The sequence below is a fragment of the Antechinus flavipes genome, chromosome 2 (assembly GCF_016432865.1).
Source record: "Antechinus flavipes isolate AdamAnt ecotype Samford, QLD, Australia chromosome 2, AdamAnt_v2, whole genome shotgun sequence".
In the NCBI taxonomy this organism is placed as follows: Eukaryota; Metazoa; Chordata; class Mammalia; order Dasyuromorphia; family Dasyuridae; genus Antechinus; species Antechinus flavipes.
Genome location: NC_067399.1, coordinates 160,848,319 through 161,136,676, shown reverse-complemented (window position 1 = coordinate 161,136,676; position 288,358 = coordinate 160,848,319). Strand labels below are relative to the sequence as shown.

General features: G+C 36.7%; 3 protein-coding genes and 1 non-coding gene across 7 annotated transcripts; 3 read left to right on the top strand and 1 right to left on the bottom strand.

Moving 5' to 3' along the window:
* The first annotated feature begins 10,694 nt into the window (after positions 1 to 10,694).
* DSTN (destrin, actin depolymerizing factor) lies at positions 10,695 to 41,245 on the top strand. Its single transcript, XM_051975888.1, has 4 exons — positions 10,695 to 11,046; positions 32,611 to 32,918; positions 37,277 to 37,353; positions 39,970 to 41,245. Exons 1-4 carry the CDS (start codon positions 11,044 to 11,046, stop codon positions 40,077 to 40,079), a joined length of 498 nt encoding a protein of 165 aa, XP_051831848.1. The 5' UTR covers positions 10,695 to 11,043; the 3' UTR covers positions 40,080 to 41,245.
* Positions 41,246 to 49,815: 8,570 nt separating this feature from the next.
* Positions 49,816 to 171,771, bottom strand: RRBP1 (ribosome binding protein 1). 3 transcript variants are annotated; one of them, XM_051975884.1, is made up of 24 exons: positions 171,676 to 171,771; positions 146,867 to 149,183; positions 106,642 to 106,790; positions 98,256 to 98,378; positions 90,255 to 90,407; positions 89,136 to 89,254; positions 81,834 to 81,987; positions 77,074 to 77,212; positions 75,741 to 75,919; positions 75,397 to 75,431; positions 70,595 to 70,685; positions 68,173 to 68,265; positions 65,555 to 65,647; positions 65,134 to 65,214; positions 64,874 to 64,963; positions 63,037 to 63,129; positions 62,706 to 62,777; positions 60,582 to 60,677; positions 59,712 to 59,795; positions 56,284 to 56,376; positions 54,692 to 54,775; positions 52,834 to 52,932; positions 51,247 to 51,390; positions 49,816 to 50,393 (listed from the first exon to the last, which is right to left on the bottom strand). In XM_051975884.1, exons 2-24 carry the CDS (start codon positions 149,160 to 149,162, stop codon positions 50,355 to 50,357), a joined length of 4,599 nt encoding a protein of 1,532 aa, XP_051831844.1. In that variant the 5' UTR covers positions 149,163 to 149,183; positions 171,676 to 171,771; the 3' UTR covers positions 49,816 to 50,354. The 3 variants fall into 3 exon arrangements, with proteins under 3 accessions (XP_051831844.1, XP_051831845.1, XP_051831846.1); XM_051975885.1 differs by lacking the exon at positions 56,284 to 56,376; XM_051975886.1 differs by lacking the exons at positions 49,816 to 50,393; positions 51,247 to 51,390; positions 52,834 to 52,932 and adding an exon at positions 52,939 to 54,316.
* Positions 171,772 to 202,538: 30,767 nt separating this feature from the next.
* On the top strand, positions 202,539 to 243,345 carry BANF2 (BANF family member 2). 2 transcript variants are annotated; one of them, XM_051975890.1, is made up of 4 exons: positions 202,555 to 202,653; positions 212,290 to 212,357; positions 237,071 to 237,202; positions 243,118 to 243,345. In XM_051975890.1, the coding sequence occupies exons 3-4, from the start codon at positions 237,074 to 237,076 to the stop codon at positions 243,262 to 243,264; spliced, it is 276 nt and encodes a 91-aa protein (XP_051831850.1). In that variant the 5' UTR covers positions 202,555 to 202,653; positions 212,290 to 212,357; positions 237,071 to 237,073; the 3' UTR covers positions 243,265 to 243,345. The 2 variants fall into 2 exon arrangements, with proteins under 2 accessions (XP_051831849.1, XP_051831850.1); XM_051975889.1 differs by lacking the exon at positions 212,290 to 212,357 and having other exon boundaries at positions 202,539 to 202,653.
* A 13,614-nt stretch (positions 243,346 to 256,959) lies between these two features.
* On the top strand, positions 256,960 to 257,063 carry LOC127552582 (U6 spliceosomal RNA). The gene has a single exon (XR_007951452.1). It is a non-coding gene; the product is annotated as a U6 spliceosomal RNA (small nuclear RNA).
* Positions 257,064 to 288,358: the final 31,295 nt, after the last annotated feature.

Below are 288,358 nucleotides of genomic sequence, written 5' to 3'. Positions count from 1 at the left end.
GTAATCTACTATTTGATAAACCCAAAGATTCCAACTTTTGAAACAAAAACTGCTGGGAAAACTGGAAAATAGTGTGGCAGAAACTAGGCATAGGCCAACATCTCACACCATCTACCAAGATAAGGTCAAAATGGGTACATGATTTAGACATAAAGAATGATAATAGGGGATAGCTAGTTGGTGTAGTGGATAGAATACCAACCTTGAAGTCAGGAATACCTGAGTTCAAATCTGGCCTCAGACACTCAACACTTCTTGGCTGTGTGACCCTGGGCAATTGCCTCAGCAAAAAAAAAAAAAAAAAAAAGTGATACTATATGCAAACTAAGAGAACAAGAAATAGTTTATCTGTCAGATCTATGAAGAAGGAAAAACTCTATGATCAAACAAGAGATAGAAAACATTACTAAATGCAAAATGGGTAATTTTGATTACATTTAAAAACTTTTATACAAACAAAACCAATGCAACCAAGATTTAAAAGGAAAACAAAAAAAGATGAGAAACGATTTTTATAGCTAGTGTTGCTGATAAAGGCTTCAATTCTAAAATAAATAGGAAAATTGAGTCAAATTTATTAAGATTACAACTCGTTCCTCAGTTGATAAATGGCCAAAAGATATAAACAGGCAGTTTTCAGATGAAGGAATTAAAGCTATTTATGGCCATATGAAAATAATTCTCTTAATCACTATTGATTAGAGAAATGAAAATTAAAATAACTCTGAAGTGCCATCTCATACCTATCAAATTCTCAAAAGGAAAATACATGTTGAAGATGTAGGAAAACTGGGACACTAATGCATTGTTGATGGCGTTGTGAATTGATTCAACCATTCTGAAGAGCAATTTGGAACTATGCCAAAGGACAATCAAATTGTACAAAACTTTTGATCCAGCAATATTTTCACTACCAGGCCTATATCCCAAAGAGATCACAAAAAAAGGAAAACGACTTACATGTACAAAAATATTTATAGCAGGTCTTCTTGTGGTAGAAAAGAAATGGAAATTAAGGGAAGATCCATCAATTGGGGAATAGTTGAACAAATTGTGCCATACGAATACAATGGAATACTTTTGTGCTATAAAGATAAGTAGGTAGATTTCAGAAAAACCTGAAAAGACTTACATGAACTGGTAGTGAGTGAAGCAAGCAGAACTAGGAGAACATTGTACACATTAGCAGCAACATTGTGTGATGATCAACTATGACTGACTGAGCTCTTTTCTGTGAGACTATGATCCAAAACAATTCCAAAAGACTCATATGATATGCTATTGATATCCATCAAAAACTATGAAGTATAAATGCAGATTTCAATTTGCATTCTATTTTCATTTTGTGTATATCTTTTTTTTCTTTTACAACATGATTAATATGGAATTATGTGTGTGCATATATACATATGTGTGTATGTAGATATAGATTATATATGTATATTTATACATACATATATATGTGTATATATATAAAATCAGGTTGCTAGCTATCTTGGGGAGGGAAGGAAGGGAGAAAGGAAAAAATTGAAACTTAAAATCTTATAAAAATGACTAAAATATCCATTCTTTGACCCAGAGGTCCCACTACTATGCATGACATCTGAAATAGGACAATGTTATGACCAATGCTTTCATATATGCCAAAATAGTCATAGTAACATATCTTGAGGTAGCCAAGAATAGAAACAAAGTAGATGCACATCAATAGGAGAATAGTTAACAAATTATATTAATGTAATATAATATTACTGTATTGTAAGAAACAATAAATGTGAAAAATTCAAAGAAGCCCAGAGAGCCTTATATGAACTGATATAAGAGTAAAGTTTGAAGAATGAGGAAAACAAAATACCTAAGGATTACACTCCTTAGGATTTTCATTTTTATTTATTTATTTATTTTTGCCATGAACCAAGGTATGCTGTAGGAAAGTAAGGACACCCACACATACACATGATTGCAAGTATATATTCTACATAATTCATGGCATATGTATTCAAAACTGCCTCAGTACATGCTTCCTTTGAAAATTACTGGACAACACTAATGTAAATGGGAAGAACAAAAACCTGAAATGAAATAATTGTACAATTTAATAATATTTTGGTCCTGAAAAAATATGAGAAGATTCATCTTCCTATCCTCTTGGTAGAGATTGAGGGGGTAGAGGAGAGAAGAAAGACAAACTATTGATGTAGAATATTAATACATTATAAAATGTGTTGAACTTTTTGAAGTACAACTCAAATATCACCTCTTCCATGAAGTTTTCCATGTCTTTCTGGGCAGTGTTATTTTATATCCTTTTAATCTTTCTTACAAAGCCTTATATCATGTTGTAAAAGAAGATAAAAGACATACACAAAAAGTGAAAATAGAATGCAGATTGAAATCTGCATTCATACTCCACAGTTATTTCTTTGGATGTGGACAGCATTTTACAATATGAGTCTTTTGAAATTATTTTGTTTTGTTGAACAGTATTGTTGAAAAGAGTTAATTAAGTCGGTCATAGTTGATCATTGTACAATGTTGCTGCTATTGTGTACAATGTTCTCCTGGTTCTGCTTGCTTCACTCACTACCAGTTCATGTAAGTCTTTTCAGGTTTTTCTGAAATCTACCTATTCATCATTATAGCACAATAGCATTCCATTGTATTCATTTAGCACAAATTGTTCCCAATTGATGGACATTCCCTTAATTTCCAATTTTTTGCCATCACAAAAAGAGCTGCTATAAATGTTTATACATGTAGATTTTTTCCCCTTTTTTTTATAATCTCTTTGGGATATAGACCTAATAGTGAATGTATTGCTGATCAGAGGTTATAAGACTTGTTGAGTAAAAGAGAAAGAAATATATATATGGAATTTAGAACTATGTAAAAATAAAAGTTTATAAAAATACAAATATATTAAGCATAGACAAATGCATAAAAACACAAAGAATATGCAATAAATCTACTGTGGGTGGAATGCTGTCAAGTTTTCCTAGCGTGTGGATATGAATGTGCATATGAAAATATAGGACCTGTGATTTCTCTAACTAGCAGCCATTTTATGAAACTTTCAGTTAAGTAGGGAGGTGTGACAAACAGCTATAGAACATAATAAAGCATAAGAAAGGCATGAGATGTGCAAATAAAGTACTATGTGAAATCTAAGGGGAGAAAGGTCTTCATTGACTAGAACAAAGAGTGGAAACTTTGTTTGGGCAGGTATTAGAGATGATGATTAAGAGGAAGACATTCCAACTTTAAGCTTCAGCAAAGATGTGAAGATGAGAAGTTCAGCATATCAGTTGAAGTGTTTTATTTTAAAACATGGAAGAAAATAATATGAAGGCTGGAAAAAAATCAGAATAGTGCAGGATTGTGGATGACCCATGTTTGGAAGCCATTTGAAGACTTTGAGCAGAGAGAATGATACAATATCTATGCATGAGAAAGATTAGTCTTCAATAGGTGTGAAAGATAAGTTAAATGGGAGAAATCATTAAATCAGGAAGAACAATTTGGAGGCAACTGTTACTGTCCAAGCAGGTAGTGTTAAAAACCTGTTCACTAGGATGAGGACACTAGACTATAGAAGAAAAAACAAATTCAAACCTTGGCTTATCTTGGTCAGAATCAGGCCTCCATTTCCTTTCTGGGTAACCATTTCCAAACCATATTGCTTCTACTTGGTCATTATCTCTACCTTCTCATAAGAACTTTTTGGACTCCATCCCTAAATCTACCATGCAAGTTTTTGCCTTATCCTGCTCAGGCATGCGTCCATAGTGTGCTGAAGCCAGCTTTTACCTATTTACAAAAGTTGATTTAAAATTTTCAGTGAGATCATTTATACCTCAGAAATCTGTAAATACTATAAATCAGGCCTCAATTTGATTTGTCTAGATTTAAGTGATGAAGATGTTAATACAGATTAAATTTAAAAGTGTGTTGTGCATATTTTTTCTTGCAAAAACATAAATTATTAAACATTTACTATCATACTCCTGAATCACCTCATACTCTGGCCAACAGCTCCAAACTATGCCTTTTCCTATAATGCCCCTGTTAGAATATAAGGTCCTTGAAAACAGAAATTAACTTGCTTCTATTTGTAGCCCTAGTGCTCAGCACAATGACTGGACATAGCAAGAGCTTCATATATGTTTTATCCATGTATTTATCCATATTATGAAAAGAAAAAGAAAAGAACTTGGCAACATAGGATATGAGACAAGAGAGATTAACACTCAAGTTTTAAACATGAAAGACTGGTTAACAGAAACACTGCAATAAGAACAAGTTTACACATGTATGTGTACATATATATGTATGTGTACATATATGTATAAATAAGTTTATGACATATTGGGTTTGTTCAGTTCAATGCAACTAGAGATATGGGTCAGGAGCACAAGAGAAAAGTCAGAACAGAGATACAGATTTGGATGTCACTTGTTTAAATATGATAGTTGAAGCATGGGAGCAAGTGACATTGCCAAGAAGATAATGTACAGAGAATACAGAGCTTGGAGAAAAATGAATCCAAATGCATTGAAAAGATGATGAACTACAGTAAGGAACAATGAAGAAATACTTAAAGAGATAAGGGAATCAATCAATCAAAAAGCATTTATGAAAAAACTACTATTCACCAGATATTATGTTAGATGCTAGAGCTGAAAGTAAAAGAATGAAGCAATCCCTTCTCATAAGAAATTTTCGTTATGAGGGAAACAAGTATACACACACACACACACACACACACACACACACACACAAATACACAGTATAAAGTGAATATATACACAAAGTAAGTAAATATAAAATAGTTTTGGAGGGAGAGGTACCAAGAAAATAATGAAGTGAAAGTTTTCATCTAGAAAATGATTACAGGAGCTACATTTAAGAGAATTTGTCTAATTTGACTAAGAGCTTAAGAGCAGGGACTTTTTCTTTTTTTGCCTTTCTTTGTATCCCAGTGCTTAGCACAGTGTCTAGTATGTGTTTTTTTTTTTTTTTTTTAAATAGCTTTTTATTTACAAGTTATATGTATGGGTAATTTTACAGCATTGACAATTGCCAAACCTTTTGTTCCAATTTTTTTCCCTTTTTTCTCCCCACTCCCTCCCCTAGATGGCAGGATGACCAGTAGATGTTAAATATATTAAAATCTAGTACATTTTTTATAAATATGCTGGTAAAAAGCACTCAGGAGTGTATGAAGTTAATTGATTTACAATTCTTGCAAAAAAAAGGGTGATCCACCCAGGGGAAGATCCTCATTTATAGACTTTAGAATGTGCCTTTTATTTACTATTCTGAAATGCAAGGTCCCTTCCTTGTCCCCCCAATTAGCTGGGGACGACAAAATTAAAGGATTTTTTGGTTTGGGTGACCTAAGTCTCGTACCTCAACTACTTCATTTTCAACTTCATTTTAATATAGTCCAATTCCCATCAAATTAGCTAGTTGACTAAGACCTCTCAGGAACACCTTCCTTTCAAAGGACATATATACTGTGAGCCTAACATGAACAGGTCTGAGAGAGATGGTGAAATGATCATCCACTTATTAGTAAATGTGATAGCTTTATTAATAAAATGATTAAATTGCCCAGAAACTTGTATTGAACCTTTTGAATCACAACAGATTCCAAGGAGAGGATGGGAATGATGTCAAAGAATTATGAAATTAAGAATATAGGAAAATATAGTCAGATGAATGGCCTCCATTTTCTCAATAGATAAGAACTTTACTGAAAAGGAATGGAAAGAGGGAGATTTGAGGAAGGAAACACTTTCACGGTGAGATAAGAAATCAATTAGAGAGGAATAAAAGAACTGTCTGGTTGTACTGAGGCCTGGTTGAAGTTGGATTATATGAATTTGTAATGTACCAGTCAGCATGTTTGGTGACTTTATCTGTATTCAGTAGTTAGTGGTTAAGAGTAGGAGACAAATACTGTGAATAATCCAGGGCTGAGGTTTGACAAGAGATGATGGGTGAAAGGACAAAGGGATAGGGTATTTGAAAACAGAGGATGGTGCAGAACTGAAATCGCTATTAGGTTGAGACTAGAGAGGAAGGAAAATGAATAAGAGCAGAAAAGTAGTTTGAGGTTGGGGGATTAATGGTCTTGATGGCAAAGTATGAGTTTAGGAGTTTGTGGGAGAGATAGGTTAGAGTCAAAAAGGGGAATGACAAGGTTTCTAATTAGAAATGGACCACTTGTGGGAAATGGTGAGATCTAATCTGTGACTATTCCTTTGTGAGGCTGAGGTAGAATGAAACATCAGGTAACAAGACTTTTTAAAATAAAATTTTCAATTAATAAGAAGGGACTAAACATTTATAAAGTGCCTACTATAAGCCTGAGACTATGCTTTACAAATATTATCTTATTTGATCCTCACAACAACCCTGAGAAGTAGGCATTATTATTTTCTTCTTATGGGTCAGGAAACAGAATTTAAATGACTTGCTCAGTCACATAGCTAGTAAGTTGTCTCAGGACAAAATTAAACTCAGATCTTACTAACTCCAAGTACAGTGTTCTATCCACTCCCCAAGATACTTGGCTACAGTTATTTTATCTTCCTCCTACATAGCCATTGAAAAGAAAAAAAAGAACTCTTGTAATAAATATGTATAATCCTTCATCATAAGTCTATTGAAGTCATTGTTAGTCATGGCACTGCTCAGAGTGCTTTCAGAGTTGTTTGCCTTTATAAAGTTGTATAAAGTTTTCTCCTAGTTCTGCTCACGTCATTAAAAGTCTTCACAAGTCTTCCTAGGTCTCAGAAACTGTCTAATTTATCATGTCAGTAGCACAATAGTATTCCACTACATTAATACAACAATTTGATTAGCCATCCCCTAATTCCCTTCTTAGTAGAATTTCTAGCTCTTTGCCACTACAAAAGGATTATTTTTAGACATACTTTTTTCTTTCTTTAATCTCCTTGGGTAAAGATATTGCTGGTTCAAAGAGTTATGCATAGCATAGTTTCCTCCAATTGAGGTTTTTTTGTCAAATACTAGAGTGGTGTGCCATTTTCTTTTCCAGATCATTTTTATAAGGGAACTGAGGCTAAGAGGTTTAAATCCAGAGTTACACAGCTAATAAATGCCTGAGGCATCTGAAGGAATCTTCCTGACTTCAGGTCTGGCACTCTATCCACTGTGCCACCTAGCTGTCCTCAAAATTAGGAGGCAAAGAGACAACACAGGTGATGGATAAATCGTGAAGCTTATAACCTCCAATGGGTGTTTTAGAGATAACTGAAATAGATGTATATATTTTGGGAGTTCACAGAAGAGTTGCTAAAAAAAAAAAAAAGCATCTAGATTTAGTTATAATAATGTCAAGGACTTGAGAAAGGAATTTTAGAAGATTACTACCCACCTCTCGGTGCCAGAAATGGACTATATGCAAAATAAGAAATTCATTTTTGGATATGGTCATTATGGGAATGTTTTATCTGTGTATATGTAAAATGGATTCTAGATCCTCTCTTTCTCCTTCCTTCTTTTCTTCTTTCCATTTCTCTCTCCTTCCTTTCCACTCTTCTTTTTCTTCCCGTTCTTCTCCTTTTTCTTCCACACTTTCTTCCATTTTCCTCTGTCCTTCCCTTCCTCTTTCCCCTTTTCTTCCCTCCTTCCTTTCCTTCCATTCATCCTTCCTTCCCTTTTTGTTCTTCCTTCCTTCCTTTTTTTTCTTTTTAATGGATGGGGGAGATGATGAGAAAAAAAGAATGCTTGATAAGTTTAATAAATAGATTTTTTTAAAAGTTTCAGTAGAGCAATAGAGAGCGAAATCAGATTGCAAGTTGTTGAAGAAATGAGTCTTGAGGGAATCAGAAGCATGAACACAAATGGAAGAAGAATGAGACAAGACTCCTTTGTAAGATGTACAAGAGGTGAAAAAAAGATATTTTAGGATTGGGAAAACTTGGCGATGAGGAGCCAATACAGAGTGTAAGAGTGAATATGTGTGAGGAAAAGGGGATGATAGCTGGAGCAAGATCTAGAAGATGAGAAAATGGAAGGAAGGGCACAGGTTATTATAGCCTTAGGAAATACAGCCACATCTTCCTCTAAGACAGAAGGGAAGAACTGGCAATAGTGAGCCTGAAAAAGTGAAAAGGAGTGAAGTTTTGAGAGATATTACATTATTTCTTATGCCCATCAAAACCTAGTCCACCATCTTTCTAGTTTTCTCGTTATCTTACACTCCCTTCCTCCCCCTAGATACTCTGATCCAGTGATATCAACCTCCTTGCAATTCCCTGAAGAAAATACTTTCATGCATTTTCACTGGCTGTTCCCCTCCCTTCTTCCTCACCCTTCTTCCCCTCCCCCCATTCCTGGAATTCAATCCTTTCTCCTGGGTCTCCCCGATTACCTGACTTTTCAAGTCCCAACTAAAATCTCACCTTTATACAAATCCCAACTTTCCCAATTCCACTTAAATCTCTGTTGATTATCTTCAATTTATTCTGCTTATGTCTTGTCTATACATAAATCATTGGCAGGTTGTCTCCCCCATCAGAACGAGAATTTCTTGAGAGCAAGAACTGTCTTTTGCCTTTTTATCTTCAAAGTTTAACACAGTCGTCTGGCACATCATAAACACTTTGTGTTTACTGACTGATAAATGGGAAGCTGCATACTTAATTAAAGCAGTTTGAAATAGTCACTGAGGAGAAAGAGACCAGAGTTAATAAGAGTGATGGTGTAACAAATATGTACACATATACATGCATAAATATATTTTAACTTCAAAATAGTTTATAGACTCAGTTTATATTTCTCCCACAAACGCAGATTTCAACTCCTTCCCCCTCATGCTTAGTATGGCTTTCCTGAGATGCTGTGGCAAAAAAAGGCAGGCAGGCAGAAAAGAAGAAGAAAATAAAGAAAGGAAGAAAAAGAAAACAAAATCCATTACTTGGTGGCCAACTTTTTGGCAATGAATCTTTTTTAAACTTGGATCAACTAATCCTTGTAAAACAGACACACAATCCATTGCTGGGCCCATATTCAAAGTCTTCCAATTTGATATATGACCTGCCAGAGCTTGGGTTCTCTTGGCATAGCCTTGAAAAACCCTGTGATGTTCCATGCCACAACCTACATCAAAGTACACCTTTAGAAGGATTAGATTCTTATCCCTAATTCTTTTTTCTCTGCTTGGGATGGGAGCATTTCCCCACAGAGGAATACTAAACTTCAATTATTCAAAAGGAAAAATGAGGCTTACCAAGGGTTTAAGGAACTAATTCTATGCAAATATGGAGATAACAAGGAAACTAAAAATGTAAAATAAACGATGGAACCATTTGTTACTACACTTGCAAGTGCTCACTATGGGATTGGCATAAGGGCAAGGAAATATCTGAAAGTTTTTTAGTGGAAATAGGAAGTCTTTTCTGTGACCCGACCAAATTTATACTTACTTTTTCATCCCTTACTTATCTAATTCTGCTAGTCGTTCTTTTAATGGGGGTGGGGGAAAGACTAGAAAATGACCGTTTGCACTGGTTTATACCATCTAAAAGTTGAGATGGAGGGGAGAGGTTTCTCTAGAATGATGACAAATGCCTGTATAGCCTCAATCGTTCCATGCTACCACAGAAAACACTAAAAGTAGTCAACTGTTCAGACATATTCAAGTTAAGTAATCAGGTAGGTGGGAGAATGCTCCATTTCCGATTAAAAGTCTCTCTTCCATATGCTCCCCCCCCCCAAAAAAAAAAATACTAGTAGGGCAAGTAGGAAAAAAAAATCCTTTTGAAAACAGCATTTCTGACGCAACCACAGTAATTGAATAAAAGTTTTGGGAGAGGAAAAAACCAAACCAAAGCAGAGTGCGATATTAACAGAAGTCACAATCCATAGGAAATTTTGTTTAAGCTATTTCCCAGGCACGCCCTTCTGGGCAGCCATGACTCTTTCTCCAGTCTGTTTCACAGATAAATCAGTCCTTGTTTTGAAGACCTGAAATTAGTGTGACTCACACATTAGCGTGCCCTGCTGCTGCTGCCGCCTCTGGAAGGCAAGGGGAAAAATGTGTAGTTTCCCATAACCCGAGCACCAAAAACGCCGCACTGAACCAATCAGAAGCGGATGGCTATAATCGCACCAAAGTAGGTAAAAATGAGGATTTCGTCCCCTCCCCCACTTTATCTCTGCCCTCCTCCTCGGGTTCCCCGCCTTCCCCCCCCTCCTCTCTCCTTCGGTCTCCTCCTTCCGTAGCTCTTTTTTCCTCCTCCCAGCCTTTTTTTTTTTTTCTCTCCTCCTCCCTTTCCTCCTTTGCACCCCTCCTCTTCTCTGCTCCCCTTCTCTTTAGTCACTCAAGTCTCCAGAGGCTTCTCTCGCCCCACCCCTCTCCGCCTGCGCACACCTGGGCCAGGTAGTTAATTCCATGTAAGGAAAAGGTCTCCGCAGCGGGCGCCAGGAATCACGTGATTCCCCACTCGGCCTTCCTCCTCCCCCGACCTCCACCTCACTTGGGGGGCCGATACGACCCTCCCAGTTCCTTTCTCCTCCCCTCTTTTCTCCCTTCCTCTGACTGACAGACAGGTGCTCGTAGATTTCTTCAGCTCTAGGCTTCTCCTAGGTGAGGAGAAGTGACCCCGCCCCTCCTCTGAGTCTGGCCGAAATCGGCTTCCGGAGGGCGCGGCGGGGAGGGGCGGGCCGTTGTCGAGCAGGCCCCTTCCTTAGCAACGGCGACCAGCCCGCGAAGCAGGACTAGAAGCGTGACGTGTGCAGCGTTTCCGCCCGGCTCGCGCTCGGCCGCTCCCTTCCTCTTTCCCTCCCTCGCTCACTCTCTTGCCTGCCCGCTTTCCCCGACAGCCTCGCGCGCCGCCGCCTCAGTGTCGCCTCCCTCCCGCCAGCTCTCGCTGTTCCCTTCCTCGGGCTCCCGGGAGGAAGTCTTTCCTCCGCACTTTAGATCGTAGCAGCGCTAGACTCGGTTCTCCTCCACCCCGCCCCCGTCGGCCCAGGGACCAGACCGCGCTCCGGATCGTCCGCTTTGGAAAGATGGTGAGTGGGTGGGAGGGAGGCAGAAATGGCCCAGGCATCTGAGGATCCGGGGGGAGCCGAGGCAGCTCGAGCCCCGCCTGGCTGCCTGCTCGGCCGTGCTCCCGTCTCTTCCCCAGGTACCTGGCGTGCCCGAGTCCCCGGAGATGGAGGATTCTATTCTGATAGTGGGGGAGGGGACCTTCCCTAGAGGCTGAGTGCCCCCCCATCCCCCCATTTTTGAATACAGTCTCCTTCCTTAGTCTCCACTGCCTGTCGAGGCCAACTCGCTTCCTGTTCCGCGTCATCCCGGGTTTCTCTGCAATGTGGCCCTGAGGTGTCGAGCGGCAGTTTTGTTCTCTCCTCCACTACCTACCTATCTAAGCCCTCCCCCATTATGCCCCCATCTCTCGAATCTCCACCTCGGCTGGGGGTGGGTGCTTCGGCGAAGCGAGCCGCGCGAATCCTCCCCCCTCCCCCTGCCTTCCCCTCCCCCAATGTGGTGCGTGTCCTTTGCTCTAAGGTGGGGCTCTCTGGCTGCTGCATTGCTTCAGGCTGTTGTGAAAGTGCGGCGGAGGGTTTCCTCCTCCCTTCGAGTACCCTGCTGTGTGTGTGGGGTGTGTGTGTACGTATGTGTGTACGTGCACATCTTAGTAGAGATGTGTAGATACACTCATACTGAGTACATCTTTGAAAAGTACATCATTATGTACATGTATGTGAAAGCTTACCAGACTTCACCCTAGAAATATAAGGCTCTTTAATTGCTTCAGTAGAAGCTCTTCACGTTTAGCCTCCCAATAGAGGTGTTGGGTCATTGTATCAAAGCACAATACTTATTTGAGTAAAAAAATTCTTTCCCACAACCACAGGGATGTGTGGTTTAAAAGAAGGCTGGCCATAGTTCCTTGTATGGCCTTGGATTCCTGTCAAAACGCCATTCCATTCTGTTATATTGTGCAGGCTGGAAGATCATTTATTTAACATTTGGATAGGGGGGTAAAAAGGGGAGGGAAATACTTTTTAGAAAGGGAAAGAACAACCATACATGATGAAATAATCACTAAGCAGTATGATTAAGAACACTAGCTTTGCTACCTCTTTGTTTGTCATATCTGTAAATCAGCTTCCAGCAGCAGTCTTGTAGTGCTAGTCAAGCTTGGCAGTGTCTGTTTTAACCCCTCCCTGCCTGATTCATGCTTATATGGTTAGGATTTTTATTTGCAATAGACAGTTCTGCTAGGTGAAAATTTGTCATGTTTAGTGCCAATTTGCTAATAAAAGCAGAGGGAGAAGCCCTAATAACACCGAGATTAAAAACATTCATAGATATTAAGAATTTCAGGGGTGAAAACTGTACTATTTAAATTGGTATCTTTTTCTGTTAAATTATAAGTCTAATTTTTGGGAAAAACCAATAAGGAACTTGAAGATCAGGTAAAACATTTCTCTGTTCTGCTTTAGGCTACACCGCACCATTACCATTTTTGGTCATTGATTTGCAGGCTAAGGCTTACCAGACTTTGATAGAAATGTTTTCATATAATGCCTCCCAATATAGGTGTTGGGATTAGTGTGTCAGAATACATAACACTTACGTTTAAAAACAGAAAATTCACATTTCCAGGTATGTTGACTTTCCAAGGTAGTCTTTGACACTGATACTTTAACTGTATAAAAAACTCCAGTTAATCAGTCACTTTTTTCAGTACACATAGTTAAATATTAAAGTAAGCCATTCAATTTTGTAATATTTCCCCTCAATAGTATTAGTATTAGAACCTCAAAAATGATATATAAGCACCTTTGTCTTTGTATCACCTAAAGTATTTTTATAGCAACAGCTACACTTAGGACTCTTATAGGTAAAGATTCTCCTTATTAGATTATGGTGCTTTGAAATGGGATGGAAGCTGTATTTGTTCTTATATTATAAATAGGAAAAAAATTTTTAAGCTGTTCATAAAATTTTATTAATGTATTTCCATATAATTCTGGAAAGGTTATATGTGTTTTATATTTTTATAACTCAGTCTGTAAAGATTAGCATATGTAGGAGTGTGATGTTCTGTCTAGGAAAGAAAGGTAAAAGGAACTTTGAGGTAGTCATAACTGAAAATACATTTCAGATCTGTCCCAGTAATGTCAGGAAGACAGTGCATATTTTATTTCAGATTGCCTACAAAGAGAGTCGGGAATATTCACTTATTCTAAAGTTCTTATTTGGGTTTTGATTTCTAATGTCTGTAGGGCCACATTGAAATGTTTAAAATAGATAAGACTTTTTTAAATGTTAATTTTGTTGAGACCATTTGCATCAGTTTTACAAGTGGTTTACCCACATGTTCAAGATGGCTTCCAAACTTCATTTTGTAAAAGTTGTTAAACTTGATTTGATGAGATTGTTTTAATGTTTGAATAGTGATATTTGCTATTAGTGACGTAGAAATAATTTCTCAGTTTGTCTATTATGTTTGAACTCATTGTATATGTTGGGGGCAAGGTGAGTACATTTATTTGGGATGCTATATCTTAATAAAATTTCAAGGCTTTTTCTTAACTAGTCGGTGATTTCAGACATCTACAATTACATATTTTGTGTAGTTCAGCAGGCTGTCATGTTATTTTTTAGTATTTGTTAGCTTGTACAATATTTAAGTTGAACTTAAAACAACTTAATGTTTAGTTGTTTTACCTATCCCAAATTCATACAGTTTTAGAGCAGTAAAGAACATTCGTTATAATGTTCTTATGGCAGTATTAATTTGATTCTATACTTTGATTGTTCCAGATCATTGAAGTGCAAGTACAAACTTAAAGGTGCCTTAGCTGTAGGGTAAAAATTAGCCTTTTGTAATAACTGTGGCAGGATTTGGTGCCTTTTCTCCTTCTTTTATAAGTTGATTCTACCAGTTTCATTGGGAGTTCAGTTCAACTAAGACAAGTTTTTATTTCAAACGTTGAGGTTTTAAAATGAAACTTCAGATGTTAGTTTTGACCTAGTAGATTCAAATAAACTGTCCTTTAAAATCACTGCCAGGTATTCCCTCAGATTTTTGAGCATCTCCAATGGGAATGAAGAGCTTCAGGATAATGCAAAGAACTGGAATTGGAGGCAAAAGAATCTGTCTCTGATACTTAGTAGCTATATGACCAAGCGCAAATCACTCCCATATCCTTATCTCGTATTCCTCGTCTGTAAAATGAGAATAATAATTCACATAGTACCGATCAGAGGAAATGATATGGATAAAACTTTGAAAAGTTTCACATATATAAATGACACAATTATTCAATTGCTTCAGAGTATCACTTTTGATGATATTTTGATAAATTTTTGAGGTGGAATGCTTTAAAATTTATCACATTCAATGCGATTTTTTAAAAGCATCCTGATAAAAGATTCCTCAGTATTCTGATTCTTGTCTAAAGATGTTCGTGAATGCACGTAAAGAAATTAATTTGTCTTACCTAGTCCTTAATATTAAGTGAATGCATTTGCAGGGCAACTGAGAAGCAAGTTAGGCATGAAGTCTATCTTAAGTGAGTCTGGGGATGCGTTATACATCCATGTCCCTGTGAAAACTGCTTTGTAACTAACTGAGATAAACAGCTTTAAATTCCTCAAAGAGGAATCTCTGAAGGGAGCTGCAACCTGAAAAAGTCAATAATATGATGCGGCAGACCTAGTATTGCTTTGTTCTGGTCTATAACATTTCTTTTCTATGTAGTTAACTTTACTCAGGGCATTTTTTTCTTTGTTAAAGAGGGTTCAAGAGTCAGCTGAAGTGTAGCAGCCAGCTATAAATTTATTGGTTCATGAACATGAGAAACAGAGCCATACTTTGCCAAATAGAAGGTGCTGAAAAAAGATAGGAATGAGTGATTCTTCTCTCTCCCCAGTCAGTTCAGCCTTTGTTACCCCCTTTCCCCCTCCCCCCCGAAAAAAATCAAGATGTCTAGGAGACATCACAGAATATATCATAGAATCATAAAATCTTAAAAGTTAGAAGGGACCTTAGAGGTCATCTAATCTAGTTTTCAGCCAGTTAAGGATTCTACTCTATGGTATTGCTGACAGATGGTTTTTGAAGTTTTCACTTTTTTTGTTCAGTAGTTTGAGTCCTTGTGGCCCACCAGGGATTTTCTTGGTAAAGATACTAGACTGGTTTGCCATTTCCTTCTCCAGTTCATTTTACAGTTGAGAAACCGAGGCAAACAAGGTTAAGTGATTTGCCCAGGAGCACAGAGGCCACATTTGAACTTTGGAAGCTAATCCTTCCCAACTCCAGGCCCTGTATGCTGTTCACTGCGCCACCTAGCTGTGCCAGGTTTCACTAGATTATTTTCTAAAGACACTCAGGGCTGAGGAAAAATACAAGTTCATTAAGTTTGTTTAACTTGAATCATTTTTTTCCTTGTTTTTGTTTTATTAGATTATATGACAGTACCTCACATTTATCTTTCCATATAACAATCCTGTGAGGTAGATAGTGTGAATATTAATATGTTTGTCTTACATATGAGAAAACAGGAACTCCAAGAAGGTAAGTGACTCATGGTACACTTATGGTCTATTCTGAGTACATTGTGGTCTCAACAAATCTATAAAAGCACATTTTATCACACACACACACACACACAAATGGCTAATATTAAATAATATATAACTAAGAATGTACCTTTGTTTTTAGATTATGCATGATATATACAATGAATGATGAATTTACATATTTAGACATATTCACCTTAAAAGTAGCTATTTATGAGAAGCATTTACCATGAATCTTTACCCCTCTGTCTTTCCTTTTCTTCTCTCCTTCTTTCTCCATTCTTCCTTCCTTTTCTCTCCCCCTCCTTCCTTCGTCGTCGTCGTCTTTGTTTATTTATTTTTTTTTGGCAGAATGATTTGTCTAGTCTTCCAATTAGAGAAATAGAAGAAACTATTAAAATATTTTGGAGATTACTGCTGTGATCATTTTATTCTCATCCATACCATTCATTCTCTTATTGGATCTCATTTTCATGAGAACTTTATTTGTTAAGACTAGATTGTCTTATTTAGAGAAGGATAGTTAAACCTCTTTTCTGTTAAAGAAGCTGTGGCCATAAACCAAATAAACAAAGTAAAAGCACGAAATTACAAAGTTAAAATACAACAATGCTACTTAGATATTATTTATCTTTGACAGCATTGTTTCTTAAAAGTGTAGATGCTAGGGTCTGCTAGGTGGTGCAGTGGATAGAGCACCAGCCCTGAAGTCAGGAGGACCTGAGTTCAAATCTGGCCTCAGACAATATTTCCTAGCTGTGTGAGCCTGGTCAAGTTATTTAACACCAATTGCCTCATCAAAAACAATCAAAACTGTACATGCTAGTACTAGTTTTTAAAAATTGACTTTTATTAACTTTGTTTTTTTACCACATCCCTAGTTATAACATGAAATGACTTGTTTCTTGATAAAGGTATCCTGAGTTCCTACAAAGTGAAAAAGCAGTTTTAAATTAGTTTCTATTTTCAAGAAACATTGTGTATTTAAATGAGCAAGGTGAATTTTGTAATTTGGTGGGCATTTCAAACTCAACACAGTCATAAAACTTCATTTCCCTCAACTTAGACCCCTGCAAACTTGCCTTTTTCTATTCATAATACTACCCACTGTCCTTTCTATCACATGGTTAACAATTTGGAGTCATCTTTGACTTTTCTTTCTCCCCATATCCAGTTTTCCAAGTTTTATCCAATTCTGTTGTTACTTCTCCATTCAATCTTTATCATTCTTCATAATCTTCTGATTGATGGGTCTCTGATCCTTTCACACATTTGCCACATTGATATTTTAAAAACAAAGATCTGACTATATTAACCTGTGTCTCTTCCCCTCCTCAGTCTTCCATGGCTCTGTTTTACCTCTAGGATAAAATACAAAATCCTCAGCCTAGCATTTAAAGTCCTCCATACTCTGGCTTTCACTTACTTTAACATTATTTTATTTCCCTTCATACTGTAGACCAACTGACCTTCTTGCTGTTGTTCATACTTGCCATTCTATCTTCTAGGATTGTCAAATGGTTCTCCTGCATGCCCCTTCTTAACTCTGCCCCTTACAATCAACTAGCTTCCTTCAAAGCATTACTTAGGTATAACCTTTCTCCAAGAAACTTTGTCCCTCCTACTTCTCAAGTAATTAACATTTCTCTTCCTCTTGAAATAACTTTACAGTGACGTATATGTGACCATATATTGCATGTCTGGTAAGCTCCTTGATAATAGAGTGTGTTTAATAGAGTGTCCTATCATTCAAACACTCCCAATTCCCCTTTTCCTCTGGACCTGTAATTTCATAGGACAGTTAGGTGTTGTAATAGATAGAGTACTAGGCCTGAAGTCAAGTTCAAATCTGGCTAAATACACTTAGTAGCTTTGTGATTAGCATTTGCTTCAGTTTTTTCATATATAAAATGAGTTAGAGAAGGAAATGGCAAACCACTCTAGCATCTTAACAAGAAAACCCTAAGTGGGGAATGAAGAGTCAGACATGACTGACACAAATGAACAAGTGATTTCATAGATTTGAAGAAATGCCTTAAAATGATAGCTATTCACACTGAGAGATTAAACCTAGTATACCTTAATAGTCTTAGAACTCAGAACTTACTCTATCTTTGCATAAATTAGACACCTCATGAGTTGAAGTGAATTTATAACATGTCACTCCTGAATGAAGAAAGTTAAATTCTTGACAAGGAATCTTTAGCAGGTAAGTAAGGAGCAGTTCCATATCTTTCCTTTCTTTTATTGTCCTTGGAAAATGGAAAAATTGATGTTTACTTACCTAGGGCCATAAAACCTTAAACCAGAGGTTTTCTACTCATAAGTTTTATTTTTCCTGAAGAAATTTAAAAAATAAAAAACCAGTTGTTTTAGAAGTAGAAGGGAATTTATAGGTGTCTGAAGCTTATTCCATTTTGTTTCTCTTGGTGACCTTATCTACTTCATGGATTCATTGTTATCTAAGCAGACAGTTCCCAGATCTACATATGCAACCCTACTCTTATTCATTTCAGCATTACTAACTGTCTGTTAGATGTTTTGAACTAGATTTGATATATAATCATCTCAAATTCAAAGTGGTCAAAATAGAATTCAAACAGCTTGTAACTATGTGTGCGTACGCATGAATGCATGCGCACACACATTTTTCCTTTCACTCAGTTACTACCCTCATCACCTGTCATATAGACTATTGCAATAGATTTTTTTTATCTCATCTCAAGAATCTCCCCATTCTCATCTACCAAAAAAAGTAGTTGAAAGCCCAAGATACATACAGCAATCCCTTATTCTTTTAAGCCTTTGATAAAATTCCTTGTTTGCTGCCGTATCAAATATAAAATTTCCTTCTTTGTCATTTAAAGCTTCAGAACCTGACTCCTTTCTGTCTTTCCAGTCTACTTAGATATTAATTCCTTCCACCCTCTATAATCCAACCATATTGTCCTACTTAGTGTATCTTACTTTTCATTGGTTGTTCTCCATGGAACTGAACTACTCTTCCTTCTCCCTTCTAGTTTTTTGAATCTCTGGTCTCATTCAGCATTCAATTCATGCTCCACCTTATGTAGGAGATCTTTCTTAGTTCCCCCAGCTACCGTTCTTTTACTTTTCAAGGTTAGCTCTTATTTGATTTGTATATCTCTTGAACATAGAAACTGTATTTTGTCTCCTTTATTAGAATTTGATTTCTTTGAGGATTTTTTTTTTTGCATCCTCATCTCATAGCATAGTGCTTATTACATAATAGATGCATAACAAAATGCTTGTTACAAGATTGACATGGCTAAGGAAAGTGAGATTAAGAAAATTAGTGACTTGTCTAAAGTCACAGCTCAATATAGGGGATTAACCTAAACTATTATCTAGGTCTCTTGATTTTGTTCCACTGCTTTTTCCTCTGAATACCCTTGTCTTTCAAGAACTAACACAATAAAGTGTAGTTAGGACTTATTATCTGTTGACTTGAAAGATTTAGTAGTTTGTTAATCTGTACCTAGAAATATATAGAGGGAATTTATACTTTTTGTCAAGCCTCTTTCTTTTGCAATGAGTCTGTCTTATAGGCATGCTTTTCAATCACATTCTCTTTCTTCCCTTGCCACTGTCACAGGAAGGAAAACCTATGCTGTGAGCAATATGAGAGTACTGGGTTGAGGAAAGCAACTCTGGTTTTGAGTTGTCGGCATTGATACCAGTCCAAGTTAGTTGGTGGAAGAAGCAGTTTCACTACTGGGGGCAGAACCAGCTCTATATGGCTTATAGACTTGGCTTCAAGAAAATACCAGCCTATTGCAATAGAATGCCAACTCCTAATATATTTGAAGGTTGTGTGTATTTGATAGAAAACAATGTAGAGAAATGATAAATATTTCCCCCTCCCACCTCCATCTCTACTTCCCTTGGTCAGGTCTTTTCCCTTTTTAACAGGCTAGACAACAAGTAGAAGAGAGAAAAGTCTAAAAGCACTAGGACCAGGAGGGACTAATTTCAAAGGCTGGTAAGAAAGAGACTTTTATATAGGCAATCGGGAGATGAAGTTGTTGAACTCTTAGATGCACTGGCTACACAATTCAGGGCTGAAATAGGCAATTATATCTTAATTCTCCTTTAGCACTTTGGAGTAAATGTGTAAAACTTCCAAATACAAGAGATGTTTGTTTGGAGAGAATAGGAGAAAGTAGGATCAGATAAAATGGCATATATTTTACTATTAGAAAGAAGCTAGAGATTTGAGATTAACACCATCCAAAGGAGGTAGTACTAGCAAAAGGTCGATAGGAGATCCATATGTCCAAGTATAAAATTGCTCTCAGAAATGAGAGGGATTCTATTTAGTGTTAGAACACTAACATCTCTTTCTTTTCTACCCCCTCTCCTTGGCATTGTAAATAGAATGTTCAATTTTGAGATTAGCATGACAATGAGTATGTTGTAAGATGTTCCTTTAAAAAAAGTAATTTATGCCATTTGCATATTTAAGTACTTTGATGGATCTTTGATTTCATCAATTTGGGTACTCCTTTCAGATTACAAGCAATTGTGTGCCTTCTTGTTCTTGATTTCCCAAGAACTCTTTGCAAGGATCCATTCAGAATGCTGGGGAACTTTAGATCTCTTGACATTGTGTGGAACCCCCAGGCTGGCCATCAGTTTTCAAGATTTCTTGAAAGATGTAACTACGAGAGACTGAAACAGTTTGATGATAATTAACATGAAGTGAAGCATAAACCATGCTGATAGCATTTTGGTGGAGTCAAAAGGAAGAATATAATGATGAGGTCATTCAGATGATCCTTTTTTGTGAATGACATGCCAATTACATCAAGCTCGTAGCTAACATGTTGTACAAATGTAGATATTCAGAAGTTAGGCTTAGCTGCATGGGAAATATAACTATAAAAGAATGGATTTCAAATGTCTATTGTATAGACTTAGATTTGCACTTGGACCATCTGTATTTTTGTTTAAGATAAATTTGGACATGGGCCTACATTGGATAGGTAGGGATGGTGCTGGATTGCCTTTGGAAAGTTACGGTGTTTTTAATGATTGCAAGCTGCTTCTTGAAACTGATTCATCTTTTAAAAACAGTTTTCTAGTATTATATGGCTACAAATAATGAACTCCACAAAATTAACATTGTGGATCACCTAAAGAGAAATGGAAGGTTCCTGGGAGGTGTAAGTATGCCTAAAGAATTAACATGGGAGAAGAGATATGATAGATACTATCGGAGGGGTATTTCTGACAACTAAAGGAGGTGGGTTTTTCATGTAGCATAATTGCATATTAGAAGAAAATTAGTGTACAGTAACATCACAATTATCCACCATTGTCAAAAAACCAAAAATTAGATCTTTTAGCCACAAAACATTTTAAAATTTTAATACTTTTTTCTAGTTGTAGTGAGAATTTATTACCTACCCAGTATATGTATCATAAAAATATTCATGAGTTCCCTAATCAGGTTGCCATACTGTTTCTTTTTTTTTTTTTTTTAATTATTTTTATTTATTTATTATTAAATAGCTTTTTACTTACAAGATATATGCATAGGTAATTTTTCAGCATTGACCCTTGCAAAATCTTCTGTTTCACCTTTTCCCCTCCCTCCCCTAGATGCCATACTGTTTCTTATCAGTTATTGTAATGATGCCTTCAAAGGCTATTTAGGTTTGTAATACTGTTTGACATAATAACATAGTCAGAATCCTGCTGATGCCTTTTGTATTCTCACAATGATTCCTCTTAGTTTTACTCTTTTTTTCCCCTTTGATATGAGTCAGCATTCTCTTACTGCTGTCAGTGCTGTGTATAGCAACTCCTTCTAATCTTTTGTAGGCCTGGAAAATAGATAATAGCTGTGTAAAATAGAGGAAGTAAGTTCTTAGTGAAGACTGGGAGGGCTTTTTTGATGCCTATACTTTTAGTCCTTTAGTGCTTATACAAAAGCAATTTTTTTTTCTGTTCTTGGCTATTTCAGGTTATCTTATAATGACCAGAGAAATTGCCAGAAACATACATACGTGTATATGTGTGTATATATATCTATATCTATATCTATCTCTCTCTCTATATATATTATATATATATAACTGGAAAGGAACATGGATCTATCAAACTCTAATAATAAATTATCATCAGGACATTAATTTGTAGAGGTTGCTTAGATGATGCAGTGAATAGACTGCTAAGCTAAGAAGGAGAACCACCATTGTTCAAATCCACCTGACACATGGGCTAGATATCTTTCTACCTCTTTCCATATATCTAAAGGGGATCTACCGCTAGCAGCTACTTCTCAAGAGTTAAGAGAATAAAATGAGATAATATTTTAAAATCATTTTGAAAAACTTTTAAGCGTTTTATTGTTCTTGTTTGTATCTTGCAATCTACCAGGAGTTGAATGTTGGGTTCCCTACATTATTTGTATGTTTAAATAGGGAAATCATTTAAATTGAATAATTGAAGGAATATATGTTAATATGTTAAGGTTAAAAATAGAATTCCCATGACATTAATTATTTTATCTTTTATTTTTTGCAATAGCTGGATATAGTCAGATGCCAAAGGATTATAGATTTAGATATGGAAGAAACTTCAAGACAATCTAGATCTTTAGTTAAGGACTTAATTTAGTCCTTAGACTTAATTTAGTTTTAATTTAACTTTCTTTAATTCTCTTATAAAATAATGTGTATGCTGTTCTTTTGACTTTGCTTATTTTAGCTCTATATCATCTCATATGTTTTTCTTTATTTCTTTAAATTTTTGTGTTTGTCATTCATTATAGCACATAGCATTTGCTTATTTCTTATTTGCTGAAACTTTCCCCTGGCAGTTGTGCTTATCTTTCCAGGCTTTTCAAATCAAAAATAATACTGCTGTAAACATTTTTATGCTTTCTTGCTTGCTTGAGATAACAGTCTTAGTAGTGAAATCTCTAAGTAATAATGCTTGAACAATATAATACCTAGTAAAATTTAAAATTATTTTCTGTTGGCTGTTGAAGAAGCAATTCACAGCAGTTAATTAGCTTGTCCATTTCTCTTCCCATAGCATTTACAACAATGAGTTTTCCCATTGAAAAAATTAGAATATTTTTAAAAAGTTTATAACATGATGGTTATAAGGTTTTACCTCATGATTGTCCAAATTTCCATTTCTCCTTAACAATATTGAACATTTTAGATGATTATTAAAGGTTTATTTTTCTTTTAAAAGTTTTTTATGTCCCTAGACCATTTGTCTAGTTGAACATGGGTATTAATCTTGTATATTTGTGTCAATTCTATGTAGTTTTTTGACATCAGACTTCTATTAGAGATAAATTAGTGTAAATATTATTCCATCTTTTCTTGCTATTCTAACTCTTTTATTTTGCACAAAAGCCTTTTCATTTCATAAGATTTAGATTTTAAAATTTGTCTTTCATGATTGTTTTTATGCCTAGTCTGGTTAAAAAAATTTCCTCTTGGAAATTTTGAGAATCATGAAAGCCAAATTTTCCATTCTCCTATTTCTTTTTCAGTGTGACTATATTTAGATCATTTATCTATTTGGAATATATTGTGGTATAAGATGAGAGATTTTTAAATTCATAAATAAAATACAAATTGAAATCATATTGAAATATAGCCATCAGGATATTTAAAAACAAAAACAAATTAACAGACTTCTGGTTAAGAACCCAAGTTTAGAGTATTCATTTAAAGTTAGTGGGTTTTTTTAGCATCAAAATTTGGTAGCACCAATAGAGGCAAACAGTCCATTTTGGGGCACCTTTGTATTGTATTTGAATAATAGTAGTCCATAATGACTTTTAACATAACAGACCGTGGTTCTGTGGAGGTTTATGGAAAGACATAGAAAAAAATTGTTTCAAATAACATGGGATCATAACATGCCAAGCTTCTTTGCACATGGAATCGCAGTTGAAAGAATTTAAGAGTTTGGAGGGTATAAAGAGGTTATATAGCATGAAAGTCCAATCCATATGGAAGAATCTCCATTATAGTATTTCCAACAAGTAATCATCGATTCTCTGCTTGATAGACCTTCAAAGTAGAGGAAGCAATACATTCACTTTTTTACACAGCTTGCATTGTTAGGTTTGTGATCTTCTCTCCTGGAAATAGCAGATCCCTGAAGTACATTTAGTTTACTAAGGAAAGAAATGGCATGTCAGACACATTTGTATCAAAAATGTTTTTTTATTTTTACAGGGCTTTTAGAAGAGTAAAAAGCAAGTTATTTGGATGATTCACTAGTTCAGGTGACTGATATTAAACATAGAGTATTGTACTTTGTGATACTTCTTTACAGAAATAAGTTTAAATGTTTTCCATTTGATATTAAAATTCTTGTAAATAACTGCCAGGTGTACTAATACCTAGCCATAGCTAAGTATTATCTTTATTCCTCTGAAGTATTCTTAGATTCTTAATATTTCCAAGGAGAAGGAAAGGGGCTTTTTTAGTTCCTTTCAAATTTCTACCCATGTCTTTTTCATGCCTGCTGGCTTCCTCTTAATGTATCTTCCTTCCATTTCCTTTGATATCTTTGGGAAGAACTTTATTTTTTCTAAATTTTCCTGTTTTTGTTGAGGGGTCCTCGGTTACCCAGAATCATTTATGATCTCACCATCCTTGACTTGCATTTTTCCCTTACTCTCCCTATCCAGTCAGTTGGCAAATTGTGTTGAATCTACCCATAACAACTTTTGCATCCATATTGTCACTGTTTTAACCCTAACCCTTATCATTTCTCATATGGACCATTACTAGTCTTTTAATTAGATCTTTTTCTTCTGTCGAAACCTAAAGGACAGGTTTTACCAGTGGCTTCCCATCACCTCTAGGATAGAATGCAATTTTTAAACCTGCCACCATCTGTCTTTCCAGCCTTACTTCACATTATTTACTCCTTAATGTGAGAAACCAGTATAGCACTGGGTATAAATTTCCTCAAAATCAGGATAAACTGGGTTTAAGTCCAACCTCTGATGTATACTAGCTATGTGACACTGGGTATGGCATTTAACTCTCAAGTTAACTTCCACTTTAAGGTGATCTCCATTCAACTCTTTAAGATAGTAAATTGCAGAGAATAAGCCAGCCTTCTTTAGCAAATTTTTGCATCACAGGTTCAGTTTCTATACTATATACATTTCCTCACTGCCTTATATGTTTAACTCTTTCAAAACTCTACTCAAAGTTCTTTAGTGAAGCCTTCCTTAATCTTCATCTTTCTCTATTCCACTTCATTAACAATAATGATAATCATGATAACTAACATTTATATAGTCCTGTTATATCCACCCAAATAGAATGAAAACTTCTTGAGTGAAAACACTTATTTTGTCTTTGTGGCCCTACTTTTTAACATAGACTCGTACACATTATGTAGTGGTTAATGTTTGAACTTAGCCTAGATTGGAGGAAAATGTATGTGTATATACATACTTGTCTCCATATGTATATTATTATAAATGTATGTGTATACATATAAATTGCACTTTAGAAGTAGAAAACTTAAGCTTTCATCTCCCCTTTATATTGTGAAAGACAAAGAGAGTTAATTTTTTTATAAGCCAAGATCAGATGGTGTACTTAAGTTTAGTGACTACTTCAGGTTGGAGGTCATTACATTTGAGTTCAATACTGTCAGAATTGTGAACAATGATTTAAACAAAGAAGCATGGTACAATGGGATAGGAAACTGGGTTTGGTTTTTTTGTGTTTTTGGACTTTAAAATTTCCAGATTTTCATTTTTATGGTGACACTTACATTCCTTTTTTGTGTAAATAACTTTTTCTAGCTGTGTGTGTCAAGCAGGTTTTCAATATAAGGTTTTGTTTTTCATCACCTTCCATCCAGCCGTTATGTGTGCTCCACTTGAAACAAATGAAAAACAAATAGCCATTTGAGTTGGCACTTTGTTAAGTCATGCTTTAGCCACAACTATTTTTAAGTGGGGTTGTGTTCTGGGAGGCTGCTGTTTTCCCGTGGTCACTGAAGAAACTGAAGCTGTGGGTAACATATCTTTTTAAGGTAATCTCAGAACTCTTGTTTTAATAGCAATCTATTTTTGCTCTCAAGATTTGCTTTCTTACAGAGCATAAAATGTTCTGTGTTCAGAGGACCATAGTTTTAGCCTACGTTGCTGCAGATGGCTCATCTTTGATATGACAAAACTCTAGCTTTTAATATCTATTTCTTCCTTCTCTCTTCCTTAATCTGCATTTGCAGAATACCTTCATTCTTGATTGTTTTGAGTTGAATTAGTCCCCTTGAACTATAAAGTTTTCTAGGATTTATGAGATTGATGGGAGAAGGATTTTCTGTTAGGTAAAGCATTGTATGTAATTAAGAATAAAAGACTTAAAAACCGACAGACAGACAACTTTGACCCTGAGAAAAAGACCTTGTTCTGGTCATAATGAATTCTGTATAATAAGTAAGTACTCCAATAAAATGTTTCTCTAGTTCATATGTGTGTTTGCTGAGAACTTAATCAAAACTTTTTCTATGGAGGTTCAATTGTAGGCAGAAGTAGAAATAACAAAGTAACACTAAGACAGTTATACGGGCATATCTTACCTAATGCTAATACTTGGTTCCTTGAAAAATATTGATGCCTCGGTGTAATTATTAGCTACATAGGAACATAACTAAACTGAGCCAGAAAGAAGGGAAGGGGAAAGGTACACAAACAGTAAAGAGACTGTCAGTATTTAGGAAATTGGCTTAATGATATTATAAAGTTTGATCTAGTTCTGTATTAATTCAGCAGTTGAGATGGGAAATTGCATGCAGATCAAACTTGTATAAGACAAATTTCTTTTCTTTTTTTTTAAAATAATTTTTTATTAATAGACCGCATGCCAGGGTAATTTTTTACAGCGTTATCCCTTGCATTCATTTCTGTTCCGATTTTTCCCCTCCCTCCCTCCACCCCTTCCCCCAGATGGCAAGAGTCCTTTACATGTTGAATGGGTTGCAGTATATCCTAGATACAATATATATGTGTAGAACCAAACAGTTTTCTTGGTGCACAGGGAGAATTGAATTCAGAAGGTATAAATAATCCGGGAGGAAAAACATAAATGCAAGCAGTTTATATTCATTTCCCAGTGTTCTTTCTCTGGGTGTAGCTGCTTCTGCCCATCTTTGATCAATTAAGGCTCTTTTTATCGAAGAGATCCACTTCCATCAGAATACATCCTCAAACAGTATCGTTGTTGAGGTATATAATGATCTCCTGGTTCTGCTCATTTCACTCAGCATCAGTTCATGTAAGTCTCGCCAGTCCTCTCTGTATTCATCCTGCTGGTCATTCCTTACAGAACAATAATATTCCATAACATTCATATACCACAATTTACTCAACCATTCTCCAATTGATGGACATCCTTTCATTTTCCAGCTTCTAGCCACTACAAACAGGGCTGCCACAAACATTTTGGCACATACAGGTCCCTTTCCTTTCTTTAGTATCTCTTTGGGGTATAAGCCCAATAGAAACACTGCTGGATCAAAGGGTATGCACAGCTTGATAACTTTTTGAGCATAGTTCCAAATTGCTCTCCAGAATGGCTGGATGTGTTCACAATTCCACCAACAATGCATCAATGTCCCTGTTTTTCCACATCCCCTCCAACATTCCCCATTATCTTTCCCTGGTATAAGACAAATTTCAAGAAGGCCCACTTTGTCTCTGGATTTTAGAGGAAGAGAAGGGGAAGTGATGTAAAGATAGATTGGGGCCAGATTTGGATAAAATCTTCATTGTCAAACAGCAGAGGTCACTGGAGTTTATTGATAGTTTTTCTCCATCCTCTTTCTTTGTAATTTTATTTTATTTTTTAAGTATGAATCAATTTGGTGCTGTTTAATCTTTGGGAAGCAATTAAGTTCAATTTATAATGAAGGGGGATTGTAATACAGTGAGTGGATAGAATTTCAGAGTCAGGAAGATCAGGAAGAGTCACATCCTATCATTGATAACTCTGTTAGCATGGGCAGATCACATAATCTTTGCTTCAGTTTCCTCATCTGTAAAAAGGGATAATAGTAGCATCTACTTCCAAAGGTTGTTGTGAGGATCAAATGAGATAATAATTATATAGTCCATAGTACAGTACCTGGTACATAGCAAACACTATATAAATGTATTTTGAAATTAGAAATGTCCAGCATGTAAATATCAAGTATGTGATTATTTTTTTCCAGATTGTAAAATTGGGACCAGTACAATTTAACATTTTTAGTATATTAGGTAATAAAACTCTTATATAAGTGCAAAATTAAAAATTATATTAGTGGACTCGCTGCTTAAGAAGTGTCAATACTTATTTCCTGCAGTAAGCATAGTGGCAGTAGTGGAACAGGTTTGAAATTCAATTCAACAATACTTTTAAGTTCTTAGCCAATGTAAGGCACTAGTCTAGCTTGCTAACTAGGTATACCTGCATTGAGCTAGAAATAATCTATTCCTCTTTATATTCTTTGTGCCACTTAAATTTAAAAAAAAAAAATTCTTCCATGTACTTAAAAGGATTCTATTTTGCATTTCACACCTGGTAGGAAAGGCTTATAAGAAGGCTAAAACCATAGTGTCCTCCGTACTTTGTAAATGTTAAAGTGCTACATGAATTGTTTACATCAATCAGTACTTAGACTGATATATTTTCATTGAATGTAATGCATATGCATAATAAAAATGCCTTATTTTGACTGAGTTTTTCACTGTGTAGTTCAACTTGATGACAGTTTTAACTAGAAAAATTGCGTTCCCTTAAACTCCATAATGCTACAAAAGGTGACCCCTTTTCCTAGAAGTGGGAGTATATGTAATACGTGTTATTTAAATTGGTCTTTGGTAGTTACACATGTGAAGATTTCTTGGGGGAAAAAATTTAAGATAGTATGTGCTACTACCCTGGGTTTAGATCTTCTAGAAGGTCTGTAAAAACATCAGAAATTTGAGTTCATTGAAAATGACTTTAAAAAGAGGCCAAAAGTTTATAGAATTCTTATCTGTTCATCTGGAATGCTAGTATAAAGTAAACATTTGGCAAGAACTTGTTGAATGTGATTGCCAGTGACAGAAAAGGTATTCTGTTTAAAATGGTTATACACAGACCTTTTCAATAGGCACCGCCATTCATCCCAATCACTCAGATTCTCTTTACCCTACATATCAACTCAGTTGCCAGATGTTACTATTGACAATATTTCATGGCATCTCTGTATTTAGTCCCTTATTTCTGTGTGTACAAGTGGTACCTCATTGTCTACTTCTCGATTATTAGCATTGCTTCCTAAATGGTCTACTTATTTCTCCCTACTCCATCTTTCACATCTGCTAAAATTATCATCCTTAAGTGCAGATCTGATCCTGTCACTTCTCTATTCAGTAAACTCCAGTGGCTCCTTATGGCTTTATTTGATTTAATCCCCTTTTCAACCTGATTCCATCTTTATATATGGTCCAGCCAAATGACCCCTCTCATATGGCTCTCTCATTTCCTTTGCATTGGCCATACCCCATCTAGAAAGAATTCCCTCCTTACTCTTTGAAGCTTAACACTACCATACCAGCTTCCACACAGAAATCCTCCCCTCCCCCCCCCATAGAATGTCAGTTCTTTGGAGAGCAGAAATTATTTTAAGAGATTGTTTCATGTCTTTTTTTTTTTTTTTTGCTGTCACAATTGGGGTTAAGTGACTTGCCCAAGGTAACACAGCTCATTTGTCATTTTAAATCCCCAATACCTAGCATATTGCAACTAACTATTTAGAATATTTACTGATTGATATGAATATTCTCCATTCACAAAAGCTCCTAGGTGTGTATATTTTATATTTTAAAGTCTTTTTTTCCTTCTGATGTTTCTGGCATAATCGCTTGAATCTTCCCTGACCTACATTTAATTTCAATTAGTTCTTTCTGCTTTTAAATTATTTTCCTCCCTTTGGTCTTTTTACTGGTCTATAGAAAGGATGCTGGGTTTGAAGATGGAGGGCCAGAGTTCAAATCATAGCTCTGCCTGTATTGCTTTTGACTAGCCATTTAACCTGAAATGCTATTTCCTCATTTGAAAAAAAAAAATGAAGGGGGATTGGACTAGATGACTCTTAAGGTCCCTCCCAACTTTAAAAGTTTAATATTGTGAGACAAATAACCTTAAAGCTAAATCTCTACAATTCTCCAAGTGCCAAATTGCCATCCATGTTGTATGGCTTTTTTGGGGGGAGGCAGCAAACTATGAGTACCTTTTATCAAAATTGGCATGAATGCCTTTTATAAAGTATTGTAGTATAGTTAGTGTTAGAAATAAAAAGGATTTTAGGGGATAATGTAATCTAACCCCTTACCTTAATCAAAATATTTATTTTATAGGTAAAGAACCTCAGACCTAAGTTGTTTTTTATTTTTTCCCCAAAATCACAGAGGTGGTGACATTTAACTCCCATCCATGTTGATTTTCATTTTGCCTATTTGTAGTTCTTCCCCACCTACTCCCCGCTTTTTTTAGTAGATGATAGTATTATAGTGTGATAGTAAAATGGAGCATTTAAAATTGATAGTTACTACAAATATAAAATAAAATGTAATTCTTTGTGAAACAATGAGCCTACTAATTATTATTTATCCATTTGGTTTTTCCTGTGTGGATAATAAGATCTAAATCTTGATTGATAGTGAATTTCTATAGGAGATTGAGCAGTGTTCTAGAATTCAGTCTCTTCAAGTCAGTATCAGTTGTAAATAAGAATATCTTCAGTATCTCACCATCTGTAGGGAATCCTTTGTTTTGGCCTCAACTGTGGTCAACACTTAGTAAGAATACATCTTCCTGTCTTTTGACCCTTAAAGGGTTATGGGACAGTTGCCTGTTACATCCTTTAAAGGAATTTTCTATGATTTGCATTTGCAAATTTTAGTTGAAAGGAATTTTTCAGGGATCAAATGCTTTTTTAATAGTCAGCAAATATTTACCTTCCACCTATTTGAAGACAGCTATCTCTAAAGCCATTCCTTATGTAAGAGTAAACTTTTCCTTCTGACATTGGGTTTTTGATTCATTTCTCTTTCTGATCACTTTTGTTTAGATACATCCTAGCTTATTTGTATCCATTTTAAGAGATAATGTCAGATTATAGTGTGAGCCAGGGAAAGGTAAATTCTTGTGAGTTAGACACTGTTCTTCTATTATTGCAAAGTAATAATTTCTCAAAGCCAGATTTCCCCCATTTTATTCGTATACACCTGCTATTTAATTCAAGCTTCTTACTACCTCTTGCCTGAACTATTTACATTTGATCTTATTAATTATGTCTCCCTTCTCAAATCTCTTTTCTAGTGTTTTCCCTACACAACTTTCATATATGACCACATCATTCCCCTGTTCTGTAAACTATAGTGGCTTCCAATTATTTCTACAATCAAATGCAAACTTCTCTGATGGTGGTACTTAAAACCCTTTTACATCCTGGCTACAATCTACTTTTCTGGCTTCATTAATCCTCTTCCTGCATCTAATTGCATGTATTGCAAAATGGTATGTGTTTGACATGGCAAAAATAATGTAACTTTTTTTTTTTTTTTAACCTATTAGAGACTAATCATGATCTTTTTAGTGAATGCATTCCAGGACTTGTCCATAAAGTTGGTCATATTTTTATTGTGTGTGTGTGTATGATTTTATAATAAAAGTTGGAAATATATTCCACTTTTGGTTAGGGAGAAATAGGTAACCAGCCTTTTGGTTTTATTGTAGTATGCCCCTTCACAATTTTTACTGTGTGTAGAAATTGTTGACTGTCTTTGAGAACCCAGAAGTTAACAGAGGTTCGGGCAGCTAGCTGGTTCAGTAGATAGAGAGAGGCCTGTAATGAGGAAAATCTGAGTTCAAAATAGACCTTAGACACTTAATTAGCTGTGTGATTCTAGGCAAGTCACTTAACCCATATTTGGTTTAGTTTTTCATATCTAAAAATGGGACACAGAAGGATATAATAAGCCACTCTAATCATCTTTGCCAAGAAAATCCCATGAACTTTTGTCCATGGAGTCACATAAAGTTGGCTATGACTTAACAACTGAACAACAGTCTTAATTTCTTCCTGTAAAGAGTTATCTAACACATGGCTTATTTCATCCTAAAAATTAATTAATCATCAGGGTTCATGTTATACTAAATGAGTTATCAAAGTTATACAGTAATATATGTCTGATTTGCTTATGATGGTATATACCTGTGTAGTCTTCCTATTTATTTTGATTTTCCTCTTAGAATTTTACTGCCTAAATTGTTGCAAAAGATTTTGGCTTAGATTTGAAGGGAAATGTGTCTATTGAAATTCATAATATAGAACAAGCCCACTTTGGAAACAAGTGTGTTCTTAAAGTTCTCTAACTAAATTTAGGGAAATTGGCCCCAGGGTGATGATTTTATCAGCCATTATAACTTTGTTTGGAAGTACTTTTTTTCTATAGAAATTCTATTAGACACATTGGTTAGGCTTCCATACTAGTCCACAAAATCTTGTTTAACCCAGAACATAGCTGAGAATCTAATTATCATTTATGTCATTGTTTTTATGGACAAATGCATTCCATGGTGAGAAGAGAATGTAGTGGCTGGAAAATGTTGATGTTCCCAGGCGCTGCCATGCCAGCTGCCTAACTTTTGATGAGAAGGGAATAAAGCAACAGCAGGAACATTTCTTTCCATCACAGCAACTAATGGTTTCCTGCTGCACTGTGAGAAGAAAAGGAGAAAACTTTGGAAATACTTCTTTGCTCTACCTTAGGTCCAAGTGTCCAAGGGAAAGAGCATCAAGGAGCTTGGAGTATGCACAGTAAATTAGCCTGAAAGTGGGATTTGCAAGTCAGAAGGTTTCAATTTAGGGAATATAAGTAGTTTCCATTTTCTGTTATTGTTATTAGGCAATGTTAAATATCTTAATTATTTGCAAAAGACTGAAGGGAACTTTGTCTTCTGTGTCTATGGTAACAGGCTTCAGGAGTGCAAGTAGCTGATGAAGTATGCCGCATTTTCTATGATATGAAGGTTCGGAAATGTTCCACACCAGAAGAAATCAAGAAAAGAAAGAAGGCAGTTATCTTTTGTCTCAGTGCTGACAAAAAATGCATCATTGTGGAAGAAGGCAAAGAAATCTTAGTGGGAGATGTTGGTGTAACCATTACTGATCCTTTCAAGCATTTTGTGGGAATGCTTCCTGAAAAGGATTGTCGTTATGCTTTATATGATGCAAGCTTTGAAACAAAGGAATCAAGAAAAGAAGAGTTGATGTTTTTTCTATGGTAAGCATCGCCAAAATATGGAACTCAACTGATTTGAGATGGTAATATTTTCTTATGATGCCACTTTTAGAATTGCATTCTAGGATTAAAAGACGTCCTTAATTTTAGAATTTAGAGCCATTTATAATCTGGAAATGCTTAATTTTGATTGTACAATTTAACATCACTCATCTCTTTAAGATTGCACCTAACTTGTATGAATAACCATTTAGAAATTTGGATAAGTTATATATAACTCCTATACTTAATAATTATAAGCTAAAATCTTGCTTTTTCCATGAAATATCTTCTGGGATAAGCAAAAGGAAAGTAGTAGTTCACATATACAGCTCCTTTTCCATTCCATCCTGTCTCAAATGCACCTGCAGATTAATTTTTTTGTATCTTTTTTTTTTTTTTTTTGCATTTGAGAGTTAAAATTTATTGTAAAATAAATTACAACATTTATTCATTAGGCACAGTTCCACTCCAGTATTTTTCTGTGGTATTGAAATGACCCAGGATTTTTGGAAGTTATACCATTGGAAAGCATCTCTGACACATAATTTCAAGATGCAAAGACTGACTATAGGTGCAGTAATGGACTGTATGTTTATGTCTTGAGGACCAACCTAGCTAAATTTAGAGCCTTATTGTGAGGTTAGTTTCAGGATAATCATTTTTTTTTTTTTTTAAAGCTGTGACAGCTCTTAGAGACCTTCTACCAAGTTATAAATGGGCTACAATCTGTATCATTGTAGAGAATATGAATTGTAATTATTAAGGCAAATGTGTAGAACATTGAAACTTGATTCTGTATTCATTATTCCACCCTTTTTCACAAATTGTGACTGATTTTTCTGGTTTCTGAAAATTTGTAAAAGCATGCTCAATTCCAGTTTTAGACTGTATCTATATAATCCTAAGCAGATCCCCTAACATTTCTGGTCCTCAATTTTTCTCATCTTTAAAACAAGGGGATTTGATGAGATGATCTCTAAGGTCTGTTCTGTTCCCTTTCTGCATTCTGTGATACTAAACTTAAATAGAGAAATTGCATATTCACCACTCACATCTCTTTTTTACACCTCTTTTTTTTTTTTTTTTTTTTTTTTTTTTTTACTGTTAGCTTATTTGTAGAGTTAAAAATACAAGTACTGCCTTTTAAAATTTAAGAGTTCGCTACTAGTCATTCAGTTTAGTGTTTATTTTTAGAAAATCCTAACTTTAAAAATATTGCTGCCACTAAAAATCAAAGGCTTAAGAGATCATGGAGTCAGAGGATTTTAACCTAGGATGTGTGAACTTATTTTTTAAAATATTTTGATGATTACATTTCAGTATAATTGTTTTCCTTTTAGTCCTATGCATTTAACAAATTATTCGTCTACATTTTCTTCAGACAGCCAAAGGGGCTACATAACAAAAAAGTTTTAAAAAATCCTAATCTGATCCAATCATAAGTGAGTATTATAGATTAATAACTGAGATTTCTCAAGAGATTGATTGGATTGCCCAAGGTCCCATAGCTAATAAATGGCAGAGTTAGGATTAGAACCAGGTCCTTTGATTCCAAATATAGTGTATTTTCAACTGTGGTTCTTTTGGGATGTGTAAAATGTCTGGTAAGTAAGGAAAAAAAGAGGCTTTCTGTGGTCCCTTTAGTAGCATGCCCTTGGGGTGGTTAAGGATGGACAGTGAGGATTCCTGTAAAGGGCTGAAATTCTTAAAAGGCGTGCTTGAATCAGACAACCGAGAGCACTTAAGGCTAATTACCTATTGGCCAATAACTATTAGCATATGTTTGGAATTTTTCCTCTCTCAGTTAATGCTGGCTCTAGGTTTGGGGTTAAATTGTAGGTAAGGATTAGGAGGTAGAGTGAGAGAGGCTAAAGAACTTCACTTGGAGATTCTGGACTCTAAAATCAAGGAGGAATCCTTGGCAAAACTCCTGGCAGTTCTGTCCATCTCCTTCTCCCCTTAACCACCAAGGACTTTTGCTTATCCTGCCTCTGGCTGATCTTGAGGTCTCCAGGGACTTGGACTTTACAAATTCCTACTTGAAAAGGGAAAGTACTGTTATACAACTCCACCCCCATTATGGTGGGGAAAGAGACTGACCTATGATAATGATGGTCATAGACTGACTAGTAATGTGTTGTGGTATAGATAGAAAGTATCCTTAGACTCAGATCTTGCAACATCTCTACCTCTGTCATACATTGATTGTGTGATTCTGGATAAGACATCCTGTCCTTTTTTCTGTCAGTTTTTCAGGCAACTATCTAAATTGCATAATGCTGCATTGTATTGATTGATTGATCTGTATTGATAGAAGAAATTTTCTTATTAGGCATACTTAGAACAATTCTCCATAGAAGCACATAATAACCTTAGAAAATCATACATATTAACATGATTTATGTTATTATTTTGTTAAATATTTGCCGGTCATGTATTCTAGTACTCAAGAAGTATGGAGTGATTTTAACACTTCTGCCTTGCATTATTGAAATCAGAAATCCAAAACAAAACAGAGTCTCCCAGAAATTTAATTTTGTAACTTTACACCTTCAGGTTGGTGCAAATCAGTATCATTAATTGTTCCTTTCTGCTGTATTAAAATGGTGCTTCTCAATGTAGTCTCATTATATATGTAGCATTTTATTCTAAAAATAAATCCACTGCAATGATTTCTTTGAGAATAATACAATATTAGCAAAAAGTGAAATGGTGACAGAAAGATAGCAGAAAAAAGTCAAGGGGCAGCTTTGTTTTCTCTGATATATTAAAAGAAATAGTTTATTGACACATTCTGGAAACAAGAATTTGAAAATTATAGATATGAATTTGATAAACAGGCTTTTTGATAGTCTTTGTTTTTGAAAATGTCCAAAATGTGCCCAAGATAGGATCGTATTGCTACTACTGCCTTTAACTTTAATCTGTTCTAATTACTAAAGTGACATGATTTTTGTCAGTGATTTTATAATTTCAGTATGGTTTCCTTTTAAAGGAAAAAAAGACATCTTTAACTATTAATCTTTAAGGTTTTCCATCAGGTTAGAATATATTTCACCATGAGTTCAAAGAAGGCATAATTTTTGTATCCTAGTAATCATATCACAATATTATACATATATGCTATATTTAGGTTAAAGGGGAAAAATGATCTATCTATAGCAGATACCTCTGAGCTCCTCATGGACAGTATTCTAGTCTTATTCCTGTATCCTGCAACTTGACAATGGATAATAGTTGGAACCCCAAATCTAATGGTTAAATGTTAGCCATGTCAAGGAAAACTAGGGCTACTATCCTTAAGAGAGGCAGAAAATTTAAGTTTTATGAAGATATCTTTTAAGGGAAGAGAGGTAGCACAGTAGACAGAGCACTGGCTGTGAAATCAAGAGGACCTGAGTTCAAATGTGATCTCAGACGTTTTATACTTGCTAGCTTCATGATCCTGGGCAAGGCACTGAACCCCAGTTGTCTTACTACTCTTTTCCTTATCTTGCACAAAAGGGATCTCTAAATAACAAAATCAGATTCTGATCTCATTTCATTTCAGTGCTTAAGTCAGTAAACAAGATAATTATATAAAAAATTTCCTCTTCTGGCAACATAACACGATTACATATATTCCTTAGGTATATTCTCTAAAAGTTAGGGGGGTGTATTAGATGAAACGTGTGCACATATGTTTGGGTTTTTTTTTTTTACTTGATCAAAAGCAAAGATTATTATTGATAGTTGACAAAATGTTTAGGAAATAGTCTAAGAATGCTTAAGAAGTGTTAACACTGCTTAACTGTTTTCTTTGATTGTAGAAATAGCAGCATTGTATAGGGTGGGGGGTAGACTTAAAACTTGGAAAGCTGTGAGAAAAGTAGGATTAGGTTGAGGAGGAAAAAAGAGTTTGAATTGACAACTTGTAAATGGACATTGTTGCTGAATATAGCTTTAAAAAGGAATCATTGTGATTTGCTGTCTCATGTTTTTATTCTTATTCTGCATATCTTAGAATGTACAGATTTCCTTTCCAGCTCTGACACTACAATCCATAAATTTTTCTCAGCTATTCTGAGTGACTTCTCCCATTTCCTGCCTGTGAAAAATCCCTCGTTTCCTCCAGTTAGGGGAATCCAACTCTCACTCAAGTCTCAGCAATTTTTGTAGTTATCACATTGATGCTTATGCCATAGGTATATGTATGTATGTATGTATGTGTATATATATATATATATATATATATATATATATATATATATATATATGACTTAACATTCCTGTTAGATTGTAGGAACCTTGAATGAAGGAATGTCATCTTAATGTTGAATTCAATTATTACTTAACACATTTTTGGTATCTTTATCCAGGGCACCAGAACTAGCACCTCTCAAAAGTAAAATGATCTATGCAAGCTCCAAGGATGCAATCAAAAAGAAATTTCCAGGTATGAATTAACTTCCTGATACATTCAATCATGAAAGCAGTGGGTAGAAGAAAAAAGACAGGCTTGAAGTGCAGAAAAACTTTCTCAAAATAATAATAATGGGCTACCTTGGGCTGAAGCAGATTCTGCCTTATTAGAACTAAAAAAGGAAAAGCTGGAAATGATTTTAAGTAGCTAATCCCTTTTCCACTCAAATTCTATGGGAAATTGCCCAAAGACTATCATTCCCCACCCCCTTTTTTGGAAGTGCAGAGTTGTATTTCTGGAGGCCTCTTGTCCAAAAGGGAGATGTTATCGGTATTTCCTTTGTTTCAAAAGTTAACAGAGAATGAGTTCAGAGGTGGAAGCATCCTCTTAGCACAATTTGATGCCCATATGCTGGTTGTGCCTCCTAGTTAATTTTTTTGGCTATGTTTTTCAATTGATTAGTTAGCAATTCTTATATTTTTTGTATCTTTTTGTTAATAAACTACATTGACTTGGAACTTAATTAATTGAATTTTAAAAAAAAGATCTTTGCACAAATAGAATAGTATGTTCTGACTTTGGAACAAAGGGGACTTGAGTGCTGTGATTTTTAGATAATTTAAGCCAGCAAGTTGTAGAAATGGGAAGGGAGTGTACAGCTTATGTGGCCTATTTCTGTTTCTGCAAGAATAGGGAAAGAGGTCCTAATAACATTACACCCAGATTTTAGGGATGGGGCTATAAATATTAACTTATTGTGTGGATTTTTAAAAAATAGGAAATCTTTAATGCTAAAACATGGTTTTGTGCCTCAGGACAAAGAGGTTGGTGAGCTATGGATATGGGATAAGGTATATAATTAGCTGTCTTTTAAGTTTTTTAAGCCTTATTTAGGAGGCTATCATATAGGAGAGAAATTAACTTTGTTATATTTTACCTTAGAGCAGTGGGTAGAAGTTGCAAATAAGTGTGTTTAGGCTTGATATCTTCCCAGACAAAAAGACTTCCTAAGAGATAGAATTATTCTAGAGGAGAAATGAGCTGCCTCTGAAGGGACTGCATTCTTTTATTAGCAGTCTTAAGCAAAGCCTTGATAATCGTTTTCTGTGCTTGTTGTAAAAAAAGATGGCTTTTGCATATGATTGAATTAGATGTTTTCTGTTTTTTCTTCCAATTTGGAAGTGGGGGAGGGGAGAGAAAAGCATAGAAAAAAAATTAGGAAATTGTCTAATTTGATTCAATGCTTATTTTCTGTCTCTACAACATCTCAATGAGAATAATTATCATATAAGCACTTTTTGTCTTAGTTATAAGGGGAGCAGATAGGTTTTTCACAAGCAATATTCTATGACAGATCATATTTTTTCAATCAGTAATTTAGCATGTACCATGTGGCCTAAGCACTGTACTAGATACTGGGTTTTCCTTCATATATTAAAATTATACAAGATTCCTTTAAATATGGGAACTTGAGTCTATGACCTGATTATTCATATCAAAATAAGTTGTAAAAGAGGGAAATATATATTCACCAAAAGCATTTGCATGGGATGTGTCCATCGTAGTCCAAATGGAAGAGGAATTTTCTCTTGTGAAGGTTTTCAGATGCATTTGTTTGTAAATGATATGGTATTGATTGGCAGTCAGCCCTTTAATATTTCAGAGTTTTCTAAATGAATTTATATTGTCAGCTAAAGAATAGGTAAATTGTACACATAGGGAAAAAAACCAAGCATGAAAATTGTAATCAGGAAGCTCTGAGTTCAAATTCAGCAGCAGCCAGCAACTTAATAACTGTATGATCTGGGCAAGTCACTTACTTAATCTCTATTTGCCTTAATAATTTTTGCCAAGAGAATCCTTCAATAGAATCCATGAAGTCACTTAGAATTGGATAGAAATGCAACAAGAAAAAGAATGAATCATTTCTGAGAAGTTATCAAGTGCTTTTCAGGAAGAACATCTAAGTTCTTCCTGAAACTAAGAGCCATCTTATCTTTTAAAAATTTCAGTATACTAGTGATGCCATTTATCTATGAATCATGAGAGAATTGAATAGTGATTCATTTAAATGGCACTGGAGAGATGCATAGCCAGATAAATCAACTGCAGTATGTTATCCACAAAGAATTATATAAGGATATAAAGGGGAAAAAAATGTCATAAGGAAGATACATGACCAAAAGAGAGGTGTGGGTCAGTTATAGCAAAAATGAGGAATATCCAGTTGGTAGCTTACATGCTTCAGTAATATCAACATAGTGTAAGATGTAGTACTGGTGGTGGTAATAACTGGTATATTATAACACAATCTTGTCACAATTATGTACCACAGTTTTAGTCATTCATTGAAAAGCTGTAATATTATTAGAACTATTTTTATGCTGATTGTGTAATATGGGAATGTGATTTGAATGAGAAAACAGATTGTGCAGAATAATTTTAGCTGTTAAGTTTCTATAAATAATTGGTTTTTAGAATAAGGAAAATATCCAGCTTAGTGTCTCAATTAAAATTGGTGTTTTATTAATGTTCCAAACCAAAGTTGTCAGACCATCCTCACATTTATCTCAAATCTAACAATAAGATGTGACTATAATCATATACTACTTCATTAAGTGAATTGTGTGTTTTCCCCCCTCCTTACAGGCATTAAACATGAATGTCAAGCAAATGGACCAGAAGATCTCAACCGGGCTTGTATTGCTGAGAAACTAGGAGGGTCCTTAATTGTAGCTTTTGAAGGATGTCCTGTGTAGAGATTATTCAGTGCCACAAATTGAAAAGCTTCCATGTTTAATGTATCTTCTTGCTAAATATGTAAAACAAATATACTTAGGCCAGGGTTTCACTGAGGGGGAGCTGTCTTGTTTTAGATTAAACTAGATACTATATAAACCTGTACAAAATAACCCTAAATAAATCTAAAATCTAAAGTTTCATTGGTTGTAAATTAAATTTTTGCTGTCTGACAGTCTATTTGGCAAGTTTGCTTTAAATTTTGTTTAAGCTCAGGGTTTTTAATTACACAATTAAAACAAAAAAGTGGCCATAAGGATAGATTGGAGAATTAATAAACATTTTTGTAACTTCTAGGTTACTGTTTCTCCTTTAATTATCATATTGTTCATAATCTGATGGAAGTTTAGGCCCATTTTAAAAAAGAAAATTCTTCCTTGAGCTAAATAGAAACTAGCTTTAAAGGTTTGAATGAATGGAAAAGCATTTCTCCTCAAAAATTTTAAAACCAATACTAATCCACTAAATACAGTAGTAAGTCAAGTCAGGCTGTCTTCACTTTAACAGTTAATGTGTGATAAAGACTGCCTTAAAAGTGCATACACAAGTAGTAAAAGCTAATCTTTCAAAGCACTATTTAAAGCACATAGAACACAGGAAGCAACTCCTCAAACCTATTGTAAAGCTCTTCTTTTCACTGGCTGTGAGACTTTGTTCTAATGAAATAACCTCTCATTCTGGAAATTACGATGTGTTCTGGAGTGATTGTGGAATACCTTTATGTTGCACCAAATTATGACACAAAACAAATTTTATCTCTGCAGTAACTTGGTTTGTCAATGAAAGCATCAAAACATTGTGTTGACAAGCTGGGGGCTTGTGATATCTTGAATCGTGTATCTTTCAGAACTATCCTGCTTCTAGTACTGTAAGCTATGGAAGACCATTAAGCAGATGTTTACTTTGGGACATGGGGAGACTTCTTAATTTCCTATAGAGATGTATTGATTGTATGTGAAATGGGTAACAGGTATGAAACATAATACTCACTTTAATCATCTACTTTATGAAAGCTTTCAGTGATTGTCTTAACACCACGGGCATAACACTTTTGACCAGTGTAGAGATGCACAAACAAATCTAGAGGTAGCAGATTGGCTTTATTTAATAAAGGAAGCATTTTTAACTAGTCTCCTGTGTGATTTATTCATGTGTTCGAACAAGACAAAGAACTTCTCTATTTCCAACTTTGTTGTGAAGACCAATTGAGATGATATATATGTAAAATACTTTACAGCCTTTAAAGTACTAAATAAATGTTATCTTTTCTTATTGCTCACTCTTTCTGAGATACGAAATGTTTTACAATTTTGCCAGAATACTTCAATGTAAGGAAATCTTTCTTAATGTATTGTGCAAAATAAGTCCTGCTTCAAGTATTTTGCTGGGGAGGATATCACGTATAAATAGATTAACAAATACAAGAAAATTCAAGATGGAAAAAAAAAATGCCCACTTGGGGGTATTGGCCATAATTTTTCATAAGTGGTGCACTGAGTTGAGCTTGGAAGGAAGGTAGGGATTTTAAAGAATTGAGAGATAAGAAGGGAAAACATTTCGGTTAGGATGATGGCCTTGACAAAAGCATAGAGATGGAGATGGGCTATTTATTGATTTTGAACAGACAACTAGTTTTAAGTTTAAAATAATGAAAGGGGAAGGTCTGGAAAGTTAGGTGAAAGATTGTAGAGGGTTTTGGATACCAATAAGGTTTGTACTTTATTCTGAGGTATTACATTTTGGAGGAGAGTAATGTGGTCACAGGATGCATTCCGAGGTGATTGTCTTAATTTTAAAGAGGCTGGGTTGGAGAGAGGGGAAAAAGACTAGAAGCAAGGGGATAAATTAGGCTATTGTATTCTATAAGTAATGACATCCTGAACTAAGGTGTCTAGGGAATCCAAAAAAAGGATGGATTTAAGATGGGGCTGTTTTCACAAGATTTGGCAACTGAATATTTTTGACCAATGTGAAAGAGGAAAAGTGTCAAGTTAGAAATAGTGGGTTTATATAAGGGGTGGTGGAGTGGTAGAGTTCAATTTGCAGTATGCCATGCCGTTGAGATTGGTAGGAAGGTAGAACTTTTAAGTCCTGGACTGTGTGAAACCTGGAGTTGAGAAGAAATAAGGGCTGGCAATAGATAAAGGAGATTCATCTGCGTAAAGAGAATTGAGCTAGTGGAAGCTGATGAGATAGCCAGGTCTTTTCTAAGCTTTGATACATTGGTAGTAATGGGATCTAAGTGACTTGGCAGTCAAAGCAGGACTCCACCCCAGGGGGAAGGGGGTGTCCTGAGTTGTGACTGGTAGGCAAAAGATGCAGAGAAAGCAAGCAGGATGAAGCCTGAGGGAAGAGCACCGGGTGTCACAGTGATGGTCCTGACTGTCTCTGGATTCTTGCAAGAGGTGGAGCGGGGGAGGGGTCATGGACACTAGCTGTAGTAGTTTGGCTTAGAGGGGAGACAGAACAGCTGATGGCCTGAGGAAGGGCCAGCGATGGTAGAAACCAGAGCAGACACATTCAAGAGAGATAGTGGTAGAGGGGCCCCTGGGGAATGGGATCGGAGACTGGTATTGGACTCCAAAAGAGAAGAGCTGCCTCTTCACTGAAGAAATTCTGCCACCAGAGAGTGCTTTCAAGGTGGGCATCAGGAGCTCGGAAGGGCTCTTGAATTTGGGATTATTTACCATGGAGATCATTACAGAAGCCTCAGTTGGTATTAGTGCATTTGGAGGTGGACCAAGTGCTTGTGTTGGCTTTGTACAGTAGGCCAGGGAGGAAAGAGGGATGGAGGAGGGAATGCGGAATTGGTTTGTGCTGTTTGGGAGCTGTCCTGACTACATTTGGAAAGAAAAGTCGCCTTGGGAGGATTGGTCATGAGAGCTACTCATGAGATGGTCAAGCAAGCTGCCTCAGTCAGGAAATGTCTGATGAAGTCACAGATGATAAAGTATTAGGTCTTGTGTAATCGCGCTTTTCAGAAGGGATAATGTCCTGAATTATTTTTATTTTAATGAAAAATTAATATACTAGAGGTAGAATGACAGATTGGGATAGAGGGCAAATTAGTGCGTCTAGGTGGCATTGTGGGCAAACCACTGAAGAACGAGTTGTTTGCACTTGAGACTAGTATCGACCCTATGCAGGACATTGAACCTCTGACTTGTTGTTTCAACTGTAAAACGGCTAGTAATAGCACCCATTTCCCAGCATGGTTGTGAGGATCCCATGATGTACATGTAGAGTGCTTTTGCAAACTTTAAACGACTTGTTCTTATAACAAGGGAGTTTAGTCTTTACGTGTAATCTCAAAATTTCGAGGAAGCATTAGGCTTTATGTGAGAATTTGAATGGGAATGCAGACAGCACCAGCAAGAAATTCTAGTAACCATTTATTAGATGTCAATTCTGCAAAAAGTCCTGGACCCACTGGTGGCGATAGTGGCAGGGAGTGCCAGAGCTTTAGGACGGCTCCACCCCAGCTCAGGCTCTTGGACATATGGGGAAGGGGTGGCTGTAGAGAAAGTGCATTTGCATCTGGCTCATTTAAGGGCTTTGCAGGACTTTAATCCTGTGAGGTTCCCCTTATCCCATTTTGTAGTTATGGAAATATGCAGACTTGTTAGGTGGCCGGAGCCAGCGTCTGGGGCAGCACTCGAACTTGAGTCTTCCCTGAGTTGCCTGGCACTGTATTGAGGGAGGGGCTGCAACTAGACAGCACAGAGGAGCAAGTCCTTGGTATTAAGTGGCAGGAACAGGACTTTCATGTCGGTGGGGGAAGACTTTCCAGGACAAAGATGTCACATTTAATGATATTGGCACATGGGAAACAAAAAGTAGTTTGGTTCAGTGCGGAAAAAATGAATGGGGATGCAGTCAGCACCAGCAAGACAATTCTAAATAGCCATGTATTAGATGGCAACTCCAGGTTTGGGTCTGGGGTTATTTGCACGTTTCATTCAAGTTAGTATGTGAGGGGCATGTGTGAGCAAGTTCTGGTCTCATGGCCGTTCCTTAGTACTTTGGGCAAGTTGGGAACGATGAATTTTTTTCATTTTTTCATTTCCAAAATGAAGCAGTTGAACTAAATGAGTTTACTAAGTAGAATGAAGGGAATTGTTCCCTTTGGGGTCATCACTTTGTCGTATAGGCTTGTACCATATTGGTCTTTAAAATTCAAGCTGTGCATGTCAGTGTAAGAAAGTCTGTGTGAATAGTGAAGCACATCAAAAAGAAATGCCATTAAATATACAATTCCTTTCCTTCTAGATTTAAGGGCTCCCTTGCAGTTCATTGCTCAACCACAGTGCAGATGGCAGAAAAACAGTATTGAATGAAGCCTGATGAAGAATGGGAACTGAAGGTTAAAATTTCAAACATAAATCTTTGGGAAAATAATTACATTAAGCAAGGTACAAACCGGCAATAAGAGTAGTGATTCAAAGTAATAAAATTCAGCTTGTGGTCTTAAAATCACGGAGCTACTGGGTGGCCTACAGTAACATTTTGTGCTGACACAGGAAACGTTACTTCTGTTTTTTGACCCAATTCATTAGCTTCTGGAAGTGGAAATATTAGAGGAAAGACATCACTTCCTTTTGCCTTTTAACCATTTATATAACTTTTATTAACTTGTTCCAAAGGGAATTCCAACCCGGCTGCAGCTGAAGATGATAAAATATAGCTGTTCTGTCTCTACTGAGACTCATTTCCTGAACTAAGAATTTTGATGGAAGCACAGGAGTTGTGAAAAATGATAGTTGGAAAACTCACATCCCAGGTCTTATACAGAAGAATCCAAAGTTCATAGTTTAGGGATTTGGGTGTGTCTAGATATTTATTTATTAGCTAAGGCCTTTGATATCAGAGACTTCTCCCCATAAAACAAGTATAACTCCAAGCTGGTTTAATGTGATAAGACAAAATTGGTCTGAGACAAGATGGGGGAAAAAAAAGCTTATTATAGGTTGGTACTAGCTATCTGTGGACACAGCTTCATCTTCTCTGTAACAGAAGAGGCTGGATTGTATGATTTTTTTCAGATCAAAGTGTTCCCCAAAGAACTTTTATTAGGCTTAATAAAATGCATTAAGCAATATGCTACTTTTCTGGTCCTTGAGATGATACTGATCTATTGCTTAGAATTAGCTAGGTAGGACAATAGACAAAGTACTAGAATAGTCCAGAGTTCAAATGCAGCCTCAAGCACTTAATGGCTCAGTGACCCCTAAATCACTTAACCTATTTGCCTTGGTTTCCTCACATGTAAATGGGGATATCAGCACTTACCTCCCATGATTGGAGGATCAAATGAGTAGATGCTATATACTTCCTCTGCTTTTTTAAAAATGTTAAGAGCCTTAGTAACCATTCCATTTAATCAATTTTCTAGGGAAGGAAATAGATTTGTTAACTTGATGTGATGATGGCAGGTAGTGTATGGAATATTATATTTGAGTTCCTAAGAAGATTTGAGTTTCAAATCCTGAATCATATTATGGGTGACACAGGCCAACTCCATATAATCTGAGTCAGTTTTCTCATCTGTATGATAGCCCCTTCTCAGAACTGCTGTGCCTCAACTGGGGTAATATATACAAAGCACTTGCCAAACCTTAATGCATCATAGAAGGGGACTTATCATTATTGAAAGGAAAGTGGATCAGTCTGTCAAGGGAGAGTGACTGGAACTGGGAGAGAGGGATCTTTTACAGTCATGACCCAATGCTATCTGGATAATTGACAGACTTTGGGAAGCTCATGGTGATGATCCTACAAAAGCCAGATGGAGAGAACTGGAACATAGTTGTTTATTATTCCATAAAATCTAGTGGATTCCACTCAACACCAAGTCACATTTGCAGATAATTTTTTAGGTCAATGCCCCATCAAGGAACTGCTAATGCTCAATGGCTAGATCAGCCTGATAATCTAGCAAGAATTGACTGAAAAAGTATTAAAAATAAATAACCAGACACTCCCAAAACCAAAAACCTGGAGTACCAACCTTATTAAATTTGACGGTATAAAAGAACTGTCTTGAGATTGGTAGCTTGTAATGCAGGTGAAAAACTGAGACACTCAGAAAAGTGATTTGCTAAATATCACACAAAGCTAGGCTTTGAACATAGATTTGACTCTATCAATAGGCAAATTATAGGATCATAGATTTAGAGCTTGAAGAAATCTGAAAGCTCAAGCCAGCCCTCTCATTTCTTACAAGGGATCAAAGGTCCATAGAAATCCAAGGTTTGACAGGTAACAAGGAAAAAAGGGGGGAGGGGAGGAGATATGAATTCAAGTCTACCAATTTCAAATCTAGCATCCTCAATAGCTTCATTTAATCTTCTCTGAGCCCATTTCTTCCTATGAAAAATACTCTTACAATCTTATCTCCCAGGATTACAAAACTTAAACATTTTTTTAAAAAGTGAGGTTCCCAATCTCTGGTACCATTCTTTATTCCAAAGAAAACTTCTGCTAGAATTTGCCTCAAAGCAATTTTTAAATTGCTGTCCATTTCCCCCTTAAGTAGGTTATCATGAAGTAAGTGAATTAACAATTGGAGGTTGATGACTTACTTTGTATGAAATGCAAACAAAGTTTTCCAAAGAAACAGTAGAAAGCAACTGAGGTGCCCTCTGCTGGCAGAAGAGGCATGAACATCAGCATCAGGACCGGTATGAGTGGAGTGGGGAGCAACATTTGGGAGGTTCTCCCTGAATTTGTAAGGCAGCAAGACTGCACAGAGTATTAGAGTTTGGGACTGACTTCAAGCCCACAAACTTGGGCTTGAGGAAGAGCACCTCTCTCAGCTCAGGCCCGCATGGCTGCTCTGACCAGGAAACTGGCCCAATCATTACACCAGGGAAAAGGACAGAACCACAATTCAGGCTAGTACTTGGAAACAAAGGGACTCTCCCAATGTCTACCACCACCGCTGCCCCGCTGCACTTCCTGAGCCAGACAAGGGCTTTAAGAGAGATTTCTGAGCACCAGGACTTCCCCGGGTTAGTTTCTGGCTGTTTACATGTAGTCTTGTCTGCATGTCTGGCCTTCATTCTCTGTGACCCAAATAAAGGATGTCATGGTTGGCTTCTCACACACTAATGATGGACGCTTAGCTGATGTCCAAGTGTACTTGCTTCTCAGCTAATCTACTGACAAACATTAAGCTCCCGATGCTGGGAATCCAAATATAGAGGGCATTCAATGCCCTCAGGGAGCTTACACTCCCAGTATGGCCAGGCTGAAGATGGGGGAGCTAGTCCCAGGGTAAATTACCCTGTATCCTTTTGGCAGAATGAGGTAACCCAACGCGAAATGGGCACAACCGAGAGCAGAGGAAGCTAGCCACAAGTCAGCACTTGCTAAGATCTGCCATAATTAGGCACTAAAATATGGGAAATCCTGATAAATTGAATAAAATGATCAACAGTAGACTTGTAAAACAATGAGAAAGATTAAGAGAAACGGGATAACAACTAAGGAAATTAAGGAGTTCTATAATTGTCTATAAATTTTCCTCCATGCCCAAATTACTTATTCAAGACCCATCTAAAACCCCACATAATTTATGAACCCTTCCCTATTTGACCCAACTTCTTTCCCTGAGCTGCCTTACTACCCACTGACAAGTTGCTATTATAGGCTTCCTTGGCCCCCTCTTTGCAACTAAATCCTCAACACCTCTAAGGCAAGGAGAGAGCTCCAACCCCAATAAATTTCCTGAACAATAATAAATATTTAATAAGCATTTGCTTTATGTTAAAAAGTCAGAAGAGTACTTATGTTAGTCTAAAGAAGGGATCCTTAAATGTGTAATCTAAAGTCTTACTGTAATTTTTAAAAATCATTTTTCAGTTGTCTGATGCTTTGTGACCTCTTGAGATTTTCTGGGCAAAGATACTGGAGTGGTTTGCCATTTCCTTCTCTAGTTCATTTATAGATGAGGTACAATTTACAGTAAATTTTACAGTTTACCGAATTTAGTGATTTGAACTCATGGCTTCAAGCCCAGTTCTCTTATCTATTCATTGTACCACTTAGCTGCCTCACGTAGATGAGGCTGAAACAGGTCCACACATGCGTGATCTGTGCTAAGTAAGTTAGTATTACAGAGGAGAGAGAGCAGAGCTCGCCTGATTAGATGTTAGGAAGGCAGGATGGTATGAATGGAAGAATACAAGACTCAGAGTTCAAGTCCCAGAGCCTGCGCTCCCTGGCCAGGTGATTTTAGACCAGTCTCTTGCCTTCTCTTCAGGGCCAGAATCAAAAGCCTCCCGCTCAAATGTCACCTGGGCATGTCATTAGCCCTCTCGGCCCACTACCAGTTGTGCCGAGGAAGGTCCTTTGTAAAGAGCTGTGGAGATGGGAGCCAGTATTCTGCCAGGTCCCCAGGACAGCTTTTAGAACACAACTCAAAAGTCCCTAAGCTCCAAGCTCAGAGGAAAGCTCCCCAGAGAATCAGCAGCTGAGCTCTGGACATCACCTTATAGGCCATCTAGTACTGAGGCAGGGAGGTATCTTGCTCAGATCACAGTTTAGTAAATTGCTGAGCTAGAATTTGAATCTGTATCTTTAGATTGTGAATCTAGGGATCTTTCTTCAACACTGGGCTTCAGGGAAGTAAGGGGTTTTTTTTGGACTTCTGTCACAAAATCAGGGAAGTTCTCCCTTGTCAGATGTCAGTGCATGATGATTAAATAGACTCTGCTATCATCTGCTACCCTTGTACTTGCTTTAAATAAAGCAACTTTCTTTCAAAGGGATCAAAGGTTTGTTTTGGTTTGAAAGGTTTGTTCCTATCCTGGGGGATGGGAATTTAAAAAAAAATGGCAAATAGGTTAAATATTAATAAAGACTAAACATATAGGAAGGTTAAGTACCACTCCCAAACCTACACAACAGACTCAGGTCTAGGACCTTACCCTTCCAATTCTTTGCAATGATACAAAGCATTCTCCACTGAACCACATCTACTATGTGCATTTTGAGGGATGGTGTGGATTTTTCTGAAGTGACAAATATTATGGACAACATCCTTTCTGTTTGGCAAGCTAAAATCACTGCACCCCAACTCCAACCAACGTGAACTTTTCATTGTTTCAGCCAGAGCAGCCTCTTACAGGCAGGGCATAAATATTTTTCCAAGTCTAGGATGGAGATACCTTGTTTATTCGCAAAGCTTGGTCTTTGCTATGTACAAGGCCACCCACAACCCAACTCCCAAGGCTGTGGGTAGAGAAGGTAAAGAATAGCTAATTCTATCTGGTTGCCAGGTGTTACACCAGTTCATTTCCCCCTAATTCTCTGATGGAGATAACAAAGGAAAAAAGTATCTCATTGGAAGCTTTAGGGCTAGGGTGTCAGCAGCGACCCAACTGGGGAGGATTATTGCCTGCATTTGGCCTGCTAATGTTAAAGTTTGGGGAAAGAGCGAGGGGGGAGGGGGAGACGGGAAAATGGGTAGGCAAGATGCTTCCTATTCCTTCTGCTGCTTCTGTATCCTATGATGGGCCCCCGTATGAATGCTATTGACTAGCTTGAGGAAGAAAATGAACATTTCATTCCTACTACTTGAACTGAGCCCTTCTTGTCCTAACCTTCACTTCTGCCCTAGAAGTTCATGGAAACCTGAGGACCCCAGCCTACAAAAGCCAACCCCTGTGGGAAAGAAAACCAGGGACGCCCCCAACGGCTACAACATTGGTTTTAATAGCAGTATCATCCAGAAATTCACAATCAGGTCTTGTTGGCAACTGCGTGGCCCACTTTCTTGACACTTCCCTCTCAAGCTGGCTCTTTCTCCCCATTTTCAATGACTCTGCAGAAACAGTCACTCCCACCCCAACCCCCAACAAAAAACAATTGCACTGATTGACGTACAGATACATAGACTTTCTCCCTCCCTTCCCCCCACCCCCTCCCCTGGTTTCACACATTCATGGGTTCTGTTCACACAGAAGAGTTAATAAAGGCTTTGGAGTCCGATTCCTGACAGTCCAGGGCTTGACCCAGGGAACACCGTTTTAGAAAACATTACAAAGATTCCTTACAAAGGTGGTGCCTGTAGTATGTTTTGTGTGAATCTAAAAGGTTCTGGTTCACTAATGGCTTCTGTCTCATAGCTACAGGATGTGGAACATGTGTATTTTTTTCAGGTTGGTTTGTTTTTAAGGAATGTGTAAGGCATTTTGGTAAAGTTGAATAAGGAACTTTTGTCCAGAGGTGCTTCAGACAGAGGTCCCTTCCTTCGCACTGCCGGCATCCTCCTGGGGAAGAGAACACAGTTAGACAAGGGGGAGCCATAGCAGGCCCGGTGGGAGAAGCGGCCCCCGCAGCTGTACCGAAGACACGCAGATCCCCCTGCCTTCCACAACCCCAGGTGCCCAAAGGTAGCATGATCCCACTCCCCGCTGGATAGGATCTCTCCCCAAACCCTAGCTCTGCAGGGGAAGGATCACAGATTGCCCAAAATCTCATCAGTCAGGAGTGAGTGGGCTAAAAGCTGCTGGCGGCCAACCATGACCAAAGAGAAAAGAAGGGCCCCAAGTGCTTGTGTCTCCCCCTCTTTAGCAGTTCCTATCTTAATCCCTTCAAGGGCAAACATACGGACATTGACTTTGTGCAGGATCCCCCATTAGCGGAGAAAAAATCAGGTTAGGTCTTCGAGCTGGCTGCTGATGCAGTGGATAGAGCACCAGGCCTGGAGTCAGGAAGGCCTGGATTCAAATCTGGCCTCAAACATTTAATAGACGTGTGATGCTACCCAAGTCCCTGAGCCCCTATTTGCCTCAGTTTTCTCATCTGTAAAATGGGGATGATAATAGCACTTCTCTCCCACAGTTGCTGTGAGGCTCAAGTGGTAATAATTATAATTATAAAGTGCTAAGCACTGTGCCAGGCACATAGTATCTGTCATCATTAATAGTGGTAAAGAGTGGGTCACTTAACTCCTGTTTGCCTCAGCCTCCCCCACTGCAGAACAGAGAGAGTAATAAAGCCCCGGCCCCCGAGGGGTTCTAAGAGATAACTCGAGGTATGGGGTCCTTAACAAAGGATTCAACCCTCCTACCCCCCCCCCCCCCCCCCCCCAAGCCAGAGGAGAGAGGGAAGGTTCCCTACCGTTTTCTCCAGCTTCTCTTGTAGCTTCTTTACCATTTCCTTCTCCTGGGTTAACTGCTCCTGAGTCATCTTCAAAAGCCCTTGGAGCTTGGTAGCAGCTTGACCCAAGCTCTTTGTTAACCTCTTTTCTTTTTCCAGTCTTTCCTGTGGATCACCAATAGAAGGGACTATTCAGACTGTCTCTAGTTTTTTGAATGCCCAGCACCAGGAAGACAATCTTGTACCACATTTTCAGTACAGACTGCACACAATCTGAACCAAGTTTTGAGCCTGGGGGGAAGGGACCCCCTACAACCAATCCCAGATCACTGGCCCAGAATGGCCTTACCAGAAAGAAAGCACACTCACTCACCCCAATACACAGACAAGAAAAGTTACTTCTAATGAGAAAGATGCCAGTGAGGGAGCTGACATCAGATTTTATTAAATATCCCATGTAACCTAGAAGAGTACAAGGGCCTGCATTCCCTACTTCTGACACACACTGGTCACATGAATACTCCCCTTCCCCACCAATCCTGAACTCTTTGGCAACCCGATACTCTCCAAAAAGATTAATGTATAGATCCTTTTGTCAGCCTGGTGAAGCTTTAGGACCTCTTCTCAACACAATGTCATCAATGTTTCTGAGTCATAGGTCTATAGACCCCCTATCAGATTGATGTTATAAATGTATAAAACAAAAGACACAGGATTACAAAGGAAATTCATAAATTAAAATGCAATTTTGAAAATTGTGAAAATAAATAAAATTGTTAGTATTACAAAGGAAACTAATTACAGTGAAATCTACTTATCAAATTAAAAACTTTTTTAAATTCACAGATCCCATATTCACAATCCCTGCTCTGAGACTATAAATTGCAGTGTGTGCCAGAATGTGCCAAGCTCCACAGATAAGGAGAATTTCCTCATATAGTTCCACCCAACTATAATCCAGGTCCAATGCCCATTCCTATCTTTTTTTTTTTTTTTTTTTTGAGGATGGAATTTTTTTTTTTATTAAAGCTTTTTAATTTTCAAAACATATGCATGGATAATTTTTCAACATTAACTTCTGCAAAACTTTGTATTTCAATTTTCCCCCTTCTTTCCACCCCTTCCCCTAGATGGCAAGCAATCCAATATATGTTAAACATGTCTATTCCTATCTTAAAGTATTAATTTGTGATAGAAACAAAAATATGGACACCAATATATAAACCTCAGTATTCTCATAACTTGTACCTTTAAAAAAGTCATTTAAAAAAATGCCTTACACATTCCTTAATATTGCTCCCTTAGAGCAAAGAGTTAAAGGAAAAAGATAAAAATTGGTGCTTCTGACTTTCCCTGCTCCTCTGCAAAGAGAGTTGGGTACTGAAATGAATAACTGGGGGAGGTGAAGGAAATACAATAAATGGCACAGCAGATAAGTTGTAGGGAATTCCATAGTGGTACCAGCGAATTCTCTACCCTACTTCCCCAAAGTGTGTCTGTGTGGACTGATATCCTGGCGATCTACCAAGAGCTCCACGCAGCCAGCCCATCCCCTGGCACTGTGGCCTTCTGGCAGAATTAGCTTGAAGGATGAGTTAAGACATTTACCTTCAACTGAACAGCTTCCTCTGTTTCTGAAGACGCCATGCTAGTGGATGTTCGAAGCTTCTCCAATTCTGCTTGTAAATTACACACTGAATTCTGGGCCTTGTTTAAAGAGAGTTTCAGGGAAGCAGAAGATAGGACCCGGTTAAATACTCTATCTAGAGCACCCAAATAGTCAAAATCAGAAATAAGACGAGGGAATGCAAGACAGTATTAAGAGCATAAGCATCAAATTCTGATGCCAACAATTAATCATTACCTAGTCGTTATGACAATGAGGACAATTCAGATTTATGGAACATTGACCGAGGGCTTTCTTTGTAACAACCGAGGCAGGCAGACATTAGAAATACTCTTATCCTCATTTTAGAGACAAGGAAACTTCAATACACTGAGATTAGGAGATTGACAGTTAAGGTCATCACTGCCCAATAAATGGCAGAGGTAGAACTCCAAATAGAGTCTTGTTGCCCATAACAGAGTATTTGTGGAGCACCAGATGAAAAAAGGTAATTACTGAGCTCCTATTAACAGATGTTTCAGTGTTTCAGACTTGAAAAGGAGAATGTGTGTACAGCACTAAATTAAGCAGTATGCATAATTACTCTCCTTTGCCTGTAATATTCATCTAGTTGGTGAAAAGCATTTATTAAGAAGTGTACACTGCAATGGGGGAGACAATGTGTAACTATCAAGGTACATACTAGACAGAATAAATGAAGGCAATCCAAAAGAGAAAGGCGCTGGCAGCTGGCAGGGACCAGGAAAGACTCATAGAGAGGATGGGACTTAAGTTGTCTCGAAGGATCCAGGGAAACCAAGAGGGCCCTTAAATCAAATAGACCTTCCCCAATCCTACTGGGCTCATTTTGCAGGGATCCTGTGAGCATTAGCTCCAAGTGGATTCTAATCCTTTGGCCTAGCGTTTAAAGCAATGATGGGGTGAGAAGATGGCCAAAGAGTTAAAGGAGAGGACAAACAAGGGGGAGAAAAAGCTGTTGCAAATTTCATGGAACAGCAACTTGTTAGGCTATTATGGTTTGAGATTCACATGCAGGTCACTTGACTGAACTCCAACTCTGCTATGTCCTCCTGGCATAGACATGTTTCTGTGACCTCAAAGCCATGATTCAGCAGGTCCTACTTAAGCTAGGAGGGTTTCCATTTCAGTGTGGGGTACATTATGAGCTTGTTGCCCTAGAATCAGAAAGGCTTATTACAAAAAGGAGAGCCAACAGTCACAGGACTCCACAGAACTACTTGGGTTCTTTACTTTTGTGGTGTCATGAATCCCTCTGGTCATCTGGTGAAGGCTGTGGAATGTTTCTCAGAATAATCTTTTATGTAGAATCACAAAAGAAAATTTTCTTACTTGGAGGTACCTGTCAGTAGAGTAGGTCCCCGCATGATATCCCAGCTCCCTCCAATACTTATAGGCCTGCTCCTCTGAGTCCTCTGGGCTTAGCAGCACAGCACTGCCACCATACTGTGGGTCAGGGAAGGCCCGGATGTGATCCCACACCCTCAAGAGGTCAGCAAGAATTCTAGTTCACCTTGCCTCTCTCCATACCCGACTCTCAGCAGGGTCAGATCTGACCACCTGGCCATAGGTAATGATAACTTCTGTCTTGCTTGCCAATCTCACCCACAGATCTCTTCCCTAAACTCTCAAGTGCATCAAAATGCTCACTAACATTACAAAACTATCACCCAGTTTTTTCCATTCTTCTCAGGGTGAAAGGTGTCCTATCAAGGTTGGAAAAGGGGGATAGGATTATGACATCTGAGGACGACTATAATTTCTTATTGCTCACCCACCCAATTCTTTTTAGGTATACATATCCCAGGTTAAAGAGCTTACCTCTTCAAATTCCGCTGTAAGCTTCTGCCGCTGGATCTGTTCCTTCTCTAGGAGCATTTCTGTCTGCTCTAGCTGTGTTTTCAGCTACATACAAACACATATGCAATTAGAATCTATCAGAAGACAATGAAGCCATACTAAGACATGAACTCTAGAACCTGCCCTTCACTTAGATATAGTCTTCCCTCGCCTCCATGAGGGAAGGATTGTTTAATTTTAGGACAGTGTTTCAAAGGCTTCCCATACTTCTTTAGGAAACAACAGGCTTACTTAAGTCAGGCAGCTAGGTGATGCCCCCTTCACCAGTCTGAGGAAGAGATTTACCATCAGTCAGGACTGAACCCAAAGGATGGGAGCTTGGAAAGAGTGAGAGATGGGAATGGGGAAAGAAATCCAGAAGTACAATAGTGGGCTTCTTGAAACACTTTGGGGGAGTGGGGGAAGGTAAGAAATGATTACATAACCTTTGCCAACTCTGTATGAATAAAAACTGGGGAATGCCAGGGCAGATAACCATCACTAATTTATGTCTCTTTTGGTATCTAGAGCAGTTCTAGGTAAAGGTTAGCTAAGAACAAGAGGCAGTTTTTTTTTTTTCCTCCTCTTTACAGCCTATTACATTGTAAAATCTTTGAGGCTGGAGATGCCCTTATAATACCCTTAGCACTTAGCACAGTGTCTGGAACACAATAGGTACTTAATAAATGTTTATTAATTAGCTGCTCCAATTTAGGATTCTCTGACAAAAATTTATTAGCAGGGACTTCAGAGGCAACAAGCTAGAAAAACCATTCCCCCTTATACAAATTATATGACAAGAACTCAACAGTGAAAAAGAGAGAATTAAAAGAGTAAAAGGGAAAGAGCTCCTCTTTACCACCACACACCATCATCTTACTTAGTAATATTCTTGGAACAAAAGCCCCTCAGCTCTATTCCAATTGCTTTATATCCCCATCAACTCTAATCTGTAATAAGAGCTCATCTACCAATAGCATTTTTGAAAGTACTTGTCTTGAAACTTTCTTATGAAGCAGATAGCCCAAGTACTATCACCTCCATTTTAAGGACACTAAATTCCAGGAAGTCAGGTGGCTTGCAGTAAAGCCAGTGGAGTGTCCTTTCCATTGTACTAGTGACCCCTCACAAAGACTATGCTTCTACTCATCACCATGTGAGGTTCTCTTTCCCCAGCTCCACTCACTGAAACTGTCTTTCCCTTCTTTCCCTCATTTCCCAACCATCCCAGAGAACCCAACAGCAAAACTAAACAAACTATATTGTTTGGTGTATTTAGGTAAAACAGAATGATTTAAAAGTAAGCACGTCACCTGGAAAAGTTACAAGATTCTGGGAGTTTCCCACCTTCCCCCTTGATCTCATCCAACCCACGTTAAAAGCATATTCAAAGGAACAGCCCAACACATGGCTAAGACACAACATATGGAGTTCATGCAGTTATCACTAGCAAATGGAGTGCCACGGCATAGTTGAGAGCCAGGGAGAAAGGGAAGAAGTGGGTGAGAAGGAAGATGAGCATAACAGGATTAGGGGTGAGTGGTCAGGGGATCAGTCTCACCGCCCTAACTAACCTCGAGAGGTTCCTGCTCAGTTAGGTCAGCCTGCGACCCAACAACTTCACCATCCTGTACATGGTTCTTCATTTCGCTCAACTGCTTCCTGACCTGAAATAGGGATGGGCGAGTTTTGCTCAGGTATAACCCACACTTGCACACACATTCATATACACAGTTGCTACAAGCACATGCTTCCTTGACTGTCTAATGCAGCCAGTTGGACAGGCCTTAGGTTGGTAAGCATGGCACATGGAGATCTAAGGTAAGAACTCTTAAAAAATAAATGAATAAATGAATGAGTAAATGAATAAATAAATGAATGCATAAATAAGTGAGAGCACTACCACTTAGGTAGGATAATCTAGGGTATAAAAATCACTTAACTGAATAGGGGCTGGGGAAACAACTGCCCTTTATCCTCCCTAAGTTGACTATACTCACTGAAACTGGTAAAGCATAGAATTCAGGGTTAACTGATTTGATACTTTAAATGTGCTGATATAGAGGAACAACATTTCTTTCTAAAAGTAAAACCAACATATTCAAAAGTAAAGCACATATTTTGTGGTGCCTTTGTGAGCACAGAATAGGGAACCTTTTCCAAAAAATATAAGTCTTGTAGATCAAAATATATTTTTCTTGGATGTTTAATAGAGGAGAGGTTACATGGAGCTATCCTAATTCTGGATGGTGGTTAGGAAAGACCAGAGTTTTATCATATTTCCAGGGACCTCATGAACATTTCCATTATTCATAGACTGATTCCAAGGCCCAAGAACATTTTAAGGCCTGGTCTTTCCATAACCTATTCAGCACAATTTGCACAACAGAACGATTCTAGGATCCTTTCCTCAAAGAAGGATTTTTACATTTAAAATTTTTCAATTTTTTTTCCATTTCAAATTTACCAAGAACTCTCTCCCCCCAAAATCTGACGTAAAGACAATAACTCAAATTCCTGCCAATTTGGATTAAATGAAGAATCTTTAAAATGGAACAGATATGATAAAAAGGTCATTATCATTAAGTGTCTGATTCAAACAAACCTAAACACTGCCTGGAAGATTTCTTGGGAAAAACTGGATAATTTAAAATTATAAATTAATCTAGATTCCACTTAGCCTAAAACTCAGTGTTGCATGTAAAATTCAAACTGTCTCTGGTATATTTTTTTTAAAAGGATTGAGACCAATTTTATAAAAAATATGACTTAGAATTATAACATTTTCACACTGGAGGAGCCTTTAGGGATAAGGTTCAGTCTTCTCATTTTGCAGATGATGAAATAGAGGCTATGGTGGCTTAGAATGGGAATTAGTGGCACTGTCTCCTAATATTCAGCCTGGCATTCTTTTCATTATCCCAAATGGGGAATCCAATGAAATCTTGATATCACTGCTCTTTAAACAAGTTAAACCCTACTAGGTCTATCATGGGATATCAAAGCCCAACAAGTTAAATTGGTCTGAGGAAAGAGAAAGACATTCACCACTTCACTCCCAAGGGGATGCCGGAAACACAATTTTTCTTTAATCCATGTGGTTTTAGAGTACTGATGTTTCCATACAGGAGAATGTGAGAAATCTGAGTTCATTTAAAAAGAAAGGCTTCTTAAACTGTGGCATATGAACTCATGGAAAATCTTTTGTAACTGAACATGGGGGAGGAAAGGTCATAAAATTATAATTTATTATCAATAAATGTTTGATCTATATATCTTTTTATATACCCATATACCCAGGATCGTGTAAAAATTTCTCAGGCAACAAAAGACTATAAAACTGAACATATTATTTGATCCAACAGTGCCAATACTGGGTCTATACCCAAAGAGATTATAAAAGAGGGAAAACGACCCAGATGTGCAAAAATACACTATTGTTTGTAGTTTTTTTGTTTTGTTTTTTTTTTGGTGGTGACAAGGAATTGGAAATTGAGTGAATGCCCATCAATTGGGAAATGGCTGAAGTTATAGTATATGAACATAATGAAATATTATTGTTCTATTAGAAATGATGAGAAGGATGATTTCAGAAAAACTTGGAAATATGTACATCAGTGGATGCTGAGTGAATTGAACAGAACCAAGAGAACACTGTACACAGTTAACAAGATTATGTAATGATCAACCATGATAAAATCAGCTCTTCTCAGCAATACAGTACAATTCCAATTGGGATAGAAATTGTGCATGGGATGGAAAATGCCATCCATAACCAGAGAGAACTATGGAGACTGAATGTAGATTGAAGCATGGTATTGTCATCTTTTTTTATTTGTTTTTTCTTTCTCATGATTTTTCCCTTTAATTTTGATTTTTCTTGTACAACATGACAGATAGGAAAATGTGCTTTAAATGACTGTACATATGTAATCTATATCAGACTGCTTGCTGTCTTAGGGAGGAGGGTGATAAAGGAGGGAAGGAAAAAAATATCCAACCCAAAATCTTACAAAAAGGAACATTGAAAATTATCTTTACATATAATCAGAAAAATAAAATGCTATTTAAAAAAATAGCCTTTTCAAAATATGTGCAAATATAGTTTTCAACATTTGCTCTTCTAAAACCTTGTATCTCAAATTTTTTTCCTCTTCTTTTCCCTACATTTTCTCTCCCAGACACCAAGTAATCCAATATAGGTTAAACATGTGATTCTACTATGTCTGTTTCCACATTAATCATGCTACAACAAGAAAAATCACATCAAAAAGGAAAAAAAATGAGAAAAAAACACAACAAGCAAACAATAATAAAAAAGGTGAAAATACTATGTTGTGATCCACATTCAGTCTCCACAGTCCTTTTTCTGGGTACAGAAGGCTCTTTCGATCACAAGTCTATTGGAACTGGCCTGAATCACCTCACACTTTTGAAAAGAGCCACATCTATCAGAATTGATCATCACATAATCTTGTTGCTTTGTACAATGTTCTCTTGGCTCTACTCACTTCACTTAGCAAAATAAAATACTATTGAGAAAAAAACTTTTTCTCAGGTGTAAAGGGTTATGAGTAGAAAAAGTTTAAGAAATCTTGGAATAAATGATTATGGGCAAGGACTTAGAAGAAGAGCCCAGACCCTCAAATGAAAAAGTCTTGCACCACCACTGAAAAAAATTGCATCTATACATTAAAACTCAATTCTGGTCTCCTAAATCAACTGAATGATATTTAAATAAAAAAAAAAAAAGTTAACTTTTTTTTATTGTTGGTGGTGATGTTTTTTCCTGAGGCAACTGGCATGCCCAAGGTCCCACAGCTAGGAAGTGTGTCTGAGGCCAGATTTGAACTCAAGTCCTCCTGACATCAGGGCTGGTGCTCTATCCACTGAGCCACCTAGCTGCCCCAAGATAACATTTTTAAATGCACTCTCAACAACATTCATACAGCGCTTCTTTCACACACTTTGTCCCCATATATTGCAACCAAAGCTTAGTTACCAGCGCAAGTTCCTTGCTCTGCTTCTGTGCTTCACTGTTAGTTGCATCCATTTGCTCTCGGGCTTCTGTTAAAAGATCCCTCAACTTTGTTTATAAGATGAGAAAGAGAAAAGTGTTAGTGGGAGCAGAAGAAAGAGAAAAACAAAACACAACATCAAACTATGAGTCATCAGCCATATCATCTAAATACCAAACAGAAAGACAAAGTGTTAATAGAAACAACTAAAGGAAATGAGTTTACTAGATTCTTTGAATTCAAGGTCTCACTTTGAAGAGACAGAAGAGAAACTTTCCAAAATCTTTGGGAAAAGATTATAAGGCAGCTCCCATATATGACTAAAGCCCAATCAGAAATTCCAAGTTTTCTCTTTCTGCCTTGGTAAAGCTAGCTTAAATCAGTCATCCATCAGTACTTTCGGGGGTCTCTCCCTCCTTCAGAGGTGATCAATCATCCAGTGGCATGTGAAGCATACCATGGTGCAGGCAAGGGTCCTAAACTAAGACAGCAGCTCAGGCACTGTACAGTCAATAGGCTCATCCCCCCAACAGAATCATTCTGATTCTTTCCTAGTCTCTAGGAAGGAGAGACCCTCAGCTTAGGGGAGTTTCAAATAAAGGGACTACAGTTAGATTCTTAAAAATAAAGAGATAACCAACTATTTCCTCACTGTCCCAGATGGCCAAGCTGTCCTTGAAAAGAAAATCAGTATAGCCCATGGTGACAAAAACTTAGCTGGGACCTTGAACTTCCAGTGTCAGAACTTGTGAGCAAGCCTCCCATCTAGCCCCATGCTAACGCTTACTTGGGGGGGACTGGGGAGAGAAGGGACAGTGCAGAGCCAGGGCCTGCTGAGATTACCACCTACTTACCAACTCTACCTCTTTTGCATATTTCTGACATTCTGCAGTGGATGCCGACATGTGTTCTTCCAGCCGTGCCTCTAAGAGAGCTGCATGTTCTTTGACCTTGACACAAATACACATCATCATACAAATGAGACAATAGCCCTGAAGTCACAGTGGCATTAAATAACACAAGCATTAGTTGAATGGGAATTGCTGAACTTTAAGGACAACCAAGAGAATTCCATAGACTGAACACTAATGAATTTAGGGGTGGGAAATTAAAAAACCAAATAAAGGCAAATAAACAAACAAAAAGCCCTGCTTTTGTCTTAGGAGAAATTAGGCCAGGTGTAAAAGAAAATATCACCCACCAGCACCATGATTCTTCAGTTTCTTGAAGCTCTCCTCAGTTATTTGATTCAATTCAATAAATTCAGTAAACATGTACATGCCTTCAACTGTACTGCTAATTGCTGGGGTATAAAATTGGCTAAGATACAGGCCCTGCTTTCAAGGAGTTTATAATTCAAAGAAGGGTATGAAGGTACCCCAATAACTACTATAACAAAGAAAAGTAAGACAAATACAAAGGAGAGATTCAAGAGAAGTGGTCTGACAAAGTGAGAAATCACTTACACCTAGGGTGGCAGGTGGGGGTGTTAAGGAAGGCTTCAGATAGTAGAGGTGGTATCTGAGTGGGCCCTTCAAAGAAGCCAGGACTTCAGGAACCAGAAATGGGCTGGGAGTGGGTAGGAAAGAGGAGTCTAGTTCAGGATTTGGGGAACGCATGAACAGCAGCACAGAGACAGGAAAGAGCAGGATGAGAATGGGCTGAGAAGTAGAATATGAGAGGGTGAGTCATATGAAAGAAGACTGGATAAACAGTGAGCTCAATTGTGGAAGGGCCCAGACTGCCACCCGAGGGCAATCTGGCTGCTCCCCAGAATGCATAAGGGGGAACCCCAAACAATAAGGACAGACAGGGGCCCAGAGGTCACAGGGAGCCCCTAGCATCTCACAGGAGCCATTACTGTAGAGAAGCCTGAGGCAAGGAGACCCCTCAGAAGGCCACAGCAGCAGTTCAGGTCAGAGGTGATGAGGGCCTGCCTAGAGCAGGAGCAATGTGAGTAGTCCAGGGAAGGGTGTATTGCATAGAAGAATTGGAGTAACCCACCAGGGAAATTACCTGGGCAGCAGGAGGGAAGACAGACTGGAGAGAGCCTGGCCTAGAGGCTCTGTCAGTCTGATGAGAGGACATGAAGGCCTGAGGGAAAGTGGAGAGGAAGAGCCAGAGAAGAGGAGACTTGGGAACTGATCAGATTCATGAATCTGGGAGACAAAGCTACGCCATGCACAGAAATGGGAGGAGAACAGGTATGGGAGGGGAGACGGTGAGCTCTGTTTGAGAGCGGGGGTGTCGAAGGTGCTGGTGAGGCATTTGGAGGGACAGTCAGCAGGCTGTTGGTAACACGGGCCCGGCCTTCTGGGGAGGTATTAGAAGCAGATACGGATTTGGAGGTTACCTGCACAAAGGTGACAACTGAAGCCATGGGAGTAGATAAGATCACCAAGGGAGAGTATAGAGAGAAAAGAAGAGAGGGTCTTAGGCAGAACCTGAGCAGAAGAGATGAACCAGTAGAAAAGACAAAGAAGGCGCTATTAGTGAGGCAGGATGAGAGCTGTGAGAGAAAGGGCACGGACAGGGAAGGAGGAAAGACATGGTCTACCACGGCAAATGCTGCAGAAAAGTTAAGAGAAAAAAAGATCCCCTCCCCCCCCAAAAAGACAAACAGTTGGCATGCCAACGTGGTGGTGAGAGACCTGGGAAGGTATTTCAGTACAGCAATGGGTAGAGGTAACAGATTTATAAAAGCTGTGTCAGCATCCTTCTGACACTGATAAATATAGGGAAGGACATAAAATTTATGTAATTAAAGAAAACTCAACCATCATTAAAAAAATCAAAATCAAAACCAAGAATGATAAATCCTTGGTGGGTGGACAGCTGATTGTATAACCTATCTATAAGGATGGCTGATATCCTGCAATCAACCCATGAGCTCTCTTTTCTCCAAGGTTTCCACATGAAGATCTGGGACCTGTTAAAATTAAGACATTTTTCTTCCCCAAAGCAAAGAAACTTCTTACCTGAGCTGTATTCTGTAGGTCTCCTTTTAACTTCTCCATGGATTCTTCAAGATGTTTCACTTTGATTTGTGACTATGAAACAAAACCAATACTGTATCAGAGATCTAGGAAGAGACATCGAGAAGCACTGTTGCTCTAACTTGAATGTCCCCTCCAGAATATTTATTCCTCTTGAGGTAAAGTTAAGGAATCCTCACTCCAAATTCAACTGTCCAATTTCCCCTTGCCCTAATGTGGCTTTCTCTAAATTTCTTATCTTGGATGAGGAAAAGAGAAAGGGAGAAAAATGAGATAACAGTCAAGTAGCCAAAGCAACTTCATCAGCATTTACCTTCTGTAGTTCTTCTTCTGATACTGTGAGCTTGGCTTTCCATACCTGCTCTTCCTCCTCCACACTCTTCTGAAGGTCTTTCAACATGCCTTCCTAAGAGATTGATCATATAAGGGTAATGGTTAAAAAAACAAAAGAAAAAGCCCACCCAGTCATCCTCATGCCATCAAGCTCAGTCAGTAAGTTTTTATTAAGTACTTATTATGTGCCACGTCTTGTACCTTAGCACTGGGAATACAAAAAAAGGAACGAAGTATAAAGGCATTGAGAATGCCATAAGATGACTGTTATTTCCCGTTTTTGTTTTTTAAATTTTCTGGTTGAGTTGTGAGTTATCTTCCTCCCTCCTTTCCAACCCTACATTAAAGAAAGCAAACCTTTAATACATATATATATATGTAGAACCATAATATACTTAATTCCACATATCAATTCTTCTTCTGGAGGTGGATAGCATTTCCTTCATAAATCTTTTGTAGTCGACTTGAATGATCACATTATTCAAAATAACTTAGTCATTCAATTACTTTTCAAACAGTACTGCTGTTACTACATGAAATATCTCGTTTCTCACTTCCCGTTTATATAGATTCTCCTCACTTAAATGTTTTTCCCCCTATCCCTATTCTTCATTTAGCTCATATATCATAGGACTGCAGAATTATTAAAAAAAACTCAAGTTATTGTCTAAATTCCTTTTTTGTTTTATTCTGATCCCTAATTTTTCTTCTTCTTCTTCTTTTTTTTTTTTTTTTTATTAAGTAAGTCATTCTTTGGCTCTATGATGTGATTAAGAATTGTTGTTATTTGTTATGTTCTCTCAGAGGACAGAACATGGAGAGGGGCTAGCAGAAGGGACATAAGACAATGCAAATCTAATTTTTGTCCAGCATATGGCTTTTTACAGTTTCAGAAGACAAAAAAGTAGGCTGGAAGCATATATCAATTATCCTTCTGAAGACCTCCTCTGCTGCGTACTTGAGGTCTGGTACCTCGAAGTCTCTTTTCCTCACCCCAGTGGCCTCTTTAAGCCTCTTCTTCTCATGACTTAGACTCAGAAGAGATATGAAAGGTCATTTAGTTCAACATACTCATTTAGGAAAATGAAGAAGCAAAGACCAGAGAAGATAAGATCCCACATGATTCGTCATTTCATACAATTAGAACCAGGATACTGCTACTTCCCTTTTTGCCATGCTGTTTCTCATCAAGGAAAACTCCATGTTTGCCCCTTCAGAAAATCCTGTAAAGTGCTATTTTTGAATCCTCATTCCTTTTCCCAATCCAGAACTTATTAGTCTAGCCCATGGCAACAACATGAGAACCTTGAACTTGTAGTGTCAGAACTTGTGAGCAAAAACCTCCCAAAAAGTGCAAAAGTGCTATTTCTGAAGCCCCATTCCTTTTCCCATTCTAGAACTTAGATCACCTTCCTGGGAAATCCTGTGTAGAATTACAGATGGAATGCAAATACTTTTGAAATAAATAATTCCCATCTAACTACAGAATACATGCATAATTCTCCAAAGTCTTATTCTAATCTCTTATCGTAATAAGAAGGTAACCTGGTGTTTTGAAAGGCCGTGTCTGTGGAGAACAAACTTGGGGACACTATATTCCAACTAGGAAAGGCTTGTTATGGTGACAGGTTATTTGTGAGGTCTAAGGACCACAATCAGGACTCCTCCCCTGACTGCTGACAGGATGATGAATATGGAGGTCCCAGTAGCTCTCAGACATCATTTCCTTTAAGTCATAGACCATGCACCAGTGGAGGAAGAAGGCCCCCAAAGACAAAAATCACAGATCCATGAACAGCTGAAGACATTAAACCCACCGTTTCTGCAAGGATGGTTCGGTACTGGTCACATTCGGACTGTAAAGTATTTTGGGCTTCCTCAGCCTCTTTTAACTTAGAGGCTAAATCCTGAAACAATCCAGGAAGAGCTGCATGTTAGTCATGACAAAAACACAGAACCTATCTCTAACCCCCAAGTTTTAAAAAAAAAATATGGCACCATAAGCCTACAAAGTCTATTCTGGCAATAATAATATTCTGGGCCAAGCCTGGAGCCTCCATTTCTAGGACCTTCTTACCAAAGACACTCCAGCCGGTGCTTTCTGCTTCCCAGCTTCTGTGCTCTTCTCTTTGAATTCCTGGAGCCACTCATCATAACTCTGAAACATTAAAGAAATGAGTATGAGGATTCCCATTCATCCTGAGCTGAGCAAGAATGCCACCAATGGAGTCAAACTCCACTTCAGGCAATAAGAATAATTAATCATGCTAACAGTTGGCTCTGATATAGTGTTCTGGAGCTGGCAAATCATGGCACACATTATTCCCATAAGACTCTGAGAACCACCGGGTGGGAAATGCTAGAAATATTATTATCCCAACTTTATAGATGAGGAAACTGAAAGTCAAAAAGGAAGTCAATGGCAAAACCCAAATCCAGTTCTGCCTAACCCCAGTCCAGCCTCTGTGAATCACCAGTGCAATGCCTCTGCTTTGTACCTGTTGGGTGGCTATTGAGATGTCAGGGAAGAGGGAGAGAAGAGTTTCTTTTGTTTTTCTCTGAGAGATGCTATACTGTTTCTCTACTTCTTCCTGAAAGAGAAAAAGCAAGGTTTAGAGGTGAAAGTAGAAATTAGTTGCTCAAAGGGCACTATAGTGTATACATCTATGGGGTATTTTTTGCTCAAACTTTGTCTTATAGAGTACATGCTTAATTCTCAAGATGAAAAGAAGAACATGAATGAAAAGGACAAGATTCTGAGAAAATCAGAGATTCTAAATGTTGCTCCACAAGCAAAATGTCCCTATAAAAACATAACTAAAAACAATTTAAACTTGAAAATCATGGAGGGAGAACTGATAAGAAGACCTTCCAAACATTAAATAATTTAACTCTCTATGATAGCTTTCAACAGCTTTACTGAATTTATTATCGAAATTAGTTTTTATTTCATGAATACACATTATACTAGCTAAAGAGTGAGTAACCAGAATTGATGTTCAATAGTGCTAAGATAAATATAAGATGGTATGTTACCCTTGAGATTAAATAAACTTTTACACAAACATATAATCAAAGTCTGACTAAATATTTTAAACCTCCTCTCCCTCCCCTCCCAAAAAAAAGCCTCAGAGAAGCTTGGGTTCTAGTCTGCCCCAATCTGCCCCAATTCCATAGGCAATCTTAAATAAATCACCTTCCCCAGCCCCATTTGTTCACCTATAAAATTAGGGGGATAGGCTAGATCATCAGTGTCAAAATCCAATAGAAGAAGGGACCACTATACTGTATCTATGGATTTTTGCAGGCACACATTGACTTAGAAAATTACATTTTAACATTACCTATGTTCTATTGTACTTTAAAAAATGTATTTTGTTAAATATGTCCTAATTACATTTTTAAATGGTTTGGGCTGCAGATGGAAGTGATACAGGTCATACTTCTGGGCCCAGATGATCTCCTAAGTCCCTTCTAGTTCTAACATCCTGGGATTCTAAAATTTGTAAAGGAGTTAATAAGAATATTAGCAATATACCCAGAAGAGTTACTATTTAAATGATACTTTCTTTTCTTTTTTTTGTTGAGGCAATTGGGGTTAAGTGACTTGCCCAGAGTCATATAATTAGGAAATAGTAAGTGTCTGAAGCCAGATTTGAACTCAGGTCATTCTGACTTCCGCATTGGTGCTCTATTCACTGTGTCATCTAATTGTCCCAGTTTTATGTATTTTAATCAGAGTCCTAGATTTATGGCCACATGGTGCAGCAACTATGGTGGTTAATAAATAAAATACTGAATTTGGGGTCAGGAAATTCTGAGGACAAATCTGAGTTCAGACACTTTTTGGTCATATGATTGTGAGCAAGTCCTTTCATTGATGGCATTCAATTCTTCATCTGTAAAATGAAGTTCTAAGGTCTCTTCTAGTTCTAAAGTATAAGTACCACTGTTTTACTTTCTAAGGCAAACAAATCCTATTCTGAACAATCTGCTCAAGAAGATATTTTTCTTGAAAAATACTTTAATATAAAAATGACAACAATAACAACTAGCATTTCTATGATACTTTAAGGTTTGTAAAGTACTTCATAAATAGTTATTTCATTTTATCATCACAACAACTCTAAGAGGTAGGTACTATTATCACCTCCAATTTACAGATGAAGAAATTGAGGCAGTCAGAGGTTAAATGATTTGCCCAAGGTCAAACAACTAATAAGTATCTGAGTTTGAGTCTGAATTTGAATTCAGGTCTACTTTCTCCTATTACTCCCTCAACATATTCAGCTACAATTCCATACAGAATCGAAAGATAACAATAACACTCGAGGGCCAATGCATTTGAAGCCAACAGCTCAATTCTCATTTTTGAAAGTAGTTTCTTTGATGTGGTGATTGGAAGATCAAAAAACAAAAAAACAAAAGCTTTTCAATAAATGCTATTTTTAAAATTCCAGTAAATTAGATTCAACTAATGAATGATAAAACTCAAGTTTATATGGTTGGAAATAATTCTGTTTTGGTTTTTATCTTCTCAAGCATCACTAGACATTTGCATCTTATTTTTAAATATTAAAAAATCCACAGAAAGGTATCTGCTGGATGTTTGGGTAAGCAAAGGAAGCAATTTAATAGGTTAATATAACTTGCTGAAAAACGTTTGCCATAGCACTTATCAAAGAACCTAACTGTGGCCCCATATTAACTAACACACATAGAGGAAGGCATGAAATTTAAGAGTAGAATCCTTTCTCCTCCCCTCATTCAAAAGAGAAGACTCAACCAAGTGAGTATTTTATGTACCAGCTTCCTTGAGAATCTCAGACAGACTCAATTAAGCAGAAGCTCCAGGCCACAAATCCTTGGCAACCTGTATTTCACATATTTTGAAAAAATTTAGCTCACTCTTCTTGTTGTTTGGGCAAGGCAATTGGGATTAAGTGACTTGTCCAGGGTCACATAGCTAGGAGGTATAAAGTATCTGAGGGAGGATTTGAACTCAGGTTCTTCTGACTTCAAGGCCAGTACTTTATTCACTGTACCATCTAGCTGCCCCCTCAATTAGTTTTGATGTTATTAAGGCAGACAGAATTGAACATGAAATATATCCAACCTTTGCTTTGGTTAAAGAATTCAGTTTCTCCTCACATCCTTTTTCAGCAGAAGCCAAAGCTTCCATTGCTCTCCAGTTTTTTTCTCGAAGGTCCTAAGAGAGGAAACAATGGTCAGGATCAATGCAGTCATCCCAACATTCTTATACAAGACATGCAGGAAGTACAAGTTGAGATCCTCTGATGAGCTCAGGCAAAGGAATGTAGCATCCAAGAGACTGTGGGATCTAATTTCTCATTGTTATGGTCCATCAATTTTTAACTTGTGCTGAAGCCCTTAAACATATGGTTACCGTGCCTCTTAATACACTACAAGAACAGTCCCAGCCTACTATCAAGACAGAGAATGTCTTTTTTACAGTCAATATAATATTGGGATAAGGAGCAAAAGGATGAGACAGCATAGCTTAAAGATTTCTTTCCTCCTCTCTCAAATGACCAGTCATGATTTTCCATCATCTCTCCTTGTAAGAGGAAGAAATAAACAATATTCTGTTGATGGATTGTAGTATGTCAAGAATTTATAACCTGGAGTCCATACACTTTGTTTTTTGACATTTGTGATATAACTGGTTTCCTTTGAAAGAAGATGCATTTTATTTTATGCATTTAAAAACTTGTTTCTGAAGAGTTCACAGCCTTTCTGGATTGTCAAGAGAGTTGTTGACCCAAAGAAGGCCTAGAACCCTTGCAATAAATAAATAGCTTAAGTCTGGCATTAACTGACACTTTGTTAGGGGGGAGAAGGGAAGTAAGGACAGAGACACAAAGAAGTGATGAGGCTCTTTGTTCTAACACAGAGAGCTGATGACTTCTATTGTCCAATAACTGGTCATTCTAGCAATGAATAGACATTTGGGAGCACATTCTCACTGAAGAGACATTTACATAAATGAAGCTCCTAGAGAAGAATGTATAGTCTAAAATACCCCTGTGCCAAAAAGCTCAAGCCAGACAGACACAGTTACAACTGGCCCAGAACAGCAGAGCTCTCTCTCTCCAGACCTCTGCCAGTCTTCTCACTGCTACCACTCCCTCCAATGATTCCAATAGCCTCCTCCTGACTCTCCCCATCCCAAGTCTGTCCCACTTCCAGGGTAATCACCTTTATTTTATGGCTTTGGTCACATGTCTCTTCTGATCACAAATGCTGGTGCTTCTCTACTACCTATCAAGTAAACTCCAAATTTCTTGACTGATGCTCAGGGTCCTCGACTATCTGTCAATACTTATTTTGCTCAGCTTATCTCATGGACTGACAATCACAGATTTTAAACTTCATTCAAATTGATTTTGCTCCTCAAACACTGAGGTTTTCTGAATCTGTCTGCTTTTTGTTCTCTATGCCTAACACATCCCCCATACTGAATTCCCTGCTCCTTGTGTCCATATCTTCAAATTTCCTTTCAAGGCTCTGTTCAAATCCTCTTATAGGAGAATTTTCCTTACTTCCTCAATTATTAGCATTTCCTCATCCTGTAGTAACTTTGTAATTACTTTGAATACATTTTGTATTTGTATTTATGAGGTGTTGGGTCCCTCTAGCAGTTTGGTGAATCATACTAGGGACCTTCATACTCTTCCTCTTTCTTAGAATTGTTATTAAATACACAAACTAAAAATACACTGGTTTACAAAGAGAATTCTGTCATACACAATGTTTCCTCTAGAACAAAGGTGGGGAACGTCCAGCCTACTCGCCATGTAAGGCCAATGAAATCATTTGCTAAGGCAACTACAGGTGATGATGGTGAGCTGAAAGCTAGGTACACGACCTCCCATTGCTTGAGTTCTGTAAGTTGATAATTTGTTTGCCTCCCAAATAATGTTATAAATACCCAAATGGCCTCTGGCAGAAAAAAAAGTTCCCTACCCCTACTCTAAAAGAAGAAAGTTTCTTGAGGTTTAGTTTTGTTTCTCTTTTTGTATGTCTGTGATTGAGACTTTATAAGCACTATGAATAAATGCTTAATGAATAAACTAAATTGTTCTAGTAGGTGCTCTGCTATCTTTGGCCTAAGGGTTTCTTTAACTAGGTTCATCCAAGGTTGGAATCTGGGATCAAGAAGTTATTGATAAGAAACTCCCAGTCATTCCTAAACAAGAAGAAAAAATACAAAAGAGATTCTAACAACCAAAGCTACTCTTCTTCACTCTCTCCTTCTACCTCCAATATCATGAGGAAACGGGAATATGAGAAGAACACAGCAGTGCTATGGTTTGTGGAATGAGGTGAGCAAGGTTAGGGAGGCACGGAGCCCTTAGGCGTTACTGCCCAACCTAACCCCTAGGAAAAGGGGAAGGAAGCTGCTGGTGTAAGAAGGACTGCTAGTTGGGGGAGACTGCTCTAAGGTGGTTTTTAGAAGCCTGTTCAGCCTCTTCATCTCCTGCTGCCTGAGCCCACCCTCCATGTCCTATACTTACATTGTTTCTTAGTTTTTGCTGCTCAACAGCTTCCTTCAATTCCGTGGCTTCCTTTTCCAAGGATGCTACCTGGACCTCACGCTCTTTAAGCCTAAAGGGAATAAGAGAGCATTATTTTCTTGCTTCCAAAGTGGTTACTCTCAGTAGCCCACTCTCCAAATCAGGGGTAACCCAAATAAGAATGGCCTGATGTTCAAACTACATCATATTTTATAAGAGGGTTTCCAAACAGCTGATCATTCACAAAGTGCAACCTAGTGGACCATAAAAAATAAAAGTGAAAATGACTAACACAAAGTGTTTTAAGTTTTACAATGTACTTTGCATTTATTATCTCATTTGACCCTTTCAACAACCCTGCTTGGTAGGTTTTATTATTAGCTCCTTTCTACAAATGAGAAAACAAAGGCTGAGAGAGGTTGTGACTTACATGGCTAGTAACTGAAATAGATTTGAACTCAGATCTTCCTGACTGCAACATATACTACACAGCCTGAAGCCTCACTTTTTAGGCTGAAACTATGAAAATCTCAAAGCTTTGGAGAAATGAAAAGTAGGAAAGTTCTTTCCTACCCTTTATTTTTTCTCATTATTCCCCATATGAAACACAATTCCCAATGCTATTCTCACCCTATCTCCAAAGTAATCAGAATTTGAATAATGATACATGAGGTGGCCATGAGCATCAGAAGCTCATGTGGGGGACGATGACAGGACATCCACTCTAGTGCATAAAGATAGAATTTGAAGAGTTACAAGGGGCAGAAGTCATTCTTGTCCATTGCAGGAATCATAGTATCACAGCATCTCAGGGACAGAAAGGATTTAAGTGTCGGGTCTAGTGATTACCCAAACAATACTACCATTTAAAAGATACCCAACAAGATCACAAACCATTGCCTCGAGTCTTTTAGTCAGTGGAGATCCCACCACTTCCTGAAGCAGCCATTCCATAGTGGGAAAGTGCTAATTATTAGGAAGCTGTTACTGACATGAAGCCTAAATTTACTTCTTTGTAATTTCTACCCACTGGTTTTCATTCTGCTCCAGGAGAGTCAGATAACACATCTAACTCCTTTCATGTGACAGTCTTTCAAACATTTGAACAGCCTTCACATTCTCTATGCCAATCATTCCTCCTCCAAAGACTTCTCCTGGATGAACATCTGAACGTCCCCAGAGTCTTAAAATAGTTTTCATAAGGCCTTACATCATCTTCGTCACTCTCTTCTGAATGGCCTCTAGCTTATCAATGTCCTTCTTCAAAGAGTCCACCTTCAAATGAACACACTCTTCTGGCTGGACCAGAAGTCAGGAGGACCATCATCACCTCCCTAGGCCTTTACATTATGCCCCTCCTATGATTATAACCTCTTCGGCTAACACACACAGCTTCTGCTTCATCAGCTCTGGAGATAGAAAGATCATTTATTCCATCCATGACACATACACATAGCAATCAATGTACCTCTTAATAACCAAAGCCAAGAAAAGAACATAAAATTCTAGATGTGATTAGCCACTACTTGCATAGATTAGAAATTTCCCCACCCTACTCTGAACATTTCTGAAATTGAGAGTTAATTCAATTCAAGATCACATCAGCATTTTTTAAAACAGCTACATCATATTGTAGCTGATAATTAGTATGGAATCAGCTAAAATTCCTCAGATCTTTCTATACGTGGAAGAATCCCTTAGCTATATATACTTCCACTATCTTGTGTTTGCAGAATTATTTTTTTTTACCTTAAATATAGGACCTGTTGCTTCCTTCTCCCAGTTTTATGCTATTTCTTTCTAAATTTTCATCCAAGTAATTAATAATGTCTTACGCTCATTTTAATCTGTAGCTAGCTACTTTTGAGACCAAAGGATGCAGATGAATCCACCTAGGCAGAGCAGACTGATTCACCCATAGACAAGAGCAGATTGTTAAGGTCTAAAAACAGAAATGGTCAATGAGAAAATTAATTTGTTATTCTGGTTATAGTTTTTAAAATAAACCCTTGTCTAGCTGTTGTTGTTCAGTCCTGTCTGACTTTTTGTGACCCCATTTGGGGTGTTCCTGGCAGAGACATCAGAGCAGTTTGCCATTTCCTTCTGCAGCTTTTTATTTTATTTTATTTTTTACAGATGAGGAAATTGAGGCAAACAAGGTTGAGAAATTTGCCCCAGGGTTACTCAGATAGTACTTGTTTGAGGACGGATTTGAATACAGTCTTCCTGACTCCAGCCCTGATGCTCTCTCTCTGCACTAGCCCCACCTAGTGGTCATTGTTTAGCTGACAGGTTACAACTTCATTATAAAGATCCCTTCCAATTCAGCTCTATGATGCTCACCTCAGTATGGAAGGGGGAAAAAAAATCTAAAAACTGCCATAAATTCCAATTTCCATTTTTGATAAAGTATTTTTGGTGAAAGGATATAGCTGTTTTCTATAAGCCATTCTTTAAAAGTTCAAGATGTAGCCCAAATGCCCTACCTGTGTCCTTAAAAATCCATGATGGATACATCACCCCAGATTTAACTCTTTCATGTGCTAAAAGTTCTTGTACTCTGAGATTTGTGGATTAAGCTTAAAGATGAACCATCCCTATCTTTAGACTTTGGACTTCAATTACATCTACTCATATTTACTTTCCTCATACTCAGAATTTCCATTCATCTATTCCCAAATAAAATCCTCTTGATAATTTGGATTTTAATTTCATAAATCTTACATATTTCTACACTGAAGTGTCTGACAGACACTACCATATAACAACTTCTGAATTTAGAATACGCTATAAACAAAAAGGTAATTCACAAAAGCTCACTACATCAATAATGTATAAAACACACTGTCTAGAACTGGACAATGTTGATATTAATCAAAACAATAGGATAAGACTAAAAATGTTGCAGGAGAAAATTTATTTTCTATATAAGTCAACTGCTAATATTGGCTGATATCAATATTAGTTGCCGCTTTGATTTAAGACTTATCTGATACACATCCCTAAGGAGGGCAGACATTAGAACTGGAAACACAAGCACTTATCTATGGATCTTCTTTTATATTGCATAGTTCATATAATTTGGCAGTTGCAATATTTATCTTTCTTTTCCTAAAAACAATAGCAGCATGAACTTGAAAGTTCCTTTTTCATAAAAACCTATCAGTCCTATAAAAATATTTTTAATTTCTCCCACAAATCTATACTAGAATCATCTGTATTTAGCAATACTCCCACACACTCTTTCCTTCCTCATGAGCTCCATATCATTAGATGAATAGGATACAAAAACCTGCCTGAAACAAATACACTCAAAAGTTTTTCAGAAAAGATAAAATCCCACAGAAACCAAACCAAAAGGTCAATGGAAAGGAGATGTAGATTACTTTTCTATCTTCTTCCTTGGTTTCTCTGAGGTTCTAAATAAGCAATTATTTATCAACAACAGAACCAGATGAGCTAAAAACAAATGCTTCAGGAAAATTATTTGTTGAGGTCAAAAAAAAAGTTATGCCAGTTATATCTGAATGACCTAAAAATTTTTATCCATCTTCTTTAAAATAACAATTTCTATAGCAACTATTCATTATGTCCAAGAATTCCCACTTTAACACAAAATAGTATCCAAAAAATACTCCTCAACTAATTTGTGTGTCTTGAATAGAGACATAACAGGACAGAAAAATGCAGAGTTTGATCCCATGCTTTCCAATGAGATATTCCTTGCCTTTTGGTAGGTTTTTTATTTTTGGTAGCTATTGACACTGGTTGCCAGGAGAAGCTGACCACATAAATGAGCTGTGTTTAGATGGAAGTACAGTGACTCATCTAGCAGTCATGGTCAGAACAAGAGAACCTTGCTGGACACCACATATGAAACACATTTGTGTTAGAGTTGGAGAAAATATGGGATGTCCACTATTGACTTATATGGCTATCTGAGCTCTCTGTTCTTCCAGCCAAGTCAAACCTCCTGTGAATGTGCTCTGAAAAACCCATGTTTCCAGAGATAATGAGTCCCAAGAACTCTGGGATTACATTAACATTAGCCCTAGCATGTAGTCATTCCCAGCCCTTAGCAACACCAAACAAACACTAAATGAACGGCACTTGTGCAGGATAGGCGGTATGAAAGAATGCAGCACCAATCAGTAGGTTTGATGATACAAAAAAACCCCAAAACACTAAGATTAGTGCCAGATTAAAGCCATCTCATAAAAAAATAAATAATTATTCACTCCAGCAAACTTTGGTTAAATCCAAAGTCCCAAAAGTGCAGACCAGTGAACAAACCAGTACCAAAACATTTGTTTTCATAGTAATCTTTTCAATAACTCTAAAATGTAATCAACTCCACCAAATAACCAGAACTGCATAGTTTGAATCCTACCTTTTAAATCTGGGTATATATGTATATACATGTGTCTATACACTCACACAAACTCACACAAAGTCTCTCTCTCTCTCACTTATCAACCTACTCAAAAAGTATTTTAAGTCATCTTGCTCTCTCTCAGGGGATGTATGAGTAACAATAACAAATCCTATTCTTAACATGATAGTCTATATAGGAAGAAAAACAATTATATCCAACCATCACTATTCACATAGTAGCTTTATTCTATATTTATCCCCACCATGCTAGTGAATGCAGAGAAGATAGGAACTTCTGAAAATGGATTTATTCTGAAAATCTAAGGCCTTTCTCATTTCAAATGTATCTCAACTCAAACTACCCTACCTAAAGCCTAAAAATCAGTGAAGGATAGCATGTAACCAACCATTTAGCTTTTCAGTCTTACCTTGCTTGCAACTGGTCCACCTCTGCTTGGCTAGCCTAAAGTGAAAAGAAAAAAAATGGATGCTTGTTAACACAGATTTCCCTAGATTTTTCCTTTGCTTTTAATCAAGATTCAAATCAATTTTCTCCCCACCTGCTCTTTATTTTCAGCCTAGTTCAGAAAGCAGAAAAAGAGAACAACATAGATTGGTTTCTACAATTTATGTCAAAGATGTGACCAAAAAGTGAGGAGAATTTATCTACAATCAGGAGGACCCCAAAGAACTCAGGGGAGACACATCCAGCCCTTGCAAAACTGTCATGAATAGAAAGGCGTACTTGAGAGGAAAGGTAATGAGTCCTGACCTGGGCATCTTTGGCTTCCTTAGCCTGGCCAGCGTCCAACAGAGTCTCGATGGATTTAATTCTTTCTGTGAGCTTTGCATTCTCTGTACTAGACTCCAACAGCTTTCCTTTGAGTTTATTCAACTCTTCAGACTTGCTTTTCACCTCTGTTTCAGAGGACTGTAATTTGCTACGCAATTCTACAGCAAAAATAAAGGAGAAGGGAGTAATAATAAATGGGATAATCAAGAAAGTACTCCCTGTTTGTTCTCTCCAGAACTTATACAGTATCTTCTACTATAACATTGTTCTGTTGCAATCTTAGTTAAAGGGGTGAAAACACTTAAGGTTTTAGACAGGGAGGTTTAAATACAATAATTGCTAGCAGTTAGTATTTAAATGTTTACAAACTGTTTTTAATAGCTTATCTAATTTGATCCTCAAGAGAATTCTGTGGGGCAGGAGTTATTATCCCTGTTTTAGAAATGAGAAAGCCAAAGCTGAGAAAGGTTGAATTACTTGCCCAGCATCACACAATAAGCATCTGCGGCAAGAGTTCTTGAATCCAGACTTTCTTCTCTATCCACTACACTAATCCATGCTACTGAATATGGAAAAACAATGAAGATTTTATTATTATTAACTGCTAAAAACCATAGCCAATAAGCAGATAGGGAAGAACTAAGTGACCTGAATTTTTCTCTGAAAACAGATAAGACTATCATTTATAATTATAAGGGAAGACGGTAAGGCTTTAGACCATCACTCAAATGGTCTATAGAATGAGGTTGGTGATTGATTTGGTTTAGAAGAATGGTACAAGTGAATTTATTTCACTTTGATCAATTCTAATACACACGAGAATGATGTGACTAATCTATTCTGCAGAAGGTGAAAACTTTTCAAAACTCAAGTTATTTTTTTCTTGGGTGATTTCTACTTTTCCCCATAATTTTTATATTGTTAATGCTTTGAAGCATTAACCACTGTCCTGTCCTCACCCAGTCACACAAAGCAGAGACTAAGCTGATAAAATTATACCATATCCTAGGGAGATGGTGGTGTGAGGAATCAGCATCAGGAAAGTAAAAATCTCATCCAGACTATATATTTGTGAGTTCTTCACAGGTTCAGTATATGTCTCAAGTGGGATATCATGAGATATCCCAAACCCATTGAAAGTTTTACATCATAGAAAAGGTTGGCTAGGGCTAGAAAGGGAGAATAACTTAGGAACTAAGTTATGGAAAACACTGGCATCTCTAACTTTTAGGAAAATGGTGGTAAACTTGGTTTTCTTTTGCTACTCAGTTTTCTAGCACATAAGGAGAGAGGGATAACAGAATTATCTAACCAGTAATGTTCTGCTGATCTCCCTTTGCTTTTTCTAAGTCTGCCAAAAGATTTTTGTAACTGGACTGGGACTTGCGAAGCTCTCCGCTCACTTCATCCAGTCTCTTCTGGAGAGTGTCTTCTTTTTCTTTTTGAGAAACCTAGAAGAGAAAGGGCAGGAGGGAAAAGAAGGGGAGAAATTGAATTCCCAAATTTACAGAAGTATGCGACATGATTTTCTTGTCTCATTCTAACATCCACGAAAAATAAAATTGTGTTGACAGCCTCAGTTTCCTCAGTAAGTAGCTTTGGAATCATATCTTGAAATCTGCAATTCATTTTCTTGTAGTTCATTCTCCTCAGATATGGGAGTATGTGGGATATGGGGAATAAGTGCAGGAGGCAAAGAAGCCAAATCAGTTGTTTGAACAAACTCTTGATTATTATATCAGTTCTCAAAACAAAAAACTGTACCCCAGGCTCTCACCAATAAAATCATGGGTATGTATACGTGTGTGTGTGTGTGTGTGTGTGTGTGTGTGTGTGTGTGTGTGTGTGTATATATATATATAAAAAAGGAGTAAAAAAAGAGTAAAGTGCTTGTTAAAAGGCATTCTGAACTAAAATGGGATGGTACATTTTTCTTTAATGAGTGTTGTTCAAACCCAGCCTCTATTCCCTTTTTATATAAAGAGATTCCATAGGACAAAGGCTGATCTGACTTTCATTCTATAGAGCTAAAGGCAGTTATCACCCAGAACAATGAAAACAACAGAATGCTGCTCACAATTACAGGAATAGACAAAGACCTCTACAATGAATGACAAGGAATTAAAAACAGGCCTGGAAATAAGCAAAATCATGCTCAGAAATTTTTTAAAAAAATTACATCCTGAATGTATTCTACACAGTGCAAGTTTGTGTGCAGTTTAAGAATGAACAATATTTTCTATAATAAAGACATATTAGTGGAACAGTTCCTCTCAAATTCTGAATAAATGAGGAAGGAATGTGGTGGTGTGGCTTTCCTGAGAACTTTTGAAAAACACAATTTTTCTGCTCCTTATCAGATTGCCTAAAAGGGAGCAAGGAGATCCGCTCTAGTTAATATGCTCCCAAGCAACATGAGATACAGGCAATTATTCCGAACAGAGCTATTGATAACTTTTTAAAAATATGAGTCCAACTGTGAACAGATCCAACCATTCTGGAGAGCAGTTTGTAACTATGCTCAAAAAGTTATCAAACTGTTCATGCCCTCTGATCCAGCAGTGTTTCTACTGAGCTTATATTCCAAAGAGATCATAAAGGAGGAAAGGGACCCACATATGCAAAAATGTTTGTGGCAGCCCATTTTACAGTGGCAAGAAACTGGAAACTGAGTGGATGCCCACCAGTTGGAGAATGACTGAATAAATTGTGGTATATGAATGCTATGAAATATTATTGTCCTATAAAAAACAACCAGCAGGATGATTTCAGAGAGGCTTGGAGAGACCTACATGAACTAATACTGAGTAAAATGAGCAGATTCAGGAGTTCATTATACACAACAACAACAAGATTATACGATGATCAATTCTGATGGACATGGCTCTCTTGAACACTGAGATGATTCAGACTAGTTGCACTTGTTCAGTGATGAAGAGAGCCATCTACACCCAGAAAGAGAACCATGGGAACAGAGGATGGAACACAACATAGAAGTTTCACTCCCTCTGTTGTTATTTGCTTTTATTTTGTTTCTTTTTTCTCAGTTTTTCTTTTTCTTCCTTCTTGTACAACTGATTTTTCTTGTACAACTGGATGGCTGGCTGTGTGAACATGTATACACATATTGGATCTGGCATGTATTTTGGCATATTTGGCATGTATTGGACTGCCTGCCGAGTGGGGGAAGAAAGGGAAAATTTATGGCAGGGGCTTATGCAGGGGTCAATGTTGGAAAAATTATCCATGTATATGCTTTGTGAATAAAAAATTTTAATTAAAAAAAAGGTGGGGGGGGGGGGGAATGAGTCTAATGTAGTCAGATACTTTCATTACTGAGTTGCTGCCAAGCCTTTTTACCCATTCAATGCTAACTTCAAATGGAACATTTGGTCAAGTGAGCAAGTCAATATTAGAACCAAGAGCATTTTTTTTCAAAATCCCCCCCAAAATGTTGAAATACCTCTTAAAAAGAAAGCATAATTATTCTCTTGCTTAGTAAGAAATGCGTAGAGGAAATGAGGAGATTGTAAAAGAATACCTTGTTACCCTCAGTGAGCTCATCTCACTAGACCTAGGTAAGCTTCATCTCAGAATCCTGGAAGATGTGACTGCTAGTTACTCTTAGTAGTCTTTGAAAGACTGGAGCCTGAGAATAGCACAGGAGGCCCATTGAAACAGGGCAAATGTCTTTATTTTTCAATAAAAAGCAGGGGAAGGGGAGGGAATGGGTGGAACAGAGAGAGAGATAGAGACAGAAGGAACAAGGTGAAGAGAGAGAAAGAGTGGAATGTTCAAATGATGGGATGGTAAGCTTAACTTCAAATCAGGTAATATTTCAAAACACTCTATTTTAAAGGGATGCTTTGAGATGTAATCTATTCACACTAAGCCTACCCCCTCCTCCCAGGGGAGAAAAGGAGGAACATGCAAATAAATGCAATAAAAATCATTGCTGAATCACTAAGTACAGCCTCCAAATACTAAGGGATATTATCAACCTGTGAGCTCCTCCCTGCCTAGTTTGCTCACAGGCAAGTGCATCCTATACTAGTATTTCTATTGAGCTTCCAGTCCCTCTCTCCCCTTAGGTAGGCCCTTACCTACAGGGCGTTAGCTATCACTTCTGGGCAGAAATGCTTTCTATGGGCTGCTGCTCTGCTTCCCACTTCTAGAATCAAATAAAAACTTGGGTGTTTGCATTTAGAGTACTATGGTTCTCAAACCAAAGCGACTGCCTCCTATCTCGGGCTTCCACGCCTCAAACCCTCACCTTTTTCACTGCCTTGGACTACTAAGATTCAGTAGAAGTGCCACCTCTCACAAGAAGTCTTGCCTAACTCCCTCTCTGTTATTTTTCCTCCTGTGCCACCCCTTCCTAATTGTTTTGCCTTTATTTTGCTATTGTTTTGTATTTACTTATCTGAACACATATTGTCTTTTCCCAATAGAAGCTGTTTGTTAACTATGAGAGACTAATTTTTGTTTATATATCCTCAATATGTGAATAAAACTAGCACTTAATAAATCCTTGATGAGATAAAGATCCAGATATCAATGCTGTATAAATCCAGATTTAAATAAATCTCATAAAACATGAGATGTTTTACAATAGTAAGATAACTCAATGAGACAGGCATGCAAGAGGCCTGCTACATATTGAAAAAGAAACCCTAATGTTTCCAAAACTTCAGTTCATTTCCTAAAGCTGCATGTGTCATGCTGTGCTAACATATATACATCTGCTTCCTTCTCAGTAAGTTTTATGTTGCCAATTAAAGGTGGAGTAAGGCAGTCTCCTTCTTCCCCAAAGAGCTATATTCTTGCCAGGACGGGAGAAGGAAGATATGATGAGACTGCTAGAGATGCTGAAAACAAAGTCCAGGAAGTTTAAGAATCTATAGTAGGAAACCTTGACTGAGGGAAAAGACAGTTTCCAAATAGTAAAAGCAAAAGCTTTAGATTCAAACAGGGATGGTTCCTGAAACTAGTACCCTAATTTACTAATGATTGAGCTATGATCAAAGGATCAATTACCCTAATCTTATATTTAAATTTAGGAAATAGAAAATGATAGACCACCAGGAATAAAAGACCATGACAAATTACACTCTTTAGGGAAAAAAAAAATAGAAAAAGGAAACCCCCAAATACTATTTAAAGATTAGATATGCTCACACAATGTTGGAGCTAGAAGGAAATGGCCAAATCCTCTCATTTTAGAGAAGGAAACTGATGCCCAAAGAAGTTAAGTGGTTTGCCCAATATCCCCCACCTAATTATGGAACAAGAAAGATGAGAATACAAGTTCTTCCAACTGCACCTATTACCTGCTGTGAGAGCACTCTTTGTCACCCATTTTTTGATAATCCTACATAAATAGGATCAAAAGTATCTTAGATAATAATTCCCTTTTTATACAAAAACCCAAACAAACAAAAAAAAAAACCTGGCCTAAGATTAGGAAGGTTTTTCTCCACACCTGTGTCAAATAAACTCTGAATATTATCTATTTCCACTCCTAAACTGCATTTGAGAACAATTTACATAACTACACTGTATCTGCTAAGCTCTGCTTTTTAAATACAAGCTCTCAGAAGGGAAGCATCCTAATCAATTTGGATGAGAACATATAAAAATCAGGAGAAAGTGATTGGCGTCATTCTCATTTCTAAATGGCCAGATATGGAATGCCACTTCTGAGTGGGAAAGGATCCTTTTCTGGGGCAATCTGCTCCTACAAAATCAGGTCTTACACATGTGCCTGAAAATTAGTCAGGTTCTTCAAATAAGAGATACTTCCTCCATGGCCAACTATCCTGAGAGAGAACATGGGCCTTCAGAGGTCATGATCCAGGGTCCCAAGTCTAAAAGGAGATGGCCTCCAGCCAAGATGTCTACTTTGGTCATCCCAAATTAGAGTTGAATCAGGGTGGACAGAGCAGACCAATCCCAAGGGGGTGCCTGGAAAGAGAGAGTCGGTGGGCCCAAGCACAGACAGGCCCCTCAATATATACTAAGAATGGCCCCACAGGGGCTGAGCAGCTGTGGGAGGACCAGGCCCTGCCTCACCTGAAGCTGGTGGACCTGTTTCTCCAAGGCTGCAGTTTTGACCTCCAGGCTCTTCTTTTGCTCTTCCTCCTGGTGCACAGCCTCAGATTTTTCAGCCACTTCTTTTGTGAGCTTACAGCACTCTTGCCTGAGCTTGGCCAGCTCGGCATTCTGCCTGAAAGACAAAAATGTCTTTGGATCAGAACAAAAGTTTGGTGTATTGTTATAAGCTAACCTGCTTGAGCTTCCTAGGCTAATGAAAACAACTCCTCTTATGCCCCCAAACAACAACAAAACAGAATTCCAGTGAAACCTAAAGGGCTAATTTGAAAAATGTAAAGTGTTCACCCCTGACTAGGTCTCTCATGATTTTTCTCCAGGATACGTACTGGCTCAGAAAGTAAAAAATCTTGCCATGGAATACTATATGAGGGACTTGTATGAACTGATTCAGAATAAAGTGATAAAACCAGGAGAACAATTTACATAACAATACTATTAAAATCTATGAGAATTCTGATCAATTCAATGACCAATTATGATTTCCCAAGAACTGATGGTGAAATATACTGCTGACCTAACAAAGAATGATGGATACAGAGTACAGAATGAAACATACATTTTTGGGGAACACAGCCACAAAATACAGTAATTCTTTCTGCTTGACCATACTTTTTTTTTTTTTTAAATTTTCAATAGTATTTTATTTTTCAAATACATATATAGTTTTTAACATTCATTTTTTAAAGACTGTGTTCTGGATTTTTCTCCTTACCTCCCTTATCTTCCCCCTCCCCAAGGCAGTAAGCAATCTGATATAGGTTAAAGATGTGCAATTCTTTAAAAAAAATATTTTTATTTGTCATGTTGTACAAGAAAAATCACAACAAAAGGGAAAAATAGCACAAGAAAGAGAGAAAAAAAATCAAACAAAAAAAGGTGAAAGCACTATACTTCCATCTACATTCAGTCTTCACAGTTCTTTCTCTGGATGCAGATGGCATTTTCTATCCCAAGACAATGGAGAATTCGAGGAAATACCTTGAATCACAGCATTGTTGAGAAGAGCCAAGTCTATGGCTCTTCACTGATCATCACATAATCTTGTTCTTATAGTGTGCAATGTTCTCTTAGTTCTGCTCACTTCACTAAGCATCAGTTCATGTAAATCTTTCCAAGCTTTTCTGAAATCAGACTGCTCATCATTTCTTATAGAATGATAATATTCTGTTATATTCATATACCATCATTTATTCAGTCATTCCCCAACTGAGGGGCAAACAATCAATTTCTTGTTCCTTGACACTGCAAAAAAGGCTGCTTACAAATATTTTTGCATAGGTGGATCCTTTTCCCTCTTTTACAATGGAATATGGTACAGTAGTGAAACTGTTGAATCAAAGAGTATGTACAGTTTATAGCCCTTTGGGCATAGTTCCAAACTGCTCTCTAGAATGGCTGGATCACTTCACTACTTTATCTTACCAATAATATTAGTATCTCAGTTTCCCCATATTCCCTCCAACATTTATCATTATTTTTTTCCCGTCATCTTAGCCACTCTTGAGAGGTATGAAGTGGTACCTGAGACTTGACTTAATTTGCATTTCTCTAATCAATAGTGATTTAAAGAATATATTGTCTTTATCAGAAACACTGGCTGTAAAAATTGTCTCTCAGCTTTTTGCTTTTCTTCCAATCTTGGATGTATTAGCTTTGTTTGTGCAAAACCTTTTTATTTATTTATTTTTTAATTATAATAACTTTTTATTGACAGAACCCGGGTAATTTTTTTTACAACATTGTCCCTTGCACTCACTTCTGTTCCGATTTTTCCCCTGTCTCCCTCCACTCCCTCCCCTAGATGGCAAGCAATCCTATATATTTTAAATATGTCGCAGTATGTCCTAGATACAATATATGTGTACAGAACCGAACAGTTCTCTTGTTGTACAGGAAGAATTGGATTCAGAAGGTAGAAATAGCCCAGGAAGAAAAATAAAACTGCAAACAAAAACCTTTTTTTTTTTGATTAATTTTTTTTAAAACACAGAATTTCTCCCCTTCAATTGGGGAAGGGGAATCTATTTTTGTTCATTGAAAAAAAATTAATTTATTGAAAAAAAATAATTTAAAAGAGTAAATAGTTCTCACTATTCACTATGCTTTGGGAAATTTACAAATGTTAATTCTCTCCAAAGAGGCATGTAGCACTTTAAAAGAGAGTGTCTATAGTAATGTAATGGAAAATACTAGAAGACATCAGAACTCAGATCAATGCAATGACTGATCTTGATTCCAAAGGTCTGATAATCAAATGACTCGACTTCTCAGAAGAAAGGTCATGGTTCATAGGCAGAAGAAACTGAAGCTTACTCTTGTCAAACAGAGTAGATGATGAGTCAAAATGTCAATGCTTTCCCTTATTGGGCTTCTTTTTTATTTAAAAGAAAGGCTTTATTTGAAGGAGATAATTTAGTAACACTGATGTTAAGCGTGTAAATGTAATAGAAAAAAAAAAGCATTGATAAAACCTCTAAAAAATAAAATTTAAAAACAGATCTTTTGGGGTGACAAATGGAATATAATTTTTAAGACTTCTGTAGTTAAAAAAAAAAAAGTTTTTGTGTATTCGTCAGTAAGGCTCAGTTCCTTGAGTGCTGTCTTGGGAGTTTCTAAGCATTTAGGGGGAGAATCCACAAAGCTTCCACATTCCCAATTCTCTTTACAATATAAACTCTGCACTCAGGGATGAGCTTTCCTGAATTGCAAAGCAGTTAGGCATTAGTGCTTTGTTAACCCACACCTCCCACTTCCTCAGCTAATTTTCTGAGCTAAAGAAAAGATAACTAATGAAGGGTCCCAGAATCATAAAACTTAAAAGCTAGAAATGATCTTAAAGATTATTTCTGTTCAACTTCTGATTTTCCAGATGAGGAAACAAGCTGGGGAAGGGCAAGGGGGTAGGACTAAGAAAGGGATAAAAATAGAAAAAATGAACTGTCCAAGGTCATAAAAATAATTAGAAGCAGAACTGGAATCAGAAATCAATGCTGATTCCCAAAGAGAAAACCAGACCATCTTTACAATCTATAATTTCTAAGGAAAACAAAAACTAACTAGAAGACCATGGAGGAAGAAGGCCTAAATTCAAATTCAATTTAAATAATAATCAAACTTGGTCCCACAGAAGAGTTTTGTATTACTGAGGTGTTTGTTGTTGTTTTTTTTTTGTTTTTTTTGGGGGGGGGGGGTGGAATTAGAAGGGGAGAGCAATAGGGAAGCACTTCATTCCTTTCTTTGAAAAAGCTGTGGGTCTGAGGATGTCAAATACTACCTATACTGTAAGACAAGGATGATGTATTAGTTTAGATGAACCGTTTTTTTTTTCTCCTTTGTTCTTTCTTACAATGGATAGCTTACAAGGATGGTGAGGAATAAGGATATGCTGAAAAATGAAGATAGTGTGAAATCAAAATCTACAAATAAAATGGAAATGAGGAAAGAAACAAATTTTATAGAAGTAGCCAGCTTCTTAAAGGAGCTTCTGTCCTGTTCATCTTTGCATACCAAAACATTCATGTTTATTAAAGATTATGTTCACAATAAAAAAGAAAAAATTTAAAGTCCAATCCAATCACAGTTCATCAGGATAGATATCCTCAGTAGCCACTGAAAACCCAAAAGAAAAAGTTAAAGAATGCTTTTAACCTAGAGAAAAATGGGATGAAAAAATCTTAAAACATTGGATTCTCCTACATAAAATTAAAATGAAGACACTGGCTCTCTTCCTAAGGTTTTTCCTTTCGACAGAAAATTATAAGCCTAGGGAAAAAAAAACAAACCCAAATCTGATATCTGATTTTGCCCATCCATTTTACATAATAAATGAAACTTATGAGAAAGGATATAACCTGCCCACGAAAATTAGGCTAAGAATCAAGTCCAAAGAATCTAGTGCTATTCCCATTACATCACAGGCAGATGACTGCTGAGGTACTTTCAGCTTTAGTGTTCTATGATTTCTGATCACAGAATGCACTTTCAGAATAAACTCGAGAATCAGGATGAGAATGCCAGAGACTGAGTTGGCAGTATGGTGAAGCCTAGAGACACTTCTCAAGATAGTATTTTTTAGGTCTAGCATTGTGGCACATGCCTGCAACTTTGCTGAAGATGGTAGTTGTTTGAGTTCAGGAGTTCTGAGCTACAAGAGGGCTAAAGCCAATGTTAATCATACCCAGAGAAAGAACTGATTGTGTCCAAAGACAGACTGAAGCATACTGAGTTTGTTGTTTTTTCACTTTCTTGTTTTCGAGGGAGTTTTTCTTTGTGTTTTTTTAACAATATGACTTTCATGGAAATGTTTTGCATAATTTCACATGTGCCTTTTTAATGGAGGTTAAGGAAGAGGAGGGAGAATCAAAGTTTTAAAAACAAAACAAATGTAAAAAACTGTTTCACATGTGGAGAAATTTTTTTTTTTTAATATTAAAAAAAAAAAAAAAAAGAGGAAGGCTAAAGTGAAGCAGTTGTTTATACTAAGTCCAGCACCCATATATAGTAAAACACAACTTATTGGAGACCAAAAGAGGAGAAAATTGATCTAGGTCTGAAAAAATATTACAGATAACTGCTTCCATTGGCAATCAGTATTGTGATCAGGTCCATGAATGGTCACTGAATTTTTATCTTGGGTGAGATAGGAAAACCAAGTCTCAAAAGAAAAGAAAGGAGAAAAAAAAAAAAGAATGTTTTTTAAAAGCATAAATTAAAAAAATTAGATTACAAAGGAAACCACTTCTATTGAAACAGTTGTGTTTCTTTTAAGTTATATAGAAATATTTCAAATACATATAAATAAGTTTATAATATTATATAATACACAATTATACTTTATATAATAATTGAATGTAAATCATACCAAATATCATATGAGGGATTTGTGTGTGTATGTATGTATATATGTATGTATGCATTTTAAAAGCAAATTCATGGACCTTAGGTTAAGAACTACTGTCCCAGACAAAGGTATCTGACCCAGAGTGGGAAATTTAGAGATCATAAGGAAGTACCACAGAGTGAAATACTTTCCCCAATGCTTTAATGCATAAGTTAATAGAAAAAAAGGGAGAGGACTCAAGACATGGGAGGAGAATAAGAGTTCCTCTATATAAACTCTCTCTTCTATTCTTCCAGGAAATGGCAACCATAAAGATGCAAATCCAACAAGTAAAACATGGAAAGAGATAATGACGTACACAGCAGAACTTGAGATGGAAATAGTTTTACAAGGGCCCTTCATCACCATGAGGAACATTGCTGAGAGCTAAATCCTGCAGCTCACCATCTAATACAGCCATTCTCTCTAAATACAAAGAGGCAAATTTTGAGGGATTTCTTCCTCCCATTTTCACTTCTTCAAACATGTCAGTTTTCTACTTCTACTTTACATTCTTTTTTTCCATAAAGGCAGATAAGAAAATGGGCACTCGTATTATCAGCATCTTAGAAACAATCGCTGCAAGAAATTTTTTTTTAACTCAAAGGGCTCCTAAATGGAAGTGGAGATAGACCTAAGCAAAGACATGTTTGTTTAATGAAATTGACATTTATCCCAATAAAGTTAAATGCTAAACTTAAATGTAGATATAGTAGTCTAAGTGTTATTTTCTTAATTATACAGCTTATATGGGGAGGAAAAAAATAACTGTCAATTCATATTTTTTTGTGTTACAAGACAATGACTGGTATCCACAAATGAAAATGAAAATGGGATCATTTGAAACTTGGGGCTAAATTTATTGTCAGGCAGCTAGCTGACAAACTGAGAAGTCCAAACTCTCTATAGCATTACTTATTAACTTTGAAAAGTTGCTTAATCAATTTGGAACTATGCCCCCAAATTTACTAAACTGAGCATACTGGTTAACTCAGTAAGTAGTATCACTGCTGGGCCTATGCCCCCAGAGGTCAAAGAAAGAGGGAAATATGTACCAAGATATTTAAAGCCTTTTTGTGGTGGTAAGGAATTAGAACCTAAAGGAAACAGGTCCCCATTTGGAAAATGACTAAACAAATCATGCTAGTAAATATAATGGAATACAATTGTGCTATAAGAAAAGATGAAGGGAAGAATTTTAGAAAAATCTGGGAAGACTTGTATGAACTAATGCAAAATTTAATGAACGGAACTGGAAGAATTTGTAAAATAATAAAATTATAAAGAAAAACAACTTTGAAAGACTTAAGAACCCTGATCTACAATGACCAACCCCAATCCAAAAGCGAATATGAAACAGGCTGTTCACTTGCTGACAGAGAATTTGTGGACTTAGAGTTTAGAATAAGGCACATATATTTTTGGACATGGTTAATTTGTTTTATTTTATTATATATATTTGTTATGAGGGTTTTTTCCTTTTCTTTTTCACAATGAGCAGAGGAGGAAGTAGGAAAAAGAGAAATAGATTTCATTCACTTAAAAAAATTTTAAATTAAAAAAAATTCTAAGTAGAAATTTTAAAAAGGAGTTCAACTTTTTGTCTCTATTTTAATTATTTTCATTATATTAATGGGGTTGTTAATAAAATCTACCATTATGAGGATGTTGTATATGTGGGTAAAGTCCCTTATTTGCCACAGGGAAAAAAAAATCCCTACAAGGAGTCAGTATCACCTATAACAGACAATGTCTAACAAAAATGCTATCCATGGTGTGGAAAAATAGTCATGGTTTTAGGCTACAGAAAACGACATGATCTCCCCTCCTCCAACTTTCATTTGTAACTCTATAGAAGTTTTGCCATGTATATCAGGAGCAAGAAAGAGAGATCCACACTAAGAATAAATCTGCTGGGGCAGAAACAGAAAAGCTGACCCTATATGCAGCTCATGTTCATGGTCACTAGTACAGGAACATTATTCCTCACAGGAAAAAGCTAACACACTCAAGAACTACTGAGGGTTCTCCCTCCCTCTCTTGAACTCCAAAGGAAAAGGTTAATTTTAAACAGGATACAAGGATTTTTAACCTGGTATCCAAAGACCCAGGGATTTCAAAGAATCTGAATTTTTATGGGGGGAGAGGGGAGAAGAATCACATCTTGATTTCCATTATTCTCTAACTGAAATTTTACATAACCTGCAATTATGAATTTTTTAAAAATTCTGTTCTGAAAAGGGGTCAGTAGACTTTTACCAAGCTGCCAAAGGAGGTCATTACAGAAAAAAGGTTAAGAACCTCTGGTTTAGTGTAATTACAGGATTACTCAGCAAGTTTATTTAAATTTCTATTTTTAAACAGTGACTACTGAAGCTTACTTGCTCTCAGTCTGACTGGTTGCTTGGTTCAAAGCATCCCTCAGAATTGAGTTCTCTTGCTGTAAACGAGCCAACTGTGTATTTGGTCCATTCTCCAATTGTTCCTGAAGACTTCGAATCTGAAAATGAATTTTAGAGGGTAGAAAAGCATCAATCAACAATGCATTATGAAAGAAGGATGTAGCCCCCAAATTCACACCAAAATTTGCATTCTGCATCATAGAAGCTGGACTGCAGAATATAGCTTTCTTCTTTACCTTGAATTAGACTTTTAAAAAAAATCTATTATTTCTCATTCCTCATTCCTTCCAAACTTCATCACTGCCCTCTCAGTCTGTTAGAAAAGAATCAGGCTACAAGCTCAGTAACATTCCCTGCTTCACTACTTCTGTAATTACACAGTTTGAAATCTGAATTATGAGATATAACAAGTTAAGTTACCACAAACCAATAAAACCTTTTATCACTCAAGAAGACGACAAAGTTTCCCTTTCCTTCTCCTGACCCATTATCACCTTGCAAGAAATCATGCTGAAAGAAAACATCTGTAGCCCGATGGTGAAAAACCAATGGCAAATCATGAAATATAACAAATATGATTTTTTGTCCTTCCTTCTCAGCTCATCTTGTAAAATAAACAGCTTTAACAACTCCTAATTTGGGAGAGACACTCTTGAATCTTTCTCCATAAAGACCTTAATGTTTTCCATTTTTCAAAGCACTTACATATCCATTACCTCAGAAGATTCTCTCCATAATGCTATGTGGGGGTAGGTACAGCAGGATTAATACCATTTCTGAAAGGAAGGAACTAGCTCAGATTTATACTTATAGCAAGTCAGTGACAGGGCTAAGATGAGAGTCTGAATCTGTGATACTTTGAACTTTTTGTTAATGTCCAAGGTGACAGTCCCATCTACTTCCTCAAAAAGCCCTACTTTATCTGTTCTCTCTTCTTGATTTATATGGCATATTCCTAAAATGAATGCAGTCATTCAACTAATGCCCCACTCTCTTCTTCCTCCCTCCCTCATGCTTCTGCCTTTCTGGTCCTACTCTAAACCAAGAGTCTTCATGCTCCCCCCGGGCCCAACCTTCTTTGCCCTGCAAATGCCTCACCTTCCCCTGTAGCTGTTGCACTTCATTCATGTGGTCCCGGTAACTAGCTTTCATACGGGCTTGTACAGCCACAATCTCTTGCTCCCTGGCCAAGAGCTGTTTTTTCACGTTGGCTTCCCCAGCAGCTGCCTTTGACTTCTCGGATGCAAGCTCCTAGAAAAAGCAGGAAGGGAGAGGAAAGAATACTGTTTTAGTTCCTGTTAGAAATGGAAGAAGCTAATCAGATGGGACCTGATAGCATCCCCAACCAATGACATGAGGGAAGGCAACATCCCAGAGGCTGGGAGGTCATGTCAGTCCAAACTTTCTTTAGAGTCCTCACATGTGCTAAGTTCTACGATGTAATCAAGTTTGCTCTGAGGCCCTGATAGGGAATTCTGGAGAAAGTCGAAATGGCAGGGTAATTTTGCATGTACAAGGGGACAATCCCCACCTAGAAAGCTAATTGCATTACCTGGCAACAGTAAAGAATAAAACACAAGGATGGGTATGTCCATGTGTAAGCTGCATCAAATTACTCTCATCTTGACATGTACAGCAGGCTGAGATAAACAAGAAGATATTTAAAATGTCTGCCCCTCTGCAAAAATCCCAAGGCCTGAGCTACTCAAACTTCTCCTTAAATTGTCATCATTAAGTGGAATACAATGAGCTTTAATGGGAGTAAAGAGAACAGACAGATCCCCTATTCTCACACACAGGAAGATTAAGAATCAGGAATCAGGAAGAGCAACAGGAGGGCTAGCTCCTATATTGGCTCTCCTGGGTTAAGTCTAGGGTTATGAACTCCTTCTTACTCAAACCTTCACTTCCCAACCACCTTCCTTTTCTTCTATGACTTCTCTCATCTCTTTATAGCTGTCTAGATCTAGATGTCCCTGAACCAAAGTCAAGAAATTTTAAAACCTTTTCCATTCCTTTACACAATTGTGTAATAATTGCACAATTTACAAACCAAGGGACTAAAGGTTTTCTCCTAGAAAGAGAGAAGGAAGATCATCACTCTCTAGTGGGGAGACTCAGAAGGAAAATAAGTTGGCCACTGGATACTACTGCTGTTCTACATGGGACAAGTCAAGGACAGAATGGGCTTCACATAATGAAATAAGTAAAAAGGACCTAGATGCTCCATGATACTCTCATTGATGTCCTTCCCTATTCACTGGCCTCTCAATCCCTATATCCAAGGAAGGTTAAAAGATTTTCCGAAGCTGGCCAGAAGTTTGCCAAGTCAAGACTAAGAATCCATTTTTCAAATTTTTAAAGACGTAAGTGAGGGAGAAAGTAACATTCACAACTAGGAAACAAACACTACTCTTCCCCCCCCCCCCAAAAAAAAAATCAGAATAGGGAGAATCAAGATTCAAAAACACAAAGCACTCTTACCACTGAATTGTGAGGAATAGGGATTACTCATATTTACCTCGAAAATCTAACCAATTTACATTTGATGTTCTCCCTAGTCTCATATTCAAGCAAGAAGAGAAGTAACTCCTCCTTCTCCTGAAGTAAGAATTCTTTATGTTTGAGGAACAGGAAAAGGAAGTCTACTTTGACAAGGCTTTTCCTCTTCCTAGATAGGAAATGAAAAAATCATAATCCCAGAAGAGCTAAAGATTCCAGTACCCCGGAATCACCCTTTCAACTCATGTTCTTAGGCCCCAAGAAGCTGAACATATGTTAGGGTAAATCAATATTTCACTACAGAAATGTCTTACATGGGTTTCTTTTATGTAATATATTGGTAGTTTAAGTCCTCTTAATTCTTTGAAAGGAAATACCATTCTAAAGCAGCAGCCCCTAATATTGCCAAACAGACCTCTTAGAGGTCTTTAAAGTGGAGTTTCACACCCTCTACAACCCACCCATATATGTTCTGCCACACTCTTTTCTACTTTTAATTTCTAAAGCCCATGGCTAATACAAGAGTGCTCCAGGAAAATCTCCAACAAGCCACAAAGAACTATCAGATAGCTCAGCAGTCCACATGTGTGACAGATATTCTGAATCTTATCAGCTATTCCCCTCCAGAGCATGTATACCCAAGCACCCCCCAAATCAATAATATATATTTTGCATTGACCAAACCGTGACTCTTCTTGGGATTTAATAGTGCATCTATCCTAAAACCAGCAGGAGCCAGACAATACTCTTTACCTTTAAAGGTATTCCAGATCTAAGAAAAGTCAGATTGATTTGAATTCATTTAACTTAGCCCTAATCTTGAGTAATTGTTGAATCCTCTGCCATGCAATTTAAATGTTTTTTCTTAAACCTTTATAACCCAAAGTTATAAAAAGCCAATAGTGTCAGGACTTCTGCTCCAAATCTAGTTTTCTTTAATGTCTCATCCAAAAAGAGAGATGGATATCAACTACCATTTATCAAAGCTGAAAACAGAAATTTTGCTCTGCTTCTAAGGTATATCTAGGAGAATTTTTCAGGCAACAGTCTTAATGGATAGGATCAATATGCAAGAGCAGTGAATCTGCAGTCAGATGAACCCAGCTCCAAGCTGGTTCTTAGATGTGCAACTTCAGATCAAAGTCTGACTTTCTGTGCTCCCTTTAAGTCAGAGCGTAACTGGCACCTATGCTTATCACAAAAGGGTCTCTGATCTGAAGATTCAGAAATGGCAGAGGACCAGCAACAGAAGGTCAGCTCTGACTTCGGAAGGAAACTCCTCCTCCTCTTCATCAGGGAGATGACTCAAAGGACTATACAAGGGACAAAAGGGTTCCTTGACAAAACAAAACAAAATACCCAAAGACCAAAAACAAACAAGAAAAATCCATTTTGCACAGCTACATATCAAATGCTTGGTTCAGGAACTCAGGCTCTGTAATTTAAAAGTAGATATTCTTAGAGGCTCTAGTGTTGAAGGTATGGCTCTCAATCCCAATGCCTGGAGAAAAGAAGCCTATTTCCCTGGCATTATGAATAGTGCCTGTCTGTCTGGCTATTTCTGTCCCTTTTCATCTTGTTCTCTCTTTCTGTCTCTGTCTTGTCTCTCTTCCCCCTCTCACCAGATTCAAAAATGAGGTTTTAGGAACTTCCAAGCATCTAAGCTTGCTGATTTCCAATATAGACTTGGTATAAGAAAAATCTTTTTTAATTGAAAACTTTTGGTTTAAGTTTATCTGATTTTATTTTTTCCATAAGTAAACAAGAGAACAAGGAACAAAGGCAGGCTTTGGCAGACAATTCTCTGCATCAGTCTATCATCTTTCCTGTTGCACAACTAAGTGAAAGATGATAGAAGATTCCTAGATTTATTGTGTGTTGAATCCAAAAAATGAAATTGATTCAAGTATAGTAAGATTGTTCAAGCTCTCTTCCACTAAGGCCTTTCATGTATGTATGTATGTATGTGTGGGTGGGTGTGTATTTTTTTTAATTCCTCTATAGAGGGAAAGAAAGGGGAGTGGGGGAAGGGAAGAACAGAGGGAGAGAGGAGGCAAGCTTTGTTAAATGATCCTGACTACTATCAACTACAGCACAGAGCAGGGAAGTATATGTTAGAGAAAGACAGTCTCACAAAGATGGCCTACCCATCCAAAAGAAAAAGAAATCCTCAGACATGGTGAGGTCCTCAAGATAATTCTCTGCAAATCAGTTAACAAACCCTAAAAGAGAAAGCCCTTTTTGCTATGAAAAGTAAGAATTATAGAATTATAGAAGTCTTAAGATCACAAAGTAAGAACAGAATTATATCACCAAGATCATCTTACATAGTCTAAGCACCCCATTTTGCAGATGTTGAAATGAAAGCCAAGAAAGGTTAAATAACTACTCAGATCACATAAGTAAAAAGTAGTAGAGCCAGATTTAAATCCAAGTCCTTGTTTTCTAAATCTGGCAGCTTTCTTAAACATGACAGGGCCTTAACACAGGACAGGGAATTACAACATGGAATATTGTAAGACAAAATTTAAGTACTTATTGTAAACTGAATTATTTCTCTTCCTAATCAGTTCTCCCTAAGAAAAAAGAAACTGTAACCTTACAGCTGAGCATTCTACCTTTTTACATAAACCATAGCAACAGAGTGACCAGATGAAACACCTGTGTTTTTCAATAGAAGCACTGGGGTAACCAGGAATGAAACATGAAGAAGTACTAATTGGATTCTTGGCCAAAATATGGGCTATATTCTCCTTAGGAATACTATTTTTTTTAATCTAAAAAAAGGGAAAAAACAAACCAAAAAACTCCACTACAACAATCTCCTCCTACCTCCCACTTCCAAACAAAAAATAATCTTCTAGCAAATTCATGGAACTCTACTAGATCACTGAGGCACTAATTCCCTATTTCTCAAGGCCAGTACCAATCACTACTAATTGATGCAACATTACTGTAACTTATAGAAAGAATAGCAAGTATTCTAGGACTGGTAAAAAATGTTTATAGAGTTTTCATTTGATCAAAGATTTAAAGATGGAAAGAATACTGAAGGTCAGTGACCTTCTAAAAGCAAACCATCTAGTCCAATTTACACCTGAACAAGAATCCTCTTTATGCTACCTCCAAGAAGTGACCCATGCACTTTCTTCCTTGCAGACGTATGGTGAGAGAGTGCTTGTCATCTCCTGAGATGGCTGACAGCCCTTTGGGATACTTATTGTTAAGAACTCAGGACTGCCCTGGAATAAGTTTAATGAATCTTCCATTTGACGACCCTTAAAATATGTGAAGCCAATTCATATGTTCACATGTCCTCTATTCCCCCCCACAAAATCATCTCTTCTCTAGGTTAAACCTCACTATTTCCTTCAAACTCTTAATCAAAATGATCCTTTCATCATCCTTATTTCCAATGGGGAAAAAAGTATCAAAAAGCTAGATAAGCAGTTACTACATGAATGTCAAGCACTATGCATTGGAGGCACAAATAGAAAAGACTATGATGGACCCAGTCTCAAGCAGTTCATAATTTAATCTAATTTGGAAATGACATCTGCAGGGCAGATGAGGAGACAAGAAGTCATTAAGGGGTTCAGATGGCCAGAGGTCCTCAAATTATACAAATAGGTCAGATAATTGAGCTCAGGGACTTCAGGAGATAAAGGGAGGGCCTTAGAAGGCAATGGCAGATAAGGCCGGGAGTCTCCATCTCTTCAGAAGGAATAAAGCTGTGGACAACCTGTTCAAGTTGTGTGACAGACAGCCCAGGCAAAAAGGGAAACCTAGCCCCAGTGGTGGTAGGTGTCCCTATCACTCGTTGCCTGAGGCTGGAGGAGAGGGGGAAAAAGGAGTCTGAGAATAGCCAGCATCTGACCAGGAGAGGATCATCTCATTTCCTTAGCCCTGGATTCTATGACTCTCAATACAATCTTAACTTATGGTCAGGTCTTTTCATATCACACAAGTAACTTAAGGAGCTTGTAATTCATTATGATTCCCAATCTTTTTTTTTTTTTAAATACTTAAAAAGTTGACTTTTTTTAAACTTATCAAATCACATAATATATGACTTCAGATTTATCTCTACTAAATTTCATGTAGTTAGGTTCCATCATTCTAGCCAATCAAGGCCTTTTTAGATCCTAATTCTGCTCCTCTTGATTCTGCCATCTGCAATTTTGATAAACATCCTTGTTTTCCCAATTGTGTCTTGTACATAGCTGAATAAATATTTGCTGAATGAACAAACATTCTATACAAATGACATGTTATCTGTTCATTATCTGTATTTATCTTGCATTTTATTCCTTATATGTATATTTTTTTCTCCATGACTTTCATGGAGAAATGTTGTCTGTTTCAGTTTGTTTGCTACCAAAAGGGTTAAAATAACTTACATCTCTATAAGTTCTACTGAAGTCCTTCTCTGAAGCTTGTAATACTGGAACTTCCTCATTTTAAAGCTAAAAGAATGAGGCCAAGAAAAATTAAGTGAATTGTTTATGCTTACCCAGGTAACAAATGGTACAGCTAGGATGTTAACTCAGGTTCACAGGAATTAGCCTTGTGTCTGGTACATACTAGGTGTTTTGAAATGTTTACTGAATTGAACTGAACTGAATTATAAACACAATTTATCTGTCAGAGGGCTCCATTACCCTAAGTGTCAAAGTTTCTTCACTTCTTCTAACACTAGAGACAAAGCCCTGCCCTCAATTACTCATATTCCTCAGGGCTGAAACTTTTTAAAAATTATGATAATTTTAAAATGTGTCATGTGAGGACATACCCTTAAGAAAGTTGAGGCAAACTATAAAATATTAATATAATGGAATATTGTAACACTAGAAAGGGTGAAAAATGTGGGGGGTGAAGAGAGGAAATTACAAAGAAAAAGGCAAAACTTTTATAAAGTGATGTAGAGTGAAGAAAAAAAACACATCAACTAGGTTTAAATTTAAAAAAAAAAATTACACCAACACAACTTTGTAACTAAGACACCCACATGAAGGAGACAGAGCAAATAAAATGCTTTTTGTAAAAGTGTTGTGTAAATTTATAAGTAATACAACAGTGACAGTAACTTTCCATTCAAATTTTTATTTGTGATATTATTCTTTATTTTGTTCATTTGATGGTTGGCATTTGCTACAACTGCTGTAAAGTTTATATTTTTAAAGAGAAATATAATAATATGGGCCTTCTGCAAAGGAAGCAAATGACTGATCCATACTTTTCATGAGTACATCTCCTATAGATTGCCAAGAGATGTGCATGAGCAAAGGTCCAACTTTTAACATCACAAACAAGTAACCTCCCAAAGAGTCCTCTGATTCCCACCCACCTATACTTAATTTCCCCTACAGCAATAATACAAATTGATAATAGAACTGATATAAGCCTGACTCATTTTATATTCCCTACAACAGGAAAGAGAGAGATAAGGAGAAAGCATTCCTCCGAGGAGAAGCCATCTTAGACATTTTGATTTCTGTATCAGTTTAGACATAATGGCACTACCATCTCTGCTCTAAGCACCTAAACAGACTGATGTGAGACAATGCCCAAATATGCCTACAACAACATATTCTAACTGAAGAATCAACAAACACTTAATACTATATGTAGGCGTGCCTTATGAATTAATAGTTGGCTAGAGGACGAAGAAATACAGAACTCAATTTTGACTATAATTCACAGGGTACAAGATGAGACTAGTCTCACCCACTCCAGTTTCCTGACTTATCCTCCTGGTAGAGGGGTGCTAGTTAGCAAGATGGGAGATGATATCTAGACTTCTCAGTTAACTAGTACAGGGAACTCCTGAGTGAGGAAACCCTCTACCAATGCAAGTTGGTACTATTTCTGCAACTTATAATTTTAGAAAAGTTGCCTAGAGAAATTAAGCAATTTTCCTGGTTTAAAGGTCAGTAGTCTATCCCCTACAATAAAAAACCTCATAAGCAAAGAACTAAAAGGAACAAGTAGGAAAAAAAGAGAAGGGAGGAAGGAAGGAAAAGAAGAACCAACAAATAACAAAAATTCAGGTAATCAGCTCCATCAAGTATTTATCATTACAAAAGGTCAACCAGGAAGCCTAACAAAGGACCCAATTTGGTTTAAGCCAAAAGCTTAAGTAGGGAGTCTAAGCCTGACATACATAAGAAAAAAATAAGAAACCAAAGTCTTCATCCTATTCTGGGTTTCCTCCAAGGTCCTCAGAGAGGAGGACATTAAACCTAGAGACCCAGTCTGCTGGGCTAACCCTAACTTAATGAAAGGATATGAAGTGCTGATGACAGGTTAGATATTTCTCAATGGATCTGGGGCCTCCTCCACGTAGGCACTCCCTCCAGTGATAAAGTCCACAACTCACCTATGCCAAGCTCTCCCATCAAGCTGCCAGAGAGCTGGCACTCCCAGGGACACCTAAGGGCTCTAATCTGGGTCTCTTTACAGTCACCAATGAAGGACATGGGCTGCCAGCAGTTTCCTGATTCTTTGAGTCACATTATGGCTCTTTTCATTTCATCTTACTAATAAACAGGATAGAAGAAGGAATATGTCTATAGATAGACTACATGGATTTTTTACCTTATTAAGTTCTCTCAGTCTGTTTTTGGCAGCAGCAGCATCCTGTTGTTCGGTAGCCAGTAGCTTTTCCTTTTCTTCTAGCTGTCGCTTCAAAACTGCTACCGGATCGCCTTTTTGAGTAGCCTACAAATGCACCAACAAATTCAAATTAGTAACTAAGAAATGCCTGGTAGCTGCATATTCTATAAGTTTCCCAGACACAACAGTAGGAGGCACAATCGTCCTACGAGGAACAAGAATCCCAAAGAAAACAGGTTTCAAAGGGCAATACAAACAGCTTATGGGTTTGTAGGCTTTAGGATTTATTAAAAATCAAATTGCCAGACATTATCTTATAAATTCCCCCGCAATAACCCTCAGAGATAAGTGCTACAGGTATCCCCATTTTACAGATGGGGAAACAAAGGCTTGGGGTCAAACAGCTTGGAGTCCCCAGAGGTGAACCTACCTGACACTATACTTGGTCATCTCTCCACTATCTTAAACTGGCTCATAATTATGGAGTGGAGGGCATCACAAGAGATAATCTGGTTCAGTTCTCTACCTACAGGCCATGTGTGAAAACAATACTTTCCAAGCAAACAACTCCTTTGTCTCATTGAGAACCAAAAACATTAAGAGTTAATAATACTAGTAGATATGTTAATTATTTCCAAAAAGCTTGGGCAACTTTCTCTGCATTATGGCTATTCAATCAAATGATATTTATAAATAATTTGTCCCATGAACGACAGTGGCAGGAAGTATAGATCCAAGGGGGGCAGAGGGAAGCAGAAAGATCTCTAAGGCTGCTGAACCAGCTCAGGAGATCAGGAAAAAAAAGGTTTGGTTCAGGGTAGTAGCAGCTCAAATAGAGCACAAGTGACAGATTGGAGCAAGAGGTAGAATAAACATACTTGGATAGGATAGTAAGGAAGAAGGTTAAACAAAGAAAGCCAGGTGAAAATGGTGGTGCCCCTGACATGAATGAGAAAGTCAGAAGGTGAGATAATCCCATTTAATTGCTGCTGAGTCTCGTGTATTCAACAACTAGCAGTGTGAATGAAGAAGGCATCTCTTTTTTTGCTCCCTGAGAACTATCATCACTTATCTGTATCATAACAGCTTCCTAACTGCCCTCTCCGACCCTCCTGTCTCTCCCCTCTCCAATCCATCTCCAAAGAGCTGCCAAACCTATAGTTCTAATGCACTGATCTGACCACATTATACCATCCACCAGAAGTTTCAATGGGTCCCTAGTGCCTCAAGGATGACCTAGCCTATGTTTCCTGCCTGGTTTCACATGACCTTCCCCTTTCCTGCCACACTCTACCTAATCAAACCAGCCCACTTATGATTCATCATACATAACACCACCTCATCTCTCCCTGCTGCTCACTTTTCTCACCTGGCTCCTGGTCCAGGTTTAGCTCACTTGTCATAATACTCTTTCCAAAAATGTTACCACTTTACACACACACACACACACACACACACACACACACACACACACCCCTCTCTCAGTTTGTATTTACTTATGTGTGTGTACAGTTCTTTCCCTGAGTAATAAGTAAACTCTCTGAAGGTAGGGATTGTCTCATATTTTTTCAGCAAATAGCACACATTTGGCACATTCTAAATGCTAAATAAAGCCTGTTTGAATTAAACTGAATGTTCAACTGGTCAATGGGGTCTAGAACTCAGAAGAGAAATATTTATTTGAGATATGAAAGTCATCAGCTCAGGTACATTTAGCAAAACACTTAATGTATGCTTGGCACTGTGCTAAACAATGAGGATACAAAATAAAAGAAAAATATAGTTCCTGCCTTAAAGGAGCTTACATTTCAATAGGGGAAGACCATATACAAAAAAGAGCTGGAAAGAACTGGGAGGAGGGAGGGAGAGAGAGAGAAGGAAGAGAAAGGTGGGGTAAATATCTGCCACAGAAGCATGTTGTTAAAGTCTTCAGAGACAGAGAGATAGTCTGGAGGGAAACAAAGGCCTGGACCCCTGTACAAAATGGAGGAACTCACAATGGGAGAAGGGGGTCAGCATTGCAGAAGGGTGTTTTCAGGGCGAGAGGGCCTCAGGGAATGAGGGATGTTCCATAGAAAGGCTACAGAAGAAGGGGGCAACCTAATACTAGTGGCATATAAATAAGGAGTGAATAGCTGTGAGAAATTTGGGGGTAAATGAGGTTGCCAACAGAGAAATTACTATAGAAAAAAAGAGAAGAGGGCCAAGGACAGACCTCAGGAAAACACCCACATTAAAATTAAAGAAATGGTCCAATGAAGGAGAAAGAAAGGTAAGAGAATTGTCCAAAAAAGATATTTGGATTAGTGACTCGGTCACTGGTGATATTTGAAAACAGTTTCAGTAAAGTGGAAATGAAGGAGAATCTTCTGAAACTGCTTTCCCCTGTGGCTAACAGGTAATAGAAGCATTACCACTCTCTTCACTTTACAGATGAGGATCAAAAAGGACAAATGATAGGCTGAGCATCAGGGGGCAAACCTGTGGTCCCTCACTTTCAGGTTATTGCTCTTCTCACCAAACCACACTGCTTCAAAGGAAAAAAAAAAACCGCACAGTTTTTGTGTAAGACATTCACATACAAAAAAGAGGAAATCATATGAAGTATTTGGCCAAGCTCAGAAGCACACCAGAAAAACAAGTAGCTTTGTGATGGGAAACACAGCCTTATCAGTGGCCATGTCTATACTGCCTGCCCATCCCCCCACCACATCTCATCAGCTGGCCACGTTTTGTGTATTCTGTCTCCTCAGAGGCATACACACAGCCACACTTAATTTGATCCCTCATCAAAGCTTTCCTAGACTACAAGAGCTTCCTAAATCGAGTCTCTTCCCTAACCTATTGTCCAGTTACCAAACAAGATATTCCAAAAGCACAGGTGTCATCACGTCATTGCCTTGCTCAAGAAGCTTCATCAGTTCCCTCTTGCCTTTAGGATAAAATCCAGCTCTTCTTTTAGAGACTTTAACCATCTGGCTACCTGACCTTTCTTTCCTAGATACATTCAGGACTTCCTTTCATGGAGTCTACATTCTTCCAGTATTGCTCTGCCATTTCCATGCCTTAGCATCAACTGTCTCTCCTTCCTGACCCTTTAGCTTCTTTCAAGCAACGATCCCTATCGGAGGCCTTCTTTGATAGGTCCCACCATTCCTTGCCATAACAATTCTCCCCAACCATCAAATTATTTTATATTTAAAAAAATATTAATTCTATAGTCACTTAGGGTACAGGTAATGTTCCTTAATCCATTCTACCCAAGACAATGTGAATTCTTTCAGGGGAGACAGTTTCATTTTTTGTCTCTCTCTTCCCAAGTACCAAATACATGGAGTCTGGCATATAGTAAATGCTTCTGAATTGAACTAAATTGGTAAGAAGCCTGAGGTTCAGAGGCAGAAGACGAGTCTCTTCTAACTACCACAAGGTATGGAACCTGCTGTATCCCCAAATCTATTGAGAGGATAGCAGCCAGGCTCTTGGAGTTTTTGGCTTTGGTCTTAATGTATCTATAAAGATACCATACACACAATTCTCTTCATTCTCCAAAATAACTGATCAATTCTGAATTAGAAAGAAAACTTAATGAGAACTTTCAGACTATAAACCATTCTTAGCTCAATAAGGAACATAACAAGCTAATCGAAATTGAACTATTAAGTATATAGAACAACAGAAGATCATTCTCAATAACACACAAATCAACTACTGTAAAATGGGAATAATAACATTACCTACCTCACAGAGTTGTCATGAGGCTTGAATGAGTTAAAATATGTGAAGCACTATGCAAACTTAAAATTCTTATTATTAATAGTTCTTATTAAAAGCTTATTATTAATAACTTCTGAATAAGAAAAGTAGGATACTCAACAATAATCCTAAACATTTAAAACAAACAATTTTTCCTAAAAAAAAAAAGGATGGCACCATATTACCTCTCCTAGGCTCAGTTGGGCAAATCTGGACTGCATCCCTGTGGACTTTCCTAGCAGAGAGAAAGGATGAGAAAGAAGTAGGAGGAGAGGAGAGGGGCTGCAGAGCCAGGCTGCTGCTACTCAGCTCAGCTCGATGTCACAGCAGATCTAGGGCAGCAGGCAAAATTAAGAGGGATGGAGACCTAGGTTTTTCCCAGACACCAAAAAAGTAAAGGAACAAAAGCAAAAGCAGTGCAGCCAGACCCCTGCTCCCTCCACTGATGGACAGTAGGAGATGGACATTCAGCTAAGTCTAAAGCAACAATTCCACAAGTCCCACCTACAAGTTCTGGTCAAATTACATCACATGCTCAGTCACGTGTCCCTTTCTCAGCCCCACCTCCTGGGAAGTGAGGTGATGTCTATGCTAGAAGCTGCTAAGGGAAACAGTTTGAAAGGGGGTCTAGTCTGAGGCATGAAATGAATAAAGATTTATCTTTAGGGCTGGTGTTCAAAGTCCTGCCCTGGGCCAAGGATAGGCAGCTGCCTCCATGGTGTTTGAAATCATCTCTACAGCTCAAAACCAGGGCAGGGAGGAAAGAGGGAAGAAGGGAGAAGGGAACAGGTATTCATTAAGCACTTTTAAAGTTTCAGGAACCATGATAAACACTTTCCAAATAAATATTAACTCATTTGATAAAGAAGTGGAAAGAGTCTTCCAGAGTCCTCTTACCCATTTTAGATAGCTAGAAGCTATCAGCTGTTAATTATAATAATGGGAAAGAGTGCGGAGAAAACACCTAATATGGTGTCAATTTATTAATGATAATATTTCCAAAGAAAGGAGAAAACTTCTAACACTTCAGGACTACAGATATAGAACTAGAAAAGATCTCATTCTAATCAAAACCCCTCATTTTACAGGATAAGGAAGTTAAGGCTCAAGGAAGTTATAACTTGCCTTCCTTTCCAGGCTCATTATACCTTACCTCCCTTTCACCATCTTCTGTTTCTTTTTTTTTTTTTTAATAACTTTTTATTGACAGAACCCATGCCAGGGTAATTTTTTACAACATTATCCCTTCCACTCACTTCTGTTCTGATTTTTCCCCCTCCCTCCCTCCCTCCCCTCCCCCAGATGGCAAGCAGTCCTTTACATGTTAAATAGGTTACAATATATCCTAGATACAATATATGTGTGCAGAACCGAACTGTTCTCTTGTTGCACAGGAAGAATTGAATTCAGAAGGTATAAATAAGCCGGGAAGAAAAACAAAAATGCAAACAGTTTATATTCATTTCCCAGTGCTTTTTCTTTGGGTGTAGCTGCTTCTGTCCATCTTTGATCAATTGAAACTGAATTAGCTCTCTTTATCAAAGAGATCCACTTCCATCAGAATACATCCTCATACAGTATCGTTGTTGAGGTATATAATGATCTCCTGGTTCTGCTCATTTCACTCAGCATCAGTTCATGTAAGTCTCGCCAGTCCTCTCTGTATTCATCCTGTTGGTCATTTCTTACAGAACAATAATATTCCATAACATTCATATACCACAATTTACTCAGCCATTCTCCAGTTGATGGGCATCCATTCATTTTCCAGCTTCTAGCCACTACAAAGAGGGCTGCCACAAACATTTTGGCACATACAGGTCCTTTCCCTTCTTTAGTATCTCTTTGGGGTATAAGCCCAGTAGAAACACTGGGGGATCAAAGGGTATGCACAGTTTGATAACTTTTTGAGCATAATTCCAGATTGCTCTCCAGAATGGCTGGATGCCACACTGTTTCTTAATGGCTGCCCATGGCTGGCACACATCCCCTCAGGTTTCTTTCATGACTCGGCTCAAACACCACCTCTCTGCTTGAGGCCTTCCTGGTCCCTATCTAGAACAGCTACCAATTCCTTCTCCTACAAACTGCCTTGAACATACTTTACATGTTTTAAAAATAATCAAACTATAGAGAGCTGGGCCTGGAATGGGGAAAATTGCATACAATTGTGCTGTGTGACCCTGGGCAAGTCATTTGACTTCTCTGGGCCTCAGTTTTCTCACCTGGAAAATGGAGATAACAATAGAAAATGGAGACTTAATTCAGATTACTAACCATGTGTAAAGTGCTTTGCAATCCTTAAATCACTATATAAATGTTAGCTACTGTGATTATTATTTATTAAGTATAAAAATCAAAAAGTATCAAAAATTCTATGTACATTTAATATGTTCATGTTATTTTCTCTCATAGGCTACAAATCCTTGAAAACAGAGTTTGTTTCTCTTTTTTCTCCTTTTATAATGAGAGTCTCATGCTTAGTAGTGCTTAATAAATGCTTATTGGATGACTGAGTGATGATGGCCCTTGGTCAAAGAGGGCATGATCAGAGATGGGATTGAACCCAAATCCTGATTTCAGAGCCAGGGTCCTTTACACCAGGCCTTTACCAGGCTTCTTTGATGATACACACACATCAAATCCATGTCATTTCCAAACATAGAAGTAGCGCTGAGGACACCTCATAACTAAATACGACCAATTCTATGCAAAGATATGTATGATACCAGTAGTTCCATTTCAGCCAGTTTTCTTAAGTTGAAAATGCTCAGGATACAGCAGCTTTCTCTCATCAAAAGCCAGATCAAGCTACAAGAACTTGTAGGACTTGTAGGGCTAATGACCCAACAACATTAACCACATCACCTTTACATCCTCATATCCTAGGCTTCATAAACCTGTTAAACCCCTTAGGAAGCATAAGACTGAGGACCAACATAACAGTTATAATACAAACTCTCACGCAGCAAAAAGAAAAAGCCTACTTTTTAGTTCCATGCAATAGAATTTAGCCTAGGCTTCCAGCAGAGCTGAATTGTTTCTTCAAGCTGCTAAGTGCCCCAGACTCTGTGGCAGGTAGAAGAATGCTACTCTGGAGGGGTGAAGAAGCCAGCATTGTTTGTTGGGGGTGCTGACAGATGTCCCCTGTACTCCCTTCCCCAGATACAACTGTAAGAAAATCCAGGGCACTGAATACGTTTTGACAAATTTCAGTGATGATCCAGATGCAAGCATACTTTACTCTGGAGCAATTGTTTGGGTTTCTCTTAAGCAATGAGTACCAGCCTGGGGCTTGGCACATGCCAGAATGTCTCTAATTATGTCCAGAAATGATGAAAAATCTCCTGAACAAAATTATTTTTCATTTACTTTAATTTACAAAGATAAATGTGGGTCATACTGCGTATCTCGAAGGATTTTGGTCATATGACAGGGAATAAAGATTCCAAAAGGGTTAGAAAGCAGTACCAGAAACAGTAGGGTATTAAATTCAAAAAGGATTTGTTAAGTATATGTTAGATGCTAGAGATAGAAAGACAAAATTAAAAACAAAACAAAACAAACCCAACTTCTATCTTCAAGTAACTTCCAGTCTACTAGAATGTAAGGATCTGAGCTTTTGGATCATTCTGAGTTTCAAATGTGAAATATTCTACTATAACCCACTCTTGTTTTTGGTTATTTTCAAGATATAACTTGAGAGTACATTTCATGAGCAGATTATAGGATCATAGATTTAGGGAAAGAAGAGCCCTTGGGGATTTTCTTGTCTAACTCCCTTACTTTATAGATAAGAAAAAACAAGTCTCAGGTGTTTATAAAACAAGCCAAACTCACATGTGGGAGCAAGCAGCAAAGTCAAGCTGGTCCCCTAACTCCAAATCCAGGACCCTTTCCACTGAACCATACTGAGGTCAGAACTTACAGTAAGGAAAACCTGAGTTCAAATTCAATCTCAAACACTAGTTGTGGAGTCCTGGGCAAGTAACTTATTACCTCTCAAAATCAGTACTCTCATCTGTAAAATGGGGATGATCATAGATTCTACCTCACAGGGATGTAAAGACCAAATAATACATACAAAGTGCTTTGCCAGGCTTAAAAATCTATAGAAATGTTATATAAAGTTATGTAAATGCTATCACCACTACCACCATCACCTTAAAGTGAAGGCTTGCAATTGTTACTGATCTGGACAGTTTTCAAAGCTCAATGGCAATTACAATGTAGCAAAAAGCAAAATATATTTAAACTGTGATTAAACCCAGCTTGGGGATGAAGGGGATAAGACAATATTCTTTTCTGAAAAGAAAAGTGAAGGACAATTTTAAAAAACCAGATTGTTTTATAAGCATTTTCTTTCCAGTTTAACAACTCCAACATGAGTTCATCAGTGCTATACATTCACATCTGGGAATACATCACCATAAGCACAGCTGCATCTTGCTACAGAGGCTGTGTGTGGTACGAGGGCTACATAACAATTTCTATTTGTTTTCATTCACATGGGGGAGGGAGAAAAGTAGAAATACACATGTACGTGTGCACACAAATACACAGACACACAGTTACTGTTAAAATTTCTACTAAGAGTCAAGATATTCCTTACCTTATGCCAGGTATCCTGGATAATGCCAGCCTTCTCTGATAAGATTTCGATGAGACAATGGGCTTCTCCTTCATTGAAAACTGTACTTCGGAGGGTAGACACCAGAGTTTTATAGGGTAGATAGAGGGGGCCATCAGAATCTGCTGGAGCTGTTAAGGAGAGAGAAGCAGCATTTGTTAAGAATCATGTTAAATAATATGTACAGATCTCAATGTCAGCTATTATTATTATTATTATTATTATTGCTCACACTTCCCATACCAATCAAGCACTTAAGTTTCTAATCAAAACCAAGTTAGTCAAAAACTTATTAAATATCTTCTAGGTTTAGAACACTATATGTTAGAGAAGATTAACTATTGCCTCTAGCAGTTTATATTCTACTTTAATAGAATAGAATAGAAAATAAACTCCTCTATAATTTTCTTAGGGGAGGCTAATTCACTTTAGGATTATTCAACCTGCCCAAAAGGTAAAGTTTCTTCCCTTTTAAAGAGTGATTCAAAAAAAAAAAATGAGAAAGATGAAGAAAGAAAACTGACCTCTAAATTTAGTCTTCCTGAGAGAAAATACCATCCTTTCTTATTGCTGCACTTAATAACAATCCTTTGCCTTATACCACAAAATGGTATGCTCTTTATACTCTTGTAAAGAGTAGTAGTTGCTTTTAAGGTCGAATTTTTCACCAACTTTATTCAAAAATTTTCCCAAAGTTATTCCTTTTCCCATATGCTCCTGATACTAATCCACTGTGATTCTTCCCCTGTCTTACTAAGTGGACAGAAATCCATCAAAACATCCCAACAGTAACAAAAATAAGGCATAAGCTCCAGTAATGTCTCTGATACTGCATGAACCCTGATTTCTTTTAAGTCTTAAGTAGGCGCAGTCCCTTTTTATGCCTTAACATTACCTCCCATAAAATGGGATTCACCTCACAATTACTGTAACATTCATTGCTTTTTTCCCTCTTTATGGTCTCTCTCTGAAACAGACAAAAGATTTAGTGTTAAGATCATGGAGTTTGAAATCCACATATTTCCTACGTGATTTTGAATGTTATTTACCCTCTCCAGGTCTCAGTAGGGTTAATAGGTAGGTAGCAGAGTGGATGGAACACTGGGCCTAGAATCACAAAAACTCATCTTTCTGAATTCAAATATAGCCTCAGAAACTTACTAGGTAGGTGACCTTGGACAAGTCATTTAATCCTGCTTGCCTCTGTTTATTCATTTATAAAATGAGCTGGAGAGGAAAATGGCAAATCCACAGCATCTTTGCCAAGGAAACTCCAAATGGGATCATGAAGTCAGACAGGACTAAAATCACTGAACAACAACAAAGTACTAGTCTCCTCATCTATAAAAAAGAGTAGATCAAACTAACAAGATCTAAGATCTCTTTCAGGTTTAAATACAGTGTTAAGAGATTTCTAAGCAATAGTTTTCTTTTCCCTTGGATTGCTTTCATCAATAGTTCATTAAAGACAGTCTTCAAGAAAAAAAATTGGTTAAATAGATCTAAGGTCTCTTTCAGGTTTAAATACAGTGATAAGAGATTTCTTCTTTTTTTTTTAATAAATATTTTATTTTATTTTATAATAACTTTATATTGACAGAATCCATGCCAGGGTAATTTTTTTTACAACATTATCCCTTGTACTCACTTCTGTTCTGATTTTTCCCCTCCCTCCCTCCACCCCCTCTCCTAGATGGCAAGCAGTCCTATATATGTTAGATATGTTGCAGTATATCCTAGATACAATATATGTTTGCAGAACTGAACAGTTCTCTTGTTGCACAGGGAGAATTGGATTCAGAAGGTAAAAATAACCCGGAAAGAAAAACAAAAATGCAAGCAGTTTATATTCATTTCCCAGTGTTCTTTCTTTGGGTGTAGTTGCTTCTGTCCATCTTTGATCAATTGAAACTGAATTAGCTCTCTTTATTGAAGAGATCCACTTCCATCAGAATACATCCTCAAACAGTATCGTTGTTGAGGTATATAATGATCTCCTGGTTCTGCTCATTTCACTCAGCATCAGTTCATGTAGGTCTCTCCAAGCCTCTCTGTATTCATCCTGCTGGTCATTCCTTACAGAACAATAACATTCCATAACATTCATATACCACAATTCACTTAGCCATTCTCCCATTGATGGGCATCCATTCAATTTCCAGTTTCTAGCCACTACAAACAGGGCTGCCACAAACATTTTGGCACATACACTTCTTTAGTATTTCTTTGGGATATAAGCCAGAAGTAACACTGCTGGATCAAAGGATATGCACAGTTTGATAACTTTTGGGGCATAATTCCAGATTGCTCTCCAGAATGGTTGGATTCGTTCACAACTCCACCAACAATGCATCAGTGTCCCAGTTTTCCCACATCCCCTCCAACATTCATCATTATTTTTTCCTGTTATCTTAGCCAATCTGACAGGTGTGTAGTGGTATCTCAGAGTTGTCTTAATTTGCATTTCTCTGATCAATAGTAATTTGGAACACTCTTACATATGAGTGGTAATAGTTTCAATTTCATCATCTGAAAATTGTCTGTTCATATCCTTTGACCATTTATCAATTGGAGAATGGCTTGATTTCTTATAAGAGATTTCTAAGCAACAGTTTTCTTTTCCCTTGGATTGCCTTCATCAATAGTTCGTTAAAGACAGTCTTCAAAAAAAAATTGGTTAAATATCTCAATGAATCATAAATGTAGAGCCCCAGAGGCCATCTAGTCCAAACCCTTCATTTTATAAATGAGGACATTGACCTACAAAAACATTAAATGAATTGTCCAAAATCACATAGATCAGAAAAGTGACGAAGCCAGAACTGGAGCTCAGGCACTTTGACCCCCGTCCAGAGCACTCATCCCCCTTACCCCACACCCTCCCAATAACTAGTTGTCATCTCTGAAAAAGCACTTAGCAGGATTTTTTGGTTTGTTTGAAATTTTTGACAATTTTCTCAAATGTTCTTTTTTAAGACACATGAGCTCAAAAAGACCTCCATGCAGTTTGGGAATTAGCACAAGTTTAACTGAGGTATTCTGACTCATGAGAGAAGACCCAGTTACAGCACTTGCTGACAATTTTCTATTGACATAGTTCAGATTTGCATTGCAAGTTAAATGATTTATGTACTGCTGAACTATTAAGACCTCTTAAACCCAAACAAACAAACAACAACAAAAAAAATTGGAGGGGGTCATAGAGAAAGAGAAAAAGATTTCCTTAGTAACAATTTTCTTTTTGACACAATATATCCATTTACTAGCCCTATTATTTTTATTACAAATCAGAACATTCACTGTGATACTCTAGGAAATGGAATGAGAGAGATGGGTAAAATTCTTGTTCTTATGAATACCATCAATTGTCTTATAGAACCATAAAGAAGTTAAATAACCAAGCATCATGTTAACAGTCTTAGACATGGTAGGCTCTTTAAACCACCTTTTTCTCCATACTTGGCAGCAGTAAGATCTTGATTGTATGTAAATAGATGCTCAGGAAGCATGGAGGAAAAGGAAAAGGGAGGGACATAGTTTATCAATGGTTCTTCAAGGAGATTAAAAAAAAAAATCCAACTTGCTAGCTGTACTTATGCTTTGAAATAAATTTCACCAACTAGTATGTCAGAAAACTAACCTCTTGTCCCCTCTTCCATCCTTCTTTACTCTCTCGAAAAAGGGAAGATCCTCTCCTTTCAAGCACTCTACTAACTCCAGAAAGGCTGACTGATCATTGCATCTTCTGCTCCCTATTCTCCTCCAGCCAGCTAATCAGATTTGTCCTCCACAAGGACTATTCCTAGAAAAGTGGGGAAATCTTCTATTCAAGCACATACAGCATTAACTAAATGTGGGATTCATTAAAACAAGCGTATATAATGAAGTTTGCAGATGTCTCACCAGAGAACTGTGCTTTTCATTTTAATTTGCTATCCCAAACATTCTACATGCTTTCTCTAGTTAGAAATAATAACTCCTATTTCTATAGTACTTGATAGTGTACAAAGCACTTTATCTCATCTGCCCTCACAACCTGGTAAGAAAAATTTTACAGTTATGATGATGTCCACTTTTCACATTAGGAAAATGAGACTCAGAAAGGATCTTTTTGCCCATGATCATACACCTAATAAGTTATAAGAGACTGTATTTTAACTCACAACTTCCAAATTCTACTCTCTCTTCACCAGGTCGTAAAGTTTCTAGGACTTAGAAGAGAAACTAGAACCATTAGGCAATAGATTATCAAATTTCAAATATTTGTGTTTTCACTCATTGCCATGGCCAAAGAATTCAAGAATTTGTCATAAATTTGTTGGCCTACTAATGATAAGCATCCCTGTACTTTGTTAGACTAACTCTTGGAAAGCAAGCTCAATCTGCTGCCAACATCATGCAAGTCTTTCCAGCATGATAGAACATGTTACATCTTATGCTTTAATGATAAAGCCTGCCAGAAGTAGGGTCACAGTTCTGCCAGGCTTCTAGAGAGGTACTGGTAAAAGTAAGGAATCTCTACATTACAATTTCCATATCCTGGTATACTTAAAGATTACACACACATACGCAGAGACATTCATTTATTCATTCATTCAAGTGTCAATTATTCTAATAAATCTTTCGGCGTATCCATGAAACAAATCCACAGAGCAATCTTCTGAGAGGAAAGAGAATGGGTCAGAAAGAACCTCCTTCATACATCAGTGAATAGCTAAGCAAAGAATTCTATTTTCATTCTCCCAAATGACATAAAGTAAAACCCAAACACATGACTTCAAAAGAGCAAACAACTTTCTAGCAACATATTTTTAATCAATTTCTCAAAATTGATCAATTCACAAGTGATTACTGAACTTTCAAAAATATTATGTGACTCCTGAACTTTCTTATTTTTGAGACTTTTGAAACTTTTAGTCATTCTAAAAAAACTTAACCTAAAGCAAGACCTTGGCAGGTAGTTTGTGCAAAAAATATTTCTGTATGAATATTCTCTCCTCTCAAGTTTTTGAAACACTTTTCTCTCTTGTTTTTTATTCCTACTACCCATCGGGCTGCCATTTCTCAGTCTATCTTTAAATGTGCAGAATTAATTTAATTTTATTGATAATAAGACTTCAGGTCCCCTACATTTACATAGCATTCATTTATATACAACTTCTAAAATGATAAGAAAAATTAATGCCCACTGTACTACTTGTCCTCAAGGAATTTATAATCTGTTTAAAAAATGAGTTATTTACAGTTTAAAACAAAATTCAATAATACAAGTCAGTATCTGAGCCATGAGTCTAATAAATGGCACAAAAGGTGGATGGAATTTAGAAAAAGAAGAGATTACTATGGGCTAGAGTAGAAAGGGAAGGTCATATCTAAATTGGGCCTCTAATTTTCCTATCCTTCCTCTCCTCAGTATACAAAATCACAGCATTCTTCAGAGCAAAAATAACCACAGGGAACAAGTACTACACAGGAAGCTCCCTGAGATTTTGAGGCTATTCTTCCTGCTATTCACTCTCTTTCCCTAATATTTAGACATTCACAAATACATTCCTTCTCTAGAAGCTGAAAGAATCTCTAGATGAGCTGCTTTTCTCCTTTATCCTACAAGGGACCCAAAAAAGGATACTCCCTGGATTCAGGAAGGAAGGATATTGGCTTTGGAACTGTGATCATCTGCATCTTAACCAGTTTTTCTTTCCATTGAGAATAATTAATATTGCCAGATTCAAATACAAAAGACAAAAAATTCAACTTTGTGCTTTTCATGTTTTTAATATTCTAATTAGGAACAATGAGAAAGGAAAAATTATCCCTAGGACAAAAATATTATAATTATTTTTCCCCAAAAGAAAGCTGAATGACAAGCTAATCAAAGAAGTTGGGAGCTTGGAAGAGCAGGGAGGATAAAAGAAGCAGGTGCTAATTATAAAGCTAATAAGAATCCCAGGAACATTGGGGGGTGGGGAGCCGCACACGGGGAGGAGAGAAGAGAGGAGATAATTGAAATGAAATGACTTGCTCAGGCTCAGTAAGTGTCTAAAGTCACACTTTTCCAGACTCTAGGGTCAGTGTTCTATCTACTGTGTCACCTAGCTGCCCCTGGTGGACTCTTTCAATTTCTATTTTATCTTATAGAGCTAAGACATCAGAGCAGTTTCCCACATTTATTAAAACAGGATTCTAAAGTGCCCCATCCTCACCCTGTTTCTTTAATATTACTTTCAGAGAATTAAAAATTCTTAAATGCACTTTCCTCAATCTATTTTTCAGGTCAATTATTTTTCTGATGAGATATTTCACATTTTTTTCTATGTTTCCATTCTTTGTTACTTTATTTTTTATGTCTCAGGAAGTCACTAGATTCCACTTACCTAATTCTAATATTTTAGGAATTGTTTTCTTCAATGAGCTTTTTGTACCTATTTTTCCATTTGGCCAATTCTGCTCTTTACAGAATTTTATTTCTTCAGAGAATTTTGTGCCTTCTTTACTATCAGAACAATGCTGTTTTTTAAGGCCTCTTTTACCAAGTTGCTAATTCTCTTTTCATAATTTTCTTGTGTCATTCTCATTTTTTCTCCCATTCTTCCCCTACCATTTTTATTCTAGCAATTCTTGTTGGACTTGTGTCAAACTAGCATTTCTCTTTCAAGTTATGGTTGTAGTTGTTTTTATGTTGTTTTCTTCTTTTGAGTTTGTATCTTGGTCTTCTTTGCCACTAGAGTAGTCTTTTATGGTCAAGTTCTTTTTTTGAATGTCTCCTCATTTTTCGAACCTAATCTTGACTTTGAATTTTATATTAAACTTGGATTCTGCTCACCAGGAGGTGGGGAGATTTTGTACCAAATTTCAGACTTGGTGTACTGCTGTTTTCAGGAGTACTTCCAGAGATCTGAAAATCTTCAGTGCTTCCAATATGATGTTATCCAAGGGGAGATTTGGTCACAGTTGTGCCCTAGTCTTTATTCAGGACAATCCCCTAATCCTCTGCACTTGTAAGTGTTAGCTTTCCTTTCTGCCTTGGAATTGTGATTAGGGCACTAGCTCCCTAGTAACCAACTTGTAAGCACTCCTCTCTGCCTCATATGGATTATATAGCTGCCATACCTCCAGTACTGCATTTCTGTATGAGTAGAGTCCTTTCCTAGACCACCCTCCCCCTCTCTAGGCTGAGAGCTCCCAAAATTAGCAGGATTATGTTAAAGTCCTTTTTTCTTCCCAAATTACAAGATTGGTTAAGCCTCCATAAGTCAAAATGGGGCCTGAAGCTTCTTCATGTTCCTTGCTTGCTGATTTGCAAATAATGACTGGCCCACGTGTATGAAGGAAACAGGAGAGAGCAAGGAGGCTAAAGGCAATGATAGTCAGCTCCCTCCTTCAGCACAGGCACAGAACTGCTTTAGCTCTCAGAAGAGGGTTCCTGAAAAAAGTAGAAAATGCTCCAATATTCTCTTCCCCCTCCTTAAACACCAAATATAACTTACTTAAGTTTCTTCGAACTCTAATCTGTAATTGCTGTTTCAAGGGATATCTATAGCCATCTCTAGTCATTCTGATCTACATCTGGCCGCTGGACCCAACTGGCTTTGGAGTAGAAAGTGAGGCGAGTAACTTTGCCCAACCTCCCTCACCTAAATCCAATTCATTTGTGTGTTATAGTGTCACCTCCCTGATGTCATGGTCCTCTTTGAGGATGAAGAACAAACAATAAAAGTTATAAGGTAGCTTGAAAGGCATTGTATAAGCCAATATCAAAGTGATGTAATAGAATATTGTGAAATGTATTAGACTTGACAACTCCTTAATTCCAACAGTGTTTAGAATATTCTCTATGGGATACCACAGTTAAAACTGAGATGAAAAGATGGCCAAAATAATTTTTGCTGATCATTATGATTCTGGGTTCAAATTCTACTTCCAAAACTTAGCCTTATGAACATGTAAGTTTCCCTGAGCCTCAATATCCTTATCTTTAAAATGGAGCTAAAAGATCAGTACTGTTGTGAGGATATCACTTTAAAATATTCCTGTACAAATTTGAACTATTATTTATAGACTACTCGATGTTTATGCACTTTATTTAAAAAAAAATCTGTTGTAGATTATGTCAAAGACTTTTGCTATACATGGAACTGTGCTAGTAAAAAGAAAGGAAGCAGGATTTCAATTTATGGAATGCAGATCAAACTCTGAACATACAGTTAAAATGCAGTGTCCTTAAGATAGGCTTGGAAAGGAAGAAGCAAAGTCCACAGATAGTTAAACAAACTTGCCCTTTATTCTGCTCCAGCAAAAGGAATTAAAACTATGCCATAATGGTACATATCCATCCTATCTATAGAACTAGTATTTAAAGGATATAATAGATTAGATAAAGAAGTATTAACCTGAGGAACCCTTCAGCAATTTCCTGGAATTACCACTCCCAAGCATTTCCACCACTACCACCACCACTCTTCCTCTCAAATCTCTCATTCAAGGCCTGGATTGGGCAAAGTAAAGCTTCAAAACCATTCTCTGAGCAGCTTCCAGGGGAAAATACCTGTCTGGGGAATAATGTTCTGCCAAAGCAACCACAGGATTGGTTCTGAGGATATATACAGGGCACCTTAAATATTTTTAATTCCATTCAATTCCAAACTACTTTCTAGATTCACAAGAATCATAATGATCAGCAAAAATTATTTTGGCCATCTTTTCATCTCAGTTTTAACTGTGGGATCCCATATAGAATATTCTCTATGTTGGAATTAAGGAGTTGCCAAAAGGCTACATGACAAAGAAGTACTCAACAATCAAGTAAATCAAAATTCTCTACCACACCCTTCCTTTATGCATTTATGGATCATCTTTCCTCTACAAGTCAATCAAAGGGACAGATGTGCATGGGTCTAGAAAACCTAACATTTTCCTCTGGTTGATGTTGGATTTACTCTATAGGAATAAAATCTAAAATGTTGCAGGAATTACTTCTTGGAGTGCATGCTGACAGCTGTTCCTTAATGAAAGGAGGATTATCAGAACATCCTTGAATTGTATTAAGTAAAATAGTCAGGTTAAGCCAAAACCTAGCTGTTTCCACAGGTGTCTGACAGCACTGTGTTGAAACCTCCTAGTCACAGAGCAGAGACAAGTCCAGGGCTTTGACATCTCAACTTGCTTTTTACTTAATCCCAAATCTTGTACAAGTGCCATCTCAGACATGTAGTTAGAAAACAACATGCACTAGGGGCTTATTGACACAGCCCACCCTCATGAAATGTCTGTATTTCTGAATCAAATTCAATTTGGATTTGAAACAGGAATCAAATACTGTTTTATCACTCACTACCTGGCTGACTCCAGACAAATCATTTAACCTTGCTTCACCACATCCATAATATGGGTATAATAAGGGAGTCAAGGGAATTGAGCCAAAGAACATCTAAATTCTCTTAAGAATCCCACCCATCAACAGAAATGCAAACAAGTTAAATATAGACTCCAGATTTGCTGTGTGTCTTTTTTTGGTTCCCATTGTGAGGGAGTAGGTTTGGTGAGGAATTCAGATCTGCGATTTCTTGTTTTAATCCATCCTTTGAATATCCCTCCTATCTGCTGCCCACCTAATCTTTGGTTTTTTTTCAAGCATATGAAAAATTTCATGTATAAGTTTCCAAGGACTTTGACAGAACTTTTTCATTGATGAATAAGATTATAACTAGTAATTAAAAACATCTGAAACTTCCTAAAGAAAGAAAACTAGGAAAACAAACAACTGGACCAAGATGTTTCTTCCAACTTGAAAGCTTTCAAGAAAAGGGAGAGGAAGGAGTAAAAGCTAAAACCTGAAACAGCAAAGCTGTTCCTAGTTACCTCCATTAGTGATTTCAGCTTCAGCATGCAATTCTTAATGTTAACACGATTATGGAACTTTCTACAGGTTAATAAACCAAAAACTGGAAAGATCCTTAGTAGCCATCTTATCCTACATTCACATTTCAGAGATAAAGAGAAGCAAGGGACATTGATGAGAGTTGTCCAAGGTCCGAAGTGGTCTCAGAGGGGAGATGTGATCCAAGGTCCTTTATTTAGAGCTCCTGAGCATTGCATGGTTCACACTCCCTCCCTAATTACAAAGCGACAGAGATTCCAAAAGTGGCCACTTTACCATTTCCCTTCTTGTCCTTTTCATTAAAAAAAAAAAAAAAACAACAACAAAAAAAAAACACTGGGTTTGGGAAATTTAAAGTAGATACTGGCACTCTTTAAATGTTTAAATGAATTAATAGAGTAGAGTTCTATAAGGTTCAGAACTGAAAAGGACTGGCCCCTGGAGAACTGATTTATTTTAAAAGGGAATCTTTATCTTTTCCTTCCCCCAAAAGAATATAAGTTATTTAAGGAAGAAAAGCTTTCTTTATTTCGACTTGGTAATGCCATGCACACAGTAGATACTTAAAGTTTGTTGGATTGGCTTGGAACTCACTGGCACAAGAAGCATGATTATATTATATATTTCAACAACAATACTATATGATGATCAATTCTGATGGACATGACTCTCTTCAACAATGAGATGAACCAAATCAGTTCCATTTGTTCAATAATGAATAGAACCAGCTACACCCAGTGAAATAACTCTGGGAAATGAGTGTGAACCACTACATAGCGTTTATAATCCCTCTGTTTTTGTCCACTTGCATTTTTTATTTCCTTCACAGGTTAATTGTACATTACTTCAAAGTCCGATTCTTCTTGTGCAGCAAAATAACTGTAAGGATATGTATACGTGTATTGTATTTAACATATACTTTAACATATTTAACATGTATTGGTCTACCTGCCATCTGGGGGAGAGGGTGGGAGGAAGAAGTGGAAAAAGTGGAACAAAAGGTTTTGCAAGGGTCAATGCTGAAAAATTACCCATGAATATATCTTGTAAATAAAAAGCTATTTTTAAAAAAAAGCATGATCATTTACATGCTTATTAAACTGACAAAATATGGAGAGCAAAAAACATCTTTTGGAAGGTAAGTAGAAGTTGTTATGACCAATACAACAGAAGTTCACTTTATAAGTATTACTAAATTATAACTTTTTGGCACCATGTATGTTGTAATCCACATATATTAAAGTCAAACTCATCATGTGGGAAAGCAGTTTATAAAACTTAACATGAAAAGAGTGTTCTCATATTCAAAAAGGGCTGGAAATTGCTGCCTTTGATTAGAGGTCTAGCTTTTTAGGCTATGAATATTTTCATTGCATGTCTACTGATTGGGACAAAACTAAAATGAAAAGTCCCTTGTAACTGAGCCATCACAGTAAAGGTAATATGGATTCAATGCCTAATAGGAGTAAACAGATTCATTTATGAAAGTGAATCTCTTAGAGCTTGGTAAAGAAACTTGAACTTTATTAAACTCAATAAGTAATGAAATTTTTGCTATGCCAGGATAATCTATGGGAGCCTGGGAGGGGGAATACACACACACACACACACACACACACACACACACACACACACACACACACATCTGCTCTCTTCATATACAAATGAGCCATTAAATCCTTCCTCTAGGACACCTTTAAAAGACACAAAAATGACAAAGGCTCCTTTATTTGGTTTTATTTAGCAAAAAACTACTCTTGATTCTATTTAAATGGAATTTTTTTGGAAGGACTATTTGTCTGGCTTCCATAGATTCAGTTGAATATGAATATTCTGACTGGACCAATAAAAGGGCCTGTCCTTAATTCAATGACAAAGAAGGTAAGAAAGCAGAGAGTGTTAATGGAACAAGCTTAAAATCTGTACTACTGGCTATGCTGAGATTGGTGGATTGATTGAGGTAAGGAGTTCTAAGCTGTAGTGTACAAAGTCTCTTGGTATACTCATTAAGTCTGGCATCAATATGGTAAGCCTGAGAGAGAAGGCAGTAGGCTGCCTAAGAAATGGGTCCTGTTTGGAAATAGAACAGGTCAAAAGCTACCATGCCAATCAGAAGGGAAACAAATAATTAATGAGCTATGAGACACTTCCACTGAGATAGGGAGACACTCCAAAAAAACAAAAACAAAATCCAAATAAATGATGTCTGATCATATTCTAAGCCCAACAAAAAATGTCTGAATTATCAGTCTCTCTGCTCCTCAGCATTTGTATGGATGAAGGATGATCAGATGTTGCAGATGACCTGAACAACAACAGAACCAAATCCCCACTATCCAGAATTAGTGTTCAGGTATTTCTCTTCTTCTGTTAAAAGGTTGACCAATGAAACTCAAAACCAACATGGTTCAGCTTGGGCCTACCCAAGTGTGTAAGAGGCACTCTGTGTCCTCTCTCTTCCTCGTAAGTAGATCAATAGCAGAATTAGACATTAAAGGAATGAGTCCTGGCACTTCTCTACATACAACCAAAGGCTATGCAAAACAAATCAAGCAACTTAGGATTCATATTCCCTCAAAGTTCAATGTTCCAGTCACACTAAATTTGGGGCCTCTAGAATATACATATTGTACTTTTTAAAAAGCCAAATTCTTTGGTTTACAGAGAGCACACAGGACCAAATAATGTACAGTTGAACTAAATTCTAGTCGCAGGACTAGAATAGCTTTTGAAAATTTAAAACTATGATGCTGATTATTACCTTGTCAATGCAGCTTAGTTTTGCAAGAGGGGAAATGGAGCTGGAGAAAGCAAATCAACATAATTACTTGAGTAAAGACTACTAATCAGAGATCAAAAATAGATTAAAAAAAAAAAAATCACCACACATTCTAGTTTGCTCTATAAGAAATTTAGCCTTCCTAAACAATCACGAAATATGTGTTCTTCTGCTTCAACTCCTAGAGAAGAAACAACAAAAGCCATGAGTGATTTAGGAAGCCAAAAGTAATCCACGCTGGTGGGAGGAAAAGAGTTCAGGAAATATTTTCCCCTCCCTTTATGCTCCCTCAATATCTTCCCTCTTTCAAATTATTTAGCTAAAAATCAGCATTTTTTGTTTCCCTAGCCAAGTGCTTCCTGCTTGTTTTACACCAAGCATTTATAATTCTATTTCTCTCATCTAAACTAACACTGCTTCTCCCCACACTGCCTCATGACACAACCACATGACCAGAGATCAAACTGAGCCATGTGAACTAAAGGAGACAAACTGAACCTGGGAAATAAAGGGGAACAGGAAGTGCATCTTCAGCAGAAATAGAGCATGAAGCTTTGACTCCGCATCCCAGTATGGAAAATATACTGTAAAGAGCACTTTTTTGTGAGGAAAGAAACAAGAGTAAGGTTCCTAGTAACTGTTCAAATGCAAGTTTGCTTAGAACCATTTCCCAAGTAGGCAAAATTAATTACCATTCAGTAACCATCACAACATCTGATCTTATTGTGCTTACCTATCAGTGAAAATTTTAATGGTTAATCTCCATAGTAAATGGGCATCATAATTCAATCTGGTAACATTTCCTCACCATCTAATGTTCTCTTTGGACTAAGGAAATAGATGTGAACCATGCAGCTATTGATTAGTTCTATTTCTGCTATCTTTTCCTGGAGAAACTTTAGACAAAGTCCCAAGTTCTCCAAGTTTTTTGTTGTTCTGTATTCCTAGATGATAATAAATAAGTTACCTCTGAAATAAACATTTATTAAGAGCCCACTATGGTGCTGGCATTCTGCTAAGCACTGATATACAAAGAGTAAAAAAGATGGTCCCTACTCTAAAGGACCATGATAAATATTTACTGAAACAGCTGCATAGCCATACCCATCCATTTTCACAAATCCCTACTCTCTTCCTAATCTTTTCATATCAAAGAGAATTGTAAATAGGGAGCCATCAGGGTACCACCAGACAGTGTATGTACTCTATAAGGAGAGGTGAGGTTAAACTTGTGATTTCATAGACACAATGCCATGCTTCTCAAAGTGTGATCCTCAGACCCTTGGAGTCTGTCTACAAAACTCAAGAAGTTTGTGAGGTCAAAATTATTTCCTTTATTCAAATACTGCTTCCCTTTCCAACTACATTTCTGATTTTCTTTATGTACTTCAAACAAATTATTGCCAAACAGATTATATTATTATATGCCAGATTATATGCCAAAAAAGGGGGAAACTCTTCTCACTGATTTATTTTGTTTAGAAAAGTATGGTTATTTTTCATAAGCCAAGTTTTACTTATATTAACATGCAATAGGTTTATTATTGCTAATTAAAACTAATATTTTCAAAAGGTTTTAATTTCCAATGTAATAAATTATCAATAGATATAACACTCACATAAACAAAAATTCTATGAAGTCTTCAATAATTTTGGGGAATCTGGAGGTATCTTGACAACAAAAAGTTTGAGAATCAATGATAGAATTCCCAAAAAAAAGCCATTTCCTCTACCAATTCAAGCATGTATCAGAGACAGAATTTAAACCCATAAATTCACTTGAAGGCTTGCTGTCTATCCACTACACTGCAAAGACATTATCATTGCTATTAAGATTATTGTTAGTATAAAAGTAGCAACTTATCTTTATATACCACTTCCTTCTCAGCCTATGAAGTCATTAACATAAATAGCAAACCCTTTTTACAGATGAGGAAAATGAGGTTCAACAAAGATAAATATTAAGATAAGACAGGTATTAAGTGGCAGAGCTGAAACTCAAACTCTATTGCTCTAATTTTAAAATCCAAAGCTCTTTCTACTACATTACTCCCAGTTAATTCTATTAAGATACCCAACTAGACAAATTGAAAACTACCAATAATTCAAGATAGTAAAAATCATTTTTGCTTCCTTTCCTCTTTGCTACTGTCCACATCTTGGCTACTTCTCTTCATATTTACATTTTTTCATCTGTTCAGAACAGAAGGCCAAGTCAATGCCTATAAAACATTCTGTAAAATCATTATCACAGCACAACAAAAAATACAAGCTTAAGTACTTTTTAACAAAAATAGTATAACCAGTCCCTGTGCCAGAAAACAAAAATGGGCAGCATCAAAGCATTCTTCAATTGTGAAAAAACATTTTTACTACATTTACCATCCTGTACAGCTCTTGCTAATTTAAAAGAATAGAAGCGAAAGTCCTGTATTAATGAGCAGCAACTCAATTATCAATTTTTAATTAAATGCTCTTTGCAAATAATAATAAAAAAAAATAACTAGTTCTAAGCTAACAAGAGTGCCTAATTAAATGAACTCTTGTAATTAGTATATTAATAATCTGTAATTTCAGTTCAAGAGAACTCCCTCCACCACTTAGTAATTAAATTCTAAGAAGTTATCTTAGGCATAAAGACTTTGGGTGACCTGTCCAGAAACACACAAGTACTGACAGAAGCAGAATCTAAATCCTCATCTGCTTGGTACGTGGCCATAATCTTTCTTATTAGTCATTTTTTAAAAGGTTAATTTCCTAAGACAGATTCCTTTCCACAATCATTTGCAAATAGTCTTATAAAGTTGAGGGAAGACCTCACTTCCCCCTTGAAAATAAGACTCTTAATACTTTTATCAGTTAAGAACACCTCTACTGAATAACTCAATTCTTTAAAAAGAATTAAACTAAGTAAGAAAAATCCTTCATCACATTGAAATGAGTGAAAGCCAACAGATGAAATGCAATGAAGTTACAAAGGATATGTATTGGGATATTATTGAACAGACTCAGTCACATCATTTGGAACTTGGGTAAAAGCAAAAGCCAGTGCTGGGGAGCAGCCTAGAAAACAGTACAGCTAAACTCTAAAGCAGTGGTCTTCAAACTTTTGTTCTCAATATCTTTATCCTATTAAAAATGATTGAGGATCTGTCCAAAGAGTTTTTGTTTATGTGATTTATAGTTATAGATATTGATCACATTAAAAATAAAAACTAATTATGAATTTGTGGACTCGCTGAAAGGATTTCAGATTACCAGGATGCTCTGGACCAGACTTTGAGAACTACTGCTCTAAAGGAAGCACTTGGGGATGAAGAGGAAAAAAAAAACAAAAAAAAAAAAAACAACTATCCTTCAGCCCTACCCCTTAACCAGAGGATGACAAAAAAAAACAACTATCCTTCAGCCCTACCCCTTAACCAGAGGATGACCTGGTAAACTCTGAAAGGTTTGAAAGATTTCAGAATTCCCACAGGCATCCTAAAAGCAGAACTCCTGCTTAAGGGAAACTTCACAAGGACTCCAGGGAGGGAGGAAAAAACTTCCAGAACCATGAGTCATGAATTACATCTTTACCACATTTGCTACCAGACTTTCTGCTAGATTTGTACATTTGTGGGAGGTCACCCCATTGTTTGAAGGGATCTTACTGCAGTAACTATCCTTATTTTATTACCTTAATAAATACTCATTTCTAAAACTAAATAAGTCTGGCTGACTAGCTGATATTAACACTTTTTTTTTTTTTTTAAACTTTTTCTGTTTTATTCTAGGTCAATGCTAAACATCCAATAAAAAGCATCATGTTTTCTGATAGATCATAATATTTACTTTTTCTTCCAACTTTGATTTTGAACAAATTCTTTATATATTATAAAGCTCTGATGTCTTCCATCTGATTGTTCTCTCCACCAAACAAGATCATGATTATTCAATGACCTAGTGCAAAATTTAGGAATTATTATGGTTGAGAAATGCATTAAACTACAGCCAACCTGGCAAGGAGCCTCTACAATCCTAGCTAGGACAATCCTAGCTAGGACAAACCCACATTCTAACCTCTTTATCCTTGGAAGTCTTGATAGTTTGGTAATGTTTAATGTTGTTATAGATAATGAAAGCAAAATATCACTTCCACAATAGGATGCAAAATCACAGGATGCCTTTGATGGGGAGTGAGTAATGATTCCATCAGAAAATCTTTAGTGACCTTTACCACTTTCAGACAGACTTGTCCCTAAAATGCTCTACAAACAAATGCTTTGCTTTGCTAAAAATTTACCACAGATAATGATTAGAGTTTTATAAAAATTACTTCATCTAGAAGAGTTTTCCTCATGTCTTCCTAAATTCCCCAATCTTTTCTACTTCCAGGCCTTTATCTTCATATTGTGTTCTTTTTTTTTTTTTTTTAATAATAAATTTTATTTTATTTAATAATAACTTCGCATTGACAGAATCCATGCCAGGATAATTTCTACACGACATTATCCCTTGCAATCACTTATGTTTCGTTTTTTCCCCTCCCTCCCTCCTCCCCCCCCCCAGGATGGCAAGCAGTCCTATATATGCTAAACATGTTGCAGTATGATATTAACACTTAATAAAGAAAAATATATTAATGGGGACTCGTGCATTATAAACACTTTACAAAAAAAAAAAAAAAAAAAAAAAACAAAATTCCTCTCCCCAGATCTCTTGAACCCTCTTAATGAAATTTGGCCAATGTCATCCCAATTCACTTACTGTTGAGAAAACTACTGTGAGTAATTAATTTATGCCCTGCCTGATTCTCCAATTGGTATGGCTCTCAGAAGTCTGAGGTGCTGTCATTTGCTAAAGTCAAGTTATCCAAGTGTGTAAGATTTACATAAGGGTAACAAAGAGCATAAGTTCATCACTTAGAATTTTACCAACTCCTAAAAGCATTTCCCTATTAAAGTAGTGGTCACATTATTAACAATTTAATCCCAATAAAAAAAAGAGGAACCTACTCGGAGTATTTTTTTTTTTTTTAGCAGAACCAAGAGATTGCTACAAATGTCAGTTGGATAAACTTTAATCCTTTAATATTTACTTCAATGTTAATTCAACATTAGGAGGGTTTTTAAAAAAAATGTATTGAAAAGATGCTCACACAAAAACAAATCAATTAAAAGAGCACAGGTAGTAAGAGAGGATGGCTATGAGTCAGAAGTCAAATTCAAATGCTGGCTCCAATATTTCCCGATTATTATGACTATTGGCAAGCAAAAACAGAGAATGGAGTAAGGGAAAGGAGTTATATTTGGAGTCTAGAATGGCACTTCAGCAAATCAAAATTCCTCTAGGTCTAAGTTATCTCACTTGTAAAATGAGAAAACTGGACAAGATGACATCAAAAGCCCCTTTCAGGTCTAAATCCGAAATCACTACAGAATCTAGATAACACATAATATCCTCATTTGTAAAAGGGCATAATAATATTTATGCCACCTACTTCACTGATTCATTATAAGAAAAAAAAAAAGTCTGTCCACCCTACTATAGTCATCATTTCTTAAAACTCCTATAAGGATTTCCCAAATCTCAAGTTGACTGAACACAAAAATGTCAATAAATAGGTATAGAGGATAAGAATTCGAAACTTTGGGTCAGACTGAGGACAAACCTGGTATCAGATACTTCTTACATATGTAGCCCTGGGCAAGCTGCTTAACATTCCTATTTCCTTATCTGCTATTTAAAAAAAAAAAAAGAGTATTGGAATCAAAGGCCTCAAAAATTCCTTCCAGCTCTAAATCAACGATCTTAAGATACAATGAAAATGGCTAATAAATAACAACAAAAACGCAGAAAAAGAAAAAGAAGGGGGGGGGAAAGGTACTCCCTCAACCCAGATGGTAGAAAATCAAAATTTTAAGATTCCCCTCCACCAGTTAGGTAGACCTTCACAAACAGGCCCCAATCTACTTTTGAAAGTCTTATACATCACTTTTTTTTTTCTTAATGTACTTTGTATTATGCCTAAACTAAATGTTCCTATTCAAATCAAAAGTCAGTTAATTGGGTCTGCCTCTGCACATTTCTCAGAAATATAATCTTTCATCCACAGAAGGGCACTTCAAACATTTTAAGATAGTCATCATGCTTCTCCACCTAGTCTCTCTACTGTTATTTCATCATCCATGAAATGAGTGTAATGTCACCTGCATCCTATCATAAGGCTGCTGTAAAAATAAAAATGATATATGATCCCTAAAAAGAACTAGAAAGCACCAGATTGTATTACCACCTCAAGAATCTGTGATTGTATTAGTATGGGTACTCTGGAACATCAATGAAATCCATTATCACTTCTTTTTGATTAGTAGGGTCTTCCTAAGTTGCTGTGATAGGGGGTAAAAAGTGTCAGCATGAGAATCAATCCCTCTGAACGTAAGCCATAGCTTCTAGACTCAAAACCTTCCAGACTAGTAGGTCCTACCCCAGCATGTACTTTCCTATAAAGCCTTCAAGAACCCAGGATTGCTTTCACTATGTGGTACAATATCAGAGGACTTAAATGGCAATATTTTAAGAATGTAATGTCAAGGAGATGTTTTAGAAGGTACAAAAATATAAATTCTTGGCTAAGAAAACATAGGTTTGTGAATAGCAGTACCAGTCATGGAGCAAAAACAGCTGACTCAAGTGGATTTGGTTTAAAAGGTCTTTTGTAAACACCACACTGAATAGATAGGTAGGGAGTTATGATTGAAATGGACTTGGGGGAATGAATGACAGTTGTAGTCTCAGGAGCTATTGGTGCTCATCTGTTAAGGCCAGATTCTGAGAGAGAGAGGTCAAAAGAAACAAGTCATGGGGTGGCTAACAGAAATGGTCATAGCAGCAAGGACCAGATAAAAGGACAATAGGGTAATTGTAACATTGGACACTAAGAAACCACTGTGTGCTTCATCCAGAAGTTATATTAACAGAATTGCCTCAACCTCAGATCAAATTCTTTCAGCTACAGAAGATAAGTCTTGGAATTCTATATGTTATGCTCCCTACCTGCCTACCAAATTTCTATCTCTATGGCTTTGGCTGCATTTGTAGCATTTCTTGAATGTTAAAGTATGACTATAAACCTGTTGGTTTAGGAGTACCAGGGGCAAAGCCAAAATGGCAGAGTGAAACAGGAAGTGCTCAGAATATATTAGAAGGACTTCAAGAAAAGTCAATTTCAATGGGGTGAAAAGGATGTTCAGCCCATCTCAGATAGTATCTGGTAAAGCCAGAGACAGGGTCTTAAACACAGAAGCTCAGCAACCTCAATCCAGGCTCAGTAGCAGAGCAGAGTAGTGGGGTAGTCCCCAGTCCCAGCACAGAAAACAAAATGTAAGCCTGAAAAATGAGGCTACTTAGCAACCCACTGCTGTGAGCAAGACACCAAACATAAGGAGCTCCTGTACACAAAGCCAAGGCTCAGAGCAGCATAAGAATCTTGAGACAATATTTCCTGTACCCCAGGAGCAGCACTCAACCTTAAAAGTCACAAAATAGGAAAAAAGAAAGAAAATGAACAAGAAACAGAAAAGAACCTTAAGGACAGAAAGCAACTACGGTTACAGAGAAGATCAAAACACTAACTTAGAAGACAAAATGCCCATATGGGAAATCAAAGGATGATATTAATTGGTCTTAAAAGGCAAATAAGAGAGATAGAAGAAAAACTAGGAAAAGAAATGAGGTATGCAAAAGAGAGTCAACAGTTTGGAAAAGGAAGGACAAAAACTGGCCGAAGAAAACAATTCCTTAAAAAAGACAATTGGCCAAATGCAACATACACACACACACACACACACACACACACACATATTGAAGAAAACAATATCTTGAAAAGTAGAATTAATCCAATGGAAAAAAAGATATAAAAGCTAACTAAAGAAAATCCTACTTTAAAAATTAGAATGAGGCAAATGGAAACTAATAACTCTATGGGACATCAAGAATCAATCAAATAAACTAAAAAGAATGGGAGAGGGGGGAGAAGAAGAAAATGCAAAATATCTCACTGGAAAAATAGATTCTAGGAGAGAAAATTTTAAAATTATTGGTTTATCTGAAGGCCATGACCAAAAAAAGAATCTGGATAGCATTCTTTAAGAGATCATCAAGGAAAATTATCCTGATATACTAGAATCAGAGAGCAAAATAATGATTAAAAGAATCCATCAACCTCCAGAAAGAGATACCACAAGTAAAATCCAAAAAACATTATTGCAAAGCTTCAGAACTGTAATCTCTTTATTTTTATTATAGCTTTTTATTTACAAAACATATGCATGGGTAATTTTTCAACACTGACCCTTGCAAAACCTTCTGTTCCAACTTTTCCCCTCCTTCTCTCCACCCCCTCCCCTATATGGCAGCTAGTCCAATAAATATTAAATCCAATGTATGTAATCATATTTATACAGTTATCTTGCTGCACAAGAAAAATCAGATCTAGAAAGAAAGAAAAAAACCTGAGAAGGAAAACAAAAATCCAAGCAAACAATAACGAAAGAGTAGAAATGCTATGTGATGGTCCACACTCATTTCCCACAGTTCTCCCTCTGGGTGTAGCTGGTTCTCTTCATTGCTAAACAATCGGAACTGGTTTGAATCATCTCATTGTTGAAGAGAGCCACATCCATCAGAACTGATCATCGTATAGTCTTGTTGTTGCCGTGTATAATGATCTCCTGGCCCTGCTCATTTCGTTCAGCATCAGTTCGTGTAAGTCTCTCTCCAGGCCTCACTGAAATCATCCTGCTGGTCATTTCTTACAGAATAATAACATTCCATAACATTTATATATCACAATTTATTCAGCCATTCTCCAATTGAGGAGCATCCACCGAGTTTCCAGTTTCTGGCCACTACAAAGAGGGCTGCCACAAACATTTTTGCACACATGGGTCCCTTTCCCTTTTCTAAGATCTCTTTGGGATGTAAGCCCAGTAGAAACACTGCTGAGTCAAAGGGTATGCACAGTTTGATAACTTTTTGAGCATAGTTCCTAACTGCTCTCCAGAATGGTTGGATTTGTTCACAATTCCACCAACAATGCATCAGTGATCCAGTTTTCCCACATCTCCTCCAACATTCGTCACCATCTTTTCCTGTCATCTTAGCCAATCTGACAGGTGTGTACTGGTATGTCAGAGTTGTCTTAATTTGTACTTCTCTGATCAATAGTGATTTGGAGCACCCTTTCATATGACTAGAAATAGTTTCAATTTCTTCATCTGAAAATTGTCTATTCATATCCTTTGACCATTTATCAATTGGAGAATGGCTTGATTCCTTATAATTTTGAATCAATTCTCTATATAATTTGGAAATGAGGCCTTTATCAGAACCTTTGAATGTAAAAATGTTTTCCCAGTTTATTACTTCTCTTCTAATCTTGTCTACAATAGTTTTGTTTGTACAAAACTTTTTACCTTAATATGATCAAAATTATCTATTCTGTGATCAATAATGATCTCTAGTTCTTCTTTGGTCACAAATTCCTTTTTCCTCCACAGGTCTGAAAGGTAAACTATCCTATGCACAACTGTAATTTCAAGGAAAAACTACTACAAGCTGCCAGGAAAACAAAACAAAACAAAAAAACAACAATTTGAGTATTGAGGAGCCATAGTCAGGATTCTTCACCTAGGAGCTAGCAGCTTCTACAATAAAGGATCAACAGACCTGGAATACTATATTCCAGAAAGCAAAAGGACCTGATATTTCAACCAAGAATCAATTACCCAGAAAGATTGAGTAGCATCTTTCAGAGGAGTTTCTTCAATGAAGTAAGAGACTTTTGATCATTTCTATAGAAGAGACTAGAGCTAAGCAGAAAATTTGATCTGCAAACACAGGACTCAAAGAGTATAGATAGGTAAACAGGAAAGAAAAAACATTATTTAAAGGTTAAACTGTTCACATCCCTAGACAGGGAAAATGATAGTTTTAACTCTTAAGAACTGCATCTTTTAATAAGGCAGCTGTGGAGGGAGGGGAAGTATACATAAAGGGTGTGGATATAAACCAACTAATGTTATGAAATCAAAGAAAAAGACATTAAAGAGCAGAAAAAGGACTACTAGAAGAGGAAAGGGGAGGTGAAAATGGGACAAAAGATGCCATGAAGAGGCACAAAAGATCTATTACAACAGATGGAAAGAATAGAGGGGGATAAGCTCTGAAGCTTAAATTTCAGGGAATAACACATTCACTTAGCTGGGTATAGAAATTTATAGTGTTCTGTAAGTAGGAGAAGAAAGGGGAAAGAAAAAGGAGGGGCTGGATTAAAGGGAGGGCAGAAATACTAGGAAAAAGGGGTTGGAGAAGAGAGGGCAGGCGGAGGGCAGCAAAGAACCAAAATACCAAGTAGAGACGTGACAAAATAAAAAAAGTGAACAAAATATGTAGAAAGGAGAAAACAGGATGGAGGAAAATACATAATTGGTAATCATAACTGTGACCATCGATGGGATGAACTCTCCCATAAAACAGAACCAGATAGCAGAATGGATCAAAAACTAGAATTCTACAATATGTTTACAAGAAACACATTTGAAACAGAGAGAGAAATACAGAGTAAGGATAAAAGGGTAAGAGCAAAATTTATTGTTCTACAGTTGAAGCAAAAAAAAAAAAAAAAAGCAGGGGTAGCAATTCTGACCACAGATAAAGCAAAAGCAAAAATAGATCTAATTAAAAGAGATAAGAAAGGAAACATCTTACTAAAAGGTACCACAGACAATGAAGTGGTACTAAATGTATACATCAAATAGAGCATCCAGATTCTTAGAGAAGATATTAAGCCAATTATAGGAAGAAATAGACAGCAAAATTATATTAGTGGGGGAACCTCAATCTTCCCCTCTCAGAATTAGATAAATCTAAGTATAAAGTAAACATGAAACTAGGGAGGTTAATAGAATTTAAGTTTTCTAAGATTCTATTAACCTCCCTAGTTTCTTGTTCCTCAGCAGTATGACACCTCTACAAAAACTGGCCATGTATTAGGGCATAAAAACCTCACAAACAAATGCAGAAAGGCAGAAATAGTAAATGCTTCCTTTTCAGATCACGATGCAATAAAAATTACATTCAATAAGGGGCCAGGGAAAGATAGATTAAAAACCAATTGGAAATAAATAAACCTCATTCTAAAGAATGAGTGGGTTAAACAACAAATCATAGAAACAATAATTTTATCTGAGAATAACCATAATGAGACAACATACCAAAACCTTTGGGATGCAGCCAACACAGTTTTTAGGGAAAATTTTATATCTCTAAATAGTTACATGAATAAAATAGAAAAGACATCAATGAATTGGGCATGCCACTAGACTTATTGGTTTTTCATATTTATGTGTCACTCGGTTTCTGTTTCCCTTTGACAGTGTGGTACAATGGAAAAGGCCCTGGCTCAGGATTTAAATTCTTCCTCTCTGATAGTTATAACCTGTCATTCTGGACAATCAATCAACTAACATTTATTAAGTGCTTAAAATATATGTGGCATATCTACTGAGGATAACACAAAGATAGAAGATCAAATTGTCCCTCCTGACTGGAAGAACAATGAAATTGTCCTCAAGACCTCATTAGTCCAGAGGATTAAGGCTCAAGCCATTGACACAGCTTCACAAATCCCTGCTCATAAATAGCTGGAGGTTCTGAGATGACTGCTCTGTGAATCAAGACACTTTCCAGACTAGAAGAATTGTGTCTATCTCAGCTAATGCTAAAGTCTCACGGAATATTCTTTACATGTTATTATTTAGCAAATATACTCCCCTTAAATGTAAAATTTTATTCTAGATGGGAACAACAATATACGTATGTAAGTGAATTCTGAGTAAATAAGCAGATACATAGATAGATGGATATAGATTTAAAAGACATTGAAAATATCTTTTTCAAAGGATAAACTCACAAAGTAATTAGAGGGGCGGAGTAGTAGCACTTGAGGAATGAGAAAATGTTTCATGTAAAATAGTGGTGCTTCAGATGAGTATTGAAGACAGAAGAAGGTTCTTTAAAGCAATGATGACGAGGAAATATCTCAGTAACATAGAGGATATCATGTTCAAAGGCAATTAGATTTCTGTGCAAAGAACAGAGTAAAGCCAATTTATTTATTTGGATTGTAAGGTGCAAAAAGAATTAATGTATAATCAGACCAAATTATGGGACTAGTTTGTGAATGAAGGGTTTTAAAAGCTAATATGGAAGCAATAAGGAACTAGAACTGATTGAATAGAGGAGTAACATGGTAATATCCTTAAGAAAAATCACTTCAGCTACTTGTTAGAACATGGACTGGAATAAGAAGAGACTTGACTAGAAAACTAATTGGGGGCCACTGCAACTTATACAAGAGGTGATGAAGTCCCTAACTTAATTAGTGGTAGCATGAGAAGTGAGGAGAGAGATGAGAGAGATGTTCTAAAGGTAGAAATGGCAAGATTTGGCAAGTAACTATGCATGTGAATAAGGAAGAATGAGGAGTGGGTGACTAAAAAATAGAGGTGCCTTCAACTTGTCTATTTTTATAGACAAGTTAGAGATGGACAACTCACTTAATATACTTGGGCCTCAGTTTTCTCAACTCTGAAATAAGGGATTGGGTCAGAGGAGCTAAGGTCCCTTCTTGCTACGATCCTATTATATGTTTTGGACATCTACTATATTCTGTGCCTACACTCTGTATTAGGCTAACAGGTACTAGAAAATTTGACTATCCACATATCTATATTGCCATGTATGCGTGAATTTTAGAACCAAGGAATAGGAATTATAGAACAATTAGCAAAACAATAAGCTTTCCTAGGAAAGGCAGATATTTCCTTAAGTTCCTAATAAACCTCAGACAACTAGAGACTGTAAAATTTGTCCAGTTAATGCAAGTTAAAAGCTGGATCCTGTTTACTCTTGATCAGTTAACCCCATTTTAACTATAATTTTAAGTCTCTAGGCATTCAATTTTGATGCTAACAACAAGGAATTCTTTCTTGTCAGGCTTTGGTTTCTAATTTACACCAATAGCATCTAAATAATGAGGGGAGTAATTACAACTTGCTTTCCTATAACTTTACAACATTTCCAAAACAGAGAACAATAAAGGCATAATGCTGATAGAAACGATATATGGAGGCAAACTTGGGAAAAGTGAACATTATATTCACTTAAAAATTCTGAGTACCAATAAGCACGATATTTATTCAGAACAAAAATAAAATAAACTAACATTAAACAAGCAGAAAAAATAGCCAAGAAATTAATCAACAGAAATAACCTAGTTAAAAATTCATAAACCATAACATTAAATAAATGTCCTCAAAATCCTTAGTGACATTTTAAGCGTTAATAACTTAAAACTTGCATTAAGATTTCTGAGACATTTAGCATAAATATGGATTGTAGAGAGGTACAGAAATATAAAGATGTATCCTCAGAAAGATAGTGTGGTTCAATGGAAAGAAAGAGAACAAACCTCTGTCAGAAAGCCCTGGGTTGATGTTCCTTTCACACACTTGTTACACTGCAATGCCTCAAATGGCTCTCTAAAACTATCTATGGCTAGGAACAGCTGCAAGTCTACACTGGTTTCTAAACCAGCAAAATCACAGATTCAGATAAAAATAAACCATCAGCAGCAAACACACTGACATAGAGTTTTGTTTGTCACTGTTCTCATTAGGAACTTCAAACAATTTGTTTTCAGAACAAATCACATCATATTCCTATACTCTATGGATCCTCACTCTACCCAGCACCTCCTCAAGTGCCATCCTCATCTTCCAATTTAAGTTCCTCCTCTTTTGTTATGCAGTCTCTCCCTCAGGCATGCTCTCTATAAATTTCTTGTACAAAGTACTAAATCCTTAGTACTCTGGCACCTAGGATACCATAACTAGATAAGCAATTCAAGGACTTCATCAGATTGAGAGGGAATGGGGGGAAAGAACATAGAAAATTCCCGTTGGGAGCCATATCCCAGACCTTCGTCTTATAAAGGCTTAAGTATCAGGAAATAAATATATGTGTGAGTAATGAGGGAAAATTATGGACCAGACTCTGGCACTGATTATTGATAATGAAGAATTAACAAAATGAGAAGAGCAAAAAACCATTGGTTATCCTAAAACAAAACAAATTACAGTCATTATTGGGAAATGCTTACCACTGGTACCTAATTACCAGTCTGCAGCATAACAATAATTATGGGTCATTAAAAATTTGCTATTTCCATTTTGTAGTTTTATTTGATTTTGAGAGTAAATTCTATACTTGCTCAAGGTATGACTAAAACAACCCAAATAGACAATTCAATCATTAATTAATAATTATAATAGTAGTAATTTTATCAGTAGTATTGTAAATGACAGCAACTCACATTTATATAGAGCTTTATCATTTATAAAATGCTTTAAAAAAAAATAAGGCTTCTGGAACCAGTTTAAAATGTAATTGAAAAATATTTAACAAAAGAAATAAAAATACAATAGAACTTAAATAGGGTTGTATTCTCAGTCAATTTGTGATAGTAAGGATCCCTTATTTATAGTTTGGTGGCTCAGTTTCTATTTGAGTTTGATAACATCATAGCAGGCAGAGCACTGGACTTGGTGAACTGGAGGGTCAAATCCCACCTCACTCTTTCAGCCTCAGTTTCATTACCTCAAAAATAAGTATACCAATAGCACCTACCTTCCAGTGTTAAGAGCTCTGCAAAGCTTAAATCATTATATAAGTGAGTCCCTCATCACATATATTAGCCTCCAGTTCAGTCTCCATAATATTTAAGCATCAATGAAGCTGAATGCTTTAAAAAAAAAAAAAGAAAGAAAAGAAAAATAGGCAAAGGCTAGCAAAGAAAGACAATGATCTGTACAGAACTCAAACTGAGAAATGATTGTCATGAAACTAAGAGGTAGGGAAAAGAATGGTGGATAATTCAGATTATTGATAAAAGTTGAAGAGTTGAATTTCTTATGGAGTTCTTATTTTATTATTTTATTCTGTTATTCTGCACAAAAATTATCATGGAAAATTTTGATTCATGGAGAAGCAAGGGGAACAGGGATAAAGAAGTTTTACTTTCCACCCACCAGACCCAAATTCCACTTCCACCTGTGAAGCAGGTGAGCAGCTGAGCAAAATTCAAACCCCTTCATGATCTGGTACTATTTTACCTCTACTAGACTGTAAGTTCTAAAAGCCCAGATTTTGTTTTACTCACCTTTTTATTCTCCATAAAACTTCATACCGTGGTTTGGGTATATAATCTTATTAGAGCAGTGTCTCTAACCCACATAGCAGTTGCGATCCACCCTTATTGATTCACCTAAAGCCAAGTTTACAAGATTTACTTTATCTATAATTCACATTCCATCCAAATGGAAATTCTGCCTTTAGTGGGAACCCTCAAAGAAAGATGTTAACAAAGCAGTGACTTGCACACTGTAAGCACTTACTAAAATGGTTTAAATTAAATCTTTCTCCTATCCATCTCTTCTCTATTCCTCCTGACTATGGCAAAAGAAGACATATAAAACTCTTTGAAAATTTTAAAGTACTAGGTAAATGTCAGCTATCAATAGACAAAGTAAACAGCCTACACTGTCATCTTTACATCTCCACTCCTTCTCCTCTCACTCCAGGTCCCCCTTGCTAGATTTATCTTTTCTGTTTAGGCAGACACCTCATCATGTCACTGCTTAGCTCCAAACCTGTGAAACCTCTCTATGAGCAGCTGAGCAAAATTCAATCCCCTTCATGATCTGGTACTATTTTACCTCTACTAGACTGTAAGTTCTAAAAGCCCAGATTTTTACTCACCTTTTTATTCTCCATAAAACTTCATACCGTGGCTTGGGTATATAATCTTATTAGAGCAGTGTCTCTAACCCACATAGCAAGCACTTATTAAAGGTTTGTTCATTCATTTAAAAAATAAGTTTTATATGTATTTGTACTTTAGCAAAATTCTCTTCTCCAAAAACAAAAATGAAAGTGGGATGGGGGAAAGCCTTTCTCTACCCCATTATAGCTTCAAAATTTTAGAATTTTACCTCTCTACTTACTTATAAAGTCATTCTGTTTTATAGATTTCCAATTACTTTCTTAATGAGGCAATGTAATGTAAGGCAATGGTGTCAAATTCAAATGGAAATTAGAATTACTAAAGCATACATCAGGATCCCTGATACACATGTGCCCATAATGGGCACATGTTGACTTAGAAAATCACATATTCAGATTATTTGTTTTTATTGTACTTTTGTTTATTTTATTAAATATTTCACAATTACATTTTAATCTGGTTCTGTGAGCCAAACTTGGGATTATTGTGGGCTGTGAATTGGATATCTTTGGTATAGGGGACATAGTGCTGGGATTGACACAAAGAAGTTCTGAGTTCAAATTCAAATGCTGAGAAAATCATTTTAATTCTATGCTTCAGTTTCCTCATATTTAAAATGAGGGAGTACTCAAGTGCCCAAGTTCTTTTATAATTAAATTTAAGATTTCATCAATCCCAAGTGATATTTCCTACAAGGCACCTCCTGGAAGCACCAGTTGTTAGGTATTTTACCACTATACCCTGCCCACTTTACATTATTTTTTAAAAATCTATCTTATATTTATTATCTATGTGTAAGTACAGTGGAAGGTAAGCTCTTTGAGAGCACAGACTATTTCATTTTTATTTGTCTACTCCAGGAAATATAGAAATGGTGATTAAAATGAATTGACCACTGGATGAATTCTTGGATGTGAAAATTCATTAAACAAACAAAGAATTTGAGGCCTTCATGTCATGAAACCTTCTTCCACTTCTGAAATAACAATCAAAGAGCAAAAAGAAAGGGAGCATGGAATTCTAAGAATTAACCATTTTAAAATCATTTATTAACTTAGCAAAGAGATTTTTGTTATTGATTTCCAACAAATCAACCAAATATAAGAAATGAACCATACCACTACTGATATTCTTGAAATAAATGAAACCAAAAGACAAAAAACTACAGGCTTAATGGGAAGACATTCATAGGTTCACCTTGGATATACAAAGAAAGGAAATAGATTTAACTTCTGTCATTTTGCACCTGTAGGTAACATCATTTTTCAAGGTATAGTTTATCACTGTTATCACAGAGTTCTTAATGAGTTCAACAGTATCATGAAAATAACTATTTTTTATACAGTATCTGCAAAGGAAAAAGAAAGCAAATCCTATCAACAACTTGAAAGGACCCTCTTACCCCCCTCCCTCCCCCTCCCCCCCGCTGCCCCGAACACTCCATATGTTTTGCTACTCTGTGACTTTAAACTCAACAAGGTAGTCACAAGGAAAGATGGGGAAAAGAAAGTTGGAAAATACAGTTCAAATTTAAGAAATGAAAAGTGACCAAAGGCTCACTGACTCATGCCTTTGAAAATGTTCTTCAGTAAGAAATGAAAGATAAGACATGTTAGCAAACATTAAAGCAAAGACTGGATAACTCAGCTATGTTTGTAGAGAGGATTCTTGTTCAGATATCCCACTCTGTGATTCTGTGATCTCAAAAAATTAAACTGGCTACAGACAGGAAGTGAATAGTGGGAATTATAAGAGATACAAATTGAGTAAAGGTCAAAATTAGCAACAAATCAGAAAGATAACAATGAGAAAAAGACAATTTTAACCCGACTTATCTAAAGTGAGGAATAGAAAATGATAAGAGTATAACTGTTTCCTGCAAATGTTTAACAGATATAAAACCATCAGGATAATGAGGAGGCTAAAAGATCCAAAAAACCACTACAGTTAGCAAGCATGTTATCTCGTTGTCAAGTGTAGAGATGGTTGTCAAGGGCAACACCAACTTACAATACAACTCTATTTGTTTATTAAAAAAAAAAAAAAACACCCAGAGATGGAAGACTAAAAGAAGTACTACCTTATAAAACAAGCTAAAAACAAGTCTACAAAAAGCTTGATGAGTCTTACTGCTAAACATCAATGAAAGTAATCCTTGACAAAAGCACTCATAACTATCAAGGAAAATGTCTTAGGAAGGAAAAAGGGATTCTCTTTAAATTACAGTGTTTTTCCAGACGCTTCCTTGTAGTTAACATGCTAAATCAATCAAACAATAGAATTTGATAACTATACTATAATAACTTAAAAAAGAACTGTTCTAATATTATTTACAGAAATAATTAAATAAACGAAAAATATTCAAACTATGAATGTACTTGGAAGGTCAGTCTATTAAGAATGCATATGTATGTATGTGTATGTGTGTGTGTGTGTGTGTGTGTGTGTGTGTGTATATATATATATATACACACACACACATACACATATATACATACATACACACACACACACACACACACACACACACACACCATGTATATTTTGTCACACATACTATATATACATATAGAAACCACAGAATGACCACAATTAATTAAAATGGTGGGAAAGAATGGGCTGGATTTGCCCACTCTGGAATGCATTTGGGAAACTATAGTGCTTTAAATGATACTGAATTTTCAACATTAAAGCTCATCTTTTCAATTCAAATATTCTCCTAGTGTTGCTATATGATACAAATCTTAAAAGATTACAGCCTCTTAAGAATCAAAGTTAAGGAGGATATGAAAAGCAATGGAGAAAGACACGGTGGTTGAATATAGGATGGAAAATAATTAAAATAATGACCTATATGGAAGAAATAATATGAGAGATATCATTCACAAAATATATGATATCAGAAAAGAGGGGCTAGTCACCCAAGAAGACTAAAGAACAATGGTCAACAAAGGTTTATTTAGTGTCTACTATGTGCCAGGCACTTATGTTACAAGCCAAGCAAAACCAAAGTAGTCCCTGCCTTCAAGATTAAAGTCTAACGGGGAGATGTTACATATATAGATATATACTAAGCAAATTAAAAGTAACTTTAGAAGGAAAGGCTCTTAGGAGATTGGAAGGAGAGGCGAGAGGGAAGAAGAAGAGAGTAGTTTGGAAACACGTCAGAACTTGAGCTGAATCCTGAAGGAAATCAGGGATTCCAAAAAGGAAAAGTAAGGAAAGAACATTTCAAAAATAAGGAGCAGACAATGTTAAGGCATAGAAGGGATACAGGGTCATGTGTGAGAGAAGACCAAGCAGGCTGCCAATATGGCTTGACTTTAGAGTGAAGGCTGCCAATATGGCTTGACTTTAGAGTGAAGATAGTAAAGAGCTTTAAATGTTAAATAGAGAAGTTCATACTTGATATCTCTTAGAGGTAAGAGAAGGCCACTAGAGTTTACTGACTAGAGGGAGTGAAATGATCAGACCTACACTTTAGGAAAATCACTGCTACAGGGAGAGCCTAGAAGAAGAAAGGTCATATAAAAGACTACATTATTTAAAAAAAAAAAAAAGTCTACGTAAAAGATGAAGAGGGTCTAAACTAGAGTAGGAGGGTGATTTATACAAATGAACAGCAGACCTAAGCAAGAAATGTTATGGAAATAGAAACTATAAGATTCAGCAATTCACTGAACATGACTAGTGAGAAGAGAAAATCCAATATGATAAACAGGATTGAAAGGATGGTGATACCACTGACAGTAATAGGAAAGTTCTGAAGAGGGACAGGCTAGGGAATAACGAAAAGTCCTGCTTTCGACTTGAGTTTCAGACATCCTCAGGAACATCCAATCAGAAATATCCAATAGGCAGTGGGTAAAATGGAACTGAAATTCAGGAAAAGACTGGATCTAAATGAAGAGATCTGGTTCATTTCCATAGAGAGGACAACTGAACTTTGGAAGGTAATGAGGTCACCAAGTAAGAATGTATGATGGAAAAAGAGAGGAGGGTCTAGGAAAGAACCTTACGGTAAAAACCAAAGTTAGTGGGTGTAACAAGGAAAATGATCCAGAAAGGGGGAGAAAGCAATAGTAGTAGTCAGACAAGGAGAAGAACCTACGAGTAAGCAGTGTCACAAAAACCCAGAAGAGATAATATGCAGGAAGACATGGTGAACAACAGTGTCATGCAGCTGACAGGTTAAAAAAGAATAAGGAATGAATCCTGATAAAACATCTAAGGAGAATGATAAGATATAGTAAGGATCTAAGGATGAAAGAGATCTGGGTACACAGAGGTGCACAAGTATAGTCACGGGTGCTGGGGAGGCTGAGTCAGTTGCATCTCTTGAACTGCAGTAGGCTAAGCTGATTCAGTGTCTACACTAAGGTGAGCACTAATACGGAGATTCTGAAAGAAGGAAGGTCATCAGACTGTCTAAGGAATGAATCAACTCAGTTTAGAAATGGAGTATCAAAGCTTTGGGATTGAGCCTGTAACCAGTGCATTTCCCTCCTGTGCAATATAAGGAGAAAGCAGTCTTCCCTTTTCCCCCAGAAAGACTATATCTGGGATATTATTCCACTAGGATAACAAATGGATGGTCCATGTGCTGTAGTAAAATGCCTATAGCATAAAGTTTTCAAGTGGAAGCCATCTAATGCACTGGATAAATTTTCGAGGAGACCTTATGGATATAGTAAAGAAGAAGGGCACAGAGTAAGAAGGTAAGGATAAAGTGCCAACTACACAAATGGATAAAACCCACAACAAGGACATCCCAGAGCTATTCAAGTAAGACAAATCCAAGGAACTACCCCCACCTTGTTGTATTCTTTACAATTCTCCATCCAGAGAAGCATTTATGTATCTTTCTCTTAAGTTTTTTACCTTTAAATCATTTCTCTTTTCATATAAAAACAATTCCTCTATACCACAAGAGTGAATTTCTTTCTAATTTATACATAATTATATAAAACTGTCTAAAAATATAATTACAAGATAACCGTATATGGTATATGGACTATAGCCATTACAGTTACTAGTTATATATAATATACCAATAGCTATCATATAAGACAATACATTAGAAACCTCTAGGAGTTCAGAAGAGGAAGAATATACTTATCCATACTCAGATCAGACAGCCAGGATTTCAATAAGCTATGTATGTTTGTTTTGGTGGTAGTGATATTTTATAGATGCCACCAAGTTAAGTGAATTAAAGGGCAGTATATACATAAAACAAGTAAAAACAGAATAATCAAATTTCAAAGGTCACACAACAAGGGCTACACTACTGTGCTCATAACAGCAGCCTCAAAACAAAACATCATTCTCCAAGAAGGCTAGAGACATTTTTCAAAGATGAGAACATTAAAAATTTACTCCAAAACAAATATTTAAAATAAAGTCATTTACTTTTTATAGGGAAGGTGATGAAGTTCTGTGGAGATTTTTTTTAACCATACAAAATGTAAAGCTTATAAATGCAGTTCTCATAAATGCAAATCTGATCTTTAGGTTGCAAAAACAGATGTGAGACTACTGCTAGCTACCAGTTCTGACATGTGTTCGGTCTTAAGACTCGTTTTCCTCATACACTTTTAGTATCTATATTCATGGATTTTATATTCATGTTGTTTTCCAGGAACATAACCCTGCTGTGAACCTGAAGGGATTACTGTATTTACATTTGAATGTGGGCCTATCTGATGTCTTGGAAAGTAATGTCAGAAAAAATCATTAGATGCACTAGGAAGATCTGACTCAGAAACTTCCCTTGCTTAACTCCTGTGAAATTCATTCTCTGTTGGGAAAAGACTTCTGTTAAGGAAAGAAGAAAAAAAAAAGCACAGGATGATCTCACTCAGATGTTTCCTGCAACAGGAGATAGCTGAAAGTTTATTATGTTCATAGAGCTTTTTTTTACAGGCAAAGGGTTAAAATGAACCAAGCAAAGGAAAATAGCAGGCACTCAAAACACTTCTAAGAATGGCTTGCCCCACATTTGGGAGAAGGGGAGAGTAAGAGATGACAGGCAAGAGAAGAAACTAGGAAGTCTAGGAGTTTGGGGTACAAAGCAAAAGGGTACCAGAAGAAGGCAAATGGAGGGAGGGAAGGAATCTAGAATTTTTATGGAGGGGATACCAAAAGACTTCTGCCATCTGAAGCTGCAGCTTAAATAGGGCATTGGCAGGGACTTACTAATTACTAATGTCTACTTTGGGAGACTAGAAGGTAGTACAAGGGCTCCTAAGCCTGCAGTTTGCCTGGGAAAAGCTGCAAAATTCTCTCCTTTGACAGGAATGTGAAGGTTGGATCATGTTGCGGCTTCTGCCACAAACATTAAACATGAATCCATCACGCAAAACATTCCCCAGCAGGAAGGAGTAATAAAAGACAAGAAAAAAAATTAAAAATAAAAAAAAATACCCTCAAACTGCCAAGAAGGAAAGGACAGCTGAACTTCAAAGATAAAGAATGTAAACAAAGGTCTTCCCAAAGAAAATGTATTATTATCTTCTTCAGAAAAAGGTGTTTCTCAAATTCTTTATCTGAAGATACTACTAAGAGCAATGATATCTGTCACTGAACCTAGGAGTCAGTTCTCACACTTCCCAACTAACAATTATAGAGGATGACTTGATATAAACAATAGGAAGGAATGCCATCTTACAAAGGCATGAATTTGAAATATAACAGGGAACCCCCTAAGAAAATATCATCAGAGACCATATGAAGACAGCAGGAAAATGAAGGCTCTAAAAACTTTACTGTTATCAGTGATATTTAATGAAATGAAATTAATGGAAAAAGACATAGCAATGAATGAAGAGACAGGGGAACACACTGAACAATAAGTATTCCTATGGATGATCCAAAATCTGAACATAAAGATTTGAATGAGGATTATTAAGAAAAATAGAAGGAAAATCATGGTGATGATTGGCAAAAGACAAGAATCCAGCTGGAGAAAATATACAAGTTCCACATCCAAATTACAAAGCTTCTCCTTACAAATAAATCAGGTTAAGTGAACAAGCATTTGTTAAGTACTCTCAATGTTGTAGGCATCGTGCTAAGTACTAGGACACAAAAAGAGACCAAAAAAAGATATCCCCCTAAAAGAACTTATATGGAGGATAAGCTGGAGGAAGTCACAGAAAGCAAGCATTTGCATTACTAGAGATACCAAAAGAATTCTTGTAGAAGACAATATCGAATTTAGCTGGGACTTGAAAGAAGCAGAGATGAAGAACAAAAGTGTTCCAAGCCAGTGAAAATGCATAAGTCTTTAGATGGAGTGTCTTGTACAAGAAAAAGTGAGGAAGTCAGTGTTGGTGGATCAAAGAGAAATGAGAGGGGAATAGGTCTGAGAATAATGAAAAGGTAGAAAGGGACCAAACTGTGAAGGGTTTTCAAAGCCAAAGAATTTTTTATTTGATCTTCGAGTTAATAAAGAGCCAGTAGAGTTGACTAGATGGGGAATGACAGTCAGAACTGTGCTTTAAGATCAATTTGACAGTTGAATGGAGCATAGACTGGACTAGGAAGAGCTTGAGGCAGAACCATTGCAATATACCAGGAATGAGGTGAAAAAAAATCCACTCTATGGTAGTGAAAGTGTCAGAGGAGACAACAGACTAGATATGGAAAATAATATAGTGAGGAGCAGAGAATGGCACCTCAGGCTTTCAGCCCAGGGAAATGAGCACAGGGTAGTAACCTGTACACTACAAGAAAAGACAGGAAAGGGAGAGGGCTTCAGTAGGAGGGGTGGCTAAGAAGTTCACTTTTTTAAGTGTTTAAGATGTCAATGGGACATCCAATCAACATAGCTAATGGATGTCTCATGAACATTTTAATGTGAGATTAGAGGTCAAGAGAGGTGAGGGCTGTAAAAATATCAGCACAGGGATGATAAATTGAATACATGGGATCTGATTAGATCACCAAGTGCACCAGTACACAGGGAGAAGAGAGGACCCAGGACAGAGTCTTGGGAGACACTCACAGTTAGTGGAAGTGACCAGGATGAAGATTCAGCAAAGAAGACTGAGAAGGAGCAGTCAGACAGGTAGGAGGAGTACCAGGAGAGAGCAGTGTCACGAAAACCTAGAGAGAAGAGAGCATTAAAGAAAAGAGAGTGTCAAAGGCTGCAGCAAGGATGAGGTTTTAGAAGATGAGGCTTTAGAAAAGTCCAGCTGACAATCAAAAGATCATTGGTAACTTTGGAGAATGACCTTTAATTTGAATGAGGAGGTCGGAAGCCAGACTGTAAAGAGTTAAGAGAATAAGAGGAAAGGAAGTAGACACACTGACTATAGATAGCCTTCTCAAAGAGCTGAGTCACAAAAAAAGAGGAGAGATCTCCAGAGAGAACTGATGAACTCTAACTGCAGACTGATGTATATTTCCTTTTTTTTTTTTTTTGCCTTTTTTTTCTTTCACAATATAGCTAAAGTACAAACATGTTTTGCATGACTTTATATGCATAAAACGCATATTTCTTGCTTCTCAATGGGTAGGGAAAGGGCAGAAGAGAAGAAGAAAATTTGGAATTGAAAATAAAAAATTAAATTAAAAAAAATTTTTTTAAGGAAGGAAAGGGGCAGCTAGGTGGCACAATGGATAGAGCACCAGCCTGAAGTCAGGAAGATCTGAGTTCAAAATCTGGCCTGAGACACTTAATACTTCCTAGCTATGTGACCCTGGGCAAATCACTTAACCCCAATTGCCTCAGGAGAGACAAAAAGTAAGGATAGTTATAAGGAATAGATAAATCAAGTGAGGGATTTTTGAAAATGAAGTGTTTGTAGTATAGATATACTTGTAGGCAGTAAGGAAGCAGTTAGGAGACAGGGAAGAAAACTGAAGACTAGTAAGAGAATAGAATATAGGAGGGAGCAGTCTGCTAGAGAAGGGAAAGGATCACTTGTGCCTGCTGAAGGAATCTACCTTGGTTAAAGAGAAGGGCCATCTCTTCATGTAAAATGGGTGATGGATAAGACAGTAAGTGATTTGAGAGGAAAAAGAGAGAATAAAAGTGAGCTCTTAGCAAAGGGCTCTTTTTTTCCCAATGAAATATGAGACAAAGTTCTCAGCTGAGAAGGTGAGGGGAAACGAAATATGAGACAAAGTTCTCAGCTGAGAAGGTGAGGGGAAACTATATAAGTCTGAGGAGGGATGAAAAAGTTTAGAAAAAAATCACTGTGGAGAATGGGATAGTGAGAAGGGAGATATAAAAAGACTGCTTTGCTGCAGTAAGGACTCAATTGGGAATACAAAACATAAATCTGTATCAAATGCTGTAGACACTAGTGATTTTCTCGGACTTTATTTAGCAACATGAGAATAGTAACAAAGGGATAATCTGAAGATGGGGATAATCCAAAGGTGGGGATAATCCGAAAATGAGGTTTGACAGAGCAAGGTCAACAATACAATAAAAGGGTAAGAGGACAAAAAGAAAAATGAAAAGTTTAGAAATAAACTGCTTGGCCAAGTCATCAAGACAGAGGAAGGATGAGAATTTATCAAATAGAGACATAGGAGAGAACTAAGGGATTGAAGTATTAAAGGCCATAATAAGGCTAAAGAGCAAATTAGGAGTTGCTAGAGAGAAGGTAAAATGAAATGACAAAGATTATGATCAGAAAAAGGAATCTATGAGTTGATGAACTCTGAAATTCAGGAAACACTTCTACGTGATGGCAGGATCAAAGGTCTGGACCTCTCCTCTGTGTATCTAAGTAGGGTGGAGGAATAGGTCATGGGAAATAATTAAGCTGAAGAGTTGTGAGGTCACGGCATTTGGGGCAGTATAGATATTTTTGCTGAAGTCCTCTAGTATGAGGACAGGGGTTGCAAACAAGAGGAAACACTTAAGAACCTGTGACTCAAGAAATCTAAAAAGAAGCTTGTTTGGGAGGGATGGGAGGACCTTAACGACAAAATTCTGACAACAGAGTCACAATAGATTTGGATGAGGAAAAAATGGGGGCTGGAGGGAGAGAAGAAACAGACTAAAAAGACCAGTGTAGCTAAACAGAGACATTATATGTATATACTGACAAACCTGAATTTTGAAAGAACATATATACAAATGCATGGCAAGATCATCACAAGAATAGTGTTTAGAAAGCCAAAGCCCAATATGATCTAAAATGTGATAAAAGATAGACAACAACGGGGAAGGGATGGCTATACTATGGGGAAAAGGAAGATAAATTATTTACACTATCCACTTCCTCCACTCATATTCACAAACTCTTGAATGGAGTTGAACGTGCTGTGTTGACTGGTTACATTTCAGGTTTTTCAATCTCAACTGGGCTCTCCCTGCAACAGATCAATTGTTTATTCCTCCCTAAAGGTTATTCTAAAATATATTCTTCACTCCTCATAGCATCCACCTCTTTCCATTCTCTATAAAGGATTTCACTTCTTACTTAACTGAGAAGGAGTCTTGAATAGCAGAAGGCTTTGGAGTCCCCTGTCATTCATTTTTAAACTCATTGCAGAGCTTTAATCTATGATTTGGATGAAATCATCTATAACCTGTTCATCACGTCTATACAGGATATGAAACTGAGAAGGTTAATTAATACACTTATTAATAGAATCAAGATCCCAAAAGAAAACAGATATAAGCTAAAGATAAAAAGTTAGTCATATAGAGAAAGGATATATATTGAGTATCTAAAGTACTGGTTGAAGAAACTGAAGATATTAAGTCTGAAAAACAAGATCTGCAGAGACAAAATAATTTATTATTAGATCTGAAGGGGTATCATGGAGAAGAAGTGCCAGACTAACCTTAGAAGAAAATATTGAACACTGGGCAGAAGCTATAGAGAGAAAAATATTGGCTAAATTTTGAGATATCCAAAAATCAATATGGGCTACCTAAATTCTGTCACTCCTAAAGTCTTCAAGCAGAAGATGGATTTGTCTATAACACTAGACAGTGCTTACTCTTTGGTTAGGGGGTTAGGCTGACCTGAGGTCCTTTTCAACTCTGCAAATCTACAATTTTGATCCACAATGCAAATAGATCCAATAGTATAAATGAAATGTAATGGTGTCTGCTATGATGCTGAAAACCTCAAAAAAGGAAGCTGTGAACATAAATCAAGCAGGAACAAGTATCAAGTAAACTTAGCTGACAAAGAAGCCCTAAACCACAGGCTACTTTTCCAAACATTTCATATTCCTTATAAGAATTTCATTTCAAACAAAACACAATGGCTGTCAAAATACTTTAAATAAAGTAGTTATGGAATCAACTTAAGAGAATCTGAAACAAGAACACTATAGACATATCTCTCTATAAAAATACAACAAAAGAACAAATAGTCTTTTTACTACTCTCTTCCCTCCCACCAAATTATTAGTTAAAAAACTTACCAAATAAGTCTGCACTTTCTCTTTAAAAACTTAAAAGTACTTCACCTCTCCAACCCCCAACAAGTAAATCTATAATCAAACACCATTTGAGGGATTATGTATTTTCAACATTAAAAGTTAGAAAACTTAACACTACTAATGCTCATCATTTGACTAGGGCTTTTATAAAAGCCAAAGTGAATGGAAAACCTAGAAGACATCCTCTCTACTCACTAGGACAATTTATTAATCCAGTCTGATAAAGAAATCAGAGGCTTACTTGGCTCACTCTTTTTCTTGGAAGATTTCTTCTTTGATGGGGCTTCATTCTTTGGCTCCTCATGGTTGACAATTACTTCTGTCTTTTTGCCATGGGCTAAGTTGGTAGTAGGGGTGCTAGTCTTTGTGCCAACAGGAGGAACAGCAACCACGGGGACCTCTTTGGGAGCAGCTTCAAGCACTGAGGACTTGGAGGAAAGGACATGTATGGAACTCACAACAGGGTTGGGTGCTGGCTCCACCTTTGCCACCTTCTTCTCCTTCTTCCTCTTTTCCTTAGGGGATGAAGCAGGTTGCCCTTGCAGGGATGCAGGGGTACTTGCTACCACAGCTGCTACTGGCGCTACTGGCACTGCTTGCGTTGCTGCTGCTGCTGCTCGAGCTGCCTTCGATGCTGCCCGAGCCCCTGAGGCTGGTGCTGGTGGAGTCCCTTGCCCTACTGGTGATGTTGGCACCACTGGTACTGCCTGGGCAGAAGCTGTTTTCGCTGCTACATGTGCTGCTGCAGCTGCCCGAGCTGCCCTTGCTGCAGCCCGTCCTCCAGATGCCACTGGTGCTGCTGCTCCTTGCCCTACTGGTGAGGCTGGTACTAGCTGCACTGCTGCTTCTGCTGCTGCTGCCTGGGCTGCTGCTGCCGCTGCCGCTGCCGCCCGAGCAGCCTTCGCTGCCCGCTTCCCCAGTGGTGCTGATACCCCTGCCTCTTGTCCCACTAGTGATTCTGGCACTACTGGTACTGCCTGAACTGCTGTCTCTGCAGCAGCTACCGCTGCCGCTGCCGCCGCCGCTGCTGCCCGAGCTGCCTTTGCTGCCCGTTTCCCTAATGGTGCTGATACTGCTGCTCCTTGCTCTCCTGGTGACACTGGTACTGCCTGCACTGCTGCCTCTGCTGCTGCTCCTGCTGCCGCTGCTGCCCGAGCTGCCTTTGCTGCCCGCTTTCCCAATGGCGCGGGTGCCCCTTGCCCCACTGAAGATGCTGACGCTACTGGTACTGCCTGAACTGCAGCTGCCTGGGTGGCTGCTGCAGCCTGGGCTGCTGCTGCCCGAGCTGCCTTTGCTGCTCGCTTCCCTAATGGTGTTGCTGTTGCCTCATGTTCTACTGAGGAAGATGGGGCCACCGCCACAGCTACAGATTTTCCTGGTGATACTGCTGCTCCTTTTGTTTGTGGTGGCACTGCTTTGGTTGGTTGTGCTGCTGCTCCTTTGGTTGGTTGTGCTGCTGCTCCTTTTGATGGTTGTGCTCCTTTGTTTGGTTGCACTGCTACTGCTCCTCCTTTTGTTGGCTGCACTGCTGCTCCTCCTTTAGTTGGTTGTGCTGCTGCTGCTCCTCCTTTAGTTGGTTGTGCTGCTGCTGCTCCTCCTTTAGTTGGTTGTGCTGCTGCTGCTCCTCCTTTAGTTGGTTGTGCTGCTGCTGCTCCTCCTTTAGTTGGTTGTGCTGCTGCTGCTCCTCCTTTAGTTGGTTGTGCTGCTGCTGCTCCTCCTTTAGTTGGTTGTGCTGCTGCTGCTCCTCCTTTAGTTGGTTGTGCTGCTGCAGCTCCTCCTTTAGCTGGCTGTGCTGCTGCAGCTCCTCCTTTAGCTGGCTGTGCTGCTGCAGCTCCTCCTTTAGCTGGCTGTGCTGCTGTTGTTCCTCCTTTAGCTGACTGTGCTGCTGCTCCTCCTCCTTTAGCTGACTGTGCTGCTGCTGCTCCTTTGTTTGGTTGCACTGCTGCTGCTCCTTTGTTTGGTTGCACTGCTGCTGCTCCTTTAGCTGGCTGTGCTGCTGCTGCTCCTTTTGTTGATGGTGGTATTGCTGCTGCTGCTCCTTTGTTTGGCTGGGCTGCTGCAGCTCCTTTTGTTGGAGATGATGCTCCTTTTGTTGATGGTGGTGGTGAGGGTGCTACTCCTTTGGTTGGTTGCCCCACTGTTGCTTTTGGTGGTGGTACTGTTGCTAATGCCGATTGAGATTTTGAAGACTTGACAGGTTCTAGCACAATAGGAGCCACCACCACACCTCTCTCAGGAATGGGGTCTTTGGAGATGACAGTTACATTGGGAAACAATTCTGGTTCAGGTATTTTCCCATTGGGTTTCTCTTCCTTTTTCTTTGCCCGTCCCTTCTTCTCCACAGGTTTCTCCTTCTTTTTCTTTTCCACTTTCTGATGGTGATTTTTTGCCATTTCCTTACGCTGATTGGCTAGGGCTTCTTCATAGGATGTCTCCTTCATGGAGAATGTAGATACCAAGAAGATTCCAATGGCTGAAATGACCATGAATCCACCAAACACCATAACTCCCAAGGTCTGGGGGTCATAGATATCCATCACGGCTTGACTTTCTTTAACCTGTCAAACACATACACACAAAAAAGCTTAATTTAGAGATGAGACGCAAAGTTCTAAGCCCTCCCTCCCCTTAAGTTCTCACTAGTGCTAGCTTCAGACTAAGTTAAAAAAAAAAGAAGTAAAGAAAGCAAACTCAGAACAATGTCTACATCATTTCTCTTTATTAAAAAATAGAGTTTGAACCCAAAACTTAGAAAATCTTTAAGGTACATTTGGAAGACATACTACTAAAGCAAAGATGTTCAAAATACTATTCAGAATAGCAACAACAGCATCTAATAGCCAAGGAAGACTAAAATGCTAAATGTCACTACCTAGATTTACAGTGTAGACCCATCTATACTTCCTGCAACTCAAAAATAGGTAACATATCACCTTTCCCTAAGTTGGCAGAACGTTTTTTCAATGGAACTGTGAAAAAAGTACTACCAAAATTGAGAGCCTCTTTCTATTACAAGAAGCTACAACCAAATGTGTGATCTAAAAGAAATCATGTGCTATAAGAAATGACAAACAGGATAAAAAAAACTGGAAAGACTTGCATGAATTGACACAGAGTGAAGTGAGCAGAATCAGGAGTAGCATATTACCCAAAGTAATGGCAATATTCTATGATGATCAACAGTGAGTGATTTAATGATTCTCAACAATATAATGATTAAAGACAATTCCAAAGAACTCATGAAGAAAAATGCTATCCACCTCCAGAAAAAGCATATAAATGCAGATTAAAGCATACTACTTTTTACTTTCTTAATTTTTTAAAAATTCTTTTTTCTTTTGGTCTGCTTTCTCTTTCACAACAGACTAATATGGAAATACACTTACATGTTCCAATCTATATAACCTATATCAAATTGCCTTCTATCTTAGGAATGAATGGAGAAATTCTGGAATTCAAATTTTTAAAAAATTGTCTTTACGTATAATTGGGAAAACATTATTTAATTATTTTGTAGTTTTAAAAAAATTTCAATTACTCTTTAAGGTCCCAAGTTCCTAATATATAAAATGAGAACATAAATCACATAAACACTAAAGTTCTTTTCAGTGATAATATTCTGATTCCATCATTGTTAAAAGTCATCACAGTAGCAGTAGTAATAGTTGTAGTAAAAGTAGTAATACTACATGGCAGTCATGTAGTACTCTTAAGATGGGCAAAGCACTTCAAATAATGCTCCCAAACAAGGTCTAAGTTAAGTATTACCTGTTCCCTGAGGTAGCACAGAGGGCAGTTTCATTGGCAAGACATTAGTAAAACCAATATCATCACTTTAGGGCATAAACTTTCACCAATTACATATGAGCAATTATGTTGAACACTCACTCCATGGTTTTGTTCAGTATCTATCCAATTTTTCTTCAAATGATAAAAATTCAATATGGTGAATACACTGCTTGTTATTGTATTCCTAGGGTGCAAAAAGTCAAGGCATAAAACAGAAACTGAGCCCGACTTTATAGTGAATTGTAAAGTAAAAGAGAGGCTGAATCCAGTAGAGGCATGAGGAAGATACCACAATTAAACTTTCTACATCCTAAGATTCTGTATTTGTGTGCTAGCTACATTCTGATGGTCTGTGAGATGGCTGTAATAATGTCTATGCAATGGTCAACAGCTGGGAATAGGAATGACAGGTAACTGCTGAAGGAAGGACTCAACCATTTTCAATATGGAATCAAATATTTCTGCTATGTGAATAAGAACTAAAACTATTTCACAAATACAATAAATTTGTTTTCATTAGAGCAACACATCACTATTTTTAAGGAATCTTAAGTATTTTTCCTATATGGACCACTATGTTATAATAGCACTCACTGCATGGATACGTTGGCTCAAAAAAAATTTTTTTTTTTAAATTCATTTCTAAGCAACAGATCTAATATCCAAACTTCAACACAAAAGAATTGTCAAAATAAAAGTGATTTGGGGACCAGTGATTTTCAGAAGCTTTTAAATGTATCAATACTATATTATTTTTAGTACATCAAAATAGTCTTATGTTTTTACAAAACAAAACAAAATCCAATTGCATTGTACATTATAAAAGCTACTAATCTCTAATAAAAGAGAAGAGAAGAAGAGCTGACCAATTTATCTCAAAGCCTTTGGAATACGTTTTCAACACATGCTTTCTAAGTCTGCTGAAGCTGCAGATATGCTTTTCTCTATATATACTGTAACCTATGAGTCTAATCAATCCTTCATTCCCAATTATAATAACTGCAAATGCATTCTGGAGAGAGAAAAAACAGTCAGCATTTATGTTTCCAAATGATTTTGGAACTCTGTCCATGATGCCACTGACAACATGATTCCTATCAAGAGTTCCCTAGATAATAATGATGAAACAAGATTATCTTAAATTGACCTTTCTTTTTATTTTATTTTATTTTATTTATTTATTTATTTTTAAATAATTTTTTATTGATAGAACGCATGCCAGGGTAATTTTTACAGCATTATCCCTTGCATTCATTTCTGTTCCGATTTTACCCCTCCCTCCCTCCACCCCTTCCCCGAGATGGCAAGAGTCCTTTACATGTTGAATGGGTTGCAGTATATCCTAGATACAATATATGTGTGCAGAACCAAACAGTTTTCTTGTTGCACAGGGAGAATTGGATTCAGAAGGTATAAATAACCTGGGAGGAAAAACATAAATGCAAGCAGTTTATATTCATTTCCCAGTGTTCTTTCTTTGGGTGTAGTTGCTTCTGTCCATCTTTGATCAATTGAAACTGAATTAGCTCTCTTTATTGAAGAGATCCACTTCCATCAGAATACATCCTCAAACAGTATCGCTGTTGAGGTATATAATGATCTCCTGGTTCTGCTCATTTCACTCAGCATCAGTTCATGTAAGTCTCGCCAGTCCTCTCTGTATTCATCCTGCTGGTCGTTCCTTACAGAACAATAATATTCCATAACGTTCTAAATTGACCTTTCTAGAAATAAAGCATGCAAGTCAGAAACCAGAAAATCAAACTAATGGATTGCTCATCCTGAGAATAAACAAATGAATAGGACAGTGGAAAAGACGATGGGGAAGATGGTTTTGACCTTCTTACTGGTCTGTTTTCAAAGGCTGTCATATGACACTCTTTAAGAAAAACTTATGAAATTTTTAAGAAGGAACTCTTAAAGTACCTTTATTTTCAGCTATGAAAAAGAAAATCAAGATCCATTAACTTATCAGAGTGTGATAGAAATGAGAATCCCCCTTAAATTTAAAAGTACTCCAAAATCTTTCCCTTTGTTTTATCCAAAAAATAATAGAATCACAGAGTTAGAAAGTATCCTTACAAGTCATAATACCATGAATCTAATGTAATAACAATAATATTGTTAATAATAATTTATTGACATTCATTTAAAATTTGCAAAGTACTTTACATGCATTATCTCATGAGCTATCAATGATTAAGCCATTAGAAATAAACTAATTTTTTTCTAATAAGCTTTGGTGGTACACTCACATCCCCACAAAGAAGTTCCAAGAAAGTTAAGGCACCAGGACTTGAGTTCCACAGGTGCAAAAGTCAGAAAGATCAGAGCTCTTAGAGGCTATTTAGTGCAAAGCCTCATTTTCCTGAGCTGGAGAAACTGAAGCCCAGGGAGTTGCAATCCTAGATATAGAGAAAGAGTTTTGAGGCTAATGAGTCCAATTCTTTTAACAGATAAGAAAAAATGATGTTTCAGGAAAGCAAGTGGCTTGTCCATAATCATATAGCTATTAAAAAGCCAAGACAGAATTTTAATGTAGATTCTCTGTTTGGAGAACTGGTACTCTTTTCAGTGAACACACTGAGTCTATTGTAGAACATTACAGAGTTCTGTTTATTTTCCCAATTTACAACACATAAACCTTTTGCAGCAAAGCAAAGCTTAGAAAATTTGCCTTTAATTTTATTCCATTATATAAACAAAAGCTACTAGAAAGATACTAAGGAGGGACATCCCTTCTATTCTGATATGCTGGAAGTGGGACCCTAGTAAGTCCATGTCTCTTAACCTCCAAATTTCACAGACAGCTAAAAACATTAGTTCTTGTTAAATTTTTTAAAGTAGAACTCTTAAATTGAAGGGTTTTCAGGGAACTCTCTACATAAATAAAATAAACACAGACTCTTCCCTGCTTTTCCCTCCAAAAAAAGAAGAGGATGCTAAGATACATTACCTGTGAGGAAGAAATTTAGAAAGGATATTTTTTAATGCAAATTTATAATTCATAGCAACAGTTTATCCTACTTCATTCAAATGCAGAATTACATTAAATTTTTTCCCTACTATTCTTTTCCCATACTTCCCAAGAAAACTTAAAGCCCTGGTCATAAGAAATAATCCACTGAACTAAGACCATCATTTTTTTTTTTTAATTATGAATGAAAAGCAGACTTTGCCACAATCTAAATGTCAAACAATTTGATGGATAGTTGGGATGATATGTGGATATAAGTTGATGTAACATAATTAAGAACAACAAATAACAAAGAACTATAAGTAAGTTCAAGAAATAAAGCAAAGTGAAGCGAGCAGAACCAAAAAACTGTGGCATAGTAATAAAAAATACACATACACACACACAGAATGTATGGCCAAAGACAATGGAAGGGAACTTGAAAAGAAGACAGTAACTGACAAGTTTTTATACAAAGATGTATACCAAACATTGTTTTTGAAGTAAAATGAATTGTAAATTTAAGCTTTTGTTATTCTTTCATGTTCAATGTATTCTTACAAAAATCATGTGCAGTAGCTTATTTATAAAATTATTTAAATCCCTCCTTTTGCCCTGGACACATTGTTAAGTTTTCATTTTCAGTCTTACGTCACAATAGAATTAAATCTGGTTGAGCTTTGCAAATGAGTACTTTCAACATATAGCACTATTTGTCATCATAAGTTAATGGAACAGCAGACTCCGCTAGGATTTTCCCTGCCTTCTCTCGGTATTAAAATAATTATAAAGGAAAGATGGATATACATTGGAAGACAGAGTTGCATACAACTAAACAATGCTTCAAACTTGAAAATTAAAATTACTGCTCCTCTTAGGAGGATCCTTTAGTTGTTCTGCTCAGAGGGCAGAACAAAGGGTTGGCCAGTCAACAAAAATTTATCAAGAGCTGACTATGTGACAGAGATTGTGCTTAGGAATATGACACGAGAAAAATTAGCTCTTACCCTCAGGGAGAGTCCTCTTCTCTTTTTCCTCTATGACTGAGATTCTCTTTTTTTTTTTTTTTAGTAACTATTTACTTTTTTATTTTTTCTTTTATAAAAATAGGCTTTTATTTTTCAAAATACATATAGTTTTTTTTATTCCAAATTTTTCTCCTTCCTTCCCAACCTCCCCTTCCCTAAGTAATAAATCGAATATAGGTTCAACATATGCCATTTTTCTAAACAAACATATTTCTACTTTTATCGTGCTGCACAAGAAAAATCAGATTAAAAGGGGTTAAAAAAAAAAAAAACAAGCAAGCAAGCAAACAACAACAACAAAAATGAAAATCCTATGTTGTGATACATATTCAGTTTCCATAGTACTCTCTCTGAATGTAGATGGCTCTCTCTATCACGTCTATTAGAAATGGAATGGCTGAGATTCTTTACCTTTTCGGTGTCACAGTAGTCTGAAGAAGCCGCTGGAACCCTTCTCAGAATAATGTTTTAAAATAGATATGGTATACAAAAGAAACCAACTGTATTTAACTGCTGGTTATCAAATTATTTTTAAATAACAAGTTAACAGACCTCAGGTTAAGAGGTCTGCTCTGTTTTTCCCTTGGTGATCTCCTTAATTCTCATGGGGCTCTACCCTATATCCAGTCCCATTCATTCTCTTGATTTTTTAGTCTCATATTACCAAATGCCTTTTGGATGTCTCAAACTAAATGTCCCACAAGCATATGTAACTCAACATGAATAAAAAAGAACTCATTATCATTCCCTCCAAACCTCACCATGTTCCCATCTTTCAACTCTGGGGCCATCTTTCATTTTGGCTATTCTGCATGTGAGCTCTTTGAGGTCAGAGACTGTTTTTTTCCTTCATGGTGCTTGGGACATACTAAGTGCTTAGTTAATACTTGCTGATTTTATTAATTAATTAATTCATCTATGGACTGGACTAAATGGCTTATAAAATTCTGTACTGTTTGTAGCATTTCCTCTGAAATAAATAACTACTATGGAATATCAAGACATAAAGGCCATAGCAGGGATAAGTGGAAAAATTAAAGTGCTAAAAAAATTTTATGAACCATTTAAGATCACAACTTAATAAACTGAGTTAACTAAATTCAAATTCAAACAAACATTTATAAAGTAATTATTAGGTTTAACACTCTTTCGTCTCCCACTCCCCTTCTCCTTGGCCACCCCAACCTAGAGTTTGGGAAGATAAAAATGAAATACAACAGTTCCACCCAGCAGAAGCTTACTGGAATTCTGGGGTCTTCAACTGAAGTAAAATATTAAAAAAAAATCTTTAACCCCTCCCTCCCAGAAAACCCAAATTTCTTCTTTAGAAAGACAGGCAAAGCATAGTGCCATATGTATAGAAGGAGTTATGTAAAGAGAGAGCTCAAGCTAGCATCATGGGGTCAGCTTTTCACTGGCTATTTTCTAACAGAACAAATTTGGGATACTCTAGGAAGTGACAGCTGGGATCAAAGAATATTTGGCCACAAGTTCCAACTGTTTCTTAGAGACTGATGCTACTAGAGAAATGTCATGAAAATAAAACAAAAAGGCCCTTTGTTAAAATCCAATAATAGTTGTTGGGTCGTGGGAGAACAGATAGACTAAGGATACAGATATCTCCAAAATCATAATCTGTGACTTTTCCTAAAGAGAAATAAAGAGGAAAAAAAATTACTAAAGATGCCTAAAATAGCTCCTTTTTTAAAATTTAAAAATAAAAATTGAAATTCAATAAATCTTCTCACATTAAAGGAAAAATTCTACTTTCCATTTTAAACAAGTATTAAAACACTACAAATAAGAGATGCTCTATTATGAATCCATAATTACATTTCCTAGATAGTTTTAGATTCAGAGATATAATATGAACAGAAATTATTTATGTCTCAATACTTCAAATAACTAAAACTTTTCAATAGTAACAATTTTACAGGTCCAAACTTGAAAACTTCAGGCTACACTTCCCTCTCTCCTTACTCTTCAACATCTCATCACTGCTAAATATTGCATCATTGCTATATTTCTCAACTATATTCCTTTCTCTTCATTTGAACATTCAAAACACAGGTTGCTGTGGGTCAAGACACTGATGAACTCTCCCACAATCTCAGCTCTGGATCTCAGAAGTAAAGGAATTGTGGTGCTGAAACTAAGGGAAAAACGGCTAATTTAGCTCTCAGATGGATTGATCTAGGACTCTGATCTGTGGGCCCTCTCAATAAGAAGTATTAAAGAAACTCTTAAACAATTCTGTAAGGTACTCACTCAGGGGAAGCCCCAAGCTTACTGGCTTGCTTTTTAACTTTCTTACCCCAGATTTTTATGGGTTTTATCCTCTAAAATATTTTCAAATTGCCTAGAGAGGGAAGAAGGAGAGATCAGAATATGATTTTAGTAAAAAAAGATTGAACTCTTGGGCTCTGGGAAATTCACTACACCACATACAAAATAGCTCCTGGGAAGCAGGTTTGAGCTCATCATCTATCATCTGAAGTACTTAATAGAAAAAGCTCCTCATTAGGAGCCTGTCTTCCAAGGTCTTCTCTCTTCTATCTATCCTATACATAGCAAGAATACTAAATTTTCCCCAAGTACCCATCTGTCATTCCCCTACTTAAGAAGTCCCAAAGGCTCCTTTCCCCCTCCATTAGGATTAAAATAAGTACTCTTCAGTTTAGCATGTGAAGTCGTTCATAATCTGTAGTCTGCCTCTTGAGACTTCCAGAACAATATTCCTCTCATCCCAAAAGACCAAATTTGCTGTCCTATGGCCTCTCTTGCACAAGGCTGGAAAACATTCTCTTCTATCCCTCCTTTTAGAAATCATGCTTTCTGTCAAGGCTCAGTAGATGTGCCATTTTCCATGGGAAGCTCTTCCTGATATGCTCAGATTTTGCTGTGTATACTTACCTGTGAGTACTTCCACCACCTCTTCCACTAGAATAAAAACTCTGTAAGGGCAAGGCCAGTTTTCTTTTTGTATTCCCATCATCTATCCAAGTACTTTGTATAAAAGTCTTAAAATGCTTGTATGTAGTAGTAATGTTGTGATAGAGTAGGTCTTCTGAAGTAACTAAAAATGTTCTAGAATCATTATAATTCCAATAATCTAAATAACAGACCTTGGAAATTAGGGTCGTAATCATTTTTGCTACTTCCACAGATAAAATAGACAAGAAATATCAAATGATCTGATTAATGCCTTAGTTAGAAAGGATACTCTTTATTTCCTTCTGAAAAGTTTTGTAAATAATCATTTTAGCATTTCCCACTCTCTTCCTTCCACTCAGGTTAGTCTAGAAAGTTAAATGATGTAGCAGATAGTTAAGACTGAGAGTCAGGAAGATCTGAGTTCAAATCCTTTCTCAGATATTAGTGTGAACATGGGCAAATCACTTAAACCCTTTCAGATTTAGTTTTTTTATTTGTAAAATGCAAATAATAATAGCACCTATTTCAAAGGACTGTTGTGAGAACCAAAAAAGATGCACAAAAGCACTTTACAAACCTTAAGGTGATATATGACAAATATTATTATTACCTAGCATAGTCTCTTACACAGAGAAATTCACTAATTATCTATTAAAAGGATTCTAATTATTCTACTGAAAGATGTTATATTGCCATATAATAACCAGGAGAGATGATGGTCTAAGCCAGTCATATAAGCATATCCCATGTTAAAAAAAAAAAAAAAAAGCATAAAAGGCCCCTCCTTTTATTCTTTTTTAAAATTTGATTGTTTTTAAAGGAGCAATCAGTATTAGATGAAAACCTGTATCCTAGTAGTTCAAAAGCAGATTTGTAAACCATAAGAATTTAGTAGAAATGCATGCATTACATAACTGCATCAAGACTGAGGCTGTAATGAATAACAATAAAGGAAGTACTAGATCACTCTCAAGCCTCCTAGGCTCAGTAGGAAAGTAGTTTCTCTAGTCTAAATTATAAATCTTCCAATAACAATGGAAGGCAAGATGGGAAGCTATTCCTTCTATTCATTTACCCCACCAAGAAAGAACTCTGTGGACAGCATGACAGACACCATTGGCAGACCTTTAGCCAACCCTCATGGCTCAACACTGATTGCCTCATCTTCCATCTACTTTCCTTTGGGACAGAACTCAAACCCCAGTCTCTCAAACTCACTCCTCTTTTCCCAAAGATGATAAATTGGTCCTTTTAGCTCACTCTGAACTGAATACACAATGCTCCTCACACCACGTGGATGAACATATAGTCATGAACTATAATCTTTCCAGTGAAATGATAAATTCCCATGTTTTGACAATTCACCTGCCTGGAACATAAGTGAGATCTTCTAACTACTATCATCTAAACTTCTATCAGCCAAATTGCACCACCCTTAGGACTTCTGGACTTTTTCATCCAATTTACACCAGAAATGTCTTATATCTTGTCTTCCAAATAAAATGTGAGGTTCTTGAGAGCAAAGACTTTTGACCTTTCTACTTATATCCCTAGCCTTTAGTACAATGCTTGGGATGTAGTAAGGGCTTAACAAAGGCTTTTTCATTTATTCGCAACTTTTTTATTTATAAAATATTTTCCTCAATAGAACTCTGCAATGTCCATAGAAAGTAAAGGATTATTTACAATTAATAGATGACAAAATGAAGAGGTTAAATGGACTGTCCAAAGTCATATGGCAAGTTGTAAATCATTGCCAGAATTCAAATCCTCATTTCCTGAGTGAGGCTCTTTCCACTAATGCATGCTATCATACTTAAATCACAATAATGACCCACCCTGAACAAAAAAAAAAAAAAAAAAAAGGCATTTCAGAGAAGTAAACAAGGAAATGGAGAACATACCAACTTAAGGTAATACAGTTTGATAAGTTCCAAAAGGAACCCCCCAAAAAACTATCAATATCTTACAATAATAAAACTTACATGTTTCCATGTTTTTCAGGTAGCAACTTCAACTAATCAGGAACTTCTATTCTTCAAAGTCAATACTTAAATGAAACAAAGCTTAAAACTTCTTAGTTATATTTGAACCACCTTCTAACCTAAATGAGAAAATTACAAATCTAAAGAGAGGTGATACTCAAAAATCCCATTATGAATCTCAAGCTTTCAAATAGATATGATATTCCAAAGTGAAGGCAGATCTTTAAATTCAAGGTGAGGAAAAAAAGTTGGCATGGCTGAGTCTAAGAAATAAATCAGTCAAACAAAAAACCTTAGTTTAAAAGCTCGCTTATTATATTTGAAGGCAGGGTAGCTAGATAGAACAGTGCACAGAACACTAAGCCTAAAGTAAGGAAGACATCCTCCTGAGTTCAAATACAGCCTCAGACATTAGGTGTGTGATCCTGGACAACTAACATAATCCTGTCTGTCTTAGTTTCCTCATCTGTAAAATGAGTTGGAGAAGGAAATGGCAAAACCCACCAGTATCTTTGCCAAGAAAAACTCCTTTGGGGTCAAAAAGTTGGCCAAAACTGAATAACAAACTAATATGCCAGGCACCTACTAAGTGCTGGCACTTAGCACAGAGAGGTAAGAATAGTCCCTATTCCCAAGGAGCTCACATTCTAATATACTGTGTAGGAAAATGACTTCTCAGGCCCTGCATTTTTGGAAAATCACTTTGTCATGTATATGGGAAGATATAATGGAGAGGTAAGAGATTTGCGGCAAGGAAACAATTTAGAAAATTCATAATAGTCCAGACAAGAGAAGGAGAAGAAGCTGAACATGGGTGGCAATTATGTGAGTGGAAATAAAGAAGTGTTTATGAGAAATATTGTAAAGGCAGAAATAACAAGATTTGGCAGTGGGGTAGATATGTGAGGTGAGAGTGAGGAGTGGAAATCAACTAATTCAATACAATTTGGAGACAAAACTGATAGATGTTTCTTTAAGGATTTCTAGTGAAGAAAAGAATCACTTTAAGTGCATTATACTAAAATTTCCCATACCTGACTCCAAGCTTGTTTTTTTTACTCAAATTTATGGTCAAGAGAAAATATGAAGTTGACCCTTAAAAAAAAAAATCACATTCATGTTATCTATTTCATTTGGCCCTTCTAACTCTTTGATGAGTGAATCCTACTGACAAAACTGTTTCTTCCGAAATAGAACTTAAGCACCAATTAGTTTATTTATGAATGATCAAGATTTACTCTAATTACTTCAAGCGTGTTATTTTTAGCATATGCCATAAGTTAAAGAAAATTTATTTTATGGAATTAAGATTCTATTGTTAACATACCTGTAGGTATGTGTTAAAAGGAAACAAGCATTACAGCTTCCCCAGTGTCTCCTTTTGACAAAAATGCTTTCACTTGCATTATTCTTTTTAGCTTTAGCTAAAGAGAAGCAGTAATCCTGTATCCAGAAAGTACCCAAGACTCTTGACTTAGATGAGGACTTTATCAAGAGGTTTAATAAGAAATTAGATGAAGAATAGAATTAGTAAAGTATCTTAATATACCTTTACTCTCATCATATGATCTTGTCAACTCTGAGCTGTTTTTATCACTGACCTTTCATCATACTCCAAATTCAAAGGAATCCTTTGATAGAAAAATGTGAGGGGGTTGGCAGCATAACATAAAGGACCTTTGTAAAGCTCTACCACCTACTTCAAAAAGTAAAACAATTACTAATTTTTTTTTTAATCTATCAATGGGAGACTTCATTGATTTCTACAAACTAAAATTTTTTCCAGTTATGAATGTTGTGTTTTAATGAGTCTTTGCTTTACATTTTTAAATTTTAAATATTAAGTACCATCAGAAATCAAAAACATGTTTCAGTAAAACAAATGTGTACACAATAATAGTTATTCAAAATTCAAAGAAATGGAAGAGTAGAGAAAATAGGGATGGGGGTGGTATTATTTAACAGAATTATATATTTATATTTCAAGATGCCAGGCCGAATAATAGAGTGGAAAAGACACTAGTCTTAGAGTCAGAAAACCTCACTACTTAACAACACAGTAGAGCAAGTCACTGATCTAACTTCTCTGGGTTTTAGTTACGTCTGCCAAATGAGGTTGACTTTAGGAGGGCTATAAGGTCCTCCTTTCAAACTCTAACTACTACAGTCTCAAATTATCAGCAGCAGAAGGTTGGGGAATGATTTGGGAAGAATCGCCAGTATAAAACAGTATTTAAAAGCAAAGGTATGTTACAATCTGCACTAGTAGGAAGGTACTCTCATGAATGAAAGCACTAAACCTTGAAATACTGAATTATCTACTTCATAAAGTTGTTTTAAGAATCAAATGGTATAGCATACTTTGTAACTGCAAAAGGTTATAAACATAAGCTAGTTGTAGGAGTTATTCTAGAGTACAACTACATGGGAGACAGATGAGTTGTTGCTAGACCATCAAAGATCTACATCGCATTTGGTTGTAAAGTCTCACTCAAACAGACCAGATGTCAAATTTAAGGTTTCTATTTGACTAAGATAACACCGAACTAGATGTCACCCTGGATCAACACACCTTTTTCTATATATTTTTCCTCAACTTCTTTGTATAAGGGGATATTTGGACTTCACACAAAAATAAAATTACAATTAAGAAGAAAGGAAAGGAAACTTTTAACTATTTACACATGCTTTTTAATATATGACATACATATGCCTCCTCTCTTTTCCACAAACTACTACTTGGTTCAAAAGATATTTATTTAAATTTACATTTAAATTTTTTTCCCAATGTCACCAAATATTTCCATTATTCTAAAACCACCATAGGATTTTCAACACCATTAAAGGCTTTAAAAAGATCATACAAAGAGCACTTACTCCACACCAGTGCTAGAGTTACAAAGAAAAAAAATAGGTGCTGCTCTCAAGAAGCTCATATTTTACTGGAAGAAACAATATGTTCAAATAAGCAACTCAAAATGTTTTTTGGGGGGGAAATGCAATATTACACATATTGTCAGATTAACATTAAGTATATGGTAAGGGAAGGGATCAATAGAGAGTTCTATTAGGTAGTCACACTTGAGAAGAATTTGGAATGCTACTAAGAACTCCAAGAGGAGGTAAGACTTAGGTGTGGTGGAAAACTATGCCAGGGATGGGGATTAATCTGTGTGGTCTGATACAGAAAACTACATATAAAGAATACCAAGTAAAACAATCTGGAGAGAACATAGCATGTGAGGCAAAGTAATAGGAAATAAGTCCCATTTTAGAGATGAGGAAACTGAGGCAGGGCTTGAACCTGAGGCTTTCCCTAATACAAATCCAGCATGCTATCCATTATATCATGCCAATCAAAGGAGTTTATAATTGATCCTACAGCAATAGGAAACCACTGAAGCTTCTTTCACAGCAGAATGGCATGGTTGGAACTGAACTTTAAAAAGCTCAACTTAGTAGCTATATGGAAGATGGACTGAAGTGTAGAGAGAACAGGGGCACAGAGGACCAATTAAGAGGCTACTTTAATAATTAAGCAAGAAGTGATGAGTGCTAGAAATAGTGATGATCCAAGTGAAGAGACAGAAACTAGATTTTCATAGATAAGAATTAATTTTGTCAGCTTATTGGATATGGAAGGAAGGGGAAAAAAAGGAGTCAAGGATGATTTTGAGTTGTGACTCAGATTTGGGGAGACTAAAAAATGTTGGTGATGTTTAGAGAAATAAAGAATTCAGGAAGAGCTAATTGAGGGAGAGAAATAATGGATTCCATTTTGGATCTGGCAAGTCTTTTATGCATTAAAACAAAATGATTTACCAAGTAAGCATGAATAAGCTACACCAATATTCAATATTGTTTTTAATATATCATTTAATTTTTTTTTTAAGCAGACTTAAGATGAATTGAGTTGATGCACCCATTCTAGGAATCCACTAAGGTATTCAGCATCTGAGAACACCACAGTAAAGAATCAAGGCTTATAGAATGTTTTATAAATAACAAAGCACTTTACATACATTACTTCAAAACCACCCTCTAAAAGCAGCTTGTAAGCTAAAGTCCGGAAGATTATCCCTAATTAGCAGGCAAAGAAACAGAAGCTCAACAGGTAACTGGCCTATGTGGTTAAGGACTGCTTTTTCCCCATTTTTCTTTCACTGACTCTATGGAGTCATTCACCTAATTGAACTCGAAATAGGTGTAGGAATAAGTGGAAAAGCAAAACCAAATTAAGGACTCAATCACACACAGCATCAGAATCTCTTATCTTTCTATTCCTCTACAGCAGGACTTTGCAATAATCCTCAGCTCTTCCCTTTCTCTCAGTCCCCATTTCCAACCAGAGACCAAATCTTATTGATTTTTCATCTTATATTTTTTCTCTTCTGTTCCTTTACCTTTACCACTTGCACAGACAGCATCATGGTTCAAGCCATTAAAAAATTCTCACCTGTGAATGCAATAGCTATCTTAGACCTAATTGGTCTCCCTGCTTTCAGTCTATCCCCCTTTCCAATCTATCCTCCTCCACAGATGCTCCATTTAGTTAACTGCCAAAATCATCTACCTACAATTCAGGTCTAATCATTTCACTATTCTACTCAAGAAATTTAAATGGCTCATTATATCTAGGACAGGGTTTCTTTATATGGAATCCAGAGACTTCCAAGAAGTCCATGAACAAATTTGAGGGAATTCATGAAAATAAATGAGAAAGATAATTATATCTTTATTTTCACTATTTGCAACTGAAATTTAGTATTTTCTTCCAATATGAATATTAAAAAACATATTCTGAGAAGAGATCCATAGGCTTCACCAGAATGTTAAAAGGATTCATGATGCAAAAAAAAGGTCAACTCTACTTTTGGACAGCCCTGATATATTAACAAGTTTTTTTGTTATATTATGCCTGGAATTTGCCTCTTGCCAACTTGAACACTCTTGAGTCTGTCCTGTGGTTAAACCAAGAAAATAGCCTTCAAATACACAATGATGGCTGACAAACTCCTACATCCAATCTTTTCATCTCCAGGCAAAATATTCCCAGTTTATTCAAGAGATTCTCACATTGCCAAGCTCCCAAGGTCTTCACCATCCTGGCTGCCTTTCTCTGGACATTCTCCAGATCATAAATCGTCAAATTTCTTCCAGGGTGAGTCATGTAAATCAGAGATCTCCAAACTTTTAGATTATGAACCCGTAGCTGTAAAAATTTTACAGGTATGTAATATTGTACTAGTATGTATATTATAAAACACAAAAAACGGACATTTTAAAACAATGAAAAACATTTTATTACTTTATTTCTTTACAATTAAAAAAATTTTGTTTCTTGAGAACAACATGATTGCATATTTAATTAGTCTTAGAAAATGTCCCATGCACCTTCTAGGGGACAGGGTGAACTTATAATAATTTTTCCCTTCCACATTCTTTATGATGGAGACATTTCGGGCTATTTATTCTTTCTCTACAAGACATGCCATCTCCCTACTTTCTCCCTTTATTCTGTCTGATCCCAAAACTAGAATGCATATCCTCCTCACCTATGCCTTTTGCAATTTTTTAAGACTCAGCTCAAATGCCACCTTCTATAGGAGGCCTATTGTATCCCTTAATAAGCTACTAGTATTTTCCCCTCAAAGGACTTCCTCCTTCCGCTCAGTAGGCATCTGGTATATACATATTTATGTAGATGTTATTTCCCCATTAGATTAGCCCCTAGAGAGAAGGTACTATTTAAAACTTTTTTTTTTTTTTGTATTCCCAGCACTTACAGTACTTCGTACACATTAAATGCTTAACAAATGTTGTTGCTTGAGTGAAATGTCTTTCATAAGATACAGGGTGCTTAGAACTGAACCCAAGTTACTCCAGATGTGGCATGCCCAGGGCAGAGTTCAACAAAACTATCACCTGGACAGGATGTTTGTCATAATGCAGTCCAAAACTGCTTTGGTTTTCCTGGCTTTTGACTCATACTGAGTTTGTAGTTTACTAAAAATCCCAGATCTTTTACAGACTGCTGTCTAAGTCTTCCCCATTTGGGAGTAAAAAAAACAAAACAAACTTTACAGGTGCAAGTCTAAGCTTCACCTGATTAGATTCAGCTCAATATTTTAGCTTATCAAGATCTTTCTGAATCTTGACTGTCAGCTCAGTCAAGTGGTCTAGCCTTCCCTCCCTGCTTTGTATCAACCCCAAAGTTGGTAAACATTCTTCGTCGTATTCCTCACTGCACAGTTCTCTATACCAAATAAATATTTGGTCACATGTCAGCTGTTTATTACCTTTATTTATTCTTCATCGATATATCTTCTATGTTGGTATATGTCAGTGGTGTTTGCTTTAACTCATAAACCTCTAGAAGGGTAATAACTCACATTTCTAAAACTTATTTAAGGTCCTCATCAATCAACAAATATTTATTAAGCACTTACTATGTGCCAGGCATTATGTTAAGCAGTGATACAAGTACAAATAATGAAAAAATCATTACTTAACAAAAGGCTTACATTCAAATGGGAGAAACAAGCACATATGAAAAAATATACAGAATAAATATTAAAGTGAATAATGTCAAACATACAAAGCCATTAAAATACAATTAAAAGTCAGGTAAAGAGAAAATACTAGTATTTGGGGGGATCACGAAAAAGCTAACAAAGAAAATGTGTGAGTTCTGTGTTAAAGGACCTCTATGAGGTGATAAGGAAGTGGTACGTTTCAGGCATGGGAGTACTAAGGAACATCATGGAGCAAAGTTGAAAGTAGGATATTCTAGAAAATATGAGAGCAAAACAGATACTTTGACAAGTCTGACGAAACTGAAAAGGCTTCTTCAAATCAGACTTGTGGAATGACTATGTTGTTTGAGCCTCAGCCTAGCTAACACTAGAGAGGCCCACTGAAGTCCTTTGGACTTCAACAGATCAAGATGAGGGGCTGTGACCTGCATCCCTGGAGGTAGAGTATTTACATGGATGAAATCAAATTCTTTAAGTGTTGTCTTTTAAGCATTTATATAGCACTATATGATGGCAAATAATTCACAATTACCCTGTAGAGTAGCTAGTTGTAAATATGTTTATTCCCTTCTGTTCTGAGGTGGAAACAAATTCAGGAGATTAAATGACCTGTCTTTATTCACATCATCAGTAGGAATAGAGAGCTAAGAGGACTTACAAAACTTTTTTTTACAGAGGAGGTAATTGAGGCAATAACTGATATTTGTAGAACAATTTTAAGTTTTACAAAGATATCTTAACATGCATTTTCTCATCTGACTACAGATTATTATTATTATTCTATAGTTATTACCTTCAGTTTACAGATGAAGAAATTGAAACTCAGAAAGGTCCAGTGATTGATCCAGATGCACATAGTGAGTGTACACACTAGAACCAAGGTTTCCCAAAATCCATATTCAGCATCATTCTTTCCATTAACCTGTACTGCCTCAGTGGCACTAATGATAATTTAAAGCAATGATTTTTTTTTTCCTTTTTAAGGCAGTAATACTTCACTCCAAAAATGTCTATCCAAGAGATTTTAAATGTATAAAGAGACAAGAGACACTATGCTTCAGTCAATAAGTAGAAGACCTAAGTTCAAGTTCCACACTTGACACACAGTGACTTGGTGACCCCAGGTAAATAATCTAATCTCCAAGATTATGTATTATAGAGCAGATATTGTTCTGCATTAGCAGGAGTGTCTTCATAGTGAACTCCTTATACCAATAAAATCACAGAACTAATCCAAAAAAAGAATATGGTATCTAAAAATCTGATTCTCACACTACCTTTTGCTTTTCACTGTTTGCCTGGCTTGCTTCCTACTTAAACCTGAATCTCAAGCACCTAGATTAATGTCTGGCACATAGTAGGAACTTAATATATTCTAATTGATTGCTTTATGCTCAGGATCTTTGCAAAAAACAAATACAAATATTAGCTTGTCTCAGAACAAGTGGAATTGCATGTTAACAATTGTTTGGTTACATTAATACTTTCAAACAGAAGGTTTTCAAAAAGAAAGCAAAGTAACTAGACACCTTAAGGGATTCCATTCTGAATTATATTGATTCAATTCTGAATTATAATTATGATCTGGGACGGGAAAAAGAAGGGAGTAACCATTTATAAAGTGCCTACTATATGCCAGTCATTGTGCTAAATGCTTTTTTAAAATATTATTTTATTTGATTCTTGCAACAACTCTGTGAGGTATGAGCTATTATTATTATTATTACTACCAGTTTTAACAGTTGAACAAACTGAGGAAAACAGAAATTAAATAACTTGCCCAGGGATACACAACTGCTAAATATCAGAGGCCAAATTTAACTCAAATCTTTCAGACAATGGCCAGTTCTATTCACTCACTCCACCACTAGCTGTCAATATTCCACTTTACCTAATTCCCAGCTCCTTAAAAGTATTTTGATAGAGGTATTATGCAGTCTTGGAATCATGATATGGAATCCATATCCTGGTCATTTTAGTCTAAATGTTTCAGATCAGCAGTTCTCCAAGTGTAGTCAAGGATCTTGAATGTCCCTAAGATCTTATCAGGGGTTTTCAAAGTAAAAATTATTTTCATGATGATCCTAAAATATTTTCATGTGTAATGTCATAAATATCAAGGGCGAGAGGTCCTCAATAATTTTTAAGAATATAAAGAGATCTTAAGCCAAAAAAATTCAGAACTGCTGATTTAGTTTAAAAGAATAGTTGAAAAGTTACAAAGAATTATTCAGGGTCCTAAAAATTTTTGAAGGAATCTCATTAGGCAGAGTAAACCAAAATTTCAACTAGGCAACTTACATTCCACAATTTAAGTTAACTTTATCATTATTGCAGACTGTCCAGACAAGGTTAATTTCAAAAAGAGGCAATTGCTCAAATGTGACTTTAGATTTACTTAATGCTTAATGCTTTAGATTTACTTAAAACAATTACCCTCTCTCCCTAAAACAATCCCAGCTTGACACTTGTCCTTCCAACTGCTTACTCTGTTTATAGAATGTCAGATCATCAGTGGCAACTACAGAGAAGCAACTGGCTCAAACATAAAGCCTTGCAAAGAATCCTTACAGTTACTGGCAAACAACCTAGACCCCACTCCCCTCCTTGCCAACATACATACACATATCCACAAGGAAAGTTTCTCCTCTGTGCAACCTTCTTGGAGTAAGCATGAGGCCAAAATTCAAGAAAACTTAGTCAATATGGAAAGGAGGGAAACCAAGAAGTTCTGAGACACAGATATACTTTCAGTATATTGTGTGTATTTAGACCAATTTTCTATTTCTTCCCTTTGGGAACTCTCAGTGGGAGAGTTACTTCTACCAAAACAGGCTGGCACCGTATAGTTTTAAAGAGTTGTCTAGGGGATTGAGAGGTTAAGTAACTTGTCCAGGGTCACGTCAGAAGTAGAACAAGAATCCAAGTTTTCCTAATTCCGAGGTCAGGTTGTCTATTTAAAAAATCTTAAACCTTCATTTCTAGAGTCCCTTGCTACATAGTTTGTAGTATGAAGGCAGATGTACACCTTTTAAAACTTCTTGCAGAGTTTGAGATTATAAACTTAAGCCTGACTCAAAGTTTCAAAGTTCCAGAAAAAAAGGAAGAAAGAACAAATTTGGGGGTGGGGTAGAAAGAAGAGATGGTCCCAGACTAAGAAATTCTCCAGACTTCTGACTTGACTACAAGCTCACATAGAGGCTGGGGAGTGGATGGCAAGTAACCCAGGAGCTCCCTTTTTTCTACTCCTCTCTCTTCCAAAGGAAAGGAATAAAAAGAGAAAAACTGGAAAGTAAAGAAAGAAAAGGTGATTGGATTTGATCCAGGAGAAAATTCATTCAGTTTCATTTCCTAGGCGCTGCACAAGCCTTCTTGGATCTTCTCCAAGTTATAATACTTTATTACATAGCATTTTATGAATTTCCAAAGCTTTAGCACACATTATCATCTGATGCGCATAACGACACTATGAGGGCAGGCAGGGTAGATAATATCATTTCCATTTTACAAGTGAGGAAACTGAGGTGCTCAAGATCACAGCAATGCTCTTTTCAATTCCAGCTTATCTTAAGTGAAGCAGTCAATATCAGGGATAATTCTGCCTCAAACTGCAGAGTTCAGAATACATTTGGAGTATGGTGCTCTACAAGAAAAGTCCCTGCATACACTCCTTTTAGAGGTAGTCAGAATGAGCAAGTCCCAGGATAGATGGTCAGGAATGGTTTAAAAATGAGAACAATGAAGTTTTAATTATGTTTCAAGTATTCATCTCCCTTTTGTCCATCTCAAAAGTCTTGGAATAGGAAAGGGAAATAGCCCATGGCAGAACTAAGCAGTTATTTTATGTTCAGATTTGGAAATGGCCAAAGAAAACACCTAGAAAATACCTCCTTATTGTACTTAGACAAGTGAAGTCCAGAAAGATTGTCCAAGGTCACACAAGTTGCAAGTGGAAGAGCCAGTGTTGGAAACCAAGGCTTCCTGACTGTTTCCATTACATGAAACCCTAAATCCAGCAGTCTGCCTAAGATACTGGAATAAAGATGGCCATTCATTAGAATCCAGACCCCGGCTGGGGGAGCTTTAAAAGAGATTTCTAGTCCCATACAGCTTTAATACTATGACAGATCATTAACTTGTACTCTATTGTTATCATTTACTTATAATGCATTAAAAAGTTTTAGGGCAAGAGAGGAGAAAGGATAGGCTTTCCAGGGATTAGCACAGTTCCTGGTACAAAGTGAATGCTTAATAAATACTAACTGAATGCTTTTTGACTTTCCAGGGCATCAACCAAAAACCAAAACCTTATCTCCAACTCTTTTTACTATTCTTACAAACACACACTTATTCACTTTTCCATTTCCTTAAGAGGCCAAGGGTGGAGGAGGCCCTGAGATAAAGGGTTCCCTCCCCCAGATGCGTCGACCCCTGCCACCAGGGGGAGCAATATCAAGATGCCCCAGGCAATGGGGGCGGGGGTAGGAAAAGTTGAAGAGCTTAAGGCAGGACACCAGGAGCCAAGGCCGTGATTTCTAACTCCGTTCCTTTGCTTCTAGGGAACCCCCGCCCCCCACAGGCTGATCCGGTTACCGCTGCCCCACCCCCAGCTCCCCAACTCTAAGAAAATTGCAATAGGAATTAACGGGTTGCCTGCAGAGTCTCCCATTCAAAGCCCCCGTCCCTCCCTCCTTCCGCCCCAGTCCCCACCTCATCCCATCCCCTCCCCCCCACCCCCCATCCTGTCCCAGGACTCCGGAGTTAGGCAACGTCATCTTTACAGCCTCCCCAAATTTAACTCTTTCCTCTTCCAGCTGTGAACGTGGCCCACTTGGGGGCCGCCCAGATAGAACCTTGGCCAACTTTTCTTCCTCAACTTCAGACCCAAGGAGCGGCGCCGGCTCGACGGCAAGATGCAGGGGAAGGGACCGGGCCAGGGCTTCCCCGAGTCTGGAACCAATGCAAGGAACAGCCAGACTAGGTTATTTTTTTTTTTTTTTCTTTTTAAGGTCTCACCCTTTGCTGAGCCTGGGAGGAATTCGCCCCTGCCTCCCATTCCCTCGGCCCGCAGGGGATCTTCTCCCTCGACCTTTCTCCCCGAGGGCGCCCCAAAAAGGAGGTGAGGGAGACTGGGAGCTAGAGGAGGAAAAGTGAACCGGTGGGGATCCCCAACTCTCGTGCGCTGTACCCATCCCGAGCACTGCCGTGAAAGGGCGGGGAAAGAAGGGTCTGGGAGACGTGTCACTCCAGGCGGCCTAGGGGGGAGCCAGCAGGGAAGTCCAGTTCTCCCATTCACTCCCTCAAATCTTTCCTGGGGGACATCCAGCAGACCACCCCGTCGAGAAAATTCTGCTCCCCTTTCTCGAAGGTAGGAACGCCCCCTCCCCAAAGGCTAAGGAGGAGGGAGCACAGTTGCTCCTAGACGGGGCACCCCCTCCCCAAAGGCCTGGGAAGATGGGGCAACCAATTCTCTTATGGCTGGGAGACCCCTGCTCATACGCTAAGGAGGAAGCGCCATCTCCCCAAAGACTAGCGAGGACAGGGCACAGTCGCTTCTAGACCCGGCGCCTCCTCCCCAAGGACTAGTGAGGAGGGGACACGGCCGCTGCTAGACGGAGAGCCCCCTCTCTACAGCCCAGGAAGGAGGGGCATGACCGCTCCTAGACGGGCCGTGGAGAGGGGGGGTGAGAAAGAAGAGGAGAATCGGTCCAGCCAGGTCCGAGAAGCCCGGGGAGCCCAGCCCGCCCCTCCCAGATACTGGGGCTGATCCCCCAGGGTCGGGCTGCAGGAGCAGCAGCGGAACCCAGGATGAAGTTTCCTACCTGCACTAGGAGAAGCCGGAATTAGGAAGAGGCGCCGCCGTCGCCGCCTAACGCTGCCAACGCCGCCGCTGCCGCTGCCGGTCACGGGAAAAGAAGAAGCCCCGACGAGGAGGAGCCGGCGCCGGCCACTCGCTCCAGCCCCTGAGAAGGAAGGCAGCTCCGCCTGCCGCTTGAGCGCCCCGCAGTGCCCGCTGCACGCCTGCCGCCGCCGCCGTCGCCGCCTCCTCCCCAGACTTCCCCGCTCCCCAGCTGCACGCCAGTCAGTCCGTCCGGGCGCTGCGTGCGTGTGTGTGTATGTGTATGTATGTGTGTGTGTGTGTGTGTGTGTCTGAGTGTGTGTGGAGTCGTGGCACTTTCTGCCTCGGAGCTGGCGAACGCCTCCTGCCCCCCTCCTCCGCCTCCGCTGCCGTCGCCGCCGCCGGGATCGCCGCCTTCTGCGTTCCGCCCCCTCCCCTCCACCCAGGACCAGCCATTCATCGGCCGGCCCGCGCCTATTGGCCGCCGGCCCGCCACTCCGCCGGCCGCCGGCCACTCAGAGAGCCGGCAGCTGGAGCCGAACGGGCCGCAGGCCACGACTATTGGACGGAGAGGAGGGTTTCCCCAGCGGCCAATGGGAGCGGGGAAGAGCCGCGAGAAGAGGAGAGGAGGGAGAGGCAAAATGGGAGGGGAGCTGGAGGGGAGCAAGCTACCCTAGGCAGTAGGGCTCCGGGTGCAAAGGCGCGGAGGGAAAGGAGGTGAGAGCAAAAGTGCATCCGTCCGGGTCACTCCCGTCACCCTCGTGCTTCAGGACTGGAAACACTGACCTGTTCCCAGCCTATGGCCTGGGTCGGCTTAGCCAGAGCGCGGGCTGGGGAGTGGGGGTGGGGGACTGCAGGGAACAGCCCTGTTCTTCTCGCTTCGCCCCCAGCCCATATTAAGCTACTGATCTTCGGGTCCTTGGCAGCCCTTTCGTAGAGCCGAGATGGTAGCGGACTAATGGGTGATGCCCCACAATTCCCCTCCAAGGTGGTGGTTTCCCCCTTGCACCATACATCACTAGCATGGAAAGTGAGTTTGTTCAACGAGATAAAACTTCCCTGAAAAGTGGCATCCTCCCTCAACCTCCTCCCCCCGCCCCCCAAGGAAGACTGAGGTCTCATCTTGGTGTAAGAAGTTGTGCCTGGTGTCTAGAGATTGGGAAAGTTTAGAAAGAACGACCGGGGTTCCCCTGCCTTCATGGGGTTTGCAATCGAATTGATAGAGAATTCCCTAGGACAAAGGTGATTAGTTGTCCCAGAAAGTGCTAAAGAAATAGATCAAGTAATAGTATTCCCATTTCAGAGATGAATAAGCCAAGGCAGAAAAGTGCCTGCATTTTATGTTTAAGTGCTTTGCAAACCTTAAAACTAGCTATTATACTACTGCTTATTCAAGGTCAGTACCTAAATGCCAAAGTGTCGGCAATGCACCAGAAGCCAGCCTGTTTTCCCCAAGTTAAAAAAGAGATGGTGGTGTTATGTTTTTTATATTTTCCAGAGGATCACTAGCACAGTGCTGAGAAAACTTAGCACTTAATGAATATAGTGGATTTGGTTTTTTAAAAGCAAAACTGACCCGTTTAGAAACTTTTAAGTCTTTCAATTAAAATAATTTCAGGCTTGTTTTTAATCTCACTTTATCAATTGTGTTCTTATACAAAGCACTTCAATTTTAGCCATTACCTAGTTAAGCAACCCCCAGCTTTCAGAAAAAGCTTATTATACAAAGATCATAAAAATTTAAGTTTGACTGTCTCTAGTTTCTCTATATTCCTTTTTTCTTGAATATTGCCTGATGTATTTCTTTTTAATATATTCTTCGGGATCACTCCTCCTTCAGTGTAGTTACTATACAAGATGTGGAAAATATAATTGCCCCTAGGGAAGTAGAGAAGGGTGGGGTTGAAAATTTAACAGTACATGGCTGTTTTTAATTTTAGCATTAATTCCAGTTGGTTCCTGTTAATTATTAGTTTTCAATTTTCATTCTTGTCTCATTCCTTCCTTTCTACATCCCACAACCTAAAAAGGGAATAAACATAGGCTCACCACTAGAGCCAGGTAAATGGTTTTGGATGTATTATCAATTTGTAGAAATTTGATCAAGTCATCATCTGTGCATAAATTTGGGGAACTGCTTAAATGAAAAAATACTCAACCACAGGAGTGAATGCTAAGTAACAATTACATATTGTTATATTGGTTTATATTTCTAAGGCCAATAAATTAAAAATCCTGAGACCCCATGAAACTTTTGTTGTTGTTAGGTCTGTTCCAACTAACTCTTCGTGTCCTCATTTGGGGTTTTCTTGGCAAAGATACCAGAATGGTTTGCCATTTACTTCTCCAATTCATTTTACAAATGAGGAAACTAAGACAAATAAGAGTAAGTGACTTGCTCTCTTTCTTCTCCTACCCTGATTTTCATTTCTATCACACCTCCTTCCAAGTCCTGGCTTCTTACATATCTATAAAAGTAAGTGTCTAAATGCCTGAGGCAGGATTTGAACTTGTTTGCCTGGTACCACTTTGCTTAGTCCATGAAACTCTTACTAGGTATGAATTCAGAAACATATTACTCGAGGCCAAGATCTTATTATGAACAAGTTGAAATAAGTTTTCAATCAATCCATCAGCAAGCATTTATTAAGTGCCTACTATAGGCCCTCTATTTGATGAAACAGCTATCTAAGCGAAAAGGAAAACACAATGATGGTAAATAGTAGATCCAGAGTAGCATTTCCCAATGACCTATCCAAGGAAACATTTTATTGGTCTGCAAATCTGGACAGAATGCTGGATTTGGGAAATACTGAATTTTAATTATTCCTCAGATATTTATTAGCTGCATGTCCATGCACACATTACATAATATCTCTGAGCTTCAGTTTCTTCATTTGCAAAGTAGAGATGGAAATTGCAATACATATCTCACAGAATTTTTGTAAAGCTCAAATAAGAGGAGTTTGCAAAACTCAGTGATATACAGTGAACAAATGACACTTCTCCATTATTATTATTACTTTCATCAAAAGTCCTTAGTTCTTAAAACCTGCAAACTTAAAAAATATTCTCCCTTTCTCCTGTCATCTTGATTTTCTCTTCTATCATAACCTCCTTCCTGGCCCTGGCTACCTACACATCTATAAAAATTAAAAATAATAAAACAATTATAGTTTTCTTTTACTGAATCATCCTTCATTTCCCAACACTCAGATGTGGCTATATCCCAAGGCTCTGTTTTTGAATTGTTTCAATTATGGAGGTCAATTCATTTGGGATTTTCTTGACAAAAAATATTGATTGCCATTACCTCTTCCAGTTCATTTTGCAGATAAGGAGCTGAGGTAAACAATTAAGTGAATTGCCCAGGCTCACACAGCTAACAAGTGTCTGAGATCAGATATGCACTGAGGAAGATGGATCTTCCTAACTTCAAGCCTGATACTCTATCCACTCTACCATCTTGTTTCCCATAAGACTTTTTATCAAGACTTTTCTACTCTCTCCTTGTGACCTGATGGCTATTATGGATTTAATTTTCAACTTTATGCATATGATTCCCAGTTCTATGTATGTAACCCTCATCACTTTGCTTAGCTATAGTACTATATTGCCAGCTACCTATTGGACATTGAACTGGAGACAAAACTCATTATCTCTCTAAACTCTGCCTCTCTTCCAAACTTCCCCAGTCAAGTATACCACCATTTTCCCAAGTATCCAGTATTGCAACTTCAAATTATTCTCATCTGCTTATTCTACCTCACTCCACATATGCAATTAATTGCCAAATCTTGTCATTTCTACTTTGATGAAATTTCTCACATCTATTTCTTTTAAATACACGTCAACCATCATATCTTTCCCATATCCTCTTACCTGGACTGTTACAATTTCCTTCTAACTTAGTCTTCTTACACCTAGTCTCTTCCTGGTCAAGTCCCTGCATCATAAGAGTTGGCAAATGATCATTTCTCAATATTCACAAGTCTCATTTGTCATTCCCCTGCTCAATTTCATTGGATCCTTGTTTTTTCTAGGTGTGGGATCAAATAGAAAGGTTTTTGTTTAGCATTTAAAGCCTTTCACAACTGGGCCTCAAACTACCTTTACAGCTCTGTTATGCATCTAATTCCATATGTTGTGAAGTCCAGTTACATTGACCTTGCTGTTTTTTCACAAATGACACTCTATCTTCTATCTCAGGACCTTTGTATTAGTTAACTCTCATGTCTCTAATAATAACCCTCCTCACCTCAATCTCTCAGAATCCCTTATTTACTTAAAAACTTAGTCACCTAACAGCAATCTTTTCCTGATCCCAGCCTTATTCCCCAAATTCCTTGTATTCTGTATGCAAATTTGTGTGTACTTATTTAAATACTTGCTGTTTTCCTGGTAGAATGTAAGCTCTTTGAGGGCAGGGAATTGTTTCATTTGTGTCTTCCTGTCACCAGCACCTGTCATAAAATTGGTACTTCTTGATTGATTAATGTAATTAGCAATAATAATAATAATGATTGACATTTATTTCATACTTTACTGTTTGTAAGGCATTTTAAACATATTATCTCTACTCCAACTGCATTTTGGACTGGAAAACACCTGGCTATTTAGCAAACCTAAATTCTTAAATTATTAGTTTACATGGCAGATGGCCTTTGCAAAAGATGAGATATCTACCTTCACAAGGTGGGTACATATAGTGACCAGAATTAGGGCAAAGAACTTACACAATTGTGGACCATTATTGACATTGCTATTGCCCCTCCTTTTGAAATTATATATGACAAATTAAATCCCAGAAGAAAAGAAGACAGACCAATGGAGAAAAGAACATTTACAAAAGCTTTCTTACTCTAGATGAGAAAACTTTTCTTTCTCTCTCTGTTTCTCCTATGCCTACACAACATTTCTCTTTTTTTGTCTTGTAGACAAGTCCACAGGGAATGAGTTGTTATTTCTAAGTAAAAGAATAACTCCAGAGAATTCTGTTTGGCTTACGGTCTCAAAACAGGACTAGATGCCTTAATGGTCATACCTTTATTTCATTTTAGCTTCGAAGCTGAAATAAGATCTTGGGTTCATTCTATTGTGAAAAGAGATTTGTAGTCAAATGATCTGAATTCAAAGCCAGGTTCATTACATATTACCTCTGGAGTCTTAGACAAATCATTTAATTTCTCTGAACTTCAATTATCTCATCTCAGTTCTACTAGATAACTTGAAAGGGCCTATGAGCTTTAAATTCTGTGATATATATTCCCATGCCTTGGCTCCAGAATCATCCAAAGCAAATAGATATCTAGTACTTTCTTTAAGAATCCCAGAGATGACATTCCTTTGACTTCCACCTATATCTTAATGCAGTTCTCAAAGTGTGGCCCAAGAATCCCTAAGGATCATGGAAACCCTTTAGAGGTGATCTATAAGATCAAAACTATTTTCATTAAAAAATTAGATATTTCAAAATTAAATATAGTAACCCATATAAAATTTCTTTGGGGAGTCCCTCCAAATTTTTAAGAGTATTAAAAGGAGGGGAGCCAAAATAGCAGAGTACAGACCAGAACCTAACTGAACATTCCAAACAACTTTAAAATAATTCCTTAAATCAAATTTGGTGCAGTAGAGCCAACAAAAGGTCAGAGGGAGACATTTTTCCAGCCTATGACAATTTAGGAAATCTGTAGAAAAGATATGTAACTCCAAGATGGGCATAGACAAGACTACACAAGAGCAAAATAGAAGCAACAGGAGTGGACCCTGGCAAAAATCAGAAAAGCGGAAGCATAGTAATAGCAGCAACATCGGGAGTTTTCAGGGTACCTTCTCTTAGGGGTGGTAAGCAGGTTAGACAACTGTTCAGAAAAAGATTACAGGTGATCCTTTTTTGGCACTGGGTGCAGTCGATAATGACTGACAACTTCATTGCCCATAAACAATTCTAGGTTACAGTTAAGGGCAGAGAGGACAAGGGAGCAAGCAGAGACTCTGGTCACAGTTCCAAAGCCAAGAGGAACACTGGGACAGAAGACTTTCCTGGGAAAAAATCATCACATATATCAAGTGAGCAGTGACCACACCTTTCCCAAAATAACAACACTTTGGAAAAATACCTTAGGACAGACAGTGCCTCTCCACCCTGAGGTGAGCAGAGACCAAGTTTACCATAAAATACAAAATGAAGAAATAAGCTGAGGAAATAAGCGAACAAAGAAAAAAAGACTTAACCTTAAAAAACTACTATGGTGGCAGGGAAGACAAAGACAAACTTGTGAAAAAATAATGTAAAAACAACTATAAGCAATTTCCTCAAAGAAAAACACTAATTGGGCCTAAGGCCAACAAGAATTCCTGGAAGAGTAGAAGAAAGAGATAAGAGTGGTAGAGAAAAAATTGGAAAAATAAATGAGCGGTACAAGAAAATTATGAAAAGAGAATTAACAGTTTGGTAAAAGAGATACAAAAAATGCTAAAGAATATCATATCTTAAAAAACAGAATTAACCTAATTGTAAAAGTGGCACAAAAATTTACTGAAGAAAAGAACTTAAAAAGCAGAATTGGCCAAATGAAAAAAAAAAAAAAAGGCACAAAAACTCACTGAATAAAATACTTTTGTAAAAATTAGAATTACAGCTGGAAGCTAATGATTTCATGAGATATCAAGAAACAATAAAACAAAGTCAAAAGAATGAAAATATAGAAGAAAATAAGAATTATCTCATTGGAAAACCAATTGACCTAGAAAATAGATCAATAGGAAATAATAAAAACTACTGGATTGCTTGAATGGCATCATCAAAAAAAAAAAAAAAAAAAAAAAAAAAAAGGGCCTAGAAATCACTTCTGAAGAAATTACAAAGAAAACTTATCCTGATGTAGATATATAGGTCCAGAGGATAAAATAAAATTTGAAAGAACCCACCAGTCACTTCTTGAAAGAGATCTGAAAATGATAATTCTCAGGAATACTATAGCCAAATTTCAGAGCTTCCAGGTCAAGAAGAAACTATTACAAGCAATCAAATTAATTATTCAGATATGGAGCTGCAATCAGGGCCATACAATATTTAGCAACTTCCACATTAAAGGAATGCCTTAGGAAACATTGTTAACAATAAGGCCAGGGAAAATTTTTAAACCTTAAAAGTTGATGCTCTTAAAGTGCTGCAGTCAATATGTAGTCAATATGTCAGCAACTTGGGAAAACACAGCAGTGGCCACTGGATTGAAAAAGATCATTTTACTTAATAGTGAAATACTGAAACTGAAACTTAAAATCTTTGGCCACATAATAAGAAGAAGATAAGACTCATTGGAAAGGATCCTAATTTTGAGAAAGATTGAAAGCAAAAGGAAAAGGGGATGACAGAAGATTAGATGGATAGATAATGTTACAAAAGCACTGAATATAAGCTTAGGCAGACTCTAAGAGATAGTGGAGGATAAAAAAAGGGCCTGGTGCACTATGGTTCAAGGGGTTATAAAGAGTTGGACATGACTAAATAACAATAACCCATTAAAGGTATGGAGCACTTGAAATTTGATATTTCTGAAAGCAAAAGAGCTAGGATTATAAACAAGAATAATTCACCTGACAAAACTGAGAATAATTCTTCAAGGGAAAATGGATGTTTAATGAAATAGAGGACTTTCAAGAATTATAAATGAAAAGATCAGAGCTTAATAGAAAATCTGACATTCAAACACAAGACTCCAGAGATGCATAAAAAGTTAAACATGGGAGAGTAATTATATGAGACTCAATAAAGTTTAACTGTTTATGTTCCTATGTGGGAAGATGATATACATAACTCTGAAAACGTTTATCATTATTTAGGCAGGTAAAAGGAGTCTATATAGAATAAGGGCATGAGTATGAGTTGATTATGTTGGGATGATCTAAAAAAAGAAAATGAAGAAGAGAGAGATACACTGGAAGAAAGGGGAAGGGAGAGTTATAATGGGGAAATTTTCCTTACATAAAAGAAGCTCATAAAGAAGAGCTTTTATATTGGAGGGGAAAGTGAGGGTGGGAGAGTGGGGAGGTGGCCTTGTAATATTTGAACCTCATTCTCATCAGAATTGGTTCAAAAAGGAAGGAATATATGTACATGGGGTCAATAGGATATAGAAATCTATCTTACCCAATATAGAATTGAGGGGAAGGGTATAAGAATAATAAAAGGATGATAAAAGGTAAGGTGATTAAAGGAAATAGTAGTCAGAAGCAAAACAGACTTTTGAAGAAAGAGTAAAAAGAGAAAGAAAAGGATAAACTCAAGAAAATAAGATGAAGATAAGAATACAGTTATTGAATCAGAATTAAAAATGTGAATGGGATGAACTCATCCATAAAATGGAAGTAGATAGAATGACTTAGAAACCAGAAATCAACAATTTGTTGCTTACAAAAGACACATTTGAAATAAAAAGGACACAGAGAGAGTTAAAATATAGAGCTGTAGCAGAATCTATTATGCTTCAGCTGGCGTTAAAGAAAAAAAGACAGGGGAAGCAATCTTGATCTTAAACAAAATAATTGCAAAGACAGACTTACTTAAAAGAGATTATCAGGGAAACTTTTACTAAAGATATTAGACAATGAAGCAGTGTCAAAAATTTTACAGCAAGTTTCTCTTATAAAGGTCTTGTTACTCAAATATACAGGGAACTGAAATCAAATTTATAAAAATAAGAGTCATTCTCTCAATTGACAAATGATCAAAAGATATGAAAAGGAGTGTTCAAAAGAAGAAAACAAAGCTTTTTATAGTTATGTGGGAAAAAATGTTCTCAATTACTATTATCAAGAGGTAAATTAAAACAACTCTGAGATACCACTTCACACCTATTAGAAATAACAAATTTTGGAGGGGATTAAGAAAAATAGATGCACAAATGAATTGTTGGAGTGGTGAACTGGTTCAACAGTTCTGGAAAACAATCTGAAACCTTGTCAAAAGGACTATACAATTGTGCATACCCTTTGATCAGGCAATAACATCACTAGGTCTCTAAATCAAAGAGAGCAAATTAAAATAGATAGCATGTACAAAATCATTTATAGCAGCTTTTTGTGGTAGCAAAGAATAAGAAAATGAAGAAATAAAAAGCCTTTGTACAAACAAAGTACAATATCAGTTGGGGAATGACTGGACAACTTATAACATGATTGTGATAAAGTACTATTGTGCTAAAAGAGATGATGAGGGGGTGATTTTAGAAAAACATAACAAGACCTACATAAACTGATGCAAAGTAAATTGTGAAGAACCAGGAATCATTATGTACAATAACAACAAGGTTGGAATAATAATCAAATGTGAAGGATTTGGCTACTCTGATCAAGACAGTGATTCAAGATAATTCCAAATGACTCATGATTTTTAAAAACAGCTATCCATCTCCGAAGATAGAACTGGTAAACTCTGAGTACAAATTGAAATGGTTTTTCTTCTTTTTTTTCACAATATGGCTAATATGGAAATATGTTTTGCATGATTTCATATGTATAATTGATATAGTGTTTCCATCTCAGGAGGAAGGGAAGGAGTAGGAAAAAGGGAACTCTGAAACTCAAAATTTAAAAAAGAAAAGAATGCCAAAAATAAATCATTTTTAAAAACTAACATAAAGAAGTCCTAAAACCAAAGAGTCTGAGAATTATTGGCCTAAACCAAGTCTTCATAATTTCACCTCTGGATTGTTTCAATAGAGCTTTCTTGCTAGGTCTCTGTTTTAAAAAGCTATTCCCTTAATGAAAAAAAAAAAAATCAAATGAAGGTGGCCTAGTGTACCTGATCTAAAACTATATTATAAAGTAGCAATCACCAAAACCATTTGGTATTGGCTAAGAAATAGATTAGTTGATCAGTGAAATAGGTTCACAATCTAGCTATCTAGATATTTGACAAACCCAAAGATCCCAACTTTTGGGATAAGAATTCATTATTTGACAAAAACTGCTGAGATAACTGGAAATTAGTATGGCAGAAATTAGGCATGGACCCACACTTAACACCATATACCAAGATAAGATCAAAATGGGTCCATGATTTAGGCATAAAGAACGAGATTATAAATAAATTAGAGGAACATAGGATAGTTTACCTCTCAGACTTGTGGAGGAGGAAGGAATTTGTGACCAAAGAAGAACTAGAGATCATTATTGATCACAAAATAGAAAATTTTGATTATATCAAATTAAAAAGCCTTTGTACAAACAAAACTAGTGCAAACAAGATTAGAAGGGAAGCAACAAACAGGGAAAACATTTTTATAGTTAAATATTCTGATAAAGGCCTCATTTCCAAAACATATGGAGAATTGACTCTAATTTATAAGAGATCAAGCCATTCTCCAATTGATAAATGGTCAAAGGATATGAAGAGACAATTCTCAGACCAAAATTTTGAAACTATTTCTAGCCATATGAAAAGATGCTCCAAGTCATTATTAATCAGAGAAATGAAAATTAAGACAACTCTGACATACCACTATACACCTCTCAGATTGGCTAGAATAACAGGGAAAGATAATGCTGAATGTTGGAGGGGATGTGGGAAAACTAGGACACTGATACATTGTTGGTGGAATTATGAATACATCCAGCCATTCTGGAGAGTGATTTGGAACTATGCTCAAAAAGCTATCAAACTGTGCATACCCTTTGATCCAGCAGTGCTACTACTGGGCTTATATCCCAAAGAGATACTAAAGAAGGGAAAGGGACCTGTATGTGCCAAAATGTTTGTGGCAGCCCTTTTTGTAGTGGCTAGAAACTGGAAAATGAATGGATGCCCATCAATTGGAGAATGGTTGGGTAAATTGTGGTATATGAATGTTATGGAATATTATTGTTCTGTAAGAAATGACCAGCAGGATGAATACAGAGAGGCTTGGAGAGACTTACATGAACTAATACTGAGTGAAATGAGCAGAACCAGGAGATCATTATATACTTCAACAACAATACTATATGAGGATGTATTCTTTTTTTTTTCTTTTTTAATTTTTATTTAATAATTACTTTATATTGACAGAATCCATGCCAGGGTAATTTTTTTATAACATTATCCCTTGCACTCGTTTCTGTTCCAATTTTTCCCCTCCCTCCCTCCACCCCCTCCCCTAGATGGCAAGCAGTTCTATATATGTTAGCTATGTTGCAGTATATCCTAGATACAATATATGTTTGCAGAACTGAACAGTTCTCTTGTTGCACAGGGAGAATTGGATTCAAAAGGTATAAATAACCCAGGAAGAAAAAGAAAAATGCAGATAGTTCACATTCGTTTCCCAGTGTTCTTTCTTTGGGTGTAGCTGCTTCTGTCCGTCATTTATCAATTGAAACTCAGTTAGGTCTCTTTGTCAAAGAAGTTCACTTCCATCAAAATACGTATGAGGATGTATTCTGATGGAAGTGGATATCTTCGACAAAGAGAAGATCTAATTCAGTTCCAATTGATCAATGATGAACAGAATCAGCTATACCCAGAGAAGGAACACTGGGAAATGAGTGTGAAGTGTTTGCATTTTTGTTTTTCTTCCCAGGTTATTTTTATCTTCTGAATTCAATTCTTCTTTTGCAACAAAAGAACTGTACGGTTCTGCACACATATATTGTATCTAGGATATACTATAACATATTTAACATGTATAAGACTGCCTGCCATCTAGGGGAGGGGGTGAAGGGAGGGAAGGGAAAAGTCAGAACAGAAGTGAGTGCAAGGGATAATATTGTAAAAAAATTACCCATGCATATGTTCTGTCAATAAGAAGTTATAATAATAATAAAAAATAAAAAGCTGTTCCCCTCCAATATATTCTATCTATTTTTAACAAACTAGTTTCCCCAAAATCTGCTTTCTTTATTCAACAACTTAATTTAATCTAACAGTCACTTATTAAGTCTTTAAGACACTTGCATTCTTCTAAGAGAATGTAAGATAGATAAATAAATGTAAGATAATTTTAGAAGAAAATGAATTAACAATTAAAGCATCAGAAAAAGCTTTAGAAGTTGAGCCTTAAAGGAAAAGCATCAGAGTTGAGCCTTAAAGGAAATTAATGATTTGAAGAAGCATAAACGAGGGAAGAAAGGATATTCCAGATATGGGAGAGAAAAGCCAGATCTGGTTGAGTTTATGAAACAACCAGAAATAATGCAAAATAAATCTGGAGATAGGCTGATGCCACATCATGAAGCATCTTAAATGCTAAGCTCTATTTTATAGGCAGAATATTGGAGTCAGGAAGACTTAAGTTAAAAGCCAGACTCAGACCTTTGTCAGCTGTATTTAAACTTTTATCTTCCTCTACTTCCTCCTCAACAAAATAGGCATAATAGGTTGTAGTGAAGATGAAATAATTTGTTTGCCAAATTTTAAAGCTCTATATAAATGCAAGCAATAGTTATGATTATTTTATTCTATTAGCAATAGGGAACTAGTGAAGTCTTAAGGTGGGGGAGATGAGTTAGTTTTGTGTTTGAGGAAGGTAAATTTGACAGCTATCTGTAGGATACTTTGGAGAGGAGATGGACTTGAAAGCAGAGTGAATAATGAATGAATAATGAAGCTGTTGTAATAATGAAGTTCATGAGAGACTGGTCTAGAAAAAAGTTATATGAGTGGAGAGAAGCTTATATTTGGAGATATATTGGATAAAATTGTCGAGGCATGACTCTTGGTTATACATATATAAATATAAATTATATGTATATACTCTGTTGAAAAATCTATAGTAGCTCCCTACAACCTATGGCACAAAATCCAAATTCTTCTGCCTATAATTTTATTATTCTGCTCTATTTACTAACCTCACATTTGCCATAGTGTTTCTTGTCTTAAATTGTTCCACCTGGAAGTTTTCCCTCTCTTCCAACATTCATCAAAAACTATACATCCACTAAAGTCCAGTATTGGGTACTACCACCTCCATGAAGCCTTACTTTCTTTATCTCAAATTGATCCCTCTCCTCAACAGCTATCAAAGATGTCATCTATACCATTGTTTGAAATTAATTATTTTCTAATAGTTTCATGTGTATTATACCCAATTAGGTTATAAGGCCCTTGAGGGTAAAGACTATGTCTTTTTTTTTTTTTTTTTAACCTCCCATAACCACTTATATTCTGTTAGGCAGAAAATTGTGCTCCAAAAGTATTTGGTTGATAAATCTTTTTTTTTTTTTTTCATATTGGGTCACTTTTTACTTCAAAGAAGATCCAGTGAGAAAGTTATTGTCTTTATGGCAACCCCAAGTAATAAACTCATTTCCAAATTTTTCCCAAACCCTTAGCATAGGATTAAAGTTAAAGTCTAAATTTAGATATTTAGTTAAACAATGGTTTTTTAAGTAGATCCTTTGAAGGAAGGTAAGATTTGTTTGAAAGGAAATCAGTTGGAACTCTTTGACCCTTCTTAACTTCCATCATTCCTTGGGCCATAAGGCTACTACTTTCTCTTCTACAGTCTTATTTGTTGAGAAGGTTCCTCTGCTGTCTTTTCAGTGCTTCCTTTAGCAGGTACAGAAATAGTGGGAGTAGGTGGAATGAGAAGCTGTGTAGATGCTCATTTTCCACTCTGTCACTGCCATCCAAGGACTCAGGTGTATTTATTCAGTTTCCTTTGCTTTGGTTCTGTCAATGTCCAGAGCCCTCAAATTCTCTTCCTTTTTTCCTTGGCTTTGGCCCTTTCCATAGTTTGTTAGAAGAGTATGTCTCAGATCTAAAACAGCCTGGTTCAAATAAATCATTTCCTACTCTCCTCATCCTCATGCTAGGATTTAATGAAAGTGAATCAATGGAATGGGTCTATGAATGCATGGACCACATACTACCCAGGCCCAAAGAATTTCCCTTGAGCTTACTAAGGAAAAGTCACAAATTGTGTTAATTGGACATATTCCTATGTTCTATACAGTGATATAGTCAAAGTTGCTATTAAAGCCTCATCTTTATAAAGTTGGCCAGTCTTAGAATGCATGGAACCAAGCTACCATCTCATTCCTTGGTCATTTTCAAACCATATTGCCTACAGTTTAGTCATAATACTCATCTATCTCCCAACACTGGAACCTTAAATTCTCCCCCTGCCTTCCCATAACAACTATAGATTCTGGTATCTGAATCTTAGAGCCTTATCTTTCCCCAAACCAAGTCCCCATTCCCTTCCCAAGTCACTTCCAAATCAGAATTTCCCAATTTTGCTACTACACACATATGCCTTTACTTCCATTCTTCAGTTTTCCATTATGTGTTTTCTTCCCCTTTTCCCTTGAGAATAGGTACCATTTTGATTCCTTATGTTTGTATTTCCAACACTTAATATGGGTGTCTGAAACATAGTAAGCATTTAATTAATCTTCTATCTTTTTGTTTCTTCCCTAAAAGTACTCCTTTTAATTTAAAACACCATAATTTTATAAGTTTTTATTGATATCTTGTTTCTTACATCATCACAGATGTCTCAAATATGCTCCCTTTTTTCCTCCCCTTCCAAAGTGTCATCACATAAAACTAATAGTATTCTTTAGAGAGGAAACAAAATCAACACAACTGATACATTAAAATAGCCTGAAAATATGTGTAGTGAGTAAAACCTATGGACCTCTCAGCTTCATGAAGGAGTGTGTTAGCGGTGTCCTCATAGTTCTTCATTTACGTTCTTTGGTCTTTACAATTTTGTTATGTTCACTTTTGATTTTTTGGTATGTAGCTGTTCTTTCCATTATGTTGTTGAACTTACTGTATACATTGTTTTCTTGGCTCTCCTTATTTCCTCTTTATCAATTTGTATATATATTTTCCAAACTTCTCTGTATTTATCATATTTATCTTTTCTTAAAGCACAGTAATATTGCAGTATATGCATATATCACAATTTGTTTAACCATTCCCTATTTGATGGGCCTCTACTTTGTTTCTAATTGTTTGCACTAACAAAAAAGCATTATATTTTGATGAAGGTTCTCATCTTTCAGTGAAATTCATATAGAAAAAGTGCAAAGAAAGTCAATTATTATACTTATTTTATATTGTCATATGAACTATTGCATAAACAGATAAAATAATTACTTTTTATAGTTGAATAAAAATAAAATGTTATATAAATTCTAGTAGTAACATGTAAGCTCATCCTTTGTGGACTTACTGAAGTTGTTGGTATAATTCTAGTAACAGGTAAGTCAACTCTTCATACTGCTGTATGACTTGGATATATTCTGCTAGACTCTATATTTTAAAAGTCTTTTGTTCCATGTAGTTTGGAGATTATTAATCTTTGGTATAATTATCTCCATAAGCATCATGATTTTTATATTATGTATCAATGTTATATCCAGATGATAGTCAGCAATAGTTCAGTCTCTGATAATGCTCCATATCTACTAGTTTATTTGAGTTCTCAAGTTCATATTGAGGTCTACATTTTATTATGGATATTTGTCATCTGACAATTCATGAAAGAGAGTGAGTTTCTAATATTTAAGTCTATTCACTAGGTTACATCTTCCTAAGAATTTACTTGCTCAATATTATAGATACTAAATTTTTGCAGTTTGTAGTGATATTCATTTTCATGGAATCATTGGTTTAGAGTTAGAAGGGACCTTAAAGACCATCTAGTCCAATCTTTCCATTTTAGAGATGAAGAAATGCAGGCACAGTGAGATTAAGGGACTTATTCAAAATCATATAGTTCGTACTTATTCATTGCCAGTCTGCATTGATCACTAACTCTGTTCTCTTATATCTAATCAATTGTCAAGCCCTGATATTTCTACCTTGACAAAGACTTTTAGATACATACCTTTCTCTTCTCTGGCACTCTCATAGCTCTGGTGAAAGCCCTCATCATCTCAGGAGCAGATTATTATAACAGCCTGCTGATTAGTATCTCTTCACCAAGTTTCTATCCACTATAGTCCACCTTTCCCTCTGCTTTCAAATTTATCTTCCTAAAAGTGCAAGTCTAACCATGTTACTTCCATAATTTAATCAACTCCAATGGTTCCTATTGTCTCTAGGATCAACTATAAAATTCTGTTTAGTTTTTAAAGCCTTCCATAACCTAGCTCCTTTTTACAAGCATATAAGCTCCAGTCTTCTTATGCCTTACTTGTCCCCACATATGTTGTGATTCAATTAACATTGGCTTCCTTGTTGTTCCTCAAACAAGACATCTCTTGACTACAGATATTTTCACTGGCGTGCCTCATACTCTTTTCTTTCTTCCCTCTGTGTCCTGGCTCGCCAGTATCCTAAAAGAAGTTTTTTCTGATCCCCCTTTAATATTGAGTCTTCCCTTTATTAATAATAATTTCTTTTGTAAACATATTGTTTTTACATAATCATTAGTGTGTCAGCTCACTCATTAGACTGTGAGCTCCTTGAGAGAAAAGATTTTTCTTTACATTTCTGTTTCCATTGCCCATAGAATCTGCACATAGCAGCCACTTAGAAAATGATAGTTGAAAATGATAGTTAATTGACTGGCTTACTTCACTTTTCTTCCTGTAGTTTTTGCAGTTGCTGCTGCATTTATGGTATAAATGCTGAAAAGTTTTTTATATTTTATTTTATTATTATATTAATATTATATTTTATAATGCTTTATATTTTCCAAATATAATGGATGAGTGTATTCATTCATGATGGCTATCGCAAGTGCCAATTTTTTTACTTACTCAATTTTGGTATAGTTGTTTTGCTAGTTGGATTACTATTGTCATATTTAAAGGTTTTTTTTTTTTTTTCAAAATAATTTGAGACATCATTATTATTTTTGTTATGTCTTGTTTTTAGGTAGCATTTCTGGAATTCGCATTTAGTAAAGATTTCCATTGACCTCAGGTTCTTCTACTTTCCTACTTCAGATTTTATCTACAATTTAATTTCAGCTCTTATTTCATCCAATTTGGACTTGAGATGAAGGTATTTCTTATGATTGCCTTGAACTGATCAGTAATAATAATGTATAATGTGTATAATTGTATAATGTACAAGGTATGATTGGCAAAAAAAAATATGAAAACTTTGCCTATAAGTGGTAAAAATCTGTTTCCAGTTTTATGGTGATATAATATTGGCATATAATGAAAATATCCAACTCTTCAATCTAACATGTACTCATGATTTTTCCAGTTGAATGACAAGCGCCTAATATACTAAGGCATTTCAGTTCAGTAGGATTGTTATTTCTCATTTATGTTAAGTTCTCTAGCCTTCTTGTGGTACCAGAATATGAAAAAATACTATTTGTTCTATTGTCCTCTATGTCAAACTGATCACCTTGATGATGCTATGCTACCTTTGTCTCTTAAGAGCAGTTATATCACAATGCCTATGGTGCTAACCAATCAGAATCTGGCAATATTGCCAAAATCCAATTCGCTAGAACTCAAAGGTTCTTGTTGGCCTTTACAGCTTCTGTAGTAATCTTAGGACACATGAAGTCCCGGTTATATAAAGTAACTGTTAGATATAACCTTGGTTGTCATTCTCCTACTTTTCTGCTGCCACCTCCTTTCCCATGGTGACTGACCAATTAGCTACAGTAGAAAGAGAACCAAAATAAAGAATCAAGGGTATGAATAGTTTTCAAAATAATTATCACTGGCTATATTTGAAAACATGCTTCAAATAACTGTCACTCAAATATATAAAGAACATTATTGAAATAATCCAATTCCTGGGTATTCTGTCTAAAGTAAATAGCTCTCTACCTTTTAAAATATAGAATTGACCTCAGAGGTCATTGAATCCAACCCATACCTGAATTAAGAATCCTACTTGCAAAATGTCCAGCAAGTGGGCACTCAAAATTTTCTTGAATATCTTTTTTTCCAGCTCTTTAAGTAATTTTGCTGCTGTTCTTCAAACTCTTTCAGTTAAGTGCTCTTTTATTATTATGTATGTAAAATACAGCATTAAAGAAGATTTATAATTCCCTTAAAAAAGGGAAGATTCTTAAGAGCATGGATGGTATCTTAGAGATCATTTAGTTTATTAGTAGGCTAAACAAAGATAGGGACTAGACTGGCAATTTCATTAGATAAAGAAATTTCTTTGACCAATGCAGGTACCTTCTCTGTAACTTATAGTCTAAGGATTTGCCTCAAGCTTTGATAAGTTAAATGACTGTTCCAAGAGTCACAAAGTTAATAATTATCTAAGGCTAGATTTGAATTCAGGTCTGTCGACTCCAAGCCCAGAGCTTTATCCACTGCACCACTTAATTATAACACTATTACTTGCTAGCACTATAATCATAGGACAAGAAGTCATGTCATTTCCCTGACTTTGGGTCTCTATCTTTGCAAAATGAGTGCATTGAACTAAATGATCTTCCATTTCTAACATTCATTGGGCCTAAAATGGAAATTGTTATTTTTGTGCTCAAAGTTTCTCCAGAAAGAGAAGGGAAACAATTAGATAAACCAATTCACAGTAACATATCATTGACTTGGTATAATAAAATTATCTATCCTTGGAGCATTTGTATTTTAAAGGAAGGAGGGAAGTTCTTAAAGCCATTGATTGAGAAGCCATCTCCTGGGGAGAAGGGACTAGTTATCTCCACCAAGTGTTAACTACCTGCAACCCACAATCAGACTATAGCTTGATAAATGTTTATTAAACACTGCTGCATGCCATCCATTATACTAAGAATTGGAGATACACAGAAAAATAAAAAAAAAACAACCTGGATTTCCAACAAGACAGCCTAGCTGAAGTAGTAAGGTACCAGAAAGCATCATGAGCCAAGCAAACCAAATACCATCACCTTGGCTATCATTCCCCTCAGACTCTGATAGAATTAGAATAGAAATTAGATAGAAATAGCTCAGGATCCTGAACCTAAGAGCTTTTGGAATTGCAATACTTCTATTGTTAAATGGTTCAATATCAAAAACTGATATTTTATCATGTCACAGAAATGACATTCTAAGAAGAGGCATTTGCTTTGTCAGTGCATCCTAAGAATCATGGGCCCTTTCTGTCTGAGTTGCAACTAAAATTATCCATATATGTTGTCTCTCCCATTAGTATGTAAGCTATTTCAGAGAAACTGGTCTGATTTTTCTATGTGTATTCCCAGTACTTAGTATAGTGCTTTGTGTACAATAAGCACTTAATAAATGCTTTATTCAAAAGAAATTTGAAAAGCTAGAATTTTGGGGTGGAATCTAAGATTAAAATCCATAAGGATAAGAATAAAGTATTTCATTTGGCTACAAAAATATCAAATAGATGAGTTTAAAATAGGAGAGGCATGGGTAAGTAGCAGTTATGCGGAAAAGATTTTGATGTTTTAATGGCTTGCCACTTCAATATGAATCAGCAGTGTGATATGGAAGCCAAAAAAGTTAATGTCATCTTGAGCTACATTAATAGGAGGTGATAGTCCTACCACTGCCTGCCCCCCTCAGACCTCATCTGGAGTACTGCCTTCAGGTCTGAGCACTATGATTTGAAGGACATGAATAAGCTGATATGTAAGCAGATGAGAGTAATCAGACAGATGAAGGGGCTTGAGTCAATGACACCTTGGTCATCGATCAGTTGAAGGAAATTGGCATATTTAGCTTGAAAGAGATAAAATAAGTGGCACATGATTATTCCCTTCAAATATATTTGAGGGGCTATAGTTTCAGGGAAGGATTAGATTTGTTCAATCTGGCCCATGAGAACAGAACCAGAAGCGATGGGTAGAAGTTTCAAAGACCAAAAGTAGACATGATTTCAGGGGGGTGGGGGGAACTTTCCTTCTCTTAGAACTGTGCACAAGTGGAAGTCTTTGAGCAGAGGGTAGATGATCTGGGTATGTTATATTAGGGACTCTGGTGTATGAAGAATTATCCTTCAACTCTCAAATTCTGCAATCTCTGGGGCAATTAGGTAGTGCAGTGAATAGTGAACTGGCTTAGTATCAGGAAGATCTGAATTCAAATTAAACCTCATACACTAGCTGTGTGTTCCTGCACAAGTCATTTAACCCCAATTGCCTTCCCCTCTTCTCTGCCCCATCCCCCCAAATTCTGTAATCCTGTGCTTCTGTAATGCTGGCTATAGGAAGACTAGAAGAACTTACAGCCCTATCAAAATTTGGGAAGGCTAGGTTTTCTTGACTTACTAGTAAATGAAATTTTCCACAGGGTTTCCCCTTCATATTCCAGACCTGTAAAAAGACCAATTGCTAAAGAAAAGTTTTCATTCTTTTAGGGGAAAAATTAATGAGATACATCTTTGGCATGGATTAGAAAATTCCATTGTGATGTTGGCAGAATTGGCCTCGGCACAAAAGCCAAAGGGGAAAAACCAACCACAAACCATTGGAAGGTGCTAGGTACAAAGGTTAAATTGCTGGCTTGATTTCATTGTCCACACCAAGGGAAAAGATAGGGTGAAGTTAACAAAGAAAATGCATGGTGCAAGGTGTGTCTACTGAGGCAAGGTACTTTCCCAAGCAGTTCTGGGAGCATCACCTTTTGTTAGCAGAATGATATTGTCCTTATTCCAGGCATTCTATGGGCAGGATGGTTGGCTCAGTGGGTTAACTAGCAGAAGTCTTGGCAACAAAGATGCAGGATGGGGAGGATTGGCTACAGTCCTGTCTCCAGCAGGGTGATTCTGCTACGCAGCTTACTACCAGCTTACAGTCTATAAACTTTCAGTTTATAAACTGAGAGGCCTAGATCAGATCATCTCAAAAGCTTCTTCCAAGTCTATGTTTCTTTAAGTTCAGAGACAGAGATCAGTAGAGGGAAGCTGAAATGTCAATTCAGTGAGGAGGATTCGCCAAGCTATAAGGTGGTTCATAGGAGGTAGAACTAAAAAATCCCTATAGTTCAGCCATTTTGTTTTGTGAATCAAGGAACCAAGGTCTCAAAAGTTTAAGTAATTTCCCCATTATCAAAACTTGAAAATCCAGAATTGTGAGTAGGACAAAGAAGAATCAGGACAGAATCTGACAGAGACCAAAAGAAAAGATCCATTAAAGTCTAGCACAATTCAGGATGTAGGATGATAGAGTAGACAGAACATTTTGTCCAGGTGTCCAACCATACCTGAAGTACCCTTACCTCCTTACCTTTGCCTCTTAGAACCTTTGCTCCATTCAAGTCTCAGTTTAGGTGCCCATTTCTATCAGAAGTTTTCCATGGTCCCCTTAAAATATTAATGTGCTCTCCCCTCAAATTATCTTGTGGTTACTTGTTCTTTTTACACAGTTCATCCCTCCCAGTAAAATTTAAACTTTTTGAGGACAGGAAATAATGTACTATTCTATAAGTTTTTATTAAATCTCTAGGGATGAAAAGACAAAAACTAAAAGTTCCTATCCTCTAGTAGTTTACTTTTTATTGGAGAGAAATAAATATACTAATAAATATGATTTATACAAAATGAACACAAAGTAATTTGGGATGCGATAAACACCAATGGGGAAATCAGAAAAGGACTTATTTAGGAAGTGGTATTTGAGCTGAGATTTGAAGAAAGCTAGAGATGCCTACAGGTCTGAGAAAAGGGAAGGAATTTTTGAAAAAGGATAACTTGTGCAAAGGTGTGGAGATAGGCAATAGAATATCACGTAATAGAGTATATCAAGCAGATTGTTTTGTCTGTAACCCAGAATGCATCTGTAGGGAATTATGGAAAAATCAGTTTAGTTGAGAAGGGCTTTAAATTACAAACAGGTATTTATTTTTGTCTTTGTATCTCCAGTAGCTTATACTAATAGTTATTTGTGGAACTGAACTGAAATTCCATATTTGGCATTTACTAACTAGGCAAGTCACAACCCTTGTCTGAATCTGTTTCCTCAGTCATCATATTGGTATAATAATAATAGCCCTTACTGCCTAACTTGAAAGATTATTGTAAAGAAAAAGTTTTATTAGCATTAAGGCACTATAGGGGGTTATCATTAGGAATCAGGTGTACATGAGGGTCACAGCTGGACATAGGGTAGAAGACTGATTGCCACATTAACAGTGGTGCCTTTCAAAGTTTCCTTTGGAAAATGAATTGGGATAAGTCTTCTCACCAAAATTATAACAAAAAGACAAACAAAACTCTTTAAACAAATCTAGAAAATACACTAGACCAAATCCAAATCAGGATATCCAAGAAAAAGTCTGAGTGAGTCATTTTCCCAGCTCATATCAGCATGAAGAGACAGACAGAGAGGTCTGTGAAAACTAGAAAAAGGGTTTGGTCAGTCATAGAATTCCAGTGTCCAGGGATTGAAAGTGGATATTGAATTGAAAGTGAAGATATTTAAGACAAGATCTCAGATCTATACTAGGCCAACATGACCCCATGCAGGACATAGGAACAGCTGTCAATTGGCACCTTTATAACTCATTACTCAGTTCCAGATCATAGATCCAGATAGACTGAGAAGTGGACCAGTGCCCAAAGGAAGCTATCACCGGCCCTTGGCTGGGTTGTGAGCAATAACAAGTTCAGAAAGAAGCAGAGCTGTGTAGTTTTGATCCCAGGAACAAAGAAAGTTCTCAGTTCTAATTCCCAACTCAGTTTGAAGTTTGAAGAGGGCTGGAATTCCAGGCCAAAGGGAAGACTACAGTTTTGTCATTCTGAACTGAAAAGGCTTCCCAGCTGGCTAATATTGACTAAGTTCAGTAGCACTCTACTGAAATTGTAAAAGAGGTGAGCCCATAGGTTGCTGCATAGACCCAAGCCTAAGTCAGAAATTTATAGAGCGCAAACAGAGAAAGGAATATGGGGAGGGCCAGTGGAGCATAGAGAGTAACAATCAGACTTGCCTTGGATCAAACCATTTTGGGAGTACTGAGAGTTTACAGGTCCCCAAGCCTGAGCTATCCATGTTTTCCTAGAATAACACAATACTCAATACCTCAAGAAAACAGCAGTATGGCCAGCCCAGACATTCTCTTCTGAAGTAGACAGAATCTAGCCCCAATATAAAGGCTGAAGTTGGGAAGTAAGCTAGAAGAATGAGCAAACAATCAAACAAAAAGAATCCCACCATAAAGAGCCATTATGGTAACATACCAAAATACAAACCCAGAAGAAAGGCTCCAAAACATCTACAAGCAAAGCCTCAACAGAAAAACACAGCTTGAATATAAGTTCATCTAGAATTTCTGAGAGGCAATGAAAAAAGAGGGGTTTTTTTCTTCCACAAATGGAATGAGAATATAAAGGAAAAAATTCTGAAGAGAAATTAGAGGTCTAGAAGAAAGAATTGGAATAAAATTTAACATCTATGAACAATATAAAACCTTGCCCAAGCAATAAAACTTCCTGAAAATTAGAATGGACAAAATGAAAGCCAGCGATTTCATAAGGTAACAAGAAATATTAAAATCACTAGAAAAAAAAAAACAACAGAAGAAAATTTAAGGCATTTCAAAGGAAAAAAACCGACCTAAAAACAGGTTAAGGAGACAAAAGTTGAGGGTCTTTGAACTATTTAAGTACCATGGTCACAAAAAATATCATATTTCAAGAAATTTGTAAAAGAAAACTGCCCAAACCTCTAAGAACAAGAAGGCAAAGTAGAAATAAAAATAATTCACATTACCTCCTGAAAGGAACCTTAAAACAAAAACTCCTGAGAGTATTATAGCAAAAATCCAAATCTTCCAGGTCATTTTTTTAAAATGCTGAAAACAGCCAGAAAGAAAAAATTGAAATACTGAGTGTCACAGTAAGGATCATACATGATTAGCAGCAATCATATTAAAGAATAGAGAACCTGGAATACAATATTCTAAAAGGCAAATGATATAAGCTTATAACCAAAAATAAGCAGAAAACCTAAATGTAATCCTACAGGAGAAAATATACTTTTAATGAAATAGAAGACTTCCAAGCATTCTTGATAAAAAGACCAGAGCTACACAGAAACTTTGAAGTGCAAAGACAGGAATCAAGATAAACATAAAAAAGTAAACATAAAAAAAGTAGTTTCTTCCTTTTATTCTGAGTCTTCTTTCATATGATCAGTGTGGAAATAGATTTAACGTGATTGTACATGTGTGTGTGTGTGTGTGTGTGTGTGTGTGTGTGTGTGTATATGTATATATATATACTTCTGTCTTAGGGAGGAGAAGGGAAAGGAGGGAAGAAGGAAAATTTGAAGCTCAAAATTTTGCAAAGATGAGTGTTAAAAACTATCTTTACATGTCACTGGAAAAATTAAAATATTATTGTTTCTTTTTTAAATAAACATAAATGAATCAAAAGACTAAAGAAAGATAAATTGCTTATATTCTGATAATAGGAGATGATACATGTGCCCTCTCTAAAACCTATCATCCTTAAAGGGTCACAGAGAGATCTTAGCTTGAAAATAATTCTGTTATATCTTGCTAATCTTGAAAGAAGAATTGGAAAAGAGGGAAAGTAGAATACACTTAAAGGAAAGGGAAGGGAAAGTTAGGGGGAATTATTTCAGAGTATACAAGTAGAACTTTATGAAAACAAAACAAAACAAAACAAAAAGGGTAGGTGAAGTGGTTGGCAATTGTCAATCTTAACCTTCATCTGAATTGGTCAAGGAAAGGAAGAAAACACACACACACACACACACACACACACACACACTGATTACAAAAATATTTCACTCAATAAGGAAATAGGAGAGAAGAGGAAAAAGAAAGACTTAGAGGGAGAATAGTAGATTAAGACGTGTCCTAAGTCAAACAAATGTACAAAAATATTTGTGGTTCTTTTTGTGGTAGCAAAGAATTGGAAAACAAGGGGGTGCTCATAAACTGGGGAATTACTGGACAAATAATGGCACATGAATGTGATAGAAAACTTATACTATAAGGTATGGTAAGGAGGTTAGTTTTAGAAAAACAATAAAAGATTTGCATGAAATAATGAGTGAAGTGAACAGGACCAGAACAATTTATACAAAGACAACAATATTGCTAAATCAGCTTTGAAATACTTAGAAAGCCTGATCAGAAGGCTAATAATGAAGCCAGCTTCCCATCTCCTGACAAAGGTGTAAAATACTCAGACTACAAAATGAGATTATATCTTTTTTTAATGACACAATGCTGAAATTTGTTTTGCTTGACTATATATTTTTGTAGAAAGTGTTTTGTTTCTTTTTCTCTTTGTGTGGTGGGAAGGGGAGAGAGTAGAAGAGGGAAAAAAAGATATTTTTACTGATTGAAAAAAAATTTAATTTTAAAATTTTTTAAAAGGAAAGGCCCTCATAACTGGGGTTTTACAAAGTTCTCCTCCTCCCCCAAGGAGGCCTTGGCCTATCAGTATTAAATAATATGTCCCAATAAAAGGATATTTTATCCATTTTTACAAATAGTGGAAATCTCAAAGTGTTCCAGATCATTTTCCCTATGGTATGACATACACCACAGCTTTCCTTGAGATTTATAACCTACTAGTCATGGGTGGTTTTTACTTAGAAGTCCTGAGTGTTCAGGAATGAGGTTGTTCATGCTAGTCAAATCTCTTCCTATCTCTGAGGCTATTTCCTCATCTGTAAAATGGAGATAATGCTACTATACTGTCTGACCTACTGATTTGTTGGAAGGAAAGTGCTTTGTAAACTCTAAAGTAGATAGAAGGGAAGAAAGCAAGCAGAAAGGAAACAAGCATTTATTAAGTGCTTTGTATATACTAGGTATTGTGCCTCCTGTTAGGGATACAATTACAAACAAAAAAATAGTCTCTACCCTCAAAGAGCTTACACTCTCAGAAAGGAAAATAATAAATGAAAGCAACTGAAAGGGATAGAGAAGGCAGGGCATCCTAGACCCCATAGGCTCCAGGAAAAATTCACAAATGGGAGGAATTGGGCCATACAGAGGGATGTTCCATATTTAGAAAGCCATAGATTGGGTATTGAGGGATGAGGAATCTCCAAGCACTAAAGGAAGTTCCAGAATGAGAAAACATGGTTTGGAAGTCCAACGGGGATCATTTTTGTGAAAAGTCTCAGTGACACAATGGAGTGAATGGGTAAGTTTCAGTTAGACAGATTTCAGCTTACTAAAAAAAATAATTCTCTAACAATTACGGTTATTCACAAGTATAATAGCTCTGGGCTAATTTCAGATGTAGTGGATTCTCCTTTACTGGAGACTTTCAAACAGAGACTGGATGACAAGTGGTGGGCATCTTGTAGAAGGTAATCTTAGTCAGATAAAGGTTGGACTATATTGTCTTGGAGGATCCTTCCGACTCTGAAACCCTGTGAATCTGATAGTCAAGGCTATGCTGGAGCCAGCTCATAGAGGCTCCTGAAAGCTGTCAAATTTTCAATGAGTATTTACACCTTAGAGAGTAAACAAATGCTTCAAATTAGGGCTTTCTTTATTTTTGATTGTCTCTAGCCTTAAGAAAGTGATGGGGAAAATGTTAATAATACAGATTAAATTTTAAAGTGTTGTGTATTTTTGGAAAGCCAGTTGTTAAACATTTACCACCACACAATTGGATATATTCCAATGGTCAAAGTATTAGACACTGCTTCAATCTATGCATTCAAGTAAACTTTGCCCTTTACCCCTTATTCCATTTGCTGAACTCTTCCTGGTACCCAGATCTCTCTTCCCCACCCAACCCCCTCCTTACCCCCAAATAGTAAAATTCTGCCTTGTTCATCAATCTTTTGTTTTCGCCGTTTCTCTGATTAGACCCCTAGCCATCTGCTCCTCCTTGGATAAGTTGCTGCCTTGGCGCATAATAGGACCTTAATAATGCTTTTTGATTGAGTGAGTAGTATTCCCTGTACAAATCCTGCTCACTAAATCCCTAAGCTTCAAGGCCTGGCACTGCCTCCCCTTATGTTTGATCTCTCCCCAATCAGAAAGCATTTTCCATTTCGGATCTCACATGCACCTATGCCTTAGCAATATTATAATGTACTAGAATTATATAACATTATGTAATATTTGTATGAGTGGCCAATCTCCCAATCTATTAAATGGCAAGTGAGCTCTATGAAGGCTAAGACCAGGGATTGTATCTTATCTAATTAAAAAAAAATCTCTCATAGTATCTAGTTCAATGATCTACAGATAGAGAAAGTTACAGATATCTTATTACAGATCTCTTCCAGGAGTTTCTGTGATGTCTTAAGGTTTATCAGTGATGGTAAATGTTTAATAACCAGTTCTTCACTCCACCCCCCCCCAAAAAAAAGTACACTCTCTGTACTGTTTAATTTATAGTATTAACATTTTATCTATTACTTTCTTAAATCTAGACCACTACTGGCAAAAGGATCTCTCCAGGTTACATACTGACTTAATTTTTAAATGTAATATAATCTATGTCTTATAGTAATTTTTTTTGTTAAATATTTTTCAATTACATTTTAATCTGGTTTGCAAATTACATGTTTGATACCTCTGATCTAGACAATCAACAAAATAACAAATCAAACCCTGAATTGTAACATTTACCTATTTTCAAGGTGTAAATGTAGACACTGAAAATTTAACAATCGGCTCTCATTAGACAGTTTGAATAGGATCCAGCACACTTCTGAAGCAGTCAACACAATGGTTATCCATAAATAGGAGCATCTGAAGGATTGTACCATCCATAAGGAATTATTCCTCAAACTGAAATTTGCATTGGATCTCTTCCATCACAGTGGCAATTTTTTTTTTTTTTTGGTGGAGCATTTATTTCCCTGTTGTATTTCTTACCTGATGTTATTAGAATGTCATTGAACAGAATTCTTTCTATTATTACATCTTCAAAGGAATCTTGAACGATCGATACATTCTTGGTAGACATTTTATTATAAAAGAGTCCATGATGTAGAATTTCTAGTCACCTGAATACTTTTTTATAATCAACAACAAAAAAAAAAGCATAATGGAATCATGTATTCTCTACATCTTGCAGCAAATTGTGAGATGATAAAAAATGTGATCTATGGTTGAATATTCTTTGAAAAAGTCTACTTGTTTCCTCTTAATAAAGTATGATCATTAAGGTTAATCTGATTTATATATAGAGAACACTCATATTTTTTATATTTGGCAGAGTAGGCACATAGATTGGTAGTCATTGATGTTTTCTTGTTTCTTGTTTCTGTTTTTTTTTTTTTTTTTTTTTTTTAAGGATCAACAAAGTCTGGGTTTTAATTATGTCTTTCCCTCTTCCTTTGGATAACCTAAAAGTCAGTTCTTTAATGTCCTGACAATTTTGTCACCTCCTGCATGGATCTCTTCTATATATATATATATATATATATACACATATATATTCTTGATCTAATTTGTCTGCTTTTCCTGTCTCTGTTCTCTTTAGTACTACTTCTAATTCTTCTCTAGACACTTCAGGGATTATAATATTCAAGTTCGAGTGTGGTGATTCCTCTATCCTTGATAGAAAAAAAGATTTTTTAATAACAATTTTCGCAATTTTTTTTCATTTTTTCTATTGTTCATAGTCCTCTTTAATTTTACATCCTTTGGACAACTTTGCTTTAGTTGAATATTTTACCAAGCTTTCTTTAGATTGTTTTTTTACCTTTCACTGTTTTAGGTGATGGCTCATAGCTATTCATCATAAAATTTTACAGAGAAGTTTATATCCTAACCCAATATTGTCTTTGATAACCATTCTTTCCAACAAGTCAAGTATTTGCTGACTAAGGTATTTTCTGGGATCTTTTGGTTTTCTTGTTATGGCAACTTAATTTAGATCAGTTTGACTTGTGGATGAAATCATGGTTGGTTTCAATGTCTTGTCTGTTGTTTATTTCCCACATTAAATTTTCAATAGCTTGTTTAAATAATTCCATATTAAACCTTCTTATTTGTATTCCATATATTTTTCTCATCAGCATTTTTTCTCGTTTATTATAAATGCTGATCTTAGCTATGATGATTGATGGTTTGGCTGTATACAGAGAGCTGAGTTATAACTCCCCTGTCCATAAGTCTTTTATTATCACTAAAATGTAGTCAGTTTCATCCCATGTAATGTTGTTTGAAGCTTGCCAAGGCTGGCACCTATCTTTGTTTTTTGTTTTTGTTTTTTAAAGAAAATGTTCATGATATAAGAGCATGAAGCATTAATACAAACTATGCCTTTGGGCTCCCTCATTCACTTTTTCTGAACTAATCTCTCATATATTTTTTCCTGCCTTTGTATCTAAAGTCATAATTATCAAAATGTATGTTGATTTGACATGGAGGGCTTTTATCAAATTCTTCATAGGATTTATTTATCACTTTGTCCATATGAACTGATATTGGTACAAAAGCTGCAATTATTTTCATAGTGGTCCTTATACAAATATTTGCCATTAATAGTGTGATAATTCCTACTTCATCGTTTTTTTCTTTGCCTCTTTAAGAAGTATCTGTGAGCTATCCTTCCATTGCAACTTTCTTCATTCTTTTGATTTTATTTATAATAAAAATGTCAAAATTTTCATTATTTGGTTCTCCCAGCATTCATTTGTCTTTGGACAAGAATCTCACATTTAGAGTCAAACTCTAATTATTTTGACAATCAAACTAAAGTTTATGAATGATGGTCCCCAGTCTTTGTCCCCAGAATTTCCTTTCCTGAAAAACAGAAAGGGAAGAGAAGATGGGTCAGAGCTGAGGGGCTATTCAAAACTGCATATCTAGCTAAGAAATGTAGAACAATAAAGTCTCTTATCTGTTGTTCCTTGTCTCTTGGAAAAACCCCATCCTGTATGATTCACAATATCGTGCTTAAAGACATCCTGTCCCTTTACCTACATGAAAAAAAAAAAATCCTGGTTCCTTGCTATCCCTACGTAGGCTGTTATCCTGCTAGCTAAGCCCCCAATTTCAGTAAAAAACAAAACAAAACAAAACTCTCCCAAACTTCCTTTAATTCCTAGACTCTCCTAGAGACTAGTCTGTCAGGTATGGTGTGACTAAGAAAATCTCTGAATTCTTTCAAACTATGTATTATAATTATCACATACTTCATGGACTGTCTAAAACTTACATGATTCTTGGTATTCCCTACCTTATTTCTTGCCATTCTTCTACCATTATAACAGAGCAGCTGAGTAGTACAGTGGATAGAGTGCCAGGCCTGGAGTCAGGAACATTCATCTTCCTTGGGTTCAAATCTGATCTATAACATTTACTAGCTGTGTGACCCTGGACAAATTAACTTAAGCCCCATTTACCTCAGTTATCTCCAATATTGAAATAAATATATATTTTAAGAGAGTTCATTAGTAGTTAGGAGTCTCAACAGCCAATCAATCGATAATCAAGGGTCTATTATGTATCAGATATTGAGAAAAGACTTTGTGTATTAACTTGGACTTCAGGACAAACCTATGGAGATGATATCCTGCTATGATCTAGGCACTTGAAGAAGCTATTCTTGAATTTTAGACTTTGCTGAAGGGGTTGGTAAATTGAATATTTAAACATATTTGTGACATTTACTAAAATATATGTAAAGGTTAAATAAAGAATATTTATAAAAATCTTTATAAAATATGAATTTGTTATTGGACTTTAAAATGGAATAAATTCTAAATAGGCCATAATGGGACATAATAGAGAGAAAAAAATCATTGGAAGGGAAAAATATGACAGTAGTTAGTATTATAATTTCAAAGCCTTTACATATAAGCAGATCACAGCTTGTTCTTGATCCAGCTGAGCTGCATAAAACCAGGATCCATATAGTGCTCGTATCAGAGCTTCCTAAGTATATCATTCTGTGTACTCTATGGCCATATGAATTAGTAAATGCTTCACACATAAACACACACCAGGGACCACACCCAGAGTAATGACATCATAATGTCCAATGTCAGCTTTTGAGTATTTATAGAGAAATCTTTGCTGTTTCTGCCAAATATGTTGTAATCTTTGGTAGTCTCAGTTTTCAATAACTAGGTTAATGTAACTAAGTCACCAGAGCCCTCCTTTGGAAAGCCCATCTGCCCCAGTGAGTATCTATTATCATTTCTATGCTCTTCTGGTGGGAGACTCAGTCAGCCATCCTATTTGGTTCTTTCTGCTGGGCTTCTGATCTCATACCTAATGTGGTCATTGACTACAAGTGGCCAGGATCCGGAATGGGTTGGAATACATTCAACATCCAAGGTTTGGGGGGTGGAGCTCAACACATCTGAAGATATGAATTTCTAACAGGGTATCCACTTAACATAAGTGCCATTATTATATCCAAATTTAAAGTATTAGTTCTAAACTGCAGACCATCTTTTACCCACTCCCACATAAAATTTTTTAAATTATGATGTAGGCCTCAGAGGAATAAAAAAGACTGAGACAAAGTCATTGACTTCAATTTGCTTACAATCTAATAGAAGAAATAAGACACAAGCACAAATAATTTTGATATAATGTAGAGTATGACAAGATATAGTGATATGAGATTTCAGATTGCTTGGAAGAAAGGGTGGGAATCAGAAAGGACTTCATTGGAGAAGGTATCAGTTTAGCTAGACCTTGAAGAATGAGCAGTTTTCAAATTTATTCTAACCTAGGTTAATTCCATGTTACAAAAGAGTTTAGAATCAATAATCCAAATAATAATTCTTAACTATTGTACTTCATCCTTTGTAGTAAATGATAACTTATTATTGTTCTTCATCCTTTGTTTTCAAAGATCATCAATTACATCAAAAGGGTGATGTCTTGACTTGCAAGTGAAATGTATTTAAGTGAGGCAGAGCTGTGCAAAGTCATCAGCCTCACTTTCTGCTCCAGAGTCATCTGAGTCTAGTGGCAAGACATAAGTCAAGACAACTGGAGATAACAGTCCGAGAGTCTCATTTCCCCTTTTTCAACTAAAGTCTTTTCCAGATCTCAATTAGTCTAAGGCAACACCCAGGACTAAGTAAGAATTAAGGCAAAAAATGATCTGGTACAAATTCCCTTCACAGAAAAATCAGACCCTCAGACTTTCTGACCAGAACAGAAACAGTTTCCATTTAACACTCATTCTGAGTTATCAAATTCAAACAATGAGCCAATAACTCCTAAGTAGTATGGGCAATATCAATTCTGTGTATATGTGTGTGTGTGTGTACGCGCGCTTGCAGCATGACTGGGGAAAAGTTGCCTCCTCCTCATACATATTTCTACTCCCCCATAATTGTCCACAAGCTCATAATAATTCATTTTTTTGTATTAAATATTGTCCTTGCCCTTTCCTCTTTTAAGATGCAAATACCCTTAGGAGGAGTAATATATTGGGTCTTTAACTAGCCCGGGGTCTGAATGAATCTGCCAAATACTTTTTCTGGCAAGAGCAGTATGTAATAAAACACTAGATGCCTGCTACAAATGAGAGTTGGAGGATAAGGAGACTTTACGAAAGGAAGATTAGGTGGCATATGGTGGAAAAACTCTACCTACTTCATAAATTTTGCTTAGACCAAGTCTTCAGTAAACAGATGCTTATACTCTTGGAATTTGGCTCAGATTATCTGATACTAATAGTCTACAATAAACCATTTAGATGTGGTTTGAGCTGTCAGCTGAGGAAAATATGGCACATTAGAAAACAGACTGGATTAGGAGCTCTGAGTTCTAAGTCTTGGTTTTGCCACTAATAAGCCATGTGACTTTGGGCAAGGTCAGTTGCCCAAGATACATTCATTTTGGACTATACTTTGAGTATCTATAAAAATGAGTTTGAGCTATTCATCTCTTAGGTCCCTTCCAGTTCTTACATTCATTACATTATTGTTTCATTGTTTTTGACTCTTATTTTAATCTTGTCAGCCAACATTGCCATAATCATCTTTGAATTCATTTTTTTGAGGAAGGACTTAAGACTTCTGATTTTATTAATATAGAGAACTCACCACGATTTATAAATTAGGTACAATTAATCCACCAAATGCAGTTAAGCAAATATTCTGCAATTTATAGTTTTGGAATTGGCTGGTTCTCTGAGAAATTGATTCCCCCCAGCATCAGAGTGAGTCAGTAACAGACACAAAGACAGTTCATCCTTAGACCAAGCTGCCTTCCCAAAATTTCAATTGTTCTTCATTGTCATTAATCAACCATCATTTAGTCCCTACTTTCAGGAATTAGGCTGCTTACCTGAGAGCTCTTAGGGATCTATTTGGTCCAGCTCCCCTCCATTTAACAGATGAGGAAACTGAAGTTTTGAAACTAAAAACAGTTTTGTCAAAACAATCCGTTTAGTTAGAACCAAGACTAAACAATAACTGAGGTTACTTTTTCTAATACTTTACAGTGTAAGACAATGGAGTTCTAGTTCTCCATGTGTTATGTTGTTAAGTTGTTGTTTGTTCTTGGCAAACCACCTGCTTTCTATGTGCTTCAGTTTCCCTATCTTTAGAATGGCTTTCAGAACACCAACCTTTCCTGCTTTTCTTCGTACCTATCTGATCACTCCTCCTTAGTCTCCTTAGCTGGCTTCTCCTTCAAATCATATCCTTTAATTATAGGTGTCCTTCAGATTCTGTTTTAAGTTTTTTCTCTTCTTCGATATTACTTAACTTGGTGATCTCATAAATTCACCTTGATTTAATTACCATTTCTATGATGATGATTCCCAAATCTATCTATCTTGCGATAATCTTTCTACTGACCTCCACTCTCACATCTTCAACTACATTTCATATACCTCAAACTGGATGTCCTATATATATCTTAAACTCATTTTGTCCAAAACGAAACTATCTTTCCCCCTAAATGTTTCCTACCTTCCCCATTTTCCTATTACTGTGGAGTGTAATACTATTCTTTCATCCCTAAGGTTTACAATCTAGGAGAACTTCTAGATTCCTCACAACACCTTACTCCAATATCTGATCTGTTGTCAAAGTCTGTAGATCTCAACTCTACATCATTTCATGAATATGTCCCTCCCTTTATTCTGATATTGTAACCGCTAGTGCATATCCTTATCAACTTATGCATGGATTAATGCAACAATCTGCTGATAGATCTGCCTGCTTCAAGTGTCTCCCCACTCCAATCCATCATCCAGTCACTAAAGCAATTTTCCTAAAGCACAAATCCATTCACACCTTTTCCTTAGTCCTTAAGCTTCCAGATCAAATACAAATGCTCTCCTGGGCATTCAAAGCTTTTTTTTTTTTTTTTTTTTTTAAACCTTTCCAGTCTTCAAATACTTTCACATATCCAACTGAGAGGCTTTAATCTAGTGACATTGCTATCCTGGCTATTCCACAAACAAGATACTCTATCTGTTGGCTCTGGGCATCCTCTCTGAATATTCCCCAAGCTTGGAATGTTCTCCCTTCCTCTGCTCCAACTACTAACCTCCCTAGCTTTCTTTAAGTCCCACTTCCTAGAAGATTTCCTCTCTCTTAATTCCAGTGGTTTTTTTAGTCAATTATTTCCTATTATCTTGTATAGCTTGTTTTGTATATATTTATTTCTTGTCTCTTTCATTAGATTGTGAGCTCTTTGAAGGTTGGGACTATTTTTTTCTCGTTGTATCCCTGGTATTTAACAATGAAGAACAATTGAAGTTTTTGGAAGGTAGTTTGGAGTCTAAAGATGAACTGGGTTTTGGTCTTGTTACTGACTCACTCTGATACTGGGTCAGGTCAATTAATTTTTGTATCCCTAGTACACAGTAAGCACTTAATAAATGTTTATTCTTTTACCCTTGCTCTTGATTGCTATTGGAATATGTGATCTGTAAGTCATGGGGCAGCTAGGTAGCACAAAAGATAGAGCATCAGACTTTAAGTTAGGAAGCTCTGAGTTCAAACCCAGTCTCAGATATTTTCTAGCTGTGTGACCACCCAAATCACTTAATACTGTTTACCTCAGTTTCTTCATCTGTAAAATGAGCTGGAAAAGGAAATGGCAAACCAATTCCAATATTTTTTGCCACTAAAACTCCAAATGGAGTCTTTTTGTGACTTAAACAAAAAACCAAAAGCTCATCTATTCCTAAAATATTTTGAAATAAAGAATACAGATTTGCCACTGACTTCTTGAGTTTTTTCCACACTGTATTCCCTCCTTTATTTTTTGACAATCCTATCTATATTTGACCAAAGAAATAGAAAAATAATAATGGAAATATTTTCACCAGGCTCTTCCTTCCTGCCTTTGTCTTAGAATGAACAGGAAAACAAATATTTCACAAATATGTTAAACTAAGAACTAGCCTATAAATTCAAGAATATGCAAGAGTAATAAGAAGTCAGTATTAGTCTTTAAGAAGGTCAGTCTGGACACTAAGCAAGAGTTCTTGATATTTATACCAGGAGTAGCAACTGGCCCTTAATTTTTATCCCTTTAAAATCAGAGGAAACTGCCATGAAAAAAACATTATTACAACTGTAAAATGCTGGACTGCACTGGTCCAAAGACTTAATTTTATACAATAAGCTAGCAGATGAGGGAAGCCAAATAACTTTAGTCAGTCATTCGGTTTATAAGTAGCAGAAGGGGGCATTTGAACCAGATCCTCTGACTGTGAATATATCTACACCCTCAGTGTGTCTCTCAAAAGTGCTATAATCAAACAGATATACCCTATTAAAATGACCATTCTTGAAATTAATCCCTAAAATAACCTAGAGCACAGAGAAAAGAGAGAATGAGAAAAGAACGAAAAACCATCAGGTAATCTATGAGTGTATCTTTTATGGCTTTCTTCTGTGGATGAAGAATTTCACCAAAAAGATTACTTAATCAGTGGCACTTTGGACAGAATGCTCACCCAGAGAAATTGGGAAAAGAGAGACAAAATATTTTTTAAAAGTTCAAAATTTGTGATTTTGTATTTAGATGAATGACTTTTTTGAAAATGGATCCATGTTTCCATTAACTCCTATCTCTATTTATCCTTCACCATTAGTTACTCATGTCCAATTCCATGACCCCATCATAACACACCAATACTGTCCATGGAATTTTTCTTCTGTGGATAAAGGCAAACAGGGTTGAGTGACTTGGCTAGGATCATACGGTATCTGAGATCACATTTGAATTCAGATCTTCCTGATTTCAGACACAATACTCTTATCCATTGAATCCTCTAGCTGCCTCCTCAGTTACTGCCTAAGAGTTCTGAATCATCTCATAAGGAAAGTATATATTGAATTAATGGATTCAGATTGCTAAAAGGGACCTTGGAGACCTAGTTCAACTGCATTTTTAAAGTAGAGAAACTGAGACCTGGAAAAGAAGACCCTTGCTTAAAGTTCTGCAGAGGTGACTAAGCTTAGACTGGTCTTTACATAAATCCTGCTTTAGAATATAAGTTCCTGGAGGGAGGGTAATATCCATATTAATTCAATTTGCTGTGGGTCATCATAGCACATATAGTGCTCTACCACTTCAATATAGTGCCACAGTGCTTTGAAAAATGCTGAATGTCTTCCTCAGAGAAAATTTTGTTACAAAAATAGACTGAATTGGGAGAAGAGACATCTTTCTTTCAGAAAAAAAATATCTAGACATTATTCTAGTTCCAGGATTACTGAACACTGATTTCTGAGCTCTTTACAGAATGAATACTTTGGGGTTTTCTGCTAGCGCCATTCACACTAAGACTATCCTTCATTTAATCTCTATATATCTTAAATCTTCTTATTTATTTACATATTGTCTCTTCCCTTTCCTTTCCTCCCCCACATGTGGATGTATGCTCATTGAGGGCAAGGGACTTTTTTTTACCGGGATATGTGTGTGTGTGCATGTGTGTGTGTGTGCGCATGTCCATCTGTCCATCCATCCCCAGGGATACAATATATAAACAGCACAGAGTCTGGCATATGATAAAAACTTAATGTTTTTTAATTAATTAATGAGGCAAATGTAAAGCAGAAAAAAGATGGGGAAAATCAGCAGGTCTCTTACATGCACAAAACAAAAAAGTCTTAAGACCTATTCTTCTCAGAACCTACATGACCCCACATTGTTAACTCAATTGGAAAAATGAGGGAAAAGTTAACCACTTGTCTTTCTTCTGGCTTTTCTAATGTGACTTTGCTTTACTTTTGAAACAATTGCTTCTCTTTACTTTTTTTAATCTTTTTTTTTTTTTTTTTGCAGGGGGGCGGGGGAGGAAAGAGAGTTTAAATGACTTACCCAGGGTCTCACAGTAAGTGTCAAGCGTCTGAGGTCTTCAGGTCCTACTGATTCCAGGGCCACTGTTCTATCACTGTATCACCTATCTGCCCCAGAAAAAGTTACTTTTCAATTATTCATGGATTGATGAACAGTTTATGGATTATTCAGAGTCTTACCTTTTTCCCTCTCCATTACTTTGTGCCATTTTATCTATTCTTTAAAGAGAAAGTTCCTTCAAGATTTATTAAAATACTCTTCCTCTAGATTGGCTGCCCTCCTTTGTTTAAAAAAAAAAAAAGGTGTATGTAGGCAGTAACACCCCCCTCCCCCCAATATTTTTCCATACTCATGTTTTCCTGTGCCGAGAATTTCATCATTTGAGTTTTATTACTTTAGCTTAAGCACTGCCTACTCTCTGATCTCTCTGCGGATGGGACTGGACCTATAATTTCATTGCTATAAGGAATTCCTGATGAAAAAAACTTCTTGTACCGATGGACCCCAGCAACATTACAATCTTAGGGCCTGGGATTACTAACAAGCAAAATGAGTCACAAATTGAAGATCACCTGTCAGGCAACTGTCAAGAGACAAGACTTGAACTGAGCCAGGTCTTCCAGACAACTTCCTTATCACCCATGAGCCACTTGACCCTCATTTAAAATTCAAATATTCGTCCAAGAAGCAATACTTTTAAGTTTCCCTCACCTGAAAGACTTTAATCTTATCTCTTTCTTCCTTAAGTGGCCAGAGGCAGAAAGAAGTCACTTAGGGACCTGAAGGAAGGAGATACTTTGAATTGTCAATGTCACCTTTGGATAAATCATAACTTGCTTTGCCTATAGCCAATCCTGAAACCCCTCTGCCTCCTCTACGTGAAAGTATGCATTCTTCTTGCCAACGCTCTCTGACTCCTGCTGGAAAAGGGAGCTAGGCTCATTCACTCTTAAACAGAATTCCTTTTATACTCCAAAAGTCCCCAAAGGCAAAGTGATCTTTCCCACAGAAAAGGATGTTTGGTCATTCTAACACAGAAGTTACTACTTAAGCACAGAAGAGAATGTTAGAGGCAGGAGGACCTTAGAACTCATTTAATCTCCAAGGCCCAGAGCAGTGCAGTGAGAGATCTTGCCATGACTGTGCTAAGACAAAGGCTTACATTTCCCAAATGCCTTCTTCCAACTAGACCATAAAGTACTTTGAAGAAGCTGGTAATGAGTGAAAACTGACAGGAAACTGAGCGATGAGAAATTTTCAAATCTCAGTTTCTAAGAGAAGCTCAGGGAGAGAAGTATGCTTTGTCTTGACAAAATTCAAGTCTGAACGAGATAAAATGAGATATTTCAAGACAGTTGTGAAAATCGAGTAAGGCTTCATCTATTTCAAAGTTTGAGTAGGCCTAAAGGACTTTAAGTCAAGGGCATACTTAAAGTGTCTCCTCCCTGCTATCTTAAGGACATACTTAAAGTCTCTTCCTGCTATCCCCTCCCTGTTAGCCCCCCAAGGGCATACTTAAGTCCCCTTCTTGTTATCCTCCCTATTTCAGCCAAATATGGGCAACTATGTACTTGTTGATCAAGTTCAATTTCTTGGATAGTTCCCGCGTTTAGAATGTAAGATCCTCAGCCAATGAGGATGAGGGTCAGTGGTGGGAGGGGGAATTTGCGTTAGGGATAAAAGCGCCGACCCTACCCCTACGGTGCCTCCTCCCTTTGATTGTCTGCTGGATCGGTGGGACCCCCGTTCTGGAGAATGTAAATAAACTTTGCTTTGCTTCTAGAGATCTATCCAGTTGTTTTATTAATGGTTTCTGACCCACACAAGTCCACCCTGGGTTTTCTGCTTTGGATCTTCAAGGTATCTTCTTCAAGACACCTTCCTCTCCTCCCCAACAAGTTCCTTGGCTAAAAGGGGCAGAAGAATTTCCAACTAAGCATTTTTGGAAAATAGGACAAATATCTTGATCCACAGATGAAATGCTTAAAAAAAAAAAAGAAGCAACATTTCACATTTGTTGTATAGTTTGATGTAATTAAGTGGAAGAAGTGAGAGCTAGAGAGATCTGGAGGTCAAACGGCATGGGTTCAAATTCTGACTCTGAGGCACACTTCTAATATAACTGTGAACAAGACATTTAACTCCCAAACTTCAGTTTCCTAAAATGTAGAATCTGTTGGTCTAGATATGCTCTCTGGACCTTTTCACTCCAGATCTGTGATTCTAAAGTTTCTTTTTCAGAGTGCATTCTCATGAAGATTAGAAAGGTAAGAGGGAGAAGGTAATAGAGAGTTTTGAATGCCAAAGAAAGTACTTTATATTTGATCCTGGAGGCAACAGGGAACCACTGGAGTTTATTGAACTCAGGAGTTTATTGAACTAGAGTTTACTGATCTTCACATTTACTGTCATTTTTTTTTTTTTTTTTTGGTCTGTTGCATATTTGCCATTCTTCCCTCACCTGCCACCAATAAAACCAAAGCCTATATTCAGTTTCCATCTCAGTTCTTGATAAAGACCACAAACTCAATTTCTTCTTCCCTTGGGAGACATTGTGGGAAAGAGTGAGGTCTATTTGGGGTCAGAAACATTCAAATCCTGGTTCCACCATTGTGAGATCTTCTGCAAATCCCAAATGAGATGCCTTTACTTGGTCTCCCTGGGTTTCAGGTTCCCCATCTGAAAAGTCAGAGTCCTGAACTAGATCTTTTAGTTTTGAAATCTGTGCTCTTATTTTCCCAATTCATCTCCTTGTAGATCCCACAAGTCTATGCTTCTAGCCTTTTTTGATATAGTTCTGTGTTTCTACTTTCACTTGTTGTTGTTCAGTTCTTGCAGTCAGGTCTGACTGATTGATTTTCTTGGCAAAAATACTGGAGTCTACAGATGAGGAAACTGAGGCAGAATTAAGTGACTTGCCCAGGGTGATCACACAGCTTAAGTGTCTGAAACTAGAAACTCAAGAAAAGATGAGTGTTCCTAATTCTAGAACACTTTTTTAACTGCTCCATTTTCACTTATATTTTGTGCTATATTTGTGAAGATTGGAAAATTATACAAATTTTTGTTATTATCATTCTTACTACTGAGAGGTAGTGAAGAATCAGAGAGAGAGAGAGAGAGAGAGAGAAAGAGAAAGAGAGAGAGAGAGAAAGTAAAAGATTTGGAATCCAGAAGATCTGGGTTTGAATCTTGACTCTAAGGGGACCCCAGACAAGTCACCAAGAAACACTCTAAGATTTGTGTATGTCCTAAGTTACGAAAAGGCTGAGGTCTTTATTGCATTGCACCAATAAAGTTGCAGATCCCTGACATCATTACTGAAGGTAACCTGTAAAGAGCTGACTTCTAGAATCAGGAATATCCAGGGTTTGAGCCCTATCTTTGATACACTTTAGCTTTAGCATCTTGGGATTTTACAATCCACTCTAAATTCTGAACTATAAAATAGTTGCTAAATAAGTTCCTCAGGGAGAGGGACTGGGGGGTTTTTGTTTTTTGTTTTTTTGCCTCTTTTTAGGAGAGAGAATTTCCTTCACTTGGAGTCACCTGAAGTTCGTGGACGTTTCTTACACCAAAGAATCACAGGTGAGGACAAAGAAAAAAATGAGTTGTCAGAGTCTTCTGAATACATTTTCTTTCCCCTTTCACTCCTTTCATGCTGTTCTCTCTTCTTGTCCCAGGTTCTATGCTACTGTCTATCTTTTTTATTTATATTTCATAAAATAGCTGGACTTGATCTAGTATAGACCCCCAAAGTACTAAACTATTGCAGTAGCCTGTTGATGGATCTGCCTCCCTCAATCCATCTATTCTCCACTGAGCCACTAAAGTGATTTCCCTAAAATGCAGGTCTAATCATGTTACATCTCTTCCTGTTATATAAACTCCATTGGTTCTGTATTGCTTCCATGATAAAATAAAAAATACTTGGTATTCAAAGTTCTCTGGAACCTACTCCTCTCCTACCTTTTCAGTCTTCATACTGTTGACTCTCTGACAAGATATTCTTCCATCCAATGGCACAGATCTTTATGTTCTACAAACAAGTCACTCCACTTCTTGGTTCCAAGCATTTTCTCTGGTTCTCCCTCAAGCCTGGAATGTTCTTCCTCCTCAATTACACCTATTGATTACTCTGACTTTCTATTAATCCCAACAAAAATCCCATTTTTTACTAAAAATGTTCCCCAATCTTTCTTAATTCTAGAGCCTTCTTTCTGATAATTATTTCCTATTTATACTGCATATAAACTTGCTTTGTATATATTTATTTGTATGTATTTAGATTGTAAGTTCCTTGAGGACAAGGGACTATGTTTTGTGTCTTTTTATAACCCAAATACTTAACATAGTGACTGGTACATAGTAGGCACTTAGCAAATATTTCTTGATTAATTGATTGAAAAGGTTCAAGTTAGAGGCAGGTGAAGAATAATTGATTCTCAAGGTACTGGAAAAGGGGAAAAATACCAAAAATATGGAAGAAATGCCAAAACGTATTATTACCAAAAGAAGACAACCCAGAGACATAAACACCCAGCAACTCTTATTGCTATTTTCCTAACTCTATATTTTTTAGAATAATGTATGAATGGTTGGTATCTTATTTGAAGGTAAGAACAGAGAATGCATTCATAAATAATATTCTATAATAGACAACATTTTAATTATCACATACTATACTGAAAAGTATAGAAAGCACAAGATCCTACTATGCTTATTGTTTATTGACTATTGTTTTAAAATACATTTAACAGTAGAATAGAGAAAGCTTCCTTAAAGTTTCTCTTTAAACAAGATGTCTGCCAGAGCTAGACGGCTCAGAGAGAACATCTAGTTCTATCTTCTTATTTTACAGTTAAAGAAAACCTCCTGAGGCTCAGGGAGGTTGAAGGATTTGCCTACAATTACACTAGGAGTGTGTTTCCAGTGTCTGCCATATGTATGGCTGGCAATTCTTAAGAGCTATAACAATGAAGATAGTTTTGTTCTATAATCATCTGATTTCTAGATATTCTTCCATCCAATGGCACAGATCTTTATGTTCTACAAACAAGTCACTCCACTTCTTGGTTCCAAGCATTCTCTCTGGTTCTCCCTCAAGCCTGGAATGTTCTTCCTCCTCAATTACACCTATTGATTACTCTGACTTTCTATTAGTCCCAACAAAAATCCCATCTTTTACTAAAAATGTTCCCCAATCGTTCTTAATTCTACTGCCTTCTTTCTGATAATTATTTCCTATTTATACTGCATATAAACTTGCTTTGTATATATTTATTTGTATGTATTTAGATTGTAAGCATAAAACAAATGTTTGCCACTTCATGGTCATAGTCATTACAGAGTCCAAATGGAAAAGGTATTTCCTAGATGGTAAGGGTCTTACATGTAGATGCTCTGTTTTCTGGTGACACTGAACTCATTACAGTAAGTCTGAAACACTGTAGATTCCCAAATAAAATCATTTAACCATTTAAAAGAATTGGATCAAAACTATCCACACAGGAAAAACAAGTAGATGAAGAATGTCTTTTGTTCAGACAATGATAAACAGTTGGAACCCATTGAGCTTATCCACTAGTGTGTATATCTTGAATGGATTTTGCAAGTGAACAATGAGCTAAGGGTAGAGTGAGGGTATGGATAAAAAGAAAAAGCACTGGTTAGCTTTTGGGAAATATCATGGTTCTTTTAATGACCCTGCTACTTGTACATGAAATAAAGGCTCACCTCTTTAGCACTAATATTCCTCTAGTGATATTTTATGTCTACAAATCACAAAATATTATAATCTCCCAAGAATTGAAATTAAGGATCCCCTAAAGGGTTATGGAGAGGTAACATGGTAGTTAGAACACATTATAAATGAGGTAATCTGAAGAAAAAGCACATAAGGTTCAGAAACTTAAAGACTTTGAACTGGAATGAGACCTTAGTAGTCATCTCAGTCAGTAAGCCCATTATACAGTGCCTGCTCTGTAATAGACACCTTGAAAATATAATTTATCTTCATAACAACCCTGTAAGGTAGGTACTATTATTATTTCTATTTTACATTTGAAGAAAATGAAATTAAAAAATTAAATGACTTGCTCCTGGTCAAACAGCAAAGTGTCTGAGGCAGGATTTTAAACTTAGTTTTTCCTGATTCTGGATCCATAATCTATAAATTGTACTAACTAGCTGTGGGTGGGCTTAGAGTGGGAAAGACCTCGTTTGCAGTGCATGCTCAATCATTAGCTGTGTTATCCTGGGTAAATCAATCAATCTTTCTCAGGCTCAGCTTCCTCCTTTGTAAAATGAGGATATGAATAGCACCTGCTCCTCAGGATTATTGTGAAGATCAAAGAGATAATATATGTCAAAAGCTGTATAAATGTTAGTTATCAATATTGTTATGATTACTGCTACTATTCAGATAAGTGGGATTCAACACAAGTCCTCTGTCTCCAGCTTCATTATGCTTTCCACTACATTATCTTGTCTTATAAAAGAAATCACCAGAAAAATGGATGGGGGCAAGCATTTATTAACTGAATACCATGTGTTTAGGGACTGTTGTAAGTGCTCTATAATTATAATCTCATTTGATCCTTGTAAGGTAGGAGTTTTTATTATTCTCATTTTATAGGTGAGGAAAATAAAACAGAAATAGTTTAAGTGACTTGCCCAGGGTCACTCAACCAGTAGCTGAGACCAGTTTTAAATTCATGTTTTCCTGACTCTATAAAACCACCTAGCGCTAGAGGAAAAAAAGAAGACTAGTCACAATAGAAAGTGATAGCAAATAGATTACATGTTCTAGTGACACCTAGGCAAAAAGTACTAGAGAAAAGTCTTAAGTACTTTGAATGTATCCACTGTGTGGTACATTTATGGAAAGAGCTATACAAGAGTTCCATAGGAGAGGCAGCAGGACTGGATGGGTTTCTGACTACATCCCTGGAGAGAATGTCCACCTCAGTTAAGAATACAAATTCACTAGAATATTTCAACTTTTCTCTTAATTTTCTACTACCTTCATATAATTGATCAACAAGAATTTATCATTATAATATAATATATTCAGTATACATAATATTGTATATAATAATATAATATTAATATTATAATATGCCTATTGGTCATAACATTATGGGGAATACAAAGAATTTAAAACAAAACAGCCCCTGACATTAAGAAGTTTACCATATATAGGATGAAAAATATAAATTCCATCTGTTTGTCTTTCTCTCCACCCTGCCCCTCTTATTGTATTTTATTATTTTCCCCTCTCTGACCACTCTGGTCAAGTTCCCAGCATTTATTTGAGCAAGTTTTACCATGCTTAGTTCTTTTATTTCTCTTTGCATGTTATTCTGGCCCCTCAAAACTAGCCCAACTGTGCCTCCATCCCTTTCATCAACCCAGCTGAGATCTTGGTTTGTGCTTCCTGAACAGGTTACACACTATTTCTTTCTTTCAGAAAGTCTTTCCTTATCCTCCAAGCCAGGACACACTGTTCTTAACTAAACATTCTCTTACTCTCTTATGGTTTCTTGCGTCACATCTCCTGCATGTCTTTGACGGTCTCACAGCCCAGCAACAATTCTTCTCTGTTCCCAAAAAGAACTTGAAATTTTGTTTGACCCCAGAGTCCCCTGGACACAGGTCTGTTTCATCCATATTCTCCAGCCTAAACTTCAAACTTAACACTTTTTCTTGGACTGTTCACAAGTCACTAAGTCTTTTTAACCAAGGTACAATGTCTCCTGTATCCACTGATCCACATTGACAGAGAATGAATGGAATCTTTAACCTAAGACAACTCTGGGGAAATGGCATAAATATCCCTTCCTCCCCCACCCCTATCCCCAGCCCACCCCCAGTTTTGAGACATTTCCAAGTAAGTCCAATTTCTCTTTTGGTCTGAATCTTACATCGAATTTCTCACTTCAAGAAATTTAAAATTGCTACAAATATGTCTCAATTTATTTCAATTTAATTGATATTATCTCTTGCTGAGCACTCGCTCTCATGCCCCACATAGAAAACTTTTGATTATTCTTCATCTGGAAGGGTCTTCCTCTCATTGAGGCTGCATAAGTTCTTTTGTCCCATCTGTCCCTCTTTTCCTCCTTCTGCTCATGAAGGAGACACAACAGATCTCCCAGCAACATCTGTTCCATCCTACGCCCTTCATCTTGCCATCTAACAATATATGTCAAAATATTCATTCTAGCATTTTGTGTGGTAGTAGAGAACTGGAAATAAAGTGGGTACTTCCCAAGTGAGGAATGTGGTATGACTGGAATGGGATATGAGAAATTCCGATAAACATGGGAGGATTTTATATGAACTGATGCAAAGCAAAATAAATAGAACAGTATCATTTTCACAATGAGTAAAATAATGTAAATGAAACAAACATTAAAAGGAAGCCCAATTCTGAGTAACTATAAAAGTGATAATGTTCCTAGAGAACAGATAATGAAACATAATTGCTTTTTTCTCAATGCAAAACAGAATTTGCTAAGGCAGAATGTAATAAAGGTTGTTCATGATCACCATATAATAGGGTATTTTTACTTAACTGTTTTTCTCTTTTACATTAAAAAAGCTCAGTTCTGGGAAGGAAAAAAGCAATTCTTGAAATGACTAGTAAAATAAAAGGTATATCAGGCTTAAAAAAAAAACAAAACAAAACTATGACCTTTAAAAAAAGGAAAAGGATCTATATATGCTAAAAATATTTGAAGCAGCACTTTTTGTAGTGACAAGGAACTGGAAATTAAGTGGATGCCCATCAGTTGAGGAATGGCTGAATAAGTTATGGTATATGAATATTATGGAATATTATCATTCTATAAGAAACGATCAGCAGTATGATTTCAGAGAGGCCTGGAGAGACTTTACATGAACTGATGCTGAGTGAAGTGAATAAAACCAAAAGAACATCGTACACAATAACAAGATTATGTGATGATCAACTATGATGGACTTGGATCTTTTCAACAATGAGGTTATTCGGGCCAATTCCAGTGGGCTTGCAATGGAAGGAGCCATCTGCATCCAGAGAGAAAACTATGGGGACTGAAAGTGGATCACAACATAATATTTTCACCTTTTTTGTAGTTATTGTCAGCTTGCTTGTTTTTTTCCCCTCATTTTTTTTTTTCCTTTTTGGTCTTATTTTTTTGTGTATGCATCATGATAACTGTGGAAATACGTTTAGAATGATCGAACGTGTTTAGCCTATGGTGGATTATTTGCTGCCTAGGGAAGGGAGGAGGAAAAGGGAGGAGAAAAATATGGAACACAAGGTTTTGCAAAGTGTGAATGCTGAAAACTATTTTTGCATGCATTTTTGAAAAATAAAAGGCTATTCTTAAAAAAAAAAAAAAGACAAGGAAAAAACAGTATGAAACTAACATCTGTTGCTCACACTTTGCCCCCTGCTCCTAGTTCCAGTTTCATCCTGGTTAATCTTGAACCCAGCCCAGTTCAAACAATAACCATTTCTCTAGTCTTATGTCTCATTGAAAGAAGATGATAATTTTGTGAGTCATTTCTATTAAAATCTTTGTGCCCAGGTTCACTTACTCTTACTATCTTTTCTTGAAGATGTTTCTCCCAGGGACACTAAAGGAAAGACCTATCAAACAGACAAATTTTGGCCATTATTCCTGGGCTTATGAAAAATTATCTATCTGATCAAACTACCTGGGGTCTTTGCCTATGAAATACAATCACTCCAAAGCTTAATCAGTCAATCCCTCAGGCAGGCAATCAAAAAGACCTTGCTCTTTTTTGACATGATTACTAAATGAATGAAAGGAGGAAAATGCCATAGGTATAGTATAGATGAATTTCAGTAAGGTAGTTTTTTTCCTTCAACATTTTCCCAATATCTTTGCAGACAAGATGAAGAAATATGGATTAGATGAGCTTAGGCAAATCATATAACATCAAAGAATCAAGTTTAGGACTACAAAGAAACCATATGGATCTTTCATTTTATAGATGAGAAAATAAGACTCAGATAACTTAGGAAGAGCTAGGAGCTATCCTCAGGTTCTCTCATGCTATCTTGCTGGGGACTTCTAGTTTTGAAAATCTATACTTGTAACTAGATTCAGAATTGATTAATGTACCCAAACCAATTTGGAAAGGTAAGAAGGGGAAGGCAAATATTTGTTAAGCATTTCATTTTCTATCCAATTCTTATTTGGATTTGACTCTACAGAATTTTCTGTCTGGCTCCCTCCTCTTCCCTCCCCTGCTCTTCTTCCCCTCCCACTTTCCATCTCTTCTCTTCCCTCTATCCCCCACCATAAATTCAGCACCCGAAATCTCATTACCAAGCTGATGGACTCAGATTTGATACTCAACACCTTAACTCCCTCAATTGCTTTTTCTGTCTGAGAGGAGAGTTACAGGGGGGAGCAATAAACTTCCTTCCAAAACTTTCTTTTATAGATGACTCAGAATGTTGTAGGTCACACTCCTTTTTCCATCAGTAAATCTGCTTGGTTTTGACTCCAGGGAACTGTGCAATTATTAATCTCTTTGACCATCTAAATAATGTTGATTAATAAAGGCAGTCATCTGAAGGAATATCTCTGATAGAATGTCTACCAGTCTCTGAGGTGTGTTCTGTTCAACACTTTTATCAATACATTGAAAATATAACACAGATGTCATCAGATGGATATTTATCAGATGTGTCTATGGTGTATGCTGAGAGAGACATTATATATTGGATGATAAAAATAATGACTTAAGAAGATATTGACAGTGAAAAGATGAGACTGATCTAATAAAATTAATTTAACTCAGGTATACTCATTTGTGTTCATTGTCTCATGTCTATAGATATTTTCTCAAACAGTGTAGCTCACTATCCATTCATGATTGTCATCCTGTGTGCCCACTATCTGTGTCCTTTTCTTTAGAGACAGTATTAGAGGTGGTGCATTAGACAGAACTGGACCTGGGAAGGCTACATATCAAATGTAACCTCAGATACTTACTAGCTCTTTATATACTGAGCAAGTCATTTAATCTCTGCCTTAGTTTCTTCAACTGTAAAATAAGGGTAATAAAAGCATCACTTTCCAAGATCAAATGAAATAATAACCATAAAGCATTTAGTACAGTGCCTGGCACATAGAAGGTGCTATTCAAGTGCTTGTTCCCTTCCCTTCTATAAGTCCCTTCTTTTATCATTGTTTGCCTTACTAGTATTTTGTTTTTCCAAATACATAGTTTTCAACATTCATTTTTGTAAGATGTGTTCCAAATTTTTCTCCCCATCTCTCTTCCCTCTCCAAGACAGCAAGCAATCCGATATAGGTTATACATGTACAATATTTCTAAACCTATTTCCATATTTGTCATGTGGTACAAGAAAAATCAGACCAAAAGGGAAACAACCATGAGAAAGAAAAAGCAAAAAAGGTGAAAATACTATACATTGATCCATATTCAGTCTCCATGTACTCTTTCTGACATTTTCTGTCCCAATTCTATTGGAATTGTCTTGGATCCACCTCTGCTTTTGACATTGTGAGGTTGCCAATGGAGGACACAGGTTGTCTTTCAGCTTCCTCTTGCTCTCAACAAATAGCAATCCCATTTTCTTCATTTGTTTCTTTTTTCCTTTTTTATTTTTTTGCAATGTAATTGGGATTAAGTGAATTGCCCAGGATCACATAGCTAGGGAGTGTTGTGTCTGAGGTTGGATATGAACTCAGGTCCTCCTGACTTCAGGGTCAGTGCTTCTGACCACTGTGCCATCTATCTATCTCCCAATTCATATTTGATAATGCTTCACTCTGCTTTTCCTTCATTGTAATGCTTGCCTGTACTGCCTATTAAATTTATTAAGAATGACTATGTGTCTTATACTTGAGTTCAGTAGTCAACTAATATTTTATTTAGTGCCTAATATATGTTTTGCACTGTGGTAAGGGCTATGGATACAAAGAAAAGCTTCTGTAGCACAGTCCTTTGCTCTCAGGGAATTCACAGTGTAATGGAGGAGACAACAATTGTGTACAAACAAAATGCATATAGGAAAATTTTCAAATAGTCTTAGAAGGTGCCAAGGTTAGGGAGGTCTAGAAAAGGCTTCTTGCAGAATCCAAGCCTTTAGCTGAGACTTGAAGGTATCTAAAGAAACCAAGAAGAAAAGATAAGGAGAGAGTCTCAGGCATGGAGGACAGTCAGTGAAAATAACCTTGTCAGGATTCAGAGCGTTCTAATTAAGAACAACAAGGAAGCCAATGTCATTGGATCATAGAATAAGTATAGAAGTCAAAAATCAGGAATAGGGCAGGGGGCGTGGAGTAGATACCAGTTCTTCTGAGATTTTAGAAGATAATAGAATAAATATGCATCAGTTAAAGCACAACGAGAAAAAACAAAACATTTTCACGTAGCAGAGAGGTTGGACTTTTTTTTTCTGCTAGGCTCAGGGCATACCTGACACCAATAAATAGGAAAAGGTTACAAGAAAGCAGATTTCTGTCCAACATAGAGAAAAATGTCTTAAATAATTACAGATCTCTAAAAATAAATTGGCTATTTTTGGGAGGGAGAAGTTCCTCATCACTGGAAGCCTATAAGCAGAAGTTACATGACTTGTCAGGAATGTCTTATCCATTGCTGTGTAGCTATTAAGCATCAGAGCAGGGTTATGAAACAAAGTCTCTTCCATCCAAATTGGGTATTCTCTTTAACATACAATATGTTCTTCCCACTTTTTAAAAAGGGAATTCTTCTTGAGGTAGAATTTGGAATCATAGAATCTTGGAGATGAAGATATCTCAAAGGTCACCTAGTCCAACCCATATCTGAATGGGCATTCTCTCTATAACAGTTCTCTATCATTCAGCGTGTTTTTGAAGCTCTTCAGTGTTGGAGAACTTGCCACCTCCTGAGGTAGCTCATTCCACTTTGTGTACCTAATTGTTAGAAAGTTTTTCTTTTTAAAGTTGAAACTAATTTCTCTACTTCTTTTAACCACTGCTTCTAGTCACTGCTTCTAGTTCTTTTCCATTAATCAAGAGGATTGGATTTGTTGATCTCTGTGATCTCCAGTTAAACTAATGAAACATCCCCTTCCATCTCTTAAGATTCTGTAAAAAGAAGCGGAATAGGAGTATTGTTTCCAAAATCAAAGGAATCCCTGGCAGTGCCCAATCAGAAAAGAAGGATGGACATGATCTCTCTTAAAACAAACAAAACTCCAAATCAAAACAGATATGTGTAATCAAATATCCATTTTATACATAGGAAAGCAATTTGCACTAGGCCTTTGTGGTTTTTGAAGGTCAGTAGCTGGAAAACATTTGTCAGTAGAAAGATTGTGCTGACTCAGATGTTGCCTTCCCTACTAAAATGTAAACTGCTTGTGGGCAAGGATAATTTAATTTTTATTTTTGTATCCCTAGTGTTTAGCCCATAGCAGTCACTTAGGAGATGGATGGTACAGTGGAGAGATCACCAAAAGTGAAGTCAGAAAGACCTGAGTTCAAATGAAGCCAAAGACCCTGGGGAAGTCACTTCTCATCTGTAAAATGGGGATAATAAGAGCACCTATCTCCCAGGGTTGCTGTGAAGATCAAATGAGATTGTAATTATCAAATTCTTAGCCCAGTGCTTGACTCATCATAAGCTCTAAATAAATATTAGTTATTATTATTAGCAATGATAAAATTCTTGTTGATTGACTGATTGGGTCAGAGACATGTGGAAGGAGATGGAGTAAACAAAGTATTGCTCTAGATACTTCTTTCCATCTCTACCATGAACCTCCAGCGTGATTTTGGGCAAACTACCTGCCTGAAGTTCAGAGGTTTCCTCACTTATAAAATGAGTGGGTTGAAAGTCTTCTTAAACTCTAAAATTTTAGAAATCTTAGGTATTGGGACAAAGAGATAAACTTGAGGTGCATTATCTACACAAAGGTCCAAGAAAAGGAACTGAATGGTACAATAGTAATAACTGGAGTCATGTTACATTGTGCTTCAGGGTATTTGAAGGGCTTTATAAATAATCTCATTTGGCACCAAGACATCACTGCTATTATCCCCATTTGACAGATAAGGAAAAAAAGAATCCAGGGCTGAAAGTCATGGACTCAATTCTGAGTCCAAATTCTGGTTGGTTCATTTGCTATCTCTGTAATGAGGGGCAACTTTCTTGGCTTTAGTTTTCTCACCTGCAACCATATGTGGAGATATTGGTTCTACCTACTTCACAAGGTTATTGTAAAGAAGTGTTTTGTAAGTTGTAAAGTGTTAAATAAAATGTGAGTAGTCTTAATAATAAGAGCAATTCTGAAGGAAGACCAGAGATCACACTTTTAATTTTTTTTAGTCACATATGTTACTTGTTAGAAATAGGATGCCTATAACTGGGCCAACTTGAAAAATCTCAACCAATATTTAAGGCAAGAGATTCTTTAACTATTTTTTGTTGTTTTTGTTGGATTTTTTTTCTGAATATGTGGTGAGGAGCAAAGGGGAAAAAAAGAAGAATGAAAGTTTCTGTTGGAGAAGCTTATTTTTCTAGGAGACCAGGTTCAATGTTGAAAGAGGACCAATTTACCCAAAATAAGAGACATGGACTAGATAACATTTGTCTCTAAGGCATTTATGTTGTTGTCCAGTCATTTGCAGTCATGTCCAACTCTCTGTGACCCCATCTGAGGTTTCCTTGGCAAAGATACCAAAGTGGCAAAGATACCATTTCCTTCTGCAGCTCATTTTACAGATGAAGAAACTGAGGCAACAGGAATAAATTACTTGCTTAGGCTTACATAAGTATAAATATGCATCAGTTAAAGCACAATGAAAAACAAAATACTGACTGGTAATACTGCTTAGGTTATGTGATATAACCATCTTTCCACTTGTATAAAGTTTTGGGATTTTTTTCTCCCATATTTGAGCATTAGTTTGTTTGCTTAAAGATGGACATAAATTAGAATGACTGGATTAGGTCTGTTGTAATACAAAAAGTTATTAGGAAACCAGACACTTGGAAAGAATCTATTAAGAGGCTTTTTGGCAAATGCCTATAATCCCTGCTACCTGTAAGGCAGGGGCTGACTGATCTGAGCTATAGCAGGCAAAACTAATTATTCAATGTTTGCCTCAATGTGGCCAGTCCCAGGGAGAGGGGAGCAGGTATCAAGATGCCTAGGGGAGAACTAGATCAGAAACAGCAGGTCAAAGCTACCTTGCTGATCAGTAATGAGATAAACCCTGGGAGTAAGGCTGAATTTCCAGCCTGGGTGAAATATGTTTTGGAACTCTCCTACATGCCCCCACCCCATCCCCCAGACAGCTTCCTCTTCCTCCCTACTTTTCAGCTCCCTTTTGTGTATTATCTTCCCCCATTAGATTGCATGCTCTCTGAAAGCAGGGACTATTTTTGTGTGTATTTGTATTCCCAGCATTTAATGCATTTATAAATATTTATTGTCTAAGATAATATAGTATTTTAAGGCTTATTAAGCTTATTAAGACACCATTTTATTTGACCCTTCACAGGAATACTATGAAATAACAGCTACTAATTGCCCCATTTTACAAATGAGGAAACTGAGGCTGAGAGAACAAGTAACCAACCCAGGATCACACAATTATTATAGTCTGAGGCAAGATTTGAAGTCTTTGTAGTTTCAAATCTCTAATTCACTCTGCCATGCGAGACAACATTTTATGTAGGGGAAAAAAAAAAAAATGCTGCACTCAGAGCCAGAAACAAACACATTCCAATCTCACTGATACTCAATAGTTATGTGGCCATAGAAAAGATCTCTCTGAGCCTCATTTTCCTCATCTTCAAAATGGGATCATAGAATTATATATCTAGAACTGGAAAGGACTTCAGAGCCCATATAGTGCAAATACTTTGTTTTCTAGTTAAGGAAATTTAAGTTCCAGGGAAGTTAAGTGATTTACTCAACATAATACACAATTTAAAGCATTGCTGTCAAGCTTAAATGAGATAATATAGGTAAGTTTTCTGAAAATTTTAAAAGTACCATGTTAATATATCAATACCATAAAGTATCATATCAGTTCAGAATCAATTATATACTAAAGTAATCAATAAACATTAATTAAACACTATATGCCAGTGCTTAGTAGTACCTGGCACACTTAGTAAATGTTTAATAGATGTTTATTGTATTAGGTATAGAAAAAAAGACAAAAGCTAGTCCCCACTCTCAAGGAGCTCATAATCTAAAGACAATTATTGTACAGACAACTATAACTACTATATATAAGCTATATACAGGACAAATGGGAAATAATAAGCATAAGGAAGGGACTAGAATTAAGAGAAATTAGGAAAGATGGGATTTTAGCTGGGACTTAAAGAAGGAAATCAGAAATAAAAGAATTCCAGGAAAATAGCCCAAGGTGAGACTTGGAATGTCTGTTATTACCCATTAGACATTCAAGCTTTGAGAACATGGCTCAGAAACAGCTGAATAAAATTATGGGGATGACAATTGAATTACCACTTACTTGGGCTGTTCCTATTGTTGATCATGTTTCTCAGAAGTCAAGGTTTTGAAAGACTTCTACTATTTCCTGAATTTGTGAGGGGAGAGGAACCTATCCACAAATAGACTAGCACCTGCACCTGGGCTGTATTACCCCCTCTGCCCCCCAAAACATATACTCCTGCATACACTCACTCAGAAGGGAGGAGCTATTTAGCTGCTCCAATTACTGAGAACTCACCGAGCTGCCTTGCTGTGAATCAGCAAGAAAACTAGGAAGTTTATAATGGGTATTCTGCCCCAAAAGAAAAACTGAAACTGAATTCTTGTCTCTCTAGCCAATAAAGAAAAACAATGTTTGTCAAATGAATGAACTGAAAAACGATCCAATTACACCTTCACAACAAAAACATCCTTCTTTGTTTCAGAAGAGCCATATTAACCTTGATAGGGCCCCTTCCCCCATTTTGTACTTCCTACTTAGGAAAACTAGATTAAAGGGAAAAAAAGAGCCAGAAATTTAAAGCGAGTGAGCAATAACTAGTGAGGAGAAGGAATGGGAAGGGTGGAAAGGAGTCTTTATTAAGAATTATAGTGTGATAACAGTAGACTACTGATTTTTTGTTTCCTTAATCTACCCTGCTTGGTGGGCTCCTTAATTAAGTTCTTAGCTTCTATGAGTCCTAGCTTTCACTGCTCATCTGTTCCAGATGAACTCAGGCAGGCCAGTGATGGAACCACTGTTTTCCTCCAAATCAGCTTGAGTGGCTTGTTTCCCCACAATTAATTCCTCTGTTGTACATGATCTCCTTGCTTAATCTTTAATGCCATAGTTAGTGCTTTCCTTGTTTTAATCAAATAGGAAGGGAAGAATAGGCCATCTGAAGGAGGCCAAGGGAAATCATAACAAAATGAGCTCTGGGTTGGCTTCTGTTCATTTCGGATACCCCTTGCAGCATAGGCCAGGACCTTACTTCTGCTGAGTCAGATGCTCTTAATGTGAAGTTAGAATTAGTTCATTTATCCAATTTGGTTTAGCGTCTTAGACCTCCTACAATCCATGCAGCAGGTGCAGTCATGTAAGGAAAGGAAAAAAGTGTGTAGGGGGGGAGGTGGAGAGGCGGGGGAGCATAGACACACTAGGTAGCTACCTCCATCTAATGGTGTAAATGGAAGGACAGTGAAAACTGGCCCCAGTCAAATCATCTCCCTATTTGTCTGCCATAGTACAGGACATTTCTATAACTAATTTCAGTCACATGAAGTAGCAAGCTAGTATAATGGATTGAGTGGTAGACAAAAAGTTAAGGAAACCAGAATTCTAATCATAACATTTTGTAGTTGTAAAATGCTGGGCAAAATGCAGATAGTAATAACAGCTGCTACCTCATAGGGTTGTTGTGAAGACCAAATGACAGTTCTCACTTTAAATCTGCCTTACTCAAATTTGACTTTATGTAAAGAATTCTGAAACAAATCCACATTTCAAAAAAATGAAAATGATGTGCAGAGAGATGATTGAGTCTCATGGAGAACTGTCAAACGAGGAATTGATTGAACTGCTAGCTGCAAAGATTGCAGAAAAAGAAAGAGAAGTTTTGGAACACCAATCTAGCCAAAAAAAGGTTCACAATGAAACAGCTGGTAAAAGTATTTCATCATTTAAGCAATATTTTTTCCTTATATTGAAAAAATGGATCCAAAATAAGATTTTTCAAAATTCAAAGATTAGTTGAAGATACTAGGAGGAAAAAAAGAGAGCTCCTGTTTAAATTTCTCTCAATAATTTCATTAAAAAGTTGTACAGCCAATTTCAGTAACAAAGCTTGAGAGCAGTGGGAGAAGCAACATACTGAACACCTATGTAAACTTTACTGTACGATATTATAGATTTTTATTATTCGGTAGCCAACTCTTTGTGATCCATTCAGCATTTTCTTGCCAGAGATATTGAGTGATTTGCCATTTCCTTCTCCAATTCATTTTGTAGAGGAGGAATTGAGAATAGAATTAAATGACTTGCACAGGGTCACACAATTAGTAACTGCTAATGCCAGATTCGAACTCAGGAAGATGAGTCTTTCTTTCTCCAAATCTGGCATTTTATCCACCAAGCTACATAGAGTTTCTTATAGTACTGTATATACTTCATCATTATCTTTATCTTTCATTTCTTTTCTTTTTTATATAAATTCTTTTTAATAGCTTTTAATTTTCAAAATATGTGCAGTTTTCAACATTCACGCTTGGAAAACTTTGTGTTCCAAATTTTTCTCCCTTCCTCTCCACCTCCACTCTTCTCCAGACAGCAAGTAATCCAGTATAGGTTAAACATGTACAATTCATCTAAACATATTTCCACATTTGTCATGCTGTACAAGAAAAATCAAATCAAAAAAGGGAGAAAAAAGCAAACAACAAAAAAGGGGAAAATACTATGTTGTGATCCACATTCAGTCCCTGTGGTCCTCTTTCTAGATGTAGATGGCTCTTTCTATCACAAGTCTATTGGAATTAGCCTGAATCACCTCATTTTTACCTTTTATTCCATAATTTTATTCATTATCATGCTATAGTATTTAGCATGTCTGCATTTTAGTATATTTTATGACTTGCATAAAAGTATTATTTTGCATATGTCTTTGTTATTATATAAGTTAAGGGAAGTGGGTAGATAAGGACAAATTTGTATTTAAAAATTACTTTACATAAAGGTATGAAGAATGGTCCATTTATGTAAAGTGAGATGTCTGTATAGGTAAAGCACCTTGCAAACCTTAAAATTCCACATAAATGCCAGCTGTTATTTTTATTGTTGTTTGGTTAAGGTATAATCTTGTCATTGCTGAAATATAAAAAATTTCATCTTGAGGCAGTTCACAGTGGACAAAGCACTGAGCCTGAAGTCAGGAAGAGTTCAAATCTGGTTTTAGATATTACCTCTTGGGTGACTTGGGCAAATCATTCAACTTCTACCTTTCTCAGTTTCCTAGATTGTAAACTGGTAATAATAATACCAGCCACTTCACAGGGTTATTACGAGGGTCAAATGAGATATTAATAAAGCACTTAATATGCCTGGCATAGAATAGGCACTTAATACTTATTCCTCTCCCTTATCTAGGATGACATTAATGTTACCACTTATTAACATAGATTGCTTTGTTATTAATACCAATTCATTTAGAGAATAGAACTCTGAAGAGGGGATGTAAGACAGAAAAATAAGAACTCTGGTAAATTCTAAGAATTGGAATATTATCACAAAGTCTTGGCATCCTAAAAATCTTAATTTTATAGGTAGCCAATAAGGCCTTAAGCAGCAAGGAGTGATTTGAGGAAAGATTCCTTTGGATATGAACTTGGGTAGAACCAATATTTTGAAAGCTTAGTTTGAACCCACTCTCCAAAAACTGAAAAGTCATAAGGGGAGAAAAGTGTGCTGCCAGAGACATTAGATGGTAATGTTTATACTTTTATTCCTTCTGTAGCCTTGCAATAAATATTCCTTTGTAAAAGAAAAAAATAATAGGGAAGCTGCCAGTTCTAGCTGAAGCAATTTAGTGATAGATCACCTTCATAGCAGTATTAGGGCCTTATATGTCTTTCAGAGTTTGTCATAGAACTACAAATTCCTCTAATGTTGGGGTAGAGAGAGATAACACTAATAAATACCAACATAATAGCTGACAAAAGGCTTTAAGATATTTTTAAACATTCCTATACAGACATAATTTCCACTGCGTTTCACAACAATCCTGTGAGTTAAATAATAATAAAGTTATTATTAAATTAAAATAATAATAAATATTATTATCCTCACTTTGCACATAAGGAAGCTGAGGTGAGGGACAATTAAATGATTTGTGCATGTCCATGTAACTATTAAGTACAAAAAGTGATTTGAAGCAACTATATCTATTATTTTTAATTTTTAAATAGTATTTTACTTTTCCAAATACATAAAAAGGTAGTTTTTCAACATTCATTTTTGAATGTTCTAAATTTTGTGTTCTAAATTTTTTTCCCTCCCTCTTTTACCTTTCCCCTCCTCAAGACAGCAAGCAATCTGATATACATCAAATATGTACAATTCTTTTCTTTAAAAAATACGTATTTTTTAATGATGAATGTTGGAGGGGATGCGGGAAAGCTGGGACACTGATGCATTGTTGGTGGAGTTGTGAACGAATCCAACCATTCTGGAAAGCAATCTGGAATTATGCCCAAAAAGTTATCAAACTGTGCATACCCTTTGATCCAGAAGTGTTACTTCTGGGCTTATATCCCAAAGAAATACTAAAGAAGGGAAAGGGACTTGTATGTGCCAAAATGTTTGTGGCAGCCCTGTTTGTAGTGGCTAGAAACTGGAAATTGAATGGATGCCCATCAATTGGAGAATGGCTGGGTAAATTGTGGTATATGAATATTATGGAATATTATTGTTCTGTAAGAAATGACCAGCAGGATGAATACAGAGAGACTTGGAGAGACCTACATGAACTGATGCTAAGTGAAATGAGCAGAACCAGGAGATCATTATACACTTCGACAACAATATTGTATGAGGATATATTCTGATGGAAGTGGATTTCTTTGACAAAGAGACCTAAGTTTCAATTGATAAATGATGGACAGAAGCAGCTACATCCAAAGGAAGCACTGGGAAACGAATGTGAACTATTTGTATTTTTGTTTTTCTTCCCGGGTTATTTATACCTTCTGAATCCAATTCTCCCTGTGCAACAAGAGAACTGTTCGGTTCTGTAAACATATCTTGTATCTAGGATATACTGCAACATATCTAACATATATAGGACTGCTTGCCATCTAGGGGAGGGGATAAAGGGAGGGAGGGGAAAAATCGGAACAGAAGAGAGTGCAAGGGATAATGTTGTAAAAAAAATTACCCTGGCATGGATTCTGTCAATATAAAGTTATTATTAAATTAAAAAAAAGTCTGTGAATTTCCAACAGGTTAAAAAAATACGTATTTTTAATACACGTTGCTTTATGAATCATGTTGACAGAGAAAAATCAGAGCAAAAGAGAAAAAACATGGGAAAAAAAACAGAAAAAAAGTGAACATAGCATGTATTGATTTACAGTCAATCTTTATAGTTCTTTTTCTGGATATAGATGACATTTTCTGTCCAAAGTCCATTGGGATTGCTTTGAATCACTGAAACACTAAAAAGAATCAAATCTTTCATAGTTGATCATTGCAGATTCTTGCTGTTGTTGTGTATGATGTATTCCTGTTTCTGCTTCTTTCACTCAACATCAGTTCATATACATCTTTCCAAGCCTTTCTAAAATCAGCTTGTTCATCATTTTTAATAGAACAATAATATCCCATTATCTTCATATACCACAACTTTTTCAGCCATTCTTCAGTTGATGGGCATTTATTTTCATTTTCCAATTCTTTGTTACCACAAAAAAGCTGCTCCAAACATTTTTGCACAGGTGTGTCCTTTTCCCTCCTGTAAGATTTCTTGGGGATACAGATCCAGTAATGGCACTGCTTGGTCAAAAGATAACACAATTCTTTTAAACATATTTCCACATTTGTTGTGTTATGCAAGAAAAATCAGACCAAAAGGGTTGGAGAACACAAGAAACTTAACAAAAAAGTGAAAATACTATGCCTCAAACCACATTTGGGTTCCCTAGTTCTCTCTTTGGATGTGAATGATATTTTCCATCCCAAGTCTATTGGAATTTCCTTGAATCACCACAGTGCTGAGAAGAGCCAAATTTATCACAGATGATCATCACAGGATCTTGTTATTGTGTACCATGTTCTCTTGGGCTTCCTTCACTCAGCATTAGTTCATGTCAGTCTCTCCAGGTCTTTCTGAAATCATCCTGCTGATCATTTCTTATAGAACAATACTATTACATACATTCATAGACCATAACTTATTCAGCCATTCTCCAACTGAAGGGCATCCACTCAATTTCCAGTTCCTTGTTACTACAAAAAGGGCTGTCACAAATTTTTGCACATCATTCTTTTCCCTTTTCTATGATCTCTTTAAGACATAGACCCAGTAGAGACACTGCTGAATCAAAGAATATGCAGGTTTAAAGCCCTTTGGCATAGTTCCAAGTTGCTCTCCAGAATGATCGGATCATTTCACAATTCCACTAACATTTTATCATTTATCATTATCTTTTCCTTCAATATTTATCATTATCTTTTCCTGTCATCTTAGCCAATCTAATAGGTATGAGGTGGTGCCTCAGAGTTGTCTTAATTTGCACTTCTTTAATCAATAGTGATTTGGAACATTTTTTCCATGTGATGGGAAAACTAGATGCATCTATCAGATTAATAGATTGGATTAGGAAAATATTACCAATGTTGTGGTTGTTTATTTTATTTCCTGAGACTTGTCTATGTGCTGTGATCTTACCATGCTATAAAAACCAATTTTTTTTTTTTCCGGGGTATATAGAAAGCCTCCAACAAAGAATTTTCCCTCCTAATGCAAAAGGCATCTTTTTAGCCACTTGGTCTTAAGGGAGTTTTCTGAAGTTTTTACAAGTTAAATAACTTATTCTTGATCACATGACTTGCATGTAAAAAGATGCAGGCTTAAACCTTTGTTTTCCTAACTACTAAGGACCTTCAATGGAATATAAACATAGCTCATATTTGCATAGAGAATAACATTTTTCAAAATACTTTCTTTTACTTAAAATAACATTTTTTAGTAATTTAACTTTATAACACATTTTTCTTTATACACTGAGGTAGCTGCTGTATGTATCACAATATTTTATGAATAGATTCAGAGAAGCTAAATGATTTTCTAATATTTTAGATGAGGGGTCAATTAGAGCAGTCATTGTGGCAGGGGAGAGGAGAAAAATAAAAGAGATTTGGAGTTTGAGTGGACAAGTCTTGGCAACTAATTAGACTGTGAGGGATTACTCCTCATGTGAGAGTGAGGAGTTAAGGACGATTCCAGTGTGGTGACCCAGGGTAATTGATCTACCTTAATAGAACTAGGGAAGTTCAGAAAAAGGAAAGATTTGAGGGGAGATATAATTTCACTTTTGGACATATTGGGTTTGAGGTGCTTATGGGACACATTCGGTTTGAAAAAACCAATAGGCAATTGGAGATATACAGGGTATATTCAGGAGAGAGACTAAGGCTGGATGATATATAGAGTTATCTATATAGAAATAACGAGTGAATCTGCAGGCATTCATGAGAATGAAGAGAAAAGAATGCCCAGGACAAAGCTCAAAGGTTAAAAAAAAAAAAAAAAGCATAGAAAATGATCCAGCAAAGGAGATGGAGGTATGTCTACAGATGGGAGGAGACTCAGAAGAGTGCCATATCATAAAAACCACAGGAGGAGAGGAGTGTCTAGGAAGGGGTGTCAACAGTGTCAAATTCCTGTGGTATGGTGAAAGATTCCACTTGAAAGGACTGTAAGAAAAAAGCCATTAGATTTGATAATTAAGAGAGATAGTAATTAACTTTGTAGAGAGCAGTTTCAGTACACTCAACAACTAGCATAATGATGAGATCAGAAGACAGATAACAAGTAACATAATGTAGAATAATATCTAAACAAAAGATTTCTAGATGTTAGAGCTATGTGGACTGAATCTAACAAGATGAAATAAATACAACAGGAATAAATATAAGGCTTTATCTTTACATGTAAAAAAAATCAGCTTTACTTGTATAGTTAACAATTAGGTAACAGTTTGTCTGAAAAGGATTTGGGGGTTTAAAAGGACTACATGTTCAATATGAGTCAGCAATATAATGTGGTCAGAAAAAAATGTTAATGCAATCTTGGGCTTCATTAATAGAGCACAGGGACACAGCTTTCAGGAATAGGGAGATGATAGTCCCTCCATTCTCTTCTACAAACAGACCACATCTGAATTATTTGGGGGTACCACAGGTAAAGAAAAGATGTTGAGTGTTCAGAAGAGAACAATAAGGTAAAAGGCTTTCAATCTTTGTCATATAAGAATCAGTTAAGGAACTGTGAGTAGGTTTAGTGTGGAGAAGTCTCAGGAGGAATTTGATAGCCATCTTCAAGTACTTGAAGGGTTATTATATGGAAGAGGAATTAAGTCTTTTCTGATTTGCATATCATGGCATCCCCTCCCTGATGTCATGGTCCCCTTCCAAAATGGAGGACAAACAATAACCTTTGTGTGTAGAGCTGCTCCACAAAACAGCAGGAGGATACTGGCTGAAAGTTGAGAAGCAAGGATACCTTGAGCTATTTTGTGTAACTACAGGATAACTATATTGCCTCTTTGTGGTTTGTCTGGCAGAAATGTGGATTTTAGTTTTTCACTATGAGATAAAGATGAGTCATTTCATCCAAGAGACTCTGCTCTGAGGCAATAGATTGGTCAATGCCAGATCTCCAAGGGGACAGAAACAAATGACTAAGTTGTTCTGAGAAGAATCCTCAGATCTCAGTCTGAGCAGCAACCTAAGACCTGGATTACATCAATACCTTCATTGCTTGGAAATTGTCTATTGGAGGAAAGGCTTGTCAGTTTGGGGAAGTTGATTAGGGGGAAAGGGAGGAGGAAAAAGTATTAACTTCATGGAAAAAAGGGCAAAAATAGAGAGGAAAATGTTCTACTTTTCCCTTTCCCCATGGTGCCATCTACTACTTTGCTAGTAGAAAGTCATCCAAATCAAGGGAGTAAACCTGAAAAAACTCTAGAGATCTCTGGCTTAGGGAAACTTTTGCTGAAAGAATATTGTATCTGAACCCATCCACTGGAGCAAACTTGGAAAAACTCTGCAGTTCCCAAGATTAAGGTTTCTGTTGTGGCTGGAAGAGATTAACACTGCCTTGGCAGAAGAGAATAGCTTGAGTGTAGCAGCCAACAGAGAAATAACTCTGCTAAAGAAAAGAGCAAAGTCGAGAAGATGACTAACCATCAGTGAATTGTGGTACAGATTCTCTCTGAGGAAGACCAAGGGTATGAAAGCATGTGGCATCTACCTCTATAGTATGGTTTTGTAAATTTGTGTCCACTCTCCTTCCTAGGCACTGTGTGCATTGATCAGAGTATAACCTCATTTTATGGAGTATTATTTTTGAAACTAGTCTTGCTTTTCCTTCTCTTTAATTAAAGGTTAATGATATCTTAGACAATTTAGTCAAATGGGAGTAAATTTGTTGGACGGGCTTGGGAGTTGCAGGTAGGGAAGAGTAGGAGAATATTATATCTAGTAGGGCTACCCTCTCAGGGTAACAGCATGGCAACCCTCTATGGGGATCTTTGATCCAGCAAGGTGAATATAGGTTGGGTGAATGAGCCAGCTCAGGAGAAAGAGAAGAGTGAGATTAAGTGCCATACTCTACACTACATATAAAACTAATTCAATCTTGGCAGAGGTGGAACTAACTAGTAGTTGGCAGGGGGAGAATGGTATCAAGAAAGTCCCTAGTGTAGAATGCAATTGGACTGAGTCTTAAAGGAAGTGAGGGATTACAAGAGGCAGAAGTGGATGCTTTCCAGGCATAGGGGACAGACAGAGAAAAGTAGAATGCCATGAAGCCAGTTTAGTTGAACCATAGGGTTCTTGGAAGGAATTAATATATAATAAGTCTGAAAAAGTAGAATGAATCAAAGTTGTAAAGAGTTTTTAACGCCACAAGAATCATGAATCCAGTAGAGTTCATGGAGTAGGGATGGTGACATGATTCCTATATTTTAGGAAAATCACTTTAAGTGGTTATTTTGAGGGTGATGTGCAACTATTTTTCAGACACTTAACAATGATAATCATATCCCCTCTGAGTCTTTATTGACTAATCAGTCTGTTTCTTTAATCAGTCTTTTATATATTGCCATTTCAAGGCCCTTTTAGATACTGTTTGTCCTCTTTGGGACACCCTTTTTTAATCTATCTATCTGGACACTGTAGTGTTCAGAACATCATAATAATTTAAATGTGGTCTGACCAGGTCAGAATATAGTGAGATTATCTGTCACCTCCTTATTGCTGGAAGTTTCGTGCTGACCAAGATTGCATTAACATTTTTGACTCCTACATCACCCTGTTGATTCATACTGAACTTTCAATACACAAAATTTCCCAATCTTTTTCAGACAAACTGCAATCTAACCATGTTCATATTGGTGATTTGTTGCATCCAAGTGTAAGACTGTCCTCATCCCTCCTGAATTTCAGCTTATTAGATTTAGTTCAAAGTCCCTGTCCATCAAAGTCTTTTTGGATCCTGGCTTTGCCACGTAATACATTAGCTATCCCTCCATATTGTGTCATCTTCAAATTTTGAGGCATATGTCATTTATGCCTTTACTTAAAGTAAGGATTAAAATTTCATATGGCACAAGACCAATTCATTGATTGAATTTACATGAGAGGCTTTGGGAGCCAAGAGATTCCTCTCTGTTGTCTTCAAGCATTGCCACTTGTCAAAAATGTCACATGAAGTTATCTTTCAAATAAAGCTAGGATCAAGTCTTCATTGACTTTTTTCTCTCAAATTCTGTAATTCTATGAAAATTATGATAGAAGGAGGAAATTTTAGTATCCTCCCACTTCCTTTCATCAGTCTTCTGCTTCCTCATATTGATAATTTTCCCCAGAATCCAGGGCATTTCAAGCTGCCTTTTGGCCTTCTTAGACATTCACCATGTGCTCTTCTCAGCAATGCTTTGTGCTCAGTCACTTTCCTAATTCCAAAATGTTATCTTATACCCTCTCCTCTTAAGGCCCCCTTCTAGGTCATCATAGTGCTAATGTCCACGTATAATGTTATCATAGGTGCTAATGTCTGTGTTACTCTTACCATTTCATGGATATATTTTAGCAAAATTTCATCTAAAGACATAAATTTCCTCATCTAAAGAATAATTTCTAATGGTGGGCATTTCAAACAATGAGAAAGATAGGTTTTTGGCCATATAAGCCTTTTGATGGCCTTCAGTCACATTATGTGGGCAGCCAGATATTCTAACAATACATGAAACTATTTTTACACACTACTATTTTACACACACACACACACACACAATCTCTTGTTTCCACAAAACGTTGTATGTGTTTATATGTGTGTGTATTTCTCTTTATTAATGTCTGTTTATACACAATACACATTGGAAATCTAGCGCTGGTGTTTCTTTTCATTTAGGTAAAATGTCAAGAATACAATTACAGATACTTACATATGGGGGTTGAAGGGGTACGTGAAATGGACTCAATGGAAATGTGTGTTTTTATTAATGATACATAATTAATCTTGATTACATAGCTATGTTATTTTCTACTGATTACATCTCTAAGAATTTATAACATCTTGGGTTAGAGGAATGGAAGCTCTCCCCTCTTCCCCAGCAAATCTGGAAAATCTGTATATAAATTTTTGGCTCTTCCTTTGTAGTAGAGAATGTCTTGGATTATTGTGGTATTAAAAGATAAAACGTATAGATCTTATTCAATTATTACATATATATTTGAGGCATTTCTGAGTTTCTAAACTTTTTCTCTCTCATCTGCTAGCCTCCATGTGTCATCTGCAATTTCCACAAAATTCCCATTTAATTTCTTATGCCTACCCACAATATATTGAAGTTACAAAGGGCAAAATTACAATGTAGAAGGGATAACTGCATTGCTTTTCTTTTATTCATTTTCAGGATCTCTGAATACAACAACCAAATTCTAGATCAGCAGTTCTTAATAGTGCTATGGAGATTTACTCATAATTTTGTTCCTTTTTTCTTCCTTTTAATGTCTTCTATGTTACAGAGAATGACGGACTACCTTTCAGTCAAATTACGAACTTTTCTCGGGGAACCTATAGGAGAGAAGTGTGTTTCCTTTGTGGATGGAGTGGATAAAGACCTTGCAGTCAAATTAATAGAGAGTGGTTTTGATAAGGTAATTGTCTGTCTTTCTCTAACCCCTCTTCACTCGTTCCATTTATTTTTATTTTTCTTTCTCTCCATTCATACTCTCCTAATGGCAGCCTTTGCTATTTTTATACATTAGAAATTGTTTAGCAGGGAAACCTTGCTTCTATTTTACTGATTTGCTGTGGTATCTCTGAAGGTCTGTTTAAATGATGGCTTGATATTAGGTAGGGGTATATTTCAGCTTGAGTTTCTATTAGTTAATCAACAAACTTTTATTAAGTGCTAATGATAGCCAGACACTAAACAAAATGCTAGAATTATAAAGAAAACAACAACAACAACAAAAACACATACTGTGCCCTGGAAAAGATCACGTTGTAATGGAGGTGTCAATGTGTAATAAAAACTTAGGCAGATGTATTTAGACATTTAGACCTTAAGACAGACACAATTAAACAACACTATTAATTATGGTTCCTACATATCTAAAGGCTGTTGGTGCATTTGTTTGACTTTTGGTTCTTACAGAAAGCATTTAACTAAAGGGAGTAATATCCAAATAGTACTTTCAGGGGTTTGCCAAGACTATGGACAGATAGTCATCACCAACTAGATATTGATATTCCCTAGGGCAGCTTTTGCTCTTTCAAGATTAAATATCAAAATAAAGTTGGTTTCTGATTATAAAATATCCTCCATTCAATTCCTTTTCTGATGATTTACTATGTTATAGTGGTGATCCAGCATTCTCAGAAGTTATACAAGTGTAGTACAAGCTCTGGAGGATCCTACTAAGCTGGAAAGGCTTTGAGGGTGGGAAAACAACAGATTGGGTGTCTGTCATCTGGGACTAGCCAGATAAATTTGTTGGTGCTTATTACTAAAAGGCTGGCCACCAGGCAATCAGTCTGCTTGTCGGCAATAACTCAAGGGATCACAATCTATATCAGTAGAGGGAATAACCATACTAGTGAAATCACAAATATCTCAACTATTGAAGAAAGTTAAAAAAATATGTAATGTAGTATTTTAATAGTATCTTTTTTTGGGGGGGGGGTAAAAAAGGGAGAGAGACAATTGAGTTAACAGTAGAAGAAAACTGGTAGATTGGGAAATGAAACAAAAATAAAGTATCTTGGTTCCAAGAAGTTTAGGATTTTCTGCTCCTGAACATGGCCAATTCTTGTTGTGCCTAAAATTCTTAAAAACAAACAAACAAACAAAATTAGTATTAATTCATTTGATTTGTAAAAGCAAACAACAGACCCACTTGTTCTTGGGACAAACAAGTGAAGTGATACAAAATTACCATGGAGCAAGTTGGAAGTCCCTGAAAATGAATTTATGTAAGCTAACTTAAGAGGTCTGAGTGAAAAACATTCTAAAAGTGAAAGAATAAAGGAAGTGGAATTTCAGACACCAGAAGGGAAGATTTTATTCAGTGGGGCCTTCACAGACCTTTAAAGTATACCACATAGGCAAACATTTATTTCACCTCTGGACATGCTACAATTGTAGTTTCTCTCCCCCAACCTGCCTCCCACCCCACATAAGCCTTTCACTGTGGCTGAAATCATAGAAATTGCTTTGCTGATGAGCATGAAACCACTGGCCCCAAGAGAAAGTCCTCTTCATGAGCCCACTTTAATATTAAAAGGGCCAGTTGTGTCAACTAAAGCATAACATTTTCACTTTGAAATAAGAATTTTCATCCTACTATATCTCTACTTTCTTTATGGACTTGTGTGTGTATGTGTGTGTGTGTGTGTGTGTGTGTTTCCCTGCAATATATCACTTGAAGCAGTCTGGTGTCCTTTAAGATATTCTTAAAGTCTAATTTTTCCATTAAAGAAAATTCAGGAAATAGAAGAGAGAATTTTCTTCCTTTGTTCCTTGAATAATCTTGGGGAAAGTTGACATCTTAGCATTGTCTCACTATGAATATTTGGGTTCAAGATCACTGTTTGTTAATAACATCTATAAAAAGCAATCAATCAGTTGAACCTAAAAAGCTGTACAATGATAACTATGTTCAAGAATTTGAAGGTCTGTCTCATAAAAGACAATTTTGCTTGCTTTCTAGACAATAGAATTAGAAGCAATGGGTGGAAATTCAGAGAAAAACTGAGCAAATTTAGGCTTTGGGTAAGGAAAAATTTCTCAGTTAGTAAAGGTATCTGAAAGTACATGGGATGCCCTCCCATCCAATGGTGAATGGGCTGCCCTTCTGAGGTAGTGTGCTCCCCGCACTGTGATCTTCAAGCAGAAATGGGATGACCTCTTGTTGGATATGTATGTACTGGGGATTCTTGTTTAGCTATGAGTTGAATTAGGTTAGCTCGGATTTACTTTTAAACTGTTACACTGAAATTTTGAAGTCCTATTAATTCATATTTGTTGCTGTTCAGTTGTACTTTCCATGATCCCATTTTGGGGTTTTCTTGGCAAAAATACAAGAGTGGTTTGCCATTTCTTTCTCCAATTCATTTTACGGATGAGGAACTGAGACAAACAAGGTGAAGTGACTTGCTCAAAGTCACATAACTAGGAAGTATCTGAAGTCATGAAGATCTGAACTCATGAAGGTGAACCTTCCTGATTCCAAGCCCTAGTGATCTATCTATTGTACAGATACATTTGGTATCAGGAAAGTTACTAAGCACAAGGTATTGCTAAGGAGAGCGCATGGTGAATATCCACAAAGGCCAGAGGCAGCATAAAGGGCCCTGGATTCTGGGAGAAATTATCACTATACATTATATTATATTTTGATATGGGTTACATTCCCTTTTCAAGCTTATTTTTATTGTATAGATTCAGCCATATCTCTTAGCCCACACTTGAGAACTCACTAATAGCTCCCTGAGCTACAAACTGTTGAAGAAACTTTCAGCCTCATTGGGGAGAAAGGAAATAAATTGATTATGATAATAAAGTCAAGAAGCAAACTCCCTAAGTCAAATATGGAAAAATAATCTGTGATCTCAGTACTAAGTGCCATAGAAAGTCAAAAAAGGGAGAGTTCACCATGGGCTAAAATGCTTTTGGAAAATTATAAAATCTGGGTAAGAGTGGATTAAATGGAGAAGAGAAAGTAGGGTGAGAAGACAGACACACAATGTATTTGGGGAAAAGGCTGGAGGGAAGGGAAGGGTTTGTGGAGAAACAGAAATGAGAGATAAGGCTGAAAAAAGTTAGTTGAGTCCAGATAGTAGAGAGCTTTGAATGCTCTCTACTAAGAAGTTTGGACTTTAATTCTATAGGTAACAAGGAGTAGCTGGAGATATCTGATTCGGGGCCATGACTCCAGTGGAAGAATGTAAATTCCTAAAGGGAAAGGGTACACATTGTTGATATAACCAAATTAACCAATATGAAGATAGAGTACCAAGCCTTAGTTTCTGCAGTTCCATAATGAAACCATTGTAAATCATTGTAGCATTAGTTATTTTTTCATTTTCTATTAATGCAAATCTATCTCTTATGCCTATCTGATTTCCCTAAGCAAACTGTAAGTTTCTTACAGGAAGAAACTGTGTTCTAATATTTTTTCTGAATACTGCTCTATTTCATAGCACAGAGTGTTTCTAGCTCTAACAATCTTCAGTTCAGTCCTTCTGGTCTGTGGGAAATTTGTCCAGAGGAGTCTTCAGGGTGACCAGTTCTCCTTGGACTTCTCTGGGAATTGGAAAGAAACTCTAGCTTGGAAAATCTGCTCAGAATCTCAGCCTGTTTTGCAGAAGTTAAGCCAGTTCCATTAAGGAGCTATGTTGAAAACAGGCATTTGGTAACTCCATTGAAAGGCGTACACGTAAAACCTCAAACTTCCTGTGGCTCTATTTGGCTTTGCCTTCCTATAGAGAGAGAGAAGTGCTTATTCATCCCCTGTTTGCAGGATCAGAAGGAGAGGGAGTCTGTGTACAGCCAAGAGCCATAGATAGAACCCAGACCTCATCTTCCTTAAACCCCTTTTGAGAATGCATGTTAACTTTTCCTTTCAGCCTGCTTGATTGCCTGCAGACTGAACAAAACCAAAAAAAAAGGAAAAAAGTTAGGGGAAAAAAATACCCTGTCAGGTTGCAGATTGGCTACAGAGCCTGCAAAATGAATCCCGTCTTTCTGGGACATTCCTGGAAAGTTTTCCTCTTGTCTCACATACCAAGCATTCCCTGGCTTCTCCAAGAGTCAGTCTGTTTGAGACTTCAATTTCTAATGTCCAGCTGATTGTAGCAGCAGAGTGTAAGAGATTCAGAGGGCTGGGACTTCATTTCCTTCCCCAGCTATAGAATGAAGGTATAAGATGTCTTGTCTGCACCACTTAGCATTTGTAGCATTAGTTATTTTAACGTCCAGATAAATTTACCAACGGTTGGGATGAATAGGAGGCAGGGAATTACATGAGTTTGACAAACTATCTCAATAAAGTCTACCACAGAAAATATGGTAGACGTTGATAAGATAATTTAGAAACCATATAACCATATATAATTTTGCAATTGTGCCATGGGAAATCACCCTGTTTCAAAAATGTGACTGAATATAATATGTAGTCCTTGTATAACATATGCCTTAAACTGAAATGTTGTGGCAGTTAAGAATAGGATATATGGTTTGTTGGAAGATTTTTTTTTTTAACTGAATGGTGTATGATATTTAGGAGGAGAGGGAGGACACCTAAAAGGTGATAATATATCTTTTGAAATAACATTAGAAATCACAATCCCTAGGTTCCAAGTCAGCAGCAGGCAACCTGAGGCAGCCATCTTCATAAGTCAAACTTTAATTTTATATTTGGTTTTAGATCAGTAGACGCTCTTTATGGATGAAAATAGCTTCAAATACCCTATCTCATTTGACTAAAAGGGACTAAACCTGTTCCAAGATGTAGAAAATGAGAAAGGAAAAGAAAGATTGAAAAATAGTAATATCTTTTATCTTAATATAGGGCCTTCTGCTTTCCAAAGAGGTTTTATATACACTCATATGATCCTTACAATACTAGTAATATAGGGAGTGGAGGGAGAAGTTTCTATAAATGATATAGAGACATAATTAGGAAAATGACTTGTCCAAATACTCAGCAATATCAGGTGGCAGCCGAGTGGTACAGTAGACAGAGTGTTGGACTTGGGAGTCAAGAAGGTCTGAGTTTGAAAACTGCCTCAATTACTCAGTTGGACAAGCCATGTGACTTCTGTCTGCCTCAGTGTAAAATGGTGCTAATAATTGATCTGATTCATAGGGTTGTTGTGAAGATGGCATGAAGGTAACATGTGTAAGTGATTTTTATGTGTGGATATAGTAGCTCTAGAACACAGGTCTCTCTTCTCACCCTGGTATTCTTTTCTGCTATATCGTGCTTCCAGTCAAATAGGATGATCTCTTGGCCCAGAATGGAACTGAAAAGGAGGCATCTAATTGCTTCTGTGTTTGTTTTGTTGATGTTTTTGTTTATAGAAATGTGTCATCCCATGCCTGAGAGACACAGCCAGAAGTCACCGTAGTCCCAGTGGTAACCGTGCCTCTGGGAGAGATGGCTTCCAACCAGTTCCTAACCCTCCAGAGAAGCAGAGGGCACAACAACCCCCTCATAAACCATGTTGGTGCTTTGTACCCTCCAGGCTTCTACTCTTACACACTGTCTCGTGTTCTGGGGAATAATGATTTTTATGTTTGTTTGGTTTTTTTGCAAGAAACCTGTAATTTCAATGGCATAAAAAAAGCCTAGTGAGGATACTGTTCTATCAATGAGATTGGCTTCTGTTTTGCGAATTACAATCTTAACATGTAGCCTGGTGTGCCACATGTTTGTCCAAAGTCACGCAGTGTTTCTCAGGTAGCCTACTTGCCCCCCTCCCAGGAGGCTAAGCTAACTCTCTGTGGAACACACTGACACTCTCTCCCCCTCACCTTGCTCACCCCTCTGCTGTCTCCTCTCAGGCATACGTATTGTTGGGCCAGTACCTCCTCATGCACAAGAAAGAAGACGACTTCCAGATGTGGCTCATGCTAGCATGTGGAGCTACTCAGCGAGAAGCCCAGAAGATCTCCAGATGCCTTCGAGAATGGAGTATCACCTTTCTCTGAAGAGTTAGGTCCACTACATCTTTCATATAGCAACTTTGAATTACAGCATTAAAGTTCTCTTAAAGAGCATTGAAAATTCAATCTCCAGCCTTCTACTTTGTTTTGTCTTAGCCCTTTCCTACCCCTTTCTCCAAAACAGGGAAAAACCAAGATCAACCTTTACCCAAAGACACTTTGAGAGTGACCAGGAACAACTCTTGATTAATGATCAGTCTGTGAGTCCTTCAAGCCTTTGTTTCCCCTCTCAGTCTGATTGGAGACTATACTTCTGTTATTGTAATGGTCCCAAACCTCATAGGGCTGAGCCAAGGAGCCAGCAACATATCTGGCAGCTAGAAAGACTCATTCTCCAGACTCATCTTAGATGTAGGCAACCACTTAGTATGGCTACAGGGATGGGAGAAAACTCTTCTGCTCCCCAAACATTACTCCCATTAATTAGCTGAAATTCTACCATTTAGAGGATTCCTTTGAGTTATTTTTGCTTAACATGCAGTGATCACCCCTGAAAGCCATAAACTATTAAATACCAGAATTTTAAGTGTAAGTTTATAGTTTGCCCCGCAAGATTCTGATGCCTAGAAGAGACATTGTAAGTAAGACATTCCCCTATGGAGGGGAAGGATGGGTGGTAGGAAGGGTGAAGAAGGGCGCATCAGAAACAAACTTTACCATTGTCACAACCTGGCCCCAAATCAGCCCAAAACAATGGTAGTTTTGTTCCTATAGTTTTGTCTTTCTGCTGTCCCTCTGCCACCACCCAACACCCCTTGCTGCTCACGTAGTCTTGGACCATATCTCTTTTACAATATATAGGAGTCTAGTTCATTTTGGTCAGCAAACATAAAAGAGATTAAAAAGGGTAAGGATAATTCCCCTTCTCTATTAGAAGGCTCATGGAATAACCATCATATATAAAAATATATAATATGTGTGTATAAATGTATTATAGTTACATATATATGTAAAGCACATCACACTGATAATCAAATTTAAAAAATTTCATTTTCTCACTTTCCAAAGCTCCTTAGGCACCTCCTATATGCATAAGGGGAGAAATAGCATAGATTAATTAGAGGTAGCTCTGGGAGTTCTGAAGATGTGGGTTCAATTCCCTTCTCTGACACATAATGGGCATATAACTTTGGGCATCTCTTAAGACTACCAATTGCAGAGTAGTTACTAATCTGTTTTTGGCTGTGGGAATTCCTCACTGGAAGGTCTCTACATAAAAATATGTACAGGACATGGGATTAGAAAGATAGAGACTGAACAAGATCTTATAGTCTAATGAGGATAGGGAAGAAGAGACATGTGTATATGACTCGAGGGAGATTGTGATAAGTGCAGGGGAGAAGTCCAGACAGAATGTCAGGAGAAATTTAAGGCCAGTCAAAGGGAAGTGGAAGTCAGGGAAAGCTTCATGGAAGAAGTAATACCTGCTTTGGGCCTTGGTAGATGGAAAGGGTGGTGTCATCCCAAAAGAATTGAGGCTCATGGACCCTGGGAAGGGTGGAGACTAAACTCCTAAAGTTAGAACTAGAAGGGCACATGGGCATTTTTTTTTAATCTGATCTCTTTTCACAGATTGAGACAACTGAGGTCCAAAGAACTTAAATAACTTGCTCACAGTCATACAGGCAGTAAATGGAAAAGATAAAGTTGAATATTGGGCCTCTCATTCAAATCTAGCACACCTTGCACCAAACCATACTGCCTTCCTTGAGCTATAGAACCACTTTCCAGCTGGTTTCTGGATATTGCCTGCTGGATGCCTCAAATTTCACTTCTCCATAACGGAATCAATCCTCTTATCTTCCAATCAGAACTCCCTCATTTGCTTGTTTGTTTTTTGAAGATAGCATTGCCATGCAACCAGAAAGAACTTAGACTTTGGCTCTTCTACATGACACAAGTTAATCCCAGCATCGTGGCTCTCCTCATCATTTCACAGATCCACAAACAATATATGAGTATTTTATCATCTCAGAACTCCTTTAACATTAACTATTGTCATTTTTGTCATCTTCACAAATTTGTGGTAGAAGGTAAAACCTTAGGGTTATTTTACTCACATTTTATTAGAAATCTATAGCATTTTTTCATGTGGGTGTATGTGAATATTTTGCAATTCTTCTCTTAAGAACTGCAATATTTATTTCCATTTTTTTGTATCTATATTAGTATACTATTTTCTTGGCTCTGCTTACTTCATTTTGCATTAGTTCATGTAATTATTTCTATCCTTCTCTGTATTCATCATTCTTCTTTTTTTGCAGCTCAGAGACCATAGGGAATCATGAGGCTACTGGTTAAGGTGGTCAATTGGTATGGAAAAGCAGAAAAGGATAAAGCAAGGGAGGTATTCACTTGGGATTTGGCTATATTGAAGGGAGGAGTGGAAAGGAAACAACAACAGTAGGATTGTACAGAACTTGAAGGTTTGCAAGGTACTTATTCTAAATTATCTCAACACAGAAAGAGAAAGAAAGAAGAGAAGAAAAAAAGAAGAAGAGGGGAAAGAGAAAAGGAAAGGAAGGAGAGAGGAAAGGAAAGGAAAAGAAGGAGAAAGGAAAGGAAAAGAAAAAGGAAAGGAAAGGGAAAAGGAAAAAGGGAAAGAAAGGAGCTGCATTGTTTTTACTTGGGTCCCCAATAGGGCAAGCTCCTACTACTATTCTACTATTCACAGAGATTGACTGTCCTTTAGTTCTTGAAGAGGACATCATATCAGAGAGATGATGCTAAGACATTCAAGTGAATTGGATTTAAATGAGGAAGGACTGTATAAGGTCACTAGTCTCACTTTCTCCTCCAGAATTATATGGGTACAACAGCAAGATATAGGTTGGGATGACTGGAGATGGCCTAGGATGCAATGGAAGATCTTAACCATTTTAAACAATGGTCTTTAGTAGGTCTCAGTTTGATTGAGCAATGCCCAATCAGTGATTAAGATTAGGTAAGAAATAAGAAACAGAATCGTCTCTTTTACCTAATTAAAAAAAAAAAGTTTTAAAGGCTAGATTTCTTTCTTAAGGACCGTATCTTAAACCCAAATCACCTGGTTCTCATTTATTGACCCAATGATAGGTCCCAGGTCAAGCCCTACTTGATCGCTATTTGAGTCGGGATTAGTTCAGAGTGAATGTAAATAGTAATTGTTTGTTTCTGTTTTGGCCAGAAACTTTGAGTATCTTCCCCTCCCAGATTGATTTTTTAAAATTTGAGTTAAGAAAAAAAAAAAAATCAGCCCATTAACTATGTATGTCAATGGGTGCCTCCTCTACTTATCTACCAAAAAGTAGAACACTGCTCTTCAAGGCAGTCCTCTACAGCCATGACTGGTCATGGCATTGATGAGAGTTATGACATCTTTCCAAGTTATTTTCCACTGGCTAAATTGTTCTCCAGGCCCTGCTTATTTCTTCAGACTACATTATATCATCCAAGTTTTTCCAAATTCCTGGTTATGGCTGAGGCATTTTACAGGAGGAAAGTATTGACCAATGGAAACTAACTTAGAAGCTTAAATAGGAGTGAAAATATTTGTCAGGAAGATTATCTGACTTACCTTTCATGGCATCTGGATATCTAAATCTTAGAGGGTAGCCATTAGAAGATATACTCCCAACCCACAGAACTAGCAGGCAGGATGATAGCAGAATGTGACTGGTTATGTTTCTCCCTCAGGATCAAGAAATAACCCTAAAAGGTTATGGGGTTTTCCCTAATACAATTGGTTGAAGCTCCTATTGCAATGTGATTTTTCTCTTAATATCAATAGGCATTGATAACTGTTCTGGTATAAATTAACCAATTAATATTAATTCATATGGGTGTTTTACTGGAAAAATATAGCAAGAACAGAAGAACAAATATATTCCCCATCCTCACCCCACCAACTACACATTGTGACCCATGAAGAAGATCCTGAGTAAAGCAAGAATTCTTTGAAAGAGATTTGCTGTCAAATCTGAAATCTACCATTTTCTAGCTATTTGAGTCTGGATAAGTTGCTTTATTTCTCCCTGCCTCTGTTTTCTTATCTACAAAGTGAAAGGGTTAACTTGATCTCCAAGGTCCCTTCTACTTTTAACAATCAGTGTGTTAGGGGTAGGGGAGAAGATGGGTGATAAAGCAAGAGTCTTTCCAGCTAATAGCAATAGAATCTTTCTAGGATCTGACATTCTAACAAGGGAGACGACATGTACAATATAGGTAACTTCAAGATACTTTAAAAATTAATATAAGATAATCTTGGAGATAAATTCACTTAGAGTCAGGTTGGACTTGAGCTGAATCTTGAAAAACACTGGAAATTTCCAAAAGGGAAAGCTGAAGAAGGCTTGGGAAATGCAAGGATACAGAAAGTAAAAATAGGGGCAAAGAAGCCAGTATAACTAAAGGGAAAGCACATAATGTGTAAGAAAAATAAGAGGAAAGAAGTCAATGATCTTTGTTCCTTAGAGGTAATATGATGGCCTGAGGCAACAATGATTGGGAACACTATGCTTTGTTGTGCTTTTAAAGTTCATAAGTTCAAAAACTGGGTGAAGAGGGGTTGGGGAAAGACAATGGAGAATGAGCTTGGTAGCCCTAGGAAGCCTGCCCTCAATAAACGGAAGAAGGATAAAATTTACAATGTTTTGGAAGTGATGCTAAGATTATCCAGTTTCTGTTAGCCAAAGGTGGTTTGTACCTGGGTTTTTTTTTTATTTTTTATAAAGAGCAGACTTTGGCAGGTAAGCCTAAAAACCTATTCTGTGTTCATTGCTGCATGCTATTGAAAGTCTAACTTTGAAATCTGCTTCTGAACTTCTTCCCAGGAAGAAGCTTAAATTCTCCTACCTTAGGATGGTCTATAGTGTTGTACAGCAGAAAGTATGTGGAACTGAGAAGTCTAAGATCCAGTCAGTGAGTAATATTTTATTAAAATACTAGTTATGTGTCAGGTACAGTGCTAAGCCCTGGAGATGATAACCAGCAAAGTAAAAGACAATTCCTACCTTTGAAGAAAGTCATAATCTAATAGGGAACACACTATGGAAACAATTTGCCAATGATTGGAAGTAATAAACAAAGGGGAAGCACTAGAAAGAACTAAGGAGGATTTAGACTTGTAGTAGATAGGACTTTAAGTGGAACATGAGGAAATCAGAGGCAAACGGGGAGGAGGGGAGGAAGAAGAACATTCCAGGAGAAGGGAAGAGAGCCAGTGAAAATGTCTGATGGAGGAATAACAAAGAGACCAGTGTCAGGGAAGGAGAGGATGGTGAAAGGGGATATAAGGTATAAGACGACAGGAAAGATGGAGAATAGAACTTTGAATACTAAATTGAAGTCGTTGCTTTCAAAGATCTTATGTTCAAATAGGAGGTACAACATACACATATATAAATATACAGAGGATACATGCAAGGTAAATACAAGGTAATTTTAAAAAATTTTATTTTATTCTGAATTTAAGAAATAGTACATGCATTTCCATAACATCCTAGGGTAAGAAAAATTGGTTGCACATGAAACTGTAAATCTACTATATAATACTTACTATTCCTTTTAAATACATAAGGTTATCAATTAACTTCCTTTTTAATTTTTTTTCTTTCCTTTCCCTAGATATGGAAGGGAAAAGGAAAGGGAAAGGGAAAAGGGAAAGGAAAAAGGAAAGGGAAAGGGAAAGAGAAAGAGAAAGAGAAAGGGGAAAGGGAAAGGGGGAAGGGAAAGGGAAAAAGAAAGGGAAAGGGAAAGGGAAAGGGAAAGGAAGGAGAAAAGAAGGGAGGAGAGGGGAGGGGGGGGGGAGAAAAAAGGGAAGGGGAAGGGAAAGGGAAAGGAAAGGAAATCCCTAGAGAATATCACAACTTGCTCAGCCATTCCCCAGTTATAGGGCATCCTAGCAATTTCCAGTTCTTCTCATTACAGAGAGAGCTGCTATAAATATTTTAGAACATGTAAGTTCTTTTCCTTTCCCCCTAATTATCTTAGGAAACAGACCTAGTAGTGGTATTGCCGAGTAAAAGGTATAGGTAGCATAATTTCAGATTGTTCTCCAAAATGGTTTGATTAATCCATAGCTCTACCAACAGTGAATTAGTGTCCCAGTTTTTCCCTATCACCTCCAACATTTGTTGTTTTCCCTTGCCAATCATTTTAGCCAATCTGATAGATGTAAAATGATATCTCAAAATAATTTTAATTTATATTTCTCTAATCAATAATGATTTAGAGCATATTTTCATGTGACTATAAATTATTTTTATTTCTTCATTGTAAAGCTGCCTGTTCATATCTTTTGACTATCAATTAGGGGATGACATATTTTTATAGATTTGACAAAGTTTTTTTTTTTTTTTATATTTGAAATATAAGACTTTCATCTGAGAATCTGCCAATAAAATATTTTCCCCAATTTTCCGTTTTCTTTTTGTAATGTTGGTTACATTAGTTTTATATGTACAACCCCTTTTTAATTTAATGCAGTTGAAATCAATTTTGTACTTTATACTGTTCACTATCTCTTATTTATTTTTATAAATTATTTGCCAACATAAGATAATCTTAAAGGGAAAGATACTATCAAATAGGGGTACTAAGGAAAGACTCTTGTAGAATAAGGTAGTACTTGCCCCTGGAGGTCATAATTTGAGTCTGGAGGTGATAAGGAGCTACTAGAATTTATTTCTTGGTAGATTGGCAGGAGGGAGGTGTGGGGTGGGGGTGGGGGGAGGACTTGGGAGGGAAGAAACATGGTTAGACCTAACAAAGAATATTTCTTTGCTAGCTGAGTGGTGGATGGAATGGAGTGGAGAGAGATGTGGGGCAAACCAAATAGCCAACTATTGGCATAAATTAGGTATGAAAGCTTATACTAGCTGGTGGCCATGTCAGAGGGGAAAAGGAAGCATATTTGAGAGATGTTACAAAGGCAAAATCAATAAACTGGCTAGAGATTGGCTATTGGAATTGGGAGCAGGGTGAGAAAGAATGAGCCAAATGATTGGGAGGATATCATTGCTCCTGACAATAATAAGGAAGTTTGGAGAGGTGATGGATTTTGAGGGAAAGATAATAAATTCAGTGTTGAGCATGTTCCCAGTCTTATCTTTGCCACTAACTGACTGTGGACCCATAGGAAATTTTTTTTTCCATAGCTATGGGTTGAGGGTACTGGCCTAGCAGTTTCCTTTCAGCTCTAAAATTAAAAGAGGATCTTAGGGATGGCATCTGGGGGCTTTTAATCACCTATTTTGGTAGAGATCATCTATAATGAACGATCTTTATCAGGCTACCTCAAAAACTAAGATTTAGGGAACTGTGAGAAAAAACAGGGACAATTTCTGAAATATAACCAGTACTCAGTTTATATATCAACCTTCCTCTTAGTTCCTATAATTATTTAACTCTGAAATAGTGGGTTGTGTCTTTTCCAGAAGCAAGGAGTATGTCTCTTGAAATCCTTAAACTAGAAAGAGACAAATCTAGTAAGGTTGGGTCACTTTCCCCACTGGGAGTGGAGGCCAAAGGTGGGGGTAAGTGGACATGTAGCCAAAAATAACTAGAATGGATGTTGAATAAAGCTGTCAGGGTGTGTAAACAAGATGTGATTTATCCAGTTCTGGTTATACTGAGATATTTGAATCTAGAAACCTTTATAAAAGAGTAAAAAAAATTTTTTTTTGAATTATGTATAAGTGTGTGTGTGTGTGTGTGTGTGTGTGTGTGTGTGTATGTGGGTGTGTATGTGGGTGTGTGTATGTGTTGTGAATCCATAGGTGTAGCCACAAGCAATTGCATCAAAGAAAATACTTCAGGGTGCCTTCTAAAATAGGGTTGTAATCTTCTTATAGTTTACTTATGAGCATAATACAATAGATACCCCAATGTTCAGGAGTCCACGAGGCAGAGCTGACCAGTCTTTTATATATTCTGGGGCATATTTTTCAGTCAGAACTTTACTTTTTTCTCTTCCCTTCTGTGTATTAAAACTATTTCAAAACCTCAAAATGAATTCTGGGGTAGCAGAAACAACAAAGGGACAGGATGAGATAATTTTCCATCCAACAACTTAGAAAGTTGGTGAAAAGGTCTCTCTTATTGGAGTAAGAATAGCGCTCAATCCAGCATAGGCTATGCTAGCCCAGGTCATTCCCAGGAAGTGAACAGAGGGATTTGGAGGCAACTGAATAAGCAATAGCAACTTCTAGATCATACCAACTTGAAAGAACTGAAAACTTACCAATTCCCAGAACTAGATCTAAAAACAGTATCACAAAAAAGTCTGACGCTTGGAGCAGTGCAACCTCCATCCTGGAAGCAAAGTCCAAATTTAAAATATAGTTAAAAGTCAAAAAACAGGCTGGGGAAATAAGCAAACAAAATAAGAACTTGCCAGTAGAAAGTTAATATGACAACTGGAAAAATCAAAATACAAACTTGGAAGAGGACAACATTGTCAAAACAGCTACATTCAAAGCTTCAAAAGAAAAATATGAAATGATCTCAAGCTCTGGAAAATCTCAAAAATAATTTTAAAAATCAAATAAGAGAGCTGGAGAAAAATAAAAAAAGAGAGCCCTGGAAGATCTCAAAAAAAATTTTTTTTTAATCAAGTAAGAGAGGTAAAGTAAAGAAATAAGAATATTGTCAGAAAATCATGAAAAACAAATTAACAGCTTGGTAAAGGAGGCACATACACACACACACAAATACTGAAGAAAATAATACCTTGAAAAACAGAATAGGCCAAATGGTAAAAGAAGAATAAAATCCATTTTAAAAACTTCTTAAAAAGTAGAATAGGCCAAATTGGAGGGAGAAGAAGAGACAATCAACTTGGAAAACAAGAAGAGATTATTTGAGAATTATTGTATTATTTGAAAGCCATGATTAAAAAAAAAAAACAACTCAAAAACTAGATAACATATTTCAAGAAATTATCAATGAAAACTGCCCATTGAAAACTTAGAACCAGAGAATAAAATAGAAATTAAAAGAATCCACTTATCTCCTCCTGAAAAAAGATACCAAAATGAAAACTCCCAGGAATATTATAGCCAAATATCAAAGCTCTCAAAGCCTGGAGAAAATATTGCAAGCAGTCAGAAAGAAACAGTCCAGATATCATGGAGTCACCGCTGGGATCACACAAGATTTAACAGTTTCTATGTCAAAAGATAAGGAAGCTTGAAATATGATATTCCAGAGATCAAAGGAGATAGGATTACAATCAAGAATCATCTACCTAGCAAAAAATGTATATTTAATTAATAAAGGACTTTCAAGAATTCCGGATGAAAAGACCAGAGATAAATAGAAAATCTAACTTTCCAAATATCAGAATCAAGAAAAACATAAAAGATAAGCTGAAAGACAACTCATAAGAGATTCAGTGAGAGAAATTATTTACATTCCTACATGGGAAGATGATATAATTTTATCATTTTTAGGGCAATTAGAATGAGTCTATGTAGGCAGAGGACACAGAATTGACGATGATAATATCCAAATAATACAAAAATAAAATTAAGGGGTAATAAAGAGGTATATACTGGAAAGAGGGAAGGGAGAGATAGAATGAGGTAATTTATCTCACTTAAAAGAGGTGCAAAAAAGCTTTATAGCAGAGGGAAAAAGAGGTGGCGCTGGCAATAAAACTATACTAGAAAATATGGGAATAAATGAAGCTTTCCTTAAAATGATAAGTAGTATTTCTCTAAAACCATCAGTAAATATTATCTGTAATGGGGGATAAGCTAGAAGCCTTCCAAGTAAGATCAAAAGAAAACCAAGGGGTAAACAATTTTCATTGCTATTGTACTACAAATATTGTACTATTCAATATTGTACTAGAAATTCTAGTTATAGCAATAAGACAAAAAAAAAAAAAGAAATTGAATAGGCAATGGGGAAACAAAACTAACACTCTGCAGACAGTATACTTTGAGAATTCTAGAAAATCAACTAAAAACCTAGTTGAAATAAAATTAACAACTTTAACAAAGTTTCAAGATATAAAATAAATCTACATAAATCATTCTGCATGAGATGAACTGAGTGAAGACCCTCTCATGGGAATATGGCCTTAAACTATACCATATTTATGACTTGAAATTTTGCAATAACAAGTTGAGCTATAGCTAAAAACCTGCAGGTTGTTCACCTTGTCTTGTTTCCTACCATCTCTTAATTAGCATTTAAGTACTTCTTTTAAAGGCAATTTATGATTTTATTTTTCGGATAGATTTCCATGTTTAGAGTATAAGCCTGGACTCCTCCAAACCAAGTGAGAAAAGGTCAAAGGGTAGGGGGCTTCTATTCTTTTTAATCTTGTGTTTTGCAGTTTATGTTTTGCACTCCTTTAACTGATGCCCTGTTGGTTGGGAAATGTCCTTTCTTGCAAGCTTGTAGTAAGCCCTTTTTCGCTTTTTATTACTCTGAGAATCTCTGATTGTTTTTGTGGTCAATACACAATATTATCAACAAAGCCAGCAAGTCACAGAAATTCCATTTAAAATAACCATAATTGATATAAAATACAAGAGAGTCTACCTGCTAAGACAAATCCAGAAATTATATGAATCCAATTAGAAAACACTTAAAAGTCAGATTTGTGCAATTGAAAGACATATTAATTGCTCATGGGTAGACTGAACCAATAAAATAAAAGTGACAATTCTACCTACCTTATATAGTGCCACACCAGACTATCAAAAAAATTATAGAGATTTTAAAAATAATAAAATTCACCTGGACGAATAAAAGTTCAAGAATATCAAAGGAAAAATGAGAAGAAAAGTGAATTAGCTGTACTAGATCTAAAACTGTATTACAAAGTTGTACTTAATAAAACAATGTGGTACTGGCTATGAAATAGTGGTAGGTCAGTAGATAATGTAGCTATGCAATCCACAGTGACCATAGTCATTTATTGTTCATTTTTCTTTTTCAAAAGAACAAAACATCACAAGAGTGATTCCTTGACATATATGTAAATTGGATTTAAGTGAGGCAAAACTATGCATATTGTTCAGCTTCACTTTCTCCTCCAGAGTTGTAGAAACCCACTGACAAGACAAAAAATCAAGACTGGAGATGGTCTTAGATTACCTTGGATAACTTTAGCCTTTCTAAATTAAAGTTGTTTCTGTTATCAGAAATTCAGATATATTTCCTGAGGCAAATCTCATTTCATATATGACCAAGGGTTAGGTAAAAATTGGGACAGAAGATGGCTTAATTTACAATCAGGAAATACTAATCTTGGGAAGGAAAGACCTTGTTTCCCTCAGAAAACAGTTGCTGTTTACACTCATTCAAAGCCATCAAAACCTAAACAATGAATCTCTGAAGCTTGGATAAGGCTATTAAGGACCATTCAAAGAGGGCCTAGTGATTTGAGTTCAAAGGTGTAATCTGGTAGATCTATTTGAAACACAATTATCTGGTCCAAAGAATAAATACTGAGTAGCAATAAAAGTCAAAAGTAAACTGTCCCAGCTTTTAGAGAAAAAAAAAATCTAACTCCAAACTCCAAACCAGCTTATAAAATATGAGCAAACAAAAATCATATTCCTATGAGCAGAGCACACAAATGGAAGGAGCCTCCCAAGTAGAGAGAGGTACCATATGTGGTGAGGGCTTGTTGTGTGGCTGCAAGGCAGGCATAATAGACATATATAGCATCATCTTCCCCCACTCTTCTCCAAGAGAGACTTCCATCTCTGCCAGGTGCTTTTTCAGAACTCATATTCTGATCTGTGACTAACCACAAGCACTCTTTTATGTCTTGGAACCATGACCAAGATTCTAGCACACTACTTATAAAACAACAATAGCATCCATCTCCCAGGGTAAACTTAATTGGCAGGAGAAACTCAATCAGCTGTAGCCTCTGGAGCTCTTGAAGAGCTCTAAGACAGAATAACCCACCACCACAATATTTTTAAACAAACCTCTTTTTCCTTCATTTTACCTCTAAAAGTAAAAGAAAAGATTAAATAGTGAAGCATGTGAAGAAAATCATACTCCTTCAAAGACCAGAGCCTCCCTGTCCACACTACAAGACCTTAATATGAGGGGAAATCCAATGTTTAATAAATTCAAACATCCAACCTTTTGGGACAAGAACTTACTATATGACAAAAACTGCTGAGAAAACTGGAAAGTAGTTAGGCAGAAATTAAGCATAGACCAACATTCATACAATATACTGTTGAGATTATGGGGTGAGCTCAGATTTTCCCTGCACCTGGCCACCAAAATGTTGGGGGGTGACCACCAAATGAAGGGGTATAGGGATCTGATCCCCAAAAGAAATTGGGGTAACAGGCCAGTATTGCTGGTTGTCTCAAAAGAATTTTTAGGCTTAGACATCTTTCATTTTAAAAGGGAAAGAAGAATAGGCTAAAACTATAATAATATTTAGTAGGAAAAGGGGTTTGAGCTATTAATAAAAGGAAAGACAAGTTCCTTAGCAGAGATGCCATTAAGAGGAAGACTCTATGAGGTGGTATTGCATCACTGACTAGTGGGCTAACCTTAAAAAGGAATTAGGATCCTAAAAAGACTTAGCCAAAATGAGAAAGACACTATAAGGCAGGAATATACCATAGGCTAAATTGCAAAAAAAGTTAGGAAGTGAATTACAGTAGAGTAGGTTTTTTAGAGGGGAAATATATCCTCAGGAGCTGACATGATAATTTGGTTTTCTGACTGGATACATTAATTGTGGGGTATAGTGGTTTTGTCAACGAAAGATATTTGGGCTAAGAATTCTACCAGAGAGCTCCACCTGTGGTGGGACTATAATAAAGTCCACTTAAGAAAAAGCCCACTTAAGGCAGAGAAGATCCTATCAGTGCTCCTCCTTGCTTGCCTTATTTCTTCTCTCCCTATTGGCCCAGAAGTGAAGGGACCAATTACCATGGTCTTAATTCTTTTAAGCTTCAGGACAGTTCTTATATTCTCTTCTTTTACCCTCATTAAGAGATTTTTAAATTCTTCATTTTCTGCCATCAGAATGGTATCTTCTGTCTGTATATTTAAGATTGTTGCTATTTCTTCCAACAACTTTAATTACAGTTTCTGATTCATCCAGCCTGGCATTTTGCATAATGTACTCTGCAAATAAATTAAATAAATAAGGTGACAACGTTCAGTCTTGTTGTACTTCTTTCCCAATCTTGAACCAATTAATTGTTCGTGTTTGGTTCTAACTTTTGCTTCTTGACTTACACACTGGTTGCTCAGGAGACAAGGGAAATGATCTAATACTCCCATTTCTTTGAGAATTTGGCACAATTTGTTGTGATCCACATAGTCAATATAGCAGGAGAGTTTGGTTTTATTTTTTAAAAAATTACCTTGATTTCTTGATAATAAGGAATTGTTGGCAATTTGATCTCTAGTTCTTCTACCCCACTGAAAACTAGCCTGCTCTTCTGATAATTCTCACTTGCTGAGGTAAGGGGGTGGGGTGGAATCTAACTTGCAAAATCGTAAGCATAACCATATGGTGTGTGAAATAAGCACAATTGTTCAATAATTTAAACATTTGTTGTCATTGCCCTTCTTTTGGGTTGAAACATAAACTGATCTTTTCCAACATAGTAGCCTCTTTTGAGTTTTCCAAATTTGCTAGCATGTTGAGTGCAACACTGTAACAGCAGCATCTTTTAGAATTTTAAAGTTCACTGCTTGCTTTGGCAGCATATATTCTAAAATTGGAACAATACAAAGATTAATTAGCATGAACCCTACCCAAGGATGACACAAAAATTCGTGAAGCCCAGAATTTTAGAGTTTAAGTGGAATACTATCACTTCGATTAACTATTATTAGCAATGCTTCCTAATGCCCACCTGACTACACTTTCCAGGATGTATGGGGTCTAGGTCAGTAACTACACCATGTAGTTATGTTGTGCTACAGTTCCTTTTTAATGTCCCAGTTTCCCTAATTGTCCTATCTCAGTTATTCTGCCCCAAGACTTCAGGCTATATTCCCTCTTAATGTTTCATAGAATAAAGGTCTTTAACCATTTTAGACATCATTAGAGTATCAGGAGCCTCTCCCGTACCTCCTTCCATTATGTCATTCTAGGTGCCTCCCACCTGTAGGTCAGTCATCCCCATCTCAGGTACCTCCCCCATTATGTCATTGTTCTTGTTATCCTATAAAAGAATCTTGTATCCAACATTTGCTGCTAGATTCTTGGAGACGATAGTCTCATTCAGCCCTGGGATCAAACCATGGATCCATTTGGTCCCAGTAAATCTCTCCCTTTCAAATAAAATATTAAATTGTTCTCTAATCTCTATCCTGCCTCAGTTTCTCTGGCATTCCAGTTATTTGTGATATTAAGCTCTTTTTTGTATAATTCTTCTGTATATTCTTGACACCTGTTCTTAATCTATTTCTGTTAAGTCCCCACCATTTCTGTCTTTTATCATTTATCTTGTATCCATTTTTGAGTGAAACATTCCTTTGATATCTCTAATTTTCTTGAAGAAATCTCTTATCTTCACAATTCTATTGTTTTATTCTATTTCTTTGCATTGTTCATTTAAGAAAACCTTTTTATCCCTCCTTGCCATTCTCTGGTACGCTGCTGATTAACAGTTGGGATTCCTCTCCATGAAGAAATGTGGGTAATCTCTCTCCTCTCCACTGCCTGTGTACCTTGGTCTGAGATTGGGATTCTGCAGCTGGACTTCCTGGACCCTGGGTTTGTACCACCCCCATCCCACCCCCTTACCTCAGTCATTTCTTTGCTCAGCTCAAAAGCAAACTGTAAAGTTGGCCACTCCAAGTACTATTTGTTCCACCTTATCTTAAATCCTGGAAGAAGTTGACCCTTGAAGATAAACCACTTTTAACTGGGAAGAACAAAGGTTTGTTTCTGAGAAGATTATAGACTCTAGGAGGGCATAGTTCAGATCCAAGAAGCTACCTGAAATCCTTTGCTTGGGTACCAGCTCTTGCCTATAGCTACATAACCAGCTCAATGGTAGGGTATAGGAAGGGACTCTAGATTTGAAGCTGAGAAACCAGTATTAATTTCTAATTTTGGTAAAGTGGCACAGTGGATAGCTTCAAGCTTGGAATTAGGAAGAACTAAGTTTAAATCCAGCCTTAGAGACTGCTGTGTTATCCTGGGCAAGTCACTTAACCCCATTTGCCTGAGTTTCTTCATCTGTAAAATAAGCTGGAGAAGGAAATGACAAATCATTCTAGTATCTTTACTCAGAAAACTCCAAATGGGGTCACAAAGAGGTAGACACAACTGAAGTGACTGAACAAGAATTTTAAAAAGAACTTTCACTTTTTCAAAGTCCCTCTAAGACCTAGCTCCCTTCTTTCATGGTCCAGAAAGTGTAGTTATTCTCTGGACCTGAAGAAGATAGACACCTCATAACTTCTAGCAATACCCCCAGGGGATTGAAAAACAGACCAGCTGACTTTTCATGGTTGGTTTTGAGGCAGGGAAACTGATCAGATAGGGATCTTGTCTTGTCATTTATTATCCTTGACCTTCTGGTATCTTTAGCTTTCTATCTGTACCTTTGCTTATATCTTCTCTAAGATGCCTTTCTTTCTGTGGTTTTCTTCAGGGATGGAAATGAGACCTTTGCTATCCCTGGGGACTATTTTTCTCAAACTCTTTTCCTGTTCTCATTGTTTGTCAGGGAAATAAGGTGGCTTCCAGGGAAAGGAGGTGGTAAAAGCAGAAACATTATTGACTTAGGTCTCTTTTAGAATAGTCAAGTCAGTATCTCAGGCTAAGAGATAGAAGATAGAACATGAAGTCCCTAGTTCAGCTAACTCATTGGGGTTGGGGGTGAAGGGGAAGGGAAGAGAGAGAGAGAGGAATAGAAAAGGAGAAAGAAAAAGGGGGAGGGAGAGAGAAAAAGAGGGAGGGAGAAGGAGAGAGTGAAAAGAAGAGGGAGAAGGAGATGGGAGGGAGGAAAGAGGGAGAGGGAGATTTCCATGATGTCTGATCAGGCTACCAGACTCTAAAGTGCCTAAACCCTAGGGTTTATCAACGAGAATTGCCATCTTTTGGTATGGATATTTTTTCATATCAACTGGGCAAATGAACAGAAATGTTTTATCTCTAAGGGGGTGATCAAATAGTACAGGTAAAAGTAGTTTAAAGTTTTATGGGAATCTTTCTACATTTTGGATTATAAATATAAAGTTGAGAGGAACTTCAGAGACTACTGAATACTACCCCTTCATTTTAAATATAAGCAAATTGAGGCCAACAGAGGTTAAATAATTTAAACAAGATCACACAGGCTTTAAGTATCAGATGCAGGATTTGAACCCAAGATCTCTGCCTCATGTCCAGGATCTTTCCACCTTACCATGCTGCCATTATCATCCGTTCTTGACAAGGTCACAGATTTAGAGCCAGAAGTAACCTTGAAAATTATTTAGTTCACTAAGCAAGAGCAACTAAGTATTCAAGGAGGGTCAATTGTAGTGCTCCCTGTCTGAATTCAATGGCCATGAAAGTCAAACTTTGCCCGAGCTACAGAAGCCCAACCTCCTACAGCAGGCTCAAAGAATTTAGAACAGTTCTAGGGAGATATTTGGGCCCTGAGTCCAGCTAGTCCTGGGAAGAAATCCTGAACCTTGGAATGGAAATCCAGCCCAGAAATAGCTCCTAAACTCAATAGCAATGGGGAAGAACTCCAGTTAGTGCTATAATACAGAGAGGTCAGAAATCCTGTAATACAAATAGGCAGGGTCCCACATAAGGGAAAGTCCATATATAGGGCAGCCCTAGAATTCCCTACAGAAGATAAAGAGAGTAAGTTTCTATATGCAGGACCAAGAAAAGCCTGCCTATGCCATTCAATTGGAAAGCTTTACCCAAGTACAGACTCTTCATTTTAGAAACTGATGTGGATAAGATGAACATATCAGGGAAAACACCAAATACCACAAGGAAAATCTTGATAGGAGAGACATCAAGGAAGTAACCTTCAATTACAATAACAACCTCAAGTCCAGGTAAAACTTCAAAGAAAAAAGTGTTCTGGCCGCCGGAAATATAGCAGTATCTGTTAAAAAAAAATGAAATAAAAGATAAAGAACTGGAAAATTAGGAAGGAAATGACTGCAAGGAATATTGAACAGGCAGTAGAAAAATCTTACTCAGAACTAAATGTCCTGAAAATTAGAATGGCTCAGATTTTTTAAAAGAGAGAGAACAAGAAGTATTAAAACAGAATTAAAATTTTAACCCAAAAAAAAATGTCAGAAATATAATATCAGAAACAACTGACCTGGACAAACAAATCAAGGAGAATCTGAGAAATATTGTATTATTTCAAAACATGATGAAGAAAAAAGCCTGGAAAAGATAGTTCTTTTTTATAAAATAATATTTATTTTTCTCAATTGCATTTAAAAACAATTTTTAAAAATTTTATGTTCCAAATAATTTCCCTACTTTTCTCCCTTCTCCTCTCCCTGAGATGGCAATCTGCTTAATATACATTCTACATGTGCAATCATGCTAAACATATTTCAAGAAATTATGGACAGAACTCTTAGAATCAACGGCAAAGTGAAAATAGAAAGAATTTTTCTGTCACTTTCAAAATGAAATCCCAAAATGAAAACAAACTTCTAGGATCATTATAATCAAAATTTAGAGCTTCCTAATCAAAGAAAAAGAAATACAATATGCAGCTGAAAATGAATCTAATTATCCAGTAGACAAGTTAGATCACACAAGGTTCAGCAGCTACTGTTTTAAAGAAGGGGAAAGTCAAAAGATAAAGGTTTATAACCAAGGAAAACCTATAAAGCAAAACTAAGTTCTGCCAAGTTCTAATGAGTGAATATTGTTAATTCCACGAAGTTGTTGCACTATTCACATTTGCAACGTTATAAAGATGTTTAAATAGGGTAATTGATTCTAACCCAATGAAAATATGCAATGAAATTTTTGAAAATAAAGTTTTTATCTATTTATTAATGTAATATAAAACAAAGTATAAGAAAAACTAGTTTTTCAAGCTTGTTATAACATAATAAAATAGAGAAAGCAAAAATTTTCAAATTACTGAATATTATACCTAAAGATAGCCCTACACTGACTTCATATTGTCATCTAAAAAATTTTAGCAGCATATCTGTCTTTTTTTCTTTAAATATTCATTAGTACACTTATGTCAAGACCTTTATTCAAATCTTGATGAATTTGGATGTTTACATTCTCACACAATAAACTAAGTATAGTTAGATGACTTGGAGTATTAAAATATCTAAAATTAATAATACTTTAAATACATTCCATTGTTCTTGTAATATTTTTCAACATCTGGGCTAAAATATTAAAAACTGTTCTTTGAAAATAGCTTAAGTAATCCATGATTTCTTATTTGACTGGTAATGAATTAAAATCAATTGATGGTTGTAGCCTCCCAAAGGAGAAGGATTTTGAGACTGATAGACAAACATCTGATTAATTTTAAAAATCCCCTTCTACATGCCTCCTAATAAAAGTGTTAGGCAATCTTTAGATACTTTAAGTACAGCTTGAGTTTTTTTTGCTTTTTTGTGTTTTTTTTGGAAATGTAAGTTTTGGAATACACCTTTTTCCAAAATTAACTCATTTCCTCCACATTAAAATTTTTTTGTTGAATTGTGACAATCTAATTTTTTTTAAATATTAGGATAAGTGAGATGAATCATTTACATATTAATAGAGTCAAATATCTTCCCAGAATCCTAATATATTTTTAAAATTAAAATAATAAAGAGTCTATGAATGGTTCGGTCCATTTTTGACGGCCTTAAAAGAAGAAAAAATAATAAAAAGAACAGGAAACTAATTATACTAGAGAAGAAATGAGGAAGAAGATGAAGGAAATCACTATTGCATAATTGAGGAAGGTAAGCTAAAAGGAATATAGAAAAGAAAGGGAGAATGGGCATTCCATAAATCTCACTTCCATTTGAATTAGATAAAGGAAGAATGTATAAATACACATACATTCACACTGATATTTTGGTATAAAATGCATTAAATTAAAAAGGGAAATAGGAAGGCAGTGGGATAGGTGAAGAGTAGAGAGAATCTAAAAGAGGAACAGGATAGCTAAGTGAATAATCAAAAGGAAAACAAATAAAAATATTGAAGGATAGAATGTGAAAGAAAAATTATATGTAATATTCTTCTCTAAAATAAAATGTTCTCTGTGAGCAGGTTTCTCAGGGTGCTTCTGGGAGCAATCTTCATTTCAGTTCAGTGTAATCACCCCAAAAGCATCCAGGAGTTAAAATCCAAATCCTTTATTTTCTCTTTCAAGTATTGTCTCCTTTCCTGGAGCCTGGTTAGCTTTAATAAAGGCCTATCTTTCTCCTTGGTTTCAAGAACTTAAGCAGCCTTCTCTGGCTTGTGAATCTCCTCGACTGAATCCTGACTGAGGCTCAGAGCTTCTAGTGGGCTTCTGTGTCTGGCCCTGAGAGCTTCTTGATTATATGCTGTATGTTGAGTATAGACCAATCATTATATCACTAGGAAACCATTATTTGTTGTAGGATTAAATCAATGCTAAACTAGATTTAACCATTGTCTCCTCAATTCCTCTTATACCTTGTTTCAAGTTCTGGCCCATAACATCTCCTTGTAGGATCAGATCAATCATAATGAACCATGCTAAATTAGATAATTATTGTCTCTATCAACTCTAATGAATTAACACTTTGTAAGAATCCTAACAATTACACACAATACACACACACACACACACACACACACACACACACATCAGGAACAGGGCAAAGTTAATAACAAAGGAAGAACTATAGTAGAAAGGAAATAAATGGGATCCCTTGATGTCCAGCCCTGGGTCTGGTTGGTCATGTTGCTGAGGCTGAGGAGGGGAATGTGACTTGTCCAGACACACATAATTTATAAATAAATAGAGCCTCTGATTGTACAACCAAATATAATTTCCACTTTATCTTGGGCACAGTATATTCATGGTTCATAGTCCCAAGAAGCCCCTGGAGCATGTAGACGCTTCAAAGCATTAAATGCTGAATAAATTTGCTCTAAGACTATCTACAGGTCTCTACAAGCTGAAAGAGTGTTTTCCACTCATCATTTTCTTGAGAAAAGGACTCATCTGATTATGAAATAAAGAAGATCTATATACAATTATTTATCAAGACTGATGACAAGATCCACACTAAAAGCTAGTAATAACTAAAATGAAGACTGGGAGAGGAAAAGATTTCGGATAAATGGAAATGTGTTGCCTGTGTAATAGGCATTCCAGAAGGGCACTGTGGGAGCCATGGAAAGCATTTGATTTGGGCTTTCGGGTGGGAATGAGAATAAAGAATTGGGATGAGGGAAGAGGAATGGGTTTTGGATGATGAGCCAAAAGAGTTCAAAATCACTGGGATATGTAGTGTACGGCCAAGTATGAGTTTATCATTGAGTAGAGACTTCAAATCTTTCCCCAGAGGAGGCTGGAGATCAGGCAGGAGACAAGGGCAGCATGAGATAGAAAACACAAAGTCAGATTGAAAAGATTCGGCTCCCCTCGATTCCTGGTGGTCAGGGAGCCAAATGAAGAGGTTCGAGGTTATATCCCTGAATGATGACGTTTGGTGCAGGTTAGGGAGTTGTGGGAACCCCTTGGTCTGCCCAGAGGTCCTTCATAAAGGAATTTATGAGCCCAAAAAGTTAGACTGGCAAAAAGAAGTTTATTATTGGCATTGGGAAGTCAACCTTTGCTATGCATGAATAGAAAGACTGAATTCCTTGGTGGCAAGGTCCCAACAGAGGGATATAAAGTTTTTAGCAGAAAAATCCTATCTTAGCAGAGAAAGTGAATAAGATCTTGTTAGGGAAATAGAGAGATAAAGATAAAGAGGGAGTAACACTGAAAGAGAATATCATTTCAGCAGGCAGAGGGTTGCAGTTTATGCCAAGGGGAGAGAGAGGTTCCTTGGCATGGCATGCTAGATCCTCTGCAAGAACTGAGTCCCAGGTTTCCTTTTTTTATAATTGAAACCTTGGCTACTAGCTGGGGGGTAGCTCTTGATGGGGCCTGGGTGCAGTTTGAGCTGGAATCAGAATAGAAAATCTTGGAATTGAATGAGTGCCTCTGGGCTAATCTCCAGTTCAATGGTCCTAGACTCAACTAGTCCCATCCAGATAACAGATTCACTTTATCTTGATTCCCTGGGAAAGGTCTCTCAGGGGAGAGCTTAGCATTCCCCCCCAAAGTCAGAGAGAGAGAAAGAGTTTTGGGGCTCCCCTCGTCAAGATGGGAGGCTCTGTTCCACTTCTTTTCCCTTCAAGGTCTGGTGATTAGATAGGAAATGGTTTAGAAAGTGATGAAAACACAACTTGAATAGGAAGGGAGAGAAGTCTCAGGAAAAGGACAGCAGGAGCTGGAAGGTCTGGGGTAAGAGGAAAGGTTATTCCTCTTATCACACAGAGGCTCTCCACATTTCAGAACACAGGAGATGAGGCTGGTAGGTATAGCATAAGTGGGAAATAGCCTTGTACTGGTGCAGATGAATTGCCTAGTTCCTTGCTGCTTCCCTCAGGGGATACTTGCAGCAAGAGATAGAAGGCACAAAGTCAGGAGAAGGTTGCTCTTCTTCTAATCTGAGACTGGAGATCAGGTGGATACAACGGGTGGGAGTCTTGTTCTCTGAGTGAGATCAAAGTTGAGTCTATGAAAGTCACTCTGGCCCCTTGCCACCTTCCCTCAGGGAACATATGCAACAAGAGATGAAAGTCTCTTAGAGGAAGGTAAATAAGAAAGAAATTAAAGAACTAAATAGAATATTAAAAAAATAGAGGTGATATTTCTTTGATAATTACTGAATAAGAATTAAAAGGAATTTACAAAAACTGAGCATATGTTGTTACAGAAAGGTCTCATCAAAAAAATGTAGAAAAGCAGAACTACTAGATTTATCATTTTCTTATTACAATGAAATAAAAATTATACTCAATAAAGGGCCTTTTAAGGTTTAAAAGACAATTAGAAACTAACACAATTTTAAATAGCTAGTGAATTGAAGAATAAATTATACAAGCAATAAAAATTTTATCAAAGAAAATAACAACATACCACAGGCAAAAGAGTCTCTCCAGATTAGTGATTTTTTCAAGAAAATCCCAAGCTATCCTTCATTTCTTTTTAAAATTTTCCTCTTTGTCCCTTTCCTCCTCCCATCTAACTACCTTGATTCTGTGTAGGTATGTTTTCTTACTTTCCCCACCCTCCCTACTCCAACTTCTGGAACAATAAACTATGAACAAATTAATTGCTCTTGTTTTTTGAGAGTGTGTCAATCTGCCCCACCTTATAGACCCATTCACTAAACTTAAAACTTTTTGGACCAAAGTATCCTCTCCATGATCACAATTTCCCTTCTTGGTCTCCTCTGTTAGAATGTAAGCTATTTCAGGAAAAGAAGTCTTTGTTTTATTGAATAGTCATGATCATGATCATGACCATGACCATGGTCAGACCTAACCTTTAGAAAAGTTATTTTGGTAACTGTACACTGGAATAGGAAAAGACTATAATCTAGGAGACCAGTTAGGAGTTTATTTTAATAGTCTAAAAAGAACGTAATGAAGGAAGTAGTCCTGTGGGTAGAGAAGCAATGGGAGATTTTTCAATGATGGGTATATGGAATGAGCAAGGAAATGAAATCAAGGGTGACATCAAAGTTGTATACCTGGGTGACTAGAAGATAAGTAGTGTCTTTTTTAGTAATATGAAAGGAAGTTTGGAAGGAGGAAAGTTTCAAGGGAGAGAGAAGTTTTTTGTTTTGTTTTTTTAGACATATTAATTTTGAGATATCTATAAAACATCTAGTCAGATCTTCTGATTCTGAATCCCATGCTATTTCTGTTACAGGCCATTGCCTTTAATATTGGTTCACTTCCCATAATTAGGCAGTGTCCTGGGATTCCATAGGTACTGAGAGAAAAATTCCTTGCCTGGGTTTGGTAGACATCAAAAGTCTGTCATTAAGTATGAATTCCACTCTTTTTCCTGGTGAATTGAGACAAAAAGGTTTGCCTTTAGAAAGATAATGATCTTCAGTACAGGAGGTTTATTTAGCAGCAGTTATTTTTTTCATGCACAAGAGCCAAGAAGTAACATAAAAGAGAAATTGTATGTGTGTGTCTTATAATCTACCTCTTCATAACATATAAATGCATTTCCAAAGAGTTTGTATGTGGGGAGTGTAGGGGTGGCTGAAAATGCAAGCTTAGGACTTTTTTTTTTTTTTTAAGCAGAAACCACACTAAGACTCAGAGAGGAAATATGGTGCATAATTCAGAATATTTGATACTTCTCCAAGCCTTCATATTTGCCAGGGTCCCATCTTCCAGCTAGCAGACACAACCACAATTGGGACATTATTTCTCTACTGGTCTTGTAGATGATCTGTGGGTCTGAAGCTCCAACTCTCACTGGAGTCAGTGGGAGTTCTGCTGGAGTGGGGAGAGCAAAGTCAGATCTTGTGGTGTCCTCAGACAAATGGCTGTGGGTGGGATACATATTCATTCTCTCTCAAGTTTAAAACCACTACTTTCTGGCCAGCAACAAGAGGCCCCTGATATAGATGACAGGATCCTGTGACATTCAGAGGCTTTCTTTCTACAACGAGATTCTTCAGCCTTTCATGAGAAGCTGGGCATGGCACCTTGAATTTAGTAGACACATTCATCTCCACAAATGTCTGTTGAGCAATGCAGTGATCCAAAACAATTCCAATTGACTTGGGATAGAAAATGCCACTTGCATCTGGAGAGAAAACCATGGAGAGTAAATGTGGATCAAAGAATGGTATTTTCCCTTTTTTTTTTTTTTTGTTTGCTTTTTTTTTTCCTTGTGGCTTTTTTTTCTTTGGTCTGATTTTCTTTATATCCCATGACAAATATGTAAATATGGAAAGGACTGCACATGTATAAACTATGTCAGATTACTTGCTGTCTTGGGGAAGGTAGTAAGGAGAGAGGAAAAGACATTTTGTAAGACAAAGTCTTAGAAAAATGATTGTTGAAAAACTACCCTTAACATGTACTTGGAAAAATAAAATATCATTGAGAAAAAAATCAAATGTCTGTTCATGTATTGCTGTTTGGAAACCTAGAGGCTAGTATTCTCTTCCCTTGTGCTTCCTAAAATTTTTTTTTTAACTGTTGCCCATCTCTTTCCTCATATCTCTCATCTAGGTAAGCAAATTGGTTCTTCTTGGAAAAGGAGACAAACTTTGGCTGGGATAAGGCAGACGTGGCTTAAGGGATGATCGAAACCTGAAGAGGTTTGATGCAGAACTAGGGGAAATACCTAAGGTGTAGTCAATAGGAGTGGTAGAATGATGATGATTCAGTAATCATTTATTAAGCATTTACTATATGCCAGGCATTGTGGTAAGCATTGAGGATAAGAAGAGATTATAATTTAATGGAGCAGATTACATGCATAAATATGCAAAGCAAGATATACAGCATAAATAGGAAATAATTTAAAAAGGGAAAGCACTGGAATTAAGAGGATCTGTAGAAGGCTTTTTTTAAAATTTTAAATCAGTGAGGACACATCCTGGATATGTCAGGGAGTAAGGTGTAAGAATAGAAAAGGTAGGTGAGATAGGGTGAAAGAAGTAGATGTTTCTTTCAGGTACATGGGCTCCAGTGAGTATTTTGTATTTTATTCATTTTATGTGTGTGGATGTGTGGAGGGCATAGGTAAGAGTGGGAGTTGATTAACTTGATCAATCATTCCACCTCAATTAAAGTAAATAATACTATTTTAATATATAATATATAATGTATCAATCAATCAAAGGCATTGAATTAGATGCAAAAAGTCTTAAATCAATCTGGAATCAGTGAAAAGCCAAAGGATGAGGTGATACTGAAGCAACCAGATGGCACAGTGGATAGAGCACCAGCCCTGAAGTCAGGAGGATCCGAGTTCAAATCAGACCTCAGACCCTTAACACTTCACTCTGGGCAAGTCACTTAACCCCAATTGTAAAAGAAAGAAAGAAATAAGAAATATATTGGGATTAGCTAAAAAAGACTCAGTTTTACTTAACTTGTAGGTCTTGGATAAAATAGCAATTAATTCATAACCTAAACATCCAATCCTTGAGAGGAAATCATTTGGGGGTGGGGGAGGATAAAAAGATCCTCTCTCTCCTCTCCTCTTTGTCCAGAGATTAACTTTATGAATTCTAAAGATTAGAACATTTTGGACTTCTCATTGGTGTCCTAGTCATATTATTGGAGCAGGAAGAATTTGCATTGGGAATCAAAGAAAAACTAGATACTGAGAAAAAGCCATTTCCTGGCCATACTATGAGTCCAACAGAAATCTACATTAACACCTAAGAGGGAACTTCATAAAGGCCCATGAACAGGAAAGAAAGGACTTCCAATAAAAAGACTTTCAGGATTTATGAATTATTTCCTTAGTCACACATCTGAGACTGAATCCATTTTCTTCTGAGTTCTAAAGATATTAATTGGGAAAGTGTTTCCTGTTCAGCGGGGATGTTTTATACCAACTATTCTTATTATAACCACTTAGTTAATACCTACTAAGCAAAATACCTGCCTAGTTAATTGATACCAACTGATATTCAATAAGAGAATATTTTGGGGAACTTGGGAAGAATAATATTAAAACGTTACCTCTCTCTCACAGCACCTCAGGGTCTCTTAGAACCAAGGAAAAAGAACTATGGGAACTGAATATGGATAACAACATAGTATTTAACAACATAATATTTTCACCTTTTTTTGTTGTTATTTGCTCTCATTTTTTTCCCTTTTTGATTTGATTTTTCTTAGGCAGCATGATAAATACGGAAATATATATAGAAGAATTGTACATGTTTAACATATATTAGATTACTTGCTGTCTAGAAGAGAGGGTAGAAGGAAGGGAAGGAAAAAAAAATTTGGAACACAAGGTTTGGCAAGGGTGAATGTTGAAAACTATCTGCATGTATTTTGAAAACAAAAAACTATTATTTAAAAAAAAAAAAAAAAAAAAAAAAGAACCGTGGAGAAAAGAAGAAGCTACCATTAGGGGAATGAAACTTGCCCATGCAAGTGATTGTTAAGGAAGGAATCTGGATCCCTGTCTCATATCTGATATCCATCTTGTACAATAAATATCTTCCTAAGAATGACTCTGTTAAAGATCTAACCAAAACCCACCACTATGCTAAATTTCACAGGTTTTCCTGGAAAAATCACAAAATAAAAAGAGAAGTTGATCCCTCTGGGGTTAGGCCCCCCAGGCCTGCACTCAGGTTCATTTGTACCCAGTTCATGATTCACATCTCACTTAAATTTCACAAAAACTCTAGGGAGTATCTAGGTGGTATAATGGTTAGAGCGCTGGCTTTGAATTTAGAAGGACCAGAGTTCACATGTGATCCCAAACCCTTCCTAGCTGTGTAACCTTGAGCAAGTAACTTAACCCTGACTGTCTCAAAAATTTAAAAAAAAAAAAAAAAAAAACCTTTATAAAAGCGGTAACTATGGCATCAATGAAAAATTGGTCTAGACCTAGAAAGACTCATGAGTTCAAGTCTTTCTTCTGGTTTATACCCTGAGCCCCCCCTCCCCGTGACCACTGGCAAGTCATTTTCTTTTAGGATGTTTTAAAGTGTTAAAGCAACACTTTAAGACTTTGAATTGAAGATTAGGTGCTGGCTGACCAGAGGAAATTCTTCACCAAGAGCTCTTTGAATAGTCCAGTAAATGACACCACTATCACCTCAAAAATTAAGTGACTTCAAAAGTCAGATATTGCAAGTATGAATAGCCTAAAGAAAGAAAGCTTGGAAAAAGCAAGGCTTGGAGAGATTAAGTAAGCTTCTGTTGCTTTTGTTTCATTTTTTTGTTTGTCTTTTTCTATATGTTTCTTTGTGACTCCATCTGGGGTTTTCTTTGCAAGGATACTGGAGTGTTTTGTCATTTCCTTCTCCAGCTCATTTTTAAATGAGGAAACTGAGGCAAACAAGATTAAGTGACTTGACTAGAGCCACTCTACCCATTGTGCCACTTAGCTGTGCTTAATTAGGGATAAAGATTTAATTTTTTATTTTTCACCAGGCATTATGTTAAGCACTAGAGATACAAATATAATTAAGCAAACAGTTCCTGCCTTCAAGAAGCTTACCTTCTGAAAGGGGAAGGCAAGCTGTCAGGGGAGTTAAAGAAAGTGTGATATGCTCCTCATTATGACATGATGTGTATAGTTGGCTTAAAAGTGACTTGGAGTCCTAGATCTGGGAAAGATAAGGAGAAAGATCATCTTGAAAGCCTGGGGACCCCAGAGGCAGAGTCTAGGGTCCCAGTGGAAGGAGGATAAGGATAAAGCCCGTTTAGTTAGTATGAGATGCAGTTTTCAAGTCAACATCTTTTCTGAGCTCGTTAGCTCAAATCTAGAATTCTATCTACAGGGCCATGCTGTCTCTTACTGGTCCTCTCCATTCCTTGGCAACTGCACCTAAAAACTTCTTGACATTTTTTCAGCTGGGAGCTACTCTAAGTTTGATGCTCAAATCTTGAATGTGAGAAGGCATCAGGTAATGGAAGAGGGAGATACGGAATACTGAGAAATGGATGGCTGAGAATAAAGTGCTGAAAAGGGAATAGAAAAGATAAAGCAACAATATATACATATATAATTTATCTATATATCGCATTCCAGGCATTGTGCTAAGTACTTTATAATTATATAATATTTAATATTGTGTCCATGGTTGTTAAATTTTAAAAAAAAATTAAAAAAAATTTCAAGAAACATGTAACTTAGAATAATGTTTTTAAATGCATAAAATAAAATACCTAGGATTGTAAAGGAAAGCAGTTATGCTGAATTATCAAAAGAGTTTTTCAATTGGCAAACCCCAGGCTAAAAAATTGTGATAAGATGCTTTTGGTTTTGCAAAGTATCTTCCATATGTAATTGGGGTCTGGCAGATGCCCAGAGTACCTCAGAGGACACTCCAACAGAAGACTCTGGGACAATCATGATGTCAGGTAGAGGAAATACCTTGGAGATGTAGCCTGTGTAGCAAGTCTAGACATCCTGTAACTGACTCCAGAAGAAAAGACTTTTTGATTGACTGCAGAATGATTCAAAATACCTACAGATTTGACTTCCTTTTGCCTCAGAGCTGCTGGGAAGATCAGTAACCAGGGAAGGGATGAGCCCAAGAGCCTTTTGACTAAGAAATGTCTAGAGATATAGTTCTGAAGGTATGCACAAAACCCAAGGTTAATGCCCTGAGGAACAAGGAGTGGTTTGGAGGAGTGACCTTCCATATTCTAGCCCAGCTGTAACTGACTTTCAGGCTCCTCCTCCTTGGACTCAAACTTGGTGGGAACTGACCTTATTTTTGAGCCCAAGCTTATTCCTTCGCCTACAGACTAAGGTTGTGTAGAAAAGATCATGCCCCAAGAAACAATGAGGGAAATGTCTTATCTGTTCTTGCTTAATCTTTGCAGGAAATATCTCTCTGCAAAATTTAATCCAATCTTAAGTGGTTAATGGAATGACAAGAGCTAATTACAGGTGCCCTAACAAACTAGGGGGAACACAATTAACGGTGGCTTGAGCCAACTGGCAGAGAAAAGAGATCCCCACAAACCAGTCAAGTACTCTAGAACCCTTAAAGAAAAAGAATGAGTAGGACCAAAACATACAATCATTACACACACATTACACTCCTTTGATCTGCCCAACCTCTTTGTGGTGGTGGACAATCGTTTTCCCTTTGTGACCCCATTTGGAGTTTTCTTGGCAGAGAATCTTGATAGATGAAGAAACTTTGCCATTTCCTTCTCCAACTCATTTGACAGATGAGGCAAATTGACTTGTCCGGGGTCTTACAACTAAGGAGTCTGAGGATAGAGTTGAGCTCATATTGTTCTGACTAGCCACTGAACCACCTGCCTGCCCAACAATCACATGAGATGGATGCTATTATCCTCATTTCATAGTTAAAGAAACTGAGGCTGAGATACCTTAAGTAATCTGCACTTACTTAAGTAATTAGGTAAGGAAAGACTCTGAACCAGGATTTGAACTAAAGTCTAACACCCTATCCCACTGTACCACCCTTCTGGCGAGGGACATCGAGTAATGGCTAAAAGTTGTGGGTCTCCAGAGAAAGAACTCTGTCACCACTTCCCGGCATGCAGCACACAGTGACTCCAGGGTCAAGGACCCAGTCTAAAAATGTGTTTGGAGCAGCCACGTTTTAAGGAGAACAGCTGGATGCAGAGACAGTGGAAAGTTCCTAGTCCTGGCTCCTCCTGATGTGTTCTGCTGCTCAATTCTGAAGCCTGCTGTGACAGTCTTGCTTATCTTATTTCCCCCTGAGTTATTTTGAGCTGAGAGTCTTTCGATTTTGATGCTACATCTCACAGTAATTTGGTAGAAAAACACAGTTGCCACCTGTTTAAAGAGAGTTTTCTCCTGCCTTCAAACTCTCTGTTTCACCTCAGAGTCCTAAGGTATACCTTCCCAGTACCCTGCAGTAGAGTCTTCTTGGGGTTATGTTTGTGTGTTGATGTATAAATAGATATTCTTTCTTTTTTAAAAAAAAATTTCATCTTGAAGAGGCTGGTTTGATGTGTGGAGAGGAAACAGGTGGATGGGGGGTGTTTATCAGCTGAGGACTGATTGAAACTCATGACTATTCAGCCTGGAGAGAGCTGGATGTGATGGGCTCAGATAACAAGTGAGAGCCAGACCAGTTCTAAAGGGATGAGCGTTACCATGGTTATACTATCATGCAGCTAGGCAGATTTGCTGACCTGGCTCAGGAAAAAGCTCCAGACTGGAATAGGAAGAGGAAACCCCTGCAGCCTAATCAAGCAAAGAATCTCACGAGTTTCTCTTGGCAGATGGGTGGTTCTGAGCTTCCTTAAGTGGCACAGAAGGGGGAGCACCAGATCTGGAAGAGGGATCTGGGTTCAGATTTTAGCTGTTTCTTCCTACCAGTGTAACACTAAGGTAAAGAAATTTCAAATAGTAGAAAGACCGCTAAATCTGAAGCTAGAAAGATGGCTTCACACCTCAAACACATAGTAGCTTTGTGATCATAGCAAATCACTAATCTCTGCCTCAGTTTCCTCATCTGTAAAATGGAGATAATAATAGTTACATAATAATATTATAATAATAGTTGTGAGAAACAATGACAACAATGTGTGGAATCATTTTGCAAACCTTAAAATGCTTTATAAATAGTCACTATCATTAACAAAAAGCAGATAATTTAAAAAGCACTTATCTGCCCTTAATAAGTTCAAGCCCCCTGGCTCAACTTGAAGTATATCCTAGGGTCACAAAAGAAATGGCAGATGTGAGGATTGAGCCACTGCCAGTAATCTTTGAAAGGTTGTGGACAACAGAGAAGGTGCCACAGGCCCAAGGATGTGCATATATCCCAATTTCCCCCCAAAAAAATGGAGGGAGAAGGAAGAAGCATGATAGGAAGTCTTTGAATTCTAGGCAGTTGAATTTGAATTTTATTTCCTAGCAAAGTTCTAGAATACATGCTTTAAAGGACACTCTAAGAACACCTAGAAAAAGAATGGAGATAATAGAGTCAGCATGGTTTAATTAAAGATGGGTCATGCCAGACTAACCTTGTTTCCTTTTTTAAAATTATTGAACAGTTAGATTAGAGTGATGTTGCAGGTATAGCTTTTGTAGATTTTAGCATAGCAATGGATAAAATTTCTAATGCTATGCTCTTCACCTTGAAAAATATCAGAGATGTTAGCTAGACAATAAGACACTTATATGGATTTAAAATGGGTTTAATGGCTGGATCCAAAAAGTATCTGCTAATAGCTCTATGTCAATTTAGAAGGAATTCTCCAGTCAGAGGATTCTGATCTACCTGAGTCAGTTAACTTCCCTGGACCTCGGTTTTCACTGTAAAGTGAGTAGCTAAAAAATAATCCCTAAGGTCTTTCTAACTCTTATATTTTTTGACAAAAAGTATATTTTTATGCCAATTCTTACATTTTTTTAATTTGAAAGAAAAAGGAAAACTCTATACTCACAAATCAAAACATACCTCCCTGGTATGATCAAGTCTTAAAAGTTTGAAATTTCTAAAAGAATAAATTTAAAAAGATCCTCAGAACTGCCCAATGAATCTTCTAAAATCCAAACTATGTTTTTAATTAGTTATTCATGTTCTATATACTGTGTACAAAGAGACTTCTCTATGCACAGATTCTAGACCTGCCCTACTCCAAGCTACACTAACCCTCTAAGCAGATCCAGCCAAGGACTGGGTGATTTCAGGGTCCCAGGATTAGTTGATGTTCAGATAAACAAATAAATACCTTCCCCATTTGATGGCCTCAGTTCAATTCACAGAATGACAAGGTTTGAGCTTGAAAGCACCTTAGAGTTATCAAGTCCCCAACCATCATTTTACAGGAAATTAAAGCCTAGCAGTTGAAATGACTTAGTCAATGTCATAATTAACAAGTCATAGAGCTAGGAAACTTGAACTCAGGTCCTCTGATTCCAGGTCCATAATTTAATTGATTTCCACATTCATTGAATGCCTAGTATACACTTCACTTTAAAATATACTGAAGAGGATAAGCAGAAATAAATAGGGCACTGCTATTTTCCAAGTAAATTGTGAAGTCCATCCTCAAGATTTTCTTCAACAATGCCTTTCACCAACTTGCTGAAACACCCTTGGATTTTCCCATGAACATCTGAGACACAACATATTTGATCAGTCAACTAACATTTTTTAAGCACTTAGGATTTGTCAGGAACTGTGCCAAATGCTGAGAATGCAAAGAAAATTAAAAAAAAAAATCCTGTTTCTCAAGGAGCTCAAAGTCTGATGGAAGAGACAATATGCAAGATACAAGCAACTTAAATTGGAGATAATCAACAGAGAGGAGGCACTAGAATTAAGGGGAATCAGGAAAGACTTCCTGAAGAAAGTGGGATTTGGGCAGGAACTTGAAGGAAGCCAGAAGGCAGAGATAAGAAAGGAAAGAGACACATGGGGACAGCTGGCGGGACTAGGCAGAGTTGGGAGATGGAGTGTTGCACTCAAGGAACAGCAACACCGGTGTCATTTGATGAAAGAGTACAAGGTTACATGAAAGGGAATAAGGTGTGAGAAGACTAGGAAGACAGAATAAGGCACATTATGAAGGGCTCTGAAAGCCAAATAGATCATTTGATGATCTAAAAGAATCTATTTACCTTCAGTGGAAAGAACATTGGATTTGTTTGGGTTTTTTTTTTTATTTTTATAGCTTTTTATTTACAAGTTATATGCATGGGTAATTTTACAGCATTGACAATTGCCAAACCTTTTGTTCCAATTTTTCCCCTCCTTCCCCCCATTCCCTCCCCCCCAGATGGCAGGTTGATCAATACATGTTAAATATGTTAAAGTATAAATTAAATACAGAATAAGTATACATGTCCGGTTATTTTGCTGTACAAAAAGAATCAGACGCTGAAATAGAGTACAATTAGCCTGTGAAGGAAATCAAAAATGCAGGCAGGCAAAAATAGAGGGGGATTCTATGTAGTGGTTCTTAGTCATCTCCCAGAGTTCTTTCGCTAGGTGTAGCTGGTTCAATTCATTATGAACATTGGATTTGTAATCAAAGTACCTGGATATAATTGTTAATCTGTCACATATTACCTGTACAATGACTTTGGGCAAGGCAGAGCAGGTTATGTGTAAAATGATAGAATTGGACTACCTGACCGCTAAGCTCCCCCACATTCAGCTCTAAATTTATGATCTTATGACTCCTCCAGGGCTGCTAGGGTCTACCCTGTTACTAGACAGGCCACATAGCCTTCCTTTGTGCCTAGAGGGCCCTTTCCTTAAGTTTCCCACAAATTGTGACAAATGAGAACTCTGTGATATGAAAATACTATTTTACAATCAAACCTGAATTTGAAGCATGACTATACCACCTGGAGTGTAACATTGTACCATCATCCATGCCTCCCACAAGAACCTAAAATATCATTTGGGTCTTTTTTACTTAGTTTGATTTCACCAAATTCAAAATTGTTATGATCTATTCTATCACAAAAATCAGAAATTGGTCTCAGTAGATCAACCATTCCAATAGTCCCCCCTAGCACAACATAAACTTTTTTTTTTAAATAACAAGAAAAAACATTCATTAAGTACTTATTTTGTGCCAGACTGTGTGCTAAGTGAAGAGGACACAAAGAAATGCAAAAATAATTCCTAACCTCAAGGAACTTAAAATAAAATATTAAACTTATTTTTGATTAACAAGCATTTGTTATGCTTTTCTCCCCTCCTGCAAATGAAAAAGAAAGAAAATACAATCTTTGTAATAAATAGGAATAGTCAAGCCAAAGCAAATTCCCACAACCACCATATTCAAATATTTATGCTTCATTCTGCATCTTGAATCTACCATCTCTCTTTAAGGAGGAGAGTAGCATGTTTCCTCACTGGTCCTCAGGAATTGTGACTGGTTATGGAACTAATCAGAGCCCTTAAGTCATTCCAAGTTGTTTATCTTTGCAATGTTGTTGTTATAAATTGTATCAGCTCTGCCCCTTTTTCTCTGCATCAGTTTATACAAGTTTTCTTGGGTTTCTCTGAAACTATCCCATTCATCATTTTTTTTTACAGCACAAGAGTATTTCGTTACATTTGTATACTATTATTTGTTCAGCCACTCTCCAAAGGATGCTCTCCCACCTTAGTTTACAATTCTTTGCCACTATAAAAAGAACTGCATAAATTAATTTGTACTACATACCATAAACTTTGCAACGATTCAACTTCTACAAGACAAAAAAAACCTAATCCACCAGCAGAAGGTTAGGAGAGTTATATCTGGCTCCTAATGTCCACCCTCCAAGATTGTATGAATCTCACGCTGGGAGGAGGGCCAGCTCTCAAAAGAGCCCTGCATGTCTTTTTTGTCATATGATAGTCAGCAGTACATTCCCCTACAACTCACTAGCATTTTAAATAGAGAGATGAGGAGATGAGTTTAGCTATGGGTTCCAGTCTTGATACTCTTCTAGTGTCTTATCAGAAATACCAGGAAGGATTTACGAAGAGAAGAGATAGAGAGGCAGCAAAGTCTTGAATTTCAGGATTTTGGTAGTGCCATTCATCCACTGAGTGGTCTCTTGGGAAGCTTTAAGTAAAAACAATATTTAGCTCATCACAAAAATATGGAAAAAGTCCTCTTTTTTTGAGGTTTTAGTTCTTGCAGATGCATTTGGTACCTGTTAATCCTTTTGAATCATTTACTAATTAGTGTGAATGAGTTTAGACCTTTTTCATGGGGAATGAGAGGCAAGATGAGCATATGAATAACTAAGGAAGGTGATAATATCAAAGAAAGTTCTAATATATTAGATGAGTATAGCCTATTTCAGAGTTTTGCCTAGGGCTGGCCACTCAAAGCTTCCATGATGTTTGAGAACAATAGTTCATAAATCATGAATTCTCACATAACCTCTCAAATTAAAGAAAAAATTTTCTCTCATCTTCCCATCACAGTTTTCTCAGCTTGATCTCCTTTCCCTAAAGATATTTTGCATCAGATTTCTCAGTCTGTTCTAAAGAGTACTAAAGTTAGCACAAACAATAACCATTAATTCCAATATATCCCATATTCAAGGTAAAGTGATATCTCTGCCCACAAAACTGCTACAAAGGCTGTGGAAAGTATAACTTGGTGAATTTTTAAAAATTGGTCTTGAGGTCAGGAAGACTTCCATTCAAGTCTCACATCTGATATTTACTAGCTATGTGACCCTGGACATTTTACCTTGAAGTGTCCCTTTGCTCATCTGTAAAACAGAAATGATAATATCTGTAGTTCCTAATTCTTGAGGTTCTCTTCTTCAAAAGAGATAAGGTACATAAAGTACTTAGAAAACATTAACAGTCCCATATAAATACCAGTTACTATTTGTTGTCTTTCCAGATAAATCACCATATCTATTTGTTCAAGGTAGGGAAAATAACATCTCTTTACCCTCAGGTCCAGCACAAAAAAACCATTATTTTGGTGATAACACAGTGTGGGCCAAGATAACAATCAACTGGGAGATTAGGAGAACTGGATTCTGCTCTAGTTGGGGTCATTCACTAGTTGTGTGAACAGATTAACAGATTTAATCTTTCTGGTTCTCAGTTAGAATGATCCAGCATATTATGATCATTCTAAGGATAATCCAAAGGAAGGCAGCCTGCATAGTGAAGGACCATATGTGGATTAATTGAAAGGATTGGGATGTCTAGCTAGGAGAAAGGAAGACTTGGGAGGGGCAAGGAGGAAGATGCCGTCTTCCAAGATTTAAACAGCTTTCATGAAAGTGGACAGCATGCCAGATCTAGAGTCAGAAAGACCCATCTTTTTTAGTTCAGATCTGGCCTCAGACACTTCCTAGCTGTGTGATTCTGAGCAAGACATTTAACTGTGTGCCTCAGTTTCCTCACTGTCAAATGAGCAGGAGAAGGAAATGGCAAACTACTCTAGGATCTTTGCCAAGAAAACTCCAAATGTAGAGTTGGACATGATTGAAACAACTGAATAACAAAAGGAGAATGGATCCCTGGAATTAGGATAGTTCTTTTTCTTTGGTATCTTCAAGTAAAAATTGGATGATCATTTGTTAGGAATGTTGTAAAAGGATTTCATGCTCAGTTATGATTAAACTATTTGGTCTAATGTGGTTTTGAGGTCCTCTGATTCCAGTTTTCTCATTAACTTCAACTCAAAATTACTCTAAAGTTATTTTGTATTTACAGCTAAATCTCATTTTATTGCACTTAATTGTGCGTCACAGATTTTTTTTTTTTTTTTTTTTTACAAATTGAACATTTGTGGCAACCCTGTGATGAGCAAGTTTATCAGCACCATTTTAAAACATTTTATTTCCCCAATTACACATAAAGACAATTTTTAACATTTTTTTTAATTTTGAGATTCAAATTTTCTTTCATCTTCCTTACTTTTCTTGTTATTAAATCAAGCCGTTTGATATAGGTTATATGCATATAATCATGTAAAACATATTTTCCTATTAGTCATGTTGTGAAAAAAGACACAAACCCAAAGAAACAAACCAAAACAAAACAAAAATAAAGGAAGTGAAAACTAGGATACTTCTGGTTTTTAACTCTTTGGATCATGGACTCCTTTGTCAATCTGGTAAAGCCTATGGATACCTTCTTAGAATAAAGTTTTTAAATGTATAAAGTGAGATATGTAAAATTATGAAGGAAACCAATTACAGTTATGACATTATAAAAAAAATAAGTTCATGGACCCCAGGTCAAGAACTTTTGGATTATAATAATAAAGGAATATTATTGTTATCATTTGGATATTAGTATCTCCTAAACTGTACAACCTTCATTGCTGTGTACTGCTAGGTAGCTGAACAAATTCTGAATATCTTATCTTATTCAATGACTCTCTCATTTAGCCATAGTATACAATGAACTCATTTGAAATCATTGATAGCAAAAGCCAATGGAGCATCAGAATTCAGCCAATTTGAATTCTTGTTAAATACCTGAAATGATATAGTTATAAGAGTCACTTGGGACCAATAAAAGATGATTTTTGTCAAAAAGAAAGAAAGAAAGAAAGGAAGAAATGAAGAAAGAAAGAAAGAAAGAAAGAAAGAAAGAAAGAAAGAAAGAAAGAAAGAAAGAAAGAAAGAAAGAAAGAAAAATAAGATGTTTCAATCTTCATTCAGATTCCATCAATTTTTTTTTTTCCTCTGGAAGTGGTTAACATTTTCCATCATGAATCCTTTGGAATTTTCTTGGTATCATTGTATTGTTGAGAAGACCTATCACATCACACAATATTGCTCTTATTATATACAATGTTCTCCTGGTTCTATTTACTTCAATTTTCATCAGTTCATATAAATCTTTCCAGGTTTTTCTAAAATTATCATGCTCATTATTTCTTATAGAACAGTAGTATTCCATCACAACCAAATACTATAATTTGTTCAATCATTTCTCAATTTCAGGCATCCCTTCAATTTCCAATTCTTTGTCACCACAAAAAAAGAGCTGCTATAAATATTTTTGTACAATTAGGCCCTTTTTTCATTACCCTTTTAAAAAATCTCTTTGGGATACAAACCTAGTGGTAGTACTTACTAGCACCATTTTTTTCCCCAACACTATATGTTTATTTTGTGTCTCTGTGTCACATTTTGGCAATTCTCACAATATTTCAAACTTTGCATTATTATTTATAAATACCATGGTAATCTGTTATCAGTGATCTTTAATGTTACTGTTGTTATGTTTTGGGGCACCACAAATCACATCTATAAGATGGCAAACTTAATAGATGAATGTTGCTTATTTTCAGACTGCCCTACCCATCAGCCATCCCCCTTCTCTCCCTTTCTTTAGAATTTCTTACTCCCTGAGACACAATGATGTTGAAATTAGGCCAATTAATAACTTTATGATAGTCTCTAAGTGTTCAAGTGAAAGAGTCAATCAATACCACAAACTTCATTTTTGTCTTATTTTAAGAAATTGCCATAGCCACCCCAAACTTGAGCAAACATCACCCTGATTAGTTAGCAGCTATCAACATCAAGGCATGACCTTTTTTTTTTTTAATTGAAGCTTTTTATTTACAAAACATATGCATGAGTAATTTTTCAACATTGACCCTTGCAAAACTTTCTGTTCCAAATTTTTACCTCCTTCCCTCCACCCTCTCCCCTAGATGGCAGATAGTCCAATACATGTTAAATATGTTAAAATATATGTTAAATCCAATATATGTATACATATCTATACAATTATCTTGCTGCACAAGAAAAATCAGATCTAGAAAGGAAAAACCTGAAAAGGAAAACAATATGCAAGCAAATAACAATAGAAAGAGTGAGAATGCTATGTTGTGTTCCACACTATTCCCATGGTTCTCTCTCTGGATGCAGATGGCTCTCTTCATTACTGAACAATTGGAAATGGTTTGAATCATCTCAATGTTGAAGAGAGCCACCTCCATCAGAATGGATTGTTGTATATTTTTCTTGTTGCTTTGTATAATGATTTCCTGATTCTGCTTATTTCACTCAGCTTCAATTCATGTAACTCTCTCCCAGGCCTCTCTGAAATCCTCCTGCTGATCGTTTCTTACAGAACAATAATATCCATAACATTCATATACCACAATTTATTCAACCATTCTCCAGCTGATGGGCATCCCCTCACTTTCCAGTTTCTAGCTACTACAAACAGGGCTGCCACAAACATTTTTGCACATGTGAGTCCCTTTCCCTCTTTTAAGATCTCTTTGGGATATAAGTCCAATAGAAACACTGCTGGGTCAAAGGGTAAAGGCATGACCCTTTGCAACAAAATAATTACAATTCACTGAAGGCTCAGATGATAGCATTTTTTACCAATAAACTATTTTTAAGTAAGGTAGATACATTTATTTTATTTTTTATATATAAATACTATTCCACATACAACATAAACAAAATTTTTATATTTGTCAGGAAATCAAAAAAAAAAAAAATCATGTGACTCCCTGGTGATTTGGGCCAAACCTGCAACATCTGCATTATATGTATGCCTGTTCTTATCTGTGCACTTACTGGAATCCTACCATAGAATATAAGATCCTGGAGGGCAAATACTATTTTACCTGATTATCAGTAAAGGATCTAGCACATAGTAGACGATTAATAAACATTTATTGAATTTTTTTAAGCAATCAAGACTAAGTGACTGCCAGGGTCACACAACTAGTAAATATCTGAGGCCATCCTTGGGTCCTTCTGACTCCAGGATCCATGATCTATCCCCTATACTACCTAGAATAGTAGGACCCGGATTTACTGAATTTAATAAAATTGAATTACAGATAGTAAACATAGATAATAATTGCTCTACCTATATCATAAGATTGTGTCAGGACCCCATGAGTTCATAGCTGTAAAGTCATCCTGAAAAGAAATAAAGTCCTTTCAAATGGGGTAAAAATTGCCATGAGATATCACATCTACAAATAGCTGGGTTAAGACTCTCCCAAACTGTCAAACCAAGAAAGATAGGCTCTTAGAGCCATGCTGAGTTAATTTCCTCATACCACGGGCTGTGCCCAAGCAGCAGGTTGGATGCCCATCCCTGACCTGAGGACTTAAATGATGACAAAGCCATGAGATGAGAACCAAGGCAGTTGAACAAAAGGCCAGAAGGATACAGGACAATCCCATGCTGTTATGGTGGAGCTCTGGTCATGAGTCACGCCAGTGGGACATTTGCCAGACGGAACTGGGGCTCTGTGGGATGATTCCCTTGGCACTGAGCTCTGGACCTGCTCTGGGAAGGGGAAGGAAGGAAGGAAGATAAGAAAGAGTAAGAGTCCTCCCATCCTCTGAGCACCAAGCCCCCAACTCTTAGCCTAATGGAAATTATACTCATCACTTTTTAAGTTTCCTATGTACTTTTGTGGCCACTCTCTATTTTAATTTTCTCAACACCCTTTTGTGGTATTGTGTCAGGTAGGTGACACAGCTTCCTGAGTTCAAATCCTGCTTGAGACACTTATTTATTGTGTGCTTGGGCAGGTCCTTTTGATCTCAGTTTGGAGTCAGTGACTTCTAGATCTCTTCCAGCTCTAGATCTACAATCCTCTAAACTTATTATTGCTGTCCCCCAGAAGGACATGTATTCATAATCTTGCAGCTAGTAGGAGACAGAGCCAGGCTTCCTGACTCACTTTTCAATGCAGGAGGCACACCATGTAACGTCCTTTCTCCACGTCTCATCAGGGACACGAGAAGTACAGATGAGTCAGCCATCAAAGCCTGAGGACTTAAGGAAACAAAAGACAGAAACCAGATCCGCCAGAAACGAGCAGACACATCATTTCTGCATCTAAGATGGTGAATCACTGAAGGTTTAATTGACTTTTGCATATTTATTTATAGTGGCTACGCAGGTCCCAACACACCCCGTCATCCTGTCTGATTTCCTTGGTGAGGTGGTCTCTGGGGATGAGGTCACAGAAGAAAATGCCATCTTTCTATGTTCTGGACCTGCTCCACCTTGGCAATGTGTGCGAGAGGGACATCTCCGAGGCTCAGGCTTGGGTACCTTTGAGAGAATACAAGAGAAGGAGACTCTTTGTCTAAGACAAGGGAAGGAGATGGTATCACCATCAAGTATTCTAAATCTGACGTTCCAAGATTGGGATGGACAATAAGAAGCATCCTGAATCAATGAAAGATCCAAACTGAAGCGATATTTAGGAAGAAATGGTACCTTTATTATGTGAGTCAGATCTATTCAAAATTGTAAAACAGGCAAAGTTTACCTATGATAAATCTCATTTTTTCCACATCCTTTTTTCCTCTTACCATTTTCTTTATGCTATCCCCCCAGGAACCCAGGAACCTCATCTTCCCTGACTATCTAAACTTTAAACTCAGGAAGGGATCTGATAAGTTCATTCAAGATCATATAGGATAATTAAAGTGGTCAGAGTAGCATATTTTATATCAGCAACCCAAGCTCAGACAAGACTTTAGGTCAATTTGTTTCTAGACCACCATCCACTCTAAAATACAAATTCATGCAATAGATGTAAGCTCTTTGAGGGCAGGGATTGCCTTCATACTTATTTTTTGTCTTTGTATCCCCATCATTTAGCATAATGCCTTGTCAACATTAGGACCTTAAAAATGCTGATTGGTGATGGCCACTAATAAGGAGCTAAATCCTAATCTTATTCCATTCCTATCTCAAGGACCCTGTTGTTCTTGAGTTTCATAGTCAAATCTCCTACTTGATCTCCTGCCCTATATATATAGAACAGTGCTAGAACTATGGAAGCTCACTAGGATTCACTTCAAGAAAATTGAAGAGCCTGAGTTTTCAATAGAGAAATGTATATAATTCTTTCTTTCTGCATGAGTTTGAACTGAGTGATGGAGCTCGGTCTCTGTCTCTCGAAATCACAGACTAAATTGGGAGATAAAATGCATAAAACCTAAAGTATTACCCCCTCCTAGGGGGAATTTGCATTTTCAAAGAGAATAAAGCCATAGAGCAATAAATCTATAAGGATGAGCATTTGGACATCAGCCAGCTAATGGAGTACATGTTTTTGGAAATGTGTTTTATGGGTTCATCATGCAGGCAGTTATTTCTCTGTGCTTGAAGTCAACTGTGATTGTTGTCTTTAAGTGAAATACTCATACCAAATGAAATCCTAGTTTTATTCAAAGATTGTTTTGATGCTTTGAATTTGTTCTTGCTTTTTATTTTCAGTCTAAAATATAGGCAGGTCTTGTTCCAATCAGGACTTAGATAGACTTTTTGTGAGTTGCGTGATTCAGTTTTAGAAAATTGGGATTTACATTCTTTGAATTTTATGGTCCAGTCAGAATTTCAGTTCATTTTTCATGGGAACCAAGTACTTGTAGATAGGTTAGGGGCTCATTCAAATTTTTATAAAAATTTTTGTTTCTACTTCACAAATCCTTTAATCCAAATCAATCTTCTATTTCCACTCTATTCAACAAATATTTTTACAAACATCACTTCATTTTTTCCTCCCAAAAATCCCCCAAAGCAGGCACTATTATTATCTTTTTACAGATGAGAAAACTGAGGGAGAGATGAAGTAACTTGTCCAGAGTCACACATTTAGTAAATATCTAAAGCCAGGTTTGAACTCAGGTCCTCCTGACTCCAGACTCAGTGCTCTATCCATTGTACCACGTAGTTGCTTTTGACAGCATTTTTAAACTCTTAGCATGTACCAGGCAGTCTTGTATAATATACACTATGGACAATTGTGGCAAAATAACAAAACTAATGGACATAGCAAACATATCTAATAGCTATGCTCTATACTATATACTATATACTATCTATACTATACTATACTATATACTATCTATCTACTATACTATATGCTATATACTATACTATCCATAGAAGGGAACTTTTTTCTATTTTCTAGAATTGCAGTTGGTCATATGATCACTCTGAACTGGAATTTAAATTATTTTTCATTCACATTATTATAGTATATTTCTATATATATTGTTCTCACAGTTCTACTTATCTTCACTCTATACCCATTTATAATTTCTCTATATTTTTCTGAATTACTCATTTTTGCCATTTCTTAGGATGGGAAAATGTCCTATTACATTTATTCACCACAAATCATTCAGGCTCTTCACATTGTTTCTAGAGTTTTGCTACCCCCAAAATGCTGTTCTAATTGTTTTTATGTATATAGGATCTTTCTTTTTGCTTTTAATTTCCTTGGGATATGTGATACCATTAGTGGTATCATCAGGTCAAAGGTTTTGAACAGTTTAGTGACTTTTATTGTATAATTCCAAATTGTTTTTCAGATAGAGTTGAATCATTTCACAGTCCCACCAACTGTATATTAGTGTGCTTGTCTTCCTATGCATCTCTAACATTGACTAATTACATCTTTTATTACCTCTTCCACTTTTTAGGAATATGACTTGAAACCTCAAAGAGTTTTAAAATTGCATTTCTCTTACTAGTATTTAGAGTAACTTTTCATGTGGTGGATAATTTGCATTTCTTATTTGCAAAATGGTTTGTTCCAAATGCTGCCTAATTATATTTTCAACTTTGACTGCAAAGGAGAGGGGGAAATTATGCCTCCTTCCTTCCCCACCCCCACAGAGGTAGGGGACAGTAGGAATGTCATATTGTATATGTTATCAAACTCAGTGAGTTGGTAAGTTTTGCTTAGTTCTTTTTTTTTTCTTTCTTTTAAAAAATTCTTTATCACAAAGACTATCTAGAAACTCAGAAGAAGACAGCAATGTGAAAATAGCTACCAAAAAGAACCTCAAAGAAAAATGCTAATTGGGCCAAAGGCCAGCAAGAATTCCTAGATATTTGAAGAGACAAATTTAGCGGCTTCCACATTAAAGGAGTGGAAGATTTAGAATATGTTATCCAAAAAGCAAAAGGCAAAAGAATAACCTATACAACAGAACTGAGTACTTCAGGGAGGAAAGAGATATTTAATGAAATTGAGCTCTTCCTATATTCTCTGATAAAAGACCAGAACTGAATGAAAAATTTGACATTAAAACTCAAAACTCAAGAGAAGTATTACAAAGTAAACATGAAAGAGTAATCATAAGTAATCATAATCAATGAAGTGAAATGATTTACATTCCTATATGGGAAAATAATACGTGTAACTCTTAAGAACTTTATCATTATTAGGGCAATTAAAAGAATTCTACATAGATAAAGAGGATAAGTATGAGTCAATTATGATCTCCAAGAAAAGAATGTAGGAGTAAGAAAGAGAGACACATTAGGAGAGGGGAAAGAGAGAGCTAGAATGGGGAAAAGATTCTCACTTAAAGGAGATACACAAGGAAGAACTTTTACTGTAGAAGGGGAAAAGAGGGGATTGGGTGTGGTGGCAGACAATGCTTGAGCCTCCCTCTTATTAAAATTAGTTGAAAGAAGGAAGAATAAAAATTCACATTCAGTTGGGTATAGAAATTTATCTCACCTAATAGGGAAACAGGAGAAGAAAGATGTGGAAGATGGAAATAGATGATTTATAGGAAGAGCAGATTAAGGGAAGCAATGGTCAGAAGTAGAACAGACTTTGAAGAACAATATGAGAGAGACAGAAAGAAAAACAGAAAGATAGAGACAGAGATAGACAGAGACACACACACATATAGAGAAACAGAGACAGAGACACACACACACACAGAAACAGAGACAGAGAGAGAAACAGAGACAGAGATAGAAACAGAGAAAGACAGAGACAGAGAGAGACAGAGACAGAGAGAGACAGAGGAAAAAAAACAGAGAGAAGGATAAACACAAGAAAATTGTATGAAGGCAAATAAAGCTAGTAATCATGGAATGGAATGAGCTCACCCATAAAATAGAAGCAAGTAGCAGAAGTTTGGAAATCACAATCGAATAATATGCTGAATATGAGACACATTTGAAAACAGAAACAAAGATACAAAGTTAAAAACAAAGTGCTTGAGCAGAATTTATTATGTTTCGGTTCAAGTTTTTTTAAAAAAAAGGCAGGTATAGAAATCATGACCTCAGACAAAGCAAAAGCAAAATAACCCCAATTAAAAGAAATAATCAGGAAAACTACATTATGCTAAAAGGTATCATAAACAATGAAGAAATATCAAAAAATTTTATATCAGGTGTCTCTGATAAAGGCCTCATTTCTCAAAAATATAAGGAACTGAATCAAGTTTATAACAATAAGAGCAACTCCCCAGTTGATAAGTGATTATAATATATGAATAGGTAGTTTTTAGAAGAAATCAAGCTATCTTTAGTCATGTAAAAATGCTTTAAATCACTATTAATAAGAGGTAAATTAAAACAACTCTGAGGTCTCACGTCACACCTATCAGAAATGTTAAATGCTGGAGAGGATAATGAAAAACAGGTATATTAGTGAATTGTTGGTGGAGAAGGGAACTCATCCAACTATTCTAGATAATAATTTTATACTATGTCCAAAGAGCTATAAAACTGTGCATACCCTTTGACCCAGCAATACCACTACAAGGTCTGTATCCTAAAGAATTAAAGGAAAAGGGGAAAGGATATATACATGTACAAAAATCTTTATAGCAGCTCTTTTTATAGTGGCAAAGAACAGGAAATTGAGGGGTGATCATCAATTGAAGAATGACTGAACAAGTTATGGTATATGATGGTGATAGAATACTATTATGCTATTAGAAATGATGAGGGGGTGGTTTCAGGGGGGAAAACCATGTAAACACTTAATATGAACTGAGAAAGTAAATGTCAAGAAGAAAAAGGAGGTTATTGTAAAGAGTAACAGCAATGTTGTAATGAAAATCAACTGTGAAAAAGTTGGCTTTTCTAATCAGTATAATGATCCAAGACAATTTGAAAGGACTCATGATGAAAAAATGCTGTCCATTCCAGA

What these genes read in the sequence shown, in the direction of transcription:
- DSTN (XM_051975888.1), top strand. An exon ending in GAGTTGATGTTTTTTCTATG is followed by an intron (nt 32,919 to 37,276) that starts GTAAGCATCGCC and finishes ATCTTTATCCAG; the next exon opens with GGCACCAGAACTAGCACCTC. An exon ending in AATCAAAAAGAAATTTCCAG is followed by an intron (nt 37,354 to 39,969) that starts GTATGAATTAAC and finishes CCCTCCTTACAG; the next exon opens with GCATTAAACATGAATGTCAA.
- RRBP1 (XM_051975884.1), bottom strand. Translation starts at nt 149,162, where the DNA reads ATGGATATCTATGACCCCCAGACCTTGGGAGTTATGGTGTTTGGTGGA. An exon ending in TCCAGGATACCTGGCATAAG is followed by an intron (nt 98,379 to 106,641) that starts GTAAGGAATATC and finishes GTGCATTTGTAG; the next exon opens with GCTACTCAAAAAGGCGATCC. An exon ending in AAGAGAAGCTGGAGAAAACG is followed by an intron (nt 50,394 to 51,246) that starts GTAGGGAACCTT and finishes TCTCTTCCCCAG; the next exon opens with GAGGATGCCGGCAGTGCGAA.
- BANF2 (XM_051975889.1), top strand. Translation starts at nt 237,074, where the DNA reads ATGACGGACTACCTTTCAGTCAAATTACGAACTTTTCTCGGGGAACCT. An exon ending in TAGAGAGTGGTTTTGATAAG is followed by an intron (nt 237,203 to 243,117) that starts GTAATTGTCTGT and finishes GTCTCCTCTCAG; the next exon opens with GCATACGTATTGTTGGGCCA.